The sequence below is a fragment of the Canis aureus genome, chromosome 7 (genome assembly GCF_053574225.1).
Source record: "Canis aureus isolate CA01 chromosome 7, VMU_Caureus_v.1.0, whole genome shotgun sequence".
Taxonomy (NCBI): domain Eukaryota; kingdom Metazoa; phylum Chordata; class Mammalia; order Carnivora; family Canidae; genus Canis; species Canis aureus.
The window spans coordinates 72,368,571-72,656,928 of NC_135617.1; the positions used below are offsets into that span (position 1 = coordinate 72,368,571).

The window sequence follows — 288,358 nt, forward strand, 5'->3', positions numbered from 1 at the left end:
GCACCCCCAAGCTGTGCAGGTCAGCACCCCCTGCCCCAGGAGCATCCAGGCCAGTGTGGACTGGGAGACTGTGGGAGTTACTGTGGGAGCTGACTCCAGGGCTGGAGAGCTGGCCGCGGCCAGTGTGGTTGTTCTTCCTGGTGTCACCCTGTGCCTGGGACGGAGCGGGGCCGCCAGGGGACAGAGGCCTCACAGGATAAACAGCTCCCACTGAGCTCAGCACCTGGCAGGAGGCGGGGGATCTTCCCCAGGTGCGGACACCTGAGAATCAGCACAGCAGGCCCCTCTCCCAGAAGACCAGCTGGAAGAACAGGGGAAGAGCAAGCTCTGGACAGAGCAGCACTGGAAAACTCCAGGGAAAGTTGAAGGATTTACAGTATATAGAACCAGAGGGTCCGCCCCCCTTTTCCCCCTTCTTCCAGTACAACTCACTTTTATATCACACTAAAAATTTCCAATATTTTTTCTCTTTTCCCACCTTAACTACAATATTTTACAACCTCTTCATTTTTAAGTTTTGTCCTTGGGGGAATTCCTGGGTGGCTCAGCGGTTTAGCGTCTGCCTTTGGCCCAGGGTGCGATCCTGGAGTCCCGGGATCAAGTCCCACGTCAGGCTCCCTGCATGGAGCCTGCTTCTCCCTCTGCCTGGGTCTCTGCCTCTCTCTCCCCCTATGTCTATCATGAATGAATAAATAAAATCTTAAAAAAAAAAAAAAGTTTTGTCCTTTTTGACTTTCATGTTTCTACAATTATATATCTTAGATATATTTTCCACTTCTAGATTTCCTTCAACATACTCAATTTGATTTTCGTAGATATACGAGATATATTTTTTTGTTTTGTGTTTTTTGTTTTCTCTGCCTCGTTTTGTTCTACAGTGGTAGAAGTTAATACCTTCTAAAACATGACCAGCATGCACCCAGAACCCAGTGGTATACCGTGCTGGTTCATGCTGTGAGATTATATTCTCTCTTCATTCCCATTCTGCCCCTTTTATCTTGTTTATGTTTTGGTGGTCAGTGTTGGGGCTCTCTACAAGTATTGCTGGGTTATATAAATGTGGGACTGAGCATCTTCTAATCTACAGAATTTAATACACTCAGAACCAAGAGGGTCCCTAGGATCCCTCAGGTAGACTACATTCTCACTCCACTATGACTTCATCACCACCACCATCCCCCAGACCCCCTTATCTTTTATTTTTACTCTTTTCTATTCTTTTCTTTTTTCTTCTTCTTTGTGGTTTTTGGCCTTTTATTTTTACTACTTTGTTTTAAAATTTGTTTTTCACTTTAGGGGTCCTTTTGTTTTATTTTGTTTTGATCTTCTTTTTCATTTTCTGCTCTCTGACCTCTTGGAATCATGTAGGGTATATTTTACTTAGGTCATGGTTGATGTGTTTGACTCAGCCCACTCATACAACCACTCTGCACTGGACAAAATGACTAGAAGGAAGAATTCACCACAAAAGAAAATAAAAAACAGCACTCTCTGCCACAGAGTTATAGGATTTGGATTACAATTTGATGTCAGAAAGCCAATTCAGAAGTACAATTATAAAGCTACTGGTGGCTCTGGAAAAAAAGCATAAAGGATTCTAGAGACTTCATTAGCGCATAATTGAGATCTAATCAGGCTGAAATTAAAAATACTTTAACTAAGATGCAATCCAAGCTGGATGCTCTAACTGCTAAGGTTAATGAGGTGGAAGAGACAGTGAGTGACATAGAAGATAAGTTGATGGAAAGGAAGGAAGCTAAGGAAAAAAGAAAACACAATTAAGAGCCCCTGAGGAAATGCTTAGGAAAATAAATGATAGCCTCAGAAGGAAGAATCTACATCTAATTGGGGTTCTAGAAGAGGCTGAAAGAGAGGACCACAAAGTATATATATATATATATATATATATTTTTTTTTTTTTTTTTTTTACAAAGTATATATAAACAAATCATAGCTGAGAAGTTCCCTAATCTGGGGAGGAAAACAGGCATTCAGATCCAGGAGATAGATAAGTCCCCTGCAAAATCAATAGAAAATGTTCAACACCTCGACATTTAATGGTGAAACTTGCAAGTTTCAAAGATAAAGAGAAAATCCTTAAAGCAATGAGAGACAAGATATTCTTTTTTTTTTTTTTTTTTTTTTTGAGACAAGATATTCTTAACTTATGTGGGGAGAAAGATTAACAGCAGACCTCTCCACAGAGACCTGGCAGGCCAAAAAGGACTGGCAGGATATATTCAGGGTCCTAAATGAGAAGAACATGCAGCCAAGAATCCTTTATCCAGCAAGGCTCTCATTCAGAATAGAAGGAGAGATAAAGAGCTTCCAAGATAGGCAGAAACTGAAAGAATATATGACCACCAAACCAGCTCTGCAAGAAATATTAAGGGGGACCATGTAAAAGAAAGAGGAAGCACAAAGAAATCCACAAAACAGGGACTGAATAGGTATTATGATGACACTAAATTCATATTTTTCAATAGTAACTCTGAACATGAATGGGCATAATGATCCCATCAAAAGATGCAGGGTTTCAGACGGGATAAAAAAAGCAAGACCCATCTATTTGCTGTCTACAAGAGACTCATTTTAGACCTAAGGACACCTCCAGCCTGAAAATGAAGGGGTGGAGGACCATTTACCATTCAAATGGTCCTCAAAAGAAAGCAGGGGTAGCAATCCTCATATCAGATAAAGTTTATCCCAAAAACTGTAGTAAGAGATGAAGAGGGACACTATATCATACTTAAAGGATCTATCCAAGAAGAGGACCTAACAATCATGAATATTTATGCCCCTAATGTGAGAGCTGCCAATTATATCAACTAACCAAAGTAAAGAGATACTTAGATAATAATACACTAATAGTAGGCGACTTCAACACGGCACTTACTGCAAATGACAGATAATAAACACAACATCAAAGAAACAAGGGCTTTAAATGATACACTGGACCAGATGGAATTCACAGATATATACAGAACTGTCCAACCAAATGCAACTAAATACACATTCTTCTCAAATGCACATGGAACTTTCACCAGAATAGACCACATACTGGTCACAAATCAGATTTCAACTGATACCAAAGGATTGGGATTGTCCTCTGCATATTTTAAGACCACAATGCTTTGAAACTGGAACTCAATCAGAAGAGGAAATATGGAAGGAACTCAAACATGTGGAGGTTAAAGAGCATCCTGCTAAAAGATGAATGGGTCAACCAGTAAATTAGAGAAGAATTAAAAACATTCATGGAAACTAATGAAAATGAAGATACAACCATTCAAAATCTTAGGGATGGAGCAAAAGTGGTCCTAAGAGGGAAATACATCGCAAGACAATCATCCCTCAAAAAATTGGTAAAAAAAAAAAAAAAAAAAATTGGTAAAAACTCAAATACACAAGCTAACCTCACACCTAAAGGAACTGGAGAAAGAACAGAGTAAAACCTACACCAAGCAGAAGGAGAGAGATAATAAAGATTCAAGAAGAATTCAATGAAATAGGGATGCCTGGGTGTCTCAGTGGTTTAGCACCTGCCTTTGGCCCAGGCTGTGATTCTGGAGTCCTGGGAATCGAGTCCCGTGTCAGGCTCCTTGTGTGGAGCCTGCTTCTCTCTGCCTATGTCTCTGCCTCTCTCTCTCTCTCTCTCTCTCCCTTTCTGTCTCTCATGAATAAATATAAAATCCTAAAAAAAAAAAAAAAAAAAAAAGAACTCCATGAAATAGAGACCAGAAGAACTGTAAAACAGTTCAACAAAACCAAGAGCTGGTTCTTTGAAAAAATTAATAAGATAGATAAACCATTAGCCAGCCTTATCAAAAGAGAGAAAAGACTCAAATTAATAAAATCATGAATGAAAAAGGAGAGATAATCACCAATACCAAGGAAATACAAATGATTTTAAAAACATATTATGAGCAGCTTTATGTCAATAAATTAGCAATCTAGAAGTGGATGCATTTCTGGAAACCACAAATTACCAAAACCGGAACAGGAAGAAATAGAAAATCTGAACAGGCCAATAACCAGGGAGGACATTGAAGCAGTCATTAAAAACCTCCCAAGACACAAGAGTCCAGGGCTAGATGGCTTCCCAAGGGAATTCTATCAAACATTTAACGAAGAAATAATACCTATTCTACTAAAGCTGTTCCAAAAGATAGAAAGGGATGGAATATATCCAAACTCATTTTATGGGACCAGCATCACCTTAATTCCAAAAACAAAGACCCCACCAAAAAGAATTATAGACCAATATCCCTGATGAACACAGATGCAAAAATTCTCAACAAGATACTAACCAATAGGATCCAACAGTACAGTGAGAAGATTCTTCACCATGACCAAGTGGGATTTATCCCAGGAATGCAAGGTTGGTTCAACACTCGTAAAACAAGCAGTGTGATAGATCACATCAACGAGATAAAAAACAAGAACCATATGATCCTCTCAATAGATGCAGAGAAAGCATTTGACAAAATACAGCATCCATTCCTGATCAACACTCTTCAGAGTGTAGGTATAGAAGGAACATTCCTCAGCATCCTAAAAGACATCTATGAGAACCCACAGCAAATATCATTCTCAATGGGAAAACACTGGGAGCCTTTCCCCTAAGATCAGGAACAAGACAGGGATGTCCACTCTCACCACTGCTATTCAACATAGTACTAGAAGTCCTAGCCTCAGCAACCAGGCAACAAAAAGAAATAAAAGGCATTCCAATTGGCAAAGAAGTCAAACTCTCCCTCTTTGCAGATGATACCGTACATAGATGTACCGTACATACATACCCAACAGCCTCCCCCCCAAGATTGCTAGAACTCATAACGCAATTCAACCATGTGGCAGGATACAAAATCAATGCCCAGAAATCAGTGGCATTTCTATACACTAACAATGAGACTGAAGAAAGAAATTAAGGAATCAATTCCATTTACAATTGCACCCAAAAGCATAAGATACCTAGGAATAAACCTAACCAAAGAGGTAAAGGATCTATACCCTAAAAATTGCAGAACACTTCTGAAAGAAACTGAGGAGAATACAAAGAGATGGAAAAATATTCCATGCTCATGGGTTGGAGGAATTAATGTGGAGAAATTGTCTATGTTACCCAGGGCAATGTACATGTTCAAGGCAATCCCTATCAAAATACTATGGGCTTTCTTCAGAGAGTTGGAACAAACAATCTTAAGATTTGTGTGGAATCAGAAGAGACCCTGAATAGCCAGGGGAATATTGAAAAAGCAAACCAGAGCCGGGGGCATCACAATGCCAGATTTCAGGTTGTACTACAAAGCTGTGATCATGAAGACAATGTGGTACTTGCACAAAGCAGACACATATATCAATGGAACAGAATAGAGAACCCAGAAAATCGGCCCTCAACTCTAGGGTCAACTAATATTTGACAAAGCAGGAAAGACTATCCATTGGAAAAAGGAAAGTCTCTTCAATAAGTGGTGCTGGGAAAATTGGACAGCCACGTGCAGAAGAATGAAACCTGACCATTCTCTTACACCATACACAAAGATAAACTCAAAATGGATGAAAGATCTAAATGTGAGGCAAGAATCCATCAAAATCCTAGAGGAGAACACACACAGGCAACACCCTTTTTGAACTTAGCGACAGCAACTTCTTGCAAGATACATCTATGAAGGCAAAGGAAACAAAAGCAAAAATGAATTATTGGGACTTCAAGATAAAAAGCTTCTGCACAGCAAAAGAAACAGTCAACAAAACTAAAAGACAACCTACAGAATGGGAGAAGATATTTGCAAATGACATGTCAGATAAAGGGCTAGTATCCAAGGTCCATAAAGAACTTATTAAACTCAACACTCAAGAAACAAGCAATCCAATCATGAAATGGGCAGAAGACATGAACTGGCATTTCACCAAAGAAGACCTACACAGGGCCAAGAAGCACATGAAAAAATGCTCCGCATCACTGGCCATCAGGGAAATACAAATCAAAATCACAGTGAGATACCACCTCACACCAGTGAGAATGGGGAAAATTAACAAGACATGAAAACACAAATGTTGGAGAGGATGTGGAGAAAGAGGAACCCTCTTACACTGTTGGTGGGAATGTGAACTGGTACAGCTGCTCTGGAAAACTGTGGAGATTCCTCAAAGAGTTAAAAATAGAGCTACCCTACGACCCAGCAATTGCACTGCTAGGGATTTACCCCAAAGATACAGATGCAGTGAAACACCGGGACACCTCACCTCGATGTTTATAGCAGCAATGTCCACAATAGCCAAAGTGTGGAAGGAGCCTCAGTGTCCATCGACAGATGAATGGATAAAGAAGATGTGGTCTATGTATACAATATTCCATTATTAGCAACGACTAATAACGAAGTTCCACATTAGCAACGACTGGAATATTACTCAGCCATTAGAAACAACAAATACCCACAATTTGCTTCAATGTGGATGGAACTGGAGGGTATTATGCTGAGTGAAGCAAGTCAATCGGAGAAGGACAATCATTATATGGTTTCACTCATATGGGGAATATAAAAATTAGTGAAAGGGAATAAAGGGAAAGGAGAGAAACTGAGTGAAAATATCAGGGTGACAGAACATGACAGACTCCTAACTCTGGAAATGAACAAGGGGCAATGGAAGGGGAGGTGGGCGAGGGATGGGGTGACAGGGTGACAGGCACTGAGGGGGGCACTGGACAGCTTGAGCACTGGGTGTTATACTATATTTTGGCAAATTGAACTTCAATAAAAAAATTAAATAACCTCTCACATAAGGAAGTTAGAACCTATCTCAACAGTAGCTGTGTAAGCACAATGGAAATGTGGTATATGAACTGTGAGAAACAAGCATCCATGAAAGCTGTCAGTACTCAGCTCCCAATTCATATATGTGTTAGAAACTATCTCAAAAAAAGGGTGGAGGGATCCCTGGGTGGCGCAGCGGTTTGGCGCCTGCCTTTGGCCCAGGGCGCGATCCTGGAGACCCTGGATCGAGTCCCACGTCGGGCTCCCGGTGCATGGAGCCTGCTTCTCCCTCTGCCTGTGTCTCTGCCTCTCTCTCTCTGTGACTATCATAAATAAATAAAAATTTAAAAAAAAAAAAAAAGGGTGGAGGCTCTACAGAAAAGGGTTGTCCTTCTCTCCATGGAAACAAGCATTCCTCTATGGCAGGTAACAGCTGGCCTCTGACATAAGGGAGTTAGAACCCCTATCAATAATAAATGTGGAGGCTCAATGGAAATGGAATATACTTAACTCTGAGACACAAGAGTTCCTTGAATGCATCTTTTTACAAGCCTGTCACTTAACTTATTTGTATCTATCTCAACAGTAGTTTTGGAAGGGTGATGAAAATCCACTGTATATATCTCCGAGAACGAAGCGTTCCTTGAATGCAATTTCAACTAGCCTCTCACATGTGGGAGTTTGTACGTACGTATCTTCTTACCTGGGGAGGTGCAGTGGAAAAACCATATAACCTTTGAAACACACATAAATATAGTTGATTCCCTTAATCTGCACCAGATACTCTGCAATGTGCTTACAGTACACCCCCCAAGTATATTCCCATGTGAGTTTTTTTTTAAATTTTTTAATTTTTAATTATTTTCCTTGGAGTTCAATTTGCCAACATATAGCATAACACCCAGTGCTCATCCCGCCAAGTGCCCCCATCAGTGCCCATCACCTATTCACCCCAACCCCCCGCCCACCTCCCCTTTCACCACCCCCTGTTCATTTCCCAGAGTTAGGTGTCTCTCATATTTTGTCCCCATGTGAGTTTTTATTTTTTATTTTTTATTTTTTTTTAAAGATTTTATTTATTTATTCATGATAGTCACAGAGAGAGAGAGAGAGAGAGAGAGAGAGGCAGAGACACAGGCAGAGAGAGAAGCGGGCTCCATGCAGGGAGCCTGATGTGGGATTCGATCCCGGGTCTCCAGGATCGCGCCCTGGGCCAAAGGCAGGCGCCAAACCGCTGCGCCACCCAGGGATCCCCCCATGTGAGTTTTTAAATACAAGTGTGGGTATGAGGTGACTAAGGATGGTGCAAGAAGAGGTTAACAGAGAACAATCAAATAATATTTACCATGGTGGTAGAAGCTACATATAAAGCTTGCCACTCTTTGAAGCCTTTTGAAATCAGGGATTTTAGGAGAGAACAAAGGAGGAGACAGGAAGGAAGAAAGGAAGAAGGGAATGGAAAAAAGGAAAGAGGAAAAATATCTTACACTTTATAAATATTAATTTGACCTTCAGGATGTACAAACATTATCTTATTTAAAATGTTACCAATGTTACAGCAAATGCATTGAGAATAGTGAGGCCATTTTGGAAGTGAAAAACCAATGCTCAGAATCGGGTTTAATGACATGTACACCTATCTCCAGACCCCACTTTGTTTTTAACTTAGTGTATGTGATGGGGGCGGGTGGGAAGAGACTTAGTGAAATTTCTGGTTATCTTTACAAAGTTATTAATTGAATAGCCAGTCTGTAGAATGACATTTAGAATTGTGAGCACTTTTTGGACTTTTAATTTGGAGCACTTTTTGGAGTGTGATGATTTTCTTCTGTTATGTAAAGTCAAAATTTTGTACTTTGGGCATTTCCTGGAGAAATCTGAAATGAGAACATGAATGTTTCCAGATAATTCTTCTCACTTCTGAAAATTTTGCTGATTTGGCCAGATAGTAGTTTCTATAAATAACTCTGTGGGATGGGTAAGTGGACAGTTAGGAGGAACCAGCCTGCTAGAATGACCTGTCATTCGTGACAACACGTAATTCCCTTATAGATTTAAACTAAGCAACCATGTTAGTGAACAACCTTTTCAAGGATATGCTGGATCATCAATGGAGTTTACTTAATTTATTTTGACAACTGTTTCTAATTACTTAATATAACACACTACATGGGTAAGAGAAGTGTGTAATAATTTAACATCTCATTGCTATTTCAGATCAAGCGAGAGGTATGTGCATGTATTTGCCAGGCACTTGTGGGTGTGTCTGCGTAAATGTGTGTGAGTCTTTGTGTGTTTGGAAGGTTCATTCAAAGAAACTTGGTATTTCAGCAGTAAAGAGAGATTAAATTCTATGTTGAATGTGAAAAGACTCTTTAATTAGTAAATACTGCCAATTTTCCGCTTTGAAAAATGATGATGATAGCTAAAATTCATTTAGGTTAAATTATATAATAAAGCTAACTTAAATGTAAATCCTTTTGTCACACATTCTGTTATATGTTAATAAATTTTAATAACAAACTTCGGAAGTCTATATACTATCTTTTGATTTCTAATTCTAAAGGAATATAGCCATTGGATTGTGTCATTATTTTATCTTCTTTCTGTGTGTTGTTGTTCTTTTACACCTCCAAAGGCACACATAATAAAAACTATAGAAAGCAGCAAGACTGAAATTTGCAGGTTTTGTGTTATGCCTATGATGGTCAGTGAACAAAAAACACTTATGAGTCAGGATATTTCTTAAGAAAACCAGATATACTATCAGGAGACAAAGGAAAAATAATTTTGTAATAGAGGACAATTATTTCTCATAGATTCTTGGAGTTTTAGGGAGGAAGAAAATGTAGAGATCTAGTGAGGAACAGAATGTGGTCAGCATTTGCTTTTCCTGTGTAAATGCTGCTGTCACTGTGTGAGGCTGGCAAGGCTGGCGGTGGTGTTGGTGCTTCACACAGAGCAGTCTTCTGACAAATTGCTTTTTAAAAATATCATAAAAAGCATGTAGCATAAAATATACCATCCTAACCATTTTTAAGTGTGCAGTAGCATTAAATACATGAGCTTTGTTGGGCAATAGATTTCTAGAATTTTCTCATCTTGTGAAACGAAAGCTCTATACCCCCAGAACACCAACCTCTCCTTTGCCCTTCCTGTCACTTTTTCTTTTTTCAGAGAATCTCATGTGCCCTTCAGTATGTGGAAAGGGACAAACAGTCTGCACTGATCAGAGGGAAGGTGGGTGGTATCCTGTGTACTGGACCTTCCTCTGGGGAGCTGCTCAGGCTGTGTCCTCTGTGAATTCTTAAACTTCTCAGAACCATGGTTTGATAGCACAGTAACAGATTCTGCTCTTCCCCCCATGAAGGGTTTAATTGTGCCTTCCCCTGTGCATATATTGAAGCTCTAATCCCAAGTTCTTCAAAGTGTGACTTATTCAGAGATAGGGTCTTCACAGAAATCATCAGGTTGACTTAAGGTCATTGCACTGGGCTCTAATCCAACACAACTGTTGTTCTCATAAAAAGGGGCAATTTGTGAAGATGAAGGCAGAGACTGGGGTGACATACTTGCAAGCCAGGGAACCCCAGAGGTAGCTGGTAAACCACCAGAAGCTAGGGGAGACCTAGAGCAGATTTGTCACAACTGTCAAAAGAACTAACCCTGCTGACACCTTTGGCTTGGACTTCTAGCCTCCAGATGAATCCATTTCTGTTGTGTAAGCCACCTGTTCGTTACTGTAGCCCTAATAAGCTAATGCCTTGAATTAGCTGTGGATTGTTAATGCTGCCCCATGTAGCTCTGCCAGACACAGAGTTCATGAATAGCTTGAGCAACTCAAAATCCGCCTGATGCAGGCAGGCCAGCTCTGAACACTCGGAGGGTGTCTTGCCAGAGCAGCCCAGAGAGTCCTTTGCTTTGCACAGGATGGAAGTTAAAGGCTCAAATGCAAACTGGCAGGAAGTGAGGGCAGAGTTTATGGAAGATATAGAGAGAACAGATACAGACAGAGCATCTGGGAGACTCAGAAACGAAAAGGAGAATGAGTTTTGTCTTTGTTGGCTGTCTGGAGTTGTTACTGAGGACAGTGGTCTGGTGGATGTGTCCTCTCTGGCATCCAGGAACTCATCAAAGATTACTGCTCAGGTGTCCTTCATAAGTCACGTCCTGGAGCCAAGGGTCTTGGCATCAAGATATTTGGAGTCAGTGGTCTTGGAAAATGTTCATGACTACTTCACCTTACTTACTTCATGACACTCCTTAGATGTCATCTAGTGTGATGGAAGACTCCAAAGAAATCATTAACTTCTTGACTTTTACAAGGTAGACATACATTAAGTCATTTGTAAGGTGGGGGTGCAGGTCCTACCAAGGATAGATACAGGAAAAGAAGGATGCAGTCCCTTTGGGTTCCCTGTCTTACTCAGAGATATGACAACTTTGAAATACAGTGCAATTAAATATTCTATTATAGAATGTCATTAGCTCAGTGAAAAACGTGTTTTCAAATTGTCCCTGAAGGGGAGCAGAATATTCCACCCCCAAATATGCCTCTTTGGCATAAGGATTATTTTGAGCTGGTTATTTTGAAGAAACAGACACAGGGAAGCTCTGGAAATGGAGTAGAAGTCACCCTTTTGTAAGGAACACTTACATTATAAAGGAAATTTCCATTTGCAAGGGTGTTTCCCTCTTTGTACCAGAAAAACCATGACTACATTTCTACAAATTCTCATCCAGGCAGAAGGCAAGAACTTAAATCAACAACCATACCCTGTTTACTGTGCTTTGCCCAATAACTTCCCATACACTAGACCCAGAAGCTTTCTGAATATTTATTTTTACATGTAATTGGTTTTTTATTTTTGTTTTTATTTACATTCTAGTTACTTAACATACAATGTAATGTTAGTTTCAGTTGTACAATAGAGTGATTCAGTGCTTCCATACAACACAGGGTGCTCATCACTGCCTAGACATCAAGACATTTTACCGTAAGTACATGAGTTGCATCTTTTAAAAATAAAAGCACTTTCCTGCATAGCTAAAATAACACTTCTTCACTTAAAAACATTGTTTTAAAATCTTGGTACTTAAATAAATAAATAAATAAATAAATAAATAAATAAATAAATAAAATCTTGGTACTCTCTAACAACTAGTCTACATTTTAATTTCCCTACATGTTCCCCAAATCATATATAACTCCGAAACAGGATCCAGTTTGAGACCACGTATTGCATCTGATTGCTAGTTCTTTAAATCTCTTAATCTGGCCAGTCATATATTTTTTTTTTTTGCCTCCATGTACTTTATTTTATTTTTATTTTTATTTTTTTAATATTTTTATTTATTTATGATAGTCAGAGAGAGAGAGAGAGAGAGAGAGAGAGAGCTGGCCAGTCATATTTTAATGGAATTGTCTTTGACAATTCCAATTCTTAAGACAATGGCTTACAGTGAAGAAAATACCTTGAATTCTGAATTATCTGATTGTTTCCTTGCTGTATCATTTCTTGTTTTCTATTAGTTGTATTTAAATATAAAGGCTCAGTTAGATTCAAACCTTTTTAGCAACAATACATCCTGGATGGTGTGTTTTGCTTTATATTTAATCTCATGAGGGGACTCATGACATCGGACTGTCCACCCATGGGATGCTGAGTAAGACCACTAGGCGTGGCAGCAACATCTTGATCCTTCCATGGCAACCAGAACTAATATCTATGTTATTTTTGTGACCCCATACAGGTGTCCAGTTCTCCACCAATCATTCTTCTAGTGGGGTCAACAAAAGTTCTTGAATCAGTGATTGGATTAAGTGTTGCAAAATGATGATTTCCTACTTTTATCATTTCCTATATATTCTGCTTGTCTTTCTCCTATAAATCTGTTTTTTATTACTGATGGGTGGGCGTGTTTCAGCCAAGAATTGAGAAGGACAGAGGGAAAATTATTTTTTCTCACCTGTAAGAGTTAGTTTAAAAACTGTCTCAAGTGGTAGTGGAAGATTTTTTTAAAGATTTTATTATTTATTTGACACAGAGAGAGCATAAGCAGGGTGAGCAGCAGGCAGATGGAGAGAGAGAAGCAGGCTTCCAGTTGAGCAGGGAGCCCAATGCCGGGCTTGATCCCAGGACCCTGGGATAATGACTAGAGCTGAAGGCAGATGCTTAATTGACTGAGTCACTCAGGGGCCCCTGAAGATTTTTTTTTTTTTTTTTACTTTTCTTTTTTTAGGATCAATATGGACTCATGAATTTTTATGTTATTTGGTGAATTTTAGTCAATTACAATCGGAGGAGGGGTGTTCAAATTATCACAAGTATGATTAGTGGAAGACACTTTAAGCTGGCTCCTGGGTCTTTTTTGACATGACTCTCTTAATCTGTGAGTTTTCTTGCTTGCTTTTGGGCACTAAATCTGTGTCCTTGGTGTGAGAGACCAAAATCACTGCTCTGTGAGGGCAAAAGCAGTAACATTACATTTTGGCTATTTCAGTAGAAAAAGTTGGAAAACATATACATACTTAAAATGTGAGTTCACACTGATATTTCCAATTCAATCTGAGCACTACAGCATTTTTACCTAATTTCTTCACCTCTTCTCCCTTATGTTTTATCCTAACAATATAAAGAAATTGCTTTTAAAAACAATACCAGTTTTACTACTAAAAGAAGTTTTAAAAAACTTAGTCTTTTTTTTCCCTTAGAATACATCCCAGTAAGAATGTATATAGTTTAGGTACATTGTTTTAAAGTTACTTAAAGTACGTCTTTGCTCTATGTGGAGTGACCCTAGTAATCTAATATACAACTAGTTCATTTGTTTTGTTTGGCTTTCCATTTCAGCCATTGAGATTGAAACGAAATGCGATTTTTAGTACGTAATGACTCAGAAATCAGATCCAGATGAGAAGTCCCAGTGCATGGAGCCTGCTTCTCCCTCTGCCTGTGCCTCTCTGCCTCTCTCTCTCTCTGTGACTATCATGAATAAATAAATAAAATCTTTAAAAAAAAAAAAAAAAAAAAAAGAAGTCTCTGTCTTGTTCCTCATTTCTCCCTACCCGAGGCGATCATTTTTTTTACAATAAATTTATTTTTTATTGGTGTTCAATTTACCAACATACAGAATAACACCCAGTGCTCATCCCGTCAAGTCCCCCCTCAGTGCCCATCACCCATTCACCCCCACCCCCCCACCCTCTTCCCCTTCCACCCCCCCCTAGTTCGTTTCCCAGAGTTAGGAGTCTTTATGTTCTGTCTCCCTTTCTGATATTTCCTACCCATTTCTTCTCCCTTCCCTTCTATTCCCTTTCACTATTATTTATATTCCCCAAATGAATGAGAACATATAATGTTTGTCCTTCTCTGATTGACTTACTTCACTCAGCATCATACCCTTCAGTTCCATCCAGTCGAAGCAAATGGTGGGTATTTGTTGTTTCTAATGGCTGAATAATATTCCATTGTATACATAAACCACATCTTCTCCGATTGACTTACTTCACTCAGCATAATACCCTCCAGTTCCGAGGTGATCATTTTTAATGGTTTCTTTATCATCCTCCCAATGTTGATTGTTGCAAGTGCATATTTTTTTTCTTATTGCACTTCTTTCCTGCACAAAGGGTTGCATATTATTTATTTTTCCCCCTTTTTTATTTTTTATTTTTCTCCCTTGCTTTTATACATAACTGTATCCTGGGGATCTCCCCACAGTGGTGTATTTCTACCTTTTTCTAGCTGCAAAGAGTATTGAGTCCCCTAATCCACGATCTTTTGAATAGTCTCATTGTATTTTAGTGAGTATGTAGCCTCATAAGGGTAGATAGAGCCAGAAAAATTGATTCACATGCCCCCATCCCCTTGCAAAATGGCATTTGCATATTTTCTGGGTACTAGTAATGAAGCTGAAGTGGCAGGGAGCACTTGGGAAGAAGATCTGCACAATATCCCTTTGGATGACGTTGGTGGCAGCAGGAGCATGAGACTTTTGAGTGTTTCCAAGATCAGTTTGTGGTGCAGAAGTGGCATGGGTGACTATGTTATTTGCAGATTTGATTAAGTCCACTTGGTGGCAACAGGGCAAACAGCAGCATCTGGTATTCTGTGGGCAGCAATCGCAGTGAGGATCCCTTTGTCAGGCCCCCTCTGCTGTGATGTTTGGAGACTTGTTCCCAGAGCCTTGAGTCAGTTTTTCCAGCCCATCCAACATTTCTCTGAGCTGCCTGGGATTCTTTAATAAATTCCTTTACTGCTTAATTGGCCAGAGTATGCTTTTTATGCTTACAGCTAGGAACTCTGACCTAAATACTCTTTATGAAAAAGTAGTGATTAAATATAAAGAGTGAGGAAAAAGAATGTACTATCTGTCCTTACTTCATCTGTAATAAATTATCTTGACCCACTCGCTCTCTCTCTCAGCCTGTCCTTGACATTTCTTTTATCCTCATTAGTTTGCTTAAAAAAAAAGAAGATGAAAAGAAAAAGCAACCAAATTTTGAATTCCACATTTTGTTTCTCCCTTGTGCACCAGGATGATAATTGGAGATATTAAATTGAAGTAGTCTTCAACCCAATGCCAGCATTTCCCAGTATCTATATAACTTCTTGCCTGTTCTGGCAGCAAAGACGGCTTTGGGTATGACTGCTCTCAAGACAGGAATGGTACAAAGAGTCATATTGTTGACTTTTGGGTTCCTCTCAATAAGGATGTGTTAAACTTAAGACATGATTTTCAATTCAATGTCAATTCAGATATTTGAGGGTACCCAGAAATTTGATTAGTTGCTTGTTAGAAGTCCCTAAATCTTCTCTTTGAAATCAAGAGCAAACTGGGAGAATTCACACACTAATGTTTATACTAGAAGAGAACATAGAAGATGTCATAAGCAGAGATGTGAGTTTTATCCCACTCTAAAGGAGATGTGGCTGAGGAGGCAGTGGACCTGGAGAAGCCTTAGGATGATACAGAAAGATGGATAAGCTTTGTGGAACTGGCTGCCCAAGAGCAGAGGCAGCCAACAAAAAAACTAAAGAATAATGAATATCAGTGGAAGTGACCACATGACAGACCCTTGCCTGCTCCTGATACCACGATCCTTGTCACATATCACCTAGCTTACTGCCCAGAATATGTGAGTTGGGCACTAATATTGTTCCTGTTGTTATCACCATTAATATGAATAGGAAGGAGTGCTCCTCGGTCACCACTGGAATCAAGCCCCTGACTGAAAAGAGGCACAGGTGGACTTCCAAGAGAAAATCAGTGCACAGTGGCTTCCAGGGCACACTTGGACTTCTGGGGAAGGTCAGAGTTAGGAAGGAAGTGGAAGGCTGGGAAGCCACCTCGCTGGTGCCTCTGATAGGCTCTGGAGTTGAAGGATCTACAGTCTAGCTGCATAGATTCAGGAAGAAGGAATAGGAAGGGGGTGGGTCCTATAAGGCCCATGGTGCAGAGAGAGGATATCACTGAATCCCCAGAGACAGATCTGGGGGATTAAAGCCTAATGTGACTGGGACAAGTCTGGTAACCAGGAACTTACTTTTCCCCTCTTTCTTTTGTGCTCTTTTGTAGCAGAGGTGATCTCAGATGCTCCTCATGATTCCTTACTTTATGCCTAACAAGGAGGGGATCCTCCTTGAGGCTGGGGCCCCTTCTAAGTGGCTCCATGAACCTCATTACCTTTGTTTTTCATCTCTGGGTTCCTGCCCACCAGGCCACTTTTTAGGGTTACTATACAAGCTCAAAAATAAAATTGTTTGGGAATGAACACTCTTTCCCCCTGCATAGATTGTAAGCTCCTTTGAGACAGGGAACACACCTTCTACAAGATGCCTTATATCATGAACTATGCAAACAGTGTAGTCAAATCTTAACTGATTGGCATCTTTTCCCTTCACTTTGATGGAAATGTTGACAGTCCTGTCCTCAGCGTCACTGAGGCCAATGCCAAACAGCACTAGATGTTCCTATTGTGTTTGTTTTTCTTTCCCAAGAGGACTACCTTGTCCTTCTTGGAGCAGTTCACCAACTGGCTTACCAAACTACAGCCTTGTCCAATAAAGTTGTCTGGCAAATGACACCATAGATACAGAAGCTAATAATCTTTAGGACAAACCAGGATTCCTGGCTTCACCTGCTGGCTTGAAGTATCTGGAGCCCCCATTCATGTTTTCTTAACTTTGTTCCACATTTACTTTTATTAACAACATTGTATTGATTAGCAAATTAATGAGGTTTAATAAGATACTATATGTAAATACTTAACCCAGCTTCGACACCAATGGAACTCTCCCAATGTGAGCTACTCTGGTTACCTATAATCTTCAGAGAAGTAATTTTATTCATCATTCTTTGACATAGCCATTTACCACACGATATGAGAAGGAATGTCTAAGTTGTTGAACTTTGCTTGATTTGATTTTTTTGTTTGTTTTGCTTGATATATTTTTAGTGTACTCCCCCTCTTATTTCCCTGGCATTTTCTATTTCTAAAATGGTCAGAAATATTAGCACAGTAAGAACTATATGAAAAGAAACTACATTCTCTGTGCCTTATTCATGGCCTTCATTACTCAGAAAGGACTGGCCTAATTTCCTATTTACACAGGGACATTTTGCACAGCCCACAGTCAGAGTGACTGTTAGCAGTCATGGCAGGTAGTACTCTATTCAGACAGATCTAGACAGACACTCTAAAACTTAATAAAAAGCTGAAACCCCTCCTGGGAAATTGATTTACAAGAAATTTACTGTCTGTTTGGGTATGCCTATTCTATGATGGCTCTCTAAAGACCCTGTGAAGGGATCCCTGGGTGGCGCAGCGGTTTGGCGCCTGCCTTTGGCCCAGGGCGTGATCCTGGAGACCCAGGATCGAATCCCACATCAGGCTCCCGGTGCATGGAGCCTGCTTCTCCCTCTGCCTGTGTCTCTGCCTCTCTCTCTCTCTGTGACTATCATAAATAAATAAAAATTAAAAAAAAAAATAAAGACCCTGTGAAGGGATTTAAGTCAGTAAAACATGTAGAGGACATTTCCCTGGATTGAACTTGCTTCTCCTTCCCCGAAAGAGCTAGCATGACCCTTTCCTACCAGGGAGCTCTAAATGATCACTGGTGAGGACAGTGTTAGCCTGGTCCAATGGTTCTCAAATATTCTTCTCTATCCAAGTCACCTGGGAAGTTGATAAAAGTCAGAATCCAGGATCTCTCTACTCCTACCCTCACCATTATGCACAGATTCTAACTCAGTAGGTCAGGGAAATGGTCCCCAAAAATAGCACACCAGGTGACTTGTTGGCAGACAGTGCATAGACCACAATCTGAGAAATGCGAGTAGAGGCCATTCACAGTCTTTTCATTCAATGAGTGTTTACTGAGTGTTCAGGATAAAACTGAGCCTCATGAACAAAAGCAAGGCATTCAGTATATGAGAAAGGGAATACAAAACACTGATGGAATAGAGAGTTTTCTTTTTTTTTTTTTTAATTTTTTATTGATTTATTTATGATAGGCACACAGTGAGAGAGAGAGAGGCAGAGACACAGGCAGAGGGAGAAGCAGGCTCCATGCACCGGGAGCCCAATGTGGGATTCGGTCCCGGGTCTCCAGGATCGCGCCCTGGGCCAAAGGCAGGCGCCAAACCGCTTCGCCACCCAGGGATCCCTGCTGCGCCACCCAGGGATCCCGAGAGTTTTCAAAGCATATTCACATCCATTGTTTCCTCTCCATGTCAACTATGTGTGGGGCAGTGATTGGTGTTTCCATTCCACACAAAAAATAATGGAAGCAATTTCCCCAAGTTTCTATGGCTGCTAGATGATGGGCATGGATAATATCCAGGACTTCTGACTATAGGGCCTGGAAGGAAGAAAACACTAATGATAAGTACACTAATCCCCTGAAAGACAAGGACATAAAGGTGTGTTTACACAAAGGTCCATTGCTATGTTTACCACAGGGAAAAATTGGAAATAATTTAAATGTTCATAAATAGGGATTGGTTAAAAAAACCCAAAATATTATGAATCCACACAATGGAATACTGTATGGATTGCATATATATGGAATATTCTGCAGTTTTTCAAAAGGAAAAGGCAAATCTTTATTAATGGAAATAATATTTGTGATGCATTGTGAAGTTTTAAAAGTAATCACAGAACTCTAAGTAGAGAATGGTTACTTTTATGGAAAAAATGTGCATGAATTTAAAATTCTTTGACGCCATTTCCTTTTACATATCTATACAGAGAGAGAGAGGGCACTGTCAGAGTGCAGATTAAGGTTACATTTTTTGGCACCTTGGTAATCAGGTGCCATTGGAACATCACTAGTCAATAGAGCCTTCACGGGACCCTTAATGGAACAGAGCGCACAAGAGATAATTTCTCTAAATTAAGTTGTAGGTGAATTTGAGATGTATTTGGCATAGAAAGAACTGCATGAGAGGTGGTGGCCTTTGGTTGGGGGCTCTTCTCAGAATCACAACTCTGTTCTTAACTATAATATTATTCCATTTCATCTGACATAACAGTGTAACATTAGTGTATGTACCCAAAAGAGTAATATAATGAAGGTACTAGTTTATAAGAGCCAAACATTATAAAAATAAACTTTAATATTAAAAAATTGTTATACACTTTGCAAAGGGAAATGTGTTTAGCAAGAAGAACTTCTCTTGGAGAAGGTGCATCTTTGAGTCTTGAAGGGCAAGAACAGGCTGGGAGAAAGAAAAAAAAACATATTTGAAAAATAGCCAAAAAATTTTTCCAATTCACAACTATGGAGTGCCATAAGATCATACTTTATTAATATTTCTTATATGCTTTTCCAGAATTGGGTAGTATGTATCATTATTATTACACTCTCATTCTGCTTAGGGCCAATCATGGTGTGCCTCCCTTGGGCAGGTCCTAGGGGGACAAAGATGACAAGGTCTCTGCCTTGGAGAGTCAACAGTCTTACCTTTTGTTTTTCAACCTGCAGTAAATTCTGTTCAAAGTAAAATAAGCATTGGTAGAACCAAAGATCGGCAAAAGGCTCTTAGGTCAAGAGGTTCATGTCCGTAGTGACTTATTTATTATTTTTAACAAGGTGAAATGCTTTTTATTCTTGTCAATACTGAAATGTATTTTTTTAAACAAAAGATTACTTAAAGAAAAACACAAAACTCTATTCATGGGCGCCTGAGCATCTGCCTTTGGTTCAGGTCGTGATCCTAGGATCCTGGGATCAAGTTCCATGTTGGGCTCCCAATGGGGAGCCTCTTTCTCTCTCTGCCTGTGTCTCTGCCTCTCTCTGCATCTCTAATGAATAAATAAATAAAATCTAAAAAAAACAAAAACAAAAACAAAAAACAAAACAAAAAAAACCCTCAAAACCCTCTATTCACGAGGACTAAGCCTAAAAGGAAATAACACTTAATTCTCATTGTGGTGGCTTGTAACATTTGTAGATCATGGATTCCCCATTCCTGCCCACAGAAGAATCTGATGAAGATAAGGATCTGCCCTTGGAATGCACATAACCCATATGCCCATGAAATACTGCAGATAGTTTCAGGAGCTCAAGAACAACCAAACTCATGCACAGGCACCAGGTAATCCACCCTGTTCTAGAAGTCTGTTCTAGATTTTCGAATGCAAATCTGACACTATTTATTCAGCAAAATATATATTTTTTAAAGATTTTATTATTTATTCATGAGAGACAGAGAGAGAGAGAGAGGCGGAGACACAGGTAGAGGGAGAAGCAGGTTCCATGCAGGGAGCCTGACATGGGACTGGATTCCAGGTCTCCCGGATCAGGCCCTGGACCCAAGGTGGTGCTAAACTGCTGAGCCAGCAGCAAATATTTTTAGAGCACCTATACTATGAAAAACCACTATGTTAGATGTAGGGTAGCAATCTAACAAGCTCTCCAGGTCATTCTGATGCATTCTGAAGTTTGATATACACCAGCCATAACCAAAATGTGCCATATGCAGGCCCTACCCCTGGAGGTTTTATTTGGTCTGGTATGGGGGGGCCACTCACTGGTGTTCTTAAAACATGTCCAGGAGAAAGGGGAACCCTCTTGCACTGTTGGTGGGAATGTGAACTGGTGCAGCCACTCTGGAAAACTGTGTGGAGGTTCCTCAAAGAGTTAAAAATAGATCTGCCCTGGACCCAGCAATTGCACTGCTGGGGATTTACCCCAAAGATACAGATGCAGTGAAATGCCAGGACACCTGCACCCCAATGTTTCTAGCAGCAATGTCCACAACAGCCAAACTGTGGAAGGAGCCTTGGTGTCCATCGAAAGATGAATGGATAAAGAAGCTGTGGTCTATGTATACAATGGAATATTCCTCAGCCATTAGAAACGACAAATACCCACCATTTGCTTCAACGTGGATGGAACTGGAGGGTATTATGCTGAGTGAAATAAGTCAATCAGAGAAGGAAAAACATTATATGGTCTCATTCATTTGGGGAATATAAAAATTGGTGAAATGGAATAAAGGGGAAAGGAGAAAAAATGAGTGGGAAATATCAGAGAGGGAGACAGAACATGAGAGACTCCTAACTCTGGGAAACGAACAAGGGGTGGTGGAAAGGGAGGTGGGCAGGGGGTTGGGGTGACTGGGTGATGGGCACCGAGGGGGGCACTTGATGGGATGAGCACTGGGTGTTATGCTATATGTTGGCAAATTGAACTCCAATAAAAAAATAAAAAATAAAAAATAAACATGTCCAAGAAACCTGCATATGCAAACATAATTAAGGTTTATTGGTTTAAACCCTGGAAATGTACTTTCTGGTTTCTGATAAACATCTGTATCCCTAAAAGGAAGAAAATCCATTGTCTACACTTGTGCATCTATGGCTCCCAGAATGCACTGTGACTGGGAGCTTTAAAGGACCAGGCAGTCCTGCTTCCATCACCAGGGCACTTTGGAGGCTATGTCCCAATGCTCTGCCTCCCCCCAACTATTCAAAAGCAGAAACTCCAAATCCTCCTTTCTAGTTAATTAATAAATATTAATTTTTCTTTTAGTTTTTTTTTAATGAAAAAAGAATAAAATCTCTGAATTGTTTGGATGAAACTAGAAGATAGGAAATCCATTTTGGAGGTGGAGGCTCTTAACTTCCAATTGCTGTCCCTAGCGACAAATAGATCAATCTTTGTTACTGATCAGCCTCTCTGCTAACACTTTCTGTTAAGATATCTATTTCACAATAAATGGAGAAATCTTTGCTTTGAAGAGATTGTAGGCTTTTGGTTCACAGGAGAAGCAATTTTTGCAAGTCACTGCCCTCTGGAATATCTGCATGGGGTCACAAAAGTCAGATAAAAGACACAGCCCTTCACACTAAATTTAATAAAAACTTAGTGATTTTTTAAATGAAATACATTTATTTAAAAAATAATAATAGTCATATTGAGCATTTAATATAGATAGACATTGTAATGGATATATTACATACATTACTTAATATATTCTTCACAAGAATCATTCAAAGTTATGGTCATCCCCATTTTGTACTTGTTCAAAGTCAAATACTCAGTATTCAGGCCCATACCTATCTGATTCCAGAATCTATGGACTTCTTACCACACTGCACAATCTTCTAACCTGTAATGATGCAGAGAGTGCTAACAGTCATATATTCCACAAACGACTCTGGTGGAAGACTCACAGGATGGAGCTCCAAGCTCCCCTTGCAATGGCACCTTTAAGTTGTTTGAGAAACTAGTTACACACTGCTAACCATCCCCCAACTCTAGCTGCTGAGAGAGCTGCCTCTGTTTTAAGCTGGGAAAACATTCTTATTTGATATTAGATTTATCTTGGCATTTAAAAAAAGATTTTATTTACTTATTCATGAGAGAGAGAGAGAGAGAGAGAGAGAGAGAGAGGCAGAGACACAGGCAGGGGGAGAGGCAGGCTCCATGCAGGGAGCTCGACATGGGACTTGATCCCAGGACTCTGGGATCATGCCCTGGGCCGAAGGTGGCGCTAAACCACTGAGCCACCTGGGCTGCCCTATCTTGGCATTTGTATGAGAGCCTGTAGAACGGATGGACTCACACATTCATCTGGACTGCACTGAAGTCACATAGAATAACATGCTACTCTAAGAATTATCTGCTTTCTTTGGTAAGTTGAAGAAAAGTTAACCATATTGTTTAAGCAACAATCTATCCATCTAGGGCCTGTTGAATGCAGTATGTCTTTATATTAATGAAGATAAACAGACATTTGCCCAATCGTCACTTGGCTCAGTTACATGATCCTGACATGACAATGACACATGGGAAGAATTTTAGGTGAGACAGAATTTTGGCACACACTTGCTAATTAACAACCCCATGATTCTTTTTTTTTTTAATATTTATTTATTTATGATAGTCACAGAGAGAGAAAGAGAGAGAGGCAGAGACACAGGCAGAGGGAGAAGCAGGCTCCATGCACTGGGAGCCCGACGTGGGATTCGATCCCGGGTCTCCAGGATCGCGCCCTGGGCCAAAGGCAGGCGCCAAACCCCTGCGCCACCCAGGGATCCCAACAACCCCATGATTCTTCCAAGTATTAGAAACCATAATGGCTTATTTGGTTTACAACAAAATAGTCATACTGTGTTCTTTAGGCAAAAGCAATAGATGCAAAGTCTTTCTTTTATAGAACTTCAGATCTATCCATCTATCCTCTTGGAAGCCAGAAGGGCCGCTTGTCAGGCCCCCAAAGAAAGACAGTAGAAGCCCTTTGGTGCCAACAAGTTAATTACTTGTTCAAGTTCACATGTGGTAGACACACAATTATATAGTTCTGTATTCTATCATAAGTCTATTTCATCCCCTAATGTTGCAAATTTGATTTATGAATAATTTTTAACCTTCAGCTTTATCATGTTGGATTACAGAGGTACATTCCACCAGAAGAAAAAATAGAAAATAATAAAATGATCATCTTAGGGAGAAGGGAGTTTTCAAGCAAAAATAATAAAAATAACTTTGGCTCACGTTACTTTTTTTCTCATCATGACCATGGCCTCTAAATACTCATACCTCATGCTGACCTGGAAATGCCAGTTGTTTAAGAAAGAGATGATGTGGGGATCCCTGGGTGGCGCAGCGGTTTGGCGCCTGCCTTTGGCCCAGGGCGCGATCCTGGAGACCTGGGATCAAATCCCACATCAGGCTCCTGGTGCATGGAGCCTGCTTCTCCCTCTGCTTATGTCTCTGCCTCTCTCTCTCTCTGTGACTATCATAAATAAATAAATAAAAATTAAAAAAAATTTAAAAAAAAAGAAAGAGATGATGTTGTGCTTGTTAGGAACATATTGCTTTCTTCAACCACAAATGAATGCTGATTTATTATATCAACATACATTTTCAGAAAATTAGAGTTGTTAATCCATAAAATACTTACTCAGTCAGGAACCAAAGTTCTTGATACAAGTAAAAAGAGAAATGCCCACATTTAGCAGTTATATCAAATACCACTATCATTCATTTATATATTGTTTATAGAAAATCAGATGTTGAAATAACTTAAATTCTCACAGTATTTTTAACAGTAGTGAAGAGTGATACAATCTAAATATTCATCATTCAAATTAATTGTGGTATTTGATAGATTTTTCTTGATAGAATATTGATATCTTTTTAGAAGTATTCTTTGAAGAATTTTTAATAATAAGGGAAATGTTCAGAAAATAATTCCAAGAGAAAAAAGTAAGGTATGAAATTGTTCCCAAAGAACAAAATTGTTCTTTGGTAATATAACAGAATATAAGTAGTATTTACATAAGAGGTAGGATTTTGGGTAATGTTAATTTTCTTCTTTATTTTTTCAGTATTATAGATATTTTGCAATGAACACATATCCATTTTTTAATAAGTAGAAATATTATTTTGGTCCATCACAGTAGGAAGAAAATTAAAATTCTGAAGAATCTCAGAAATCATCTGATGAATAACTAGGAGTTGACTTACTGAAATGATAAATATCCCCAGTTAGTCTCATTAAAAATATTCATGTTTAGATATAAAACTTTTATGAAACCACAAGTTTCTATACAACAGATCTAATGCCTTCCTTGGGAGTTTAGTCTTATGCTGGTTTGTAAATATCCACTGTTTTGATGCTAGAAAGAGTAGAGGTGCCTTGCACAGAGTGTTGTCCATAAGTTTGGACGAAAGGAGGAGTAGGAATGATTACTCAGGTTGTAATGAGTGAAGTGATCACCATTTTCCCACTCCCTTTTACCAATGCAATCTTGGATTCTCTTTTTTTAAAGATTTATTTATTTATTTGAGAGAGAGTAAATGCATGATCATGTGTGGGCACACTAGTGGCAGGGTGAGTGGAGGGTAGAGGAAGAGGGAGAAAGAAAGAATCCTCAAGCAGACTCTGCTGAGTGTGGAGCTGGGGCAATGACCCAGGGTCTTGACATCATGACCTGAGTTGAAATCGAGAGCTGGCTGCCTAACAGACTGGGCCACCCAGGGGCCCTGGATTCTTCTTTTTTTTTCATTAAGATTTTATTTATTTATTCATGAGAGATATAGAGAGGCAGAGGCACAGGCAGAGGGAGAAGCAGGCCCCCTGCAGGGACCCCAACATGGGACTAGATTCCAGGACCTCAGGATCATGACCTGAGTCAAAGGCAGACGCTCAACCACTGAGTCACCCAGGTGCTCCAACTGGATTCTTTTTTTTTTTTTTTAATCAGTCATCAAGTATGTTTGTAAGCATTTATTCTATAGATTTTTTAATTGTAGTTTTCTCTAAGTCTTCTTTAGAAGGATTAGCTTTTGTATGCTTATAACAGCAATAGGAATTCAACTAATACTAGAACTACATGTGTCTTAATGAGGGTGTGATTTCTTTTTGTCAATATGAAAGAAAGCATCAGATCTTGAATTTGCATACAATCGTCTTGGGTAGAAACTCCTCCCAGTTTCACAAACTCTCCTACGTGTTCACTTGTAATAGAATTTGGCAACCAAGTCCATGCACGTGGACATGACACAGTAAAGAGCACTCATAGTCCTCCTGCCAACTGCCTTGTTGGCATAAATTTTGTAATTCTGGAGGTACCATGCACAGAAGCTAGACCTCAGTGGGAGTGGAAAGCAATGGATTATTCCTAAATCTGAGAAAAGAGATTAAATTCACCCAATTGAGAAACTACTTATCAAACAAAAGTTGTATTATTATACTCTTGGCTCTCTGTGGCTATTCATAACTCTCACAAACAATTTAGGGTCTTTTTCTTTTTGTTTCAAAAGATACAATAGGGGATCCCTGGGTGGCGCAGCGGTTTGGCGCCTGCCTTTGGCCCAGGGCGCGATCCTGGAGACCTGGGATCGAATCCCACGTCAGGCTCCTGGTGCATGGAGCCTGCTTCTCCCTCTGCCTATGTCTCTGCCTCTCTCTCTCTCTCTCTGTGTGACTATCATAAATAAATAAAAATTAAAAAAAAAAAAAAAACACAAAAGATACAATAAATCAACCAATGGCATTTTAAGAAAAAAGTCTATCAAAACGTTTAACATTTAAAATATAATTGCTTTTGTGCGTGTGTGTGTGTGTGTGTGTGTGTGTTATTTTTTCATGCCTGAGACTATTAAGAATCTGAAGGTGCTTTTAGGCAACACATAAAATATAATAGTCAAAAATAAATTAAAAACCAGGACCAGATAAAATGAAAGTAAAGTGCAAACTTTACATAACATCCCCATGACTTTTGCAAATAGGTAATACTGTTCAACATAATTGGCTACAGGTAGGACACAAGTTTGGCTATGAGCTTCCTGGAAAACACAGCCTGAAAGAAAAGTCAGTTGCATAGTATTTATTTCCCCCATAATAGTTTCTCAGGCCAAGCAAAGACTTTATAGAACTCAGTTCTGAAAGAAATCATCCAGTGGACTGCACGTAAGGAACAGTTTGAGTACATGACGACCTCAGTAATATTCCTGTAGCAAATATAGATAGCAATTTCATAAGGCTGCTTATTGTTATGTCTTCCCCTCAAAGTCAATTTTGTGATAGTAAAAAGCAACTCAGGCAGACTAGTCTCCTGTGAATCAAAGTGGTGACCAAGGTTGTTAGTTTCAGAGATTTTAGTTCAAACTCTGAATAAAACTTGCATCAAAAAATCAGAATTAATGAATTACTTCACCTTAGATCCTTCTCTCTCAACAGGTACAGATATAAAGTTATGTTAATTGACAGAGTTTCCAGCCGAATACATTAAGATCAACCAAGTAGTTGGTGTTAATACTCTTTAATAAAATCAAGGGTTAAACCAATCTATCCTGATGAGCCATTCCACTACAACCCCAGGCCGCACATGTTACAATGTAGGGACTCCATTTGAACCAACTGGTTTAAAATACAGTATTTTAAGAGTGTCAACTTGTAACATCTGGCAATTGCATAAGGTAAATCTGTACCAAATGGGAGAAAATATTTCAAAATTATCTAGTGAGTGATAGCATTTGCTTTGACGTGAATGGGGTATTATGCTGAGTGAAATAAGTCAATCGGAGAAAGACAAACATTATATGGTCTCATTCATTTGGGGAATATAAAAAATAGTGAAAGGGAATAAAGGGGAAAGGAGAAAAAATGAGTGGGAAATATCAGAGAGGGAGATAGAACATAAGAGACTCCTAACTCTGGGAAATGAACTGGGGGTGGTGGAAGGGAGGTGGGCAGGGGGTGGGGGTGACTGGGTGACGGGCATTGAGGGGGGCACTTGACGGGATGAGCACTGGGTGTTATTCTGTATGTTGGTAAATTGAACACCAATAAAAAATAAATTTATAAAAAAAGAAATCTTTTATTAAATCACACAACAGATGGAGTACCATAAAAAAAAAAAAAGCATTTAAAGATGTTAACTAATCTCATTTATTGAGAACAAAAGTTGTAATTGGGAAGACATCAAAATTTCTCCTTATAAAAGCACAGGAGAAACTGAATCAATTCAATGATGACAACTGAAAAGTGCACAGAATTTGTTTTTGAAATTTTATAATTTCTCTTTGGAGTATCTTGACATGGGAGAAATATTTTGATACAGTTTCCATATTTACTTGGATATATGTATATTCTTATGATTTTGTAGAAAAATAAAAAAATTTGGCAGAAAATAAAAAAGATTATAAAAAAAAGCATTTGGATTAAAAATAAGTCTGCTTCAAGTTAGCTTCCACCAGTGACAGTAAGGCCTTGGATAAGTTAACCAGTATCTCTGAGTTTATTTCCATTTGGAAAAACAGGAATATATAAACAAAGATCAACGATCAAATGACATAACTAACTTGAAAAGGCACTGTATATTGTAAAACACCAAGGAGATATCTAAGATATTATTACATGTGTTAACGTTTTATTAAGGACCATTAGAACTTTGTTTGGACTAAATGTTCTGATTATAGCCCTAATAGTTTTCCCTTAAAATTCTTTACCTATTCAGTTTAACAAGTATTTATTTGACTACCTATCAAATGCTCTTGGTGGGACAAAATGAAAACATGGTCCCTTAATACACAGGGGGTTAGAATACAATCTCTAGAACATTGTGCTATTTAATGATGCACTAATGTCCCTGCCATGAACTCTGCTAGTTGAGATCTGTCAGAGCTGAGAGCATTCCGGGTTGCCCCAGGGAGCCTCTCAAAGCAAGATACCAGGGAGTGTTTCTCCTTCTCTTCTTTATCAAGCCCTTTGTGATCTTGTCATATAGTTCCCACTAATAAGTACTTAACAACTGATAAAATGTTTTTTTTTTAATTTATTTTTTTATTGGTGTTCAATTTACTAACATACAGAATAACACCCAGTGCCCGTCACCCATTCACTCCCACCCCCCGCCCTCCTCCCCTTCTACCACCCCTAGTACAACTGATAAAATGTTGAAAGAATTTTTAAAAATTGCCCCTGGGTTGAGAGCTGTATTCCAGTTTCTGTGTGAGATTAAATTTTATTGCCTGAGGCTCAGATCTTAAAAGATAATAAGGTTTAGTTCAGATGTTACATCTATTCAAGAATGATCTTTTCAAGTGTTTTCCAAAAGCAAACATGCACAGCATAGATCATTTTAGGACTCTCTTAGCTCCTTTGCTGTCCCCATTGGCCTCTACAATCCTTCTAATGCAAAGGGCACTTCAAACCAGTTATTTACAGTATAAATTGCTTAATGCTTATTTATGTGTTTCACAGTCATTCCTTAATTGTTAACATCAAATAAATTTAGTTCTAGTGTGTCATGGCCTTACTACAAAAATATGTTTTTACATTTTTCTTTCTGCAACCAGCTCTCACCTAAACAGCACTGAAGGAATAAACCACTAACTCACATAGGTGAAGACCAGATGATAATTATAATGAATGTTTATATGAAGTCCTTCACAACATTATGTCAAGCTATTGATTATTAAAAACAAAAAGTGATGTTCAGTAAGATGCTTTGAAAAATCCAACTAGTACAACTAAATAAATATATAGGTCATAAATCAGTGCATATAATAAATACATATGTAAAATATTTTATTTATGTCTCACTTGATATTTGTAATAATTTTCTGGGCTTATTTGTAGTTGAATAGAAGGTAGGAAAAAAGGAGCTGGCCAAACGTGTGAATACTGTAAATAACATGGTATTTATTAGAATATCTTAATCTAGTTAAGATAATTTAAGGCACAACACTCTAGTAGCATCATCTGATTGTATTCACTTGTGTTTAATGTATCAATTATGTAGGAATTATTTTTAAAAGTTCAACATTTTTTGCATGATTTCATAATTCACACATTTCACTCAGACTGCCCTTTCTCCACGTTAGTGTGGACTGGTGGGCTGTTACCGCATGTGGATTTTTCCATTTATATGGCAGTTGCTAGTCCTAAACCAAAGGGAGTCACTGGGCTTACATGGAAAGTGAAAACCTGCTAAATTCAGCTATTCACCTACAAGAGACATTTAGGTAAAGCTGGTCAGTGCACATTCTTTTCTTCCCCTTTCTCAAGTATATACTTATTTGTAAGAAAGTGAACACCAGTTAATGAATTTAACTTAGAGAAAAGTATTTTTAACTACTATAATGCAAAAACAAAGAAGTAAAGAAAAATATATACATTTGCAACACGATTGAGCAACAAAGGACCAATAGTCTTAATATATAAAAGGAACTTTTGAAAATCGTTGAGGAGAAAAAAAAGAAGGGGTGCCTGGGGGGCTCAGTCAGTTAAGCACTGACTCTTGATTTCAACTCAGGTCACAATCTCAGGGTCATGAGATCGAGCCCTGCATTTGGCTCCATGCTGGGCATGAAGCCTGCCTTAGATTCTCTCTGCCTTTCTCTTCCCCTTCCATTGTCCCCCACCCCCTATCTCCACTCACGTGCATGCATGCTCTCTCTCTCTCTGAAAAAAGAGAGAGAGAAAGGAAAAAGAAGAGATCAAAAGATGGACAAAGAACTTGATGAACTTAAAGAATAAATACATACAGCAAATGAACAAACTGTGGGTAATGAAAGCTAGATTTCTTGCTGTCAGAAAAGGGAGTTACAAATATGGAAAAATAGGTTAGAATGCTTGAAATCTATGGGATTGAATTGGAGCATCAGTACAATCCAGTATATGTCAATTGGTAAACACTTGTGATTTTTTACAGTATTTTCAGCTGGACAGATACAGGAATAGTGTGTGTGTGTGTGTGTGTGTGTGTGTGCGCAAGTATATACAGATACTTATTTCTTAGCTCAACGAGCTGAAAGAACACAGAGGAGCAATGATTTCTCAGTACCAATGGGTACTCCTAGCACACATCTTGGTTTTCATATGCCATTCTAAAATAAAAGGACCTGGGGCTCCTTGGATAAATGAGTAGCAGGATAATAGGAAAATACAAAATGAAGTACAAGATAAGCCTGGAATATCTTGTGGTGCCAGAAAGGAAATGCTCAATAAATGTGGGAGTCATGTAAACAAAGGTACAGAAGTCAACTTAAAATGTTGGCTAAATCTGGGGTAATCTGAGCAACAAAATAAATAATAACATCTTAGCTCAGGCAGGTATAACAAAATATCATAGTTTGAGTGGTTTAAACAATATAAATTTATTTCTCACATTCTGAAGTCCAAGGACAAGTAAGGTAGTTTTCATTCTGAGGTTTCTCTTGGCTTTTAGGTGGTTGCCATCTCACTGTGGAGTTACATGACCTCTTTGTGAATGTGTGGCGAGAGAGCAAGCTTTCTGATCTCTCTACTTATAAGGGAAATAATCCACTTATGAGGGCCCCATCCTCATGATCTCATCTAAACCTAGTTACTTCCCTTTTATTTTTTAAAAAAAAACCTTGTTACTTCCAAAGGCTTCTGCCTCCAAATACTATTATATTGGAGAAGAGAATGTCAAAATATGAATTTGGGGGGTACTGCAAACATTCAGCCCATAATCGATAATGGATTATAATCCGTAGAGTAAAATAAGAATCCACGAGTCCATGGTGATATATATAATTGAATAACTGAACAAGTGGGAGAGAAATAAAAGCTCTTCCTTAGAGTAGAATTCCAACTAATACATGTAACAAATATGGAAATAAACAATCACCATTTGGCATATCACAGTAATAATTGTTTTAGTCAAGAATCACCAATGGATACTAAACTTTAGTGGGTCAAAGTATGAGAAACAGGATAATTCCATAGTAGCAAAGTTTCATTCCATAAGATTCTTACTAATTACAAAGAGAAAAACAGCAACTTTGCTGTGGAGAGACCTGGCAGATTGCACTTTAACGACTTGGTTAAAGTCAACATCAGTAGTAACAGGACAAATTAACATCACATGTTTTCTACTATGATATATTGGGAAGTACACAATACTACTTTTGTGGTGTTCTTACAAAAATAGACAACTTGAATTTAATCAGAGGAAATCTCAGGCAAAGCTAAAATGAGAGACCCTAAAAGTATGAGGTTCATGAGAGACAAAAACTGAAGAACTTGGGGCAACTGGGTGGCTCAGCAGTTTAGCACCTGCCTTCAGCCCAGGGTATGATCCTGGAGTCCTGGGACGGAGTCCCACATCGGGCTCCCTGAGTGGAGCCTGCTTCTCCCTCTGCCTATGCCTCTGCCTCTCTCTCTCTAGGTGTCTCTCATGAATAAATAACTAAGATCTTAAAAAAAAAAATGACCTGAAGAACTATACCAAATTAAAGGAGATTAAAGACATATGACAAATTCATGCAATCTGTGATCCTAGATTCATCCAGAGTTAAGGGTAGTGTTTATATATTTTACTTGTGGGTCCCAAATAATAAAAAGCATAGAAGCAAGCAATGGTTTTTAGTAAATACTTACAGATTACCATGGAACCTAGATGACTAGAGTCCTCTGCCTTCCTCAGCTCCCCTCTCTCTGAGTAGAAATATGTGCTCTGAACCATCCATAGAGTGTAAGTGTGCATTTAAGACATGTCAGAGGAGATCTGACCTTCACCAGAGAATTTATAGTACATAGGCTTAAAAAAATTGAATAGTTGTCTTGAAACTGCCTAGACTCTGCTAAGTAAAAATGTGACATGATCTCAGGGGTGACTCTGACTCATTTGTTCTTGACTCTAGAGAGCCAGGCCTCCTTGCATGGGTCCTTAGTCCACATATTAGAATGTCTACTGTTCTGTGAAGGAAAGTATATGCAAAACAACCTCCAAAAGTTGAAGAAGCTGTAAGAATGAAGGAAAAGGCCCTTAAGTCCAGCTTGCCAGGAAATAGTTTACTAAAGGGACTTATGGACAGAAGCAGGTCATGGGTGGCTTCAAGATGAGTAGATTTCCATTACCCCAGCTCCTGTAAGATCTTTTTTCAGAGCTGGGAGACCACTGAGGAAATATTTGAGAATCATTGTCGTAACTCCAGATTAGATCAAAGAGCCTGTGCCCCAAAGGTGTTCTTAAGAGTAAACAAAAAGAAATAATGGAATGTGTTCAAGAAGATTTCAGGTCACAGAGTGGTCACCATTGCAGGTTTGTCCAAGATGGCATTAGTTTGTCATACCAGTCTGACTTCCTCGTCAAAGGTAATGAACTGAGCCTGACATCCACACATCTGTCCAGAGAGTGGATAACTTTTCTATTTCCCCTTTTGGAAAATGTCATTGGAAAGATCAAAAATCAAAATTCCCACTTTAATTTGCTTGAGGGCTCTCAAAAAACCACCTGTAGACTTTGTTTTCAAGAATAGTAGGTGAAGTTACTGAGATCATGCCTCTTGATGAAAACAATGAAAAATACTGGGCAAAGCTCACTTAGGAGCAGTGATGACCTAATATGACAGTAAAGAACTATGAGGCTAAAATTCAAAAGGAAAATGGAACCTCCAGGGAGTGAGCTAGAACAGAAGCTGCTTTTGTTCTGGGGCCTTTGACAATTCTGATAAATTTTAACTTTTGTTTTGACAGCCTTGTACAGTGAAGTAGACAGAAATCAAAGCTCAGGTCATATAAAAAGTTCAGAATTGAAGAGGAGAGCTAAAAACAAATAAATCTGTGACCTAAGAAGCTACATCTTTAGAGTAAGATGAACATAAGTTAACCAGCTTTCACAAAGTTTTGCATCCAAGTTTCAATTCACCTGGGTGGTACAGGGAACCTCAGGTTCTAAATTTGATTTATGTTGGTCCATGACTTGTTTTGCCATCACATACCTGGAAACTATGCCCAGAAACAATCTCTGGAGGAAGATACCTTCATTATACCCTTGCATTATTCCTTAAAATATTTTCATGAACAATGACCAGCATAGAAACAAAGATGATTTGGCAACAAAAAAAAGTCACCATAAGAAAGAAACAATAAGAACAAAGAAAAGTCCACAAAGATTTCAAATACTAAAATCACCAGATCCAGGCTACAATCTGACTATGTTAAGTATGCTTAAGGACATAAAAGAGGACTTGAAAATAAGTATAGAAAGAAAGAAATCATACTAAAAAGAAAGAAAGAGAAAAGAATAAAATAACTGAAAAAAAATTTTTAAAAAGGAATAAAATAATTGAAAATGAGAATTCATTGAACAGATTTAGCTGTGGAAAGAATTCTTGAACCAGGGAACAGCTTAGAAGATAGGTCCCAAAAGCAACACAAGAAGACAAAAAGAGCAAGAGATAAGAGAATAAATGGATTATAGGTATTAAGGAGGGCACTTGTGATGAGCACTGAGTGTTGTAAGGGATAAATCACTGAATTCTACTTATGAAACTACTATTACACTATATGTTAACTAAAATTCAAATAAAAACTTGAAATATTAAAAAATGAAAAAAAAAAAAGAGAGAACAAAGTTTAAAAGCCTAACATACTTTTGACTTTAATCTCAGAAGGAGAAAGATACATAAAAATCCACAGTTAGATACAGGACACTGAAATTACAGAAAGCCAAAGTCAAAGAGAAAAGAACCTTGAAAATGACTACATAAACCCACTTTCTTTTTTTTTAATTTTTTTTTAAATTTATTTATGATAGTCACAGAGAGAGAGAGAGAGAGGCAGAGACATAGGCAGAGGGAAAAGCAGGCTCCATGCACCGGGAGCCCGACGTGGGATTCGATCCCAGGTCTCCAGGATCGTGCCCTGGGCCAAAGGCATGCGCCAAACTGCTGCGCCACCCAGGGATCCCTAAACCCACTTTCCTCCAGAAATGCCTCAATGGATATTTACGTGAGTTAGTTCCCAGAGCTTCAACCCAGATATTTTATTAAACAAAACCCAGATAAAACAAGACAAAAAACCCTTGCCATCTCTTAAATTAGCACATTTTTGGTTTCCTTGAACAATAATAAGAAATTGCTATCCAGTGTCAATTAATATGCAAACATACTAAACTCTTCAGCAGAAAATAAAATTTTGCTTCTGATTTATGTTCAATTTCCAGAGAAGTTAGACTTTGAGGGTATTCATCATTTAAGAGAACAAATAAAAAGAAAGCAAATGCTAAAACATAACATAAAAACTTGAATTGACTCTCTGGATTTGGGTAGAGAACATGATGAATTTTTCTGGAGATTCTTTGTCAATTCTCTGAGACTGTGTTTCACCACTCATTGGATTTAGTGTCTGGAAGAAGCTGAAAATCCCTTTGATACTTTAAAAGCTATAGGGTGACTATCTCATTTACAAGAATGAATAAGTCTTAAGGTGAAGAGAGGTGGCACAGGAGGCAGGAATAGCATTAGAAGAATTTTAAAAATGTGGATTCTAATCTCAGTTTAGACTTAACTAGTTGTGTGGTTTGGACAAGCAACTCTATCTCAAGAGCCACAGTTATTTTATATGTCTGTCATTCTATGTTCTGAATTGTATTTCCCCAAAAGATACGTGAAAGTCTCAACCTCTAGTATCTCACAATGTGGCCCTATTTGGAATACTGTCATTGCAGTTGTAATTAGTGAAGATGATTACCCCATCCTGGAGTAGGAGGAGCCCTTAACCCAGTATGACCTGTGCTCTTATAAAAAGATAGGCATGTGAAAACACAGAGATGCAAGGAGAATGCCATGTCAAGATGGAGGATTAGTGTGATGCATCTACAAAACAAGGAATGGCAAAGATTGCTGGAACACCACCCGAAGCTAGGAAGAGGCAAAGAAGACCTCCCGTATAGGGAAGGAGTATGGTACTGCAACAGCCAGATTGCAGACTTCTAGCTTCCAGAATTGAGACAAGAGATTTCTGCCATCCTTTTTTTTTTTTTTATGATAGTCACGCAGAGAGAGAGAGAGAGAGAGAGAGAGAGAGAGAGAGAGGCAGAGACACAGGCAGAGGGAGAAGCAGGCTCCATGCACCGGGAGCCCGACGTGGGATTCGATCCCGGGTCTCCAGGATCACGCCCTGGGCCAAAGGCAGGCGCCAAACCGCTGCGCCACCCAGGGATCCCAATTTCTGTCATCTTAAGTCATCCAGTTTGTGGTATTTTATAGCCCTAAGAGACTAAGACGAGTGCACAATGTGCCAAATCTCATCCTAGTGGCTCTGGATCATAGTCAAATAAAATGTGGTCCCACCGTCAGGGAAATACCAGATATGATTTTTTAAAAGAGACAGAAAGAGGTTGTTTAAGAGTTTGTATTGTTAGGAAAAGGGCTTTAACAACACTATATACATAGTGTTGATAAATAAATAAATAAATAAATAAATAAATAAATAAATAAATAAATAAGTAAGTAAGTTGGCCTGGAAAAAGTAGAGCTTTGATGGGATGATATACATAAAAGGGCTTCTGTCTTCTTCCTTTAGAGGTCCTGAGATGACAACTTTGGAGACTGAAAAGATCGTTTGTGTTTATAGCAAGAAGGAAGCAGCGATCGCCAGAAGTCGGTCTGTTTTTCAAGAATTGTATCTGTCAGGCTCAGTTCATTACCTTTGACGAGGAAGTCAGACTGGTATGACAAAAGGTAGCAAAGTGTAGCAAGAATTTGTGGACACACTCGTAATCTTCCTTTTGGTGCCCTTATAGACAAGATGAAGTGGCTGAATGAGCTGAGTAAACAGCTGTACCTATGGATTGATGATTACTTAATGGAGCTATGTCAATCTGAGCTGAGTTTTCTAGTGGAGTGCCAAGGAGCTCTTACATAGGTGCTGTGCCATTCAACATTTTTATCAGTAGCCTGGAAAAGCCAAGCCTTACCAGTTTTGTCTTTGATGGGCCAGATTGATTCTAGATGCCTAGATGTATATATGCACTTGGTTGTAGATGGAACTACATACCAGGAGGGCAGAGGAAGGTCAGAAGACATTTTGAAGTGAGTGACCAGGTGGTAACCTGAAGGAGAATAGTAGTCATGTAACACAAAAAAGCCAAGTAAAGTATTTGGGATATTCAGGGTAACCAACAGAGGACCCAAGAAAGACATGACAGTCAAGAGATAGTATGTTTTACCTGGTTTGAAGCGTTGTGATCAATGGATCAAATAATAGGAAGGTAATCTCAGCTTGATATAAGAGGAACTTTCAGGATGTTAGAGTATAAAAAAAAGCTGACAATGAAATTTGAAAGAAAGCAAATCACTATGGATTAACCTATAAGTTTAGTAAAAATTCTGGCAGAATTCTTTTTTAGGACTCTAATAACTTAATCTAAATACATAGGGGAATAGAAGCCTATAAGTAGCTGAATCAGTTTTGAAAAAGAAGAACAAAAATGTTATTCTTGCCCCCAAAATGGTTAGATGTACCACATACCCATGATAACAAAACCGTGCAGACCTGGTACAGCCACAGGGAAATAAGCCAAAGGAATAGACAAAAGAACTTGGTGACAGATTCATGCTTTCAGGGGAACCTAGTACATGATGGAGATACAATTCAGTGGTGAACCAATGGACCGCACAGCAGAAACTGATGGACTTCATGGGGAAAAATATAGTTGGAGGACTTAAACAGCATAAATGGATGTAGAACTAGGTATGAAAGAAACTCTATAGCAAACAGAAAAAAATATAGAAATACATATTTTTGATATTGGAATAGGAAGGATTTACATGAAATTGCCAAAGACAAAGCATAAGGGGAAATATAGAATTCTCTATTTCAAAATGAAAGATTTTGAGTGATAACATATACAAATTTATCAGATTAAATACTGACAGGTTGGAAAGTTATTTGCAACATGAACACCCTAAGAGGTTAAAAATACCACAAGTAAATATCTATACAGACAAATTCACAAGTGAGAAAAAGGAAGGCTAGTTAGAAAATGGTCCTATGAAAATGGATCTGTGAGTCCTTGGTTTCCTCATTGACTCATTCAATGACTATGTACTGAGTGGGATCATGCACCAGCACTGTTCTCAGCCCTGGGGATAATATAGCAGACACAATTCCCTGCCCTTATGGCATTTAAGTACTCCATCATATTCTCTTCCATCAATAGGAAAAAGACATTAGTTTCTACTAAATGAATTTTCCTTTTTAAATGCCAGTCACTTGAAAGCTGGAGGAATTTTTCAGATGCCTTTCTTTAAAATCCATACTTTTGCATGACAATAAACAACTTCCAGGGACACCCAGTTTTAACAGGCACAGAGAGCTGACATTTCACCTGTGTTAAGGCTGTAGAGCCTATTGGTTAGGCGGATCCAGAAAGCCTAAGACTGAGTCATGGCTTTTCCTCTATAATCCGTGCATGGCATCTGGCAACTTCCCTGAGCTTCAGTTTCTTTACCAGTAAGATAGAACAAATGGGAAGACTTGCTGTACAATTGGTATAGGATTAAATGAGAACAACATCTGGCACATAAAAACTTAATGTTGGCTATTTTTATTGCTATATCTTGATTATATTATGATTCCAAGAATTGTTATCCCCCCACGCCCCCACACACCATATTTCAAAATTTGTATGGTGACATCTTTGGGTTATTAATCAGATACTGCATTATTTTTTTAAGTAATAAGGAGAAAAGGAAATCATATGCTTCCCTTGACACTGTACCATGGTGCTGCATGAGGCGTGTCTCATGGATTAACCATTAATCCTAGTGTGTGAAACCTGTACTCAGGGTTGCAGGGCTGGAAGGCATGCGAGCGACCAACTCTCTAGATCCAGCCCTGTTCCACACAGGAGGATTCAGAGGCCTAAAGGAGGTTAAGTGCCCTGCCCTGCATTTCCACAGCTAGAACCATGACACTACATATGTGGTTATGATTAATTGATTATGATTTGAAATGATTATCATGCTTAGGAAATCGAAGCTGTGGTTAGAAAAGATTCAAGTCATCCAGCTGACTGTAAAATGGGAGTGAACTGGTGTCATGAATAGTCTCATTTAATTAGAGACCTAGACTCAAAGGACTCATGGTTGTTTCTGGTATGAAGAACTTGTGAGACTTCCACTTGACTGTTCTTTGGTGCAGTGGGTGGAGCTAGCCTTCCTCATTAGAATAAGGTAAACAGATCCAACCCAGTTATAAATGGAAAAAATATGTGTCCTCAGTCACTGAGGGTTGTAGAGAGTGGTGCCTGGCTGGAGAACTCAGTGCAGTGGAGAGAAGGGAGCAGAGCATGAGTTCCACGGCAAAATCCATTGGGATCATCGGAGCGCCTTTCTCAAAGGGCCAGGTGAGTAAAAAGTGTGGCCTTGCATAATGAATTCATTACAAAGTTTCAGACTTTAGAATTAGTAAGCTGTTAATGTCTTTTTAGTTCAGTTCCCTGGTACGACGGGCCTGAAATATGGATTTTAAAGTCCTCTTAACCATTTTGCAACATTGGAGAACTGTGGTCACAAACTCAGTTATTCTTGGGACTCCTAATCTCAGCTGCAGCCAATTTTACTTGAATCTACTAAATTTTTCTTTGTATTGTTCAAGAGAATGTATTTTTATTTGAATGGAAATGGGCTATTTCTGTATTATAGCTTTGGGTTTTAGAGTGCCTGTGTAAAGGTGAGAGGATTCTATGAAAACACATTGGTCAGGTCATGTATTCATGCCTAGAAACATTTCATAGATTGGTAGCAATTTTCAGACTTCTTTTATTCTGCAAAACCTAAATGCGATTGCTTTATGTAACTTTGTGAATCATATTATTTGAGAGCTTTAATGATTCTATGAAAGTGTTAGTTCATAGGCTAGGTAGAACGCTTTGTGTATCTCTCTTTGAGGGAAGAAAAAAGAAAAAGGAAAGAAAAGAGAATCCAACTGGAGGTTGGCAACGATGAAAGGACTAATGCATTTATGAAATTCCCAGATAGCCAATACACGCCCAGCAACATTGCCCTTTGCAATGTCTTTTCTTCTGCCCAAACACACTCGTCCTGGCAAAGACGGTGTGATTATAGACCTCAGATGTCAGCGTGTGTCTGTGCTTAAAGCAGGGAAAATCAAGAACAAAAACACAAGCCACAAGACAAAGTGTGAGTTGGATCTCCTAGGGTTGGTATGGTGGTCGTTTCAAACAGGGCTTCATTTTCGACATTCTCTTTGCCCACCTGGGCCGCGTTTCTTTGATCTCATGCTTGGCACTCTGGCGTTTTATTGCAAAACAGATTGGGAGAGGTCGAGGGTAGAGACCCGAACTGCATCTGGACTGTCAGTAAACACTGCTGCACTTCCCCCGTCCTCCTTCAAAGTTCTCTCCCAGAACACGGGGACATTTTGCTGACATAGAAGTGTTTCTTCTAGCGCTCGCGTTAATCGCAAAACCTGCAATATACTCCCTTATTCTTGGGATGGGCTTTGATGAAGACAGAATTAAAATAACTGAACAAAAGGAAGAAAAGGCGGGAGGGAAAACAAAAAATTTGAGGGAGAGGAGGAGGAAGTGGACAGACAACAGCCTGAACATACTCTGGCCCTTGGATCTCAGCAGATTCAATGCTATGAGAATAATAGCCTTTTGAAGGGATAGTATTTTTGAAATACAGCCTGATGCATTTTCTTTTCTTAGTACTTTTTTTCTTTACTGCTACAGCTCTTCCCCTATTAAAATTTGGCCCCATGAGAATGAAGCTCATTGTCTCCTGATAGTAAGGACTCAGAGAGAGATGTTTCTACACCAAGTCATAGCATAGGAGGAAAATAGTGGCCAGCATATTAGCATCTCTCCTCACCGAAAGGCAATAGAAGTTTACAAATAGACAAAGGAGATTAAGGGTAGATGACTAGAAGGTTGAGTCTAAGAAGACTTCATCCCATCTCACTCCCTTGCAAGGCAGTGAGCAGTGGGGGAGAGTTGATGGCAAAAATGAGATAAGTATTATACTTAATATACTGTTCACTAAGGCTCAGAGACGTTTAGTAATTTGCTAAATTACTAGCCTTGACTGTGTGATTCCAGACAGGATCATATAATCCCAAAGACTATGTACCTGACTTGTGCCTGTGGATCCACAGCAGACTTGACACTTGTGACCAGTTAGGGCTTGGGGCCCAGCCTCAAAGTCAGTAGAGCTAAAGAGGTGATTCCCAAAGTGAGCAGATAAACCAAGAAATAAGAAGAAAGCAATCGTGAGAAGCAGTTAGAATCAAACAACTAAAAAAGAATCATGGAAAGTATCACTCTGGGAAATTTAACCATGGTGTTAGAGCAAATATAGTGTCAACTAAGAGGTTTCTGAGACTTGTTCTAAAGCTTGAAAGGAAAAGGGAATTGTCCAGGGAGTTTTCTCAAGGTGACAGTTTTTGAGCATCTACTAAGCACTACACCACATATCTCCCTAAGCTGAAAGAACACTGGGCTATAATCTAATAATGGAGGAAAGACCAAGCAAACAAACACAAAATGAAAGGCAAAATTTGAGCCAAGCAGCACTGGATTGAGGGTTTCTTTTCTTTTTTATTTAAAGATTTAATTTATTTATTCATGAAAGACATACATACACAGAGGCAGAGACATGGGCAGAGGGAGAAGCAGGCTCCATGCAGGGAGCCCGATGTGGGACTCGATCCTGGGACTCCAGGATTACACCCTGAGCCAAAGGCAGACACTCAACCACTGAACCACCCAGGGGTCCCTGGATTGAGGTTTAAAGAAGGGGCAATTATATCTGCTCAATGAAGGCGGTGTGTGGGGCGGTCATGCAAGAAGGGAACGAAGGAAGAGAGCAGAATGTGTCAGGCAGAGGGGTGGTGGGTGCTTGTTGCCAAGAATGGGAATTTGACATCCAGGATTGGACTGGCAGCCAGGGCAAGTCATCTGTAATTGGAATTAGGTAGAAATATTTGCTTCGTTTGGGGCCACAGCTCCAACCCTAGGGACAGACACATGTGTCTTTTGGTGCATCTTGTCGTTGGGTAATGCAAAATAACTTTCTGTGTGTACAAGCCTAGTTGGAAATTAGAATCAGAGAGGTACATAAAAGAACTGTTTCTTCAGATTTCTATTCTGCCAGGAAATTAGAGAGGATTTATTGCAAGGAAGAAGTGTGCTCACTTCTCTGACATAAAAACAGCAGGGGGAGAATTCTTGTTAGTTGTGCTTAAGCAGGTCAAAACCTGAAATACTGGGTTGATCTTGGATTCAGGTCCCAGGTGATGATGCATTTCTGTTGCCTGTTTCCTTCCTGGGAGCTTGCTAACTCAGCTAATTCACTGCTGTGAGGACCTGCACGTAGGGCTCTCTTATGCCAGGCTCTTTTTTTCTTAGGCTTTTATCCAAGTCATTCCAGGGTTAGCCAAGTTGCTCTACCACTCAATCTGTTTTCCTGAAAACCTGCTCATGTTGCAAGACTCAGCTGAAATGACATCTACTCCATGCAGCCTTGCTTGACACACTCTGTCCCCAGCAGAATCAGGAGCATCCTGTTTTTGTTACTATGATATCTTGTGTCTACACTGAAGCATATCTCCAAAGTACTGTAATTGGGGTTAAGTATACAAATTCCCTATTAGCTTATGAGTTCCTCAAAAACAGAAGCCCTCTCTTTTTAGTGACTGTATCTCTATCAGAGTGGTTTTGAACAAAATACATGTTCACCATGTTGACAGTGTGGTGTCTGTCATGGGAAGAGGAGATGCAGGTTCTGGAATCCAAAGAACCTGTTATGAACAAAGGCTCTTCCACTTGTTAGCTGTGTGTCTACAGGAAAATTATATAACCTTTCTGATTCTAGATCCTCATATTTGGCATAGGACTAACTCAATCTAACTCAATCTGCCTTTCTGGGATGCTTCAAGGAGATGGTATAAATTCCTGGCTCTGCCTCGGTGTCCATCGAAAGATGAATGGATAAAGAAGATGTGGTCTATGTATACAATGGAATATTACTCAGCCATTAGAAATGACAAATACCCACCATTTGCTTCAACGTGGATGGAACTGGAGGGTATTATGCTGAGTGAAATAAGTCAATCGGAGAAGGACAAACATTATAGGTCTCATTCATTTGGGGAATATAAATAATAGTGGAAGGGAATGGAAGGGAAGGGAGAAGAAATGGGTAGGAAATATCAGAAAGGGAGACAGAACATGAAGACTCTTAACTCTGGGAAACGAACTAGGGGTGGTGGAAGGGGAGGAGGGCGGGGGGGTGGGGGTGAATGGGTGATGGGCACTAAGGGGGGCACTTGACGGGATGAGCACTGGGTGTTATTCTGTATGTTGGCAAATTGAACACCAATAAAAAATAAATTTATTATTTAAAAAAATTCCTGGCTCTGTAGGAACTAAAAAAATGATAGTTACTATTCACTTGGTTAAAGAATGAAGAGATTTTCTATTGTGGACATCTGATCACGTCTGAATTATTTTATTTCTTTTAATCATTCAGCCACGAGGAGGGGTGGAAAAAGGCCCCACAGCACTGAGGAAGGCTGGCCTGCTGGAGAAACTTAAGGAACAAGGTAATTTTTCCATTGAAAGATGACCAGATGGGATGCCTGGGTGGCTCAGCAGTTGAGCCTCTGCATTTGGACACTGGGGCTGCCCAGTTTGGAAGTTTCTTAAATAAATATACATTTGCCTTTTGGCCCAGAAAATCTACTCCTAGGTATTTACCCGAGAAAAGTGAAAACATATCTATACAAAGACTTGTACTTGAATGCTTCTAGCAGCATTATTTATAATAACCAAAAGAAGGGAAACAACAACATACCTATCAGCTGGTGAAGGGATCCATGACAAGTGGTACGTCCAGACTATGGAACAGTAACCAACAGTAAAAAGGAATAGACCACTGACACAGGCAAAAACATGGATGAACCCCAAAGACAACATGCTAAGCGGAAGAGCCCAGACACAAAAGACTACCTACTGCATGATTGCTTTTACATGAAATTCTAGAAAAGACAGAAGCATAGCAGCAGAAAGCTCATCAGCAGTTGCCTTGGTGTGGGCGCAGGGAATGACCGCAAAGGGGCATTAGGGAATTTTGGGGGGGTAATGAAAGTGTTCTAATCTTGATTATGGTGGCAGTTACAAGACTGTAGATATTTCTAAAACTTACTGACCTGTACACTTAAAATGAATTTTAGTAAGTAAGAATTATGTCATGAAGCTGAAAAAAGGAGGGGGGATAGAGAACAGAAGGGTTGTAGAAATGGACTGGACTGTCTCTCAGTTAACAAGCAGATTGGTCAGATTTTATATCAGGTTAAATCACTTAAAGGTGTCCCTGAATCATGGATATGCACAAATATATAATAAATACAATATACAATGACTACTTAGTTCAGAGCACTCAACTGATCTCATGTCACAGTTTTACATGAAGTCTGTATCTTGAAGCCTCCTAATGCAAGGCCTTCTAGGAAGTCCACCCAGGTCCTTAGGAACTTCAAGTTACCTGTGATTTCTCCTTATTAAAAAGGTATAATAATTAAGCCTTTATTTCCTGAGCTCCCTGACGTGTGATGCTTGTTGCTAATCACACTCTTACTGAATTCTGACAATACTACCATGAGATAGGTGCAGTGCACAGTGGAGGGAGCTGAACTGCTTCAGCAGGTGGCAGATTGGATTGAAACCAAGAATTGTTAATTATAGTCAGAAAATTTAGAAAATACTGGTGTATTTTCTTCTTTAAAAAAATGATTTCTTTATTACAAATAGAAAAACTTGCTTACTGGAGAAGAGTAGAAAGCATATAAGCAGAGAGGGCCATATAGAGATAAAGACAGTGAGGCCACTCGTTAAGCCCAAACCAGAAGATTAGTGCTCTTAGGCTTTGGTGTCCAGCCTCACTGGATTGATTCCAGAAGTATTTACCATGAGCCCAATTTACAGCTGAGATGATGATGTCAGGCAAAAACAGACATGGTTTCTACGTTTGCAACTTTTACAGTCCTTCCAGGTATTTTCTTTGCTTCTACTTATAAAAGTACACTGTTTTGTGAATTTGGAATCTTCCTACATGGACTGTTTTGCAATCTTTGTGTAGTAACCTGAAACTTTTGGTCTTTTTTTTTTTTTTGGTCTTAATTATAGACTGTGATGTGAAAGATTATGGGGACGTGCCCTTTGTTGATGTCCCTAGTGATCCTCCCTTTCAAATTGTGAAGAATCCAAGGTCTGTGGGCAAGGCGAATGAGCAGCTGGCTGGTGTGGTGGCAGAAGTCAAGAAGAACGGAAGGACTAGCCTGGTGCTGGGTGGAGACCACAGGTCTTGTTTAATGATTCTCTCTGCGAAATCTGGCACAAATGGCATAACCAAAACCGTAAGAAGAGAGAAAATATGAATGGGAAAGCATTGATCAATACTCTGTACCTAATTTTCTGACTTTTTAAATTGTTTTGGTTATTACTTTCTTCTGGAAATAGAGACTTAGCTCTATTTGAAGTCTTGCACTATCTTTATTACAGCAGAAAATATACAACATGAGTGGATTTCAGTAAAATATTCAGTACAAATTCACATTCCTAAATAAATAAGCATGAGGAAGTTCATAGCCATCTTATTGCACTTGATTCCTGATAACAAGAATAACTCATTTAAGTCAACCTTTACAAGTATGTCTCCCGTTATAAAAGTAATAATTTCAAACTTCTGAAATGCACACACAAACACATAAATAAAATAGTAGTAATTGCAGTTTCCTAACCACCATTTCAAGTGAAATTGCAAATTTGGCATATTTCCTTCCTGCCGTACTGTTTTCCTTGTACCTGATTTTGTTTAACAATGGTGTTATCCTATGCTTTGTTCTTAATCTAAAGTATAAATTTCCCTGTTACTTCATGATATATACAATATATATATTTTTCATATGTATACATATATACAATATACAATTCCTGTTGTGTAATTTTTCATCAAGGTGTTAAATCACTATACATGTCCATATTGCTACATATTCAGGTAATTTTCAAATTTTCATGATTATAAATAATGTGGTAAAGACCAGTTTTGTGCATGAGCCTTTTTGATGTCTACTCTCAAGGTCCCTGAATACATTATCAGAAGTCTGATCAGATCAAAAAGTACAAGCATGACAATGGCTCTTGATGCAAGAGTCAATCACTTCAGCTCCCTGTTTGCCTCTAAAGCAGAACATTAGGAGGGCTTCTAGGGCAGCCCCGGTGGCACAGCGGTTTATCGCCGCCTGCAGCCCAGGGCGTGATCCTGGAGACCCTAGAGACCCTAGATCGAGTCCCATGTAGGGCTCCCTGCATGGAGCCTGCTTTTCCCTCTCCCTCTCTCTCTCTGGCTCTATGAATAAATAAATAAAATCTTAAAAAAAAAAAAAAAAAAGGAGGGCTTCTGTATGATGAAACTGCAGTTGAGAAACCGGGGCTCGGGATCCCTGGGTGGCGCAGCGGTTTGGCGCCTGCCTTTGGCCCAGGGCGCGATCCTGGAGACCCGATATCGAATCCCACATCGGGCTCCCGGTGCATGGAGCCTGCTTCTCCCTCTGCCTCTCTCTCTCTCTCTCTCTCTCTGTGTGACTATCATAAATAAATAAAGAAAAAAATATTAAAAAAAAAATCTAGAGAAACCGGGGCTCACTTTCTATTTTAAGTGGAAAAAAAATTTTTTTAATATTTTGTGATGTCGATGATCACTTCTTTTTTTTTTTAATTTTTATTTATTTATGATAGTCACAGAGAGAGAGAGAGAGAGAGGCAGAGACACAGGCAGAGGGAGAAGCAGGCTCCATGCACCGGGAGCCCGACGTGGGACTAGATCCCGGGTCTCCAGGATCGCGCCCTGGGCCAAAGGCAGGCGCTAAACCGCTGCGCCACCCAGGGATCCCTAAGTGGAAAAATCTTAAGTGGAAATTTTGAGTGGCAAATAGCCCCAAGACAAAAAATATGAAGGGAAAACAAATATCAAGCTGGATAATCAAGAACTAAACTTCAAGGCAGAGTGCCATCTCTTTGAGAATCTATAAGTTCCACAATTCTCTGAATGATATTTGATCATCTGCAGGTGGGAGAACATGGGCGCTGTATGACAAATCCTAATCTTTGAAATTTTGTGTAAAATACCACTTAGCTCTTCCATTCTGGAAAATTTTCTGGAGCTTGGAGTGTTTGAGCTGAATTTTGAAAGTTCTGGACCTGGCTAAGAGCAGGTCTTTATTTATTTATTTTTTAAAAGATTTATTTATTCATTCATGATAGACATAGAGAGAGAGAGAGAGAGGCAGAGACACAGGCAGAGGGAGAAGCAGGCTCCATGCTGGGAGCCCGACACGGGACTCGATCCTGGGACTCCAGGATCATGCCCTGGGCCAAAGGCAGGCGCCAAACCACGAGCCACCCAGGGATCCCCAAGAGAAGGTCTTTAAATGTATGCAGGTAGAAAGTTCAAGCAGAGCACCTGAGCGTTGAACAGCAAGTGAGCACCCAGGGTATGTTGGCTGAAGTGGATGCAGGGATTTCTGAGTGATGCTCCCTAATTGTAAAATAATTGGATTTTAAGAAAAATGAGCTCTGTGGTAACTCATTTGAGAGAATGAAGTATTTACCAAGAGAGATGAGAGTACAGAAAATGAGTCTGATTTAGTCTTGAGAATTAAATAGTGTCTCATGCTAAGGAATTTCTTGTGTGGCTACTGTGTTTATACAGATTTAATTTTTGGCTAAAACAATAATTTGCAATTTTATTAGAAGGCGGTTTCCCCCCTAAAATCACATTTAGTAAGGCCATTGATGCAAACTTAACTTATTAGTAATTAAGCATAAGCTGTGCTTTTCTACTGTTGTAATTGCTTAATTGGCATCTCCAATTAAAAACCTATCAGAAATATCAGCCATTTTGACTTAAAGGAAAACCAAGTGAGAGCACTGAGTTCATAATATGATGGATGTAATAATATTGCAAACCTGATGTTCACACAAACTTTTTTTCCTCTAAAGCATGGCTATTGGAAGCATCTCTGGCCATGCCAGGGTCCACCCAGATCTCTGTGTCATTTGGGTGGATGCTCACACTGATATCAACACTCCACTGACAACCACAAGTGGGAACTTGCACGGACAACCTGTGTCTTTCCTCCTGAAGGAACTAAAAGGAAAGGTAAAAGGCTGGTTGGTATTCTATTAGGAAAGAATCAGCTCTTTAGAAGAGGTTCAGGAGTTACAAGGGAAGAACCCTATGCCATCTTATTTTTGGTGTAATCTCAAACCATTTTCTCAGCAGCCAATAAGCTTAAGGGTTGGTGCATGAAGGTAGTGAGGCTCTGTGCCTCTACCTTACATGACAGTTTGCAAACTGACTTTACATCGATCTTTCCTTTTGATTCTTAAACTACACTTTTTAGTGTGTAGGGCAGAGAGTAATCCTTTATAAGCAAGTCAGTAGAGATTCAGAAGTTAACTTGCTCAAGATACATGTCAAGCACATAGCAAGGCAAGGGCCAGAACTGGTCTCCTATAACCTACCTCTTTCTGCTGCCTGCCACACAGGCTCTCATTCTTACCAATCGTCTCCTCCACATCATGGGATCTTTTTCAAAAATGGAGGGTTTTTTTTTAATTTTATTTTTTTTCAAAAATGGAGTTTTAAATGTGAATTACAGTGGTTTATTATTTAACATCTTTACTATGAGAAGTTTGTATCTACATAAGAGGAAGAACTCCTTGCTCCTTAGAAATTTTTCTAAAAGATGTGAGCTGACATTCCGGATTAAGATTTAACATTGTGGTTCATATTCATTGATATTCTGTAGCCTATCAATAAAACAATTTTTACTGATGTAGCTGTAGAATATGGGTCTTTACAATGATACTTGGGGATTCAAATCCCCTTGTTAAATGCTCAGAAGTAACTTTTTAAATTTATTTTATTTTATTTTTATTTATTTTTTAGTAACTTTTTTAAAAAAAGATTTTATTTACTTATTCATAGAGACACAGAGAGAGAGAGAGATAGAGAGGCAGAGACACAGAGGTAGAAGCAGGCTCCATGCAGGGAGCCCAATGTGGGACTTGATCCCAGGATTCCAGGATCATGCCCTGGGCTGAAGGCAGGCTCTAAACCACTGAGCCACCCAGGCATCCCTGAAGTAACACTTTCTGAACTGATGACCAAGTGATAGGTTTATAAAATTGCAGTGTAGTTAGCACATGGCAATAGCCACTCTTGGCTCTAGGACATTTGGAGAGCAACCAAAGGTCTACTTCAAAATTTCCCCTAGTCACTCTAAACCATCCTTGGGATTAAGTCCTTACTGAGAAGAGAAATAAAGAAGCTATGAAAAATTATAAAAGCACACTGAGTTCTTTATAGCAGAGTTTTGGAAAAGCAGGGCCCAGTGGAATGGGGGCACAGAGCAGGCAAATGCTGACAAATGATTCAGGTCGGGTCTGAGCCACAGGCTGAAGGTAGCCCTATACATGTCATCTATAGAGTACCACAAGCAGAGGTAGGCAGTGTCTTCTCAATTTTGTATCTTCTTTTAATGATTGCCTTGAAATTTATGTTCTAAATATAAGATATGTGCAACTTAACTTTAAATGTAAGATTTGCTCAAGAATCACATGTATTAACCAAATGGAAATACTGCAATTTTAGATACCCGATGTACCAGGATTCTCTTGGGTGACTCCTTGCCTATCTGCCAAAGATATTGTGTATATTGGCCTAAGAGATGTGGACCCTGGGGAACAGTAAGTTTATTCCTTGATGTGAATTATCTTCATTTTCTCTTTTGCATGCTAGGCATACTGGTCAAAGCTATGAGAAAAAAATGATTATAAGCACCAGGTATATATGTCAATATCTATATACCCATATAAATATTTATGTATATAAATCAGGTGATTTTTTACATTAATTGACCTGCTATTAAAAATACATTTATATATACATATAGTTCATAGAATTTAAATATTTTGTGAATCTTACCACAATGATCTTTTTTTAAAAGAATGGGAAAGGAAATGAGGGCATAGAGTTATACTCTTTATTAATTGTAGGATTATCTTACTATCTCCTCTTTCATAGCTACATTTTGAAAACTCTGGGTATTAAATATTTTTCAATGACTGAAGTGGATAAACTGGGAATTGGCAAGGTGATGGAAGAAGCACTCAGCTATCTACTAGGAAGGTATGATTCTTGTGTGGGTGTAATGTAAATATTATTAAAAGGATTTCCTACTGATGCTAATCAATGTAAATTATTAATAAAGCCCTCATGTAAAATATGGAACTTCACTGGATTGTTACTTTTTATAAAGCAAGGTAAGAACTATATTTATGTACTGTATATTAAACCACCAACTTATTTTTTTTTGAAGTTACTTAATTTTTATTTTGAATCCTGCTAACTGTAGTTCTTATGGTTTTGTTTCTTTTCAGTTATTTTTTTTTAATTTATTTTTTATTTTTCAATTTGCCAACATATAGAATAACACCCAGTGCTCATTCCATCAAGTGCCCCCCTCAGTGCCTGTCACTCAGTCACCCCCACCCCACCCCCACCTCCCCTTCCACCACCCCTAGTTCATTTCCCAGAGTTAGGAGTCTCTCATGTTCTGTCTCCCTTTCTGATATTTCCCACTCCTTTTTCCTCCTTTCCCCTTTATTCCCTTTCACTATTTTTTATATTCCCCAAATGAATGAGAGCATATAATGTTTGTCCTTCTCCGACTGACTTCTTTCACTCAGTGTAATACCCTCCAGTTCCATCCATGTCGAAGCAAATGGTGGGTATTTGTCGTTTCTAATGGCTGAGTAATATTCCATTTAAACCACAACTTTAAATGGAATTTCTTTCCTACCTCTTAAAAGAAAAAAAAGACCAATTCATCTGAGCTTTGATGTTGATGGATTGGACCCATCCTTCACACCAGCTACGGGCACACCAGTCACGGGAGGTCTGTCTTACAGAGAAGGTCTCTACATTACAGAAGAAATTTACAAAACAGGTAGGTGAAAATTGGGATGAATAGAGAAGCAAGTATATAAACATAGCCAGTATATAACTATACCTTCCCCCCCTCCCCCAATCTGAAAATCAAGTCCTCCTGGACACTTCCAGAATGCCGATCACATGAGGCAATCACCACCTATTTATACTCCTAGATAATATTTCAAGGCAGGGTACTGAATTAAACATGTCAATTGTCTAACAAATTACATTATTTTCAATTGTTGTTACAGGGCTACTCTCAGGATTAGATATAATGGAAGTGAACCCATCTCTGGGGAAGACACCAGAAGAAATAACTCGAACAGTGAACACAGCAGTAGCAATAACCCTGGCTTGCTTCGGAGTTGCTCGGGAGGGTAATCATAAGCCTATTGACTACCTTAACCCACCTAAGTAAATGTGGAAACATCTGTAAAAATCTCACAGCTAATGTCATAATTAGCTAATCTAATAATTTACTTAAGCTTACAGTTATCCTCCCAAAGATTTGGTCTTTCTGAAAAATGTTCTGCCTTGTAAAGTATTAGTATAATTAATATGAGCTACCAATTCCCTCTTGGTGTGAAATTCAAGACTTGGAAATCCTAACTTTTGTGTAATTAAAAAGACACATAGGGTGGGACTCTTGATATCAGGAGATAAAGATACCCCACCTGAAAAGAGACCATATTCCCAGGTTGTTCAAAAGATGTGATTTTTATAATAAACTCTTTATATTAAGGTTCTATTATGTCTGTATGTTTCTAAACACATAGATTTACTAAGGGTTTAAACAGCCACAGTGAAATCATCATCCCCCCAAAATTGTAGGACTGCTGAGATGAAACTCTGGCTCTGGTTTCTTCAATTGTAAAATGGGTAATGGTTAGGCCTCGTGAATCTCTAAGTTCATTAATGTTAAATGATCACATTTTGCTTTGTCTAAAACTCAGACATGATATTGATTTATATTTTAAGCAAGGCTGCTATTCTGGTAGCCTTTTTGGAGGTAGAAAAAGAAATCAAACTGCTGTTTCTAAGATTTTTTTTTTTCTTTTTTTCTTTTGTTTCTAAGATCTTCTAATTCAGATGGGAATTTCACATAGAATTATCTGTGGCTTCTAAACACTCCCCCCACCCTCAACTTCACCCACTGAAATTATAGTATGTCTCATTAGCTGAAATCCTCAAACAACCCAAACACTCATCTTGGCTCAGGCATATAGTGAGGGAAGTGGAATAAAATAAATAAGAGTAAACTACAATTGATCCTTGAACAAGGGTTTGAATTGCATGTGCCCACTTATAGAAATATATATATTTTTTGATACAGCACAGCAACATAAAATACATGTTCTCTTTCTTAGGATTTTCTTAGTAACATTTTTTCTCTAGCTTTACTGTAAGAATATAGTATATAATGCATATAACATATAAAATATGTGTTGAATGGCTGCTAATGTTATCAGTAAGGCTTTCAGTCATTAATAGGCCATCAGTAGTTAAGCTTTTGGGGAGTCAAAAGTTGTAAATTTCCTACCCTTGCATGGTTTAAGGGTCAGGTGTATAATCAAAACCAGGGAAGCGAAGTCTTCCCCTTCTCCTTCCTCAACTTCTATAGAACTTGAGTGGATCTGTAATGAAGTCCATCCCATGAAAGGATTTTTATTGCTGTAATAGCTATGTGTTAAAGAGCCTCTATCACCTGATTTTTCACATGCAACCTAGAATTTTAGACCTGTAGACACTACAGGCTCTGTAAGATAAGTATTTTACTGAATTACTTTTAGATAAGAGCAGTTGTGATGGATCTTAAAGTATAATGTTCAATACTGTAGGCACATAGGGTCATTTAAAAGATTAAAGCTTAATAAAATTCAGTTCTGCATTTCAAGTGCTCAGTAGGCACATGTAGCTTCTGACTCTGTATTGGACAGCACAGATTGAGAATATTTCTACCACTGTAGAAAGTCCTGTTGGACACAGCCACTCTAAAATTACTCTTAACTTTCAGAAAGAAAAACTTTTAGGATACAATGAATATATAGGCATTATTATTTTCCCCTCAGGTGCATTCTAAAACCAAATAAATCTATCTTCTTCTAATGCCTGATTAACAATTCTTTCAAAAGCCTATTTCAGGAAAATCACATCCCTGTATTTTTAGTTGGAGAGGAAAAAATGGAATTTTTAATAAATTAACTGGAATGTATTTGTCCTTAAGAAAGTGACACTGATTTTCACTTCCTTTATTGTGGGTATAATATCAGCGTCACAATTATTTCCATTCTACGATCTCAAGACATATTCTTCAAGACAGTGAGAACATACTGAAACTATGTTAAAAGCAATACTTGAATTCATTTCTAGCTTAAAATTTCTGGAGAATTTTAAGGATATTATTAACCTAGAAAAATTATTTATACAATTAAAGAAATTTTAAGCTGGACTTACATGGCAAATAAAGATTTAATGATTAGAAAAATATGAACCACAAGGAATATAAAGGTCTAAGAGGAATGTATTTGGAAATAAAGATCTGAAGTATGGTTTGTCAAACTTCTCTGATTCTTTAAAAAAAAAAAAAAAACCCAACAAAAAGCAGTAACTCTTAATTCCTAGGCCAATGTCAGTCACCAACTATAGTGCACAACCCATAGAAACAGCCCAGTTCTCTGTTGTAACCCAGTCAGCATACTGCCTGGAACACAGCAGACACTTGTTCAGACTGAATAAATAATCAAACCGTTTATTTATCCAACAGATTTTACTGATTATTTTTCAAGTCTTTTACAATCTTAATGCCATTCTCTCTCTGCCCAAATTAACAGTTTGTCTTTCAAAATCTGATAAACCCTAAAGAACCAAAAACTATGCTATATTTAAAAATACAAATACTTAAAAATTTTAAGATTTTTTATAAAAATTTAAAGAATCGCATCATAGGCCAGGTCAAAGTGTCAAACTTGGAAAGCAATTAATTTGTTTTAAATAACAGAGATTGGAGAATCACCATTTAAGCATGATTTTATTAAGTGTATGCATTTCTATGTTATTTATTTTTTAAAGATTTTATTTATTTATTTATTCATGAGAGACAGAAAGAGAGAGAGAGGCAGAGACACAGGCAGAGGGAGAAGCAGGCTCCACGCAGAGAGCTTGATGTGGGACTCGATCCTGGGACCCCACGGTCACACCCTGAACCAAAGGCAGATGCTCAACCACTGAGCCACCCAGGTGTCCCTCTATGTTATTTTCTTACATGGCTTCCAACTCATTTCATACAATAAGTTCAAGTCCACAGCAAAGGCAACTAACTTGCCAATCTACGTTGATAGAACCATTAACCCATTTATTTGGAAGCCTATGGTAAAAATTTTAAGCCATTTTTAAAAGAATATGCAACTGTGTTTGGTCCTGAGATGCAATGAAATCTAGAGGCCTTCACTTGACAAAAAAAAAATCTCTTATCCCAAACATACACCAAAAGAGACTTATGTATAAAATCATTTGAGAACTCTTTTCCAATATATTTGAACACTGAAGTCATTAACAATAAAAATTAAAAATAAAACCAGTGGCTAGAATAAGAAAGACTGGAAGTATCTAATGAAACTCATTTGACCACAGATACCCTCCGTATTACTAGGTAGCACTAACAGTTATAGATATGGCCAACATGTAGCTTACTTGATCTCTTAGAGACAAAAATATAGATAGAGAGGTGGGAGTCATAAAGTATCAGTAGATTCATCGTTTGAATCAAAATAAGACAATCTGAACATCACTGCTTCTACTACACCACTATGTAGCCTGATTATGTTCAGATTTAATAGATTAGAGTCCATTTTCAAAGACAAATGTATTTCCATTGTCAACACCGTACATGAGAGGACTTCACTGAGTTACTGGTAATGACACTGGCACCTGATTAGACTGAGGAGCTGGAGACCCACTATTTATGGCTTGTGGAGGCACTGCAGGTGGTTCCATCTTGCTAATGTGTGTGATGAATCGAAGACGAAGTTTTAAAGCTGGTTTTAAATTACAAATAATCTTCTCTACCTAAGAAATAAACACATTAAAAAGTATTTTAACCAGAGAATTTCAACCTCCCACCCTTAAAAAAGTGCTTTATACACATATGGAGGCAATAAACTAGGGAGTGGATGAGAAGTTTCTTTATGTGTTTTATGTTTTAACAAAAGCAAATAAAATCATTTCTCTCTTACATGAGGAAAAAAATTGTGTTCTCCCTCAAACACATTATGTATGTGCATATGAGTATGTACATATAGTCTATATATGTATCAACTTACAAAAACATACTCACTTACCTAGCCAGCCAGTCATCCCACTGTGAAAAGTTAATATAGCTTACACTAGAAATTAAAAAAAAATTTTTTTTAAATTTTATTTATGATAGTCATACAGAGAGAGAGAGAGAGGCAGAGACACAGGCAGAGGGAGAAGCAGGTTCCATGCACCAGGAGCCCGATGTGGGTGGGACTCGATCCTGAGTCTCCAGGATCGTGCCCTGGGCCAAAGGCAGGAGTCAAACCGCTGTGCCACCCAGGGATCCCCTACACTAGAAATTTTATGCATCCAACCAGCTCACCATCCTTTTCTTTTTCAAATATATATTTTTAAGATTTATCTATTTAGGGATGCCTGCATGGCTCAGCAATTGAGCATCTGCCTTTTGGCTCAGGTCGTGATCCTGAGATCTGAGGATCGAGTCCCACATCAGGCTCCCTGCATGGAGCCTGTTTCTCCCTCTGCCTATGTCTCTGCCTCTCTCTGCGTCTCTCATGAATAAATAAATAAATCTCTCTAAAAAAAATATATATATTTATTTATTTATTTACTTGTGAGAGAGAGCGAGCAAGTATAAGTGGGAGGGGCAGAGGGAGAGGAAGAATCTCAAGCAGACTCCGAGTTGAGCACGGAGCCTGACACAGGTCTCCATCTCATGACTGCAAGATCACAACCTAAGCTGAAACCAAGAGTCAGACACTTAACCAACTATACCACCCAGGCCCCCAGTTCACCACCCTTTTCAAATGCCATCATCACAGAAGCATGATTAAACTTTGAAGTTATATGAATAACTTATATCTGTAACATTTATCTATAAATTAATGTTTTGGTTTTGATTTATACTTGGAATTCAAACAAAATAATATTAGATCTACTTTTACTTAAAATATTTTAAAGAAATAAAAAACATCAAGCAGTTCCATGGTTTTCTTAGCTTTATTCAAATGTTCTTTGACCTTACCAGAAGAGATTGCCCAATAATTTTTCTTTTCTGTATTGGTTCCCACTCAACTGTGACAATCTTGCTGAGGCAATAAGGGAGTCAATATCCTCCCCACCCCATGTCCCTAGCTCCAAGTCAAGAATCCAGTAGACTAGGATTCATAGGTTTAAATATCAGTTTACCTTCCTTTCCTACCAGAGAAAAAATTAACGTTAAGCTATGGAGGGGAGGTCATTTCACCTACCTGACCTACCTCTTCCCTCTGAAAGAGCCAAGCTTCTGTTTCCTATAGATAGGAAACTCAGTTATGATTCAAGGACATCCTTTCCATTTTCAGATCACTTTACTAGGAACTGGCTCTTTACATGCTGAGCAGAATGTGCCTCCCTTTAACTTTACTGGAGTTTATACGCCTTTTGAAGTGACACAGAACAAATCTAATGCCTATTCTGAATGGCAACCTTCCAAATAATGAGAACACGAACAATTCCCTAGGACTTTGAAAATTCAATCTAAGTACCTCCAGTTCCTTCAAATACCCTTTATGAATTATTCCCTTGATCTTCCTGGCTTCAGTCTTCAAGTCATGCTGCAATCTGTCCAATGTCCTCATAGTGCATACCCTAGTCACTGTGGCGAAAAGTAGAATCTCCTTCACTCATTACACAGCACCTCTCTGGTCTTTAAAAAGTAGCCATTCTGTATTGTTTCTTCCTAATGAGAGTACTATTTATCAACTACCTAGGTCTTTTCCAGATGTCCTGTTGCAAATATCAAGGGGAAAAGTATGAGAAATTATAACATGTATTCACTATTACTGGAATTACATATGTAGAATAATGTGCTCATAGCCTTAAAAAGGTCTGATAATATTAACCTTTTCCCCTTAAAAGAAAAAACATAACAAAAATACTCAAACAAAAGTATATCAACATATGTTCAAGTTTTCTAAAGTAAACATCATTAAAAGATAAAGTTAACTTACTTGTTCTTTTACGCTGTCACCAGTAAACATATACTTCATATGATATAGGAAGTCACAGATGGGATCCATGTAATTTAAGTGGGTGCTACACTGGTCTACATTCAGTAACATGTCATAAAATGCCACGCCAATCTATTTAACAAATAATATAAAATTATTTAAGTGGGCAAAAATGGTTCAATAATTTAGAATGATGCAGCTGGACTCCATTATAAGACTAACACAGAAAGACAGCACATTTGTTGAAGAATTGTCACTGATCATACAAACCTCTATGTGCATGGGATATATGATATGGTCTGCATCTTTTTTAAGATTTATCTATTCCTTTGACAGAGAGTTATATGTGTGTGAGAGCGTGCACATGAATGGGGGGAAGGGCAGAGGGAAAGAATCTCAAGTAGACTCCCCAGTGAGCAGGGAGCCCAAAGTAAAGCTCAATCCCACCACCCTTAGATCATGACCTGAGCCGAAATCAAGAGTTGGATGCTTAACCGATTAAGCCATCCAGGTGCCCTGATATGGTCTTCATTTACAAAGGAATCAAAGTGCTACAAAATGCTCCTTACTAGGGCTTAAATGCAATTTCTCTTCATATTTCAGTAATGTTCCTTAAAATAAAGAGATAGATAATCTCCTTTCTAGAAACTATTTCTTAATGTCTGAGATAATTGCAGCCTCAGAGATACTTTAGGTTGTACCTCCTTAGTTCCATTTGGTGGCTCATACTTTAAGGTTCTACTTATCTCATTTTCTTTTCTCTATACTCTTGTTAGAGGTGACTGACTTCATCCATTCCCATGATTTTAATTAATTCCTCTGTCCTATAGTGCAGACTCTCAAATGTACTTCTCCATCCTTAACTTTCTGTTTAACTTTGAAAATGAGCATTTCCCCTGCATTTCTAATTCAATACATCCCACATCAAACTTGTTATAGGCATACTAAGTTATGGGTACACTAAATGCTCTAAAATTGTTCTTAGATCCTACTAAGCTAATTTCATTACTAATGGTTAGAATATATATTTTGGAAAACACTGGAAAAGAAACATTGATAGATTTTATCACAGGAAACTCATATTACAGTTTACCTCTATCATACACCGAGTTCTCTCTTGCTGAAATCTTTGTAAAAATGGTCCCACAAGATGGTACACATAAAGCAACTGGAATTCAGTCTTCACTACAGGAAGAAGGACTTCAGTGAGAAACCTAAAATTTGAAGATTAAAAATACAAATTTCTTGTGACTTCCAATCAGCTGAATTGTTTGAACTTGCTGATATGGCCTACCCACGTATTTGTATAATTTGTTACTTTTTGTAAAGTTTCTTTTTCTAAAATCTCATACTCTCATTGGCTATTATTCTTATTTGATTATCAAAATAAATTACTTCAGATTTAGGGGTCATTCTCAGCAGTAAAATTACTGAATGAATTACAGTATCCCCTACCTGAAAACTTGTGTTTTCCTGAAAACTTGTGTCAAGCCACTTTACTTTTACAAAAGACCTACATTATTAAAACAATAGCTTTGTGGTAAAAGCAAAAATTCTCTTTGGTTTTCTTTTGGTGAATTACAGGTATCCCCTACCTGCTTCCTGAAAACTTGTGTCAAGCCACTTTACTTTTACAAAAGACCTACATTATTAAAACAATAGCTTTTTGGTAAAAGCAAAAATTCTCTTTAGTTTTCTTTTGGGTAGCAAAAATAGGTACTAATGTAGGTTTTCTGTAAAAGTGTATTGGCGTAACATGAACTTTCAGAAAGGGGGACACACTTCACTCTATGTCATTTTGGCTTATGGAAGGTTTCTTAGGAATGCTCTACTTTTGAATAGCAGTAAAAAACTGTATTTGAAATAAAAAGAAAATAACCAATCTAATATAAATGCCATCCTCAAGAAATCTGAATCTAATTATACCAATTTTATAGTCAAGAAAAATAATCAGAAAATAGGCTAATATGAGTTATTCAGTTCAAAATGCAGCTTTTGGCCTCGGTGTCCATCGAAAGATGAATGGATAAAGACGATATGGTTTATGTATACAATGGAATATTACTCAGCCATTAGAAATGACAAATACCCACCATTTGCTTTGACGTGGGTGGAACTGGAGGGTATTATGCTGAGTGAAGTAAGTTAATTGGAGAAGGACAAACATTGTATGGTCTCATTCATTTGGGGAATATAAATAATAGTGAAAGGGAATAGAAGGGAAGGGAGAAGAAATGGGTAGGAAATATCAGAAAGGGAGACAGAACATGAAGACTCCTAACTCTGGGAAACGAACTAGGGGTGGTGGAAGGGGAGGAGGGTGGGGGGTGAGGGTGAATGGGTGATGGGCACTGAGGGGGGCACTTGACGGGATGAGCACTGGGTGTTATTCTGTATGTTGGCAAATTGAACACCAATAAAAATAAATTTGTTATTAAAAAAAAATGCAGCTTTTGGGATATATTCTGGAAAAAGCATGCACTTGACTAAACCTCTTGAAACTGTAATAGAAAATTAGATAGCAGATTATTTCTTGCACAAATTAATTTTTTCAAACAATTCTGAAATAAAGGAGCTTTTTCATTATCTAGAAACTCTAATTAAAACTCACTTTGCAAGTTAGTCTGTTGAATGAGACACACACCTCATGTGTAAATGAGATTAAAAAACACAAAATAAAAAAAGCAAAGTTTATTTAAGAAATCATAATACCTACTTGGGAATGAGAGAAAGTTGCCCAATGCTAGAATGGTGCCACACAGCATGTGCAAGAGCTAATGTATAGCTGCAGCTCATCTCGGAGTAGGACTGATGACAAGCAGTGAAATCAAAGAGGCGGAATGGATAGCCAACCCACTCTGACTCGGATGTCAAGCTGGGACTGCTGATAACACTCACAATTCGATCATGCAGGACAATCCAATATGGTTCCTTTAAAATCACAGGAAAGCCTCATGAAAAATTATCACTTATCCAGTATTCCACCCCATTTCCAATATCCACTCCAAAACCTAAAATAATGGCACTTTCTCATTCTTTAAAGTTTTTTTTTTTTTTTTTAAACTTATCTAGCTTGTGTTTTGTGTAATGGAGATTTTGAAGGCAAAAGTGTGTGGCTTCATAGTAAGTCAAATTAATCAGTAAGAACCTGGGGATAAGCGTCTGAGTTAGAAGGCTCTGTCCAGGGATGCCTGGGTGGCTCAGTGGTTGAGCGTTTGCCTTTGGCCCAGGGCCTGATCCTGGAGACCCAGGATCGAGTCCCACATCGGGCTCCCTGCATGGAGCCTGCTTCTCCCTCTTCCTGTGTCTCTGCCTCTCTATCTCTCATGAATAAATAAATAAAATCTTAAAAAAAAAAAAAAAAGGCTCTGTCCAGTTCATTTAGTATCTGATATTTACTACACAGTAAATTGCTCTTACCAATACCTGTTATATAGACAACACTAGTAACTATATATAACTCAGAAGTCAATATATATATTTATATATAAATATTAGGAGGTGTGCAAGGAAAAAAACGATTGATTCAGAGAGGTGAATAATCAAACACGTCTGGAGAACACAGGATTAGACAATGTTATTGACACTGAAAGATCCCACAACAGACAACTGTGTGTCACAGAAGGGAGACCTCACATGAGGGACAGTCAAGGAAAGGTTCACTGAAGAAGCAGGACCTAAGCTGGCAAAGAATGAAGAGGCTTTCGAGAAGCCACCGAAAGGAAGAGAGGTTCTATATAATGTCTCATGCTGCAACACATTAGAAGTACTTAAAAGATACCTTAACAAGTATTATTTGCACAAAGGCTCTAGATAGATTAACATGTTAAGTGGTCAAAAGTAGATGAGATTTTAACATTTTTTATAAAAGATTTTATTTATACATGATAGACAGGGAGAGAGAAAGAGAGAGAGAGAGAGGCAGAGACACAGGCAGAGGGAGAAGCAGGCTCCATGCAGGGAGCCTGACATGGGACTTGATCCTGGGACTGCAGGATCATGCCCTTGGCCAAAGGCAGGTGCTAAACCGCTGAGCCACCCAGGGATCCCCTAGATTAGATTTTAATGTAAAAGTAAGGCTGGATAGACAAAGTGGGACCAAAGGATGCAGGGACCCACAGCTCAGGCAGATTTTTAGATCTGAAGCAAAAGACAAAACAGTCACTGTAGGTTTCTGAAGCAATAAGAATACAGAAATTTTAAAAATATGAAACACTTCCTTAATTGTGTGATGTCCTTATGCAGGGCATCTTATTTTTTTTTTTTTTTAGGGCATCTTAAATGTATCTTATTCTTGTGGAGACAAAGAACAACTGCATTCCATTACTACGTACAAATCATAGATATTAACTCACTGGTAGTGCAGTGATGATCAGTCCAATTGCATTCATCCATGCTGTAATATTCTCTCTTGGTACTAATGGCTGACTATAAGTGAAGAGAAAATAATAAAAATGTGAAATTATAAAAATATGTTTGATAATGGATCTTATTTTGAGAACACATACAATTCAGGGTTAACAACTAACCTACTCCAATAAAAGTACAATGGATTTTTATTGAGGAAAAATTTAATATACCCAAAAGCTAAATAAGGCTTTTCTTAGTTGCTTCCTTTAACAATGGCTGCTGGGATGAAAGACAATTTCCACATATTTATACTTCTCCAATCATTATCCCCTACTTAATATTGATCTTCAAGAAAGGAATCTTCGAAGATTATCTTTTTTCTTTTTTAAAGATTTTATTTATTTATTCATGAGAGAGAGAGAGAGAGAGAGAGAGATGGGGGGGAGGGGGTGGAAGGGTGGCAGAGACACAGGCAGAGGGAGAAGCAGGCTCCATGCAGGGAGCCTGACGTGGGACTTGATCCCGGGTCTCCAGGATCACACCCTGGGCTGAAGGCTGAGCCACTGGGGCTGCCCAAGACTACCTTCAGTGAGATGTTAACATTATTCCTAACTTACATGTCAAACAGCTACTAAAGAGTAGAGGTGGGAACAAACCCAGGTTTTCTGACCCCGTCCAGGACTCACTCCATTACATCTATATTACAAAGACAAAATCTGGGAACACAAGACAGTTACCATCCCATGTGCATCAGCCTTGGGACAACAGGTTTGTTTAACACTTTCAAATAAAATACCATTCTCTTTACAAATAAACAATGACTCTTATTGCATGAAACAGGATACACACCTTTTCAGGACAACATTTAGAAGAGCGTTTCCAACATCTTCGCCTGAAACAGCCAAGGCCATGAGCTCCACACAGGTAACATGTAGTGCATGGGCAGCTGGGTTGGGAAACTCATTGAATCTCCAGTCACAGTTTGGGAATGGACCAGGAGATTTGCCAGCCATTGGTGCAGATGGTTAAAGCAATAACTGTTTATGTTGAGATGAATGGCTCGAATTTATAGTGCTTTACAGTTCTCAAAGTGTTTCACATGTAAGCATCTCATTTTATTATCAACTTATCTGATTGTGAGCCCCCAAGAAGTGAAGAACAGAAAGTAAGAGGCAAATGATACGAACCAAATACACATTAAGTTTGACATTAACTGAAATGTACTGAGAGCAACCATAGGATTAACCACAAAGTATAATGGTTACTCTTAAACAGATGTGCTTTTGAAACTGTGACATGATAGCTAGAGATGCAACCAGAGTATCCCCAGGCTTCCTCCATCTATTTCTTTTAATAGTTATATGACAGTTGGTAAGAACATTACTTTATAATGAGTAATTCTTTTACTTCAAGAAACAAATGCTTTTGTATAGGAAAATAACTTACACCCATTTATGTAAAACTGCTCTACTTATGGGATCCCTGGGTGGCGCAGCGGTTTGGCGCCTGCCTTTGGCCCAGGGCGCGATCCTGGAGACCCGGGATCGAATCCCACATCGGGCTCCCGGTGCATGGAGCCTGCTTCTCCCTCTGCCTATGTCTCTGCCTCTCTCTCTCTCTCTCTGTGACTATCATAAATAAATAAAAATTAAAAAAAAAAACAAAAAAAAAACAAAAAAAAACTGCTCTACTTAGTAAATAGTGGCACGGTGTACAGAGTAAGCATAATGTGCTAATAACTTAAAACATGAAATTAAAATAAAGAACTATAATACAAAAACAGCATCCTTTTCATTAAAATGAGAGGAAAAAATAAGTTTTACTATTACCTATTAATATTTTAAAAAAGCATTTAAAGATTTACTTAAAGCAACAAAATTCTATGTTCTCCTGTAGGAAACAGATGTATTTACTACAATACATAGTTCCTTTTTTTTAGGAACTGAATTTTTTTCTTTGAAATAAACTTCATAAGGTCTGTTTTTTAGATATAAAATTTAATGGAGTAAATGCCTATCTGGCAACTAATTTGATGCTGCTAATTTAAGATTTCAAAACCTTTAACAAAAGTAAAAATAAAAATGATCATGAAAAAGTTGAAGTTTTGGAATATATAAAAGTATTACCTTGAAAAGATAATGTGTTCTCACAAATTAATATACAGTTATTTCTGAGGAGTCTAAAAAAATCACAATGAAAAGGATATTATCTACTAGTCTGCCAATCAATCTGCAATAGTAGGAGTCATCTGGGACCCACGGATTTTCTTCTCGAGCATTCATGCCACACTTCAGATATGTGTCACTTAGACACCAGCCTTGTGGCCGATTATCCTTGAGTGAGCCAATGATGGCATGGACAAGCTTTCGCTTGAGATGTGGGCGGTCTCTCAGGTGCATTTCGTAATAGTGTAGAGTATTATACAAATAAGTCACAGGGCGATCTGAGGAGAAGAAAACAGATCATCATAATGTTTATCTGTTTACCCACAATGAAAAACTAGCCCTCTGCTTTCAAGATTTCAAGAAACTCATGAAACTTTCACATGCAGAGCTATTGCATATAATAAATATTTTTATTTTAGGACAAGGCAGGTGGCTTCTAATAATATATACATGGTAGGTAAAGGAATATTCACTACAGTGCTGTTTACACTAGCAAAAAGATTAGAAGAGCCTAAATGGTCAAAACATGGCATATGTGGCATGAATGAGTTTTTTATGTACTGATACAAAATAGTCAATCCTAACACATTATGAAGGCATTAAAAACAAGGTGCAAAACAAAACAAAACAAAACAAAAACAGGTGCAGAACAATGTATATATATATTCTATATTATTTGTGGGGGAAAAAAATAACCCCAGAATATCTTTGGAAAGTACACAGGAAACTGGTAACAGTGGTCTCCTACAGAGAAAGAAACTGGCCAGCTGAAGGTTAGGATGGGGTTAACTACTTTTCACTGCATACCCCTCTGTACCATGTGGATATGTTACCTAATTTAAAAAAATGTTTTTAAAGGAATGTTTGTTTGAACTTCATACCTATTCTGTAGTGCTAAAATTAAATTCAGATTTCTGGTTAGGAAGAAGGCATCTTAGATAAAGGACTGAGGAGAACTGCCCGCCCTGCCTGGAAAAAAACACTTTGTCCCCACAGTGGCTGCTCTAGGACTTTCACACTCCTATTGCTAACTCCACCATTCTCTGATCACCTGGTTTAAAACTTTAAAGTTGTCTTTGATTTTTTTTTTTCTGTATTCTCCTCACAAGCAGCAAATCATGTTCTGTTCCTTCCTCCTTGACTATTTGTCCCTTCTTTCTCATTTCCAATACTATCATAGTTGTCTAGGTACTAACCATATAACTGAAATTTTTGACTTAAGTCTTTGAAATGGCTTTCTCCTTCCAAAACGCTACCAATTACAACTACATTTATCTTTCTAAAATAATGCTTTCTATGCAATGACCTTACTCAATAGCTTCTTGATTACCTGCAGGTTATAAGATCAAAACTTCTCAGCCTGGCACTTACAGCGATCTACTGTCAGGTACAATGTTTAAATTCTCAATTTAGCCAATGAGGAGACTGTTTTCAGAATGCTGTGATTTTTCCAAAGGACTCCTGCCTAGGATGTTCTATTCTCCTTCCTACTTATATAAGCCACATATACCACAGATCGAATCCTATCATCCAGGAAGCCTGCCAAGACCTGTTAGTTCATAGTAACATCAGTCTGTTCTGAACTCATATCATACCCTTCTTCTCTACTCATTTGGCAATTAATCACACTGTAAAAGGGGGCATCTGTTGCACCTCACTTTTATTTCTGCTATTTAATACAATTGCCATGATCTACCTATTCATATTTTATGTCATTTGTTTTATATTTCATGGCATCATGACACAGCACTTATTCTCTCTTTTTTTTTTTTACATTTTTTTAATTATGAGAGAGAGAGACGAGGAGGGAGAAGCAGGCTCCATGCAGGGAGCCCAACATGGGACTTGATCCCGGGACTCCAGGATCGCGCCCGGGGCCAAAGGCAGGTGCTAAACCGCTGAGCCACTCAGGGATCCCCCACAGCACTTATTCTCAAAACACTTTTATTAAAAAACAATTAAAATTCTTAGAATCATGATTACCCATATGGTCATGCCCAAACTACTTCTGTTAATTGAACTATAAGATAGAATTAAAATTTGAAAAAGCTTACCATGAAATTTATATAAGCCACCAAGGTGATCTAGTAGAGTCTCCAGTGATTTGGAAACTGGAAGCAATTCTAAAAATCTGTGGATTACTATATCAAATACTGGGAGAAATCGAAGACACACATTTCCAAAATAGATGGGTAGATAGGGAGACTGGATCTGCACAGGAGGATCAACCTGCTCTGCCAGGCCCTCAAAATATAGTTTCTCAGGGTATTTCTGTGGAAGTAAGAAAACAGCAAATGTTCAGGATATCCTTTTTTGTTTTCTTAAAAAAAAAATTAACCTATTTAAATTTGTCATCTTTAAAAGAATATGAAACCATGTTTATTTTTTGCAATGCAATGAAATAAATCTAGAGTCTTTTACTTGACAAAAATCTCTATTATCCCAAAGATATATCAAGAAATTTATGTATAAAGGAATTTGTAATAACCCTTTCATTTAGTATGTAAGTACTCAATCTACTAAAACCATAGTCTCGATAAATTCCTAACAGTAGAGATACTCTAACAGAATCTTGAGAAAGTTTAGAGAGTTAATTTCCTTTTCTATAGAGAGAAAACAATAGAACCACACAGAGAAAACAGCCAAACCAATTAGCCAAATACCCAAGAAGAGCTTAAAAAAGATTCACTAAAGCACTGATTTGAATTAGTACCTTGTGATAATTCATATGCTTGGTGTGCCAGTCGTTCTGTAGCCAGTGCTCTGGAGAATTTTCCTTCACAAAGTCACTTACTCGATTTCTAAAATCATTTGGTTTGAGTAACAGCAACTGAATTATGAAATAACAAACCTGGGCTTCATTTCCTTCATGACTACGCATGGCCTTTGGAAAACAACAGAAAAATGATATTATAATGTTTGAACTGTGCAAAAGCATGGCTTTGCTACTAGACAGTCTATGTTTGAATACACTAATATCCCACTACTATTAGAATTTCATTATATGTCTAATTTACCCTTAACTGTTCAGAATTCCCCCAAACATATTTAACTTTCATTTTTAATTTTTTGACTTAAATTTATTTTTTATTGGTGTTCAATTTGCCAACATATAGAATAATACCCAGTGCTCATCCCGTCAAGTGTCCACCTCAGTGCCCGTCACCCAGTCACCCCCACCCCCCACCCACCTCCCCTTCCACCATCCCTAGTTCATTTCCCAGTTAGGAGTCTCTCATGTTGTCTCCCTTTCTGATATTTCCCACTCCTTTTTTCTCCTTTCCCCTTTATTCCCTTTCACTATTTTTTATATTCCCCAAATGAATGAGACCATATAATGTTTGTCCTTCTCTGATTGACTTATTTCACTCAGCATAATACCCTCCAGTTCCATCCACATCAAAGCAAATGGTGGGTATTTGTCGTTTCTAATGGCTGAGTAATATTCCATTGTCGTATTTAACTTTCTTGCCCATTTTTGGTTCTCATCATTCCTTCTGCCCAAAGTGTCCTTCTTATTTCTTTTGTTGAAATCTAATCCACTGTCAAAATCTCTCACCTAGATAGATGTGGTTTCTCATTGTTGCCTGGTGATATTTTCCTTATATCTCTATCTTACCTTTGTATTTTACCAATTTATAGACAGCTCATTTCTCCTACTATATCATAACCATATTTATATTTATATTCCATAGCTAAGAGATTAATGTTAACCAATTAAGCCACCCTAAATATCACCACTATAGTATTTTTTAAAAAGTAGCATTTTCCAGCCTGGCTCAGTGTCTTCTCTTAAAATTCTTCCTGAAATAGATATCAAGTCAAGAGGAAAAATCATTTGGGGAATATTGAGTGGCTATCAGAAATACTCAGTTCTGACTCTGACTGTCAAAGTATACAGAAATGATTATTAGCACTCTGCAAAGAAATAAAATGACTTTTTACCAGTTCCTGCCTCTAATGAGAGCCTTTGGGAATCAACTCAGGGCCTAATTGCTTGTACTTTTTACAGCATCACAAGGCCAGATAATGTCTGCCTTATTTACTTCTATATTTTCTGTGCATAGAACACAGCAGATATTTAATACACACTTGCTGAATGAGACAATGGGAAATCTCTAGTTCCTTAGGGAAGTGATAACAATGCTTGATTATAGTATAATTGCCTTAAATCCTTATAGATCATCAGCACAAGATCCATCAATCACACACCTTGATCTAAAAGAGAGTGAAGTAGCTTAGAAACTTGTTCTTATAAGCATATTCTTACCAAGCAGAGAATCAATCTGTCCAATGTAACAATGTTATACTTCCATACCATGTCATTAAGAATTTCAATGCATTTGTTGAGTTGCTGACCTCCAGCTGATGTAGAGAACTCATATACTAAGAAATCTGCAAATGTTCTCACATGGGCTACCAAGGCCCTGGCTCCAATTCTTTCTAATACTCTGGAAAGCAGAGAGTAAAAACCAAGTTATATTGCTATGTGGTATAACAGCTTGTTAAATAGAATGCAGATCTAGGTTTCTGGCTTACCTATAGCCAATCTGATTAATATGATCTGTTTCCAAGAGCATTTTCCAGAGAAGACAAAGGAAGAGCGGAGGAGAGCCTTGCATAGAGAAGTGGGTAATGATGTCATTTTCATTGGTCATTGACTTCCACTTCCTATATTCCTCCTCCACATTTTTTTTCAGATTAAAACGGCTTTCCTGAGGTACATTATTCTGCTTGAAGAATGCCTAAAAAGAAGATCAAAAGTTTACTTTTATACTAAAATGAAGAGCAATGGCCAGAGTCAAGAAATCAGTCCTGGACTTGATTCTGACACTAATAAACTCTATGTGACCTCAGGTAATTAAGTAATCAAGGTGTGAATTTTTTTTTTTTTTTTTCAAGGTGTGAATTTCTATAATGGGAAAATATACAGGCTTGACTAGATAATCTCTAAGATTCCTTTCTTAGATTTCCTAAATAGATATTCCAAGCAAGCCTGAATTCAAAGCTTCCTCAAACATCTGTTGATATTTCTGTTTGTCTTTGGGAAAAAGAAAAAAAAAAAAAAAGAAAGAAATTATGCGCCTTTTGGTTAAAGATTTTAGTATCTCTAAAAGGAAAATCCATTATACTAAACCAATGGGTCTCAGACCTCCTGTTTTGGAAGTTCAGCAGTCTGTATCTGATCAAGCCCTCTAGGTAATTCTACCAAGTTTGAGAGTTACTTGCCCTAGCCCTGTTGGAAGTTCTATAAAGCAGATATTCATTATGCTTAAACTTTTCTCTGAAAAGTAAAGGACAGCTTTGCGCAGTGGCAGTATTGCAGCCAATGAGGTCTATCCGAGGCACGATTATTGCTAATTGAAAAGTAGAGGACAGATGAGGTTTTCCTTTTTCCATAGTATAAAAGCCAAGTTTGTAGTTTTTCTCTCTGTATGATTAAAAAAAAAATTCAGTCAAGTGCAACAATGTGTATTCTATGAAGCTCTGTTAAGTTGTATCTCTCCCCATTTCAGTTCTAAAAAAGAGAAAGAATTTTTCAGGTAATGTGTTAATTCTCACAACATTCTAAAATTGTTAACTAATAACATGAAACCATAATTAAATTTTTAGGAACGTATCCAGGCCTAGAGTAAGTCAGGGAACAACTCAAGAGACTTTGGAATAGTACAGGTTTTTAAAAAAAGAAACAGAAGCTAATTTCCTTTGGATATCGCTAAAACCAGCTCTCTAGAATTAATGGGAAGAAATGAATTAATGGGAAATTAATGGGAAGAAATGAATTAATGGGAAAAAATGATTTCATATATACTAAATGGAAGAATGATTTTGTATATATTCAATATGTAATTCAAGACCAAATTACCTGTAGTGGGCCTGGAAAACAGCTAAGAGTGTGTGATGCCCAATTATGAGGAGTAAAACTCATGATGGTCTGAAGTATGTCTTTACACCAAGTTCCCTGAATTGAATCAGAGCCTGTAAAAAAATCTAAACATAAACAAACAGAGGTAATCCAGATATAAATGATCATACCCATAATTCATAAATGGTATCATAGAAAAAGTTATGTACACGCATTGAATTCCATGGCAATACACTCACTGCTTAACTAGTTATATTCAGTTTAGACCTAAATTTTCTTAGTTTATGAATGATTTGAATGATTACATTAGTAAACATGAACACAATTAGTGAAAAGAAGACATTTCAATCTATTTTTTTTTTTTAAGTAGGCTCCATGCTCAGCATGCCTCGGGCCTTGAACTCATGATCCTAAGATCAAGACCTGAGCTGAGATCAAGAGTTGGACATTTAACAGACTCTCAGGAGCCTCTGTAATCTTTTTTTTTTTTTTTTAAGGTTACAGAGCACCAATGATCTAATAGTGACATAGGCCCACCATGATCGCTCATGTAGTTCAGTCTGACAATGAGGTATCAACACTTGATTGAGCCAAGGAAACAGAATTGAGAAAATATATCTTTTCCAGTGGTTGAAATAGCTATAGACTATAACTCTCTAAATCAAGAAGGTTAATTTATTGGGACACCTGGGTTGCTCAGCGGTTGAGTGTCTGCCTTTGGCTTGGGTCGTGATCCCGGGGTCCTGGGATAGAGTCCTGCATCGGGTTCCCTGCAAAGGAGCCTGCTTCTCCCTCTGCTTGTGTCTGCTTCTCTTTGTGTCTCTCATGAATAAATAAATACATAAATAAATCTTAAAAAAAGGGTTAATTTATGTAAAATAAGAGTTTACACAGATGTATCTGAGGTTGCAAATTCAGTAACTATTTCTTTAAAACAGCAGTTCTCAAAGTGTGGTCTGTGGACTCTGTGGGTCCCCAATATCCTTCCAAGGATTTGATGAGGTCAAAACTATTAAAATAGTAATACTAAGATAGTACTAAACTTTTTACTGTGTTCATATGTGTACCAATGGGGCAAAGGTAATGGTAGGGAAAACTGCTAGCCCTCAGAACAAGTCAAACAGTGGCACCAGACTATACTAATAGCCACTGTAATCTTCACTATACTCTCACTAGGCAGCAGGGCGGGGTGGGAGGGGGCCCAGGTTGGGAGAAAATGCAGGTTTTACTCTAGAATATCCCTGAAGTAGTGAAAAGGACTGTATCTTAGCCCTTAAATACATCTAATTTTGTTGTGATAAAAATCGAAGTATGCAGTGTCCTAGCTACACACTGAAGTATGATGGGCATCTAAAGGAAAAGTACTTGTGCAATTGTCTGAATATCGAATTAAATTAGCTCTTTTTTTTTAAATGGAATTCCATTTTTACTTGAAAGAACATCTGGCAGAAAAACTACAGTTATTCAGACTTGGGCAATAAGCAGCATTTTCTTGAACAAAGGGAACCTATTACTTCAAGGAAAACAAATGACCACATCTTTTGCCAATGATAAAATTTGACTTTTCAAATGAAAAATCAAAGTTTTGGAAAACTTCTATCCACTACTATAAGCCTGATAGTAATCCAAAACTTAAAGATTTTCCTAATGAAATTTGCAGTGATATTAACAAATGTAATTTTATGATATTGCATAATGAAGTGTGCCAACACTTATGAGATCTACGTAACTCATTGAATCAATGTTTTCCAAAAACTAATTCATGAAGTTATAAAATATGCCTGGATAAAAAAAAATCCATTAGGTATGCAAAATAGACCAAAGGATTATAATGTAATAGAGTACAAAAAGTTTACTGAATAGAATTTTGGATCTACACTGCAACTAACATTTAAGAAACCATCACTTGTCCAATTTTGTGTGACATCAAAGAACATTGGCAATTATCTGAAAAGGCTATTAAGATACTCCTCCCCTTTCCAACCTCTTACCTGTGTGAGGATATATTTTTTTCAGTTCTAAAATAACATATTTCAATAGATGAAATGTAGAAGTAAATTAAATATGAGTATCCAGCAAAGCTTCCTTTACATTAGATATTAAAGAGAGATGCAAAAAATGTGAAACAATGGTGCCTTTTCTCACTAAAATTTTGTTTTGAAGAATATATAGCTTATTTTTCACAAAAAAAGCCATTATGCTAATATGTAACAAGTTTAATATTAAGTGAATCAAAAAATATTTAAAAAGCATCTAATAACTCAGTATATATTAACTAAATTGAATTCAAATAAAAAATTTTAAAAGCATCAATCTTGATAACTAATAAAGTAAATATTGATATAATCCATATAAATGGAAAATCTTTGGGAATTTCTTTTTTTATTTTTATGAGTATAAAGTGGTCCTGAGACCAAAAACCTCAAGAACTACTATTTAAAAATGATGTAAAAAAAAAAAAAAAATGATGTAAAAAAGCTGAAAACTGAAGCTCAACCTAGTTAAAGTGATAGTACACAGAAGAACCTATATTAATGGTTGAAATGGTGAAAGTCTTAACACAACTTTTTTTTTTTAAACAAATGAAATGGATCTTTTGAGTATATTATCCTCTTAATAATCAGTAGGGACATAGCATACTTTAATTCATCTGTTTTTGTTGTTGGTGGTTGCATGTTCACTGTACCTGTTACGTGAGTTGCTCTAGCTAAGGTCAGTATCAAGGCTCGGTTTAGCTCTTCAGATTCTGCAGACAGCACTGTTTTGGGATCACTCAGGAAGCGTGTGAACTGTGGCTGTACCTCTGAGCTCCCTAATGCTGTTATAAGCCTAAGTGCAGTGCTCTCAACACTGAAAGAAGAACAAAAAGAAATGTGAAAAAGTTGCATATAAAATTTCACAATTATAGAATTAAATCTAAATCTAGGTTAATTAAACTGGAAAAAAATATGCAAACTATGAATTCCTCTTCTTTGATTAAACACACACACACACACACACACACACACACACACACACTTCTCCTTTATTTGAGAATGAGCTTTGTTTAATATGTTTTAAAAACCTGAGTGCCAAATTTTATAACAAAACCGTCTGACAATATTTACACACTTGAAAAAGACAGCTTGTAGCTTATAGGACTAAACAATTTCACCTGGATATACAGCACTTCAAAAATTATATTTTTCAATCTGAAATATATTTTCACTTAGAGCAAAATTAAAGGAACATAATAATTTAATGGTAATCTGAAGTGTATTTATTTATTTATTTTTTTTTTTTTTAAGATTTTATTTATTTATTCATGAGAGGCAGAGAGAGATAGAGGCAGAGACACAGGTAGAGGGAGAAGCAGGCTCTACGCAGGGAGCCTGATGTGGGACTCGATCCCCGGTCCCCAGGATCAGGCCCCCGGCCAAAGGCAGGAGCTAAACCGCTGAGCCACCCAGGGATTCCCCCCTGAAGTGTATTTAAATCCAACATTCAAAAGGGCTAAATTAGAACATTTTGTCAAAGGCCTTGGAAATAATTATTCTCAGGCCAAAGATCACTAGGCAAGGACTAAACTACCTTAATAACTTTCTATTTATTTATTTTAAGATTTTATTTATTTGAGAAAGAGAGAGTGACAAAGAGTACGAGTAGGGGGGTGAAGAGAGGGAGAAGCAGACTCCCTACTGAGCAGGGAGCCCGTCTTGGGGGTCGATCAGAGGACACTGGGGTCATGACCTGAGCCGAAGGCAGATGCTTAACCAACTGAGCCACCCAGGCACCCCATTAACTTTCTATTTAAAGAGCTACCCTCAGGGCACCTGAGTGGCTCAGTTGGTAAGCATCTGCCTTCTGCTCAGGTCATGATCCCAGAGTCCCCAGATCAAGCCTCATGATGGGCTCCCTGCCCAGCAGAGAGTCTGCTTTTTCCTCTCCCTCTGCCACTCCCCACACTCATGCTCATGCTCTCTTGTTCCTTGCACTCTCTCACAAAGAAATAAATAACAGATCTTTAAAAAATTAAAAAATAGGGATCCCTGGGTGGCTCAGTGGTTTAGCGCCTGCCTTCGGCCCAGGGCGTGATCCTGGAGTCCCAGGATCGAGTCCCATATCGGGCTCCCTGCATGGAGCCTGCTTCTCCCTCTGTCTGTGTCTCTGCCTCTCTCTCTATGTCTCTCATGAATAAATAAATAAAATCTTAAAAAAAAAAATTAAAAAATAAAAAGCTGTCCTCTACTTCTTCTGTATTGGAAATAAAATACTCTAGAAGCAGGGGAAATTTATGACAAATGAATACAAATACTATAAAGGATTAAATTTCCCGTGTCCAACAAAGTTTCTAAGAAATCTAAAGGAAAGATCATCATCCAATAGCTCACCAGAGATGGAGCTGGTTCTGGTTTGTTTGTGCAACTGCGGCTAGAGTATGAAGATGGCTCAAGAGCTGCACTCTGTAATGAGGCTGGATGTGGTGCATCCGGTAGCTAAACATCTCAAGAAGTGTGTGTAAGATCCCCCAGGCATGGGACTTGAAAACAGTTGGCAAAAGTTGACCTTCAGGAACAAGACAATTTAAGGCACCAATTATAAAAGCTGTGAATTCAAAGACATTGAAGAAAAGTCACAGGCAATAAAATCTATGTAAGACTTGATCATGAACACATACACACACACGCGCGCACACACACACACACTTTCCAAAATTTTTCCATAATTCCTTCTTTAACGTTAAGGAAAAAAAAATCCATACCCTAATCAGAATATCAAGTTAATGGTTATAAACACCAGAAAGTCCTGTCTTACTGATAAATCCTTTGATGCCCAAAGACTCTATTTCCATATAGACCAATAAACGACTGTACGTTTCCACTAGGGCTGGAGCCAAGGCCACACTGGATTTTGCATGAGCAAGTTTTATCACTCTGGTAGCGATGCTATGGATAAGGCTGAGGAAAAACAAAGAAAATCCATATATATATATATTTTTTCCATATATATTTAAAAAATATTTATTTATTTATTCATGAAAGACACAGAGAGAGAGAGAGAGAGGCAGAGATAGAGGCAGAGGGACAAACAGGCTCCATGCAGGGAACCTGACGTGGGACTTGATCCCAGGTCTCCAGGATCACACCCTGGGCTGAAGGCTGTGCTAAGCCAGTGAGCCACCCTACCCGGGGTTGCCCAGAAAATCCATATTTTTGACATAGATATAGCAGTTACTTTACTTATATATAGGGAGCTTGGTATAAATCTAAACTTATATAAATGAAATGAATGAGCTCCATTTTAATCATTTAAGTTGTATAGGACACTTGGTAGTGATGCACTGTATAATCTGAGATTAATTCTGGTTTCCATGGTGCTTTCAATGTGCATCAGGATCCCTTGCTCATTGAAAAGCAAATTTGGGTATGACTCATAAGAACACACTGGAATTGAAAAAAAAAAAAAAAAAAAAAAGACTAAAACAAAAACCAAAAAAAAAACCCAAAATAATTTAAACAAAAAGAACATGTGTGAATGGTTTTAGTCTGTTTTTCTTTTTCAAATATGTAACTAAAACTATTTGAGAAATTAAATGACTTTTATTATAGAATTACTTAAAAGAGTGCTAGGATCTAAACATTGAGTCCTAACAGGGCTTTCCTCAACTCTGTCACACAAGCAGGCAAAGCACGCATATGATGCTATGATAATGTTTCCCACTAGAAAAAGAGCATGGCTCTTCTAGCACTGATGCCCCACAGATACATTCTTTTTTACCTAAACAGTGTCTGAAGTTTGAGCCAATACTTAAGAGCTAATGGACTAGATATAAAAATCTGGAATTCTAGCCCTTCTCAAAAAAAATTGAGAAGATATCTTCTAGATATACTAGTCTACAGTCTTACATTATAGAAATTAGCTAAAATGGCAGCACCATGAGGTAAGGCCTGCAATGCTTCAGTAAGCCTCAAGTCCTTCTACATATGCATACGTGCATGTGCATGAATATCTGGCTCTCTCACTCAGCAGCATGTGGCACTCACTCATATAGTCAGCTTGGCTCCTACGGGTACTTGAGGCTCTAGAATCACATCCAACAGAGCCATTTCTGTCTTTCAGAAGCCATAATGTCAATTCTAAAAGCATCCTATTAATAATCAATTCAGTACAGGCATTATAATTTTCATATTCCTGGACTCAGCTTTTCTACTTCCAGCAAATTATTTAATAGAAGTAGATTATGAGTAGGTGCAAAGACAGCCATAAAGGTAGTTTTCATAGCCATCATTAGAATACTAAGATACTGCAAATAATTCATGTCCAACAATGTGGAACTGGCTAACCAATCAAATATAGCCACACAAAAGACTTCTTTGTAGCAATTAAAATAGATGTTTTTAAAAAACTCTAGACCAAAAGAGGTGTTTGATAGATTATTATGGGGAAAAGTTGGTTACAAAAGACTATTGCAGTTAAGAATCCATTTTGTTAAGAGAAAAACCCAACCCATAAATACATATATTTATACACAGGAAAAAAGACTGAGAACATATACCAAAAAATTTTTATAATGCTTATTTTTCATTAAGAGATTATGGCAATACTTTCTTGAGGTTTGTGTATTCTAGAATTCTTATAATAAATAATATCATTTTTAAATAAAATAAACCTAATCATTAAAAAAATGTACCTGACCATAAAACATGCACATACATAATCATGAAATAATCCCTATACTATGCTGATATCAATTCCCCAACACAGGACCAAATAAGTAAAAAGAACATACCTCATTTTGGCATGAACTGTCAGTGAATCCAGCAGATTCATGGGTAAGGGAGTAATCGATGCTGAAGCCAAGCAGCTCGTTCCAGGAAGAGGTACTCTCATAATCCCATTTCCATAAATAGTTTCTACCAGAGCTCCCATGGGCAATGTAAAACATTCTGAATTTGTAGAGTATGCATTACACAGCAAGGCAATCTTATAATCATTCATTTGTAAACTTTTATTTCTGAGACTCTGCTGTAGGAACCTAAAATTTCAAGGACCATTAAACAGTAAAAAATGCAAATAATTCCCAGAAAGTTACCTCTGCATTTTTAAAAAAAGATTTATTTATTTATTTATGATAGAGAGAGAGAGAGAGAGAGAGAGAGAGGCAGAGACACAGGAGGAGGGAGAAGCAGGCTCCATGCAGGGAGCCCGACGTGGGACTCAATTCAATCCCAGGACTCCAGGATCGCGCCCTGGGCCAAAGGCAGGTAGGTGCCAAACTGCTGAGCCACCCAGGGATCCTTTAACTCTGCATTTTAAAAAAAATTTATTTTCATAAAATGATTTACTAATACTACCTTTATTCCTATGGGTATTACAGTTTCTGCCCAAAATGTAGAGTGGAAATATATAAAAGTTTGAGCAGCATTTTAAAAAGAACTTAAGTAATCACAAGATATCAATTAACGGATATTTGTTAAGTATTACTACATTATAGCACTAAGGTTCAGATAATGAAGAAATAACTCATGAATTCATGATCTAGATTTCTATTTATTATCTATCTGGTTAAGCACAACAAGGTGGCTTCATTAAAGACGTCACTGTGAAAGACGATTAAGGAATGCCTCCTAAAGGGAAAGTCAAATAAAATGTGAAGTCTGCCTACCCTATACTCTCCTATGAAGAGACTTGACAGTCGTAGTCAGAAGTTCTAGGTGGGAAGTTCTGGTGTTCTTAACACCTGTGACTATCTAAAGCCAAGTCCCATCTAATAAGGGCATCTTCTCTGAGTAATCACAGCTCTGGATATGATGTAAGGAGGCACACCAGCCAGATCAGCTCAAATAGTCTGGTGGCCCAGGGAGTGAAGACATATGTCAGATCATGCTCAGATCCTGAATACCTAAGAAATTTTGAAACATTTTCACATGCTTTTGGAAATTAAAAATTTTAATTAAGGGGCGCCTGGGTGGCTCAGTGTTTGAGCATCTGCCTTTGGTTCAGAGTGTGGTCCTGGCATCTGGGATCAAGTCCTGCATCTGGCTCCTTGCGGGGTGCCTCCTTCTCCTCCCTCTGCCTATGTCTCTGACTCTCTCTGTGTCTCTTATGAATAAATAAATAAAACCTTTAAAGAAAAAAAAAACTTTAAGGTAAAGCATGTAAAAGCAAAAATTAGACTCGGAAATTAAATATAAATATAAATATATATATATATTTTATATAAACACACATATAAACAGAATTAATTTTCTAGTTGTTTTCTGGATACAAGTATTGGTTAGTTTCTCTTGGTAGGCCGTTTGCACATTAAATATTCACCTTTATCCTTAGTGGGTGTGGGGAGATTTCCATACTTCATACAAATACTGACACTAACATTTGTCCACACCACACCACTTATTAATTAAAAAAATCAACTGTTAAGCTATGAATTACTTACTCATGGTGAAGCTTTAGGGAATGAGGTATTGGAATCTGTAGCTTGGAGTTGTCATTTTGGGCTTTTCTATTGAGATGAATCCAAATGCAAGTCATTGCAAAGGCATGAGTTGACTGGGGTTTGTTAATATCAGGAACTGGAATATACTGAAACATAACAATTTGCATATTATGAGAAAGAGAATTAACTAATTATATGTATTCTAATAAATATGTATTCTAATAATCCTTTGCTGATATACCTCTTTTTTTGATATACCTCTTTTTAAAAATACACTTTATTAATTTAGCATTGATTGTTCTTTGACTATTCAAGAATACAAATCAGAAGATCTAACAGCTATCAAATACTGAAATTATTACAAGATTGTTTTTACTTGTGCTCACTTTGGCAGCACATATACTAAATAAAATAAGATTGTTTTTACGTGCCAAGAAATTAACAGAAATTCACTCGTGCTTAGTTGGGTTTTTTCTACTGTCACAGGGCATTCAAAAACATTTAAAAATTTATATTATTATTTTTTTTAATTTATATTATTAAAAAAATAAGCACATTATGAAATCTTACTAAATGTCGATGAATATACTGAAAACTTAGAATTTCTGAAAGTCACATATATGCTTTTCAAGAACATATTACAATTCAGAATACATAATCTAAATAAGCACTAATAATATACATCATCACACTTACACATATATTGTATATTGATAGGAGAAATGACATGGATGTCTAGAACTTGCTTTAAAATTATCTAGTGTTAACAAAAAAGATGAGTGGAAAGATGAAGCAAGGATATTTCCTAAAACTATAATGAGATATCCCCTCATGCCTATCAGAATGGCTGAACTCAAGAAACACAAGAAATGAGTTTTGGTGAGGATGTGGAAAAAAAGGAACCCTCTTGCACTGTTGGTGGGGATGCTATCTGGTGCAGCCAGCCACTGTGGAAAACAGTATGGAAGTCCCTCAGAAAGTTAAAAATAGAACTACCCTACGATCCAGTAATCAATTGCAATACTGGGTAGTAAAATACAAAAACACAAATTCAAAGGGATACATGCATTCTTATGATCACTGCCACAGTGATTATCACTGTAGATAATCTACAATAACCAAATTATGGAAGCAGTCCAAGGGTCCATTGAGATATGAATGAAGAAGATATGATGTGTGTGTATATATACATAATGGAAAATTATTCAGTCATAAAGAAGAATGAAATCTTGCCATTTACAACAACATGGATGGAGCTAGAGATTATAATATTAAGTGAAATAAGTCAGAGAAAGACAAATACCATATGATTTCACTCCTTTGCAGAATCTGAGAAACAAAACAAGTGAGCAAAGAAAAAGAAAAAAAAAGAGAGAGAGAAACAAACCAAGAAACAGACTCTAGGGCAGCCTGGGTGGCTCAGTGGTTTAGCGCTGCCTTCAGCCCAGGGTCTGATCCTGGAGACCCAGGATTGAGTCCCATAGGCTCCGTGCGTGGAGCCTGCTTCTCCCTCTGCCTGTGTCTCTGCCTCTCTCTCTAGGTCTCTCACAAATAAATAAATAAAATCTTAAAAAAAAAAAAAAAAAGAAACAGACTTAAAACTATAGAGAACAAACTGACAGTTCCCAGAGTGGAGGTGGGTGGGAGGGATGGTTGAAATAGGTGAAGAGGATTAAAGAGTACACTTATGATGAGCACTGAGTAATGTATAGAACTGTCAAATCATCATATTGTATACCTGAAATTAACAGAAAACTAAAACAAAAAAGTCTTTCTTGGTGATGAGTACACAGGAGTTTATTTTTCTATGTACTCTACCTTTTTTGTGCATTTAAAAATTTCCATAATAAAATGTATTTTTAAAAATGGCAATCATTAATATGTATCACATTTTACTCAAATACTCATAATAAAATAGGGAGAACATACTCAATTGAAAAAAGATATTAACAGATACTAATGTTATTTGGTCACTAGATGATATGTATGGATTAAAAGAGCTTAATGCTTTTAAAAACTGTAAACCTAGTTAGAATACAGAGAAAGAGCTTGCTATACAAGATGTTTAACTTTTTTTTTAAGATTTATTTATTCATTTATGATAGACATAGAGAGAGGCAGAGACACAAGAGGAGGGAGAAGCAGGCTCCATGCTGGGAGCCCGACGCGGGACTCGATCCTGGGACTCCAGGATCGCGCCCTGGGCCAAAGGCAGGTGCTAAACCGCTGAGCCACCCAGGGATCCCAAGATGTTTAACTTTGATTTAAGATAAGCTTCAGAAACAATCCAGTTCAATTTCTTCACTTTACATATGAGTAAATAATGTCAAAAGGGACTGATGTCCATCCTGATTATGGTTAGTCACAGAATTGGGAAAGAACTCAAGTTTTCAACTACCAAATCTAGTGATCTTTTCACAAAATCACACTAAAATTCTTTAACATAAATTAGACATAATCCATCACATTATTAACTATTTTGTAAAACTTACTTCTTTTTCTGGGTATAGAAGGTCAAAGAGCTTCATGACAGGGAGAAAATCAGCTAGTGCATTTTTCTGAATACTTCCAGAAATGAATTGCAGGAGAACCCACATTAGATGATCTCTGCCTTTAATCAGTCCTCGCCCTGCTAACTGTAAAAGATGTTTAAATACATGTCTACACAGCTGGCTAAAGAAATGGATATAATAAAGTTTAAAGAAAAACAAACCAAAACCAAAACCAGAAAAAACCCTGTCCTCCAAAAGTTAGCATCTAACTTTGGCATTTACAAAATACTTAGTCTCAACTCAAGACATACCAAGCAAAGCCTTTTAAATTATTTTAATATTTTATATGTTTCCTTCTTGACCCCCAAAACAGGTATGAATATCAAAAGTTAAATGTTTTAGAACATAACTAAGTTGACCACATATACAAGAGAATCAAGTTTAATATTAGATAATGACTACAAATAACTCATCAAAACACAAAGAATACTTCATGATACCAAAAGGATTTTTAATTTAAAATCTTCAAGTTGTTATCAAAAAACACTTCTAATTTCCTGCAGACTGTAACAGAGATCAATGGTGGTGGAAGTGGCAATGGGGGGTAACTGGTGGTTAAAAGGATTTTAACAATATTTACAAAAAAGTTTCCCCAAAATAATCCATGCTGTAGAGATGTTACAGATATAACAACATTTATTTCCATTCAATGCATCTAAAATCTTATGATAAAACCAACTCTTCTACTTGTATTCCCTATTTTTTTTTTTTTTAATTTTATTTATTTATGATAGTCACAGAGAGAGAGAGAGAGGCAGAGACACAGGCAGAGGGAGAAGCAGGCTCCATGCACCGGGAGCCCGACGTGGGATTCGATCCCAGGTCTCCAGGATCAGGCCCTGGGCCAAAGGCAGGCGCCAAACTGCTGCGCCACCCAGGGATCCCGTATTCCCTATTTTGGACTCATTGTTCCACTTTTTCATTCACTGCCAAAATAGAAACCAGAGAGTGATTCTAGACTCCTGTTACTCCCTCTGTTACCTACCCATGGCCAAGTCATTTTCTCAGCACACCTGTCTTAGCACACCTGGTCTTAGGCTCCTCCTCTCTGTTGTCCTGGTTTGACCTGTCAGCATCTGCCACCCAGATCAGTGCAAAGGCTCCCTTACCAATTTTCATGCCTCTGATTTTGGCTCTCTCCATCTTTATGTCACCATCTTTCTACATGTAGCAATTAGCAGTAATTTTTCCCACTTCTATAACGATGAGGTCATTCCCTTCCTCATTTACCTCCCAAAGAGATCTAAATGCCTTAGAACAAACACTTGCCCATATAAAGTTTTCCATGTCTGGTCTTGCCTTCCTGCCTTCCTAATCTCACCAACACTTTTTGTTTATATTTTTCTTTCCAGTTCTCACACACATTTATCCTTTCCCAAATGATCACCTTATTGCTACAGAAACACTTTCCTATCTTTTCCTCTTGGCAAATTTCTACTTGTCCATCAAGTGCCTTCGAGATCTCTTTGATAAAGCCATTCCTGATGTTTTTATTTTTTATTTTTTTTTAATTTTATTATTTTTTTATTTTTTTTTATTTTTTATTTTTAAAATTTTTATTTATTTATGATAGTCACAGAGAGAGAAATAGAGAGAGGCAGAGACATAGGCAGAGGGAGAAGCAGGCTCCATGCACAGGGGGCCCGATGTGGGATTCGATCCCGGGTCTCCAGGATCGCGCCCTGGGCCAAAGGCAGGTGCCAAACCGCTGCGCCACCCAGGGATCCCAATTCCTGATGTTTTTAATAGGGACTATTCTCCTTCATTCCTATTGCAGGAAAACATGCTTCCATTATGTGAACTATTAAATTATAATCATATTGTTTATTCCTTTATCTTTCCACTAGTAAGGAGCTCCTTGAGGGTACCACAGTGCCTTTTCATTTTGTATCCGCCGGTTCCTTGCACTATGAATATATGGAATGAATGACTGAAACCAGTATCTACAGTGACAAGAAAGTGAAAAGTTTAGAAACCATAAAAGCACTGTGCAAAACAGAAATTGGGGCGCAGAACTTCTGCCATTGCCGAAATCACTAGGCAAAGTCCATGGTAGTCTAAAACATACTAATCAACAGGTGATGTGGCTCTCACAAAAGATTTAGCACTTACCTTCTGATGAAGAGAAAGGACCATATGTGGAAAACTTGCAAACTGGAAAAGCACAAAGAAAATGAGCTGACTCGAGAGGTGCTGCCACAGGAGTTGGCTTGTTCCCCCATCATCAAATTTCTCCTCAGTCTCGGACCGCTCCATGGCATAAACCACCAGATCCACCAACTGGTCCTCCAGCACAGGGCAGCGCTGCTTGTGCTGTAGGGCAGAGATTAGATACAGTATTCCAAAAGCCTCCCTGTTAGTTTCAGGAGTTACTGGTTAATGGGCATTAATTTTAACAAGAGGCTGAGAAGCATGGAATGAAGTTGAACTTAGAAAGTTAAGGTTAGGTTTAGTCTATTAAAGCTGCATCATGTTACACTATCATAGAGGATGAGTTCCAAAAAAAATTATTTTTCAGATCTCATAGAAAACAGACTTCTTACTAACTTCTGACTTTCACTATACATGTCATTGTTTCAACTTGACAAAGGGTATTTATTTGTACAGTAGAAAATTTTGTTACTTCTCTTTTGAAAAAAAAAGATAATTTAAGAAGCATAAGAAATGAGGATAGCACTATTAATTTTGCATTCTAACTCAAAATGTAAAAACCTTGAATTTTCAAGAGTCAAACATTGTGATGAGAGCAAATGAAGCAATGAGAATCTAAAGCAACCACCACAAGTTTATGCTAACTTTACATGCAGAGGTGTAACTGAATAACTGCCAGATTACTCAGTATCTATTTTTCAATGTGTAACATTGATCCTGATATGGAAAATTCAGGAAATGGAAACTTCCTCAAACAAAACAAAACAAAACAACCCTCAAAGTTAATCTCTGCTCCTCCTTCTTAGAAGACAAACATAATGCAGCTTTAATTTTAAATTAGACTGTTTTAAAATCTAAAACAAGAAAAATAATTGAATTTAAACACTAAAAATGAAAATGCAACTTCCCTTTCTAGAGGCAAAAAGATTTATGTTTTTAAAAGTGATTTAAAAAATATACTTTTACCAAAAGAAATATGTAAGCCATATTTTAAGCCATTTTCGTACTTCTTTTATAAAATATGTTATATGACTTAATAGCCAGGCAGTTGGAAGCCTTTCTAGTGAATACAATTACTAATACAGATGCCTTCCCACTAAACTTTAGACATAATTATTAGTCTTTTGCCATGAAAAAGGGATATGATTTCTTTAAATTTAGGGAAAAAATGCAAAATGGGGACAGATTTGGAAAAAACAAAACATAATGAACAGCATCCCCTCTTTTGCATGCTTTTTGCCAGCTCCAAACTTGTAAAGCTCCAATATAGCTGCACTTTCTTAAAGCATGCAAATAAAACAAACATTTATCCAAAACAGTAAGCATCAATGGTTGTTTCATAGTTTTTCCAAAAACACAATGCCATGATCACAGTTCAACCACATTACAGGTTTACAAATAGCAATATTAACACCACCAGTTGAGACTACAGTACTTTCCCTCCAAATGTAATTATCATTATGAAGCAGAGCAAAGTGCAACAGACAACACTACAAACTATTTCTTATATCAGCATGCAAAACTACTGTGTACAGGGCTTGAAATTCACTAGTTCTGCCAACCACCAACAACCTAAGAAATATGTCAGACAACACAAATTTAGAGTGAAATCATTCAAAGTATACAAGAGTCAGAAAAATTTGAAAAGAAGTAAAGCCAGGATTTCCAGTAGGAATTTTTCATTAGTGATGGGAATTTGCTTCTAGTTTGGAAACTAACCAATTTATCATCTATTCCTCCAACCATGATGGTCTTTCATTGGTCCACTTCAGGAAAAAAGAACAAACTAAATAAAATTGGTTTTTAGCACCTGAGTCATTTTGGAATATCCCTTTTTAGTATTAGCCATTTATTTTTAAAAACTGGATTTTTACCTACATATCTTTAACAGTGTTGTAATGGTCATACATTAATGATTTAAAGAGGAAAACCAAAAATGTTACAATTTTTGACAAAGTAAGAACAACTAGGAAATTTATAGTTAAAGCTGATGATCTTTCAATACACACCACAACTCAAATTACCTCTACATTTAGTGTTAAGAATGACATTAGTCTGGAATATCTATGGCATCCAGCGCCCTGGCAACTGAGCGTGGCTGAACATCCATCAGAATTAACTCTACGTTTCCCAGGTGTTTTGGTTAAAGCCAAGGATATTTCTCAAACCGAATTTTGGGATAGCTTAGTTCCTTTATTTATTTGCCAATTTCATTAATACCATAAAAACCCTCCACTGAAATATAAAATGATCTGTGTAAACTACTTAGAATAAGTTTAGCTTTAGCTTTCATTACTAAAATATAAGTACATTAAAACTAATACTCTCCACCTTGTAGACTATTTTACAAAGTGGAACAAACAAAAGCAGTTTAATGATCTGATAAAGATTAATTATCAATCACTAGGCTTTGGTAAGTTGGTAAGCCACTGGAGGCTTTATCTATGGCTATTCACAAAGTGCTTTTTGAAAGCTTTTGTAAATTTAAGTCAAGATATAGGCATATAAGTTGAATTAGCTAGTTTACATCATATCTATAGGCAGATTTAGTTAAAACCTGTTTAAATAAGAACCTAAGTTCTGTATTTTAACAATCAAATTTCTGCATAATAGTTCAAACTGCATTGGAAACATAGGGACAAGGTATTAATAGAAACACATTAACTTCTACTCATGCCCCTGATCCTTTCCCACCAGTATTTCAAATGACAAATGGTAATGCTTTTCAGTCTAAGAAACCATATCGTATATTAAATAGTCCCTGACACTTTTGATACAACAGTTCTGGTACTGTTTTTGTTGTAAAATTTTAACATATACTTAGATGGGCTTACATTAATTTCAAATCATTATTTCAGTGCTAGAAATCAATTTTAAAGCAATACCTATTCAGGACAAGTTGGGAAGAGAAATCCCTTTGTATTACATTTATCATATTCTTTGCTGATCAGAATTGAATCCTATGCCAGTTAATACCACTTTCAGTGGTGCCTTTCAAAGATAATTGAGTGATTAGTCAATACTTCACTATCTCAGGGTACCCAGAGTTCACACACTACCACATAGCAGCTTGAGGAGTGTATCTGGTTGTAATGTTCTTATTCAGCAGAAAGAACACAAAGTGGTGTAAACACACAAAATAGGATTCTTCCACCGTTGAACACTTCACCCTGCTGGTCACCGAGCTGGGCTATTATTTATGACTTTCTGAATGTGACCGACTTCAGGATAAAATATAGCCCAATTCCTACTGGAAAATGCAATATGGACAGCTCTTAAAAGGTTTCAAGCTTTAAGTAAATTATTGCTAGAGAAAGGACAAGAAAGTATAGTGCAGGATATAGTTCTGTAATGATAAAAGATGTGATAAGATAACTTGTTTATTTTTAATCATATGTTTATACTTTGTATTTTCATTTTCTACTCTACTTTCCAGGTGGTAAAAATAATATCAAGTCAGTTCAGCATATATCTTCCATCTACAAGTCCATTCACTACAGAGTTTTCTACCAAAACAATTACTGATGAATTGTGAACTTTTGACAATGTTTACACTGGGACCAATATTAATGTTCTGTCAGCATTTCCATTATAAACTTTATTTTTTATGGATTTATGTCTCAGTCATAAACTTTTTTTAGGTTGAAACTTGTTATTAAAATAATCAAATAAAAAAAAACTCTTCCATGAATTGTTTTGTCAATTTCTACTTTGAGAAGAGCTGCATCCCAAGAGCAAAAAGCTCATGATAACTAAGGCTATCTGGGGAAAGGTACTTGCAGCTCGAATGACCATGGGTACATTTATCCACCAAACTGTAAGAAAAACTGAGTCAAGTATGACTTAAAGTTCATTGCAAAAAGTAGTTTTAAGACAGCATGAAGCATTCTTTCAAAGTTGACTGAATACTTACCTCTAACTCAAGTGGAAGTTGATCAGAATTAATAACTTGGTATTTAAGATAGTAAATTGACGGGTTATATGAAGTAACTGTCAGATACTGTAGTGTGAAGCAGTTTCAGGTTCACATGTACATAGGCTTGTCCAAACAAGGAAAACTTGGTAAATTTTTCAGAAGAAAAAAACTTAAAATAATAAAAGAGATACTGCTACTAGGGTGAGGTTTGGCATGCAAAGTTTCAACACTGAGCAAGTTTTATGGCCAAGCTATATGTCCTTAAAAATAGGGCTTTATAAATGGAAGCACTGGCACAACCTTCACTATAGTATTGCAAACAGGAACGCTATTTTATATAACCTAGACAAGAATGTCTTTATAAAATAAAAAAAGCTGGTCTATTTTAATATGTTGGGCTCAAAAATTTTTAACAAAAATAACTGGAACCACTATTTTGCTTAAAATCTCAAAGGTGAAAAGTCCTGGAATAGACTTGGGACTGTATAAGAGTTTGGTTTATAAAGTTTGGCCACAGTGTTTTTCTCCCACCGCAGGTAAACTTCAACTGCGAGGAGCCCACTCTAGGAGGAGGACACTTCTGGCAAAGACTGACAAAGAAGGGTGTTTGTCGAGCAGGTGTGGGGTCACCTAAGAGTGTGACATTTCTTAGTCAATCCCCATGTTTCCAAAAAAAACCTTCCCTGCATAAAGTTTACCACTCCAACTCTTAAAATAACGTCTCTATTAAAGTGCTTTTTCCTCTTTTTGGTTTTGTTTTTAATTTTTGTTTTAAGGCAAAGCAACATAAGTAGTTTTTACAGATGTTATTTATTTATGTTTTAATCATCTGGAAAGATAAAGGCCACCACAAATCTTTCCATCTCTGAAAATTCCACAAGGCAAGCTTTAGCCCTAAAGTATTTAAAAAAAAAAAAAACAAAAACAAAAACAAAAAACAGTAAAATGGAGTGGGAAGGAAAAACAACACATCAAAAAGTGACAGGCATTATTGTGTGCCCGGTGTTGTCTCTTAGTTTAAAAAAAAAAGAAAAAGAAAAAGGCAAAAAGAAAAAAAAAGAATATATATATAAAAAAAAACCACCAAAAACCAAAACCAAAAACAATCCACCAAAAACAACTCTCATATCCCAAGAAGAAATTCATTTTAGTGGCCTTGGTCTCAGCATGGTCCTGCCAATTTCAAGCCCCGACCATACATGTATTCTCTAAATGGAATCAGTGGCTACAAAGCGGCCAGCGTATCGTTAGTCACAATACAACAGTAAGGTTGTGAACATACCTGAGCAATGTTCAAGGTCTAGAGCATTGGAGGATGGGCAGGACAAGACAGGACAGAACAAAAATAAAGGAAGAAAAAAAGAAAAGACAAAACAGTGACTATGAGGCCAGCCTCAAGGAACCCAGAGTCAGCACAAACCCTCCCACATGTTAAACCACCAGACACAAACATACACTGAAAAGGGGGAAAAAAATCAGCAGTCAGGCCACGCTGAAGATACCAAGGGTTATAAAAAGAGCCATCCAAACAAAAAAGTAAAAAAATTATGGTTAAGTCATGTGTAGGTTTCTCTGGCAAAAGGTATACTTGAAACTGGCCTTATAGAAAAAAAAGCAATGCAAAAATAAACCAACTTTTAAAATATCTCCTTTTTAATTTAAACATTTTTAAAGTAATATATAAATGATAGGAATAATACATTGTTTAATAAACCATATATTTAAAAAAAATCACCAAATAGTTCTTAACTGTTTTGCTCAGTTAGCTCTAGCAAAGAAAAGAGAAAAGAACAGTGCAGATTCTATGCAGAATTTACTTGGTTTCCAGCATAGTACAGTACCTGCTTATTTAAACCTAGCATATTGCAGACCATATCCCTGGAATAAGGCTGCTCCAATACATATCTCAACAAAGCAGTCTGGGGTTCAAACAGATCCTTTAAAGAAAATAAAAAAAATTATTGCTTCAAGATCAAAGTAAATGTTAATTCAAATAATTTGAAATTGGGATAAAAAAATCTGCTAAAGGCACTTGTTACCTTCACACAGTAGGCAGTATCTAGTGGAAAAAAATCATAGGATTTTAGTGCTTAGAGTTTGTCTGATCCCACCCCTCATTTGATAGGTGATATAACTGAGGTGAAGGGACTTGCCCAAGGTCATACAGAGGCTAAAATTTTGAAAGATTTCAGTTACAGTCAAAGGAGAGTCTTAAGCATCACTGTAAGGAAAGGATTTTCTGCCCAGATGTCTAATCAAAGAGGATGGAGGCAGTTTCCAATCATTTTCATACAAGTGTGAACACACACTACTTCCAAATTTGGAGAGGACAAATGACTTGGTAATACAGGGGTTAATAGTGTAGATCCTGGAATCAGATTGTCTGAGTTCAAATCGGTGATTGGTTACAATTCCTAAACATGGGGTCTTAGTCAAGTAACCAGCCCACTCTGGGTCTCAGTGTCATCATCTGTATAATGGGGATACTAAAAAAATAGTTGAGAATAAGAGTTATTGCAAAAAAGTTCTCAGAACACTCTTTGGCATATAGTAAGTATGTAATGAACTGATCTGTTCTCAATATTACTGTTACCGTGATAACTGTAAATTCCATTTAGTTTACCACTTTTTCACATTCCCAAGTTTTGCTGACAAGAGTCCAGGATTGTGACCCTAGTTTGACTATTTCCCTCTCCACACTTTTGGACTAGTCTTCTAATCACGCTGTAGATTATTTTTTACATGAAACATTTACATGAAAAATCTGTAGTCCTCCTCATACCCTGCTCTGTAACCATTTCAACTCCCAAGATAGTATAATGAATCTATCATATTTCATTCTAGCTTTTTATCTATATCTCACGCTTCATTTTACTGATACTTGTAGATTTTTTTCTTTAGAGAATATTCTACTCCACTTTTGTCCTCTCCAACCCATTAAAAAAAAAAATCTAACACAGGTAGGGGTAAAGGGGTGCTTGGCTGGGTCAGCTGGAAGAGCATGTGACTCTTGATCTTGGGGTCCCCAAGTTCAAGCCACATGGTGGCATAGATTACTTAAATAAATTTTTTAAAAACTAAAAACAAAAAAAAAAACAAAAAAAAAAACCCAAAAAATAAAAATAAAAAAAATCTAACAAAGGAGAGGCTCACTCTTCAAATTTTAAGAAAAGTACAAATTCATTTTTGGTCCTTACTTTGTAAAGGAGGAATAAAAGCAAGGATTCCATTATAAAGATTCAGCTTCCTTAGCCTAAGTGCTCTGTTGGGGGCCCACTGGAATATAAACACCCAATATTACAAACCACAAACCACTTGGATACTAGAATTACATGATAAACCATAAACTACTTTTCATTAGATATATACTTCAGTCTATGAAGAGATAATGTAGCATAATACATCATATAATGCAGGATGAAGAATATTAGGTGGACCAAAAGTTCCACTGTATTTATCAACATACCTTATCATATGGCAAAAGGCCTTTCAAAGGAAAACGAAGAGTTGCAGGGTCCAATTTCCATGAATTACAAATGGCTCCTGAGTTATTTACAACTGGCAGAAGGCTGCAGCGGCCTATGTATCACAAAAAATGTTTTAAAGTAAATGTGAACACAGAAATGCCTGGTCCCTCATTCACACTAAGAATATTTAATAAATATCTATGTTGAATCAGGAACTGATTTTAAAAAGGTTGTAATTAGGGACACCTGGGTGGCTCAGTGGTTACGCATCTGCCTTCAGAGCAGGGTGTGATCCCGGGTCTCACATAAGGCTTCCTGCTAAGAGCCTGCTTCTCCCTCTGCCTATGTCTGCCTCTCTCTCTCTCATGAATAAATAAATAAAATCTTAAAAAAAAAAAAAAAAAAAGATTGTCATTAGATAGAAATTTTGGGGATTCTCTTTGATTATTTTTAGTCCAGATGGCTGGAGACCAATTAACTGTACAGGCCTTCCAAACTAAAAAATGTTACATTTGTGCAAATATATAAAGATCAGCAAACTATAATCCATGGGCCAGATGCAGCTTGCCCTGTTTCTATAAAGTTTTATTGTAACACTGATGCTTTCCTACAACAGCAGAGTTGAGTAGCTGCAACAGACTTTATAGCTCATAAAGCTAAAATATTTACTTTATCATCATTTATAGAAAAAGTTTGCAGATCTCTAGCCTAGGGTCAACATGATTAACTTTATGCATGATGTTCCTAGAGGCCTTAGATGTAGCATATGACCATCAACTCACATATCCAACTGCCTAATGACTATTGTCACTTGGATGTCTCTCAGACACCTCAAGCTTAACGAATCTTTAATTGAATTCATCACTTCTCAAACCCTCACCACTTTCAGAATTTATGAAATGATATTAATATCCACTTAGTACAAAAGCTAGAAATCTGAGAATTATCTGTCTAGTGTCTGCTTGCTTTATTTTTGTATTTCCAATCTAGAATAGCACCCGATTCACAAGAAGTGCTCAAAATTTGGTGTCACTAGATAATATTCTATATACTCAGTGTTAGGCACTGCACAAATTGCCAAATCACACACTTGTTCTTAAAAGCAAATTCTAAGAATGTAACAAAACATGAAAATATGAAAAAATAAATGAAGTACAGAGCAAAAGTGTGAAGTGGAATGGGCTTAAAGAGCCTGATAGTCTTGTGTATCACAGACACAGAAGGATAGGTGGTTGAGACTTCTAGTTGTCTGAAGATTCCCTGGTGTTTTACTAGAAGTTCCCTACGGTCACCAGGAAACGTATCTTCTAGAACAATTCTATCTGGAGCTCAGACCAAGTCTAGGTAGTTGCTTTTCCCTCCCTACATTCAGCCAACAAAGTACCTAAAAACAAGTAAATGGCTATCATTAAGCTTTTACGTAATTCCCAAAATGACAAACCACCAAGACATATATAAGATACCATCTGCCAATTCTGTTGAAAAGTTCACTAAAAATCAGGTACTATTTAGTCCATTTTAAATTATAATCTTACCACAAATGGAGTTTATTCTTGCTGTGGGTCTGAAGGTATCCACAAAGTCTGATACCAGGTTTCCAAGTAACTAAAACAAAAACAAAAACAAAAACAAGAATAAAAAATAAAATCAAGATTGTTTTGAATATAACCATCATTTACGTAAAATGAGACAATATATAAAGATTTAATACAATACCTGACATAAAAATTACTCAAAAGTCAGTTCTCTTTTACTTCCTTTCAAACAATTACTTCCGAGTTCATCTGTCCCTGATTATTCCTAATTATACCATCATGTCTTTGGCTATTTCATGAAGCTGGTATATTTTAACAGATGATACAGAAACTAAGGTGCCTGGGTGGCTCAGTTGCTTAAGCGTCCAACTCTTGATTTTGGCTCTGGTCATGATCTCAGGGTTGTAAGATCAAGTCTTATGTCAGGCCCTGTGCTCAATGGAGAATCTGTGTGAGGTTCTCTCTCCCCAACTCCCTCTGGCCACCCACCCCCACCCTGGGCACATTCTGTCTTTCTCTCTAAAATAAAGAAATAAATCTTAAAAAAAAAAAGAAAAAGAAACTGTCTCAGTAGGATAGCAGAGAAATACATTATAATGATAAAAAATATATAGTTTATCTCAGGATAAGTACCCATTTTAAAAGTAAGCACACAAAAATGAGATTAATATAACTATTTTTTATTAAAATTTCTGTTAAAAAACTTGGAAAATACCAGATTTACCCAGTGTGGAAGTTTTCCCTCAGGATATAGTTTCCTGATCTCTGTAACTGCAAAGTAGGCTGGTAATAAACAAGCATTTCTTTCCAGGATATATGCTATAACCTAAGAAAAATAAAAGAACAATGTTATTCTTGGGATCCCTGGGTGGCGCAGTGGTTTAGCGCCTGCCTTTAGCCCAGGGCGTGATCCTGGAGACCCGGGATCGAATCCCACGTCAGGCTCCCGGTGCATGGAGCCTGCTTCTCCCTCTGCCTGTGTCTCTGCCTCTCTCTCTCTCTCTCTCTGTGACTATCATAAATAAATAAAAAATTAAAAAAAAAAAAAAAAAAAAGAACAATGTTATTCTTGATTAGTTCCACAGATAAGCCCTTTAAATGCAACAGTGGCAATAACAAAGATATTAAAAGATATTATTTCATGGACTCATTGGGTTTCATCTACAGCATAAAGGAATTTACTTACATGTAAAGAATCTCTAAAAAATGAAGACTAATGAAAAATGAAATGGATGTTGCTAAGTAACTGCTTTAAATATTGGTAGACTCTAATAGGAAAGCAATAGACCAAAGTAATAATTCTTGCAACATTAATTACAAAATACAAATATCTTTTAAATGGTCCATAGGCTAAAGTCTTATAACCGTTTAAAATACTGTAACGTCTATATTACTGTTTTCTTAATTAAAAGCCATGTCTTAATTAAACTTAAATTTTTCTTTTGAAATATAATAAAACAGCATCTTTAAAACTAGAAGTGATTTTTATAGAAGTATCCAAATGGAAGTCTATAACTACCATACATTTGAAAGGCATAGAACTACAGAAAACTACACTTTTTTCAGGTTATGACTAATGAATTACAGACATGTCTAAATTACCTCTCTTGCTGCTAGAAGTTGCTGTACAACAGCTGAGCTCACTGTATTGGGAATTGTCAAGATTTTCTCCAAAATCACTTTTAAGAGATCCCGAACACCCTGATAGAAGAAGAAACCCATAGGTTTAAAGCCAAGTAATGCCCCCTGTGCTAGTTAAAGCATTTAAAGATTTCAACATTATATACTCAGAAAAAAATGTTACCTTCAAGGTCACATTTTCAATTTTTCTGAATCAGAGCTAACACTTGAGTCCCTAACATTAGCCCAAAAGAAGAGTCATGTTCCAAAATAGAATTCTAAAGAATAAAAATTTGAATGAACAAAGAAAGTCCTTACGAATAAAAATTAATCTTTCTACACTGTGCTAAGCTTTCTGGACCCTACTGTTACCCTATTGTATTGTTATCCTATTGTAACAATAGAAATATTTGTAATTTCTTGTCCAAAAAGCATATAGAGAAGAAATTCCATTCAATATGCATTTACTGAGTATAAATTGTGTGACCAATCTTATAGAAAAGACAAAAACATACACATAAAAGGAATTAGAAACAATTCTAAAACACCCTACAAATAAAAAGGTAAAAACTGCATGTTAACCTTCTAAGGGAAATGAAGAGAGAGAGAGAGAAAAAAACTTCTTAGTTTTAGTTTTCTATTAAATCATGATTCAAATCAATAATTACCACTTAAGTCATTTTAGATTAGAGAAAATACAGACATAAAACACAGGGTTAGGTAATGATAATTCTTTCAAACAGAACAGTAACAAAAGTGGTTTGAATGAAGGAGAATGGTTGTGAAGCAAGGGAGATCTCGAGCTGTATAAAGATACACAGGGAGTATATGCTTTTATTTTTGGGTCAAGAGATAAGTGCTGAAGGATGTGTGTTCAAAGGTGGTCAAAGTGGAGGTGAAGCAGGACTTGCTCACTTATCAGTTGATGCCTACATCCCTTCATAGTTCCACACAGCCCTGCTCTGTGCTCTTTCATTTGAAAGGGGCTGCAACAATCATAAGATCTGTGGGCTGAAGGAGCCCAGAGTTTGCTTGGTGACTTCCCTATTCATCATATAGCCACATGCATTTTTAAGAATGTTGAGAGGAAAGCAGAGAAGCTGTAGGAAACATTGAGTAATTTTAAATCCCTTTAGGAAATACAACAAAATATTGATTTTGTAAATGCTTCTACTTCATTTCCCCTGTCAGATTTTAAGATATACACACTGAAAAATTATTCATGTCTGAAAGTGATTACTTTCTATAATTAGGAAAAAATACCTTGTAATCCACTCCCCCAATTATTTTCCGGACCAGCTTAAATGTTAGGGCCCAAAGTTGTGTTCTTTCCCATTCAAGTGTGTCAGAGTTTATCAGGCATTCACAAACCATTCTAGAAAATAAAAATACTCATTCCAGTTACAAGACAGAATTTTGCAAGTCTCTAATAGCCAGGGTCCATGTACTCTGGACATTACATTTGTCAGTGTTCTTCAGAAAGGTACATTACTATTCAAGAATACTCTTTACAAAATTACAAATATGTTACATTTTTTACTTGTGTGAAAGACAGAACACAAAATAGAACAAAATAATATGATATTATATTTTTACTAGAAAGAAATCCAACAAAAGCTATTGATTAAATGTTTACCATCTTCAGTTTGTGGTAGGTTGTATTTTTCCAAGATGGCTGCAATAAGATTTTCAATCCCACATGCTCTTCTGAAGGGGGACACTGATACTCCTCCCATGAACAGGTGGGAGAAGGGACTAGATTCTTTTCCCCTAAATGTGGGCAGGCCTAAGATTATGACAAAAAGGACATTTACAACCCCAAGGCAAGGTATTACAACTTCTGCCTAGTCTTCTTTTGAATGCTTGATCTTGGACACCATCATGCTGTGAGAAAGTCCAGGTCACATGGACAGGACCTACATAGATTCCACCAATAGCTCCAGCTAAGATCCTAGATGACAGCCAGGCATCAACTACCAGACATATGAATGGGGAAACCTTCGTGATAACTATAGCTATAGCCACCATCTAATTGCAATCACGAGACCCTGAGATAAAAGTGCCTACTGAGCTCAGTCCACCACCATAACCATGAGTGTTAATAAAATATTAAGTGATCCTAGCCCCTGGGCTGAAAGACAAAGTCTATCTGGGTTTGAGCCTTTAAGTATACAATTCTAAGAACACTACGTCCTAGAAACTAAAATCTGAGATTTTATGAAGGATTACTTATTGAGCCTAACTTTCTTCTTCATTCCTTCATGTTTTTATAAGAATCTTGGCCAATTTCCAAACATTAAAAAATCTTGAGATTCTTTGGATTGCTCATATCCACCATTAAACATACCTGGGTGGAAGGAGACCAGTCTCTACTGCCATTGCTAAACAGTCATAGAGAAAAGAAATTCTTTTAGGACTATGCTGGCCATGAATAAATTTAACAATCCACTGGATGCACTGTTCATGAGATTCCTGGAAAATTAGAAAATGATTGCATTTTAGGTCCAAAGTGATATTTTATAACTGACAGATAACTAATACTATACCTGAGAGTATATCAAAACTATGAATGAAATACTCCATTATAAACATTCATGATGAAAACAATTTAAAAAAATGGAAAAATTCAGATTTAGTATTTCAGTTATATTAAGCTTAAAATAATAAAATTCTATCAATTCCCATCATTTTTATTACATGAGACCTCCAAAAGGAGGAAGATTTTATTAATGTACACATAGTCAATAGAAAACTCTAAAAAGGACTGTGTATGGCATTGTAAGAAGTGCCCTAAATGGCAGATTCAAACATTCCTGTCACTGGGGGAAAAATCCATTGTGAGTTAGTACATCAGCCTCACGAGAACTGTGTGACTCTAATCCTCAGCTGCCCAATTGTGAATCCAATGACATATTAAATTTCTAGACTTGTATAACTTTAAATCTGATATCAAAATATAGTACCCATATCAATTTGTCTTCTAGGATTCCCTCAAGAGGAACCTACATGTCCTCTTCTCTGCACTACCACTGTGCCTCATACACACTTCTATTGGAATGTATAATGCCGATTTAGAAAGATCTATTTTTTTTCTGGCTCCTCTATTAGAATACAAATTTCTGAAAAACAAGGGTCATCCTTAATTCATAAATTGTTTAACGAATTATTAAAATATGCTGAAAGCATGTTCAACACCAAAGAAGTACAAAACAAACCATAATGAGATAGAATTTCTCATTTTAGATCAGCAAACATCAAAAAAATTTATTAACAACCTACTGTGAGGCCCTAGGGAACAGATACTTTTACACATTCCTAGAGGAGTACAAATTGGTATAACTCTTATGGAAAGCTATCAGGAAATTTCTATAAAAATTTTAAGTAGACATACCCTCTAACCCAGCAATACTACTTCCAGGAATTTATTCAGTGTCCTGTGCACAATATTGTCCATTGTAGTATTGTTTAAAGTGGAGTAGTTAAGAAGTAACCTAAATAACCTAAACTGGAGTAGTTAAGAAAAACCAGGGGACTGGTTAAAGGAAGGTGCAATCATATAATAGATTATGTTGCTGTAAAAAAGAAAGGCAGAAATAACGTTCAATGGATTGACGTGGAATTATTTTCAGATTTTAATAGTAAGAGGAAAAGGGCTAATGAACAGTGAACACATTATGTGAATGTTCTATAAAAGTTGATCCTATATGTGTAAAATACCTCCAGAAGGCAACAAACTGAGAATACCAGCTACTGATACGAAAAAGAGCAGGTGTAAGCTAAGAGAGATGGAAGGCAGACTATTCATTGGGTCCCCTTTTTGGTACTTTTTGCATTTGGAGCCATATGAATAGATTACCTATTCGAAGACAATTAAAACAAGATTTAAGGGACGCCTGGGTGGCTCAGTGGTGGAGCATGTGCCTTTGGCTCAGGGCGTGATCCCGGAGTTCTGGGATGTAGTTCTCCAACGGGCTCCCTGCACGGAGCCTGCTTCTCCCTCTGCCTGTGTCTCTGCCTCCCTCTCTCTCTCTGCGTCTCTCATGAATAAATAAACAAAATCTTATATAAAAAAAACAAAACCCACAAGATTTATGCCTATGTAACCCCATGTTTGGGAAGTAAGTCTTACCACCAGTGGTCAAATATAAACAGTTCTCATTTTCCTACCAATAATGCAGCATCAGAAGATAATACATTCCTGGAACACCAGCTCTTTAAGGATCACACATTTTGTCTTTTTCATGGATACATTTTCTGGTGACTGTTCTTTGTTACTAAGTTCTACTGCTCCTTTCCTCATTTTTCTTAGAAGATCTGTGTATCTTTATTATAGTATCCTTATTGTGGCATCTTTGTTATCTTTACTATGGTATCTTTATTTATTTATTTTTTAAAGATTTTATTTATTTATTCATGAGAAACACACGGGCGGGGGGGGGGGGGGCGGGGGCAGAGACACAGGCAAAGGGAGAAGCAGGCTCCACTCCGGGAGCCGGATGTGGAACTTGATCCTGGGTCTCCAGGATCACGCCCTGGGCGGAAGGCAGATGCTAAGCCACTGAGCCACCCAGGGATCCCCTTACTATGGTATCTTTAATCATAGCATCTCTGTATCAATGTTTTGCTAGTTCCTTCTGTTGAATAAATGAATGAAATTTGTATCTTTTACAATTGCTACCAGAGCTGTTTCCACATGTACCAAATAAATCAGAGTAGGATGAAGTGTTTTATATAATCTAACATGGGGGAGATTTTTATAGGTGTCTCACAATGTGCCATCATCAGTTTGATTTCTTAATACTGGTTCTCCACTGGAAGAATACAAAATGAAACAAATGGAAACCAGAATACACATATAACAAATGATGACACTAATGTCTCCCTTTCCAAAAGAACCTTAGCAGCAACATCAAAGTAGTGTAAAAAAGGAGGCATCAAAAATCATGACCTGGATGTAGTAAAAAAATGCAGTGCTCACCTGAGAAAGACCACCCCAAAACTGTCTGAAGGCTCCCAGACAGCTAATTAGTTTTGTCTTTTCATCTTCAGGGGTGTCCATGAACATTCTAAAAAGCAAAAATCACAGATTTGCTACTAGTTCTTGAGGGGGAATTAATTCAACATAACCAGAATCTTACAGATCTCGCGTGCCTCCAAGGCAAACCTGAGTCACATCTTCCAAAGACACTCAAGTAAAAACACAAAAATCTGCCATGCATATATGTATACACTCACCCAGGAAAAGCCTCTTCTATAATTTCCGTTTTCTGTAAAAAAAGAAAAATAAGCGGTGTAAAAAAGTAAAAAAAATAAAAATAAAAAAAGGGGGGGACGCCCCTAAGACGACATTACAGTGTAACACAGGACAAGTCACCTTGACCCGCCACACGCACAAAATACCCCCGCCCCCCCCGGCCGGGCCCGTCACAAAGGGTGCTGGGGATTTCAGTGCAGACTGAATCTGACAGCATGCTGGGACGCGCTAGACCCCTGCAGACGTACGAGAGGCCACAACAGGAGAGGTGGGGGGCGCTGGCCGGGGCGGCTGCTGGGTGCCCCTCCCTCCCCCAGACGCCGCCCCGGCGCCCGGCGGCTCCACTCACCACCACATCCTCAAAAATGCTCTGCAGTTGCGTCTCCATCTGCACCATCGCCCCGGCTCGTCCTGGACGCTGGGCGCGCGGCCCGGTGAGGCCCAAGCTCCGGGAATTGACCGGCCGAGGGGCGGAAGCCCGCAAGAAACTTCAGCTGGCGGGGTAAGCTTTCTTTTCTCTGAAGCGCTCGGCCGAGTGGACCCCCGTCCCCGTCCAGCAAACCGCGGCGCTTGCACGGAAGCTGGGAAGCGTCGGGTGCGTGTGGATTAGCAACCCTGCGGAAACCAGGCCCCCAGCTAGTTGGTTCCGCCGGGGGAGAAGGGCGGCCAGCCGAGCCAGACGAGACTGCCACCAAGTGGAGCCTTGACCCCAAGTCACTCTGAGGCGTCGTCGGCTGCAGGCCGCCACCTCCCGGCTGGAACGGGAGTTCCTTCCTGCTCCAGGCTGATGCTTCTGCCTACTGGCAAGGAAAGAAGCTTGAAGCCCGGGGAATGGCAGCCAGGGAGAAGGGCTCCACCTGCAACCTAGGTCAACCTGTTGTCTGTGAGAGCTGCTGATCTTCTGGAGCCAAGAGTCGAAACCACACTTTTCTTGACGACAGGGACCGTGTCTTCTCAAGTAGGGTAACCCCAGTGCCTTGCACAGTGCCTGACACATAGCAAGCTTTTAACATAAAGGTCGGGGGGTAAAAAAAAATGAATGCATTATTACTGAATTTTAATTAGAATAATAAAATAATTATGTCTGCCGTTTTAGTTATAATCATCTAAAATAATATTTATCAATTTCTGAATACCTAGAGCTTCTTTGGTGAGGGTAGAAGTGGAGAAACCTTGGTAGATAGGAAGGCTGATCCATCTGCAGTGTCAGAGCCGTGGCTAAGTGCGCTGTGGGGTGTGCCCCTCCACCGCTGTGTTCTTCCAAGCACTAGTTTGACTCTTTCCTGGATGCCTGCCCTCCTCGCTCAAGCTGATGTAGGGTCTCTTCTTTATCCTCATGTAACACCTTTGTGCATAAGTAGTACAGTACTTCATTTATGAAATATTTGTTCACTCTTTGCTCAGCACTAGCCACAATATTAGGTATACTTAATGAACCATATTGCAGGAATCAATTTTGTAGGATGTCCAAGCTAGAAGGATGACAGGGCCAGAATTATTAAAATCTAAGCAGCGTAACAATCTATTATTCTTTTTTGTATGCTAAACATATTATCTTATTTTGGACTATCTTTAGTCAGGTAGACTTGTAAGAGTTTTCAGTTGGCAGATTTCCATGCTTCCACTCTGTTTCCTCTCTCTCTCTCTCTCTCTATATATATATATATATATATAGACTCAATATGATTTACATAGCAATTATCCCCAGATTACTCTATAGATTAAATTTAATCCCAATAAAAATTCCAGCATTTTTTGGTCAAATAGACAAGCTGATTCTAAAATTTATATGGAGCACTTGATGGGATGAGCACTGGGTGTTATTCTGTATGTTGGCAAATTGAACACCAATAAAAAGTAAATGTATTATTAAAAATACATAAATAAAATTTATATGGAAATACAAAGGATTTAGAATAGCCAAAATAAGCTTGAAAAAAAATTGGAGAACTTAAGCTATTCTACTTTGAGACTTGCTAATAAGCTACAGCAATTGAAACAATATGATATTATCATAACAATTGGAACTCTCACACATTTGTAGTATTGGAGTATAAAAATGGTAAACACGGGGAGGCCTGGGTGGCTCAGCGGTTGAGCATCTGCTTTCTGCCCCGGGCATGATCCTGGGAGTCCCACATCAAGCTCCCTGTATGGAGTCTGCTTCTCTCTCTGCTTATGTCTCTTCCTCTTTCTCTGTGTCTCTCATGAATAAATAAATTTTTAAAAATTATAAAAAAGAAAAGGTAAACACCAGTTTGGGGAACTCCTTGACATTTTTTAATAAAGTTAAACATATACTTACCATATAACCCCAGAATTCTGCTCCTAGGCATTTACCCAGCAGAGACGGTAACATATATCTGGAGAAAGACCTGTTCATGACTATTCATAGCAACCTTACTTACATTACTCAAAAACTGAGAATAATCTAAATGTCCACCAACAGGTGAATTGATAAACAATCTCTAGTATACTCATAAAATAGAATGATACACATGGATAGATCTCAAAATATAAAGTTGCGTGAAAGAAGCTAGATGCAAAAGAGTACATACTGTGTGATTCCAATTATATAAACCTCAAGAACATGCAAATAAATAGGTGGTTACATAAAACAGTGTTTGCCTCGACTGCAAAGGAACACCAGGAATTTCCCGTATGAAGAAAATACTTCTTATCTTGACTGAAGTGGTAGTTAAACCAGTGTAAATATTTGCCAATATTCATGGATCTGTACACATAAACTTTAGGTATTTCATTGTTTATATATTATTTGCCAATTGAATAAATGAACATTGGGGGAAAACACATTTAAATTGTATTTGGTTATGAAAAAGATCTAATTCTTTCCTGACCATTCTACCTTTTGAACTGTACAAGTCCTGGCAGATATTAAGATTTGCTAGCATTTGGGCAGCCCTGGTGGCTCAGTGGTTTAGCGCCGCCTTCAGCCCAGGGTGTGAACCTGGAGACCTGGGATTGAGTCCCACGTCGGGCTCCCTGTGTGGAGCCTGCTCCTCCCTCTGCCTGTGTCTGTGCCTCTCTCTCTCTGTGTGTCTCTCATGAATAAATAAGATCTTAAAAAATATATGCTTCTAAATCCTTACCTTGAAATTTCTATAATATGGAATATAATTGCCACAGCAGAACGTGTCAAACCACTGAATATTCACTAGAAGGAAGAAAAAAAAAGTATAAGGAAAGGACTGGTTGGAGATATCCTTGAATGTGTAATGTATCAACTATTTTAGCTTTCCTTAAAAATGACCAAGCCTTCAGCAGGAAGAATAATTACCTGGTACAGATCAAAGCAGACTGAGCAAAAGGGCAAACACAAAACTGTACCCAAGGGAAGTGTGCTAATGGTCAAACCAATGCAACTGAATTGGTTGGTTCTAGGTGGAGGCTTGGTGCTGGGAACAGGAACTAAATCAGAAGCTCAGGAAATAAGTAAAGGCAGAAATGCAAGCAGAGATGATTAATAAGACTGGAACACCCAGGATGGATGTCTCTGTGAAAAAGGCTGGTACATTCAGATCACTGTTAGCACTGGACTCAAGACAAATAGTTGGATCAGCCTGGAAAGTGAGGCCAGCGTAGACACTCTGAAAGCCTGGGTGAGTAGTCTGAGTCAGAAGCTAATCGTATGATTGCTTTGGGTTTGTAAATAATGGACTGAGCGATAAGAAAGACAAAAAATAAAATAAAATACAACAAAATAAAGTAAAATATAAAAACAGCACATGGCATAGAATGAATACTAGGCTAGATTTAAGGGTCCAGGGAATATACCTACATCCGTAAAGAATAGGATATAGCAAAAAAAAAAAAAAAAAAAAAAAAAAAAAAAGGAAGCTGGAAACCCTAGATTTTGAAGGTGGAGATGAAGCAGTTTAGGGCTATTGGGGAAAGGGAGGAGAGAAGAGGCATATCCCATCAACATGGTATCTTTTGTATCTTCATGTTTTCTATTCCAAATTCTAATATAATGTCATAAGTGAATGAATGATGAATGAAAGAATATTGAGTTTGTAAAGGAAGGTGTGGAGAGTAAGCTGGGTTTTAGGTTCCAAGCATATAAGTTATTTCATGGACTCATCAGTGAAATGAAAATCCCACTGGCTACCACCATAAGAATCCCATTGGTGAGGGAACCAGGATTCAATGGTTTTTTTTTTCTTTTAAGTAGGCTCTATGCCCAGCATGTAGCCCAACTTGGAGCTTTAACTACAACCCCAAGATCAAGACCTGAACTGAGATTAAGAGTCAGATGCTTAACTGACTGAGCTACCCAGGAACCCCATAGAAAACTAATCTAAATGCCTAAGCATCAATATTGGCTACCTAAGAGAGATGGGAGAGATAGATTATTTATTATAAAGTAACACTTTTGAAAAAAAGTAGAGTGGAGATATTCTCTTCACTTTTGATGCTGAAGAATTCAACATGTGTGTTCCATAAATAATTCAACATTATTAGGTCCCAGACCTAACTTGTCATCTTTCTAGAAAACTAGACTCTTCTCCTGGTGCCCCCTCTCTCTGCTAAAGACACCTCCCTGCTCCTAGTCATCTGAGTTTAGAATCAGTCTTTCAAGCCCAGAGGTACATGCTGTCATGTTTCTCCAGGTGAGCACTTACCTGTTTCCACTGGCTTCATTTAGCTTGTCACCTCTCTCTAGGACTGCAATAGCTGCACCTACGTGGTCCACTCTATTCTTGAGAGCCAGGTAAATATTCTAAAAGTGCATCTTCTATCATGTTACTCTCTGACTTTAGATCCTTCTTTGGCTTTTCCTTTCCTACAGACTTACATTTAAATTTCTTCAATCCAAGCTACTTCATTTCTTTTTTTCTTTCTTTCTTTGGAAAGAATGGCTTTTTAACTCCAAATTTATTATTTTAAAAATCTTACAACATAGATTTCACAGCCCAAAGAAGATATATGATTTTTATAATTTATTCTGCCTTGTAAAAACCTCATTTTTTGGATTTCATTTGTATAGAGGTATTTTGATTCATATAGTACTTTAACTCATACCAATAGTTTCTTTCTGTAGTCCAGAATTTAAAACTTTGGGGATGCCTGGTTGATTCAGGCAGTTATGCATCTGCCTTCTGCTCAAGTCATGATCCTGGGGTCCTGGGATTAAGCCCTGCATCAGGCTCCCAGCTCACTGGGGAGTCTGCTTCTCCCTTTCCTTCTGCCTCTCCTCCTTGCTCTTGCTCTCTCTCTCTCAAATAAATAAATAAAAACTTAAAAAAAGAATGTTAAATGTTAATTTTCATGGTATACGCTGTGAAACCAATTGATAATACTATTAATATAATTCTTTTTGTTACTATTTTTCAAAGCACTGTATGTAAATATTTCAAAGAGTTCTCTAAAGCTTATATTGAAAAAATAAATGTTCAACCAAACTCCTCCCCACCTTCAACTCTTTTCCCAGAAGCTAGCCATGTTCAATTCTTTTTCTAAATAACATGATTTATTCTATTATTTTTTGCTATTTCTGTTTAAATATTACATTTCAACTTCTTACTTTGAAAGAGTATGTAGTGTTCCCTGATATGCCTCACATTTCCTCCTTCTCCAACCTACTCATGTAGTTTTTTGTTAAGTAAATAATTACAGACCATTCATTCCAATCTGACTCTGTAGCTATTACATATAATTTAGCAACACAGTGCATTGTAATTACATTCCCTTTTCTTTCTTTCTCTTTCTTTCTTTCTTTCTTTCTTTCTTTCTTTCTTTCTTTCTTTCTTTATTATGAGAGAGAGAGAGAGAGAGAGAGAGGCAGAGACCTAGGCAGAGGGAGAAGCAGGCTCCATGCACCGGGAGCCCGACGCGGGACTCGATCCCGGGTCTCCAGGATCGCGCCCTGGGCCAAAGGCAGGCGCTAAACCGCTGCGCCACCCAGGGATCCCACATTCCCTTTTCTATACCACATTTTGTTTTGTTTTGAGAGTTAATAATTGTCTTGTGTTTTTCTTTGCTTAGTTTTGGATGTGCCTATCACTAATTCATCCAGAAACCTCTGTCTGAGATGTAAATCTCTCAGGAACCAGACACATAAAGTATTTACCAATTTATCTTCCTCTTGGGCACATCCAGTCCTGGAGATTCTTTTTTGCCCTCTCAGACCTCACTACTATGTACTCAGCTTCACGCCTTTCTCCTCCTAAATTTATTACCTTGTTTGCAGAATGGAGAAAGAATACAACCTCCATTAGCTTTCTCAAAAGAGTATTTATTTTCCCTGAACTATTTTGAAAAATTTAAAACCTAGAGAAAAATCGCAAAAAGTTTACAATCAACATACATATTTCAAACATTTTACCACATTTACTATTCCTTTTTCTCTTCCTCTCTGGCTCTCTTTTCTCTATCTCCCAATCTAATTATATCTTTGTGAACTATTTGAGAATTATTTACAAACATCATAACTTCACTCTGAAATATTTCACCGTGTGCCTTCTGAAAGTCAATGCACTAAGGACCTGACTTTCCTAACCACCATATACTTATCACACTCAGGAAATTAAACATCAATATACTACTGTTGGGACCCCTGGGTGGGTTAGTGGTTGAGCATCTGCCTTTGGCTGAGGGTGTGATCCTGGAGTTCCTGGATGGAGTCCCACATCAGGCTCCTTGCATGGAGCTTGCTTCTCCTTCTGCCTCTCTCTCTGTGTCTCTCATGAATAAATAAATAAAATCTTAAAAAAATATATACTACTGTTATCTAGAATACATATACTGACATTTCCTCAATTGTCTCAGTAGTGTCCTTCAATTATCATTTTTTTCTTCCATTTTTACTCCATTTTATTTATCCAGGATCCAGAGATCTTGTATTGCATTTAGTTGTAAGGTTTCTCCTTTCAGATTACAGTTCTGTAGTCCTTCCTGTCCCCACTTCATAAAATTGACATTTTTAAAGATTCCACATAAGCTGTTTTACAGAATGTCCCTCAATTTGGATTGTGTTCATTAGTGGCAGCCTTTGAAAGTTGGAAGAAATTAGAGATAGATTAGGGATTAGCAATACTATATGCCATATTGGTCCTGTTACATCCTTTATTTTTTTATTTTATTTTTTTTTCTGTTACATCCTTTAAAGTGTTGTTTTTTAGAAGGTGTAGCTCTGATGTAAGCTTTAGAGAAAACATACGTAAATACCCATATACACGTACATACACATATTCACAAAATCAAGTTTGTGTAATTTTTTTTTAAGTTTGTGTAATTTCAAGTGGCTCACAGAACTTCCCTTGAAGCCTATACATGCAAGTACATGAAACTGTGGCAAAGATTGTGCTCTAAACATAATCGGCATGGGTGATGGGACTTATGATCCCGCTACTTAGCCATAGTGCTTGAGTTACATTTTAAGTTACATAATGTGTATTAGAAATGTTACCTATTTTTTATTTTTGAAAAGATTTTATTTATTTATTCATGAGAGACACAGAGAGAGGAAGAGGCAGAGACACAGGCAGAGGGAGAAGCAAGCTCCATGCAGGGAGCTCGATGTGGGACTTGATCCCCAGACCCCAAGATCACGCCCTGAGCTGAAGGCAGATGCGCAACTGCTGAGCCACCCAGGCGTCCCAGAAATGCTAACTCTTACCTTATGGAATTGTTTCCCTAAAATTCATATGGTGAAGTCCTACTACTGCAGAACACGACTGTCTTTAAAAAGTCTTTAAATAGAGTCATATTGAGAGAATATGAGGTCATTAGAGTAGGCCTTAATCAATATGGCTACTATCCTTATAAGAAGAGAGTATTGGAATGCAGACAGAGCCACCAGACAGGTGCACGCACAGAGAGCCAACCATGTGAAGTTACAGGGAGAAGGCGCCAATCTGCAAGCTTAAAGAGAGGCTGTAGGAGCAGCCAACCCTGCATCACCTTGATTTTGGACTTCCAGTTTCCATTATTATGAAAACAATAAATTTCTGTTGCTAAGCCACCCAGTCTAGGGTATCTTTCATGGCAGCCCTAACAAACTAATGTTTGTACCTTTCTGAATTCTCTTAGGAAAGTTTAATTATTTCAACCTCTATTCCCCTGGTATTTCATAATATCTGGCCTTTGTGATAGATACTGGACCAAATGGCAAACCAAAACTGACCTTCTTCCTATACATGGTAGAAGCTGGACATGCCAGAGAGATTCTGAAGTTTTGGGAAATAATCCAGGTCCTGCCTGGCTTCAAGGAAGTAGAATGAAACCACAGCCTATACTTTCATTGACCTTGGAGAGCCTTGGAGAACTCAGGTAGCATGATAACACTCTGGCTTTAGGATATCTTTTCTGGAGAGGTCTCTAGAATTTCTGTCCTAAATGAGGTCCACTGGAGAACATTGAAAACAAGAAGAGCCTACTAAAGCTTAGAAAAGTTTTGACAGTAAAATTATTTCTGAGTTTTGAAATGAATAAGAAAGAGTTTTAAAATTCTAACATTACTAGGGCATATTTCTTCACTTGAGGCAAAGCAAGAGGAACAGTGCTCCAGGACCCAAAGACAACCTTAGAAATGGTGGTTGTTCAGTAGAAAACAACTGCAATGCTATAGGAGGCATCAGATCAGGTTTCTGACTTCTGAATCATAAGAGGTAGTAATTGGTGGTTCAAGTGACCAGCTGTTGCAAGTCTCTCTGGTCAAGTACATTAGTGGCAGCCTTTGAAAGTTGGAAGAAATTGGAGATAGATTGGGGGTTAGCAATACTACAAAGGGCCATTAGTAAATATTTTAAGCTTTGTGGGCCAAGAAGCAAAACTAAACATATTATATAGTTATGTGTATAAAATCAGAGCTGTGTATGTATTTATATAATACATTATATATTAAAGATTGCTTTTCCCTTTAGCAAGGCATTAACATTCCTTCCTTGTTAGCAAGACATTAACATTAGAACAACTGGAAGCTTCCTGAGGTAGTCACACACATCCCACCCTGGGTGGGGTTGTTTGTGGGATATCAGCTGTGCTTTGTCCTCAGCTAGCCCAGCTCCCTCATCAATTATAGAGTACCTTTTTTTTTTTTTTTTTTTTTTTTGGTAATACAGGTTTACTGATAAGTATGGAACTCCTTCCCCCCCACCCCACCCCCAGGGTTGGAAGAAAATTTTTGTTTAACTGAGGTTCAAAATGACAGTTCTCTACCTCCAAGTTGATTATAAATGTTCAGCTATATTGATTAGCAATGAGATTCTATTTTCCATCTTGGAAAATGTCTTTTCTCACACAAAGGTACTATAAAATACTGATATCAATCTACAGGCACTGATTCTACTTTATTATTGTGATTGTCTGAATGTCTAGTAACCCAGTCACTTGACTTTATTTCAGTTTCCAGAACTATAACACATGCTGAGCTTTTGCCTTGACCCTCATGTAAAACGTTGCCTCTCAGTCCTGGTTCAGCATTGCTAACACCAATCTCACCGGGACTGCTAGTCCCAGAATCAGCTCCAATATTGGATCTTTATTTACCAAGGACTAACATCTGCCTTACCTGTACTAACTGCTTATCAGGGTAGTTTTCTCTTTGCTAGGCATGCTTGTCAATCTCTTTGTATGTTTTTCTGCCTTTTCCTTATGACAGACCCTCCTTGATGTTGGCCACCTGTCCCTTGTTATGTCATGTTATTTGAGATCTTTCAACTTTGACAGACTCCTTCCTGCTGCTTGGCCTGAGCCTAGTATTTGCCTTATCTCCACCACTTCTCTCAGTGTATCTAGTTTCTTTGGACCTTCCCAGTCTGGCTTGTCTAAGTACTGCTCAAGCTCTAGTGCTGGAACCAGAAAGGGCAGGTTTATGTGACTTAAGAAAAATTGATTTTGGCAGGCCATGGGACTTTCCCAAGACAGCGGCAAGTAGGTTTTCTGTGATTTTTAGAAAAGTTCTCAGAGTTCTGTATGATGACCTTGTCGAGTGTGAGAAATATTTATGATTGGTGGGAGATGAAATGCTAGCTGCCTATCGGAGCACAAATGTTCTAGGCCATTAAGCATTACAATATGCAGAGTGAAGCTTTCAGAACCCAGAAGGTGCAGACTGTTCTAAAGTTTGAAGGGGAAAAGAATAGCAGTGCTTCCAAAGTTCAAGTAACTTAAAGAGCACAGAATCCAGTCAAGCTAACTAGACGGTCTATTCCAAAGTCTAAGTTGTATGGAGGGTGTGGATTTGGCCAGTGTCCAATGCCCAGGTGAACTGTTGGGAATAAGTTTCTAAGACTTGACACACTCAAAAGAGGTTGGAGTTTAGAGCTCATTTAGGAGAATTGCTATAGTGGAAAATATGACTAGACACTGGACTGTGCTAACATCTTTACCATACGTGCCATGTGTATGCCCCAGGTAGATTTCCCGAGGTTTACTCACCTCAGGACTTGAGGGACTAAGATATTTTTCCATTAATTTGGTAATTTAGAGATAATTTGAGGTCACCTTAAAAGTGAATAATTTGATGTCGAGTCAATTAACTTGCAAATGAAAGAGACAAGATTTTATCAGAGGCCTCTTGACTTTCTTATCTAGTGCTTTTGTGTTCTCAGGGTTGAAAGAGGGAGAAGGATGAGGGAGGAAGAAGAGGAAGGATGTTCTGACAGTGGGGGGAGGTAAGGAATTACATAATAAAAATATGGAGCCAGAGTCAGTGGTATTCTGGTGAACAAAGCTGATATAGAATCAAGTGGCGCCATGGAGAGTACCAGGAAAGAGCATCTGAATGCAACTGGGGTATTAATACCAGGTTAGCATCCTGGAGTCAAGGTATACAAATTATTATAGCAGACAGAGGGGTGCCTAGGTGGCTTAGTCGGTTAAGCATCTGCCTTTGGTTCAGGTCATGCTCTCAGGGTCCTGGGATAGAGCCTGCCCAGTGGGGAGTCTGCTTCTCCCTCACCCTTTATTCCTCCCTCCCATCCCACTCCACCCCACTCCCACTTATGCATGCACTCATGCCCTATTGCTCCCTATATATCAAATAAATATAATCTTTAAAAAAAATTGAGAAGGCAGAAACCAAGATAACAGATTCTGGAGTTCCAAATGAGAGGTTAAAATAGGGCAAAGTCTTAAGAAGAAAGAAAAATATGAGAAGATGCTCAAAATATGTATCAGAGCAAAGTCTTTTAGAGGGAGGGAGGGAGAGAGAGAAAGGAATTAACTCATTTGATTGTGGGGACTGGCAAGTCTGAAATCCATAGGGCAGAGCAAGCTGACAGGTTGGAAACCTGGGCTAATGGTGTAGTCTTGCAGGAAAATTTCTTGTTCTTTTAGCCTTAAACTGATTGAATGAAACCCACCAACATTATTGAGGGTAATTTCCTTTATTTAAAAGTCAAATGATTGTAGATGTTACCACATTTACAAAATAGCATTGTGGCAACACCCTAGATTAGATTTTGATTAAATAACTAGATACTATAGTTTAGCAAATCAACACAAAACTACCATCACTGACTGGAAGATAAAAGTAGGAGAACTGTTCATGAAAGTCAAGGCAGATTAGATAGATTGTCATAAATGCAAATAGAAAAGTTGAAGCTAGATGTCAGATGACTAGATAAAAGCCATGATTCCTAGGAATCTAATTTTGATGCCAACTGTGATGTAGACTTGATTTTTTTTTCTTACTTTCTGTTTGTCACAACAGCAATGATAACAGTACTCCCTGAAGTGGGAATCTCAAGACCAGGTGGAATCTCACTTCTGAGATAGCAGTAATCAAGGTGACCTTGGGCAGACAGTCAAGCTCTAGAGATCCTCTAGTCTTATCTGTAAAATAGGCAGTTTAAGCAAATCCAGAGAATGTTTGCAGAAAAAGAATTCAAAAGTGCATGCACTGCTCAAAGCAAAGTGTTTACACTGATGTTGGCTGCATATAAAATGGCTAGGAGGGATAATTTACCCCAAAATCCAGTAGATTCTAATTCAATTGATGTGGAACCTGGGCCTCAGAATTTCAAAAATTAAAATTAAAAGACTATTCTGGTTGTTTCTAATTTTATCTAGTGCAGAGAACTGTTTGCCAAAGTTATTCAAATATGTTTTTATTCACTTCTGATTTTTAAAGACCTGGTATTGGGGATCCCTGGGTGGCTCAGTGGTTTAGTGCCTGCCTTCAGCCCAGGGCATGATCCTGGAGACCTGGGATTGAGTCCCACATCAGGCTCCCTGCATGGAGCCTGCTTCTCCCTCTGTCTGTGTCTCTGCCTCTCTCTCTGTGTCTGTCTCTTATGAAAAAAAAAAAAAATCTAAAAAATAAAAAATAAAAAAATAAAGACCTGTTATCCACCGTGGTCCATAGAAAGAAGTCTTCAGAGCTTGGTTTAGGTTATCCTTATGGCATCTTCTTCTAAAACTAATTCCTTCTATTCTAGCAATGCATACAGATGCTTCCACTGGGTAGGCCTGAAGGTGAAGTTGGAGGTATACTAGAATGAGAAGAATAGCACAAATCCTTAAAAGGAAACAAGGCTCTTCTTCTTCTTCTTCTTTTGGATTAGAGAATAAATTTATTTCTCACAGTTTGGAAGGCTGGGAAGTCCAAGATCAGTTGCCAGCATGATCAGGTGTTGGTAAGAGCCCTCTTCCTGGTTTTCAGATGACCATCTTTTTGCTTTCCTCACATGGTGCAAAGAGAGAGGTCTCTGGTCTCTTTCTTTTTTTATAAGTGTAAGAGGCCCATTATGGAGGCTCTATCCTCATGACCTCATCTGAACCTAATTACCTCCAAATATCATAATGGAGATTATAGATTCCACATATGAATTTGGAGGAGACACAAACATTCATAGCATTCTGCCCTTCTTTAAAAATTCAGCATGGCTCTTATTCTGAAGAGCTTTCCTTAAGGGAGTGGGCTCTAATAATACAATCAGGGATTTAGCCATGACTTTCAGAAATAATCTTCACGTTTATAAGTCATTGCATATTAGGATAGATTTCCTATTTTTTTCACCGCTTTTAGCGTTGTAATAGTTTAGGTTAGTGTTTTCCAAAGAATATACTGCAACCTACAGGATTTTTATAATCTTTATGTCAGAAAAGGGTTCTCAAGTTTTTATTGACCAAGGAAGTTATCTTAGGACTAATGTTTGATGGAATTACACTTTGAGAATTACTCCCTTGGAGTCATTTATACTGGAAGAGTTTATGCCCACCATTTACTATAACTCTCTTTGGCTACATTTGCTATTAATTGAGCTTCTTTCGTCATAACCTGTACTCCCTTTTCTTAGGGAGAGGTGTGTATTAGGATGCTCTGGTCTATATAAATAAGGAAAGAGTAAGTTTATTTGGTTAGGGAAATTGCCTTGAATTTGGGGGAATTAGAAGACTCAGATTTCAGTTCCACTTCTGGCATCTGGAACATACATGACTTGGAACAAGAAAGTCATAGATCTTAATTTGAATAATCAGACCTTTACTCAACTACAAAATAGGAATAAAATGTTTGTAAGGGATATTGTTAACTTTGACATGAGATAAAACATATGAAAACATACCAAACTTTTAACCTCTGTGAAATAAAAGATATAATTATTATATAATTAAATACTTTATATAAATTCAACAGAGTTTGGGGATTCCTATATGGTTAAAGCACATTTTTAATATGTTGGTTTTCAGCTGTGCTATGAAGTTTATACAAATGAGAAGCTCCCTGGAATTTCTGTAACAAGGCCTTTTGTTCCAGATTATTTTTGAAGAAAACAAATGGTCAGATTGTATTAAAACTTGATTATAGTCTTATGATCTCTTTTTATGTATATATTGATCAGTATTTAATATTTGTCTACAGTGTCCTGGAAAAGGACTTTTATCTCTTTTTTAAAGATTTTTATTTATTCATGAGAGACACACACACACACAGGGAGAGAGTAGTGAGAGAGAGGCAGAGACACAGGCAGAGGGAGAAGCAGGGTCCACGCAGGGAGCCCGATGTGGGACTCAATCCCAGGACTCCAGGATCACACCCTGAGTCAAAGACACACACCCAACTGCTGAGCCACCCAGGTGTCCAATGAACTTTTATCTCTTGACACTGTTGTTATTACAACTTTCTTCCTCTCCTTTCATTGTCCAATCACTGAAGAGGTATAATCTCTCCAAATTTTTGAAAGTTAGTCACAGCCGTGTAACTCATTCAGTTCTTCTTTGCTGGACTAGAAAAAGGAAGGAGTTCTACTGTCTTCTAGTAAAACGGGTTTATACAATAATGGAGTCTATGCTGGTTTTACCAATGGAAGAAACTGTTAAGAGGAACACTGCTACAAAATACAAAATAATCTGTATTGTAAGTACAGTTTTTCATTTTAATCTTTGTAGCTTTATGACAAATGTTAAATGTATGACTCCCATTTCTATTTGTGTTGCTATTTAAGTGTAAAGTTTTAAGTGCATGTATTCAGTTTTATCCCCTCTGACAACCCTGATGCCAAATTAATATTTTAATCATGTTTTGCCTAAAAAAATGTGAGTAACAAACTAATATTTGATCAATCTAAAAAGTTGGGATCTGTGGTAAAACACTTTATAGCATTGACTTTAGCATGATTATAATCACCCCCTTCCAAGACACCATTTTACTGCATGAATATTTTTAAGACCAGAGAGTGAGAAATTAAAATCACTGTATCTTATATTCTTATGTTGGACTATAGCTTTTATCTTAGATTACTTCATTTCTTTTTATTTTATTTTATTTTATTTTATTTTATTTTATTTTATTTTATTTTATTTTAGATTACTTCACTTCTAAAGATGGTTTCACCATTCAACCACTCCATTTTCCTGCTTGTTTTTACTGTCCTGAATCATCTTGAAAGTCAGTCCTTCTCTACTGTCCTGCTGCATCTATAACAGTAATACTATTGTATATTATTATTATTATTATTATTTTCTCTTGAATTCTCTCCCCTTGCTTCCATTATGGTATTGGCATCCTAATTTTTATAACTTCTGTTTATCTGCATTCTTGGCTGATTTATCTTTTCATTGCACATTGCACATGGTGTTTCAACTGAACCCTGTCTAAAGATCATTTCTTTAGGCAATCTCATGTTTTTATGATCTTAAAAGTCACATTGTCAACCAAGAATTTCAAGTAAGCCAGTAGGTCTGACTTCATGGTGAGTTTCTGCCACACAATTGTTTTTTTTTAAGATTGTATTTATTCATGAGACGTGCTTGCTTGGGCAGCACATATATTCATGAGAGACGCAGAGAGAGAGAGGCAGAGACATAGGCAGAGGGAGAAGCTGACTCCCAGGACCCCAGGATCACGTCTGAGCCAATTACAGTCAGTCACTGAGCCACCTAGGTGCTCCCTCTGCCACACAATTTCATTTTTTTAAATTTATTTTTTATTGGTGTTCAATTTACTAACATACAGAATAACCCCCAGTGCCCGTCACCCATTCACTCCCACCCCCCGCCCTCCTCCCCTTCTACCACCCCTAGTTCGTTTCCCAGAGTTAGCAGTCTTTACGTTCTGTCTCCCTTTCTGATATTTCCCACACATTTCTTCTCCCTTCCCTTATATTCCCTTTCACTATTTTTTATATTCCCCAAATGAATGAGAACATATAATGTTTGTCCTTCTCCGACTGACTTACTTCACTCAGCATAATACCCTCCAGTTCCATCCACGTTGAAGCAAATGGTGGGTATTTGTCATTTCTAATAGCTGAGTAATATTCCATTGTATACATAAACCACATCATCTTTACCCATTCATCTTTCGTTGGACACCGAGGCTCCTTCCACAGTTTGGCTATCATAGCCATTGCTGCTAGAAACATCGGGGTGCAGGTGTCCCGGCGTTTCATTGCATTTGTATCTTTGGGGTAAATCCCCAACAGTGCAATTGCTGGGTTGTAGGGCAGGTATATTTTTAACTCTTTGAGGAACCTCCACACAGTCTTCCAGAGTGGCTGCACCAGTTCACATTCCCACCAACAGTGTATGAGGGTTCCCTTTTCTCCGCATCCTCTCCAACATTTGTTGTTTCCTGCCTTGTTAATTTTCCCCATTCTCACTGGTGTGAGGTGGTATCTCATTGTGGTTTTGATTTGTATTTCCCTGATGGCAAGTGATGCAGAGCATTTTCTCATATGCATGTTGGCCATGTCTATGTCTTCCTCTGTGAGACTTCCGTTCATGTCTTTCGCCCATTTCATGATTGGATTGTCTGTTTCTTTGGTGTTGAGTTGAATAAGTCCTTTATAGATCTTGGAAACTAGCCCTTTATCTGATACGTCATTTGCAAATATCTTCTCCCATTATGTAGGTTGTATTTTACTTTTGTTGACTGTATCCTTTGCTGTGCAAAAGCTTCTTATCTTGATGAAGTCCCAATAGTTCATTTTTGCTTTTGTTTCTTTTGCCTTCGTGGATGTATCTTGCAAGAAGTTACTGTGGCCGAGTTCAAAAAGGGTGTTGCCTGTGTTCTTCTCCAGGATTTTGATGGAATCTTGTCTCACATTTAGATCTTTCATCCATTTTGAGTTTATCTTTGTGTATGGTGAAAGAGACTGGTCTAGTTTCATTCTTCTGCATGTGGATGTCCAATTTTCCCAGCACCATTTATTGAAGAGACTGTCTTTCTTCCAATGGATAGTCTTTCCTCCTTTATCGAATATTGTTGCCCATAAAGTTCAGGGTCCACTTCTGGATTCTCTATTCTGTTCCATTGATCTATGTGTCTGTTTTTGTGCCAGTACCACACTGTCTTGATGACCACAGCTTTGTAGTACAACCTGAAATCTGGCATTGTGATGCCCCCAGATATGGTTTTCTTTTTTAAAATTCCCCTGGCTATTTGGGGTCTTTTCTGATTCCACACAAATCTTAAAATAATTTATTCTAACTCTCTGAAGAAAGTCCATGATATTTTGATAGGGATTGCATTAAACGTGTATATTGCCCTGGGTAACATTGACATTTTCACAATATTAATTCTGCCGATCCATGAGCATGGAATATTTTTCCATCTCTTTGTGTCTTCCTCAATTTCTTTCAGAAGTGTTCTATAGTTTTGAGGGTATAGATCCTTTACATCTTTGGTTAGGTCTATTCCTAGGTATCTTATGCTTTTGGGTGCAATTGTAAATGGGATTGACTCCTTAATTTCTCTTTCTTCAGTCTCATTGTTAGTGTATAGAAATGCCACTGACTTCTGGGCATTGATTTTGTATCCTGCCACGCTACCGAATTGCTGTATGAGTTCTAGCAATCTTGGGGTGGAGGCTTTTGGGTTTTCTATGTAGAGTATCATGTCATCGGCGAAGAGGGAGAGTTTGACTTCTTCTTTGCCAATTTGAATGCATTTAATGTCTTTTTGTTGCCTGATTGCTGAGGCTAGGACTTCTAGTACTATGTTGAATAGCAGCGGTGAGAGTGGACATCCCTGTCTTGTTCCTGATCTTAGGGGAAAGGCTCCCAGTGCTTCCCCATTGAGAATGATATTTGCTGTGCCACACAATTTCAAATGCCTTCTTACTGGCTCCTCATCGAGTATCTCAAGGCAAAACCAATTATGTAATTTCTCATACCTATCCTGCCGTAATTTTCTCCCAAATTCCCTACTTTAGTTAAAGTCACCATCATTTTGTCACTCAAGCATTATTTCTAGAAGTAAATGAAATAATGTAAGCATTGAGCCCAGGAACTAGGGCAAAGTAAATTGTCATGATATTCTATTCATTAAATATCCTTCTGGGAACTTTGGAGTGCTCTTTTAACTTCTATGCTATTTATTATATTTATCCCATCTTATGAATTCAAGACATTATAACTCCTTGAAAGCAAAATTTTGTACAACATTTATTTTTCTTCCTGTATCCTTCTAATGGTTTCTGGTATGTATAAGAGAAGCTGAGGGCAGTCCGGGTGGCTCAGCGGTTTAGCGCGGACTTCAGCCCAGGATCAAGTCCCGCAGGCTCCCAGCAGGGAGAGAGAGAGAGAGAGAGAGAGAGAGAGGGACGCAGAGACACAGGCAGAGGGAGAAGCAGGCTCTATGCAGGGAGCCCGACATGGGTCTCCAGGATCATGCCCTGGGCCAAAGGCAGCGCTAAACCACTGAGCCACCCGGGCTGCCCTTAACAAAAGTTTCATTTAAAAAACTTTAAATGTATCTGCTGTGTCTTTAGCACTCTTCATTCACCCATCTAAAGCCAAATATTGGATTTTCAGAGGTTTTTGGAGTTGAGTCCTCCCCTCTCCACTTTTTAAGATACATATGCACCTCAATATCAAGAAGCTGATTCAGAATTACAGATTTAGAGGAAATGATTATGTGAGATTAAAAATGAACCTTCTCGAGGAACTTACAGAATAATGCAGGGATCAAGCCAAAAATATATGGAACAAGTAGAGTCATGAAGAAACAGACACTGAGATTTAACAGGAGAATGTCCTAGAATATCCTGATCACACCTAGATGCTGTTTATTTTCCTAACAAATTTGAATGGCAAAAGGACCAAAGATAAAAATGTAAAATCAAAAATATCAATTTGTAAATCTATGATGCATGAGGTTTGTTGCAGTATTATTCCCCAGTGTTTCACTGCTTTGTATTCCTAGTCTCGGTCTCCTGTGGCTTTTTTTTTTTTTTTTTTTTTTTTTTTTAGCAAGCATTTCTATTTATTTCAGAGTATAATGTATGCTTCAGAACCATGGAGGATACTAAATTTATAACTATTTAATATCCATAGGGTATTTTATTGTTGTAAAGATGGGTTCTAAAAACCATAAAACTGAATAGATTAGTAATACAACACACATCAAAATTAGATTTAAAAAGGAGGTTGTGGCTCTCAGTAGCTCTGTCCTGGTGTTAAAGATGTCATACTTACTTAGAATACCACCAAGTACTTTAATATTTATAAATGCAGGTGTTATCTCTGATTCTAGCAAAAAAAAAACCACTGAAATTTTATTCTTTATATCACAGACATGCTTTAACCATATCACTTTGGCACGTGGTTATTGCTATTTTTCCTACTGTAGCAAATCCTAGTTCTCCCAAGACCTTTCCTCTGACTATTCTGGAAATAAAATAAATTTATCATATATTTCAAATCTTCAAATTAGAATGTTATTCTTATAAATGTATTTCCCAGGTTGGTATATTCACATACATCCTTCATCCTTTCTGATTTTAGGCTATGCAAAAGACATGCCCTGAGAGCTGTATTAATGTATTAAAGCAAAAAGACAATCCATCTTATTATTAAGAGAAACTGTGATCCTTCCATGTAGTATCTGATAGAGAAAACACTGATTTTGATACATTATCTTATTTTATTCAAATACCAGTCTGATCACATATAAGTGTCCAAGAACACTCAAATTATAAGCCACATAGAAAGAGATGTTAAAGATTGGTCTTCAAACATTATAGCCAATGATGCCATGCTTGCCTATGATCTCGCCGACATAAAACCACATCCACACGTCGGTGGCCACCAAACCATTCAGGAGAGCTTCCTTAACTGTGAGCTGTTTGAAGCTACCAATTTGAGCACTCTTGACTATTTTTTTCAAGCTCTGAATAGCTGTAGGGATCTCAGCAGGGGTTGGAGGAACCAGCTCAACCCTGGCATAGTGCCAAAATGTGGCCAATCGAGGCTTCGAGTAAGTCACAGCAGCGTTCAGCAGAGCCGGAGCCTTCTCGGCGAGGTTACGGACGAACTGGGCCATGGCTCCAAGAGGGACGTCCTGTCGCCCCGCACGGCCGCTGAATCCTCCTGTGGCTTTTGAGCATCATAACGAGGGACTAAGTGCTAGTAATGCTGCTTAATAACTGTTTACATTCACTTTTCCCTCTCCATTCTCTCCACTGAATGCATGCCTGTTGGAAAATCACTCAAACGTGGGCTAACTTTCAGACTTCATTAAAGAATTATTATACTATTCTAATGTATTTGCCCAATTGTTGAATCCACTTCTATAGTAAAAGTTATAGGTTTATTTTCCAGTTGATTTTCAGAATGAAAACAAACGCAATCAATGCTTATGTAGATCTTTATTATCTAAGCAGATTTTGATGCTTTTTTATGAAAGAGATTTTTTTAAAAGCAAAGGTTATAAGTGTTGTAAAATACATTTTTAAGGATTTGTGTGTCGTTGCATTCATATTTTATGGTTATACATTATTCAAGCTCTATCATCCTGCATACTTACATTGGACTCACTGGGTAGGGAAAAAGTGGGAAGAATTCTCTTTAAGTATATTTTAGTTTGGGACACCTGGGTGGCTGAGCTCAGGTCGTGATCCTGGAGATCCGGGATCGAATCCCACATTGGGCTCCCTGCAGGCAGCCTGCTTCTCCCTCTGCCTGGGTCTCTGCCTCTCTCTCTCTCTCTTTCTCTCTCTCTCTCTGTGTCTCTCATGAATAAATAAATAAAGTCTTTAAAAATTTATATCTTAGTTTAATTCCAGACATCGCATAAAGTCCACTATACTGTAGAGCCTTGTCAGCAGTAGTGATAATGAATGACACACACAATCTTTGGTCACAGAGCTTCCACGTCATTTGTCTGAGCTGTAGATCAAAGTGGATCATTTGCCAGTGAATTATTTGGACACTATATTTTTACATGTGCTAAGCATTTTCATTTCCATCCATAAGACAGAGCTAGGAGGGAGGGGGAACCTCTGTTCCCTAAGAGTGAAGTAGTTAAAGATATCATAGTTCAGGAATGCTTTTAGGTAAATGATCTTGAAACAAGTATCTAGTTAAGAATGGGAAATGGACAAAGGTAAATGACTCCCATGGTTTCACTCATACTTTAAATAAATTTGGGGTTAAGCTAACCAGGACCCATGAATTTGAATTTGAAGATCTATAATAAATATTACTTTAAAATTCTTCCCAAAGCTTTATTATTTTCAGGCATTTTTTTAAAAAAGTACATTTCTCTTTCAGGCATTTTTTTTGAAAAGTACATTTCTCTATCATTGTTGGATCTGGTGTTATGCATAATTAGCAAGCTGTGTGCCTTTAATTTTCAGTGAGAGGGAGGTAGGGAGGGATCTTTGTTCCTTTTTATGTTTTAAGAAAATTGTAAAGGTCACTTCTCCTTTTTTTTGTACTAGGTTCTTCTTGCTTTGTTGGTGATTGTGTCACTTGGATTGGGCCTGGGGCTTGGACTCAGGAGACAAGAAGAGCAAGGTATATCCCTTAGTGTTTTCTCAACACAGTTTCTTATTTCTCCTTTCTTCTTACCTTTACCCCTTGAAACTTGTCTCTCCTCCTGAACCCCCTGTCTCCTGCATGGAGCGCTCTCCTCCTAGGCTTCTTGTCCTACCACACCACACTAATTAGGAGCCCATGTGTGTGGTAAGCATTATCCAGACATTTTGGACTTTAGTCTTTTGCCCTCACCCCCTGTTCCTTTGAGATTCATATCGTTCCTGTTTGTTCCCTGTATTTGTCCTTACCTTTGTAGAGGACTTTGATAACTGGATCAAAGGCTTCTTCTGTCTTGGCACCTACTCTACTCATTCCTTTCTGCTGATAAACTTGGTGAACTTGGTCTTGAAAGTCTTGGTTGCTTACATCCCAGGACCTCCTGTGATGATGTTAGTACTGCTCCTTCCCTGAAATTTCACTATTTCTTGGCCAGGCAGTGCTCCATTCTTGAAGTGTAGTGCAGAGTAAATACTTGATGTTGATTTATTTTTCCTCATAAGAAGCGAAAAGAAATGGGAGATTGATTTTTATCAGAATATCAAACCCCCAAACTGCCATATCCATTCAGTATGTACAGTCAACAACCATTTACATGTGACTATATGAAAAGCATTTTCTATATCTTGTGATTCATTGTTTTGGTACTTTTACAAAGGGGAAGTATGAAGTCGAATGTTAGATAATTTATTCGCCTTTTTAATCTGGCTGGTGAATTTCTGATTTGACTCTCTTGGGGAAGGTCTTGTTGCTTCTTTGTTAGGTGGACTCTTGGTGAGATTAACAGACAAATTTACAGTTATGCTTTCCCTTAAGGATTAACAAACCCCGGGGCAGTCTGGGTGGCTCAGCGGTTTAGCACCGCCTTCAGCCCAGGGCGTGATCCTGGAGACCCTGGGATCAAGTCCTACCTCAGGTTCCCTGCAGGGAACCTGCTTCTCCCTATGCCTGTGCCTCTGCCTCTCTCTGTGTCTCTCATGAATAAATAAATAAAATCTTTTAAAAAAGGAATTAACAAACACCTAATTAACACCTAAGTGGCTGAGCGGTTGAGGGTCTGCCTCCAGCTCAGGGTGTGATCCCAGGGTCCGGGATTGAGTCCCGTATCGGGCTCCCTGTATGGAACCTGCTTCTCCTTCTGCCTGTGTCTCTGCCTCTCTCTCTGTGTGTCTCTCATAAATGAATAAAGTCTTTAAAAAAAGAATTAACAAACTTTCAGTACATCCATTGTAACATGGAAACTGGAAAGGTGGACTTTACTTGGAAAATTACTGTCTTTTTTGGGGTCACTTGGCTGTTGTGTTTCTGAACTACTGTACCAGTCCTAGATCTAACAAATGTAGGTGGGCCACTTTGGTTATTTTATCCTGGTGTTAGTATGCACAGGTGTGCCTCACTTCTTGGTTCTTTTTTTTTTTAAGATTTTATTTAATCGAGAGAGAGGGAGAGAGAGAGAGAGAGAGAGAGAGAAGCAGAGACACAGGCAGAGGGAGAAGCAGGCTCCATGCAGGGAGCCTGTTGCGGGACTCAATCCCAGTTCTCCAGGATCACGCCCTGGGCTGAAGGTGGCGCTAAACCGCTGAGCCACCTGGGCTGCCCTTCTTGGTTCTTTTATGGCCAATTCACATAAATTAATTGCAAGAGACATACACTAATCTTTGAACACAATCTCCAATTATTTTGGCTCTTTCCTTTCCTTACATTAGTACACCTACTGGCTCATTTCCCAGTGTCATTGTTCCTTTTTCTTGTCCTTTCTTTTTTTTTTTTTTTTATAAGTATTTTTGTTTTTTTTTAAAATTTTTATTTATCTATGATAGTCACAGAGAGAGAAAGAGAGAGAAGCAGAGACATAGGCAGAGGGAGAAGCAGGCTCCATGCACTGGGAGCCCGATGTGGGATTCGATCCCGGGTCTCCAGGATCACACCCTGGGCCAAAGGCAGGCGCCAAACCGCTGCACCACCCAGGGATCCCTTTCTTGTCCTTTCATCTCAGTCTATAAGTCCTTGTGTGACATCACCCCCTCCACCTCCCATCCTGGGCTTTGGTACTTTACTCCAGCTCCTCCTTTGCCAGAGTTGTTAAAATGTTCATCCCCTCATTCTTCCACAATTGATTCCTAATCCCTAACCCTGGGCCATTTTTACCATTTTCCACTCCAATTAGCCCACTTTTCATAGGCAAAGTACTGTTTTTTTCTAGTGTGAGTTCTTAAAACAGCTTTTTCTGGTTTGAGTTTGTATGTGTTCTTATAAATTTGTCCCTTAATGTGCGTGTTGTTTTTACTCATTCTTCAACAATTTGGCACTAACTATATGCTATGTACTATTCTAATTGCTGGGAATATAGTGGTGAAGAAAATAGACTCATCCTTCAGAGAATTTACAGTCTAGCATGGAAGACAGACAATAAAAATAGAAATAAACCAAATATATATAATATGATCAGGAAAATGCTAAGGGATAAGTAAAACTGAAAAGGAGATTATAAGATATACAGTGGGATGGGGGATGTATGTGAAATAATCGTTGTAAAGGGCTAAAAGTGAGGGAGAAATAGGGATATTTGGGGGAAGAACATTCCAGGAAAGAGAAAGCAAGTGCAAAGGCCTAAGGCAGGAGCTTGCCTGGCAAGTTCATTTAAAGAATAACGAGGTTGGTGAACTAGAAGAGAAGAGGGAGGGAAGTCATAAAATGAGTCAACCAAAAGACCTAAAAGAAGCCAAGTCAATCAGGTTGTTCAGTCAAATCTGGCTGTAGGCTTTCATTCTGAGAGTGATGGGAAGTGATTGGAGGTTTTGAGTAGAGAAATGACACACCCTGGTTTGCTTTTCAACGCACTCATTCAGACTGTTGTGTTATGAATAAATGGCAGGGTGCAATGAGATGCAGAGACACCAATTAGGAAATTATTACAATAATCCACACAAGCTCTATGTCTTGAATTAGGGTGGTAACATTGTCGCTGATGAAAAGTATTTGGATCCTGGTTATCTTTTGATGTGGTATATAGATTTTACTGACAGTGGATATGGAGAAAGAGAGAAGTCAAGAATGACTTCAAAATCTTTGGTATGAACATCTGAAATACAGAATTTCTGCAAGTGAGATGGGGAACACTAGAAGAAGCTGGTTTGGGGAGAAGGATCAGAAGCTCATTTCGGACATGTTAAATTTGAAATGTCTATGAAATGCCCAACTGGAAAAGCCAGAAGATAGCTGATTATATGAGGCTGGCTTTCCAAGGGAAGTACAAATAGACATGCAATATGGTGGTTATCAGTATCATACATACGTGGATTTACAGCAATGTGACTGGAACACACTAGCCTTAAAAAATTGGTATGATGAGGAGGGGGAAGAACCATGGATGAAGTCTAGGAAGAATTGGTCAGGGATGTGGGAGGAAAGCCAGGTGGTTGTTGTCCTGCCCGGAAGCCAGGTGCAGAAAATGTTTCAAAGTAGGAGAGCGGACATACAAATATAAAAGCCATTTGTGGGATCCCTGGGTGGTGCAGTGGTTTAGCGCCTGCCTTTGGCCCAGGGCGTGATCCTGGAGACCCGGGATCGAATCCCATGTCGGGCTCCCGGTGCATGGAGCCTGCTTCTCCCTCTGCCTATGTCTCTGCCTCTCTCTCTCTGTGACTATCATAAAAAAATAAAAGCCATCTGAATAAATGGTATATAAACTTTTTTTGGTTACTTTTTAACCAAATGTTTCTTAAGATCCATATAAATTGTTACACGTACATCTATTCTTATGCATCTATCTACTTACTACTTAGCATGTATCGCAATATGCTATCTGACCTGTGCCCTCCCTCAGTGCTGGATACTCAGGTTGACTTTTGTTCCTTTACACTACATAAATCCTGCAGGTTCCCTTATGGACCTAGGGGAGATTGCTTCATCATCAACCCAGGAATAGAATTCCTGGGTCTTAGGGTCTGTATTTTAGCTTGGGTGAGTAACCCCAGATTGATTTCTAGAATAGCTGCCACAGCCTGCTCTGTCTTTACCATGCATCCCCAGCAACCCTTGGCATTATCTGGCTCTCTCATTTTTGGCACTGTAAATGTAGGCATAGAGTGATATCTTTTATATTTAACTGTTGATTCTCTGCCCTGCTGCTCCAAATTGTGTTGGTTACTCTCTCTCAATTTGTTTGACATATGGTTGGTGTTCCCCTAGACCATTGAATTGGAACTCATATTTATTTGATCTCTTTGTTTTACTTTTTCATTTTCTAAAAAACATACTTTAGTAGCTTCTTAAAATAGGACACATACAAGCTATAACTTGAGTTCTCATCTTTGTCTTAAGAACCTAACACTTGATAATTTGGCTAGATACTGAATTCCAAGATGAACGTAATTTTCCTCTAGAAATATGAAACATTGCTTTCTTATCTTCTAGCTTTCAGTGTTGCGTTTAAGAAACTTGATACCATTCTGACTTGTGATGTTTTATAGATTGCTCATGATCTTTCTCTGGGAACTTTCTTTTTTTTTAAGATTTTATTTATTTGTTCATGAAAGACACAGAGAGGCAGAGACACAGGCAGAGGGAGAAGCAGGCTCCATGCAGGGAGCCCGATGTGGGACTCGATCCCGGAACTCTGGGATCAGGCCCCAAGCCAAAGCCAGATGCCTAACTGCTGAGCCACTCAGGCGGCCCTACTATCTTCCTTTTTTTTTTTTTGCACTTCGAAGCAAGCTTTAAAAAACCAGACTGTTGACATTTTATGAACTTAATGGCAAAAAGTGCATGCACTAAAAATAATTTACATTCTCTGATTATATATGTCAGATCCTTAAATATATATATATTTAATAATAAATTTATTTTTTATTGGTGTTCAATTTGCCAACATACAGAATAACACCCAGTGCTCATCCTGTCAAGTGCCCCCCCTCAGTGCCTGTCACCCATTCACCCCCACCCCCCGCCCTCCTCCCCTTCCATCACCCCTAGTTCGTTACCCAGAGTTAGGAGTCTTTATGTTCTGTCTCCCTTTCTGATATTTCCTACCCATTTCTTCTCCCTTCCCTTATATTCCCTTTCACTATTTTTTATATTCCCCAAATGAATGAGAACATATAATGTTTGTCCTTCTCGGATTGACTTATTTCACTCAGCATAATACCCTCCAGTTCCATCCACGTCGAAGCAAATGGTGGGTATTTGTCATTTCTAATGACTAATATTCCATTGTATACATAGACCACATCTTCTTTATCCATTCATCTTTTGATGGACACCGAGGCTCCTTCCACAGTTTGGCTATTGTGGACATTGCTGCTATAAACATCAGGGTGCAGGTGTCCCGGCGTTTCACTGCATCTGAAAATTTGGGGTAAATCCCCAACAGTGCAATTGCTGGGTCTTAGGGCAGGTCTATTTTTAACTCTTTGAGGAACCTCCACACAGTTTTCCAGAGTGGCTGCACCAGTTCACATTCCCACCAACAGTGTAAGAGTCTTCCCTTTTCTCCGCATCCTTTCCAACATTTGTTGTTTCCTGCCTTGTTAATTTTCCCCATTCTCACTGGTGTGAGGTGGTATCTCATCGTGGTTTTGATTTGTATTTCCCTGATGGCAAGTGATGCAGAGCATTTTCATGTGCATGTTGGCCATGTCTATGTCTTCCTCTGTGAGATTTCTGTTCATGTCTTTTGCCCATTTCATGATTGGATTGTTTGTTTCTTTGGTGTTGAGTTGAATAAGTCCTTTATAGATCTTGGAAACTAGCCCTTTCTCTGATACGTCATTTGCAAATATCTTCTCCCATTCTGTAGGTTGTCTTTTAGTTTTGTTGACTGTATCCTTTGCTGTGCAAAAGCTTCTTATCTTGATGAAGTCCCAATAGTTCATTTTTGCTTTTGTTTCTTTTGCCTTCGTGGATGTATCTTGCAAGAAGTTACTATGGCCGAGTTCAAAAAGGGTGTTGCCTGTGTTCTCTAGGATTTTGATGGAATCTTGTCTCACATTTAGATCTTTCATCCATTTTGAGTTTATCTTTGTGTATGGTGAAAGAGAGGGGTCTAGTTTCATTCTTCTGCATGTGGATGTCCAATTTTCCCAGCACCATTTATTGAAGAGACTGTCTTTCTTCCAATGGAGAGTCTTTCCTCCTTTATCGAATATTAGTTGACCATAAAGTTGAGGGTCCACTTCTGGGTTCTCTATTCTGTTCCATTGATCTATTGTGTCTGTTTTTGTGCCAGTACCACACTGTCTTAATGACCAAGTTTTGTAGTACAACCTGAAATCTGGCATTGTGATGCCCCCAGATATGGTTTTCTTTTTTAAAATTCCCCTGGCTATTCGGGGTCTTTTCTGATTCCACACAAATCTTAAAATAATTTGTTCTAACTCTCTGAAGAAAGTCCATGGTATTTTGATAGGGATTGCATTAAACGTGTAAATTGCCCTGGGTAATATTGACATTTTCACAATATTAATTCTGCCATTCCATGAGCATGGAATATTTTTCCATCTCTTTGTGTCTTCCTCAATTTCTTTCAGAAGTGTTCTATAGGTTTTACGGTATAGATCCTTTACATCTTTGGTTAGGTTTATTCCTAGGTATCTTATGCTTTTGGTTGCAATTGTAAATGGGATTGACTCCTTAATTTCTCTTTCTTCGTCTCATTGTTAGCGTATAGAAATGCCATTGATTTCTGGGCATTGATTTTGTATCCTGCCACGCTGCCAAATTGCTCTATGAGTTCTAGCAATCTTGGGGTGGAGGCTTTTGGGTTTTCTAGCCCCCCCCCCCGAGCTGTTCCCGCCCCGCAGCCCCCTCCGCGGAGCCGCCCCCGAGCCCCCCGAGCTGCTCCGGGTCCCGCGTGCGCGCTGCAGCCCTTAGGGAGCTCGGCGCACTCTCTGGGGCACAGGTGCCTGTTAGTGTCCCCGGGAGCCCGAGGGCATCCCCGCCCTCCTGGGTCCTGCTCCACCTCCCTGGAGCCCCTTTCCCCTGGGAAGGTCGGTGCAGCTCCTGCTCCTCCGGGACGGGGCTCTCCTGTCCTGGGGACACTCGCCCCGGCCTCAGCCCGGCTCCTCGCGGGGCCCCTCCCCCTTGGAGGCCTTTTGTTTCTTTATTTCTTTTTCCCCGTCTTCCTACCTTGATACAAGCGCGAACTCTTCTCACTGTAGCGTTCCAGCTGGTCTCTCTTTAAATCTCAGGCCGAATTCGTAGATTTTCAGGATGATTTGAAGGTGATCTAGGTAATTTGGTGGGGAGGGGTGACTTGGGGGACCCTACTCTTCCGCCATCGTGCCCCTCCCCCCATCTTTTTAAAGGTCAACTCTGTAGTATCCTTAATTATGTCTGCAATGTCTCTTTGCCATGTAAAACAGTATAGCATATTCAGTTTCGGAGATTAGGGTGTAAAACTTCTCTAAAACCATTTCAAACTATTTGATACATGCATCGTCCTTTCTGAAGATCACAGTATTAGCTATGTGTGTGTGTATATAACTCTTCTGTTCCTTGCATTGTTTCCTTTTCAATCAAGTCTTCTTTCTTTCTTTTTTTTTCTTATTTGTTTTGGTCTTTGTTTTTTTGTTGGATATTATCTTGCTGCCCTCAAATGTCTGGTAACTATCTGTTTACGTTCATGAGTACAGCTTGTTCATCTTTTCTCAACATAGCCATCCTGTATGTTTTCCTCTGTGATAAAAGCTACTTTTCCTAAATTCCTCCAGATATGAGCCTTCTACCTGGAATGGGAGGTGGGGTATATTGTTGCTGTTCTATCTCCAGACTTTAAATCCATTTCACTTTATTTAGCTTCTGCCTGTCCCTCTGATCTTCCCTTAATGGTGCCTGGTGTTTTTGCGTCTGGGACCTCTCTGGAGTCCTGGGGAAAAATCACTTATTACTTACCACTTCACACTGATATACAGCACAATTCAAAAGTATCTATTTGTCTGACCTGGTCTGTGCTAGGTACCTCTTCTGTATGCTTCTACCATCTAGTTCCGAGATATCAGAGAACTTCTTTTATTTTTTTTTAAGACTTATTTACTTATTTTATTTATTTATTTTTTATTTTAAAGATTTTATTTATTTATTTATGAGAGAAAGAGAGCGAGGCAGAGACACAGGCAGAGGGAGAAGCAGGCTCCATGCAGGGAGCCTGACATGGGACTCGATCCCAGAACCCCAGGATCATGCCCTGGGCTGAAGGTGGCACTAAACCGCTGAGCCACCCTTGGTGCCCCTTCTTATTTTAGAAAGAGAGAGTGAGCGTGGGAAGGAAGGGCAAAGAGAGAGGGAGAGAATCTCAAGCAGACTCCCTGTTGAGTGTGGAGCCTGACGCCAGGCTCCATTAAATGACCCTGAGATCATGACCTGATCTGTAATCAAGAGTAAAATGGTCAACTGACTGGGGTACCCGGATGTCCCTCATATAACTTCTAAGCACTGGTTTCCTTATTTCCTCCACTCCTGCAGGCAGTTGCAGGAAGAAATGCTTTGATTCTTCATTCAGAGGATTGGAGAACTGCCGGTGTGATATGGAATGCAAGCAGAGAGGCGACTGCTGTTGGGATTTTGAAGACACTTGTGTGGAATCCAGTATGGGTTCTGAGGATAAGTTCATTATAGCTTGTGGTTGTGCTGACATTAACACATGTCCAAATGCTTACCATACACCTCATGTATTGCTTTGCTAGGGCTGCCAGGACATAAAAAGTGAGGGGCTTATGTAACAGAAATCCATGTTCTCGGTTCTAGAGGCGAGAAATCCAAGATGCAAGTTTAATCAGGGCTAATTCTTTCTAAGGGTTGTGAGGGAAATCCCTTCTTTGCCCTTCTCCTAGCTTCTTGTGGGTTACAAGTCGTTGTAAATGGTTGGCTTTTGGCAGCATAACCCCAGATTCTGCTTTTGTCTTCACAGAGAGTTTTCTTATGTCATCACAATCTTTCCTGTGTGTCTGGGGGTTCATGTCCAAATTTCCCCTTTTAATAAGAATATCAGTTACACTGGATAGGGACCACTCTAATGCTATTGGATACTTAACAATAAGTTAAATGCTGGGAACTGAATTGTGTGATTTTACAGCTCGAATATGGACATGCAATAGATTTCGTTGTGGGGAGACCAGACTAGAGTCCAGCCTCTGCTCTTGTTCGGATGATTGTCTGCAGAGGAAAGACTGCTGTACTGACTACAAGAGTGTCTGCCAAGGTAAGCAGAGGAAGTTGACCCATTTACCTCTGTGTGTTCAGTGACCCCTTAGCTGGCATAAATTAAAACAAATGAGAGTTTCTTGACCTACTCTGTCAGAATAGGTCTTCTTCTGTGTAGAAGAAATGGCAATGTGTTTACTATGGGAAGAAATGTAGCTCATGCACCATACAGAGAGGGAACTAATAGCATAGATACTATGAAAAGAAGAGAAAGATTAAAGTTCCATATTGGTTGTTGAGGCATTCTCCAGACCAATGACTATGCTAGAAATATCTGTGGTTTGAGACACTGGATGGCAGATCCTAAAGTTAAAATATGACTAAAGTGATTATCCGGTCCTTCTATCAGTCCGTTAAACCAAAGTTACCGTTGAAATGACTGGTGTCCTGAGTGTTTAAATTACTGATAAGGACCTTCAGAGAGTTAATGCGGAACCAAGATTAGGATGTGGTTATTCAACTCCTGGTTCCAACTCTGAGTTACTGTAGATTTTTTTTTTAGAAAGTGCCATCCTCTGAACATCTAATGAAATTTATGAAAAATGCGTATAAACACAAAGCAACACAATTGCTTCAAGCTATCAACCCCCTTTTCATAATGCCATATCCAGGAAAGGTTTACTAATTTAAAATTTTAATGATTCTAGACAAAAAAAAAGATTAAGTTGAACTTGATTTTTTTAATAGTAGGAAAATGTTATGGTCGAAACATTAACTATAAACTCTTTGTAGAAAATAGATTTCACACCAATGGATGAATCCATTTTTATTACAAAATATAATTGAAAATCAACTAAAAAGAGCTATCAAAAAGGAAAAATAAAAGCCTGAAATGGTAACTTATTTTTCAAATAATTATTGTTGGACATTTAATATTTCATCATTAAAAATTCTGCTACCTTTAGGAAGGCAAGCATAATTTCTTGTAAGTTCACTGACCACACTGCCTCTGATCATTCTATTTTCCTATCTTCTACCTCAAAGTTATAACTCTCAATTTTCTATATCAAGACTGATCCTTATAAGGCTCATATGGTAAATTTTCCCACTGAATCCATTGCACATTGCTGGAATTTAATAGAAACAACAGGAATTGTTAAAGCAGTTTTGACACTTACCACCACCACTTACTGGGTACTTTGATGGAATTAATTTTACCATTTCAGTTTATTTTTCAAAATAAATGCAAATGTTTTCTCTAATGATTTAACACTTTGTTTAAAGATGTTACATGATTTTTTGCCAAAATTAAAACTTCAGATAGTAGCTTGAAGGTATGTGAATAATTTTTTTAAAGCTTTTATTTATTTATTCATGAGAGAGACACACACACACACACACAGAGGCAGAGACACAGGCAGAGGGAGAAGCAGGGCCCATGCAGGGAGCCTGATGTGGGACTCAATCCGGGGTCTCCAGGATCACACCCTGGGCCAAAGGCAGGCGCTAAACCACTGAACCACCCAGGGATTCCCAACATTTGAATACTTTTTGTACAAGAAACCAGATAGTCACTTTTACATTTTAAAAATTTAACATACATAAAGGAGAGAATTGTATGATGATTTCCCTATATGTCCAGCACCTATCTTCAACAATTATCAACGCCTGGCCAGTCTAGATTATTCAACTCCTGGTTCCAACTCTCCTCTTGGCAAAATATAATTTTCAAAAACACAAAAATATGACTCTCATATAAAAGTAACATGAACATATGAAAGAGTAATTAGGTCATTCCTGAGATAACCACCTGGAATGTCCAGCAGACTCAAAGAGAGTGAAAGAGACTATGTATACAACTGAAAGAATGTTGGAATGAATCATAAATATTGTAAGTACTGGTGGAACAGAAAGGATTTGCATTTCTATGTGACAATTTCTTTGCTGTTAGACAAGAATCAGTGATGTTGCTATTACTTTTCTACCAATTAACTGCTACTGTTACTATGTTATAAAATGAACAGTAAGGAATAAGCTAGATAAAGGTATATACTCCCAGGTAATTACATAATCCATATGTGGGCTGGGAATGAATATACTGCTCTTAATATGTTCTGGAAGAATTTAATCATTGGAAAAATATGAACAAAGTAGTTTGGAAAGATCATGTTCATTGAACATATTTCTTTTCTGTGGTGCAATTGTCTAAGGATTATAATCTTGTTTTTCAGGAGAAACACCATGGGTGAAAGAAGAGTGTGGCACAGCCCAGCAGTCTGAGTGTCCAGAAGGGTGAGAAAACAGGGAGTTTTAATCCTCCATTAACAAATAGCTGAGAAGCAGGGTGGAATTCTCTCCACTTTATATATATATATATTTTTTTTCTTACTTTCATTTTTTTATTGGAGTTCAATTTGCCAACATAAAGCATAACACCCAGTGCTCATCCCACCAAGTGCCCCCTTCAGTGCCTGTCACCCAGTCACCCCCAACCCCCGCCCACCTCCCTTTCCACTACCCCTTGTTTACTTCCCAGAATTAGGAGTCTCTCATGTTCTGTCTCCCTATCTGATATTTCCCACTCATTTTTCCTCCTTTCACCTTTATTCCCTTTCACTATTTTTTATATTCCCCTAATGAATGAGACCATATAATGTTTGTCTTTCTCTGATTGACTTATTTCACTCAGCATAATACCCTCCAGCTCCATCCACGTCGAAACAAATGGTGGGTATTTGTCATTTCTAATGGCTGAGTAATATTCCATTGTATACATAAACCACATTTTCTTTATCCATTCATCTTTTCATGGACATTCACCTTTTGATGCACATCTTTTGATGTGGTTTCCAGGATTGTTTTCTTGCTGTACTTTCTAAGCATTTTCTGATTTAGGGAATTGTAACTAGTAGAGGAGTGTATCTTTATTGTTTTGACAATCAAAATAACAGACTAATATTTTGTTTTCCATTTTCAGATTTGAACTGCCACCAGTTATTTTGTTCTCCATGGATGGATTTAGAGCTGAATATTTGCAGACATGGGATGCCCTCATACCTAATATTAATAAACTGAGTAAGTCTTCCACAACCACAGGCACACAAAGATTAAGGACACCTATTTAGCCAATCCGTAGATGGGTATCTTTCTTCCTGACCTTCCATATTAGTAGTTTGCCCTCTCCCAGGTCCTCCAAAAATCCTGAGGATTTTACCAATTGTGATACCTATTTCCATACTTTTTTGGTAGCAGGGTTCATATTTTTGATTGTTTATTGTGATTTGTTTTGTATTTAAATATTATTTCCATCCTGTGGAAATCTGCTCACATACACTGTCTTGAAAGTGGTGTTTGTCAGACTTGAATTCTGGGTTGTAGCAAAAAGAATGTACCAGCAAGGACAGGATTCCTGAAGGAGACTGAGTGGCAAAACAGACTGCAAAAAGTCCATCTGGTATCTATGTCTGGTTTTGCAATTAAACTGCATGGAACCTGTCTCCACTGCTTATTAGCTGGAGACCTTGGGCAAGCCGACCTCACCTACTGTTGCCCATTTTTTTCAGTTGTAAAATAGTCCCTTCCTATCTGATAGGAATATTATGAGAACATAAATGTAATACACACTGAATGATTTTAAGCTATTATTATAATTATTGATTTTATTATCATGTTTATCAGGATGTTACACTTCTATTTAGGACACTTGGCCTTCATACACTTTTATAAAGTTATTTTAAAAAGCAATTAAATACCTAAGGACGTAGAGCCAAGATGTATCAGAGCATAGTTAGAACCAGAGGGTTGGGGATCCCTGGGTGGCGCAGCGGTTTGGCGCCTGCCTTTGGCCCAGGGCGCGATCCTGGGGACCCGGGATCGAATCCCACGTCGGGCTCCCGGTGCATGGAGCCTGTTTCTCCCCCTGCCTGTGTCTCTGCCTTTCTCTCTCTCTGTGTGTGACTATCATAAATAAATAAAAATTAAAAAAAAATGAATCCTGAGAGGTAGAAATCAATTAAAAAAAAAAAAAAAAAAAGAACCAGAGGATTGGCTCCAGGGTCTATATTCTTTACTGCCCTACAATGCTTTCTTTTTTCCCCTTCTGCCTGGCCCTCTTAACTTCTCAGATTTGATTACGGTTTTACTGGTGTGCTTTTTATTTTTTTTCTAAATTGCTAAAAAAATACCTGTTTGAGCCTAAGTAACTCATTTCCCTTGTCTGGGTCTTAATTTCCTCATTTGTAAAATGAGAGGATTAGCTCTAATGATTTCTACTGTTTATTCCAGCTCTAAAATCCAATGACTATAGAAAGATGGACTGTGTCCCCCTCTAACACAAGGTGCCATTTATACTGTATTTTATTAATGTGTGTCCAGTGATATCTCCTTTTTCTCTCACTCTCTGTGGCAGATCCTTTGCAAAAACAGTGAGAGTTTGGGGTTCTGACAGAATTGATTCCAAATTCAGGACATGTCATTGAAGCACTGAGTTACTTTGGCCAATTTCTATTTCCTTATCTGCATTTTCTTTGGTAATCTGGGTATCAAGTTCTGTATCTGAAAGGGAATTTAGCTAGCCAGGCTGAACTGAACCCCACTTGAAGTGGAATTATTTGATTTGCTCATCCCACCCAGAGTTGGAAATGACACCAGCGAAATATTGGGACATTGAGAGTTTTCCCTTTCTAAGGTTTAATGTGTATTTTTAAAGTTACACAGACAATACTTTGATCCTTTATTTTATTTTTTTTAAGATTTATTTATTTATTCGGGGGGGGGGGGCAGACACACAGACAGAGGGAAAAACAGGCTCCATGCAGGAAGCCTGACATGGGACTTGATCCCGGGTCTCCAGGATCATGCCCTAGGCTGCAGGCGGCACTAAACTGCTGCACCACTGGGGCTGCCCTACTTTGATCCTTTAATGTGTAGACATCACTAATTATGTCTACAAAGCAAAATGGGCTGTTTGTTTTCAGGAGGTCTGATTAAGAGTAGATGTGACAAGACTTAGGATTAGGACCTCCTGGGAAGAGTAGGCTTGAGGTGAGGTATGTGACCACAGGCATTACTTACTTTAGGGAAGACTAGAGCCCCCTGTTCCTTTATCCCATCAAGCTACCTTGGTTGGGTAACTTATAGTGGTCACAGAAACTGAGAATGAACTAATACCGCAGTACTATGAGTCATATCTCTGATGGTTAAAAGGACTCAGACTCAACTCAACCTAAAAACTGAGCAAGTTAGGTTTTTGTCTTATCTGAGTGTGGGTGGAAGCAGAAAAAAAGGGCTCAGGCCCAAGAACAGGAATCTGTCAGGTAAGAAAGAAGTGATTTGGCTTGAACGACAAGTCATGTTACCTGGAAAGTTGGGTGGGAAACTGAGGGTAAAGTAAGACTAGTAGTAACAGGTATATCTGGCCGGCAACATTTGCAGACTTTTAAAGATTAGACTTAGCAAGGTTTGCATTAATGAACAATAGAACTCTTAGATTCTCCACAGTGGATGCCATTTGCTGTCTGCCTCCTCCTTCTTCTTAATTTTATTGTGGTAAAAACACTTTACATGAAACATAAACACTTAATAGACTTTTAAGTATATAATGCAATATCATTATCTCCAGGCCCAATACTGGACAGCAGGTCTCTAGAATTTATTCATTTCATGTAAATTAAATTTTATACCCATGGATGAGCAGATCTCCACTATATTCTCCCTACAGAACCTCGCAACCACCATTGTATTCTTTGCTCTGATCAGTTTGAATCTCTTAGATGTCTCATATAAGTGTAATTGTGGGGATCCCTGGGTGGCGCAGCGGTTTGGCGCCTGCCTTTGGCCCAGGGCACAATCCTGGAGACCCCGGGATCGAATCCCACGTCGGGCTCCCGGTACATGGAGCCTGCTTCTCCCTCTGCTTGTGTCTCTGCCTCTCTCTCTCTCTCTCTCTCTGTGACTATCATAAATAAATAAAAAAAAATAAAAAAAATAAGTGAAATTGTGTAGTATTTGTCTTTCTGTGACAGGATTATTTTATTTAATATCCTCAAGGTTCATCCATATGGTTGCATTTTGTAGGAGTTCCTTCTTTTAAAAGAATTATTTTTTTTAACAAGTATATATATATATATTTTATTGGAGTTCAATTTGCCAACATATAGTATAACACCCAGGACTCATCCCGTCAAGTGCCTCCTTCAGTGCCCGTCACCCAGTCACCCCATCCCCCTTTCCACTACACCTTGTTCGGTTCCCAGAGTTAGGAGTCTTTCATGTATTGTCACCCTTTCTGATTTTTCCCACTTATTTTCTCTCCTTTACCCTATAATCCCTTTCACTATTTTTTATATTACCCAAATGAAGGAGATCATATAATGTTTGTCCTCCTCCTACTGACTTACTTGACTCAGCATAATACCCTCCAGTTCCATCCACGTTGAAACAAATGGTGGGTATTTTTTGTTTCTAATGGCTGAGTAATATTCCACTGCATACATAAACCACATATTCTTTATCCATTCATCTTATTTTTTTTATTTAAATTTATTTTTTATTGGTGTTCAATTTGACAACATATAGAATAACAACCAGTGCTCAGCCTGTCAAGTGCCCACCTCAGTGCCCATCACCCAGTCACCCCCACCCTCCGCCTACCTCCCCTTCCACCCCCCCTAGTTCATTTCCCAGAGTTAGGAGTCTTTATGTTCTGTCTCCCTTTCTGATATTTCCTACCCATTTCTTCTCCCTTCCCTTCTATATTTTTGTCCCATTCTGTAGGCTGCCTTTTCATTTTTTTATAATAAATTTATTTTTTATTGGTGTTCAATTTGCAAACATACAGAATAACACCCAGTGCTCATCCCACCAAGTGCCCCCCTCAGTGCCTGTCACCCATTCACCCCCACTCCCCGCCCTCCTCCCTTTCTACCACCCCTTGTTCGTTTCCCAGAAAAAGGTGTCTCTCATGTTCTGTCTCCTTCTCTGATATTTCCCACTCATATTTTTCTCCTTTCCCCTTTATTCCCTTTCACTATTTTTTATATTCCCCAAATGAATGAGAGCACATAATGTTTGTCCTTCTCTGACTGACTTATTTCACTCAGCATAATACCCTCCAGTTCCATCCACGCTGAAGCAAATGGTGGGTATTTGTCATTTCTAATGGCTGAGTAATATTCCATTGTATACATATACCAAATCTTCTTTATCCATTCGTCTATCAATGGACACCGAGGCTCCTGCCACTGTTTGGCTATTGTGGACATTGCTGCTAGAAACATCAGGGTGCAGGTGTCCTGGCATTTCACTGCATCTGTATCTTTGGGGTAAATCCCCAGCAGTTCAATTGCAGGTCTTTTTGGAACTCTTTGAGGAACCTCCACACAGTTTTCCAAAGTGGCTTCACCAGTTCACATTCCCACCAACACTGCAAGAGGGTTCCCCTTTCTCCACATCCTCTCCAACAATTGTGGTTTCCTGCCTTGTTAATTTTCCCCATTCTCACACGTGTGAGGTGGTATCACATTGTGATTTTGATTTGTATTTCCCTCATGGCCAGGGATGTGGAGCATATTCTCATGTGCTTGTTGGTCATGTGTATGTCTTCTTCTGTGAGATTTCTGTTCATGTCTTTTGCCAATTTCATGATTGGATTGTTTGTTTCTTTGCTGTTGAATTTAATAAGTTCTTTATAGATCTTGGAAACTAGCCCTTTATCTGATAAATCATTTCAAATATCTTCTCCAATTTTGTAGGTTTTCTTAGTTTTGTTGACTCTTTCATTGGCTGTGCAAAAGCTTCTGATCTTGATGAAGTCCCAACAATTTATTTTTACTTTTGTTTCTCTTGCCTTCATGGATGTATCTTGCTAGAAGTTATTGTGGTCAAGTTCAAAAAGGGTGTTGCCTGTGTTCTATAGGATTTTGATGGAATCTTGTCTCACATTTAGATCTTTCATCCATTTTGAGTTTATCTTTGTGTATGGTGTAAGAGAATGGTCTAGTTTCATTCTTCTGCATGTGGATTCCAAATTTCCTAGCACCATTTATTGAAGAGACTGTCTTTTTTCCAGGGGATAGTCTTTCCTCATTTGTCAAACATTAGTTGACCATAGAGTTGAGGACAACTTCTGGATTCTCTATTCTGTTCCATTGATCTATGTGTCTGTTTTTGTGCCAGTACCACACTGTCTTGATGACCACAGCTTTGTAGAGCAACCTAAAATCTGGCATTGTGATGCCCCCAGATATGGTTTTCTTTTTTAAAATTCCCCTGGCTATTCGGGTCTTTTCTGACTCCACACAAATCTTAAAATAATTTGTTCTAACTCTCTGAAGAAAGTCCATGGTATTTTGATAGGGATTGCATTAAACATGTAAATTGCCCTGGGTAACATTGACATTTTCACAATATTAATTCTGCCGATCCATGAGCATGGAATATTTTTCCATCTCTTTATGTCTTCCTCAATTTCTTTCAGAAGTGTTCTATAGTTTTGAGGGTATAGATCCTTTACCTCTTTGGTTAGGTTTATTCCTAGGTATCTTATGATTTTGGGTGCAATTATAAATGGGACTGACTCCTTGATTTCTCTTTCTTCAGCCTCATTGTTAGTGTATAGAAATACCACTGATTTCTGGGCATTGATTTTGTATCCTGCCACGCTGCCAAATTGCTGTATGAGTTCTAGCAATCTTGAGGTGGAGGCTTTTGGGTTTTCTATGTAGAGAATCATGTCATCGGTGAAGAGGGAGGGAGAGTTTGACTTCTTCTTTGCCAATTTGTTTTTTTTAAATTTTTAAAAAATTTTTATTTATTTATGGTAGTCAGAGAGAGAGAGAGAGAGAGAGAGGCAGAGACATAGGCAGAGGGAGAAGCAGGCTCCATGCACTGGGAGCCCGACGTGGGATTCGATCCCGGGTCTCCAAGGTCGCACCCTGGGCCAAAGGCAGGCGCTAAACCACTGCGCCACCCAGGGATCCCTTCTTTGCCAATTTGAATGCTTTTAATGTCTTTTTGTTGTCTGATTGCTGAGGCTAGGACTTCCAGTAGTATGTTGAATTGCAGTGGTGAGAGTGGACATCCCTGTCTTGTTCCTGATCTTAGGGGAAAGGCTCCCAGTGCTTCCCCATTGAGAATGATATTTGCTGTGGGCTTTTCGTAGATGGCTTTTAAGATGTTGAGGAATGTTCCCTCTATCCCTACACTCTGAAGAGTTTTGATCAGGAATGGATGCTGTATTTTGTCAAATGTTTTCTCTGCATCTATTGAGAGGATCATATGGGTCTTGTTTTTCTCTTGCTGATATGATCAATCACATGGGTTGTTTTATGAGCATTGAACCAGCCTTGCATCGCGGGGATAAATCCTACTTGGTCATGGTAAATAATCTTCTTAATGTATTGTTGTATCCTATTGGCTAGTATCTTGTTGAGAATTTTTGCATCCATGTTCATCAGGGATATTGGTCTATAATTCTCCTTTCTGGTGGGGTCTTGGTCTGGTTTTGCAATTAAGGTGATGCTGGCCTCATAGAATGAGTTTGGAAGTATTCCATCTCTTACTATCTTTCCGAACAGCTTTAGTAGAATAGGTATGGTTTCTTCTTTAAACGTTTGATAGAATTCCCCAGGAAAGCCATCTGGCCCTGGAGTTTTGTGTCTTGGGAGGTTTTTGATGGCTGCTTCAATTTCCTCCCTGGTTATTGGCCTGTTCAGGTTTCCTATTTCTTCCAGTTCCAGTTTTGGTGTTTGTGGCTTTCCAGGAATGCGTCCATTTCTTCTAGATTGCCTAATTTATTGGCGTATAGCTGCTCATAATGTTTTTAAAATCGTTTGTATTTCCTTGGTGTTGGTAGTGATCTCTTCTTTCTCATTCATGATTTTATTAATTTGAGTCTTTTCTCTTCTTTTTAATAAGGCTGGCTAATGGTTTATCTATCTTATTAATTCTTTCAAAGAACCAATTCCTGGTTTTGTTGATCTGTTCTACAGTTCTTCTGGTCTCTATTTCATTGAGTTCTGTTCGAATCTTTATTAACTCTCCTCTTCTACTGGGTGTAGGATCTATTTGCTGTCTTTTTCTCCAGCTCCTTTAGGTACACGATTAGCTTTTGTATTTGAGTTCTTTCCAGTTTTTGGATGGATGCTGTATTGTGATGTATTTCCCCCTCAGGACTGCTTTTGCTGTATCCCAAAGATTTTGAACAGTTGTATCTTCATTCTCATTAGTTTCCATGAATATTTTTAATTCTTCTCTAATTTCCTGGTTGACCCTTTCATCTTTTAGCAGGATGGTCCTTAACCTTCACGTGTTTGAAATCCTTCCAAACTTCTTCTTGTGATTTGGTTTTAATTTCAAAGCATTATGGTCTGAAAACCTGCAGGGGACGATCCCAGTGTTTCGGTATTGGTTAAGACCTGATTTATTACCCAGTATGTGGTCTATTTTGGAGAAAGTTCGATGTGCACTTGAGAAGAAAGTGTATTCAGTTGCGTTTGGATGTAAAGTTCTGTAAATATCTGTGAAATCTATCTGGTCCAATGTATCTTTTAAAGCTCTTGTCTTTTGAGATGTTGTGCTTAGAAGATCTGTCAGTTGTAGAAAGTGCCATGTTCAAGTCTCCAAGTATAAGTGTATTATCATCTAAGTATGTCTTAACTTTGGTCATTAATTGATTGATATACTTGGCAGCTCCCTCAATCGGAGCATAAATATTCATGATTGTTAGGTCCTCTTGTTGGATAGATCCTTTAAGTATGATATCATGTCCCTCTTCATCTCTTACTACAGTCTTTGGGATAAACTTTATCTGATATGAGATGGCTACCCCTGCTTTCTTTTGAGGAACATTTGAATGGTAAATGGTTCTCCAACCTTTTATTTTCAGGCTGTTGGTGTCCTTAGGTCTAAAATGAGTCTCTTTTAGACAGTAAATAGATGGGCTTGTTTTTTTATCCAGTCTGAAACCCTGGGCCTTTTGATGGGATCATTAAACCCATTCACATTCAGAGTTACTATTGAAAGATATGAATTTAGTGCCATCCTGATACCTCTTCAGTCCCTGTTTTTGTGGATTACTGCCTTGGACTTGCTCTTTCTTTTACAGAGTCCCCTTTAATATTTCTTGCAGAGCTGGTTTGGTGGTCATATATTCTATCAGTTTCTGCCAATCTTGGAAGCTCTTTATCTCTCCTTGTTTTCTGAAGGAGACCCTTGCTGGGTAAAGTATTCTTGGCTGCATGTTCTTCTCATTTAGGACCCTGAATATATCCTGCCAGCCCTTTCTGGCCTGCCAGGTCTCTGTGGAGAGGTCTGCTGTTAATAGAATACTTCTCCCCATAAGGGTTAGGGATCTCTTGTCTCTTGCTGCTTTAAGGATCTTCTCTTTATCTTTGGAATTTGCAAGTTTCACTATTAAATGTTGGGGGGTGAACTTTTTTTTTATTTTCGGGGGGGATCTTTCTATCTCCTGGATCTGAATGCCTGTTTCCCTTCCCAAGTTAGGGAAGTTCTCAGCTGTCATTTGTTCAAATACAGTTCCTGGTCCTCTGTCCCTTTCGGGTCCCTCAGGAACCCCAATTAAAGTAGATTTTTCTTTCTGAGGCTGTCATTTATTTCCCTTAACTTATCCTCATGATCTTTTAATTGTTTTTCTCCTTTTTCATCAGTTTCCTTCCTTGCCATCCACTTGTCTTCTATGGTGCTCACTCGTTCTTTTACCTCGTTAACCCTCTCCCTTAGGACCTCCAGTTTGGATTGCATCTCATTTATTTGATTTTTAATTTCTGCCTGATTAGATCTAAATTATGCAGTCATAAAGTCTTTGAATCCTTTATGCTTTTTTCTAGAGCCACCAGTAGCTTTATAATTTTTGCTTCTGAATTGTCTTTCTGACATTGAATTGTAATCCAAATTCTGTAACTCTGTGGGATCGAGTACTGTTTCTGATTCTTTCTTTTGTGGTTTTTCCTTCTAGTCATTTTGCTCAGTGCAGAGTGGCCAAAAACAAGTTGTACTGGAAAAAGGCGAAAAAGAGAAAAAAAACAAAAAAGAAACAAAAGAAAAGAAACCAAGCTGACTTTATATTTCTGTTTATTTTTTGTTTTTTCCCGTTACTTAAATTCTTTCATTGTATAAGTAAAGTTTGTCTCACTTTGTTTTCTTATCATATGACTTCTTAATAATAATAAATGTAACTTTCTCTGATTAAGGATGAGATATATTTATTGGTAGTATTGACTAAAAAAATAAAAAGTTATGTTAATTTTTAATTATACTTAGGAATATAAGTACCAGACAGGCTTCACACTTAGGTTTGTCAGTACCACATGAGAATATTGCCACAGATGGAAACTTTACTGAATATACTAAGTAGTAAACTTAGCTCATTTTGTAAATGTTAATACGTGAGATGGGCTTATGCTCTCATTCAAGTCAAATTCCTTTTCAGTTACCTAGATGGTTGTGTTGACTTTTTTTCTTTTGGATACTATCATATGAGAACTCTTAGCTGGGATTCAAATGTGATATAGAACTTCTCATCACCATAATGACCAGACCTGGGTCAGAAAGAGAGGAGCAGCAAAAACAAAGGTGGTGGTAGTCTATAATTTAGGGTATGCTTAGCTTAAAGGTCAGCAAGCTGTGGCCCAGGGACAAAATGTGGCCTACTTTGTGTATGAGTGGCCTACTAAATCTAAGAATTGTTTACATTCTTAAATGGTTGGGGAAAAAAAGAAGAGAATATTTTGTGATGTACAAATTATGTGAAATTGAAATTTCAACATCAATAAATAAAACTTTTATTGGAGGACAGCCATTCTCATTTGTACACATAGTGTCTATGGATGCTTTGGGACCTCAATAGATGATAGATGAGTCGAGCTGTTATAACAGAGACCATTTGGATTTACAAAGCCTAACATATTTGTTACCTGGCCTTTACAGAAAAATTTAGACCCTTGATTTGGCTCACTTCTCTACTCAAAACTGACATACTTTCAGATGGAGGAATTGTGGGCATCAGAATTTCAACCTCTTTCCATCCTTATTCCACTCTTTAGTTAGTATTTAATTTCTCTGGAAAATTTTTAGGTTTAAGTTTTTATTTATAAAGAAAACTTATGGAAAAACAATCAACATAATTTCTCACTGTGCTTTGTTGCAGAAACATGTGGAATTCATTCAAAATACATGAGAGCTGTCTATCCAACGAAAACCTTCCCAAATCATTATACTATTGTCACGGTAAGTGCTTGGCCCAGTAGCAAGACTGACAGGCCATCGACAGGCAACTGCCTGTGACAGACATGCTGAGGCAGGAAGTGGCTGAACCCCATGCCACACATTTTAGCACATGTGGTGACAGTTCATGGCTTAATTCAGGGTAAGAAGTAGCATGTCATTGCAAGGACAATCTAGTGCTCTGAGGTGTTAAGTATGAATGAATGTCCCAGCAGCAGGCTAATTCACATGTGTGACAGGCCAGCAGAGCTTCTTGTATGTGAGAAATACCATTCTTTGATGTTTTGATTTGCTTCCGCTTATCTGGAGGTCTGTTGGGAATGGCCCGTTATGTGTGAGGACAACCACTTTGATATAGGAAATTTCTTTTTTTCCTAATCTTTTCATTGTATTTAACTTGACAAGGCCCTCTGATTCATAAATCAATTCATGCTGGCTATATCTCTTTTAGATAAAACAAATGAAGGAAGTGAATTCTCATGTATAATAAGACATAAGTGATCAAAATAAACTGAAAGGAAAAGAAAATTATTTAACACTTATTTATTTATTTATTTAATTTATGATAGTCACACACACACACACACACACACACACACACACACACACAGAGAAGCAGAGACACAGGCAGAGGGAGAAACGGGCTCCATGCACCGGAAGCCTAACGTGGGACTCGATCCCGGGTCTCCAGGATCGCGCCCTGGGCCAAAGACAGGCGCCAAACTGCTGCGCCATCCAGGGATCCCCACTTATGGATTTAGAACACATCTTAGGGAGTCCTTTATCTCAGCCTCTATTGCCAAAGGATATTGTGTCTTTACCGCACTGCATTTATTCTTTCATTACTATGGAACAGTAACTATAACTTACTGAAACTTTAACTCTTAAGTAATAGTACGTAATGTATGTACGTATGCTTGTATGTGTATGTATATATTTATGTATACATAAATTTTATACATGAATATATGTATATATATACATGCAGATATATGTGTATGTGTGTGTGTGTGTGTATATATATATATATACATGCAGATTTCCCTAAATATTCAGGTTGTGCTGCTCATGTATTTCCAACAGGTCTACCAAGGTGACACTCTGCCTTTCATGTTGTAGCTTTCTTACAGTAAAAAAATGATGTCTTCACAGTGTATTGCATATTTGGTGTCATATTTTTAACATTTGTGCTTTTTTATGATTTTTAAATTGCTGTTTAAAATAACCCTCAAGTGTAGCACCAAAATGCTCTCTAGTGTTCCTAAAAACAAGATAGCTGTGATGTGCCTCATGGAGAAGACATGTGTGTGTTAGATAAGTTTCATTCAGGCATGAGTTAAATGATTTGCATGATTTGCATGATTGAGCAAATCAACAATATATGTTAAATACAGTATATGTAAACAGAAGCAGACAAAAACAAGATTATATATTGATCAGCAGACAGAAGTGTTGTGACTAGAGGCTTGTAGGAACCTATTCCTGTATTTTCCTTAGGAGTAGTGGTCAGTATTCACTAATTCAGTATTTGCATCAACTTTATAGAACATAATTATCACAGATATAAGGGAAATGTAAATGAACACTGCAATGAGATCATTGCCTTACACCTGCCAGAATAGCTAATATCAAAAAGAAAAGAAATAACAAGCATCAGCAAGGGTATAGAGAAAAAGAAGCCTTCATGTGCTATTGGTAGGAATGTAGATTGGTGCAATCACTGTGGGAAATATGGACAGTTAAAAATAGAAATATCATATGATCAAGAAAGAAAGAAAGAAAACTAAAGCACAAAATTGAAAAGACACAAACACCCCTATGTTTATTGCAGTATTATCTAGAACAGGCAAGTTATAGAAGCAACCTAAGTGTCCATTGATAGATAAATGTATAAAGAAGATGTGGTATATATGGAATATTTCATTTTTTAAATTTAAATTCAATTAATTAACATATATACTATTATTAATTTCAGAGGTAGAGTTCAATGATTCATCAGTTGTATGTAATGCCCAGTGCTCATTGTATCAAGTGCCCTCCTTAATGACCATCCCCCAGTTACCCCATCCCCCGACCCTCCTCCCCTCCAGCAACCCTCAGTTTGTTTTCTATAATTGTCTCCCTCTGATTTCATATTTTATTTTTTCCTCCCTTCCTCTATGTTCCTCTGTTTTGTTTCTTAAATTCCACATTGGAGTAAAATCATGATAATTGTCTTTCTCTGACTGACTTATTTTGCATAACATAATACTCTCTAGTTCCATCCAGGTTGTTGCAAATGCCATAATTTCTTTCTCTTTTTTTTTGATGGCTGAGTGATATTCCATTGTATGTGGTATATATATGGAATATTACTCGTCTATAAAAAAGAATGATATCTTGCCACTTCAGACAACATGGGTGGACCCAGAAGGTATTAGGCTAAGTGAAATAAGTCAGACAGAGAAACACAAATACCCTATGATTTCATTTATATGTGGAATCTAAAAAACAAAACAAATGAACAGGCTAACAATCAAAAGCCAAAATAACAAACAAAATCATAAATACAGAGAACAAACTGGTGGTTGCCAGAGGAGAAGTACTTGTGAGGATGAACAAAATAAGTTAGGGGGTTAGGATATACAAACTTCAAGGAAGTCTGGGTGGCTCAGCCATTTGAGTGTCTGCCTTTGGCTCCGGGCGTGATCCCGGAGTTCTGGGATTGAGTCCCCTATCCGGCTCTCTGCATGGAGCCTGCTTATCCCTCTGCCTGTGTCTCTGCCTCTGTGTGTGTGTGTGTCTTTCATGAAGAAATAAATAAAATATTTTTAAAAAGAGAAACACAAACTTCCAGTTATAAATAAATAAGCATCAGGGATGAAGAGCACAGCATAAGTCAACAGTAATATCATGAGGTTGTATGGTGACGGTAACTGCACTTACCGTGGCGAACATAGTGTAATGTATAGAGTTGTCAAATCGCTGTGTTGTACACCTGAAACTACTATAATATTGTATGTCAAATATCCTTCAATAAAAAAGAATTGACTATATATGTGTTTGTACATAAATATACATACCCTATATATATAATACACATATATAACATGTATATATAAACAAAGAGTTATACATAAGTGCTATTAATTTGCTGTATCTATGAATATGTGTTCCTAGTCATATATATAGTTCTGGAGTAATGACTCTAAAATATTTACAAATGCATGGGACATCATGGGCATGCATTCAATGAAATGTATAGAATAAATATATGTGATCAGATTAAAGGAATGATTAGATTGATTGATGGGTGGAGGGACGATTGTTAGAGATGAGGCAGGTTCCCTTCTAAAATGGTGGTAACACACTTTAACCCCTTTACCTACGACATTTCATGCTTAAAGGCTTTAAAGTAGCACATTTCTTGCTATTTATGCCAATATAACCAGTGGCTGATCATTATTATAATATAGGAAACTTTAATAGTAATTAATCACATAAGAGTGATATTAACATCATCAGCACAAGCCATATGCCTAATGTCATTCATTTGCTGCTCTAGACTATGGTGGAGCCAGAATACCTACGCATTTATAAATCTATACTTATACCTACGCCTATGTATATACATATACACATATATGCATTTGGTATTTGGGTTCAAACTCAGGGCTTTTATTTTGAAAGGTATATGACATCTTTCCAAGATAGGAATTATAGATCTTATACTATTTCAATTTAAATGTTTTATTGAGGGGCACCTGAGTGGCTCAGTGGTTGAGCGTCTGCCTTTGGCTCAGGTCATGATCTGGGGTCCTGGGAACTCGTCCAACATCAACCTCCTTGCATGGAACCTGCTTCTCCCTCTGCCCGAGTCTCTGCCTCTCTCTGTGTCTCTCATGAATAAATAAACAAAATCTTTAGAAAAAGTTTTATTGATATTATTTTATTCTAAATCTTTTTTGAAATTATCGTTTTTAGGGATTATATCCAGAATCCCATGGCATCATTGACAATAATATGTATGATGTAAACCTCAACTTGAATTTTTCACTTTCATCAAAGGAGAAAAATAATCCAGCCTGGTGGAAAGGGCAACCAGTATGTAGCATTCTACATGTGACCCCAAAATAATCTCCATTTTTCAGCGTGATAGTGGATTATTCTCTATTTTTACATTATCTTTCTAATTTCCAGGGGTGGAGGGTGGTGGGAAGGTGTTTCACCACTTATAATTTAAGTCTTCTAAATATTTATGATTGCTTTACCTAACTTGGCCTTCTGTTGATACTTGGATGTAGTATTCTAAGCATATCAATGTAAAAACTTCTCAGAAAGATGTTCTGTTTTTCCCCCCTCACTCTGTTTTATAATTCTTTAAAAGGGAAAGAGGAACTATACAATTTTACTATTTTGAAAAAAAAAAGATCTTTTTTACTACTTTACTGTGTTTTTTATTTTTAAATTAGATCCGGGTAATTAAAATTTTCAACTATTAATATTGTTTAGTTTCTTAAAAATGGCACTATTTCTACCAGTTCTACACAGACTGATGATTCTCTTGACATCCACTTATCTTAAATTTTCTCTTATAGATCTGGCTGACAGCAATGTATCAAGGTTTAAAAGCTGGTAGTTTCTTTTGGCCTGGATCAGACGTGGCCATCAACGGATCCTTTCCTTCCAAATATATCCATTACAACAGGTAGTGAAGCACTTGCAGATATGACCCTATCTAGGCAGGCATGGTTAGGATGTTTTGGGTCTTAATCTTGGAGTAATTCTATTTTTCCAGTTATTTGGGTCAAAAATCTTGAAGTCCTCATGATTCCTCTTTCTTACAACCCTAATCTGGTCTGTCAGTAAATGCTTTTGGCTCTAATTCAAAATATATGCAGTCTGAGAACTTTTTGTTATTTCTGTCGTTATTGCTGTGGTTGGAGATACAATCATCTTTTGTCTATATTACTGCACTTCCCTCTTTACACGTGTCCCTGTTTCTATTCTTGTCTTTTATCTATTAATCCACCAATTAGAATGGTAATTTAAAAAAACAAGTCCAAGTTATGATACTCCTTTGCACCAAAAACTTTCATAGCTCCCTGTTCCACTCACAGTTGAAGCCTGCAGAGCCCTATTGGTATTGGTGACCCTAATCACCCCACTGTGTCTCAGACCCCCTCTTGCATTACTCCACCATGCTCTGATCCCCTGGGTGGGCTGCAACACACCTGGCTTGCTCTGTTTAGGGCCGTTGTGCAGGCTGTTTCCTCTCCCTGAGATAACTCACTCCATGTACCTGCACAGCCCACTCCCTCACTCCCTTCAGGCTGTTGCTCAAAACTTACTTTCCCAATGTTGTCTTAGCCTGATCAAACTAAGATTTCAAATTGCAAACCATCCCCACCCTAATCTTACTGTGCCCTAGTCTTCCTTTTCTCCATAGCATTTGTCACCTTGTGATACACTATGTAATTTATCAGATCTCTTATTTGTTTGTTTATATAATTTATCAGATCTCTTGTTTGTTTGTCTTCACTGGAATATCATCTCTAGAAAGGAATGCATCTTTGGTTTGCTCAATGTTAAATTTTGTTTAAAATGAACTCAGCGTGTGGCAATAGATGCTCGATATGACATAAATGTATAAATGAATGAAATAAATAAACCGAATGAATGGATAATAATTAATGGTCTTTTATTTCAGTTCAGGGAACGATTGAAGGAGGGAAGGATAAGAAGGAAAGAAAACAATATACCTTTACTTTGTATTGAGACAAATGTATCTCTATATAAGTATTGAAAACAGGAGTCCCTCTGAGTAATATTGAATCCCCTCCAGTATTCTGATCACATATCAATGTGAGATTTTTATCTAAAAGTACCAACATCTCTTCCAGAGTGGGAATATAATAGAATTACTTTTGATTGGATTAATTTTTGAAAAATTATTTTTCCTCTTTTCAGGAGTATCCCATATGAAGAAAGGATCTCTACACTGTTAAAATGGCTGGACCTGCCCAAAGCTGAAAGGTATTATCTAGTATCAGAAAAGTGCTGGTACACTGGGGTATTCGTGGGTATAAAATGAAATTATTTCTTTGCTTGAGATGACCATTGCAGAAAGAAACTAGGCTTTTTTTTTTCTTTTGTGATTTTCAAGAATGATTGGCTCTTGAGAAGGTGATGGGCAGTATGGGGCAATAGAGATAGAGACAGTGCCACAGAGTAGAGGCAAGTATCACAGAACCAGATATAGACTGGAGGCAGAATGGAGAGCGGATTGGAAGCCAGAGGTGCTAGAGCAAGGCCCTGCCAGAGCCTCCCTGCCTGGAGTCAGAGCATCCTGAAAGAGCAACCAGTCAACAGAAACCAGACATTTAAAGAAAGAAGTAGAACAGCAGAACAGTGAGCTGAAAGGCAGAGACTGGGAAATAGAAAGGACTGGGCATACCAAGAGGACTTAGCTGCAAGAGCCAGGCAGATTTTCTAAAATGAGTCAGACCAAGTTCACACCCAGGAAGGTCTTATTTCCTGTTAGGAGAACCTCTGGACTTAGGGCCAAGTAGAATCCCGGGGCTCCAATAAAGAGAAGGAGGCAGGAGAAAAAGAAGGAAACTGTCACCACATTCCAAACCTATACATTTCCCAGATCCAACCTGCAGGCTTATTCCAAATGGATCATGTCTTTCTCTGTTTCCATTTTACCTGTAGACCTGATTTTTATACCATCTATGTGGAAGAGCCTGATTCTGCGGGACATGAAAGTGGGCCAGTCAGTGCCACAGTAAGTTTGTTTGAACAAATGTGAAGTCATCTAGCCTTAACCCGTAAAATAAAATATTATTTAATTCCCACTGAATAAAATGTACTTGATATAAACATGAAGACATTAAAATCATGAACAGTCTAAATGAATATCTACCTTATTAAACCACAAAACAGTAAAAGTCTAAAAGAGATACCTGTTTTATTAACTACATCTTGATTCATTTGCTCAACATTTGCTGAATACTTGGGTGCAACACTATTATACAGTGGAAACATCAAGGCTAGATCCTGCCAGCCAGTTCAGCATGCCAATGTAGCTTATCCCAAGCTAAGTCACCTGCAGGTCTGTTGTGGACTCTCCAGCTGTCGTTTATGCACTGTGTTTTATTCATAAGATCCTTTTCCTTGGACTTCATACGCTAGTTCCTAAGAGTTCTTCCTCTCTTCCTGGGCCTTCAATATAATGGAAGTAGACCCCTAAATATTACCTTTGTCAGTCTCTAAACCATTATATTACATTTTTAATATGGAAATATAAGCCTTAAATATTACTTAAAAAAATCGTCGGTGTTCTGAAGTCCACTGAAGCTTATATTGTCCTGGAGGTCATGAAAAGCTATGAAGGCCTCCATGAGTATGGCATTTTCCTGCCTCGTGGAAACTTATTTATTCTGGCACCCTGACTTTGCAGTTTATCAGAAGTGCCCTTCTTATTTTTTTCCCATTAAGCCAAAAAATTCATTATACAAGGCCTGCTCCCTACCGCTTTTAACCCTTTCATCCTTCACATTCCAATACCGCTCTGGTCTAGATCCCAGAGTTTAACACTTAATCAGGCTATTTCAAGGGTGAGTGGCATAATAACTATCTGCCATAAATTAACTTCTTTTCTATTTTAATTTTTTTGAGAGAGAGACAGACAGAAGGAGGGAGAGAGAGAATCTCAAGCAGACACTCCCCCTGCTGAGTGGGGAGCCTGACATGGGGCTCAATCTCATGATCCTGAGATCATGACCTGAGCCAAAATCAAAAGCTGGATGCTCAATCAACTGAGTCACCCAGACACCCTTCTATTTTAATTGTTATCCATACTCGATATGATTAATTGTTGGAGAGGGAACACTATAATCTGCATTTACCCAACTCCTACTGCTGACTTTATATTAGACACTATATCTTTTTCTTCTATTCAGTGCTCTAGTTTGGACCCCTAATAAATTTTAAGTATAGTTTGTAAGGTGCCACAATAGAAAAAATCAGGGTGCCCCGAGAGGTGATTAAGGAGGTTCTAATCTAGTCTGTGGCAGAGTGGGGACTGGGGGTGGTTAGAAAGTTCTCTGAATAACAAAAAGGAAGGAAGTTCACAAATGATCTGGTGAGGAAGGAGCTCAGTGAGGTAGAGGAATGAACAAATGGATAGGCAAATGAACAAATGGATAGGCCAATGGACTGATGGTTAGATCAATGGACTGCATAATAATGGTAAGAATAATAATAACAGTTAATCCTTCTTGTGTGCTCCTCTGTGCCAGGTATTGCTGGAATTGCTGTGTGGGGATAATCTCCCACCCACATCTGGAGCACTGTGGCCCAGAGACAGGGGCTAAGAGGAAGCCTAGAGGAGGAGACAGGCACCAAATTATGCAAGTCCTTGTTGGCCATGTAATGAGTAATGGAAGCACTGAGGCATTTTAATCGGGGAAGTGACATGATCAGACATGCCTGTATTTAAGGATCCATTTAACTGTATGAGAGGAATGGGTTAGAGGAAATGGGGGAAGGTGAGATGAGTTTGCTTTTGCAACATTCCCAAAAAGAGATCATTGTGTCTTGGACTAGGGTAGTGGCAACTACCATGGAAGGAAGGAGATGCATTTGAGATTCGTTTGGGAGATATAGTTGGTAGGGCTTGGTAGAAGTTGGGTGATAAAGTGGGGGATCAAGGACAATTGTCTGGTTTCTATCGTGAGCTGTTGCAGCAGTTTCCATTTACATCAGTGAGGTGACAGAAATTTTGGAGAGAAAGAGCATGTTGTGGATAAGGTGCTTGTAATATTCAAATGAAGATGCCCAGAAGGCAATTGAACGTGGATTTATAGCTCAGAGGAGATGAAGATTGGGCAGCATGGCAGCATGTACATGGTGCATGGAAATGAAGATGTCCTAGGGAGAGAGGAAAGAAAGAAGATAGAAAGATTAAGACCACACCATATTTAAAACTTCAGAAGAGGCAAAATGCATGGAGAAACTAGAAGCCTGTTATTGTTTTTAACCACATACTTTAATTCAGAGTTAATATGACATAATTTGAAAGCAAAAAGGTTATTTTAGTTTGTTTGCTGACTCATGCTGTTGAAAGCTTAGTAACCTCGATTTTTAGCTCCTGCTCTGCTATCTCTTTAAGGTCTACTTTGAACAGTTTCTGGTGCGCCTAACCTTGTGGTAGGCATTCTTAAGGGTGAAGAATGAGGCTGTTACCCAGAAACCGTGTTGAAGGGGCAAATAAATGAAATCTGAATTAATGTATTATGAGTTTTTATTTTAAGAAACCTTAATAATGTGATAGCTTAAACAGTGTTTAAATGGGAAGCTGATTGTGGCCTGGTATAGGTGGGGAAGGCTTTAAGAAAATAGGGAAGGTGGTTGGAGAGATATTTAAAGTCTGGTGAAACCAGCAATTTCTTGATACCAAATTTGTTCCAATGATTTTCTAGTATTGAAGTTGAATTAGTCACAGAGTGTCCTGACTGGTCCTGAGTAACTTTAGCTATTGGTCTAACTTGAATAAAATTCAGCTGTTAATTCATTTTTGAAAAACAAATGACTACATCTTAGAATGAAAAGTTGAAAAGAAAAATTCAAGTTGGAAAAGAAAATTGAAATTAAGTACAGATTAATTTAAATTGTTGATGATGCTCATGTACATGATGGAGTGACTCTAGAGCACTGAGGGCTTCCACTTTTGGGGAAGCATGTGGAGGTTCAATACATGGGAAGAGTGTGGTACCCATTGAAAAGCCATGTTTTTTTTTTTTTATTGGTGTTCAATTTACCAACATACAGAATAACCCCCAGTGCCCGTCACCCAATCACTCCCACCCCCCGCCCTCCTCCCCTTCTACCTCCCCTAGTTTGTTTCCCAGAGTTAGCAGTCTCCCTTTCTGATATTTCCCACACATTTCTTCTCCCTTCCCTTATATTGCCTTTCACTATTATTTATATTCCCCACATGAATGAGAACATATAATGTTTGTTCTTCTCCGACCGACTTACTTCACTCAGCATAATACCCTCCAGTTCCATCCAATTTGAAGCAAATGGTGGGTATTTGTCATTTCTAATAGCTGAGTAGCATTCCATTGTATACATAAACCACATCTTCTTTATCTACTCATCTTTCGTTGGACACCGAGGCTCCTTCCACAGTTTGGCTATTGTGGCCATTGCTGCTATAAACATCGGGGTGCAGGTGTCCCGGCGTTTCATTGCATCTGTATCTTTGGGGTAAATCCCCAACAGTGCAATTGCTGGGTCGTAGGGCAGGTCTATTTTTAACTCTTTGCGGAACCTCCACACAGTTTTCCAGAGTGGCTGCACCAATTCACATTCCCACCAACAGTGTAAGAGGGTTCCCTTTTCTTCGCATCCTCTCCAACATTTGTTGTTTCCTGCCTTGTTAATTTTCCCCATTCTCACTGGGGTGAGGTGGTATCTCATTGTAGTTTTGATTTGTATTTCCCTGATGGCAAGTGATGTAGAGCATTTTCTCATGTGCATGTTGGCCATGTCTATGTCTTCCTCTGTGAGATTTCTGTTCATGTCTTTTGCCCATTTCATGATTGGATTGTTTGTTTCTTTGGTGTTGAGTTTAATAAGTTCTTTATAGATCTTGGAAACTAGCCCTTTATCTGATACGTCATTTGCAAATATCTTCTCCCATTCTGTAGGTTGTCTTTTAGTTTTGTTGACTGTTTCTTTTGCTGTGCAGAAGCTTTTTATCTTGATTAAGTCCAATAATTCACTTTTGCTTTTGTTTCCCTTGCCTTCATACATGTATCTTGCAAGAAGTTGCTGTGGCCAAGTTCAAAAAGGGTGTTGCAGTTGGGGGAGGAGGGCGGGGGGTGGGAGTGAATGGGTGACGGGCACTGGGTGTTATTCTGTATGTTAGTAAATTGAACACCAATAAAAAAAAAAGAAAATGTACTAAAGTTAGATTATGGGGATAGTTGCACACCTCATTTAAATATAGTAAAAACATAAAAAAAAAGGGTGTTGCCTGTGTTCTCTTCTAGGGTTTTGATGGAATATTGTCTCACATTTAGATCTTTCATCCATTTTGAGTTTATCTTTGTGTCTGGTTAAAGAGAGTGGTCTAGTTTCATTCCTCTGCATGTGGATGTCCAATTTTCCCAGGACTATCTATTGAAGAGACTGTCTTTCTTCCAGTGGATAGTCTTTCCTCCTTTATCGAATATTAGTTGACCATAAAGTTGAGGGTCCACTTCTGGGTTCTCTATTCTGTTCCATTGATCTATGTGTCTGTTTTTGTGCCAGGACCACACTGTCTTGATGACCACAGCTTTGTAGTACAACCTGAAATCTGGCATTGTGATGCCCCCAGATATGGTTTTCTTTTCTAAAATTCCCCTGGCTATTTGGGTCTTTTCTGATTCCACACAAATCTTAAAATAATTTGTTCTAACTCTCTGAAGAAAGTCCATGGTATTTTGATAGGGATTGCATTAAACGTGTAAATTACTCTGGGTAACATTGACATTTTCACAATATTAATTCTGCCAATCCATGAGCATGGAATATTTTTCCATCTCTTTGTGTCTTCCTCAATTTCTTTCAGAAGTGTTCTATAGTTTTGAGGGTATAGATCCTTTACCTCTTTGGTTAGGTTTATTCCTAGGTATCTTATGCTTTTGGGTGCAATTGTAAATGGGATTGACTCCTCAATTTCTCTTTCTTCAGTCTCATTGGTAGTGTATAGAAATGTCACTGACTTCTGGGCATTGATTTTGTATCCTGAGACACTGCCAAATTGCTGTATGAGTTCTAGCAATCTTGGGGTGGAGACTTTTGGGTTTTCTATGTAGAGTATCATGTCATCGGCGAAGAGGGAGAGTTTGACTTCTTTGCCAATTTGAATGCCTTTAATGTCTTTTTGTTGTCTGATTGCTGAGGCTAGGACTTCCAGTACTATGTTGAATAGCAGTGGTGAGAGTGGACATCCCTGTCTTGTTCCTGATCTTAGGGGAAAGTCTCCCAGTGCTTCCCCATTGAGAATGATATTTGCTGTGGGCTTTTCATAGGCGGCTTTTAAGATGTTGAGGAATGTTCCTTCTATCCCTACACTCTGAATAGTTTTGATCAGGAATGGATGCTGTATTTTGTCAAATGCTTTCTCTGCATCTATTGAGAGGATCACACGGTTCTTGGTTTTTCTCTTGCTGATATGATAAATCACATTGATTGTTTTACGAGTTTGAACCAGCCTTGTGTCCCGGGAATAAATCCTACTTGGTGAATAATTTTCTTAATGTACTACTCGATCCTATTGGCTAGTATCTTGTTGAGAATTTTTGCATCCATGTTCATCAGTGATATTGGTCTATAATTCTCCTTTTTGGTGGGGTCTTGGTCTGGTTTTGCAATTATGGCGATGCTGGCCTCATAGAATGAGTTTGGAAGTATTCCATCTCTTACTATCTTTCCGAACAGCTTTAGTAGAATAGGTATGGTTTCTTCTTTAAACATTTGATAGAATTCCCCAGGAAAGCCATCTGGCCCTGGACTTTTGTGTCTTGGGAGGTTTTTGATGGCTGCTTCAATTTCCTCCCTGGTTATTGGCCTGTTCAGGTTTCCTATTTCTTCCAGTTCCAGTTTTGGTGTTTGTGGCTTTCCAGGAATGCGTCCATTTCTTCTAGATTGCCTAATTTATTGGCGTATAGCTGCTCATAATATGTTTTTAAAATCGTTTGTATTTCCTTGGTGTTGGTAGTGATCTCTCCTTTTTCATTCATGATTGTATTAATTTGAGTCTTCTTTCTCTTCTGGCTGGCTAATGATTTATCTACAGAGATAACCACTGTTAATAGTACCTTGATATATTTCCTTTTCGTTTTCTGCGCATGTGTGTTTACTGAGAAACGCTAAGTATATTTGAAAATGAGGGCACCACCTGGTGGCTGAGTTGATTAAGTATCTGCCTTTGGCTCAGTTCATGATCCCTGGGTCTTGGGATCGAGCCCTGCACCCGGCTTCCTACTCAGCGAGAAGTCTGCTTATCCCCCTCACTCTCCCTTTGTGTTCTCTCTCTCTCTCTTAAATGAATAAATAAATAAAATCTTGGAAAAAATGCAACCAGGACAAGATAGGTATGGGTACATACATGGGTTGGTTTTAATCTTTTATGTTTGACATTGTATTGTGAGCAGTCCCCCATGCCATGGTTCTTTAAAATACTTTTAAAAATGTTCACTACAGTAGGTAAGTATATTGATGTTTACTTGTATTGAAATTATTAATTCATGAATAGCCTTAGGTATAAATCTCCATTTGTACTATAAATGTTTGTGAGGACAAATTCTCAGAAGTTAGCTGTTAGGTCATAGGGTATGCCCCTTTTAAATTCCTGGTTAGGCATTGTCATGTGGTCTGTAACCATGCAGACTCTATAGAAGTGCCTGTGAATACCCCTGCCTAACACTGGACATTACCATGAAAGCCTTTGCAGCTGAATAACATTGTTGAGGTTGAATGTTTTTTTCAGATATTTATTGGCCAGTAGTTTGTCCTCCTTTGAAAATATGGTTTAAGTTTTTGGTAAATGTGGTAGCACAGATGCTGGGCTCTGATGTCCTACTTCAAATTCCAGAAATTTTAGAGAAGGAAATGTATTTGTTTTTGCCTTCCTTAGTGATTTCAGTAATTAAAATTTAAATCATGAAAACAGTCTTAACTCCATTGTTTTTCTCCCTTAGGTAATTCAAGCCTTACAGTTGGTAGATAAAGCTTTTGGAATGTTGATGGAAGGCCTCAAACAGCGGAACTTACACAACTGTGTCAATATAATCCTTTTGGCTGACCATGGTATACTTTTCTTCTTAAACATATTTTATCATTGATTATATCTTATCACTTCAAGGGGTGTGCAAAAAGAGTGATATTTTTAAAGTCTGTACTTCAGACCTTTCAGAAGACTTAGAATAAGCAAAGAGCAAGGTTTGTTGGTAGGCTGTGATGAATAGAGTACTAAAACAATTTATTCTACATTCATTCTGCATATCCATCTCTATTCTTATTTTTCAGTAAAAAGGATATTAATAGTACTTAACAGGGATATGATGGGGTTGTTGTTCAATCAATATTTTTTGAGTGCCTATGCAATGTCAAGTACTTTACTAGATATGGTGTGTTTGGAGGTACATGAAGCATAAATGGGCTCTTCCAGATGGGGTGGAAGGTTAGTCAAGCTAAGCTCCAAAGGCTATGAAGGAACCAGGCATGGACAAGAGGAGGAAAAGAACTATGTCTGCAGAACTTTTGTTTGTATTTTAGGACATCAAGAAAACGAGAAACAGAGTAATTTACTTAAAATATTTCTAAAATGTCTTCTTAACATGTCCTATTATTTTAAAATTAAAATATCAGAAAGGAAGACAGAACATAAAGACTCCTAACTCTAGGAAATGAACTAGGAGTGGTGGAAGGGGAGGAGGGCGGGGGATGGGTGTGAATGGGTGACTGGCACTGAGGGGGCACTTGACGGGATGAGCACTGGGTGTTATTCTGTATGTTGGCAAATTGAACACCAATAAAAAATAAATTTATTATTAAAATTTTCTAAAAAATTTGTTTATTAGAGACAGAGAGAGAGAGAGAGAGGCAGAGACACAGGCAGAGGGAGAAGCAGGCTTCATGCAGGGAGCCTGATGTGGGACTCAATCCCAGGTCTCCAGGATCACGCCCTGGGCTAAAGGCGGCACTAAACCACTGAGCCACCTGAGCTGCCCAAAGAGAACCATTTTAACGTCTACTTTGTTTAAAAGAAATTATAAAACATAAAATGTATGAATGAATATGAATAAATATGAAAATAAAAATTTAAGTGTAGTCTGAAGAATCTTTAGATAGTAAAGGTTTAGCTACAAAATCTTTTTTAAAGCACATGCTGCTTATATAAATTTAAATAATATACTTAAGATATAATTAGCTTTCTATAGGGGATTTTCTTCTTTGAAATTAGTTGATTTATGTTGAACAAATAATCTGTTTATAATTCTTATTTATTCTTCTCATATAAATGTGACCCCTCTCAACCACTGCCAGGATTTTCAAGGTCTGCCATTTAGAGTGAAATAGGATAAATTGTACAGGTGCCCAGTGAACCTTGGTTTGAGATTTGTACATTAAAATATCTCTGATTTGACATGACCCAAGACAACTGATTGTTATCATCTATATACATATTCAATGGATTATTATTATTATTTGAGGCATCTGGGTGGTTTCTGCCTTTATTTATTTATTTTAAATAATAAGTTTTTAATTTTTATTTTTTATAATAAATTTATTTTTTATTGATGTTCAATTTGCCAACATACAGAATAACACCCAGTGCTCATTCCGTCAAGTGCCCCCCTGAGTACCTACCACCCAGTCACCCCACCCCCTGCCCTCCTCCCCTTCCACCACCCCTAGTTCATTTCCCCAGAGTTAGGAGTCTCTCATGTTCTGTCTCCCTTTCTGATATTTCCTACCCATTTCTTCTTCCTTCCCCTCTATTCCCTTTCACTATTATTTATATTCCCCAAATGAATGAGACCATATAATGTTTGTCCGTCTCCGATTGACTTATTTCACTCAGCATAATACCCTCCAGTTCCATCCACGTCGAAGCAAATGGCGGGTATTTGTCATTTCTAATGGTTAAGTAATATTCCATTGTATACACAAACCACATCTTCTTTATCTGATGGATTATTTTTTTTAAATTCAGGAATGGATCAGACTTACTGTGACAAGAGGGAATATATGACTGATTATTTTCCTCGAATAAACTTCTACATGTATGAAGGGCCTGCCCCTCGTATCAGGGCTCGTAATATACCTCATGACTTTTATAGTTGTAAGTATGAAGACATCTGTCTGAAAAAAAAAAAGGTAAAATCAAAAGTGAATTACCCTGCTTCCAGATTCTGTAGGATGTAGGGATTGCCAGTCCCCTCTTCTGACTTTTTGGGAGAACTACACAGAAGCAAATGAGAAATCCCCTTCCTAGTTTAAATATAGTTAGTCTGTAAAGTCTATGGTAACATTGAATATTGTTAGCTTAAAATCTATTCTAGGCAATCACATTAATATTGAAAAATTATTAATTAATAAATACAATGCTAATATTAATAAACTATTAACATACTCAGTTGGTAAATTACTTAATAATTTAGGTTAAAATATATTCTGCTTATATCCATATCATTAGATATATAACAATACATAATGAAATATATTCTACTTACATTAATAAATCCTAGTTATATTAAAACATCAATTAATTGAATTAAAATGTTAATATTAGTAAAATTCGATATATTCTATTGATTGTTAGGTTAGAATGTATTCTACTTATAGGTTAAAATATATTCTTAAATTCTAAAATAATTCTTCGCTTAAAATTTCCTATTTAATCTTACCAGATTATCATCATTAATAAATTTTTATGTCAAATTCAACCTGAGTTGTTCACAATTTCAATGTGATTTATTATTATTTTCCTTTTGAAACAGTTAATTCTGAAGAAATTGTTAGGAACCTCAGTGTAAGTATACAGTCTCCTAATACATATATGTAAGTTAATATAATGTCCTTAAAATCTGGGATGAAATAAATTTATATTCTGTAATTCTGAGCCCAAGCCACTTGTAAATTATTTTTGCAGCCCTCTGTTGACATTACATAGGTGCGTATTAGTTGCTTTTGTCTTAGGTGTTTCCATTTGCAGTTGCCACCTGCAGAAGATTAGTTTGTGGGGGACAATGGCACTGGCTCTGGTTTTCAGAGTGGGCTGAAGTCCCATGCAAAAGGGCCATGCCAAGGAGCTTCAGGCAGCATCACCTGTTACATGTTTTGCATGACTTAATATCATGCAAGAAAACGTGAATCATGAACTCACAGATCTTTTCTTACAGGTCGGAAAAATCATCTCTTCACCCTCTAAGTATAATTGCAGCTGCTTTTGATTGGTTCCTATGCTCCAGGTTGTGAGTAAAGGAGCAGAGCAAATTTCATATAAGTAGCTGAAAGATATCTGGGTGTTTCAAAGTGGAGTTCACTACTCCTAGAGAAACTGGATATGTTCTTATGTGTAGTTTTAATAATTCTGTATTTAAGGTATATTCACAAGTACATTACCTATTATATGGAATTCATGAGTTTATCATTGCTTAAGATGGGGGCTGTTTATGTATAGGTGGCATGCAATATAGTAAAAAAAATGTTATGATAAAATGTGAATGATCGAAGGTGAGAAAACACAGGGTAAGGAATGTTACTGTAACCTGGGATAGACCAGCAATTCTTTAGAGTCTTAATCATTCCTTTTTTTTCTCTCTTAAACCTTCTGATATTATGATCTTGAGTACTCATGATAGGCAATCTCACCCCCTGCTGGTGAAGGGTGTATAGGCAATGTGTTCATGCTAACTGGATGGGTGCTTCAGAATTTTCAACGTGTGGATTCTCTAAAACCACAAGTTTTTGTTCTTTTTCCCCATCACCTCATGAGCCATAGAGCTGAAGCCTCGTTGGTGAGGAAGGGCAAATCTCCAACAATTCCGGTGGTGGAGGGGATTGGATACCACAGGCTTTGGAAATCTATTATGGTAGTCCACTATTCCCAGGAAATATTTCATGTGGTGTACAGTATCAACCAGTAATGCTGTTCCATGGGCTTGTATTGAGCTTATATTGGACAAACATAACCAAACACGAACAGGTGACTCATTCTGGCTATATGTCAGACAACAGCATCTGTGTTCTTCAATAAAATGACCCCAAATTTTCCCAGCTTTAGGGTCCTCAGCCTCAATCCTCAAATGCAGAGTATAACCCCATACTTCTACAGAAGTTGGCAGTAGTTTCCTCTGGATTTACTCTGGCTACACACCGACTAGGAAAGTGTGACTATCACGTGACCTCTGGTCCTCAAGGACACATTCTGCTCCCTTGTATCTTTGAGGAGGCCACATATCCAATAGCTGCTGTCATGTTTTTGTCTGGATATTGCAAAAATATTGGCTTCTGAAGGAAATCATAATGAATTAAAAAGAAAAAGGGGAAGACTGGTAAAGATACCAAAATAGGCAAGAAGAAACCTGGCCAACATATCTGTGCAAGAAATAATTTCTCTTCCTCTTCATATTCTATAACTATCCTTGCTCTATTGTCCATACATCCTTTTACATTTTTTGTTCAATTTCATTGTGCCTTTTTTTCTTATACAAATTGAGCACAAAATAGTAGTGACAGCCTTAACATAGGAGATTATTGAGACTTAAAATAAGAATGAGGAAGTAGGAAAAAATTTAATTTTCCCAGATTCTTCTTTGTATTTTTTTCTTAGAAAGGTCATAAGGGAGAAAAAGTCCCTTTGTACCTCTAGTTCTCATTTCCTCACTTTCTTTTTAGATGACCGTGAGTTGCATTTTGACACAGTTTAAAGTTATGTCATCAAGTTACCACAGTAATTATTAAAGAAATAACATGTCACTCCAGTTTGTAAGAGATCCATGATTTTTTCACAAATAAGGAGCCTGTAGTAGGTCTCAAGAACTTTTGACTTGATTTGACAATTAAGCATATGTAGGTTATTTCTTTTTTTTTAAACATTTTATTTATGTATTCATAGAGACAGAAAGAGAGATGCAGAGACACAGGCAGAGGGAGAAGCAGGCTCCATGCAGGGAGCCTGATGTGGGACTCCATCCCGGGTCTCCGGGATCACACCCTGGACTGACAGTGGCGCCAAACCCACTGAGCCACCAGGGCTTCCCTTTGTAGGTTATTTCAAGGGTAAATTGAATCCATGGTAAAAGGATTTTGGTGCAATTAAACTGATTTAAAAAGTTTTTGCTGGTATTTACTAATGTGTTAATATACTTTTCATACATAATTTAAATTCAAGATTTGTAATTGCCACTCAAAATCTAGACATATCTACTGTCTGTCAAAAGAGGAGGGGGGTTTATGGTGGTTTAAGATATGTACACAGGAATAAAAATTTAGAATGTCAAACACCAAATCATAATTTAAATCATATTTTTAATTGCAATTTAAATATTGTTGCAACAATAAAAACAACATAACTGGGGAATTTGACCACATTGATGCTAAGTTTAATATCCTTATTTTATTAGCCAGGCTTAAACCCTCTTACTTTTAAAAAGTGCTTAGTTGTCTTAGAAGATGAAATTGTTGAATTAGCTTGCATATTTTACAACATACACGGAGAAAGAATTTACTTATTTTTAGTGCCGGAAACCTGACCAGCATTTCAAACCCTATCTGACTCCCGATTTGCCAAAACGACTACACTTTGCCAAAAATGTCAGAATTGATAAAGCTCATCTTTTGGTGGATCGGCAGTGGCTGGCTGTGAGGTTTGTGCCTATATTTACTTGTCTCCTAATACTTTTAACAACCGTCTTTCATTATAAATTACCTTAATTTTACCCTGCTATTATGATCCTGTAATTTTTCCTGATCCTGTAATTTTTCCTAATACTAATAATTCCTTGACTTTTTATATACTACCTAGCACTTCTGTGTTTGAAACCCCTGTTACTAGGGGGCCAATCTTAGCTTCCTAATCCTAACAATATAGAGGAGCGGGAGGAAGAAGCTTGATACTGTTTATAGACCATTCCAGAAACTGTCATAACCAGCCCATTGCTAACCCCTATGGGGTCTTTTTCCAGTAGTAGACAGGATGTAAAGACGATATCAGTTGTCTTCCAGGTTGGTAGTAAGTAATTGATTAGATGGCTCTTTGAGATCTTTGTCCTTTTTGTGGTTTTTATGAAAGAGCACCTTTATGGCTCTAGGGACAAGCTAACCAATTAGGTATTAACATTTCTTTCTTTTTGTCTAGTTATAATTCATGTTGATTGTTGACATTTGCAAATGATAATTGTGTGTAGAGAAAATAAAAACCATTCTGAATTGGTTCATTCCAAAATAACCAATTAATTCACTGGTTTCACAAAATCATAGCGGTGTTATGGTATATGCTGGGCTTTGTTCTAGGCATTTGGGATACAGGCAGGGTTCTTGCCAAATGAAGAAGACTGAAGATAAACCAGCAAACAAATACATATACACTTTCTGGAAGTTTAACTAATGTTTCCTATTTTTATATTTCATTCCAGTGGGTATTTTTTTCCTTGTACATAAGTGGCTTTAAATGGAATCAAGATTCTAACTGTTTTTTGGCCTTGCTTGTATGCTATGTAATGCCGGAAGATACAGGGGAAAATAGGAATACAGAGTCTGAAAGATATTTTTCACAAAGAGGAGGCAAAAAAACAAAAAACAAAAAACAAACGAGGTAGTTGGGCTCTAATATAAGTGCTTGCCGGATGAGGAACTGGGATTTTGGTAGAGCCTGTTGTATGAGACAACCCAGAAACCCAAGCAGTACCCGGCTGACCCAGAGAGTGTGCACGTTGACCCCTGGCCTCTAGATGGCTCTGGCCTCTCTTCTTGGGATTGGAGTTTCATAACCATTCTCTGGAAGGTCAGTAGCTTTCGGTGTGACTCAACGTAGCATTCTCTAGAAGAATTAAAAAGACTAAGCTTGACTAATATTAAGTATATAAGGTTTTTACTAATCTAGGTGCATCATATATGAACAAATGATATGTCCAAATGTCGGTGAATTTCCCAAATATTTACTGTTGAGGGTATGAGATTGAAGAAGTTAGGAGGCCACTAGTGCAAAATGAGGAAGTGCGCATCCATCTTACGACATGGCTTATGGGTTATAGAAGGAGAATCCAGCCGCCACAATACATCTGGGTATTTATTATACATTAATTAATATCTAGGCTCAAATTATGAGCCTTGTATGTTCTATAGCTAGCGGTGAGATGTAAAAAGAACAGCAGGCTGAGAGTTCAAGACCCACCCAACTTAGGGGGAACTGAAACAAATTCATGTCTCAGGGCTTCATTTTCATCATATGTAATACAAAATGAGCTTCGTTTTATTACTCCCTTGATATTAAAGTAAACTGATTTACATCAAGGGAAATGTTGACTACAGCTCTAACCAGAGCAATCAAGGCGTCTCACTGATTAAGTCCTGGGTTCACTCGACTCTTATAACACATGAGCGTCAGGCTACCTAGTTTCTACATTAAAGTATGCTGTCTTTAGTTAGTTAAAATGTCCGATATTTGATAACTAGATTACATTTCCTTTTTCAGAATTATAGAAAATTCCATCATTTAGTGTAATCTATCACCACCATTATCATCCTTATTTTGCTTAAAATGTTTAGATTTTGCTAATGTGCGGAAACTCAATTATTTGAACAACAGCTGAAAAATTGTTAAAGTGCCCCCTTAAAGAACATGAATAATAACTTTATTTTATGATCGGAACATTACAAATACTCCCCAGGCACTTTTCTAAGAAATGGGGATAGGCACAGTCCCCACCCTAATGATCTTTGTGCAGGCAGGGAGGAAGACAACAATTATAACCAGGTGTAACAAATGCTGAGCTAGGATCAAGTACAAGGTACAAGAAAACAAAAAGAGCGATGACACAGCCCAGGTATGGACGTCAAAGAAGGTCAGATGAGACTTCCTGGTAGGTGTGGTTCCCGCTCTGGACTTTGAAGAGTCAGGATGGGTTAGGCTAAGTACTGTCACATACAGCAGGTCTGTCCCAAGCATTGTGCAGTCTGTGCATTGTCCAGAGGCACTCAGCCAAGAAGATGTGAGGCAGTGGACGCATAACCCTTGCTCAGGTCACTGAGCTCTGACTGGAGGCTCTGTCTGCAGTAGGAAACGGACCACTTTTCTTTGCTGGAAGACATCCATCTGCTGACCAAGCCTTGAGCACTGTCAGGCTGTGTCATCTCAGAAGTGCTTCTGTCTTGAAATAGACAGATGTCCCAGAGCACTGGGGCATCTTTTTTAAAGTCAGCAGCTGCCCTGGGACAAGGAAGTATAGAAATAGATTTGCAGGCAGAAGGAAAGTTTCCGGTGGTGAAGGAAGCTGCTCTCCTCTTGAAGGATCCTACTGTCATGTCTACATAGTGTGATTTTGATTGTAAAGAAAATTCACATTGGTGGATACAATGTGGCTGGAGGTGAATATGTGGATGTATGGATTTGCATTTCAGAGAGTTCACAACGTTCAATAATAGTAGGTGGGTATGATCTATGAAGGCAAGGGAAATAAAAGCAAAACCGAACTATTGGGAATTAAGATAAGAAGCTTCTGCACAGCAAAAGAAACACTCAACAAAACTAAATACAACCTACAGAATGGGAGAGGATATTTGCAAATGACGTATCAGATAAAAGGCTAGTATCCAAGATCTATAAAGAACTTATTAAACTCAACAGTAAAGAAATAAACAATCCAATCATGAAATGGGCAAAAGACATGAACAGCAATTTCACCAAAGAAGACATACGCATGGCCAACAAGCACATGAGAAAATGCTAAGCATCACTTGCCATCAGGGAAATACAAATCAAAACCAAAATGAGATACCACCTCACACCAGTGAGAATGGGGATAATTAACAAGGCAGGAAACAACAAATGTTGGAATTATTGGAATTAACTAAGGTAATGAACTGGCACCTTTGAGTAACTGAATTTAAAACCCTTAAATAGGAGTCCTTAAATAGGACTCCTCTTGCTTTCCCCATTCTAGCTAGTCCTTAGCCTTTCCTTTCTTCCCTCTGTTGGGTAGCATTGAGTGTAGCCTGCTCAGTGTTGTGATTTATTTTTCATTTTGTGATTTATTTTTCATTTTGTGATTTATTTTTATTTAAGCTGAGTGAGAGTCAGTTATGAATGTTTTGAAAGTTGATTTTTTTTAAGACACTAAAGTCCTGCCTACAGTGTGAAAACAAGAAAAACGTGTGTGCATATGTGTGTATTTGCCTGAGGAGTGGGAGGTGGGTAGTGGGAAAGTAAATGAGACAAATCTCTTAAGGCCAACTGTTGGGCAGGGGACTCTTTTTCCGTTAGAGACTTAATTTGTTTTTTTTTTATAAGTTATAAATTTACTTTTTATTGGTGTTTAATTTGCCAACATGCAGAATAACACCCAGTGCTCATCCCGTCAAGTGCCCCCCTCAGTGCTCATCACCCATTCACCTCCACCCCCCGCCCTCCTCCCCTTCCACCACCCCTAGTTCGTTTCCCAGAGTTAGGAGTTTTCATGTTCTGTAGAGACTTAATTTGAACCAGTATGACGGTTTTACTTTAAAAAAACAAATCTAGGTTTATTGATATTTTGTTTCGTTTGTTTTCATGTATAAAAACCAACTATGTACAAAATTGCTAATATTGCGCAATTACAATGCTAAAATAAGAGGAGATAGGCAAAAGACTCATTACATATTGAAAAGTCATTCAAGTAATACAGCAACCCCAAAATTAAAAATAAACTGAATTTATGAGAATGTACTAGCCTTTTCTTACCAAGTGTTATAGTTAACTTTCTATCTTCTTTATATTTTATGCTATTTTCCTAGATATGTCTTGTGTAAAATAGGAACCAATATTTTTTTCCCAGTTTCAAAGACTTGTTTCTAAAGTACTGAAATGCTTAAAGTAGTATATTAGTTAAACTATTCTTAATCACACGGATATTAACTAATATCCAAAAAGATACAGGTAAGCTTGAAGACAATTATTTTAACATTTTTAATTAATTTTTAATTGATGTATAGCTGACATATATTATATTCAAATTCTTTTTTTTTAAAATACGTGCTTCTGTTATTGTGCTATTAATGTCTAAGTCAAGGGCTTTTAAATTATATTTATAGAATCTATATTCTCCTTCCTTCTCTCCTACCATTCTGTTTGTTCCTCTAGTTATTAATTTGAATTGAAAAATAATTTATGCCGTTGACAGAAAAAAATACTTCTACAAAAGAGAAGCTACATGAAAATCTATTAAAGCTCAGTATACTGTAAGATCTCATATCGATGTACTGATTGCAATGTAATATTATTTCTTTAAAGGAGTAAAGCATATTCATTCTGTGGAGGAGGCAATCATGGTTATAACAATGAATTTAAGAGCATGAAGGTAACCTACTGCTTTATTATTTTTTTAACAAATATTTATTGAGCACCTGCTTTTTTTTTTTTGAAGATTTTATTTATTCATTCATGAGAGACACAGAAAGAGAGGCAGAGACATAGGCAGAAGGAGGAGGAATCTCCCTGCAAGGAGCCTGATGAGGGACTCAATCCCGGGACTCTAGGATCACACCCCGAGCCAAAGGCAGGCTCAACTGCTGAGCTACCCAGGCTTCCAGAGCGCACCTACTTTGTGATAGGCAATCTTTAGGACTCTTGTATACAGCACTGAATGAAACAGATAAGGATCTCTGCTCTCATGAAGCTTTCATTCTATCAGAGGAATATAGACAATTGGCATAATTAGGAAATACATTATTTGGTATGTAAGGAGATAAGTGCTATGGGAAATAAAAGTAAAGCATAGTAGGTAGAAACTGGGTGTGTTTCAGGGTACCAGAGGGGTAGTATGCGGTTTTACATAAGGTGGAGAAGATAAGATTCATTGAGAGGATGTTTGAACAGAGACTCAAAGACGGTGAAAAAAAATCGACCTTTCAAATATTCAGGGGACAAGTGTCCCGGGCTGAGGAAAGAGCCAGTGCAAAGGCCCAAGGGGGCAAACCTGCCTGATAACGCTGGGGATGAGAGAGCCTTCATAGACTATGACTGGCTGATGCAACAGGAAGGACCAAGGGTTCAAGTGGGTATCTTAAGTTCAAAATATGTATTAGACATGCAAGTAGAGATGTTATATAGACACCTAAAGAGAATCCATCTACACAGAGATTAAAACTTGGGTTTTAGGAATGTAAATTATTTAAAAGATATGCAACTAGATAAGACCCTCAGAAACTGAGTGTAAGTAGAAAGGAAGACCAAGTACTGAGTTCTAAGCAATTCTACTTGAAGAGGTTGAAAGAAAGAGAATCACTGGCAAATACACCTCTAAGTATGGTCAGTAAGGAAGGAAGAAAACCAGGAGCATAGTATGTCATAGAAGCCCAGGGAAGAGACTATTTGGAAGAGTCCATGAGTAAAGTGTAGCTGATATTCCCCCATAGGTAAAGCTTTATGATTTTTGCAGCCTGGTTGTCTTATCTATTTCCATTAATACACACACACCTCTTCCCAAATAGAGAAAATGTGTGGGGCTCTTTTTGAATATAGTGCATTTCAACATTGTCATGCTGAGCTATATATCCTTGTAAAAATTTGGAAAGTCTCTGGAGACAGAGTGCTTCTCTATTATATAGAGTATTATTTGATAATTAAGCTAATCACTATCAGGAAAACTTATGCCTTAGGTTTTTGCTAGAAAAATTATATAGCCGTGTTACTGCAAAATAATTTGGAAAATAAATATATATGGCCATGTTACTGCAAAATAATTATTTATGTTTGACACTTTTCTTCTTGTTCTTTACAACCTGGAAGTATTAAATGTGTTATGAATAATATAATTAAGTTAAACATGAGTTAATTCAATGTAAATAAAAATATTTAGGTTTCTTCACCCTAAAAGTAAAGGGGAGATATATTTGAGAAATCAGTGGGTTAATATAAGTTGTGAGAAAACTTAGTGTTTAGAAACATCAACAGTTTTTGGCCATGTGTTAACATATTTGAACAATGATATGAAATGACTATGAAAAGGGCATCTGATGTTATATGATGAATTTATAATTTATACTGTCTAGATATAGAAGAACTATGCTTACATTGGTTGTCTACCGTTGTTTGTTTCTCCTCATCTGTAGACATAAGAGGTGCTGTGGAAGCAGGTACATTTAGAGAAAGTAAACACAACACAGATGATATTTGATTGTACTGTTGAGATCCCAATCATAGGTGCAAATGATATAAAAATCACTTTCAAATCTGAAAAGAAATCTTTACAATAGCCTCAGACATAACTGGAGAGCTATGACAGAAGGAAAATTGTGTCTCTTCCAACATCTGTTTTTGAGTTGAGATGGTATCTAATAACAGTAGGACTTTTACCACCTAGGCTATCTTCTTGGCACATGGATCCAGTTTTAAAGAGAAAGCTGAAATTGAACCATTCGAAAATATTGAAGTCTATAACCTTATATGTGGTGAGTACATCTATATAAATTTAACATCAAAATGTGGCTATGGAAAAAAATGTGGCTATGGTTTTAGTAATATGTATTTTGAAATTGGTAGTAAACTGAATCCCCGAGGTGGATGCTCTGTACTAAGAAAGTAGAAAAGATGGGAATGAGTCCTCATTCAGAATGTAAGAGTGAATTCTTTGTTTCCTGATAATGATAAACATTAGATGTCAGGAGACCAGCTTTCCCATCAGTTACTTAGTATTTGAAAATTTCATAAAACTTAGACAAATAAAATTACATTTCTAATTTTTCAAAGCAGGATAAAAAACAACCCTATAAGCTCAAGTCTTTTTATCTATCTATCTATCTATTTATTTTGTAATTACAGAGAAAAAGCTTCTGGCATAAAAGGATGATAGAAAGTCCTATTATGGGCAGATGCTTGGGATTATGCCCAGTGTTTTTTTTTAAAAAAAAAAAAAAAACAAAACCACCTTAAAGAATTAGAGTCCTCAGGGATCTCCTCTACCTTTCCGCCTACATGCTTACTTCAGACCATTGTAGTAATAAATCATTATCTAGGCAAGGCAAATGGATAAGTTGCAATTACGCCTTGCACTTTAGGAGTTCTGACATAAATACACTCATAGTTGTCATTGCTAATCTTGCCAAAGGCCTGTGGTGATTGAATATGGCTTAGAAACCAAAAAGCATCCATTTGAAAACAATGTGTTGTTTCAACTTAGACTCTTGGTTACCAAGCTGAGTTTGTGGTCAGGGATGCTGGCCCTTTATGGGGAGGCTTAGAAGGAACTAGATGGGATTTCAGTTCTAAGTGAGATCTATTTGGTGGTATTCAGCAGGAGCCACTTAAAGAACTGTGTTTGTAAACTATTTATATATTGTGTTGTTGTAGAAAAACACAGAAAAAGCTATCTAAATATTACACAAAATTTACGAGTTTAATATTTTAAAGATATTTGTCCTTAGAGAAGTTTCATATAACCAAGTGAATATATCACAACTAAGATTGTAAATTATTTAAGTTCTTCAAAATTGTTTTTGATAAAAGTATAGCTTTGTATGCTAGAGAACCGGGATATGCTTAAGGAACAAAGTGATCATTTAAGCGATGATACTTTTCTCTGGAGGAGCAGAAATAGTTCCTGGAAATGCCTGTAGCTTCTATAACAAATGCTGGCACTCTCTAGAAAGAGGGGGTGATAGAAATCCTGTTGGAGAGGGCAGTGGCGCCTGGGTGGCAGTTAAGAGTTTGACTCTTGGTTTCAGCTCAGGTCATGGTCTTGGGGTAGTGGGATTGAACCCCACATCAGGCTCTGCTCAGTGGGGAGTCTGCTTGGGGATTTTCTCTCTCTCCCTCTCCTTCTGCCCCATCCCCAGGCCACCCCTCTCTAAAAAAAAAAAAAAAACCACTCCCCCCAAAACCACCAAAAAACAAAACCAGGGGGGAAGAGTCACTAACTTGAATGGCAGATATAGTACAAGACCATGTTACAGGAGAATTTATTAAAGGCAGTTTTGTTTTCTTCCATCTTCTATATAAATGCTGTTGCCTTTTAATTTAAAACTACTTTGAACTTATTTTAAAAACAGATCTTCTACACATTCAACCAGCACCAAACAATGGCACCCACGGTAGTTTAAACCATCTTCTGAAGGTACCTTTTTATGAGCCATCCCATGCAGAGGAAGTGTCAAAGTTTTCTGTTTGTGGCTTTACTGTTCCGTTGCCCACAGATGCTCTAGATTGTTCATGCTCTGAGCTACAAAATGTAAGTAATAACTTAACATATCCATAAGAATGTAAAGGGGCAAGTAAATCTATAACCGGGCTTAAAACCAGGGTAGCTGACCACCAGGTTTGTGTTCTAGCTTAGGTATTTACTAAGTAAATGTATGTGGTTTTTCCAAAACTTGTCTGGAAATGAGAGATGCATTGTAAGATTGAGTGTGTGAATATGCTTTGTAAACTGGAAAGCACTATCTGGAAATTATTAGTTACCTTGTGAGCTAAGTGTCAAGCCTTCAAAACAGTAGAATCTTGGAGCTCTCTCGGATTTCTTTTGTTTTTTCTCTGACAAACACTTTTATTATTATTACTTTTTAATTATTTTTTTATTGGAGTTCAGTTTACCAACATATAGCGTAACACCCAGTGCTCATCCCACCAACTGCCCCCTCAGTGCCCGTCACCCAGTCTCTTGGATTTCTTTCATCAACATAAACCTCTTTCAGCTGCAAGACCTCATACAGGTCTTTTTAGTGGTTCAGGCACGTGGCTGAGTTCAGGGGCTTGACTTCAGATCCCAAGAGACTCAGTAAGGTGATATTCCAGTGGTAGGAGCCCTCACCCCCACCCCCCAAAGACAAGGAGTCAGAACAGAAGCTCCAAATTTAAGGACCAACCCTACCCATGAGAACTGCAACACAAGGATGTGGGCTGGGATTTCGGAATGGTTTGGAGCCCAGTTATCAAGAGTCCATCAAGTTAAAACCAATGTCAAGGTGCATTTGATGCCAAATTTAAAATGTTGTGGAATTCAATAAGTATCTGCTGTCTCAGGTAAGAATTATTCCTTGTAGCCAGGGGTCAGCAAAGACTTGATTTTTCTCTAATCCTCATGGTAACATTACAACACATAGATCAATAAGTATTTATAAATAAATGCTGACCAAGAGTCTTGAATGGACAAAAGTCCAGTCAAGATTTCCAATAAAAATCAAAACCACAGCCAAGATCAGGGTAGGGGTGTGGATTCCTTATCTATAGCTTACCTCGATGAAACTGCCATTGAAAATAATCATCTTATCATAATAAAACATTACAATGTGGATGTTTTTAATCTCTGTTTTAGGAACAAAGAAGGGTCAGAGAGGCTAGGTAAACTGCCCAAAGTCACAGAAATTTGGTCTACCTGACTACAAATGTCCAAATTGTTCTCTGTAAAGAATGCCCTTTGCTGTTCAAAATGTGGTCACAGGATCAGCATCTGCTTCACTTGCAAGCTGATCAGAGGTCCAGAATCTCAGGGCCCACTGGGCTCAGGTTTAGTAATTGAAATCTGCATTTTAATAAGAGCCTCAGTGAGTTGTACTCATACTAGCTTGAGAGCCCAGGGATGTTGTCCTGCCAATTTAGTAGTTGATTCTAGCTGTGGTCAAAATGCTTTGCCCCATTATCTTGTATCTTTGCAGACTCCCACACAAAGCATCCCAAGCAGTAGTAGTATGTCTGTATTTCTGAGCGTGGCAGAATGGGAATTTAAACTCAAGTTAGGGGGATCTCTGGGTGGCTCAGTGGTTTAGCACCTGCCTTTGGCTCAGGGCGCAATCCTGGAGTTCCGGGATCGAGTCCTGCGTCGGGCTCCTGGTATGGAGCCTGCTTCTCCCTCGTCCTGTCTGCCTCTCTCTCTCTCTCTCTCTCTCTCTCTCTGTCTACCATAAATAAATAAATCTTTTTTTAATTTTTACTTATTTATGATAGTCAGAGAGAGAGAGAGAGAGAGGCAGAGACACAGGCAGAGGGAGAAGCAGGCTCCATGCACCGGGAGCCCGACGTGGGATTCGATCCCGGGTCTTCAGGATCGCGCCCTGGGCCAAAGGCAGGCGCCAAACCGCTGCGCCACCCAGGGATCCCTAAATAAATAAATCTTAAAAAAATAAACTCAAGTTAGTTTGGTTTCTTTGTTGGGTAGTACATTTGGGTGTGACTGCAGAAATAATCCTGATGGCCTTTTACACGTGTTATCACTTTGACTTACTTTCTCTTTCCCACGTTGTTTTTGCAGAATATTTCTCTAGAACACGTGAATCAAATGCTAAATCTCCCTCAAGACCAAAGTAAGTCAATAGAAAATATGTTAAGCCTTTAGTGTGTAGGCCTAACAAAACACAATATTGTCTTTTGGGGATTCTTTATAATAAGCTCCCAGAGGCTTTTGAACATAAAGATTGTATTGCTGATATACAGCAAGAAAAAACCTCCACAAAACCGTATCTAATAACAACAATTGTAAGCCTGGGGCACTTGCAGTGGTTCCAGGAAATTTCCTTCAAATGGTTTTGGCTGTTCTTTTTGTTACATGTGAATGGCCCAAACTGCCTACCCCTGCAGCTTCTTGGCTGTGTGACTGGGCCAAATCACTTAACCTTTCTGTGCCTCAGTCTCCTTATCTATAATCATGGTACCCACCTCATGTCATTGTAAAGACTGAAAGAGTTAATCCATGGAAAGAATCTAGAACAGTGCCTGGCCCATAACAACATTCTTATTACCTATAATCTTTTAAATGTTCTTGTGTTAAACTCACTAGGCCTGTTGCATCATTTATAAAATGGGAGTACCTTCTTTATAGAGCTTTTGTGAAAATTAAATGAGTTAATATAGGTGTGTACTTGGTGCCTGGCACACAAGAGTTCAGTAAATATCTTTGTTTATAATCTTTTTATAGTCTGTAGGCATGACATGAATACCTTGTAGGTTTTTAAACCATCAATAACTGATGGATTTTTAAAATATAATAACAGGCATATAAAAATAATCATATTAGGACATACTTTTCTTTATAAAATGGCAATATCAAAAAAAAATAAAATGGCAATATCTTTCCTATGATAATTATTAAGGTGGATCATCTTTGTTACAAAGTATGTCCTTTGGTTTTGAGGTTTCATCTCTTCAAATATGTCCTGTGAGCGGTTAGCTGCTTGGCCAAATTACTTTTCTAAGCCCTAGTTTTGTAATATACAGAATGGAACAGTAACACTTAGCCTCAGAGTTGTAAGGATTAAGAAGTTAAGTATGGGGGATCCCTGGGTGGCGCAGCGGTTTGGCGCCTGCCTTTGGCCCAGGGCGCGATCCTGGAGACCTGGGATCGAATCCCACGTCGGGCTCCCGGTGCATGGAGCCTGCTTCTCCCTCTGCCTGTGTCTCTGCCTCTCTCTCTCTCTCTCTCTCTCTGTGACTATCATAAATAAATAAAAATTAAAAAAAAAAGAAGTTAAGTATGTAAAATATTTATCAGAGAAACTGGTGCATTATAAACCATCAGAGAATAATGACGCTTTTATGCATGGAAGCATTTGCTAATTTTACAAGCATTTTTATTTTATGTTATTTTTACTCTAGTAACAGCAACAGAGAAACTAAATTTACCATTTGGGAGGCCCAGGGTTATGCAGAAGAACAAGGAACACTGTCTTCTATATCACAGGGAATATGTCAGTGGATTTGGAAAAGCTATCAAGATGCCCTTGTGGAGCTCATATACAGTACCCAAACCAGTAAGTACCTGTGTCCCTTGATCCATGAAGACTGGAAAAAAAATCTGTGGTTCCCTAATATTCTAAGAACTGAAGTTTGATTTTTTCAGTAGAGATCCCAAAGGGAGTTCACAGTGTCCCAGTTATTTCTCAAAAGAATTTGTGGGTGCTATGTGGGTGCAAAAGGGGAACACGTGTTCTGCCCGGAGAAATTAAAAGATGTGTATGGGCCAATTGTAAGGCAATTAGAAAAGAAGCTTTTGAAGAGTGGCATCAGAAAACAGAGGCACACTATCTGTTTTGTATATCCTAAGTACACAGTGGGTGCACCTAAAAGGTGATGCCGAGTAGATTATAAAGGGCTTTACATTTACTTGGTTGTTTACTGCATACTTTACTCTCTGCTGTGTATTATGGTAGGCACAAAGAACATAATGTGAATAAGCAGTAATCCTTCCCTTTAGAATCTACTGCTCCAATAGGTCAGGCTAGACTTACATGTATAGATGTGCTATATCATAAATCTCTTGAGGCTGAGGTTGAGAATGCAATTATTGATATTCTCTTCTTTTTTCACTGTCTAGCAATCTCTCTTTCAATAAGTGACCCAGGGACATTTGGCTACCAAAAGGAAGAAAATGTCAGATCTCTGGCTCACACCATATACAAAATTAAATTGCTGGTGGATTTATAGACCTAAATTTGAAGAGCAAATCCATATTTTCCTTTGAGTGTATCTTTATGACCTTGGGATAGAGATGATTTCCTTAGGACCCAACAACAACAAATACAGAGGGAATTGGTTAATTTGGCCATATTAATGTTAATGTGTGACAAAAAGAAAGTTATGGATGAGACAATATATTTGTGTTGTATGTGAGAAACAAGAGGTGAATATCCAGAATGGTAATTAAGATCCAGAATAGCTAATAAATTTCCAATAAACGAGAAAACTACAAATGTCTTAGTTAATAAATAGGCAATGAGTATGAGCCAAGCAATTGAACCTCATTAGCAACCAGGGAAATGTAAAGGAAAGCAAAAATTAAAGTCTGCCAAAAATCAGTCAAAACACCCCTTCAGGGCAGGGATGGTTCTGTTTGATGTATCCTCACACAATACAGCTGCCCAGTAAATGTTTCCTGAATGAATGTGTTGGCTACATTAATCCAGCCATTATTTTTAAGGACTGAAGGACAAAGCAGTACTTTCAACTAGAAGGGTAAATAAATAATCAAGAAGCTGTTTTTGTAAAGAAAACTGTGATATCTTAGGTCCAAGACTGATGACAAACCTCAACCTATTACTATTCTTGCTTAGGGGAGAGATACTTTTTTTTTTATGGCAAGAAAGTGATTGGTTGTATCTGATTTATTTACTCTTCTTGTATTTTATTTACTCTTCTTGTTCTAATTCAAGATTTCTGGAGAAAAAGAAGCATATTTTCCCTATTAATTGAAGATTGAAGCTTTGTGTGTTCTGAACACCAACTCTGTTGCTGAAAATGGTTTAATTGTGGTCAGTAGTAGGAGAGCACTGATGTTTCCCAATATTTTTACCAACAGTTACCTGAGCTCATGTGTATGGTTAATGGCAATGTCACTTTCCTATCATGCAAAAAGTTCAGTTTGTGATTTTCTTCAACATACTGTGGAACAACAATGTGAAGTTATTGATTCCTTAAAATAATTTGTTTTTGTTTTTGAGAAGGGCAGTATGATTCAAGGCCAATCAGATGATTTAGTTCTCTATTTGGAAAGTCCATGTATCAGGGATTGTGTGGAGTTAAGGGGAATGTTTGTATTTTTCATACTTTCCCCTGCTGTCTTCCATTCCTGAATTTATATGAGCTAAAGCAGAAACCAGAGGCAGGGAGATTTTAAGGGTACTCAGACCAAGGATTTAGTAAAATTCTTTTTTGTTATTGTCTTAAAACTTGCTTCTTTGTTACCAAAAGTTCCTGTCATTTAACTGATCCCACAGAACATACACAAGTATGTGTATTTCTCCCTCCATGTGACAGGATAGAATTCTAGCAATTTTCTGCTTTCTAATTCAAAAATCACTGTGTCAGTATATTGTGGTTCAAGAAAAATATGTACAAGGATGTTCTGAGATTCACATAAAAGTGTTTTAAATCAAGAAAACCCAAAAGACTTCACCCCAAGATTGATAGAGCTCATACAGCAATTTAACAGTGTGTCAGGATACAAAATCAATGCCCAGAAGTCAGTGTCATTTCTATACACTAACAATGAGACAAAGAAAGAGAAATTAAGGAGTCAATCCCATTTACAATTGCACCCAAAAGCATAAGATACCTAGGAATCAACCTAACCAAAGAGGTAAAGGATCTATACCCTAAAAACTACAGAACACTTCTGAAAGAAACGGAGGAAGACACAAGGAGACGGAAAAATATTCCATGCTCATGGATTGGCAGAATTAATATTGTGAAAATGTCAATGTTACCCAGGGCAATTTACACGTTTAATGCAATCCCTATCAAAATACCATGGACTTTCTTCAGAGAGTTAGAATAAATTATTTTAAGATTTGTGTGGAATCAGAAAAGACCCCGAATAGCCAGGGGAATTTAAAAAAAGAAAACCACACCTGGGGGCATCACAATGCCAGATTTCATGTTGTACTACAAAGCTGTGGTCATCAAGACAGTGTGATACTGGCACAAAAACAGACACATAGATCAGTGGAACAGAATAGAGAACCCAGAAGTGGACCCTCAACTTTATGGTCAACTAATATTCGATAAAGGAGAAGAACACAGGCAACACCCTTTTTGAACTCGGCCACAGTAACTTCTTGCAAGATACATCCACGAAGGCAAAAGAAACAAAAGCAAAAATGAACTATTGGGACTTCATCAAGATAAGAAGCTTTTGCACAGCAAAGGATACAGTCAACAAAAGTAAAATACAACCTACAGAATGGGAGAAGATATTTGCAAATGACGTATCAGATAAAGGGCTAGTTTCCAAGATCTATAAAGGACTTATTCAACTCAACACCAAAGAAACAAACAATCAAATCATGAAATGGGCAAAAGACATGAAGAGAAATCTCACAGAGGAAGACATAGACATGGCCAACACTCACATGAGAAAATGCTCTGCATCACTGGCCATCATATGGGGATGGGGTTGACTGGGTGATGGGCACTGAGGTGGGCACTTGACAGGATGAGCACTGGCTGTTATTTTGAATGTTGACAAATTGAACACCAATAAAAAATAAATTGATTAAAAATATAAAAAATGTTTTAAATCAGCCCTGTGTTTGAAAAGTCAGAGTTTAAATAAGCAATTTTTGGAGCATGGGCCCAGTTGGCTTATGCCTTGAAGTTTTATGGAGCTGTTGTTTTTCTATGGTTTTGATGGTTTTTCTAATTTTTGTTAATGTTATCTCAGAAGAGTTCTGGAGAAGTAGCTGTGATTTGAAATCATGGTCCTGCTACAATAACTTCAAAACTATTAGGGTTGAGTAGATTGTATATAGGTTTTGCTTCTGGGGCCACACAGTAGGATTATGTGAACTGCTTTTTCAGTTGCTGGGTGAAAATTTAGCGCAATAAATTTGATTATGTTACTATTACCTTATAAATTTGATGTAAATCAAAGAACGTTTTCTGAGAGGAAAATCTAGCACTCTTGAAAAATGTTTCCATTTCTCTCGATATATATGTGTATATATGTACCATATCATTGAATTTTTATTTATTTTTTAAGATTTTATTTATTTATTCATGATAGTCACACACACACACACACACAGAGAGAGAGAGAGAGAGAGAGAGAGAGGGCAGAGACACAGGCAGAGGGAGAAGCAGGCTCCGTGCACCGGGAGCCGACGTGGGATTCGATCCCGGGTCTCCAAGATCACGCCCTGGGCCAAAGGCAGGCGCCAAACTGCTGCGCCACCCAGGGATCCCTCATTGAATTTTTAATAGCCTTCTCTTGTTTCCAAAGCTTGTTAGCACTAATATAAATTATGACCCAATCATGTCTTATGATTCTTCAAAAAACTAGGAACATTATTCATATCACACTTTTTTGAACTATAAAAATTCCCTGTAGGAAAAAACTGTGACTAGAAGAAGAATTTTATTTATTTCATTATATATATATATATTTTTTTTTAAATTTTTATTTATTTATGATAGTCACACAGAGAGAGAGAGAGAGAGAGAGAGAGAGAGAGAGAGGCAGAAACACAGGCAGAGGGAGAAGCAGGCTCCATGCACTGGGAGCCCGACGTGGGATTCGATCCCGGGTCTCCAGGATCGTGCCCTGGGCCAAAGGCAGGCGCCAAACCGCTGCGCCACCCAGGGATCCCTATATATATATTTTTTTTATTGAGGTTTTTTTGCCATCATATTGTATAACACCAAGTACTCATCCTGTCAAGTGCCCCCGTCAGTGCCCGTCACCCAGTCACTCCAACCCCCGCCCAATTTCCTTTTCACCACCCCTTGTTCGTTTCCCAGAGTTAGGTGTCTCTCATGTTTTGTCTCCCTCTCTGATATTTCTCACTCATTTTCTCTCCTTTCCACTTTATTCTTTTTCACTATTTTTTATATTCCCCAAATGAATGAAATCATAATGTTTGTCTTTCTCCAACTGACTGACTTCACTCAGCATAATACCCTCCAGTTCCATCCATGTCGAAGCACATGGTGGGTATTCGTCGTTTCTAATGGCTGAGTAATATTCCATTATATACAAAATCCACATCTTCTTTATCCAATCATCTTTTGATGGACACCAAGGCTTCTTCCACAGTTTGGCTATTGTGAACATTGCTGCTATAAACATGTAAGTGTCTGGCGTTTCAATGCATCTGTATCTTTGGGGTAAATCCCCTGCAGTGCAATTGCTGGGTTGTAGGGTAAGCTGTATGATTAACTCTTTGAGGAACCTCCCCCACGGTTTTCCAGAGTGGCTGTACCAGTTCACATTCCCACCAACAGTGCAAGAGGGTTCCCCTTTCTCCACATCCTCTCCAACATTTGTGTTTTCCTGTCTAGGATTTTGATGGATTCTTGTCTCGTATTTAGATCTTTCATCCATTTTGAGTGTATCTTTGTGTCTGCTGTAAGATAATGGTCTAGTTTCATTCTTCTGCACGTGTTTGTCCAATTTCCCCAGCACCATTTACTGAAGAGAATGTCCTTTTTCTGTGGATCGTCTTTCCTGCTTTGTCAAATATTAGTTTACCATACAATTGAGGGCCCATTTCTGGATTCTCTATTATGTTACATTGATCTATGTGTCTGTCTTTGTGCCAGTCCCACACTGTCTTGATGATCACAGCTTTGTAGTACAGCTTGAGATCCAGCATTGTGATGCCCCCAGGCACGGTTTTCTTTTTCAATATTCCCCTGGCAATTCGGAGTCTTTTCTGATTCCACACTGATTGTTTGTTCCAACTGTGTGTAGAAAGCCCATGGTATTAGGACAGGGATTGCATTGAACGTGTACATTGCCCTGGGTAGCATAGACAAGTTCACCATATTAATTCTTTTAATCCATGAGCATGGAATATTTTTCCATCTCTTTGTGTCTTCCTCAATTTCTTTCAGAAGTATTCTGTAGTTTTTAGTGTATAGATCCTTTACCTCCTTGGTTAGGTTTATTCCTAGGTATCTTAAGCTTTTGGGTGCAATTGTAAATGGGATTGACTCCTTAATTTCTCTTTCTTCCATCTCATTGTTAGTATATCGAAATGCCACTGATTTTTGGGCATTGATTGTGTATCTTGCCAGATGGCTGAATTGCTGTATGAGTTCTAGCAATCTTGGGGTGGAGTTTTTTGGGTTTTCTATGTACAGTATCAGGTCATCTGCGAAGAGGGAGAGTTTGACAATTGGAATGTCTCTTATTTCTTTTTGTTGTCTGATTGCTGAGGCTAGCACCTCTAGTACTATGTTAACTAGCAGTGGTGAGAGTGGACATCCTTGTCTTGTTCCTGATCTTAGGGGAAGGGCTCCCAGTGTTTACCCATTGAGAATGATATTTGCTGCAGGCTTTTAAGATGTTGCAGAATGTTCCCTTTATCCCTACAATTTGAAGCATTTTGATCAGGAATGTATGCTGTATTTTGTCAAATGCTTTTTCTGCATCTTTTGAGAGGGTCCTGTGGTTTTTGTTTTTTCTCTTGTTGATGTGATATATTAGATTGATTGTTTTACGAGTGTTGAACCAACTTTGCATCCCAGAGATAAATCCCACATGGTCATGGTGAAGAATCTTCTTTTTTTCCTTCTTTTTTTTCTTCTTTTTTTTTATTATTATAAATATAGTTTTTATTGGTGTTCAATTTGCCAACATGTAGAGTAACACCCAGTGCTCATCCCGTCAAGTGTGCACCTCAGTGCCTGTCAACCAGTCACCCCCACCCCGCCCACCTCCTCTTCCACTACCCCTAGTTCATTTCCCAGAGTTAGGAGTCTTTCATGTTCTGTCTCCCTTTCTTTTTTCTTTAATAAATTTTTTATTGGTGTTCAATTTACCAACATATAGAATAACACCCAGTGCTCATCCCGTCAAGTGTCCCCCTCAGTGCCCGTCACCCTCTTACCCCCACCCCCCACCCTCCTCCCCTTCCACCACCCCTAGTTCGTTTCCCAGAGTTAGCAGTCTTTATGTTCTGTCTCCCTTTCTGATATTTCCCATATTTCTTCTCCCTTCCCTTCTATTCCCTTTCACTATTATTTATATTCCCCAAATGAATGAGAACATACACTGTTTGTCCTTCTCTGATTGACTTACTTCACTCAGCATAATACCCTCCAGTTCCATCCACGTTGAAGCAAATGGTGGGTATTTGTCGTTTCTAATGGCTGAGGAATATTCCATTGTATACATTCTGTCTCCCTTTCTGATATTTCCCACTTATTTTTTCCTCCTTTCCCCTTTATTCCCTTTCACTATTTTTTTTAATTTTTTTTATTTATTTATGATAGTCACACAGGAGAGAGAGAGAGGCAGAGACATAGGCAGAGGGAGAAGCGGGCTCCATGCACCGGGAGGCCGATGTGGGATTCGATCCCGGGTCTCCAGGATCGCGCCCTGGGCCAAAGGCAGGCACCAAACCGCTGCGCCACCCAGGGATCCCCCTTTCACTATTTTTTTATATTCCCCAAATGAATGAGACCATAAAATGTTTGTCCTTCTCTGATTGACTTATTTCACTCAGCATAATACCCTCCAGTTCTATCCACAATATGTGAAGTTTTAGAGTAAAAGGATAAAGACCTGTGGTAGGAAACATCAACTCACAATATTCTTTTTGTCTCTGGGGCTCACAATTGATACTGTTGGTTCTTCTATTTTATGACATCTTCACAAGCCCCTTTGTCATTCAGAACTGTTTACCGTGATATGTTTTTGAAACAATATAAACAAATGTTTTTAGCTTTCCAGTGTCTGCAACTAGGAGAGTGAAATAAATGGTGGGAGCTAATCCATGCCTCTAATACAAATATCATCATATTTCTTGGTTTATTTTTGGGTTTGGTGGGTTCTATCACTCAGGAACTTCCTGAGAAAGGAAGAAGGAAAGGTATATTTTTGAAACTTTATGCATCTTAAATATTCTTGTTCTATCTGTATAGTTATTGGATGGTTTAGCTTTAGAATTTTAGAGATAATTTTTCTTCAAGTTACTAGGACATAACATTTCCTGCACTGACTGTCTAATATTTTTATATGTTCCCTAATTTTTTCGATCTTTTGTCTTTAATTTTACTTTTGAAAGATATTTGCAACTTCATCTTACAAATATTACTGATTATTTTATTTCTGTTGCCATATTTTCTTTTAAATCCAAAGAGCTGGGATCCCTGGGTGGCGCAGCAGTTTAGCGCCTGCCTTTGGCCTAGGGCGCGATCCTGGAGACCCGGGATCGAATCCCACGTCGGGCTCCCGGTGCATGGAGCCTGCTTCTCCCTCTGCCTGTGTCTCTGCCTCTCTCTCTCTCTCTGACTGCCATAAATAAATAAAAATTAAAAAAAAAATAAATCCAAAGAGCTGTTTCTGCTTTTCTATAGCTTTCTCTTCTTTCTATATTGATGGCCTTTTATACTCTCTATACTCTCTTCTCACCAAGGAGCAAGTTTTCTCTTCTTTCTGCGTTGTCTGCTTTTTATCTTGGTTCTTCCTCAACCCTGACAAAATGTTTGGTAATCCTTGGTTATAATTTTATATGTTAAGGGAGAGATGCTAAGCTTCATGGCTGAGGCTGGGCTAGTGATAGACTGATAGGTTGTTCAGGATAAGAACCAGCCATTTTTTGGGAAAAATTCCAATTATAAGCATCTAGTTTTCCTTTTAGGCTGGTTTGTTTCCCAAAGGAAAGATACTTAAAAAAATAAATTTATTTTTTATTGGTGTTCAATTTGTCAACATACAGAATAATACCCAGTGCTCATCCCGTCAAGTGCCCACCTCAGTGCCTGCCACCCAGTCACCCCCACCCCCCACCCACCTTCCCTTCCACACCCCTAGTTCGTTTCCCAGAGTTAGGAGTCTTTCATGTAGAAAAGACACTTTTAATCTGACCCAGCATATAGAATCAGGCAGCATTCCTGTGAGCAATGAGAATGGGAGGAGTCTTACCGTCCAGTATATACATTTGTATTTAATCCCATTGCTTTCAATATGGTGCACCTGCTCTCTGGCCTGTCTTGTGTCCATAGACTGAACATTTCTCTGGTTCAAATTCTCCAGGGAGTAAATTTTCTATCTTCAATCTGGTCTCTTCTTTCTGGCCCTATGTACATTGCTTGTCTTTAGGAAACTCCCAAGTATTTGGTAGTAGGAATCCACTCTGTTGTGCCTTCCCCAGTCATGGTTTTTTGTTGTCAGTATTTAGTGGCCTACTAAGTCATGTTACAATAGTGAACAAATATGTTGATCTGATTTCCAGCTTTTGAAAATTTCTTATTATCCATTATGTGTTTCCATCATTAACATTCTTTTAGTGGGATTTTGGAAGGGAGCAGAGATAAATGTGTTCAATCAAGTTGAAGAATCTACTCAACTTCAATATGGTGTTTTTTTTCCGACTGGGGTGTTGTAATTTGTTAGGGAGTACATTCTCTGGCTGGCTTTCCACAGACTTCCCTCATCCTCATCTCCTACCTATTCTATACCTCATCATGGTACTCTCCTGCTTATGGATATAGTGCAGTGTTTTTTGCCTTTTTCTTTGTGAATTCATCTTTTACATTTTATGTTTCTCCAGCTTTATTTGATATAATAGGCATAAAAATGGTATAGACTTAAAATATACCATGTGATGATTTCATACGTGAATATATTATCAAATGATTATACGTTTAGACAGCAGGTAATTTTTGCTTTTACTACAATGCAGTAAATAGGGGAAGGATATCCTAATTTAATTAAACCTTTTTTTTTTCTTGTTAAGAAATATATACATTATGGGGAGTATTGGGCATATGAATCAATTAAAATTAAATGGAAAAATTACATGAATAGCAAAATGTTTATTTACGATTATATGCTAATTGAAATATGATTTAAAACTATAGTGCCTTAAACATTTGGGTTAGGCAGCCTATTTATAGGATGTCTGCTAATGGATTAATTATTGTTTTAGTGTTTAAATGGAGTCACAAAAAAATAAATGGAGTTACAAGGAAAATTGCAAAAAATAATATTCCTATATTACATAATGACATAGCTACAATTTAAGTCCCCAAATAAGTAAGTTCAGAAAACTGTGGCTTCTTTTTTTTTTTTTTTTTTTTTAATTTTTTTTAATTTTATTTATGATAGTCACAGAGAGAGAGAGAGAGAGAGGCAGAGACACAGGCAGAGGGAGAAGCAGGCTCCATGCACCGGGAGCCTGACGTGGGATTCGATCCCGGGTCTCCAGGATCGCGCCCTGGGCCAAAGGCAGGCGCCAAACCGCTGCGCCACCCAGGGATCCCAAAACTGTGGCTTCTTTGAATTATATGTTCTCAGATTCCCCAACAGTTTGTATGTGTATTTTATTTTTTAATTTTTTAATATATATTTTTAAAGATTTTATTTACTCATTCATGAGAGACACAGAGAGAGGCAGAGACACAGGCAGAGGGAGAAGTAGGCTCCCTGCAGGAGCCCAATGTGGGACTTGATCCCAGTTCCTGGGATCATATCCTGAGTCGAAGGCAGATGCTCAAACCACCCAGGCATCCCTCGTATGTGTATTTTTAAAAGGAATTATTTTCATTTTACTTTCAATATTTACTTGTAAGTACACCATATGTCATTACCACCTAAAAATTAGATCCTGAAAAGAATTTTTGTTTTTTAGCAGGAGCTCTCATTATTCATTTGCTCTTAATTTAGGATTTTATTCTGCAAATATTCCTTTCCAGGATGTTTTTGATTTGCCCTCCCACTGTCCCTAACCAGAAGGGAACCACAGAAGAAAACATTGAAGACACTTCATTTCCATTGCTTGCGTAGACCTGATTCAGTAAGAAAAAAGGATAGGAAAAGGTTAAATGAAAAACATTCTAGGGAAGTTACAAACCATATAAGGTGTAGGTTTGCCACAACTGTGGGCATAACTTTTTTTTTTCTTTTTCTCTTTTTCAACAGGGAGACACATCGCCTCTTCCTCCCACTGTCCCAGACTGTCTGCGGGCTGATGTCAGAGTTGCTCCTTCTGAAAGCCAAAAGTGTTCCTTTTATTTAGCAGACCAGAATATCACCCATGGCTTCCTCTATCCTCCCGGTTAGTATGACTGTTTTTTAGGGCAGCACTTTAGAAAGCCCTCATCAGCTGGATGTGGGCGTGTGCCTTAAACATATTCTCCCCCCACCAAAACTACCTGCTTGGGGAAAACTAGCTGCCCAGGTGGCTTCCAGTGGTTGTAGGGTGACCTATAGCCAAGCAACAGCTATAAGAAAGACTAATAAATTTTGCAGTGGGAACCACACATCAGCTCTAATCTGGCTGAGACGTTCAGAGAATTTGGCAGGTTTAGGTTTAATTTTAAAACTGAATGAAGATTCTTTGGAAAGGGACACAAGGCATCTAAAAAAAACCATTTTTTTCTGTCTGCTACCCAAGGTAAAGTCTGCATGGAGCATGCAGCTGTGCCTGTAGCAAGAAATCAGGCTGGAATTTGGGCCTGTGACACATGGAGCATGCATATGTCCATCAATTTCATACCGTAGATTAAGCAGCTGAATGAACTTCACATTTATTTATTATTTTTAGAAAACATCTCTCTTGGGAACATGCAAAAGCCAGTGTCATTTTTTCTGAACTCAAATCTCTTCCTTATTCAGCAGGAAATGCCATTTTTATTAACTCACTCAATGAGATTTTAAGCAATTTCAGCTTCTGGGAATGGATTTACTCCTGATATTTGGCTTTATTTTTCTGGAAGCCATGACCTAAGAGGTCAATTTAGAGATTTTTAACTTAGGGATTTTTAGAGTGGGGGGAAAAAAAGCTTGGTGAAAGTAAGTAGTATATCAATTTAAATACCTAACACAGACTTACGATAAATAAACTGATATATCTTATTAAAACACCTACAGATGGGACACCTGGGTGGCTCAGTAGTTGAGTGTCTACTTCGGCTCAGGGCATGATCCCAGGATCCTGGATAAATCCAATCAATCCAAGATAAATCTCATCTTGAGACCCATAACTCTGTGTAAAGACCCAATTTTCCTATGTATCACATTCACGGGTACAGGGGATTAGGACTTGGATATATCTTTCTGAAGGTCACCATTCAACCTATAGGTATCAAATGTATGAAACTGCTGGCCTTATTTATAACCTTTACTGGAGAGTACTTAGTATTCCTATATTTCAACTGCTAATAAATTTTCATTGGTATGTAATAGTATTTTGCTAATTACGTATTTTGTTATATTTTCTCTTCTAGCTAGAGTTAATCAAATCCATTTGTTTTACAGCAAACAACAGGACTTCTGATAGTCAATATGATGCTTTAATCACAAGTAATTTGGTCCCTATGTATAAAGCATTTAAAAGTAAGTACACATTTAGATTATTAATTTAAAAACATCTAAATGGCTTTATGAGCTTATAAACTAAACACATCTTTTTGATGTTGTTTGCAATCTGTCCCTGATATTGAGTCATTTGTTCTAATGCTTTAATATAGAAATAGGAAGGATCTCTGAAATAGTTTTCTTTCTTTCAACTTACTTCAATTTTGGATGCCTTGTGACTAGAACTTCAATGATTTGTTTTTAATCTAATTTAGCTGTAAATGGCTAGTCACAAAACAAAATTTTACTGACACTTACCATAAGTATGTGAAATGTGTTTGTCCCTAGAATCGTAATTAATAAAGTAGTGTGTATATTCTGACCACTATTTAATATCACTGTCCCCAAAGCACCTCAGCACTAGGAAACATATTTTACTTGGGATAACTGGGTAGCTCAGTGGATGAGCGTCTGCCTTCGGTTCAGGGTGTGATCCCAGGGTCCTGGGATTGAGTCTTGCATCAGGCTCCTGCTTCTTCCTCTCTCTATGTCTCTGCCTCTCTCTCTCTCCTGAATAAATAAATAATCTTTTTAAAAGGAAATATTTTACTTAATTTCAAGACTGCAACTACATCAGCAACAGGAAGTGTCATCAATGTGACTATTTTTTTAAGATTTTGTTTATTTACTTATTAGAGAGAGAGAGAAAAAATACAAGGAGTGGAGGGGCTGAGGGAGGAGCAGATTCCTTGCTGAGCAGGGAGCCCAAAGCAGGGCTTGATCCCAGGACCCTGAGATCATGACCTGAGCTGAAGGCAGACACACAACCAACTGAGCCACCCAGGCACCCCCATCAAGGTGACTATTATTTTTGTTACATGGACTGTTTTGCAGAATTACCTAATCACCACTGACAATTATTAAAATACAATTTGATGCTATTTAAATGTACCTACCTATTATAGAAAATATTTCCATGTTCAACAAAGGTAGATATTTTTGAGGACCATTTGAATGGTAAATGGTTCTCCAACCTTTTATTTTCAGGCTGTAGGTGTCCTTGTGTCTAAAATGAGTCTCTTGGAGACAGCAAATAGATGGGTCCTGCTTTTTTATCCAGTCTGACACCCTGCGCCTTTTGATGGGGTCATTAAGCTCGTTCACGTTCAGAGTTACTATTGAAAGATATGAGTTCAAAAAAAAAAAAAAAAAAAAAGAAAAGAAAGATATGAGTTCAGTGTCATCCTGATATCTATTCAGTCCTTGTTTTTGTGGATTGTTCCACTGAACTTCTTCTTAAAGGGGAATTTTAAGAGTCCCCCTTAAAATTTCTTGCAGAGCCGGTTTGGAGGTCACATATTCTTTCAGTTGCTGCCTGTCTTGGAAGCTCTTTATCTCTCCTTCCATTTTGAATGAGAGCCTTGCTGGATAAAGTATTCTTGGTTGCATGTTCTTCTCATTTAGGACCCTGAATATGTCCTGCCAGCCTTTTCTGGCCTGCCAGGTCTCTGTGGAGAGGTCTGCTGTTACCCTAATATTCCTGCCCATAAAGGTCAGGGATTTCTTGTCTCTTGCTGCTTTAAGGATCTTCTCTTTATTTTGGAATTTGCAAGCTTAACTATTAGATGTCGAGGTGTTGAACGGTTTTTATTGATTTTAGGGGGAGATCTCTCTATTTCCTGGATCTGAAAAGGTAGATATTTTTAACGTCTTATTCTATTATTTTTAGAAATGTGGGATTACTTCCACAGTTTTCTTCTTGTAAAACTCTCCATGGAAAGAAATGGAGTAAATGTGGTTAGTGGACCAGTATTTGATTATAATTATGATGGTCATTTTGATGCTCCAAATGAAATCACAGGGTAAGTAATTTGCAAACAAATGAATTTTTTGATTTAGCAATAGGGTATTATGAGGGGAAACCTCAGTATTCTAAATAAAAGCTTAGTCTTCTAAATATTACACAATATATTTACATAGGGATGTTATTATTGACTATCTTCAACTGGTCTATAAATATTGCAAAATATTTATATGGCAAATATCTAGACTAATGTGCAAAGAAAAAATTAGCAAAATTTTTATTTAGGAAATTTCTAAATAAATGGGCACAGGGAAAATGTGATTTTGTAAAGGTTAAAGAGATAAGAAAGACTCACTGTACTATCAATAAATATAGAGCCAGTACATAAATTAATTAAAAAAAACAATTAGTGATGATTCATAATATTGTCCATAGTGGATAATAAACTATCTCCCAGGAGAGGGTAGAGGTTTCCCCTAGAAAATCAGTTGTGTTAACTTGTATGTCTTTGTACCAAACCTGGTCATAATACATTGCTAAGAATTACCTTTGAATGCAGCACACAGGAATAGAGAGGTTTAGAAGTTTTATCCATTATTTCTTTTATTATCAAAGTATATGAAGGACCAAACTAAAGAATTATGCTGTCTGAGCCTAGATTGTGTAATGCAATGGTTTCTACCTATACCTTTTTTTTTAAAAAATGATTTTTATTTACTCATAAGAGACAAGAGAGAGGCTGAGATATAGGCAGAGGGAGAAGCAGGCTCCCTGGGGGGAGCCTGATGTGGGACTCGATCCCAGGACCCTGGGATCATGCCCTGAGCCAAGGCCAGATACCCAACCACAGAGCCACCCAGGTGTTCCTCTACCTATAGCTTTTGATAGAGGAACATTTATGACAACTCAGTGTATGGCCTTTATCTATTTCATTTGTCTTGTTCTTGTTTTAGTGCTTATTAATCCTTCATTTCACCATTTAATAATTCTAGCAAACACTTTGATAGCACTTTACTACATAAGTATCTTTTTAAACACATACATGTCATTTAGTCCACAAAACATTCCTATGTTAGATTCTGTTAGCCTCCCTATTTAGAGATGGAGAAACTGAGATATAGAGAGGTTAAGTATCTTATTTATGTTCCACAGCTAATAAGTGGGAAAGCCAGAATACAAACCTTCTGAGTTCATGTAGAAATCCTAAAATCACTATAATATCACTACTTATAGCAGTCATATTTCTTTTCTTTTTTGTAAGATTTATTTATTCATTATTCATGAATAAATTCATTCATTTATTTATTCATTCATTGATAAATAATCAATTTATTCATAAATCATTCATGATTTATTATTCATTATGATAGACATAGAGAGAGAAAGGCAGAGACACAGGAGGAGGGAGAAGTAGGCTCCGTGCAGGGAGCCCGACATGGGACTCAATCCCGGGACTCCAGGATCGCGCCCTGGGCCAAAGGCAGTGGCTAAACCACTGAGCCACCCAGGGATCCCCAGCAGTCATATTTCTTTTAGTGGCTCGTAATTGGCACTTAAAACTTTTAAAAGCACTTTCATGTTCATTATCTAAAACTAAAGGACTGTCATATCGGTTGTATGATCTATCCCCATGTCTGCACTGTGAAGTTGGTAGTACAGGATCACCTCCATGTTAAACTTGAGGAAAATTACAAAGTCTTAGAATGTGAGAGGATTAGCACTAGCCCAAACATCTTGCAGAAGTGCTACAGTTGGAATTTGTGCTTCTTTGTTTCCAGTCCTTGCTCTACTGTAAAATGTCACTATGTCACTATAGAGTCAACAAAACTAGGAAACACAGGAGGCGTAATATCATGGTCTGCTTTCCTTAATATTCTCATATTTTACCATAATATTATAATGACCAAGTTTGAACTTCTATAAAGTTCTGTTCTGGCTTATGGAAGTCTAAAGTCATGTGATAAGATTTTGTACTTTCTATTTCATTTACTTTCTTAACTATATTTTTACTATAGCATTTCTTTAAAAATGTGTGACAACATTTATTAGTTTTAGAAGCAAAAGTATAATAACATGAGATCTTTTCCATTGTGTTTTTAGATACCTAACGAACACTAGTGTTCCCATCCCAACGCACTACTTTGTGATGCTGACGAGTTGCAAAAACCGGAGCCACACCCCTAATGCCTGCCCTGGGTGGTTGGATGTCCTACCTTTTATTATCCCTCACCGACCTACCAATGTTGAGAGCTGTCCGGTGAGTCTGCTCCTGGAGAGTCCTCAGGAACTGAGAAAATGATTAGTCTCAGCTCCTCCAAGTTTTCATCAAAGTGGCTTTGACTGCAACATATTTTTTAGTTGTTTTGTGGGTAGAGTTGTACTAAAGATTAAGAGAGGCAGAGACACAGGCAGAGGCAGAAGCAGGCTCCACACTGGGAGCCCGATGTGGGTGGGACTTGATCCCAGGTCTCCAGGATCAGGCCCTGGGCTGAAGGTGGCACTAATCCGCTGAGCCACCCAGGCTGCCCAAATTACCTCATTCTTAAACTTTTCCTTAGACTATTACTATCTTTATGTAATTGATGTCAATTTAAATATGTATATCCCTACATGAACAAGTGTTTATATATGCATATCTTATGTATTAAATTTATATATACTTTATTCATATTCATAAGGGAAGGGGTGATATTGTATTAATATTTTTATTCTTAATACAGAAAATTGAGAGTTCTGTGCCAAAGTTGGCACTCAAAGTTTACTGAATGAATATGTAAATACAAAAACTCCATCAACTTGGAACATGAGGTCTGAGATTAATTATGGACAATGAGTAACACTTTTTAAAAACATCATGTGTTAGTCTACTTCAGTATCTTTATGGATTAAGGAAAATGGTATGTAAATAGTTACTTAAACTTGCATATATTTGAGTTACTTAAACTTGCACATATTTGATTGAGTCCCATGTCAGGCTCCCTGCATAAAGCCTGCTTCTCCCTCTGCCTGTGTCTTGGAAACTAGCCCTTTATCTGATACGTCATTTGCAAATATCTTCTCCCATTCTGTAGGTTGTCTTTTAGTTTTGTTGACTGTATCCTTTGCTGTGCAAAAGCTTCTTATCTTGATGAAGTCCCAATAGTTCATTTTTGCTTTTGTTTCTTTTGCCTTCGTGGATGTATCTTGCAAGAAGTTACTGTGGCCGAGTTCAAAAAGGGTGTTGCCTGTGTTCTCCTCTAGGATTTTGATGGAATCTTGTCTCACATTTAGATCTTTCATCCATTTTGAGTTTATCTTTGTGTATGGTGTAAGAGAGTGGTCTAGTTTCATTCTTCTGCATGTGGATGTCCAATTTTCCCAGCACCATTTATTGAAGAGATTGTCTTTCTTCCAATGGATAGTCTTTCCTTCCTCCGTTATCGAATATTAGTTGACCATAAAGTTGAGGGTCCACTTCTGGGCTCTCTATTCTGTTCCATTGATCTATGTGTCTGTTTTGTGCCAGTCTTAAATAGCTTCATTGTCTCTTGTCCTCCTTCTATTCACCTCTGTGCACCAGTACTGACTACTTTAAATTTTAGGTTTTCCTTGTGACATCCTTTCTCATCCAAAAACTTTATCTACTCTAAATAAAAAACAAAACCAAGCAAACAAGAACATCTAGGCCTGTACTTTAGGCTCTTCACAATTTACCTTTTGTTGACCTTACAAACCCAAGCTCTGGGCCCACTGAAGTCCTTAAAATGACTTGTTTCATCTTGAATTTTCCTACTTCAGCATTATTGCTCCTGCTTCTTTTTCTTAGAATGCCCTTCTTTTCCATCTGCTTAAAATTCTACCTTCACTATAGAAGGTAAAATACAAGATAGAAGGCTTTAAGGTAAAATACAAATGATTTGAGGCCTCTGACATCCAAAGAAAGTAAAGATCTCAATTAATAGGTATCATCTTCGTTGAAGAAGACATCAACACTAATGAGTTGGACATTATTTAAGATATTGAGGATTTTGCAGTATAGTAATAAGAATATAACATTTATAAGGATTATGGTGAGTGCGAAGCAAACTTAAATGAAACTATGATTATAAGTGATTATGAATAGGATGTGGCAGGATGAGAAAGGGTTAAAAGTAACTGAAAATTTAGGCATGACTGACTAGGAAATGTATGAGACAATCAGTTGTCATGTGAAGAATGAATTTGCTCTTGGCGGTCTTCAATTTGTGAAACTACTTGAACACCTGGGAGGATACATGAGAAACAGTGTAGAATAGATACTAAATGCATAGATTTTTGAGTTGGACATCCTGTGCTCAGTTATTGAGATTGCCTCTTTGGGTAAATAACTGAATGTCAATCTCCTCAAGTATATACAAAAATTCACCTTCCCTCATAAAATTACTGTGAGCATTAGTATTTCATATAAAATCCTAAGACTTCTCAATAAATAGTAAGCAAATTGTGGCCATTTTAAAGAAATCACATCTTATGTTAGAGTTACACGTTCTACAGTCAACATAGAGTGAGACTGTATACAAGCAAAATCCTCTATAATCAAATCACCCAATAGTACAGTCAGTTGTAGAAATGTTAGATTAGTTATTCTACCTCACACTTGGTCTAGGGAACTAATTCATATAGCTTTATTTATTTTCTTCCTCCCATTCTTTCCATATTTTCTGTGCTTCTTTTCCTTTTCTTTTACCCCCTTCAACTTTGTATTGTTAAATTCCTGTCAGATAAGAGAATTGTCAGGAGTCCAACTGACAATCATTATTGCAGCTTGTTCAGAAGATAATGGAAGATACAGGTATGGAACTTGGGAGAGATATCAGAACTGTAGAGACAGATTTGATATTAAGTTATGAGAATGATATAAGGCTGCCAAAGGGAAGAAAGTGGAAAGAAGAGATCCAAAAATTGAATTGAGGGAAATGTATATACTTCCAGGATGGAAAATACTATTATCAGTTGAGGAAGCAGAAGGTGTCCTGAACAAGTAAGCAGTTAGAAAAAAGAAGAAATTTTATTTTATTTTATTTTTTTTTTACATATTTTTTTTATTGGTGTTCAATTTACTAACATACAGAATAACACCCAGTGCCCGTCACCCATTCACTCCCACCCCCCGCCCTCCTCCCCTTCTACTACCCCTAGTTCGTTTCCCAGAGTTAGCAGTCTTTACGTTCTGTCTCCCTTTCTGATATTTCCCACACATTTCTTCTCCCTTCCCTTATTTTCCTTTCACTATTATTTATATTCCCCAAATGAATGAGAACATATAATGTTTGTCCTTCTCCGACTGACTTACTTCACTCAGCATAATACCCTCCAGTTCCATCCACGTTGAAGCAAATGGTGGGTATTTGTCATTTCTAATAGCTGAGTAATATTCCATTGTATACATAAACCACATCATCTTTATCCATTCATCTTTCGTTGGACACCGAGGCTCCTTCCACAGTTTGGCTATCGTGGCCATTGCTGCTAGAAACATCGGGGTGCAGGTGTCCCGGCGTTTCATTGCATTTGTATCTTTGGGGTAAATCCCCAACAGTGCAATTGCTGGCTCGTAGGGCAGGTCTATTTTTAACTGTTTGAGGAACCTCCACACAGTTTTCCAGAGTGGCTGCACCAGTTCACAGTCCCACCAACAGTGTAAGAGGGTTCCCTTTTCTCCGCATCCTCTCCAACATTTGTTGTTTCCTGCCTTGTTAATTTTCCCCATTCTCACTGGTGTGAGGTGGTATCTCATTGTAGTTTTCATTTGTATTTCCCTGATGGCAAGTGATGCAGAGCATTTTCTCATATGCATGTTGGAAAAAAGAAGAAATTTTAGAAGCTTGGGATCAACTAAGTAGAAGGTCTTAAAAAAATCCACTCAGGTTATCCTTGCCAAAGCAATTTCATTAGTGTGGTAGCAGCAATAACCAGACTGTATGTGGTTAAGGGGAGAAAACAAGGAAGTAGTTAGGGTAGAAAAATACTGAAACTGATAATGCCTCAAACATGTAACAGTGAGTTGTTTTAGGGGTATATAATACTTGCAACACATACACAGTTAAGTCTTTTTCTTTTTTTTTTTTTTTAATATTTTATTTATTTATTTATGACAGACACAGAGAGAGAGAGCCAGAGACCTAGGCAGAAGGAGGAGGCGGCTCCATGCAGGGAGCCCAGTGTGGGACTCAATCCCGGGACTCCAGGATCTCCCTGAGCCGAAGGCAGACGCTCAACCACTGAGCCACCCAGGCATCCCCACAGTTAACTCTTGAACAATATGGGGGCTAGGGGTACTGACCCCCCCACAGTTGAAAATCCATGCATAACTTTTAACTTCCTCAAAATCTACCTACTAATAGCCTACTATTGACTGGAAGCCTTACAATACCATAACAGCTGATAACCACATATTTTCTATGTCTCATATATTGTATTCTTAAAATAAAGTAAGCTACAGAAAAGAAAATATTATTAAGAAAATCATAAGGAGGAGTACCTGGGTGGCTCAGTCAGTCAAACATCTGCCTTCAAAAAAAAAAAAAAAAAAAAAAAAAAAACATCTGCCTTCAGCTCAGGTCATGATCTCAGAGTCCTGGGATCCCACCCCGTATCAGGTTCCCTACTTAGCAGGGAATCTGCTTCTCCCTCTTCCTTTGTCTGCTGTTCCTCCTGCTTGTGAAGGAGGAAGAAAAAGGAAGGAAGGAAGGAAGGAAGGAAGGAAGGAAGGAAGGAAGGAAGGAAGGAAGGAAGGAAGGAAGGAAGGAAGGAAGGAAGGAAGGAAATCATAAGCAGAAGACCATTGTAGTTCTGCACTGTATTTATTGAAATAAATCTGCATGTATGTGGATCCCCACAGCTCAAGCTTGTGTTGTTCAAGGATCAATTGTATTTAAATACAGCCCATAAAAACTGTATGTATGCAAGGCTGCTCTCCTGTTGGGATGCACGAGTATAGTAAGAGTTGACTCTTGCTGGCGTCTGTTCAGGTTGGTGGTACAGGTGGACTAGCTGATATTAAAGGACTTGAGTACCACCCCCCTGCCTAGATATAATTTTGTGTTGTGCTTTAGGTATATTGAATCGCAATTTTAAAAGAGGGTAGACCGAGTCAGATGTTGAGTAAATATTTAGTTGGCTAAATACCAAATAAGCCATGAGAGAACAGAGCAATATAAATCAAGTGGGAGAGAACTTTACAAAAAACATGATAAAAATATTAAATGCAGCTGAAATGGGATATAGTAAAAGCAGGAGAAAAGAATTAATTTGATTCCCATTGGAAATATGAGCTCAAATTAGTACACAGCATATCTGTTTTACAAAATTAACACACATCGTGAATCCCACACAGAAGTGCTTGAGAGGTTATACACAAGCAGTACTTTCCTCTTAAACTTCCTCTAGGTCAAATAATAGCTGCCTTTTTAAAGCCTGCATATGTAAAAAATAACTACGCTGAAGTCACATGACAGTCATAAAACACTCATCTAATTAAACAAATTTTAGATTTTCTTACTTTAAAAGAATCTAAATGAAAATAAACAATACCATGTGAATATCAGAAAATTACTATATAAAGAATAAGAAAATATGTAGAAATCCATGGCTTTAAATGACCAACTTAACTTTTATGTAGTAAAAAGCCTATTAAAAGTCAGGTGGCCAAGAAATGCCTGAAAAGATACTCTGCTATTATGATACTTGGGGTAATAAAATCAAACAGAGATGGGACAGTATTTCGCATCATAATATGGCAAGGATGTGGGTAAACAGGTATTATCCTCCACTGTCAAGGCAAGTGTAAATTGATATGAACGCCTTGAGGAATGGAGAGTTTAAATTTGGTAAAATTAAAATTGCATGTACTCGATGATCTAGCAAGTCCATTTATAGATCTTAGGAACTCATATTCTTTTTTTAAAATTTTTTTATTGGAGTTCAATTTGCCAACATATAGCATAACACCCAGTGCTCATCCTGCCAAGTGCCCCCCTCAGTGCCCATTACCCAGTCACCCCAACCCCCCACCCACCTCCCCTTCCACTACTCCTTGTTCATTTCTCAGAGTTAGGTGTCTCTCATGTTTTGTCACCCTCACTGATTTTTCACTCATAGAAACTCATATTCTTGAATATAGGAGACATGTGCCAAGTTATTCATCACCATTTAATTTGTAATGCCAAAAATACTATCACTACGGCAATGAAAAAAAAACACTATCATAAGCCACAGCTAATAACAAATGATTTAACTAGCTCTAGATATATCACTATGGATAGATTGCAAACATAATACTGACCAAGAAAGTAATTATACACTATCACTTATAATCACATAACCTTGAAAACTCTGAAGTCAATACTATGTAGTATATATTGATGTGCAGTAAAAGAAAACAGGCTGAATTCACATGGACTCGTGATAATGATTAGTGCTGAATTGGGGATTTAACTTCATCTATAAGATCTTATTTCTTTTCTACCTGAAGTATATATTAAAATAGATGAATTTTATGACTTTGTGGTGGTCTGTATTTGCTACAGTATACTTTTGCTTTCCTTTTATTTTAGTAAACCACAAAATTAAGCTATATCAAGTTAAGATTTAAGGCAATAAAAATCCCAGGCAAACTCTGGAAAACTGTGGAAGTTCCTCAAGAGTTAAAAATATATCTGCCCTATGACCCAGCAATTGCACTGCTGGGGATTTACCCCAAAGATACAGATGCAGTGAAACGCTGGGACACCTGCACCCCGATGTTTATAGCAGCAATGTCCACAATAGCCAAAGTGTGGAAGGCGCCTCGGTGTCCATCGAAAGATGAATGGATAAAGCAGAGGTGGTTTATGTATACAATGGAATATTCCTCAGCCATTAGAAACGACAAATACCCACCATTTGCTTTGATGTGGATGGAACTAGAGGGTATTATGCTGAGTGAAATAAATCAATTGGGGAAGGACAAACATTATGTGCTCTCATTCATTTGGGGAATATAAAAAAATAGTGAAAGGGAATAAAGGGGAAAGGAGAAAAAATAAGTGGGAAATATCAGAAAGGGAGACGGAACGTGAAAGACTCCTAACTCTGGGAAACGAACTAGGGGTGCAAGGGGAGGTGGGTGGGGGGTGGGGGTGACTGGGTGATGGGCACTGAGGTGGGCACTTGACAGGATGAGCACTGGGTGTTATTTTATATGTTGGCAAATTGAACACCAATAAAAAATAATTTAAAAAAACTCCCAGGCAAAAGGAAACTTTCTAAATGATAAAAAGATTTTTCTGTGAATGAAAAATAATGCCCCATGAAAAACAGTCTTTTGTTTCTCTTTTATAGGAAGGTAAACCAGAAGCCGTTTGGATTGAAGAAAGATGGCAAGCCCATGTTGCTCGGGTCCGTGATGTGGAACTTCTTACTGGGCTGGACTTTTACCAGGAAAAAGCACAGCCTGTCTCTGAAATTTTGCAACTAAAGACATATTTACCCACATTTGAAACTATAATTTAACCTAATATATAAATGAATTCTGGGAGAATATAAATGATTCTTTCCTGTTAAATAATCACAAAATAAAACTTTCTATTTTTCCTTAACTCCTTAAAAAGCCATGTGGTGTGATTTCATTCCTTTTCACTTTTTCATCTATGCAAATGTGAACTTTATTTTGAAGTCATTTTTTTTTGTTTTGCAGAGATTGTGCTGTGTTATACCTACCTTATTAGATTTCTTTTTTTTTTACTTATTTTTTTATTGGTGTTCAATTTACTAACATACAGAATAACACCCAGTGCCCGTCACCCATTCACTCCCACCCCCCGCCCTCCTCCCCTTCTACCACCCCTAGTTCGTTTCCCAGAGTTAGCAGTCTTTACGTTCTGTCTCCCTTTCTGATATTTCCCACACATTTCTTCTCCCTTCCCTTATTTTCCTTTCACTATTATTTATATTCCCCAAATGAATGAGAACATATAATGTTTGTCCTTCTCCGACTGACTTACTTCACTCAGCATAATACCCTCCAGTTCCATCCACGTTGAAGCAAATGGTGGGTATTTGTCATTTCTAATAGCTGAGTAATATTCCATTGTATACATAAACCACATCATCTTTATCCATTCATCTTTCGTTGGACACCGAGGCTCCTTCCACAGTTTGGCTATCGTGGCCATTGCTGCTAGAAACATCGGGGTGCAGGTGTCCCGGCGTTTCATTGCATTTGTATCTTTGGGGTAAATCCCCAACAGTGCAATTGCTGGCTCGTAGGGCAGGTCTATTTTTAACTGTTTGAGGAACCTCCACACAGTTTTCCAGAGTGGCTGCACCAGTTCACATTCCCACCAACAGTGTATGAGGGTTCCCTTTTCTCCACATCCTCTCCAACATTTGTTGTTTCCTGCCTTGTTAATTTTCCCCATTCTCACTGGTGTGAGGTGGTATCTCATTGTAGTTTTGATTTGTATTTCCCTGATGGCAAGTGATGCAGAGCATTTTCTCATATGCATGTTGGCCATGTCTATGTCTTCCTCTGTGAGATTTCTGTTCATGTCTTTTGCCCATTTCATGATTGGATTGTTTGTTTCTTTGGTGTTGAGTTTAATAAGTTCTTTATAGATCTTGGAAACTAGCCCTTTATCTGATATGTCATTTGCAAATATCTTCTCCCATTCTGTAGGTTGTCTTTTAGTTTTGTTGACTGTATCCTTTGCTGTGCAAAAGCTTCTTATCTTGATGAAGTCCCAATAGTTCATTTTTGCTTTTGTTTCTTTTGCCTTCGTGGATGTATCTTGCAAGAAGTTACTATGGCCGAGTTCAAAAAGGGTGTTGCCTGTGTTCTTCTCTAGGATTTTGATGGAATCTTGTCTCACATTTAGATCTTTCATCCATTTTGAGTTTATCTTTGTGTATGGTGAAAGAGAGTGGTCTAGTTTCATTCTTCTGCATGTGGATGTCCAATTTTCCCAGCACCATTTATTGAAGAGGCTGTCTTTCTTCCAATGGATAGTCTTTCCTCCTTTATCGAATATTAGTTGCCCATAAAGTTCAGGGTCCACTTCTGGATTCTCTATTCTGTTCCACTGATCTATGTGTCTGTTTTTGTGCCAGTACCACACTGTCTTGATGACCACAGCTTTGTAGTACAACCTGAAATCTGGCATTGTGATGCCCCCAGATATGGTTTTCTTTTTTAAAATTCCCCTGGTTATTTGGGTCTTTTCTGATTCCACACAAATCTTAAAATAATTTGTTCTAACTCTCTGAAGAAAGTCCATGGTATTTTGATAGGGATTGCATTAAACGTGTATATTGCCCTGGGTAACATTGACATTTTCACAATATTAATTCTGCCAATCCATGAGCATGGAATATTTTTCCATCTCTTTGTGTCTTCCTCAATTTCTTTCAGAAGTGTTCTATAGTTTTGAGGGTATAGATCCTTTACATCTTTGGTGAGGTTTATTCCTAAGTATCTTATGCTTTTGGGTGCAATTGTAATGGGATTGACTCCTTAATTTCTCTTTCTTCAGTCTCATTGTTAGTGTATAGAAATGCCACTGACTTCTGGGCATTGATTTTGTATCCTGCCACGCTACCGAATTGCTGTATGAGTTCTAGCAATCTTGGGGTGGAGACTTTTGGGTTTTCTATGTAGAGTATCATGTCATCGGTGAAGAGGGACAGTTTGACTTCTTCTTTGCCAATTTGAATGCCTTTAATGTCTTTTTGTTGTCTGATTGCTGAGGCTAGGACTTCCAGTACTATGTTGAACAGCAGTGGTGAGAGTGGACATCCCTGTCTTGTTCCTGATCTTAGGGGAAAGGCTCCTAGTGCTTCCCCATTGAGAATGATATTTGCTGTGGGCTTTTCATAGATGGCTTTTAAGATGTTGAGGAATGTTCCTTCTATCCCTACACTCTGAAGAGTTTTGATCAGGAATGGATGCTGTATTTTGTCAAATGCTTTCTCTGCATCCAATGAGAGGATCATATGGTTCTTGGTTTTCTCTTGCTGATATGATGAATCACATTGATTGTTTTACGGGTCTTGAACCAGCCTTGTGTCCCAGGGATAAATCCTACTTGGTCATGGTGAATAATTTTCTTAATGTACTGTTGGATCCTATTGGCCAGTATCTTGTTGAGAATTTTTGCATCCATGTTCATCAGGGATATTGGTCTGTAATTCTCCTTTTTGGCGGGGTCTTTGTCTGGCTTTGGAATTAAGGTGATGCTGGCTTCATAGAACGAATTTGGAAGTACTCCATCTCTTTCTATCTTTCCAAACAGCTTTAGGAGAATAGGTATGGTTTCTTCTTTAAACGTTTGATAAAATTCCCCTGGGAAGCCATCTGGCCCTGGACTCTTGTGTCTTGGGAGGTTTTTGATGACTGCTTCAATTTCCTCCCTGGTTATTGGCCTGTTCAGGTTTTCTATTTCTTCCTGTTCCAGTTTTGGTAGTTTGTGGCTTTCCAGGAATGCGTCCATTTCTTCTAGATTGCCTAATTTATTGGCGTATAGCTGTTCATAATATGTTTTTAAAATTGTTTGTATTTCCTTGGTGTTGGTAGTGATCTCTCCTTTCTCATTCATGATTTTATTAATTTGAGTCTTCTCTCTCTTCTTTTTAATAAGGCTGGCTAATGGTTTATCTATCTTATTAATTGTTTCAAAGAACCAACTCCTGGTTCTGTTGATCTGTTCCACAGTTCTTCTGGTCTCGATTTCGTTGAGTTCTGCTCGAATCTTTATTAACTCCCTTCTTCTCTTGGGTGTAGGATCTATTTGCTGTTTTTTCTCTAGCTCCTTTATGTGTAAGGTTAGCTTTTGTATTTGAGTTCTTTCCAGTTTTTGAATGGATGCTTGTATTGCGATGTATTTCCCCCTTAGGACTGCTTTTGCTGCATCCCAAAGATTTTGAACAGTTGTATCTTCATTCTCATTAGTTTCCATGAATCTTTTTAATTCTTCCTTAATTTCCTGGTTGACCCTTTTATCTTTTAGCAGGATGGTCCTTAACCTCCACGTGTTTGAGGTCCTTCCAAACTTCTTGTTGTGATTTAGTTCTAATTTCAAGGCATTATGGTCCGAGAATATGCAGGGGACAATCCCAATCTTTTGGTATCGGTTCAGACCCGATTTGTGACCCAATATGTGGTCTATTCTGGAGAAAGTTCCATGTGCGCTTGAGAAGAATGTGTATTCAGTTGAGTTTGGATGTAAAGTTCTGTAGATATCTGTGAAATCCATCTGGTCCAGTGTATCATTTAAAGCTCTCGTTTCTTTGGAGATGTTTTGCTTAGAAGACCTATCGAGTATAGAAAGAGCTAGATTGAAGTCACCAAGTATAAGTGTATTATTATCTAAGTATTTCTTCACTTTGGTTAATAATTGATTTATATATTTGGCAGCTCCCACATTCGGAGCATATATATTGAGGATTGTTAAGTCCTCTTGTTGAATAGATCCTTTAAGTATGATATAGTGTCCCTCTTCATCTCTCACTACAGTCTTTGGGGTAAATTTTAGTTTATCTGATATAAGGATGGCTACCCCTGCTTTCTTTTGAGGACCATTCGAATGGTAAATGGTTCTCCAACCTTTTATTTTCAGGCTGTAGGTGTCCTTCTGTCTAAAATGAGTCTCTTGTAGACAGCAAATAGATGGGTCCTGCTTTTTTATCCAGTCTGAAACCCTGCGCCTTTTGATGGGGTCATTAAGCCCGTTTACATTCAGAGTTACTATTGAGAGATATGAGTTTAGTGTCATCATGATATCTATTCAGTCTTTGTTTTTGTGCATTGTTCCACTGAACTTCTTCTTAAAGGGGAATTTTAAGAGTCCCCCTTAAAATTTCTTGCAGAGCTGGTTTGGAGGTCACATATTCTTTTAGTTGCTGCCTGTCTTGGAAGCTCTTTATCTCTCCTTCCATTTTGAATGAGAGCCTTGCTGGATAAAGTATTCTTGGTTGCATGTTCTTCTCATTTAGGACCCTGAATATATCCTGCCAGCCCTTTCTGGCCTGCCAGGTCTCTGTGGAGAGGTCTGCTGTTACCCTAATACTCCTCCCCATAAAAGTCAGGGATTTCTTGTCTCTTGCTGCTTTAAGGATCTTCTCCTTATCTTTGGAATTTGCAAGCTTCACAATTAAATGTCGAGGTGTTGAACGGTTTTTATTGATTTTAGGGGGGATCTCTCTATTTCCTGGATCTGAATGCCTGTTTCCCTTCCCAGATTAGGAAAGTTTTCAGCTAGAATTTGTTCAAATACATATTCTGGCCCTCTGGCCCTTTCGGCGCCCTCGGGAACCCCAATTAAACGTAGGTTTTTCTTCCTCAGGCTGTCGTTTATTTCCCTTAATCTATCTTCATGGTCTTTTAATTGTTTGTCTCTTTTTTCCTCAGTTTCCCTCTTTGCTATCAACTTGTCTTTATGTCACTCACTCGTTCTTCCACCTCGTTAACCCTTGTCGTTAGGACTTCTAGTTTGGATTGCATCTCATTCAATTGATTTTTAATTTCTGCCTGATTAGCTCTAAATTCTGCAGTCATGAAGTCTCTTGAGTCCTTTATGCTTTTTTTCTAGAGCCACCAGTAGCTGTATAATAGTGCTTCTGAATTGGCTTTCTGACATTGAATTGTAATCCAGATTTTGTAACTCTGTGGGAGAGAGGACTGTTTCTGATTCTTTCTTTTGAGGTGAGGTTTTCCTTCTAGTCATTTTGCTCAGTGCAGAGTGGCCAAAAGCAAGTTGTATTGGGAAAAAGAGAAAAAGAGAGGAGAGAAAGAAGGAAAGAAAAGAGAAAGAGAAAAAAAGGGAAGAAAAAGAAAAAAAAAACGAAAAAAAAAAGAAGAAAAAGAGAAAGAAAAAGAAAGGAGAAAAAAAGGGGGTGGGGGAAGGAAACAAATCAAAAAGCAAAACAAAACAAAACAAAACAAAACAAACAAAACAAAACAAAAAGAAAAAAAAAGAACCACCGGGGAGTATCTTCTGATTCTGTGTACTTTAAGTCCCTTGGCTTCTCCTGGAGGTTGTCCGTCTAGCTGGTGTTCTGGGGGAGGGGCCTGTTGTGCTGATTTTCAGGTGTTAGCAGTTGGGGGAGCTGCTGTGCCCCTGCCTGGTGCAGGGCTCAGTGTGGGGTGTTTACCCCGTGAGGCCCCAGGAGGAACAACCCCAGTGGCGGGGCAGCTCTGGAAACCTGGATTCAGCTCCGGCAGGAACTCCGTCTGCAGGGCCTGGAGGCTCCGGGGCGGGGCCGCTGATCTGCTCAGCTGGGGCAGGAGCGTCCTTGCTGTCCTGGGCCCTCCCGGCCTCTGCCTGTCCCGGGGGAGGCCGGATCCTGGGCTGTGTCCCGGCGCCCTGTGCTCCCGGGGCCTGCGCTGGTGGATTCGCGCTCCCGCCCCGCAGCCCCCTCCGCGGAGCTGCCGCCCGAGCCCCTCCGAGCTGCTCCGGTCCCGCAGCCCCCTCCGCGGAGCCGCCCCCGAGCCCCCCGAGCTGCTCCGGGTCCCGCCGCCCGCGCTGCAGCCCTTAGGGAGCTCGGCGCACTCTCCCGGGGCGCAGGTGCTGTTAGTGTCCCCGGGAGCCCGAGGGCATCCCCGCCCTCCTGGGTCCTGCTCCAACCCCCTGCGAGCCCCTTTCCGCCCCGGAAGGTCGGTGCAGCTCCTGCTCCTCCGGGACGGGGCTCTCCTGTCCTGGGGACACTCGCCCCGGCCTCAGCCCGGCTCCTCGCGGGGCCCTCCCCCTTGGAGGCCTTTGTTCCTTTATTTCTTTTTCCCCGTCTTCCTACCTTGATAGAAGCGCGAACTCTTCTCACTGTAGCATTCCAGCTGGTCTCTCTTTAAATCTCAGGCCGAATTCGTAGATTTTCAGGATAATTTGAAGGTTTTCTAGGTAGTTTGGTGGAGACAGGTGATTTGGGGACCCTACTCTTCCGCCATCTTGCTCCTCCCTCTCCCTTATTAGATTTCTTATCTCATTTATAATCTTTGGCTATATTTCTCTGTCCAGCATGATCTAAACAGAAGGGAGAGCAAGAGAAGTGTCACTTTGGTGAAGGTTGTATAAGATGTTAGATTTGATGATTAGACAATATTTATTAAAAGAAACACATTACCTCATTCAATAATTTTACTTGTAAAAACTGTCAACAGATCTTTTACAGTAGGAAAGACCAGAAAACAACCTCAAAGACTGGTTGAACAAATTATGGAATTTGTTTAAACAATGGAATGGAATAATGCTATTCCAATACTATGAAGAAAGAAGTAGACCTCTATATTGAATGTATGTCTACTGTTAAAAGAACTAGGTAAAATAGCATGCTGTCATGTCTTGGGGGTCAGCTCTTTTTCTTTAAGGGAGCATCTGGGTGGCTTAGTCAGTTAAGCATCCGACTTTGGCTCAGGTCATGATCTCAGGGTCCTAGGATGGAGAACTGTGTCCAGGTTCCCCATTCAGTGGGGTGTCTGCCGCTCCCTCTCCATTGCTTCCCCTCCTTCATGATCTCTCTTTCTCTCATAAATGAACAAAATAAAAAAAGGGGTGGCAGATGATAAAATGTCTTAGGCCATACAGTCCCCTACAGTCAACTCTGCCATTAAATCAAGGAAGAAGTCATAGATAAAAGAAGTTGGAGTGGCTGGGTTTAAATAAAACTTTATTTACAAAAAAGAAGCAGAGGGCTAGATTTGGTTCCAATAAACTTTATTTAAAGAAATAAGCAAACAAACCACAGATGGGCTATCATTCGTCAATCCCTGATTTTATAATAAAGCTGGGTAGGGGAGAGGTAGGAATTAATGGTAATAAAAAAGAGAGGGAGATAAATTTTTTATTTTGTGACCTTTTGGTATTATCTAAAACTTTTAAAAATGACTCTGTTTATCTTTAATTTTTCAAAACGTATTAATCAAGGAGATCCGATACTTTTTGAGAGGAAATACCATTGATCAGATTTTTGGATTGCTAGACTAGTAATCCAGATGATTGTCATCCAGGGGACAGAGGCTTTGGTTAGTTTAAGTGCCACTCACTTTTTGTTTTGTTTTTAACATTTTTTTCCACTTATAGGATTTAGTTTAAAAAATTGTGCAGTGAAAACTGTAAGACACAAATTAAACTATTTATAATTACCTGGAACATTAAATCAGAAACATTAAAACCCTGAATATACATAGAATTCCTCCAGTTCATGTTCCTCTGCCTCATCACCGCCAGGAAATTAAATAAGATCACCTGAATTTAGACTGCACCGTGAGGAGACGAATGCAGCAGGATGGTTGCAATCCTGAACTGAATTTAACTCTGAATGTCCTTATTGTTTCTGAATTTCTCTGAAAGTGACTGGATCATTTTCTATCATTAGATCAAATGAGTACTCAACACAAATACAAATTTCAGTCAGAAAAACTGAAGGTTTTTGCATAGAGATTTGTGATATTATATCTTTTTTTTAATTTTATTTATGATAGTCACACAGAGAGAGAGAGGCAGAGACGCACACAGGCAGAGGGAGAAGCAGGCTCCATGCACCGGGGGTCCGACGTGGGATTCGATCCCGGGTCTCCAGGATCACGCCCCGGGCCAAAGGCAGGCGCTAAACCGCTGCGCCACCCAGGGATCCCTGATATTATACCTTTTGAATAACCATTATCCTATTAAAAAGAAGTGCGTATGTGTGAAATCATTTTGAAGGAAGGATATCAATTATTTGACAGATCATGGAATCACAGGGGCTTTGAAATTGCTACTTTACAACTTTATGTAGTCAAGTTTTTACAATGAGCTTGTTTTATTTTTTTAAAAATCTGAAAATGTAGACAATAAAGCTAGTTGCATTTGGAAAACATTTTTAGAATTTCCAAGATACAGAAAGTTTACAAGATTGTTATAAAGAACTCTTGTATAACCTTCACCCAGCTTTACCAATTGTTAATATCCTCACTATATATATATGCATATATACATATACTATACTATACTATACATATAGTCTCCCCCCCCCCAAAGTTTATGAGAGTACATGCTAGTTATCACACTTATTTATCCCTAAAACTTCAATTTGTATTTCCTAAGATCAAGCTGTAGTTGGGAGGTTTAATGTTTGTAGAATGACATTATTTAATTTATAGGTCTAATCCAAATTTTCTTGTATTTTCAGTAATGTCCTTTATATTATTTTCTGGGATCCAAAACAGAATTGTTCAATGCTTTGTTTTCTTTCCACTTTGGTCTATTCTAACGTAAAATCAGGCTTTACCAAATAATGTTGACAATTTTGATGAGTCTAGGTCATTTATTTTGTAGGCTGTCCCTCAAATTGGGTTTTCTGACATTGCCTCACAATTGGATCAATGTTTTGCATCTTTGGCAGGAACACTACATCAGTGATGGTGTGTTCCCAACGCTTTGTATCAAGAAGTACAAGATGTTCAATTATGCCAGTTACTGATGCCAAATTTGATCAGTTGGTTAAGTTGGTGTTCACCTGGCTTCCCTTCTGTGAAGATAGTATTTTCCCCTCTATAATTTATAAGTTATTTGTTGGGGATACCTGAGACCCTATAAACTTCCTGGTTCATTAAATCACCCACTGTCTTTAATAATTATTTAATACTTAATAATTCTTTCTGATTAATTTTTTGCTATGATAGTTGCAAAAGGGTTCTTAAACTGCCACTACTCCTTCTACATTTATTAGCATTCTACTGTAAGGAAAAGTGTTCCTTTCTTATGTGTTCATTTGGCCATTATTTGTTTATTTGTACAGACTCCTAGATTCTTTTTATTCCCATGAAGTAAAATACACTATAATCATTACTTTTTGTTTTTTTAAAGATTTATTTATTTATTCATGAGAGACACAGAGAGAGAAAGTCAGAGACCTAGGCAGAGGGAGAAGCAGGCTCCTCACAGGGAGCGCGATGTAGGACTCAATCCCAGGACTCCAGAATCATGCCCTGAACTGAAGGCAGATGCTCAACTTAACAGTTGGATATGCACCTGTGCTGGATTGTCACACAGCTCACATTGCTTGCAGGTTTGCTGAGCTGAAAGAAGATAGATCGTCGTTCTGGAAAGAAGCTGGAAGATGGTCCCAAGTTCTTGAAATCTGGGGATGCTGCCATTGTTGATATGGTTCCTGGCAAACCTATGTGTGTTGAGAGCTTCTCTGACTATCCTCCTCTGGGTCGTTTTGCTGTTCGTGACATGAGACAGACGGTTGCTGTGGGTGTCATCAAAGCAGTGGACAAGAAGGCAGCTGGAGCTGGCAAAGTCACCAAGTCTGCCCAGAAAGCTCAGAAGGCTAAATGAATATTATCCCCAATACCTGCCACCCCAGTATTTTCTTCTTTTTTTTTTTAAGATTTATTTATTCAGAGAGAGCGAGAGAGAGGCAGAGACACAGGCAGAGGGAGAATCAGGCTCCATGCAGGAAGCCTGATGTGGGACTCAATCCCGGGACTCCAGGATCACACCCCGGGCTTCAGGAGGCACTAAACCGCTGCGCCACCGCCACCGGGGCTGCCCTGCCACCCCAGTCTTAATCAGTGGTGGAAGAATGGTCTCAGAACTGTTTGTGTCAATTGGCCATTTAAGTTTAATAGTAAAAGACTGGTTAATGATAACAATGCATCGTAAAACCTTCAGAAGGAAAGGAGAATGTTTTGTGAACCTTTTTTTTTGTGTGTGTGCGTGTGTGGCAGTTTTAAGTTATTAGTTTTTAAAATCAGTACTTTTTAATGGAAACAACTTGACCAAAAATCTGTCACAGAATTTTGAGACCCATTATAACAAAAGTTTAATGAGAAAAAAATGCCACCCAGGCATCCCTAATTGTTACTTATTTTAGTACTCAAATTGCCCCAGATTTGGCCTGTGGGAGCTCCATTAAGGGAACTCTTGTGTTCTTTGACATATCTTCATCATTTTTCGAGCACCTCCTTATTTTTTGATACAAAAAAGGTATAGGCTCCTCTTATACTTCCCTGTGCTAACTCTGGAGTCAGCCATTTCTCCAAGGAGCTCTGATTCCATTTAGTGAGTGCTGGTGCCCTAATTACTTCTGGAGTATCACTGCATCTATACCCCTTTGTCAACAAAAGTGCAATCTATATCTACATATTTTTGTCTAGGATATCTCTATTTGTATCTCTACTCATATTTATAACTACATGTACAAAAAAAGTGAGTCCATTGTCTGGATATACTCATCTATTCGTTCATTCACCTATTGAAAGATACCTTGGTTGCTTCTAAGCTTGGGCAATTATGAATAAAGCTGCTATAAACATTCATATATAGGTTTTTGTGTGGGCATGAATTTTAAGTTCCTTTGGGTAAATACCAAAAAGCACAATTATTGGATCATATGGTAAGAGCATATTGAGTTCTTTAAGATCTTATTTTTTTACTGGAGAGAGAGAGAGCATAAAGGGAGGGAGCAGAGTGAGAGGGAGAAGCAGACTCCCCACTGAATGGGGAGCCTACCTGGAAGCTCAATCCCAGGACCCTGAGATCATGACCTGAGCCAAAGGCAAATGCTTAACCAACTGAGCCACCCAGGTGCCCCTGTTTAGTTTTGTAAGAAACTGCCAAACCGTCTTCCAAAGTGGTTCTACTATTTTGCATTCCTATGACAAAACAACAACAACAACAACAACAACAACAACAACAAAAACCCAAAAAACAAAGTTCCTGTCATTCCACATCCTTGCTAGCTTTTGATGTTGTTAGCGTTCTGGCTGGATTTTGGCCATTCCAATAGGTGTGTAGTGGTATATCGTTGCTTTAATTTGCATTTCTCTGATTATATATGATGTGGAGAACCTTCATATGCTTATTTGCTATAGTCTTTGGTGAGGCGTCTGTTAAGGTCTTAAATCTATTTTTAAATAAGATTTTTTTTTTAAAAAATTTATTTTCTCCTAGTCTGTGGCTTGTTTTCTAATTCTTTTGATATTGTCTTTTGCAGAGCAAAATTTTTTAATTTTACTGAAGTCTAGCTATTATTTTTTTTGTGGATTGGGACTTTCGTACTGTATCTAAAAAGTCATCACCAAATTCAATACCGTCTAGATTTTCTCCTATGTTATCTTTTAAAAGTATTATAGTTTTTCATTTTACATTTAGGTATATGATCCATTTTGAGTTAATTTTTTATAAAGCGTGTAAGGTCTGTATCTAGATTCATTTTTCTGCATGTGAGTGTCCACTTGTTCCAGGACTGTTAAAGTGGAAAAAAACTATCTTTGTTCCATTGTATTGCCTTTGCTCCTTTGTCAAAGATCAGTTGACTATATATCTGTGAGTTTATTTCTGGGCTCTCTATTATGTTCCATTAATCTATTTGTGTGTTCTTGCAGCAGTACCACTCTTTTTATTACCCCAGCTTTCTAATAAATCTTGAAGTTGGGTAGCAACAATCCTCCAACTCTGTTCTTTTCTTTCAGTATCATATTGGCTGTTCTGGATCTTCTGCCTCTCTATAAACTTAGAATGAGTTTGTTAATATCCATAAAAGATTTGCTGGGATTTTGACTGAGATTGCTTTGAATCTATAGATCAAGACTAACACTCTAACAATATTGAAACCTCTTCATGAACATGGAGTATCTCTCCATTTATTTAGTTCTTTGTTTTGTTCACCACTTTAGTTTTCCTCATTTAGATCTTGTAAATATTTTGTTAGATTTATATTTAAGTATGTCATTTTGGGGGTTGCTAATGTAAGTGATACAAATCCCACTTATTCATTGCAGGCATAAAGAAAAGTGATTGACTTTTGAAAATTAATATCGTATCTTGCAACTTTACTAAAATCACTTATTAGTTCCAAGCATTGACTGAACATCAGACACTTGAAGTGTTTTCTTTTTTCTTTTTTAAAGATTTTATTTATTCATTCATGAGAGACACAGAGAGAAAGAGAGAGAGAGAGAGAGGCAGAGGGAGAAGCAGGCTCCATGCAGGGAGCCCCACGTAGGACTCGATCCGGATTCCAGGACCAAGCCCTGGGCTGAAGGCAGGCGCTAAACCACTGAGCCACCCAGGGATCCCCTTGAAGTGTTTTCTTTCAAGGGAATCCTTCCTCAGTTGGCTAAACTATGTGCATTATGGGTATTTTCTCCACTCTGAGGGCATCTGAGCAGAAGGCTGCTCAGCAGGAGAGAGGTCACAGGTGAAGACCTCATGTTGGTTTTTCAAGGGCACGTATTGCAGGGCACCTGGCTGTGGTTCGGTCAGAGGAGCCTGTGCCTCCTCACAGGATTGGCGTGTGTCCCGAGTGCCAGAACTGCGTCAGATGGGTGTACACATGACCTCAACAAGCTAGAAGATTCAGAGACCAGCGGCGGCGCTCCGCTATCGCCTCCTCTGGGTTCCCCGGGACTGATTCCCAGGAGTGGGATTGCTGGGTCCTTTTGTAAGAGTGTGTGTCCCTCGCAAAGGCATTGCCCCTCTCCAGGACCTTCCTGGAGATGGCGGCTTTCAGCCGGTGGGGCAGCACCCCGAAGGGAGCGAGCAAGGCCACGAAGGAGGTCCAAACCAAAGACACCGGAAAGGATGGCGTCTCTGGGGCACCACCTTGACCTCCCCCCATCAGCGCCTGGGGCCCGACCCAGAGGACGACCTTGACGTCAGACCGATGAACAAGGAAAAGGGATGGACGAGTTTGTCCCCAACAAACTTCATGTGGCACAGCCCTCCTGAGCAAACGAAGGCCCTAGGAGTGGCAAACCCTACATGCTTGTCTATTGGATTGAACGAGGAGGAGAGATTGGAAGAGGAACTCAACTATGTGGGGAGGCTAAAAGAACATAAGGATTTTCTTTTTTCTTTTCTTTTTTTTCTTTTCTTTTCTTTTTTAATAACAAGAACTGTCTGTCCAGAATTCTCATGCTCATACTCAACGTCCTGTCCTTGAAGACAAGAATGTCATTCATCCCCTCCTGGCACCTCCTCCAAGACACCTTCCAGGGGCATGGGAGGGGGTGTGCTTCTCGGGATGAAAGGGAGGGGAGTCAGCACACCCTCCTTCCACCTGTTGGGGGTGGGGGTTGCATGGGTTTCTTTTCTGTTGCCGCTACTTCTTAAAAGTGTCTATAGTTTGAGACACCGGGGTGGCTCAGTGCTTTAGTGCCTGCCTTCAGCCCACGGTGTGATCCCGGGGTCCTGGGATCGAGTCCCACATCAAGTTCCCTGCATGGAATCTGCTTCTCCCTCTGTCTGTGTCTGTGTCTGTGTCTCTGTCTCTTTCTCTGTGTGTGTCTCCCATGAATAAATAAACAAAATCTTTGATAAATAAATAAATATATAAATAAATAAGTCCATATTCCAAAAATGTATTTCAGATTCCTTTATATCCAAGTCTTATCTCAGATTTGACTTTTGGCAGGAGGAGGGCGGGCGCGCACATTTTCTTCTGCCACCGTGGAGAAGCGTAAGATGGGTGCAGACCTGTGCATATTCTTTTCTGTCTGGGGGGTGAGCAGAGGATTCAAATTCAGCTCTTGCAGGATGGGATCTAATTTCTCTGTGAACAATTGGGCAAAATAACAGGCGAACAGAGAGAGAGTGTAGGTGAGAAGAACATGGACAAGATCGGCTATAAATGCTGGAGTTTCCAGAGCAATGATTTCAGCAAAGGAATGTGAATGTCAAAGATTTCTGGGGACCATGTTTATGGGCACCTTGGTGTGTAGGTCACTTTAGCATATTGTCTCCAGCTCCCGTGAGCAGTGTGGTCATGCAATTATCATATGGGCCCAATGGGGGATGGAACTGTGCCAGAGAAAGGGAGACAGCATCAAGTCATTGAGCCTAAGGCATGTTTAAGACAATGACTCTCTACAGTAGATTGAGGCAGAAGGAGGCCAGCTGGATTTCTGTTTTGTTTGTTGCATATCTGTGGCAATGGGTGGGTGTGGGTGGCTGTTGTTTTCTGGATGAGGTGAAAGAACTCTTCCAGTGAAAGTATTTGAACAAGGGGTCTGGTGGGATGGGAGGGTATGGGTCAGTCCATTCACCAAGAAAACAGGAAAATCAGGTTTTTTAAGAACTAAGCAATGGGAGGAGTTTAGCTTTGCTCATTGCAAAAGCTATGCAATACTTGCAATGCACTATGCAATGCAATGCACTTGCAATACAAGTGGCAAAAGCAGAAACAACAGAACATTCCCTGAATGAATTGAGCCAAAGTGAGCATGCTCCACCACCCTCAGCGGGTGCATACATATTAACACATGTGCGCATGCACACACACATCCAGTCTTCCATTCCCAAATCCACTGGAGGACTCAGGGTTGGGGGGTACGGTTGAGGGTGGCTGGCAGCTGAAGGGAGGTTCAGGATGATCCATTCCAATGGGCCTCATTCAGTCATTTCATTTAAATGCACAAGGCTGTCTGTTATAGTCACAGCCTGGGACTTCTCTCCATTGAATGGCTTTCTTCAACTCCCCCAACCCTCAGGCAGCAGCTTCCAAACTGTGTGTGTGTGGGGGGCGGGGAACCAGGGAAAGGGAAGGAGAAAGAGGATGTCTGAAGAACTCCCCTTGTCTGGGTGCCAAATCCTGGTTTCGTAACCCAGGAAACCACGATAAACCCTTTGGGAATCTATCCTCGATGTAGAGGATGACATCTCACTCTAATGCCTTCCAGGAGTGGGGATGCATCTGGGAGGGCATGAAGGGCATGGCATGGTGTGGCCTGCTCAGTCTTAGGGGGACTTAAACACATGACAGTGGTGCCTTAGGGTTCAGAGGTCAAACACAGGCATGGAGGGGTAAAGGCGAAAGACTAAGGGAAGCCTGGCTATGGACAGTTCTGACTCATCCACCTTGGGTAGAGGGCCCAGCAAGCACACTCTTTCCTCTAAAACAATACCAATAGTTTCCTGGTTCTACATTGAATTGTCTTCCCTCTCGCACCCATTTCCCAAGAAAATCCTCAGTCTCATTCGACATAGTCACTGGCTGTTTCACAAGCCACCTTCTGTCTACTAAAAGGAGGAAGGATGATGGACAAACATGAACCAGCCCGAGAGATGTCACCTCCGCATGGAGGGGTGGGGAGGGTGGGCCTCACTGGACAAATGGTGACTCTGAAGCCATGATCTCAGGGTTCTTGAAAAAATGAAATGGCAGGAGCACTTGGGCAGCTCAGTCTGAAGAGCACTGAACTCTGAATCTCAGGCAGGGTCGTGAGTTCGAGCCCTCCATTGGGTCTAGAGATAATGAAAAATGAATGAACGAACTTTTAAAAAATTAAGTATGTATGGGGCGCCTGGGTGGCTCAGGACTTGAGCGTCTACCTTTAGCTTGGGGAGTCATCCCAGGGTCTTGTGGAGGTCGAGAAAATTAGGGCCATTCAAGTTTAACATTGGCACAAGTACAGCCATTGTAGCTTCGGCAGCCATCTCAGGCCACTGTGACCAGGCCACTGTGACCAGGTACTGAACTTTACCTTACCTCTGCTACAGGCAAAATCACAAAGCACACCCTTATCAGAATAAGGAAGCAAGAGCTTGTGAGACCTCTTTACTGGAGATTCTCACACCACCACCCTTACTGAAAAACCCCACCTTACCCCTAAGCCAGCCCATAAAAACCCAGCTGGAAGCCACCTCAGGGTCCAAGTCCCTGATCCACTGTGTCAGGTATACTTGGACCCAAGCTCGATCTTGTTAATAAACCCTCATGTACTTGCATTGGTGTTGGCTCTGTGGAGGCCGAGAAAATTAAGGCCATTCCACCTTAAGTTCAGCGTTAGCACAAGTATAGCCATTTCAGGCCCCTGTGAATAAGAGCTGAACTTTACCTTACTTCAGTTACAGGAAAAAACACCTTAACAACCCAGAAAGCCCCATATTAGAATGAGAACAGTTCAACACCAGTGGCAGAAAGTCCCATATCAGAATGAGAACAGACCTCAATGTCCTTGAAAGCCCCATATCAGAATATAAACAGAACTTGAGAAATTCCTCCCCCCCTTCCAGAGATCCCCTAGACCAGCCCCTAAAACTAAGCTGGAACCCACCTCTGCGTCCAAGTCCCTGCTCCGCTGTGTCGGGTATACTTGGACCCAAGCTTGAGCTTGTAAATAAATCCTCATGTACTTGCATTGGTGTCGGCTCCTTGGTGGTTTCTCAAATTCGCAATCTTGGGCACAACAGTTATGAGGTCCTGCATTGGGTTCCTTGCGGAAAGCCTGCTTTTCCCTCTGCCTGTGTCTCTGCCTCTCTCTCTTTCTGTGTATCTCTCATGAGGAAAATAAAATTTTTAAAAAATTTAAATTTAAATTTAAAAAATGGAATGGAAAGATAACGTGGCGAGGAAGGTGTGAACGTATCTAATACTGCTGAACTCTAGGCTTAGAAATGGCTAAAATGCTCCATTGTAGGTGATGTCTATTTTTAACCACATTTTAAAAACAAAACAAGACCCCCTGTCCTTGGCTCAGAATTAGGGAGTTCCTGGGTCATGTTGGAGGGGGTCCTGTTGTCCACAGTGTGGAAAACCAGGGTTCAGCAATCTGGAATATTTTCTTCCTCTCTAGGTAGACAGACGTGGCTGACATCAACCCTATAAAAGCAAGGCAAGAAGGAAGAACTTCAGCCTTTGAAAGCACCTTTTAGGGGCACCTGGGAGGCTTGGTCCCCTTAAGCATCTGACTCTTGGTTTCATCCGCCAGGAGGTGGCACTCTGGACTCACCTGGTCAGGCTGTGGGGAACTCTGGAAGGAAGGTATCAGGCCTAATTTCCAAGGGGCTTGATTGGCTCCAGAAAGTCGATCTGAGTTTCTCCAAGTTGTCTCATCCTATCTGAGTCTATGCTGTTGTGCCCAAGATTGTGAATCCGAGAAACCACCAAGGAGCCGACACGGATGCAAACACACGAGGGTTTATTTACAAGCTTGAGCTTGGGTCCAAGTATACCCGACACAGCGGAGCAGGGACTTGGACCCCGAGGTGGGTTTTAGCTTAGTTTTAAGGGCTGGTCTAGGGGACCTCCAGAAGGGGTGGAGGAATTTCTCAAGTTCTGTTTACATTCTGATATGGGGCTTTCAAGGGCATTGAGCTCTGTTCTCATTCTAATATGGGGTTTCCTTCCCCTGGCTTGGGCTCTGTTCTTATTCTAATAGGGGCTTTCTAGGACGTTAAGCTGTAAGCTGTTTTTTTTTTTTTAATAATAAGTTTATTTTTTATTGGTGTTCAATTTGCCAACATACAGAATAACACCCAGTGCTCATCCCGTCAAGTGCCCCCCTCAGTGCTCATCACCCATTCACCCCCACCCCCCGCCGTCCTCCCCTTCCACCACGCCTAGTTCGTTTCCCAGAGTTAGCAGTCTTTTTTTTTTTCAGAGTTAGCAGTCTTTACGTTCTGTCTCCCTTTCTGATATTTCCTACCCATTTCTTCTCCCTTCCCCTCTATTCCCTTTCACTATTATTTATATTCCCCAAATGAATGAGAACATATAATGTTCGTCCTTCTCCGATTGACTTGTTTCACTCAGCATAATACCCTCCAGTTCCATCCACATGGAAGCAAATGGTGGGTATTTGTCGTTTCTAATGGCTGAGGAATATTCCATTGTATACATAAACCACATCTTTATCCATTCATCTTTCGATTGACACCGAGGTTCCTTCCACAGTTTGGCTATTGTGGACATTGCTGCTAGAAACATCGGGGTGCAGGTGTCCCAGCGTTTCACTGCATCTGTGTCTTTGGGGTAAATCCCCAACAGTGCAATTGCTGGGTCGTAGGGCAGGTCTATTTTTAACTCTTTGCGGAACCTCCACACAGTTTTCCAGAGTGGCTGCACCAGTTCACATTCCCACCAACAGTGTAAGAGGGTTCCCTTTTCTCTGTAAGCTGTTTTCTTCCTGTAACTAAAGTAAGGTAAAGTTCAGCTCTTATTCACAGGGGCCTGGGATGGCTGTACTTGTGCTAACACTAAACTTGAAGTGGAATGGCCTTGATTTTTCTTGGCCTCCACATTTCCCCCTCTCAGAGGAACCTAAGGAAGGACCCAATCATGGGTCTAGGCTGGTCTCAGAGTGAGCCAGTGGGAATGATTAAATCATGATTCAAACCAACCTTGTTGCTGTTCTTGCTCCTGTTTACATTTAGCCAAACCTTTTCTGACTTTTGCCATAGATTCCCGGACTATTCCTGAGTGGTCAGTAAAGAAGCAACACTCCTCATTTTGGGGCAACACATACCCCCCCACCCCTTGTTTGCAAAAGCCTCTCTACAGTTAAGATGCTTCCATCTTTTTAACCCTTAAAAGACTTTAAAAGCAAGGCTGAATTGGGTGCACATTTTAAAATGGCTAACAGGGAAGCAACATTAGTGGGGTAAGTGAGAACAGCACAGTCTAACTTTAGGGGATTGTCCTTGTCCGGTTGGCTTTTTCATTCTGGAACAAAGTCCTTGAGAACAGTGTGCAGATCAGCTGGCCAGATGGATCAGCCAGATGTGGCCACCAGATCAGGCCAGATGTGGGTGTAGTGGACCCAGGGAGTAATCCTGTCGACCTTGAGAGCAGTGGGAGTGGTCAGGATCACGATGTAGGGTCCCTTTCAGCGAGGTTGAAGTGTCTGGTGTCGGTATCTCTGCACGTACACCCGGTCACCCAGCTGGTATCAATGGGGGTCCGGGGGTGGCCCAGTCTGGTAGAGAGCCCTCAGCTTAGGCCACACCTGCTTATGAGTTTGTTGTGACATTTGGAGGAAGAAAAGAAGTTGGTGATCATCAAACTCAGCAAGCACCTCAGGTTTTAAATTGGGGATAATATGTGGAGGAAAACCATACATGATCTCGTAGAGAGTCAGTCCCATCTTATATGGGGAGTTCCTCACCCTATAAAGGGTGAAGGGGAGAAGAGTCACCCAGTCCCCGCCAGTCTCCAGGGCTAATTTAGTTAAGGTCTCCTTTAATGTTCTGTTCATCCTCTCTACCTGTCCTGAGCTCTGGGGCCTATATGCACAATGTAATTTCCAATCTGCCCCAAGTACTAGTGCCACTCCCTGTGTTACCTTAGAGAGGAATCCTGGGCCGTTGTCTGATCCAATTTTAACAGGAAAACCATACCTCAGTAAGATGTCTTCAGCAGTTTCTTGGTCACGGTCTGTGCTGTTTCATGTTTGGTGAGAAATGCCTCTGTCCATCATGAAAAAGTATCTACAAACACTAGTAAATACCTGTATCCGTATTTTCCAGGTCTTACCTCAGTGAAGTCCACTTCCCAGTAGGCTCCTGGGCAGTCCCCTCTGAGCCGGGTTCCCGGGTTAGATCCATGGGCGGTGGCATTAGTTAACTGGCATGCATGGCAGCTCGCCACAATCTGCTGGATCTTTGCTCAAGAGTCTTTAATAGTGATCTTTGCGTGTCGTATGAGGTCTTCCATCTTCCTTGCTCCCATATGAGTACTCCGATGCACTCTGGACAGGACTCGCCGTCCTAGTTCCTTTGGCAGGATGATGCTGGAGTCTGCGGCCCTCCACCAACCACGCAAGCACTGGGTCTTAGGCAAGCGTTTGATCCGGTGTAAGTCAGCATCAGTGTAGTTGGGGGTGTCCGGCAGGGTCAGTGCTCCCCGGATTGGGTCTCCGTTTCCATGGTTACGGCTGCCCTCACGTATCTGATTCCTTCTTGGATGAAACTGCTGCTGTCCATGTACCAGGTGGCATCCGCGTTCAGCAGTGGCTGGTCCTGGAGATCAGCTCTGATTCCATGCACCTGTGCCAAAATTTCTTGACAGTCATGCAGAGGAGGGTCCCAGTCTGGGTTAGGGAGATGAGGGGCATGGGGTATTGGCGGACCCTGACAGGGTCTGCCCCCGGCTTTAGTTCTATGTATATGGCTGGTCAGTGCCAGGCCAGCCCAATTCCCCCAGTTTCTGCCCACGCTTGGGGAAATTCCTGCAGCCAATGGTCAATGTCAGTCATTGGGGCTGAGGGCATTTGGTGGAGACAATATTTGTCTTCTAAACTCAGGACAAGCACCTGAATTGGGTGCTCCTCCTTGCTTAGGATTTTTGCCTCTTCGGGGTGGAAGCAAATTTGTGCCCCCATCTTGGTAGCAAATCCCGACCTAACAACAGGTAGGGACACTCAGGGATGACCATGAAGGAGTGGGATACCCGGCCCATGCCGAGATCCACAGTTCTTCGGGTAGTCCATGAGTACTGTTTGGTGCCCGTGGCCCCTTGCACCCATGAAGTGTTGTTTGCCAATTTTCCTTGGGGTTGTAATAAAACCGAATGTTGTGCCCCAGTGTCCACTAGGAATTTGACAGGTTGCCCCTCCACTCTAAGAGTTACCCTGGGCTCAGGGAGGGGTGCCGAACCCCAATTCCCCTAATCGTCTGGGTCCTCCATTTCCAGGATCTTGGCAGGGGCCTTAGATCTTTTGTTAGGGCAGTTTTTCACCCAGTGGCCCTCTTCTTTGCAATAAGCACATTGGTTTTTGTTCAGCTTAGGGCGCTCCCGATGGGGACCAGGGCCATCCTCTTTACCTATCCCGGAAGCCAGCTTCTTGAGGTGCTTCCATCTTTCCTGTGGGTCGTCCATGGTTGTGGCCAGCAGGATCTTGGCCAGGTTTCGGGTCTGCAGGTCACTTAGTTGGTTTGTTGTTCTTCCAGACTTTCTCTATTATTATATATTCCTTCTGCTACTATTACTAAGTCCTGCAAGCTCTTATCTCTCAGTGTCTCTACTCTTTGCAATTTCTTTTTAATGTCTGGAGCAGCCTGGTTAACAAAAGCCATGATAATTGCGGCCTTTATTTCTGGGGCTTCTGGGTTCATAGGGGTGTGCTGCCTAAAAGCCTCTATGACTCTCTCTAAGAAGTCTCCTGGACTCTCATCCTTACCCTGTCTCACATCATATACCTTGGTCAGATTGGTAGGCTTGCACGTGGCAGCCTGGAGACCTAACCTTAGAGTCTGGCGGTGGACCAGGAGTCTCTCCTTACCTTCAGCCGAGTTGTGCACTTTGGGGGGTAAAAAGGGTTTTAGCCAAGGAAGGGAGTTCTCGGTCATGTCCTGCCAGGCCAGGATGTAGGGCACCTGGTCAGGGTGGCCATCCAGTTTGTCCCTGAAGATCACGGCCTTAACCTGTAAGATAATAGGTAGGTGGAAAGTTCCTTCTCGGGGCCATCCCACATCAAAGGTTGGCCATTCTGATATGCAATAAATTTGAAATCTCCCTCTCCTTATGTAAACAGTTATGACAGTTAACAAAGACACAGTAACACAAATGCACAAACAGTTAACAAGGACATTGTAACACAGACAAATGTTTCCGTGTGGCTGCAGAGACAAAACAAAGTAATCCGAAGGGCTGGCAGCCGGCCCTCCTTACAGATGAGGACCCCGTCCTCCTTACAGATGAGGACCTCTGTCCTCCTTACAGATGAGGACCCTGTCCTCCAAGCAGGGGCAAGGAAGTCTCCTCAAGATCCCCAGTCGAGGGCCCACCAGCGTGTCTGTCTAAGCCAATGTCGACCCAATACAGATTGGAATTCCTACAGGTAAAAGTACAGTTTAGAGCTCTCAGAGAATATGTACGCAAAAGGTAGAAAAAGTTGAGCGCACTCACCACACGTGAAACCCTCTGGATGGGGTCCTGGGGTTTCTCGGATCCTGGACGAGCTCCCAAATGTTGTGCTCAAGATTGCGAATCTGAGAAACCACCAAGGAGCCAACACTGATGCAAACACACGAAGGTTTATTTACAAGCTCGAGCTTGGGTCCAAGTATACCTGACACAGCAGAGCAGGGACTTGGACCCCGAGGTGGGTTTCAGCTTAGTTTTAAGGGCTGGTCTAGGGGACCTCCAGAAGGGGTGGAGGAATTTCTAAAGTTCTGTTTACATTCTGATATGGGGCTTTCTTTTTTTTTTTTTAAAGATTTTATTTATTTATTCATAGAGACACAGAGAGAGGCAGAGACACAGGCAGAGGAGAAGCAGGCATCATACAGAGAGCCTGATGTGGAACCCGATCCAGGGTCTCCAGGATCACGCCCCGGGCTGCAGGTGGCGCTAAACCGCTGCGCCACCAGGGCTGTCCTGATATGGGGCTTTCAAGCGCATTGAGCTCTGTTCTTATTCTTTTTTAAAAAATAAATTTATTTTTTATTGGTGTTCAATATGTCAACATACAGAATAACACCCAGTGCTCATCCCGTCAAGTGCTCACCTCAGTACTCACCACCCAGTCACCTCCACCTCCTGCCCACCTCCCCTTCCACCACCCCTAGTTCATTTCCCAGAGTTAGGAGTCTTTCATGTTCTGTCTCCCTTTCTGATATTTCCCACTTATATTTTCTCCTTTCCCCTTTATTCCCTTTCACTATTTTTTATATTCCCCAAATGAATGAGACCATATAATGTTTGTCCTTCTCCGATTGACTTATTTCACTCAGCATAGTACCCTCCAGTTCCATCCACTCGAAGCAAATGGTGGGTATTTGTCATTTCTAATGGCTGAGTAATATTCCATTGTATATATAAACCACATCTTCTTTATCCATTCCATCTTGCTCTTATTCTAATAGTGGCTTCCTGCCCTTGGCTTGGGCTCTGTTCTTATTCTAATAGGGGCTTTCTAGGACGTTAAGCTGTAAGCTGTTTTCTTCCTGTAACTGAAGTAATGAAAAGTTCAGCTCTTATTCACAGGGGCTTGGGATGGCTGTACTTGTGCTAACGCTAAACTTGAGGTGGGATGGCCTTGATTTTTCTCTGCCTCCACATATGCATGTGTCTTTAGGATGGGATTTCAGGGGCATATGGCCTGCTCAGTCAGTGGAGAGCATGACTCTTGACCTTAAGGTTGTGAGTTTGACCCCTACATTGGATGTAGAGATTACATTGAAAAATGAAATGGCTGGAGGTGGAGGGGCGGTGGCTAGGGAGGCAGGAAAGAAGAAAAAAAAAGAGGTGCTATTCTGTTCAAGGCCTTGATAATACAACCAATTCTTCCAATGGTGTCTGATTACAATGAGAACAGATTCCCACTGAACTTCTGCAGATGATTTACAATTGCCATAAATGAAAGATTACTCACTGACAGTTTCTGAAATCTAGAGGGTCACAGGTAGGGAGAAAAGATTAATATTTTAATTTGTTTACAATTGTAAATATCGGTTTGTAAACCTGGGTGGCTGAGCGGTTTGGCGCCTGCCTTCAGCTTGGTGTATGATCCTGGAGACTCACTATTGAGTCCCACCTGGGGCTCCCTGCATGGAGTCTGCTTGTCTCTCTGCCTGTGTCTCTGCCTCTCTCTGCACCTCTCATGAATAAATAAATAAAATCTTAAAAAAAATAAAAAAAAACATGTTTATAAAATTTCTGTAAGTTATACATATCTCTAGAGACAAAATTTCCTTCAATATGGAAGAGCAAACATGAAGGGAGCAACAAGATTTTGAACAAGAGTTGTTACAAACGGTCATTATTCTCCTTCACTCACTCAGGTCCATGTTGTTCCTTAATGTTCTGTTTAAGTGCAGCATTTTTATTAGTTCTGGCAATTCATACTGTAGTTTCATGATCTCAGGATGACCAGAAACCAGTATTTTTCAAAATTCCTCTTCGTGAATCTTCTGGAAGCTAGACCATATTTTTGCAAGAGCATCAGAACAACACCAGTAAATGATAGGGCGGTCAACAATGGATGTGGTTCAAGACCAAATGAGAGTTCATTAGAATGCAGTGGAGAAGAAAATTTGATTACGTTTTGTAACACACAGCATTTTAGCAATTTGAATGTTGAGTGATGGCACTGTACCAGGGCATGTTGCAACTTTAGGAATTTCATTTTGTATTTGGAACACCGACAGCATTCATGCACCCAATATAATAATCTAAGAGGGCTAATTGTTATTTGACAATGGTTCTCATGTGACTTCACATAGCAGGTAAACTACATATATATAGAGTCAAGAGACTAAATGGGTTTGACTCTCTGGGAATCTGTTGAAAATCAATGACATAATGACCAAAAAGCTAATAGGCAGCAAACCAGCCAGCCAGCCAAACCAACCAACTAACCAACCAACCAACATCTCAGAAGGTTTCAAGGCATGTGGCTACAAGGGATCCCAGGTCATTACAAAACTGAAAACGTCATTATCTGCTTCGCTAAGGTGTCCCTAGGAGATTCTACAGGATGTTACAGTTGTCACCAAAACGTAGCTCCTTGAATATTGAGAAGTTTTCACTGTCTTCCATAGGTAAAGATTGGATAAAAACAAATATAAATACAATGGAATATTACATGGAACATTCCTCAGCCGTTAGAAACGACAAATACCCACCATTTGCTTTGACGTGGATGGAACTGGAGGGTATTATGCTGAGTGAAATAAGTCAATCGGAGAAGGACAAACATTATATAGTCTCATTCATTTGGGGAATATAAAAAATAGTGAAAGGGAATAAAGGGGAAAGGAGAAAAAATGAGTGGGAAATATCAGAGAGGGAGACAGAACATGAGAAACTCCTAACTCTGGGAAACGAACTAGGGGTGGTGGAAAGGGAGGTGGGCGGGTGGTGGGGGTGACTGGGTGATGGGCACTGAGGTGCGCTCTTGACAGGATGAGCACTGGGTGTTATTCTGTATGTTGGCAAATTGAACACCAATAAAAAACAAATTTATATAAAAAAATAAAATCCTATAGACAATGGAAAAAAATATAAAAACCTTGCTGTTCTGGGTAGGGGAAGAAAAAAAATTGTCTTTTTTTCTCTGTTCACAATCTCTTATCAATCTCTCTCAGGATGCCAGGTAGTATTGCCGGCACTCTCCACTCCTCTCACGGGACACTGGGTGGTGTTGGCCACACTGTCCCCTCCTCTCTGGGGAACCTGGCCAGTGTTGGTCCTGCTATCCTCTCTTCTCTTGGGACACTGGGTGGGTCAGTAGTGCTGTCCCCTCCTCTAAGGGACCACAGGCAGTGTCAGCCGCGCTGTTCCCTCCTCTCTGGGGGCACCGGGTGGTGTTGGCCACTCTCCTCTCCTCTCTGGGGACACCAGGCAGTGTTGCCAGTGCTGTCCCCTCCTCTCCCGGGACACTGGGGTGTGTTGGCTGTGACGACCCTCATCTCCAGGTATCCCCAGTGGGGTCCACTGTGATATGTCCCCTCCTCTCCGAGGACCACATGCGGGGTCGTCCATGACATCCCTTCCCTTCCCGGGTCCCTGGTATGGGTTGGACGTGATGTCTCATCCCTTCCTGGGACCCTGGTCGGGGTAGTCCCTTTCCATGTAACCTCCTCACCTAGAGCAGAGATAGCTTCTAATTCCCATAGCAGAGAGGCTAGTTGAAAGCTTAGTTCAAGGCATACCTAATTCTGACAGTTGAGCATAGGGTCTGTCCTCACGGCTCCACACTGCCTGTGAACTTGGCTTCTAACTCCCTTAGGTTAGATGCCTGATGGAAGTTGTGTGAGACGCAAGTGGCAGGCTGCAGACCAGGAAGGGTTGTGTCCCAAGTTCAATACAGCACTTTCCATGGAATCTCTTCACGTAGACTGGAGTTAGATTCTAATTCTTATAGGAGACAGGCTAGTTGAAAGCTGGCTTTTGGCATACTGATTGCTCTAAGTTGAGTACAGGGCCTGTCACTAGTGGCTACACACTGCCTGTGGACTTAGCTTCTAAATCCCTTATATTAGATGCTTGTCAGAAGCTGTGTGAGAGGTAAATGGGAACCCGCAGGTCCAGAAAACTTGTGTTTCCGTGTTCAATACAGCAATTTCCCCTGAACCACCTCACCCAGAGTGGAGCTAGCTTCTAATTCCCATAGGAGAAAGTCTAGTTGAAAGCTATGCTCAAGGAACACTTATTTCAGAGAGTTGAACGCAGGGCCTGTCCCTTGTGGCTCCAAACTGCTGTGGACTCAGCTTCTAACTCCCTTATATTAGATGCCTGACAATAGTTGTGTGAGAGGCAAGTGACAAGCTGCAGACCAGGAAGGTTTGTGACTCCAAGTTCAATACAGTGCTTTCCATGGTCCATCCTCGCATAGAGTGGAGCTAGCTTCTAAGTTTTTGGAGAGAGGCTAGTTGAAAGCTGGTTTCAAGACATATTTTTGAGAGTGAGCAACTTGCCTGTCCCTTGACACTCCACACTGCTGGTGGACTTAGCTTCTAAAACACTTATTTTATTTTTATTTATTTATTATTTATTTATTTGTTTGTTTAAATTTTTATTTTTTATAAATTTATTTTTTATTGGTGTTCAATTTGCCAACATAGAGAATAACACCTAGTGCTCATCCCGTCAAGAGCCCTCCTCAGTGCCCATCACTCAGTCACCCCCACCACCCGCCCACCTCCCCTTCCACCACCCCTAGTTCGTTTCCCAGAGTTAGGAGTTTCTCATGTTCTTTCTCCCTCTCTGATATTTCCCACTCATTTTTTCTCTTTTCCCCTTTATTCCCTTTCACTATTTTTTATATTCCTCAAATGAATGAGACCATATAATGTTTGTCCTTCTCTGATTGACTTATTTCACTCAGCATAATACCCTTCAGTTCCATCCACATCGAAGCAAATGGTGGGTATTTGTCGTTTCTAATGGCTGAATAATATTCCATTGTATACATATACCACATCTTCTTTATCCATTCATCTTTCGATAGACACCGAGGCTCCTTCCACAGTTTGGCTACTGTGGACATTGCTGCTATAAATATTGGGGTGCAGGTGTCCCGACGTTTCATTGCATCTGTATCTTTGCGGTAAATCCCCAGCAGTGCAATTGCTGAGTTGTAGGGCAGATCTTTTTTTTTTTTTTTAAGGGTTGGCAAAGTCAGAACTTTATTCTTTGGGAAGTTTTAAACCACTTAAATTTGACTAATTTTCTTAATTAAAAAATCAAAAAACAATGATTTTATATGGAAATTTTGCTTGCTCTATTGGACCCAAATACTAAAGCTTCAAACAAAATAAGTACTGATAAGGTGCTCTGTCACTAACATGAATATCCTGTCAGGGTGCCCTTCTCATTCCTCAGCTTCTGTGTTCTCCTGACTTCTTGTACACTGGTCCACAGAAGCTGCCACCAGGAGGCCACGTCTCACTGCAGAGCACAGGGGCAGAGCCAAGGTTTGGGATCAGAGTCCACCACTCCTCTCTGGGTGCTGACTGTTCCTACCCCTTCCTGAACCTGTGTCCACCCCTCAGTGAAGAAGAAGTCACCATGTTGAAGAGCTGTAGTGAGGACCAATGAGAAACTGCATACATGTCCTAGTCTAATGCCAAGCATAGAACAGGTACTAGGCAAATGATGATTATTTTTGCTACTGTCCACTTGAGCTTGGATATTAATGTATTTATTTGCTATTGAGCACTGGGCATGCTTTTCTCCGTTCACACAGTTTGCTAGGTATTTCTCATGCTTGGTCATGGTACGGATAAAGGCACACTGGAGGGTAGCTATCCCCCCCTAAAAGAACAAGCACACTGGGTGAGTGATTAGATAATATGAATTATATGAGAATAAACACCCACTGAATAAGCAAGAGTGATACAAACTGAACACATTAAATGGAAAGTAAGAAGTGATGATTTTTTGGGGGGGCCAAAACATAGCTGTTCTGTACATGCCACATGTTCCATGTGGAAGTATGCTTGACAGATTCTTTTAACATATGTTCCTTTAACTAAAGAGAAATACATGGAAATTATGGAACAGGACAAGAACCAGAAGAAGTAGAACATTTAAACGACAAGCTAACAGATTGGGAAATACGACCATGAAAATCATTTGAAAAAAATTGGATTTATGCCATGTATAATATTGATAAAAAGTTTTAAACAACAATGCTATTAATCACTGAAACCCATATGTGCATCTAGTCTAAGTCAGGTACTAATAGTTAGCCTGGCGCATGGTCCACAGAGATGAATCTGGCATAATCTGCATCTGCATCAAAACAGCAAAGATCTTCATACGGCTGAGAGGGAAAACACATAAACCAAAACACGCAAACTCAGATGCCGTAGGTAACAAAGTGGGTGAAGTATTTCAGGTTTATAAAATAAACATATAAAATATTGTTACATTCATAAAAAGATGATCTCCTCCCATATCCTTGATATACGCAGTCTTTTCTTTCTTTCTTTTTTAAATAATACATTTATTTTTTATTGGTGTTCAATTTGCCAACATACAGAATAACACCCAGTGCTCATCCCGTCAAGTGCCCACCTCAGTGCCCGCCACCCAGTCATCCCCACCCCCACCCTCCTCCCCTTCCACCATCCCTAGTTTGTTTCCCAGAGTTAGGAGTCTCTCATGTTCTGTCTCCCTTTCTGATATTTCCCACTCATTTTTTCTCCTTTCACCTTTATTCCCTTTCACTATTTTTTATATTCCCCAAATGAATGAGACCATATAATCTTTGTCCTTCTCCGGTTAACTTATTTCACTCAGCATCATACCCTCCAGTTCCATCCACATCGAAGCAAATGGTGGGTATTTGTCGTTTTTAATGGCTGAGTAATATTCCATTGTATACATAAACCACATCTTCTTTATCCATTCATCTTTCAATGGACACCGAAGTTCCTTCCACAGTTTGGCTATTGTGGACATTGCTGCTAGAAACATCGGGGTGCAGGTGTCCCAGCATTTCATTGCATCTGTATCTTTGGGGTAAATCCCCAACAGTGCAATTGCTGGGTCGTAGGGCAGGTCTATTTTTTACTTTTTGAGGAACCTCCACACAGTTTTCCAGAGTGGCTGCACCATTTCATGTTCCCACCAACAGTACAAGAGAGTTCCTTTTTCTCCGCATCCTCTCCAACATTTGTGGTTTCCTGCCTTGTTAATTGTCCTCATTCTCACTAGTGTGAGGTGGTATCTCATTGTGGTTTTGATTTGTATTTCCCTGATGGCAAGTGATGCAGAGCATTTTCTCATGTGCATGTTGGCCATGTCTATGTCTTCCTCTGTGAGATTTCTCTTCATGTCTTTTGCCCATTTCATGATTGGATTGTTTGTTTCTTTGGTGTTGAGTTGAATAAGTCCTTTATAGATCTTGGAAACTAGCCCTTTATCTGATACGTCATTTGCAAATATCTTCTCCCATTCTGTAGGTTGTCTTTTAGTTTTGTTGACTGTATCCTTTGCTGTGCAAAAGCTTCTTATCTTGATGAAGTCCCAATAGTTCATTTTTGCTTTTGTTTCTTTTGCCTTCGTGGATGTATCTTGCAAGAAGTTACTGTGGCCGAGTTCAAAAAGGGTGTTGCCTGTGTTCTCCTCTAGGATTTTGATGGAATCTTGTCTCACATTTAGATCTTTCATCCATTTTGAGTTTATCTTTGTGTATGGTGTAAGAGAGTGGTCTAGTTTCATTCTTCTGCATGTGGATGTCCAATTTTCCCAGCACCATTTATTGAAGAGGTTTTCTTTCTTCCAGTGGATAGTATTTCCTCCTTTATCAAATATTAGTTGACCATAAAGTTGAGGGTCCCCTTCTGGATTCTCTATTCTGTTCCATTGATCTATGTGTCTGTTTTTGTGCCAGGACCACACTGTCTTGATGACCACAGCTTTGTAGTACAACCTGAAATCTGGCATTGTGATGCCCCCAGGTGTGGTTTTCTTTTTTTAAATTCCCCTGGTTATTCGGGGTCTTTTCTGATTCCACACAAATCTTAAAATAATTTGTTGTAACTCTCTGAAGAAAGTCCATGGTATTTTGATAATGATTGCATTAAACGTGTAAATTGCCCTGGGTAACATTGATTTTCTCTCTTCTTTTTAATAAGGCTGGGTAATGGTTTACCCATCTTATTAATTCTTTCAAAGAACCAACTACTGGTTTTGTTAATCTGTTTCAAATTCTTCTGAACTCTATTTCATTGAGTTCTGCTCGAGTCTCTATTAACTCTCTTATTCTGCTGGGTGTAGGATCTATTTGCTGTTTTTTCTCTAGCTCTTTTTGGTGCAAGGTTGGCTTTTGTATTTGAGTTCTTTCCAGTTTTTGAATGGATGCTTGTATTGCAATGTATTTCCCCCTCAGGACTGCTTTTACTGTATCCCAAAGATTTTGAATGGTTGTATCTTCATTCTCATTAGTTTCCATGAATCTTTTTAATTCTTCCATAATTTCCTGGTTGACCCTTTCATCTTTTAGGAGGATGGTCCTTAACTTCCATGTGTTTGAAACCCTTCCAAACTCTTTCTTGTGATTTAGTTCTAGTTTCAAAGCATTATGGTCTGACAATATGTAGGGGACAATCCCAATCTTTTGGTGTCCGTGAAGACCTGATTTGTGACCCAGAACGTGGTCTATTTTGGATAAAGTTCCATGTGCACTTGAGAAGAATGTGTATTCAGTTGAGTTTGGATGTAAAGTTCCGTAAATACCTGTGAAATCCATCTGGTACAGTGTATCATTTAAAGCTCTTGTTTCTTCAGAGATGTTGTGCTTAGAAAACCTGTTGATTGTAGAATGCGCTGCATTTAAGTCACCAAGTATAAGTGTATTATGTCTTAACTTTGGTTATTAATTGATTGATATGATTGATATACTTGGCAGCTCCCACATTCGGGGCATAAATATTGATGATTGTTAGGTCCCTTGTTGGATAGATCCTTTAAGTATGATATAGTGTCCCTCTTCATCTCTCACTACCATCTTCAGGATAAGCTTTAGTTTATCTGATATCAGGATGGTTACCCCTGCTTTCTTCTGAGGACCAGTTGAATGGTACATGGTTTTCCAACCTTTTATTTTTAGGCTGTAGGTGTCCTTATGTCTAAAATGAGTCTCTTGTAGACAGTAAATAGATGGATCTTGCTTTTTTATCTAGTCTGAAACCCTGCACTTTTTGATGAGGTCATTAAGCCCATTCACGTTCAGAGTTACTATTGAAAGATATGAGTTTAGTGTCATCATGATATCTATTCAGTCCTTGTTTTTGCAGATTGTTTCCTTGGACTTCCTTTATTACAGAATCCCCCTTAGTATTTCTTGCAGTGCTGGCTTCGTGGTCACATAGTCTTTCAGTTTCTGCCTATCTTAGAAGCTCTTTATCTCTCCTTCTATTCTGAATGAGAGCCTTGTTGGATAGAGTATTCTTGGCTGCATGTTCTTCTCATTTAGGACCCTGAATATATCCTGCCAGCCCTTTCTGGCCTGCCAGGTCTCTGTGGAGAGGTCTGCTGTTAATCTAATATTTCTCCCCATAAAATATAGAGATTTCTTGTCTCTTGCTGCCTTAAGGATCTTCTCTTTATTTTTGGAATTTGCAAGTTTCACTATTAAGTGTCAAGGTGTTGAGCGGTTTTTATTGATTTTAGGGGGGGGGTGTCTCTCTATTTCCTGAATCTGAATGCCTGTTTCCCTTCCCAGATTAGGGAAGTTTTCAGCTATGATTTGTTCAAATACATATTCTGGACCTCTGTCCCTTTAGGCACCCTCGGGAACCCCAATTAAACATAGATTTTTCCTTCTGAGGCTGTCATTTATTTCCCTTAATTTATCCTCATGATCTTTTAATTGTTTTTCTCTTTTTTCCTCAGTTTCCCTCTTTGCCATCAACTTGTCTTCTAGGTCACTCACTTGTTCTTCTACCTCATTAACCCTCATCGTTAGGACCTCTAGTTTGGATTGCATCTCATTTAATTGATTTTTAATTTCTGCTTGATTAGCTCTAAATTCTGCAGTCATGAAGTCTGTTGAGTCCTTTATGCTTTTTTTCTAGAGCTTTATAATAGTGCTTCTGAATTGGCTTTCTGACATTGAATTGTAATCTAAATTTTGTATCTCTGTGGGAGAGAAGACTGTTTCTGATTTCTTTCTTTTGAGGTGAGGTTTTTCTTCTTGTCATTTTGCTCAGTGCGGAGTGGCCAAAAAGTAGTTGTACTGGGAAAAAGAGAAAAAGAGAGAACAGAAAATAGATAAGACAAAAAAAAATAAGTAGGAAAAAAAAGGAGGAAAGAAAAAAAGGGGGGCAAGCAAACAGAAAACAAAAAACAAGGGGGTGTATCATCTGATTCTATATACTGTAAATCCCTTGTCTTCCCCTGGAACTCTCCAGTGTTGCTTGGTTAATAACTTGCTTTTCCCCTCTCCTTCTAGCTGGTTTTCTGGGGGAGGGGCCTGCTGTGCTGATTCTTGGGTGTGAGCATCGGGGGGAGCTTCTTAGCACCCTTGCCTGGTGCCCGGCTCAGTGGGAGTTGTTTATCCCGTTTATCCTGTGAGGCCACTGTGAGGCTCAATGGGAGTTGTTTATCCTGTGAGGTCCCAGGAGGAACAACAACAGTGGCGGCCAGCTCTCCTGCTCTGGAGTCAGCTCCTGCAATAACTACTGCAGCTCCCAGTCTGCAGGGGCCTGAATGCTCTGGGGGCAGGGCTGCAGATCTGCCCAGCTTGCCGCTGCCCAGCGTCAGGAGCGTCCTTGCTGTCCTTTGCCCTCCCGTCCTCTGCCTGTCCCAGGAGGAGCGCCAAATCCTGCGCTGTGTCCCCCAGCGCCCTGGGCTCCGGGACCTTCACTGCTGGAATCCCACTCTCCGGGCTGTTAGCTCTCTCCGGGCAGAGTTGCCTCTGTGCTGCTCCCGAGCTCAGCCGGGCTCGCACTGCAGCCCTTTAGGGAGCTGGGCCTTGGGTTGTGGTGTGCTCTCTCCTGGGGCCAGGTCCTCTGTTTATGCCCCTGGGAACCTGAGGGCATCCCCGCCCCTCCTGGGTTCCTGCCCCAACTCCCTGGGAGCGCCTTTCCATCCGGGACGTTTTGTGAAGCTCCTGCTTCTCCGGGACGGGGCTTTCCTGTCCTGGGGGCACTTGCCACCCGGCCTTATCCCTGCTCCTCATGGGGGCCCTTCCCCCTTGGATGCTTTTTCTTTCTTTCTTTTTTTTCTGTCTTCCTACTTTGATAGAAGCGTGAACTCTTCTCACTGTAGCATTCTAGCTGTTCTCTCTTTAAATATCAGGCCAAATTCTCAGGTTTTCAGGATGATTTGAAAGTTTTCTAGGTAATTTGGTGGGTACAGGTAACTTGGGGACCCTTCTCTTCAGCCATCTTGCCCCCTCCCCCCATTCATCTTTTAGTAGGATGCTCTTTTACCTCCACATGTCTGCGTTACTTCCATATTTTTTCTTGTCATTGAGTTCTAGTTTCAAAGTGCTGTGGTCTGAAAATGTGCAGGGGACAATCCCAATCTTTTGGTATCAGTTGAGACCTGATTTGTGACCCAGTATGTGGTCTATTCTGGAGAATGTTCCATGTACACTTGAGTAGAATGTGTATTTAGTTGCATTTGGATGGAGAGTTCTATATGTATTAGTGAAATCCATGTGGTTCTGTGTATCATTCAAAGCCATTGTTTCTTTGGTGACATTGTGCTTAGAATATGTGTCATTTGCAGAAAGTCTCGTGTTGAAGTCTCCTACTATTAGTGTATTATTATCTAAATATATATATATTTTTGGTTATTAATTGTTTGATATTCTTGGCAGCTCCCAAATTCAGGGCATAAACATTCATGATTGTTAGGGTGGTGACAGGGAGACCTTGGTGGTGAAGAAGTTGTAGTGGAGGGAGAATATAATCTACCTGAGGGTTTCCAGAATGTGACCCTCTTGTTTCTGAGTATATTAAGTCTATGTGTTAGAAGATGCTCAGTCCCCAGTTTATAGAAGCCAGAAATACTTGTAAAGAACCACAAGATTGACCACCAAAACATAAATGAGATAAAAGCGGGGGACAGAATGGGAATGAGGAATCTCACAGAATTGAACATAGTATACCACTTGTTTCTGGATGCATACTGCTCATGTTTTGGAAGGTATTAACTTCTGCCATTGTAGAACAAAATAAGACAGAGGAAACAAAAAACACAAAACAAAAAAACATATCTTGTATATCTCCCAAAATTAAGTTGAGTATTTTGAAAGGAATCTAGAAGTGGAAAATATATATAGGACCTGTATTTGTATAAATATCAAAGCCAAAAAGGAAGAGACTGAAAAATGAAGAGGTGGTAAAATGTTGTACTTAAGGTTGAAAAAGAGAAAAAATTGAAAACTTACAGTCTGTTATAAAAAGGAGTTGTACTGGAAAAAAAATAGGAGGGGTATCCTCTGGTTCTATATACTGCAAATTTCTTGAATTTCCCTGGAACTTTCCAGTGCTGCTTGGTCCAGAACTTAATCTTCCCCTGTTCTTCCAGCTGGTCTTCTGGTGGAGGGTTTGCTTTGCTGATTCTCTGGCATGTTTAGCTGAGGGAGATGCCCTGCCCCCTGCGGGGTGCTGAGCTCAGTGGGAGCTGTTTCCCTGTGAGGCCTCTGTCCCCTGGTGGCCCCGCCTCTCCCAGGCACAGGGTGACACAAAGAGGAAAACAATACTAGTGGCGGCCAGCTCTCCAGCTCTAGAGTCAGCTCCCGCAGTAACTATTGCATTCTCTCAGTCCACACTGACCTGGATGCTCCCGGGGCTGAGGCTCCCAAAAGCAGCAGGGCATAGACCCCTCCTTCTGGATCCCCTGTTTGACCGACTGGCTTCTCCCCGAGGCCCTACCGGCAGCGCCCTCCAGCCCTTTACTGAGATTGGCTCACAGTGTGTGGTGTGGTTTCCCCGGGGTGCACCTCCTCAATTAGTGACTCCAGGAACCTGGAGGCTCCATTGCCCCTCCTGTGATTCTGCTGGATTTCTGCTAAGTGACTTTCTGTCCAGGAAGAATCCAATGTGGATTTTTGAAAGTACCCACTTCTCCAGGGCTGGGTTTTCCTGTCCTGGGGGCTATCTCTACATACTTTAGTCTGGCTCCTTGAAGTGCTCCTCCCCCAGTAGATTCTTTTCTTTTTAAATTTTTTTCTGCCTTCCTACCTTGTTAGATGCGAAACCCCTTCTTTATGTAGCGTTCCAGCTGTTCTCTCTTTAAATCTCAGGTTGAATCTGAAGGTTTTCAGGGTGTTTTGAAAGTTATCTAGGTATGTTGGGGGGACCAGGTGAGTTGAGGACCCTACTCCACCGTCATCTTTCTGGCAGCCAGGCATCTCTCATTGATTTTTCAAGCATATCCTATAATGATGTAATCAGAGGTTCATTAATAGCTACAAGGTAGCTTTCCAGAATATATTTAATTTGTATAATTGAAACTTTGTACCCTATTACGAAAATTTCCCCATTTTGTCCCTCCTTCCAACCCCTATTCTACTCTCAGCTTCTATGTCTTTGACAATTTTGCTCCACATATAATTGACCTTATGCATTATTTGTATTCCTATGCCTGGCTTATTTCTATTAACCTTATGGTTCCCAGGGCCATCTGTGTTGTTACAAATATTGAGATTTCCTTCCTTTTAAGGAGGGTAATATCCCATGATATGGATAGACACCATTTTCTTTATCCATTTGCTCATCTGTGGACAAGAATTTGTTTCTGTATTTTTGGCTTCTGGGAATAGTGCTGCAGAACATGTGCTGACATTTCTCTGAAGGTCAGATTTCAAATCTTTGAGCCCTATTTGCCAAAATCAAGTTATATGGATTACATGGTAGTTCTATTTCAAATTTTTTGAGGGACTTTCATATTGTTTGTCATAGTGACTTGCATCAGTTGACATTCTCTGTTTTATATTTTATGTAGCAACTCCAGGTCCTTTATAAATCCACTCTGACTCAATTGGCTCTACTAGCTAAATGCTGAAGAATGGAATCAAAACTTTCAAGTCTGATAATGGTATCACTCATTTTCCTATGGAATTTGGACAGCAAGATGTCAACAGCTCTTTCAATGGCAATGCATTTCCCAGGGTCAACCATCAAAGTCCTTGGGAGAAAGAGGTTTATGAAATAAGTGGATCTCTCTGAATGTAAAAGTGGGTCAGATAAGTTCATGCTTGGGGAAAAAATAAATATCCAGCAACAGAATCAATCGAAAGTACCATGGAAATTCTATCCTTCAGTTTATTTAAGAATAAATATTGTATTTGCACTTGGGTGACTCAGTTAAATGTCCAACTCTTGATTTTGATTCAGTTCATGTTCTCAGGGTCATGAGATGTAACCTTGGGTTTGGCTCTGTACTGGTTATCTAACCTGTTAAGATTCTCTCCCCCTTTCCCTCTGCCCTGCCCATGCTCACACACTCTCTTTATCTCTCTTAAAAGAAAAAGCATCATTACTCTAGACTGCATATTCTTTATCCATGTGCTCATCAATGGATATGAATTTGTTTGTGTTTCGTGGCAGTTTTGAATTGTGCTTTAGAACATAAATATCTCTCTCAAGTCCAGGTGTGAGGACTTTGGGATGTATTTCCCAAAATTGGGATTGCTGGATCAATGGTAGTGCTTTTTCCAGTCTTTTGAGGATTCCCTATTGTTTTTCATACTAAAGTCAGCAGTTACATTGTTGGGTAGTTTATTAAAAAAATTTTTTATATCATAATTCTATTCTATTTTATTTTATTGTATATTTTTTTAATTGGAGTTCTGTTGGGTAGTTTAAATGTGTGTCAGTGGTCCGTGTGAGGCAGCTGGCAGTGTGAATGCTGGGGAAAGCTGACCACAGTTGGGGTCCCATTGCCATTCCAGAGCTTGATTTGGGGGCAACTGCTTTGTGTTTTGAGTCAGTGATTGAAACCAAGTGGTCGATGGCTGGGTTAGGATGTGAACTTTTCTCTTGGCTCAGGCAATCCTTCATGTTATGAAATGTCTTGCACAGGGAACTTAGGGCAGGAGGATTTGAGAAAGAGAATGAGAGAGCCCCAGGTTCAGGGGTGCAGAACATGATCTCCAGAACCCTAGGCATGTCTCAGGTATAGAGGGACCTCTCTCCACAGGGAACCAACTCCAGTCCTGTCCTAGACCTTCCAACCTCATTGTATTGTAACTCTTGGCAAGTCATCAAAACCGTGCTTTCAACTCTCAAAGACGCTGTTGTTCTGTCTTTCTGTATTGTCTCACCTAAAGAAAGGTATGTCCCCACACAGTGTCTGCTACCCATTTTCTTGTTTTTCTTTGAAAGTAAGTGCATTTGATATCATCTAACATCTTCCTGATTTTCAAGCATATAATACAGTGTTGTTTATTGTAGGAACTTGGTTGCAGATAAAATTCCAGAACACATTGAATTTGTATCATTGAAGCTTTGTACCATACCTGCAACATTTCCCCCTTTGTCCCTCCTTCTAGCTGCTATTCTATTCTCTGATGCTGTGTGTTGACTATTCTAGGTTCCACATATACGTGCCATCATGCAGTATTTGTGTTACACTGCCTGGCTTATTTCTCTTAACATAATGGCCTCTAGGGCCACCCATGTCATCACAATTGTTGAGATTTCCTTCCTCTTAACGTGGGATAATATTTCATTGTAGAGATACACTAATTTTTTATCCTTTTGTTCATCAATGAACATGAAGTCGTTTCTTTGTTCCTGGGTGTTCTGAATGGTGCTGCAGAACATGCACAGATATCTCTGTGAAATTCAGATTTCAACACTTTGCGAACTATTTGCCAAAACTCATATTGCTAGATTATTCAACAGATCTTTTTAAATATTGGGGGTGGGGGGTGGGGAACAACTCCTTGTTTTTCATTGTGACTTTTTCAGTTTATAGTTTATATTGACTACTTTAAGAATATGACAACTCCAAGGCCTTTCTACAGATCACTATGACTCAGGTGGCTCTGGAAAGCAAATTACCAGTAATGGGATCATATTTTGAACTCTGATATTTTGGAAGATGTCAAGAAGGTAGGAACATTTAGCTGGGCTTTACAACAAGCTCTATGAGTGAAGGGAATCTATCAGTGGAATTGATGAGCACATCAGTTCTATTTTACATTGATTATTTCATGCTTAAAGTTACCATTGTCCTTTTTAAAGTTCTTATTTATTTGAGAGAGAGAGAGAGAGAGAGAGAGAGAGATGGAGAGACAGAAAGAGAGAGCATATGCAAAGGGAGGGCAGAGGGAAAGGGAGAAGGACAACCCCACTGAGCAGGATGCCCAAGGAGGAGATGGATCACAGGACTTGGGACCTTGGCCTGAACTGAAGGTTTTTCCTCATTAACCAATGAGGATGGCCTAGCAGTATCTCCCTTTATGCTTATTACCCTGTCATTACCATCCAGTCTTCCCCTGTATTGATATAAACACTGATCTCACTAATACCTGAGCACCACATCCAATGCACTGATAGTTATCCTGTGTCCTCCTAGATGTTGCCAAGGCTGTGGTGCCAGATTTTGTCAACCAAAACTCAGTGAATGACTCTTCACCCACTTCTATGGTAAGCCTGCCCCATTTTGCCTGAATTAGAAATGCTGCTCTATTGGTTTTTCTCTTTTTGAAGTGAATATATATAAGATAAGGAACAGTGTATTTTTTTTGGTGTAAGGACAATTTTGGTGGGGTTTTGGAAGGGGAGGATGTTAACTGTGTGGTAGGGGACATTTACTCAGAAGCACTTTCTCAGCCTTGAATTCTCAATTTGGAATTGCTGCTTCAGGCAACTTGAGAGAAAAGCCTATACTTTTTCCATGGGTGCAATCTGTGCTTCATTTGCAGGCCTTTGACATTACTATTGTTGCTCATTTGGTGTTCAATACTCACCAGCAGAATGAATGACAAAGTACACACATGAACTGACCCCCATCTTATCTTCTTTTGTGTAACTGCAGGTCATCTCATAAACTGGTATGTATTCTGGAATCAGTCTCTTGCTGGGAAAAAATCTAAATAGTAAGGCAGATGGGGCTACCTTGCTGCACTTAGTCTGGACATATACCAAGATTTCATATTTCTGAAGCTTCAGAGTGTGTGAGATAAGCAGCTTTTCTAGGTGAGAAAATAGGTCCATGTTTCTACACTCCTTGGAAGCCAATGTATTCTCTGTGCGTGGAGTGGGTATGAGTGCAACAGGCTTGGTGGAGGTGACTTGTTAACTCTACGCAGTGTGTGAGAGTGTGAGTGTGTGTGTGTGAGAGAGAGACAGAGGAGATTGAAACAGAGAAAATAAAGACAAATAGAGACACAGAGAAATACAGAGAAATGGAGAAGGAGAGAGAAAGTGGGAGGTAGATTCTCCAGCAGATATGTCCCACTGACACCACACGATGGACTCAGTCAATATTCTTGAAAAAACAAAAAACAAAACAAAACCCTCATTACACAGCACATTTTAGAGTCCTAAGTTCATGGGTGGCCCAACAATGCAGATCAGCCCATGCTTCATAACCACATGCCTCTGTATTCTCTAGCCTTCCATTTATAATGAGCAACAGTCCCAAAGTTAATCTCTAATTTTCTTCAAGACTTAATTTATGTATTTGAGAGAAAGAGAGCAGATTAGGGTGAAAGGTGCAGAAGGAGAGAGAAAAACACAGCATTTGCTGAGCAGGAAGCCCCACACTAGGCTTTGTTTCAGGTCCCAGAGAGCTGACCTGCACTGAAGGCAGACTCAAATGAGCAACTCAGGCACCCCTACTTCAGTTATTCTTGAGTGGCATTAAATGTACTGACGGGTACTCTGTGTTCTTCTAGATTCACTCTATGATCCTTTGGTCATTACACTCTCCCAGATGATCAGAATGGAAGTGATCATTAATGTTGTCAAGATGCGCTTGAGTATCTTGGACCGAGGAATGAATGTCAAAGATACTTGGTTGCTTTCTTGGTTGCTTTCCACACAAATTCCAATGAAAATCAGACAGTGTCCAATTGAGATGAAAAACATAATCTTCCTGCTGGGAAGAGTGCTGAGTGGTTGCCTCTTGCCAAGCATTACCTTATTTGAGAGGATGTTTAGTGTTGGCGATACCAAAGCTGGAAATAAACAGCGTGATGGGGTAGTTTCCCTCAGCAAGAGTTTCTCCTTATTGGTTCAGGTTTGTTGTAGTCACCATCCTGAATGAGCTGAAGAGACACATCCTTCAGGAAAAGCAACTTCCTTCAGACATCCTGTCATTTATTTGGGCACCAACATCTCAAACCTGATGTTCCATCTAGCTTCCTTAAGTGATAGCTTTAAAATAAGTGCAGACAGACAGTGTAACAGAGAGATGAGCCTTATGGTGTCCTCTCTCCTGTACCTGCAGGTGGCTTCAGGAACTTGTGAAAGTGGTACGTATTCTGGAAGAAGTCTCTTCCTGTCTTTAGTCAGGAGCAACAATCTGATTCTAGGTTCTCAATGGAATGAGGATCACAAGTGTGAGAAAAACAAAAACAAAAACAAAAAAAAGAGTGGGAAAAATCACAGAGGGTGACAAAATATGAAATACTCCTTCCCTGGGAAATGAAAAGGGGGTAGTGGAATGGGAGTTGGGCGGGAGGATGGGGTGACTGGGTGGTAGGCACTGAGGGGGGCACTTGATGGGATGATTACTGGGTGTTATACTATATGTTGGCAAATCAAACTCTAATAAAAAATATATATACAAAAAAGAAACACCAGATAACCTGTCTTCCAGGTGAAGACCCATGGTTATGTTTTTACAAGCAAATATATAGCATTCAGGTAAAGAGTTAGTGTCCATGGAGATAGGGGGAAGTGGAGGGACATGGACTCCAGTGCTCAGTGAGCTCAGCAAAGAGATAGATGCTTATTCCAGAGTCAATGTGCTCTTTGCAGCTCCCTTTTATGGCCCGCAGGACATCCGTTTGAGGGTTTCCCTGAAATGGTCTTAGATTCATAAGGTCCAAACTCTATCTCCTCATACTCAAGGTGACAGGATCAGTGACTCCTAGTGGTCACTGCAAAGTCATAGACAAAACCTTCCTCATTTCTTGTCCCCACAGTATTCAACCCTGAGCAGCCCCAGTTCTAAAACCCTGGGCTGGGATCCAGTTCCAGGTTGGAAAGGTCCCTGTTCAGTTTGTCTGGGGTGTGTAGCCCCACACTAAACTAGGTACCTACCCAGGCTCTAGCGTCCATCGAGAAGGAAAGACTGTGGTCAATATCTTGTTGAAAGGCTCTAACTCCAAGAGCCCAGGGAAGGTGTGAGGAGCAGAGAAAGAGCAGGTGTTGACAGGTGTTCCCAAAGTGGCCTCAGCTGGAGTAGCAGGAACACGGGGCCCCACTCTCTAATCACCTCACCCTCATGCTTGTGTCTCTAAAGATTGGGTGGTGGAGAATATTAGGGATGGAATTACTGAAGATGAAGAATCCACAGGTAGGAAACTACAATGAGTCGGGAATCAACTGGAGAGGGTCCCTGGAAGCAGTGGATTATACCAGCTAGTTTGAAGACTGAGAGTGGCAGGATGAAATAAAAGGCGAAGTATAGGAATGTGATTGTCTTTTTGTTTTATTTATATTATTTGTTTTTTTACTTATTCATTTATTTGAGAGAGAGAGAGAGAGAAAGAGAGAGAGAGAGAGGAGAACGGGAAGGGCAGAGGGAGAGGGATATTCAGACCCTGCACTGAACAGGGAGCCTGACACAGGCCTACTCCTGGGATCTTGGGATAATGATCCAAGCTGCAGTCAGACACTTAACCTACTGAGCCAGGAAGGTGCTCTTCTTTGGTCTATTCTATCATAAATAGTAGGGTTATTTGGATAAAATAGTAAGAAGCATTCTGACCTGGGATTGGGTTATGCAATTGGTCATATTCTCCTTTTATTTTTATTCAATTATCATTGCTGAAGTCCAGTTCCTGCTCCCTTTGTCACTGGAAAGCATCAAAGGCCTTGTTTATGTTTGGATATAATCTCCTGGGAATAGAGCAGGAGAGGTTTTGGTTTGGGTTACTGCCTTTGGTCTTGGATGAAGCCAATCTCTTGAGATACAGCTCTGCCATGCACATCTGAACTTGCACAGACTCCTTCTGTTGTCTCCAGGTGCTCGTGCAGCTGGGGATCTACTCCCTCTGCACACATATGTGACACAGTAGCAGTGCTGGGCTACCCTCGGTTCTGTCCACAGGTGGAAGAGCACTCTAGGGATGGGCATCACAGAAATGGCCCTCTCAGAACCTGCTCCTGGGTCCAGCAGATGTGAGGTGGGAGGGATGGCCGGGAGCACAGTTCCCTCCTCCCATCCTTTCACAATCCTCAGTCCTGGGACAAGAATAAAATCTGTCCTTGCCTCCATATGAGACAGGCTTGAGTGCAGTGACTGAAGACCTTCACTAGGTGCAGGGAATCTAGAGGAATGTTTGAGAGCAGCTGGGCTGGTAGCACACACTTGGGTTCAAGGTCCTGCAGAGCTAGTCTCCTTGTCTGACCAGGCCTAGGACACAGTTTCTAGGCAGGGCAACCAGCATTTCTACTCCTGTCCAATCTCACTGCTGGGCCTGCTCACCACACAGTGCTGGGCCTGCTCCCCAGACCAGAGTCTTAGCCCAGCCTAGGACTTTCCCTCATGCCTGCCTGGAGCCCATGTCCCAGCCCTTCTAGGGATCAGGGCAAATGCTGGCTTGAGCTCGTATTGATGAGGCCTCACCTGCTGTAGAAAACCCATCATCCCAGTTTTAGCTTAAAGGAAGTTGGGCAAGATTCTTTACCTCTATCATTACGTTCATCTCCACTATGGGCTACGATATGCATGGGCTGTTCTAAAGATTCAGTGTGTCCCAGATATAGAAGTCTCTCATGCTTTGTCTAACTCTCTAATTTTTCCCACTCAATTCCACTCCTTTCCCTCATAATCATCTAAACCTGAACCCTCTCCTCTACATGAAAAAAAATGTCTGTTTCGCCTATGTCTGCTTCTCACGATCTTAATTCTTGTTCCCACCACTTCACCAATGATGATTTGGGACTTCAAGGTCATTTCTGGATCACTGGAAATGAACAAATTCATTCCCTAGAGAAATCTCTTAGAAAAGAAGGAAGATGAATGGGGAGCACCGTCTGTTGATACACTGAGGCCTCCCAAAGAATTTGGCATCAAAAGTATCATTAACAAATTTTTTGGCCAAAGCTAAAGAACAATTCGACAGTGCTAGGCAAGAATAAACTAGACCCACCTGTTTAGTAAATGCTCCCTCTCCCTTTTTCCAGCTGTGTGTCTGTCTGCAATTCTCCTCTTTTGTCCTGGTGTCTCTACCTCCTGCACCTCCTTTCCACTCCTTCCCTTCTCCAGATGCCTCATTTTTCCCCTGACAATTCACCTGAAGCACCAAAGTGCCACTTGCCTGTAAAAATCGACCCCTCCCATAGCCAGTTGTGCAGGCAAGAGTATACAGTTGAAACCTTGAATCTGAGCTTAATGAAGAGATGCACTTAAACTTTTTCCAAACCCAAAGAAAGCCAAGACATATTCTTATGCTATTTAAAATTCTTTTAGGTGCACATATGACCCAGTGTTAACTGACCAATGTCAGCTTATACACACACATGGTTTGGACACTCAGATGATCCATTTTGAATGGCAAAGCTGATTGGATTGATCTGGAAAGACGCCTACAAGATCCCTTTTTCTACAGTAAATGAATGGTCAAAGACTTATACAGAGGACAGGGGAGTTGGCCAGACACTTGATTTTGATTTAGGTCATGATCTCAGGCTCCTGAGTTCAAGCCCCTCCTCAGGCTCCATGCTGAGCAAGGATCCTGCTTAAGTTTATCTTCTTCCTCATCTACATCTTCCCCCCACCCCCATCCACACTTACACTCTTTCCTTCTCTCAAGAATGAAATAAAAATAATGGAGCTTTCAGGCCATCCAAAGGAACTCAGTGAATGGTATGTGTATTCATCAAAGTGAAAGAAGTGAGTCTGAAAAATCAATATGGTTTATGATCCCAAATATATGACATTTTCAAAAAAAGAAAGATGTAGAATGTGAAATGGATCCATGTATTTGCTTCCAATCTTCACAAAAAGTAATATAGAATTCAAAAGAAATTACAATTTTGCTAGACCACAGTTCATTATTTAAGATATAACCTATTTAAAAAGGGGAAAATATTTTCATCCATCCATTAGAAAAGGAAAAACTTTCAGAAACCTGTGAGTTCCCTTGGTGCAAGTTTCCCTTGGAGAAACAGACACTAGCAAGAATGGCTAACCAGTCCATTCCCTTCATTACATAGTGGTTCTTCCATTGTAAATTAGGATCTGGAAGATCCACATCCAGGATCTAGGAATATCAGCACCCAGACTACATGCAGCAATGGTAACTTCTTAAAGAAATCTTAGGCTATTACCCAAGTTTTTCACCACCAAGTTAAGGCAAATGTTCCTTAAATTTTCCTAGCAATCTTTTTCCTATTCTTCAATAGGAAATGTTTCTGAAGGAAGAGAAAAATGAAAAAATGCCCGAACACATCACTGAAAGGGAACTTATCAGGCCTATGTAAAAAGAGCAATGAAACTCTAGGAGGTTGAAAATTTCACTAACTTTAAACATACTCAGAATTGGAAAAAATATGAAGGCTACTCAAACAGGCACCTCAGACATCTTCTGGAATCAGTCAGTCATTGGAAAAGGGCATTGACCCAAGACTTTCAGAACAGGCAAATATGATAGATAGTGGGCAGCTTCCACCCAAGATAATGGGTCAATATTCTCATCTAATTCATTTTCCATTTTCTATTAGCTCAGTTAAAATAATTCTTCTCACTTTTCACAGACCCCTTGTGGCCCTTCACCCAGAATGATCCCTTTTACCCTTTTCTTCTTCTTATACTTGTTATACTAATTATAATCATTGTTAGGTTGGGACATAGCAAAAAAAAAAAAAAAGGCCATCACTCTCTTTCTGACTACTGGATATGCCATCCATTAACGAAGCTCATGGTAAATCCCTCTGGGAAATGTAGATTTCATCCAAAGAAATAAATCACCAAGGCTGGAATTTCCAACTTATATGTGAGTTCCACTTAAGATCACTTTTGTTTGTTTAGGCACATTACTTGGAGGAATTACTATTTATGCCAAAGATTAGAAAACTGTTCCCATGGGTGGAAATTGCACAAATCAGAAAGCCATAAATACAGCTACCTCTAATTTTGGCAAATGTTAATGATAATACAATGTATGTCCTAGATGGAATACGGATCAATCAAATCCTATTGGTATGAATGGTGTTAGACTGGCACATTACCCTAGATTTCTTGGTGCCTGGATGTGGAGTATCTGTGGCATCGTTAACAACTTTTGTGCTGGGCCAATAAAGTCATGTGGGCAGAACAAGCTGTGAGGTGCCTTAAGGAAGAATCTGTCTGGCTTTCAGGTTGTTTCTCATGGTTCCAGGATTTGTTCTCTTGGTCTGGCTTGGGCAAATGGGGTTCTTGGTTTTGAGGCACTTTTTATGGACTCTTAACGTGTTCCTTGTTTGTTTGCTTGCTTTCATAGTGGTCATAGTCCTGGCTGATTGCATTCTATCTGAAGCCTTAATGGCTTCTATAGAGATGAACTTGCATGACACAAATAGACAAGAAGATCTTCCAATTCAGTTGAATATGAAGATGATTAGACCATATGAGGCAGCACAGCTGGGATCTCTGTTTTCTCTTTTTTTTTATTTTTATTTATTTATGATAGGCACACAGTGAGAGAGAGAGAGAGAGAGAGACAGAGAGAGGCAGAGACACAGGCAGAGGGAGAAGCAGGCTCCATGCACCGGGAGCCCGACGTGGGACTCGATCCCAGGTCTCCAGGATCGCGCCCTGGGCCAAAGGCAGGCGCCAAACCGCTGCGCCACCCAGGGATCCATCTGTTTTCTCTGAGTGGATCTACCTCTCCCAAGTAAGACAAGGATAAAAATGGAGGACTGCAAATGGAAGACACAAATGGGCCTTGGCATGATCATAGATAAACTTGGGCTCTGGCATGAAGGCATCAGCAACCCGCCAATGAAACCAACCAATTATCTAGGTTTTCCTACTTACAGGAAGCCATAACAGTATCTTGGGCAAGCAGCCCAGGGAGCTAACCAATAACCCTTGTCATAATTGATCCCAAAAGGTCAAGACATAGTTTGTTCCTGAGCCAGTAGGAATTACTATTTATGCCATTTTTTCCCTTGGCAACAAACCACCAGCAGATAAAAGAGCCCAAACCATGACATGCAATACCTTACCAAAAGGGTGGAAAGAATTTTTACACTGGGGAGCTGAGAGGTGACACCTTCTTCCCATGACACAGGGCAAGGAGTCTGAGAAGATGAGGCAGCAAGAAGACAGAAGAGATGGAATTGGAGAGCATGATGGAAGAAGAGGAAAGTGAGAGTGAGAGACAGAGTGTAAGAAGTTCAATTACCATTTTTGCTATTTAGGTTCCTAGTGTGGATGAGAGAGAGAGGCAATCTGGTCAGTCCCATATTTTCCAGACAGTGTATGTAGAACAGAATATTTGCCAGAGATGGTTGACATATGGTGCCAACAGTAAGAAAAAAGGTAAAAAATGAGCACTCAGCATATACCATGCTCTGTTCCCAAATTAGCTACTTAAGTCCCCACAGGATGTTGGACATGTTGTGACTGGAACTCCATTCCCAAAACTCAGATTCCAGAGACTTGACCACCACGCTGACTCACTGTCCAAGGAAATTGCATTTATTAGTCTCCTAGTATGTATGAGAAAATCCATTATATGGACAGCTTCTCATGGGTCCTCACCACTGGCAAACTAGCATACAACCAACATGGCCCCATCGTCTAATAGAGCATGGCACACAGTAAGATCACATTTGGTGTGGGCTGAATAAATGCATCTGCATGTACCCTTGGTTGTTATACTGCTTTCATTCCAAACTCTTCAGATTTCTTCTAGGTTGTCTTTGCTCCACTCTGTTTTTTCTGCTCCTTCTCTTGAATAGTATACTAGGGGACTTCTTTACACCAGAAAAGAAGCGAAGAATGAGACATTCCAGAGCCAAAAAGGGAAGGAAAGCCCTCCAGTGGAGAGAGCTCGGCAGAGTCTGACTTTGGAGGACTGGCCACCTGTGTGTGTGTGTGGGGTGGGGGGTACTCAGGCCCTTCGGACTCCCAACTCTGCTCCCTTAACACCACTCCTGACTGATCGGTGACATTCAGTGGTCCAAACACAGGTCAGGAGTCAGGATGACACCAGCAGATTAGGTGAATCCTGCAGGGTCACATATATTATAGAAACTGGAGGAGGAGGGGCAAGATGGCGGAAGAGTAGGGTATCCAAATCACCTGTCTCCACCAAATTACCTAGAAAACCTTCAAATTATCCTGAAAATCTATGAATTCGGCCTGAGAATTAAAGAGAGAACACCTGGAATGCTTCAGTGAGAAGAGTTCGCGCTTCTATCAAGGTAGGAAGACGGGGAAAAAAAGAAATAAAGAAACAAAAGGCCTCCAAGGGGGAGGGGCCCCACGAGGAGCCGGGCTAAGGCCGGGGCGAGTGTCCCCAGGACAGGAGAGCCCCGTCCCGGAGACGCAGGAGCTACACCAACCTTCCCGGGCGGAAAGGGGCCCGCAGGGAGTTGGAGCAGGACCCAGGGGGGCGGGGATGCCCTCAGGCTCCCTGGGATGTAACAGAGCAACTGCGCACCCAGGAGAGTGCGCCGAGCTCCCTAAGGGCTGCAGCGCGCACGGCAGGACCCGGAGCAGCTTGGAGGGGCTCAGGGGTGGCTCCGCGGAGGGGGCTGCGGGGCGGGAGCAGCTCGGGGGGGCTCGGGGGCGGCTCCGCGGAGGGGGCTGCGGGCGGGAGCAGCTCGGGGGGCTCGGGGCGGCTCCGCGGAGGGGGCTGCGGGGCGGGAGCGTGAATCCAACAGCTCAGGTTCCAGAGCACAGGGCGCCGGGACACAGCCCAGGATCCGGCCTCCCCCCGGGACAGGCAGAGGCCGGGAGGGCCCAGGACAGCAAGGATGCTCCTGCCCCGAGCTGAGCAGATCAGCGGCCCGCCCGGAGCCTCCAGGCCCTGCAGACGGAGAGCTCCGGAGTTACTGCGGGGGCTGAATCCAGGTTTCCAGAGCTGGCCCCGCCACTGGGGTTGTTCCTCCTGGGGCCTCATGGGGTGAACAACCCCCACTGAGCCCTGCACCAGGCAGGGGTCAGAGCAGCTCCCCCAAGTGCTAACACCTGAAAATCAGCACAACAGGCCCCTCCCCCAGAAGATCAGCTAGACGGACAAGTTCCAGGGGAAGCCAAGGGACTTAAAGTGCACAGAATCAGAAGATACTCCCCCATGGTTCTTTTCTTTTCTTTTTTTGTTGTTGTTTTGTTTTGTTTTCCTTTTTTATTTGTTTCCTACCCCACCCCTTTTTTTCCTTTCTTTTTCTTTCTCTTTTTCTCCTTTTTTTCTTTTTTTTCTCTTTCTCTTTTCTTTCCTTCTTTCTCTCTTCTCTTTTTCTCCTTTTCCCAATACAACTTGCTTTTGGCCACTCTGCACTGAGCAAAATGACTAGAAGGAAAACCTCACCTCAACAGAAAGAATCAGAAACAGTCCTATCTCCCACAGAGTTACAAAATCTGGATTACAATTCAATGTCAGAAAGCCAATTCAGAAGCACTATTATACAGCTACTGGTGGCTCTAGAAAAAAAGCATAAAGGACTCAAGAGACTTCATGACTGCAGAATTTAGAGCTAATCAAGCAGAAATTAAAAATCAATTGAATGAGATGCAATCCAAACTAGAAGTCCTAACGACAAGGGCTAATGAGGTGGAAGAACAAGTGAGTGACATAGAAGACAAGTTGATAGCAAAGAGGGAAACTGAGGAAAAATAGACAAACAATTAAAAGACCATGAAGATAGATTAAGGGAAATAAACGACAGCCTGAAGAAGAAAAACCTACGTTTAATTGGTGTTCCCGAGGGCACCGAAAGGGACAGAGGTCCAGAATATGTATTTGAACAAATCATAGCTGAAAACTTTACTAATCTGGGAAGGGAAACAGGCATTCAGATCCAGGAAATAGAGAGATCTCCCCCTAAAATCAATAAAAACCGTTCAACACCTCGACATTTAATAGTGAAGCTTGCAAATTCCAAAGATAAAGAGAAGATCCTTAAAGCAGCAAGAGACAAGAAATCCCTGACTTTTATGGGGAGGAGTATTAGGGTAACAGCAGACCTCTCCACAGAGACCTGGCAGGCCAGAAAGGGCTGGCAGGATATATTCAGGGTCCTAAATGAGAAGAACATGCAACCAAGAATACTTTATCCAGCAAGGCTCTCATTCAAAATGGAAGGAGAGATAAAGAGCTTCCAAGACAGGCAGCAACTGAAAGAGTATGTGACCTCCAAACCAGCTCTGCAAGAAATTTTAAGGGGGACTCTTAAAATTCCCCTTTAAGAAGAAGTTCAGTGGAACAATCCACAAAAACAAGGACTGAATAGATATCAGGATGACACTAAACTCATATCTCTCAATAGTAACTCTGAACGTGAACGAACTTAATGACCCCATCAAAAGGCGCAGGGTGTCAGACTGGATAAAAAAGCAGGACCCATCTATTTGCTGTCTCCAAGAGACTCATTTTAGACACAAGGACACCTACAGCCTGAAAATAAAAGGTTGGAGAACCATTTACCATTCAAATGGTCCTCAAAAGAAAGCAGGGGTAGCCATCCTTATATCAGATAAACTAAAATTTACCCCGAAGACTGTAGTGAGAGATGAAGAGGGACACTATATCATACTTAAAGGATCTATCCAACAAGAGGACTTAACAATCCTCAATATATATGCCCCGAATGTGGGAGCTGCCAAATATATAAATCAATTATTAACCAAAGTGAAGAAATACTTAGATAATAATACACTTATACTTGGTGACTTCAATCTAGCTCTTTCTATACTTGATAGGTCTTCTAAGCACAGCATCTCCAAAGAAACAAGAGCTTTAAATGATACACTGGACCAGATGGATTTCACAGATATCTACAGAACTTTACATCCAAACTCAACTGAATACACATTCTTTTCAAGTGCACATGGAACTTTCTCCAGAATAGACCATATACTGGGTCACAAATCAGGTCTGAACCGATACCAAAAGATTTGGATCGTCCCCTGCATATTCTCAGACCATAATGCCTTGAAATTAGAACTAAATCACAACAAGAAGTTTGGAAGGACCTTAAACATGTGGAGGTTAAGGACCATCCTGCTAAAAGATGAAAGGGTCAACCAAGAAATTAAGGAAGAATTAAAAAGATTCATGGAAACGAATGAGAATGAAGATACAACCGTCCAAAATCTTTGGGATGCAGCAAAAGCAGTCCTAAGGGGGAAATACATTGCAATACAAGCATCCATTCAAAAACTGGAAAGAACTCAAATACAAAAGCTAACCTTACACATAAAGGAGCTAGAGAAAAAACAGCAGATAGATCCTACACCCAGGAGAAGACGAGAGTTAATAAAGATTCGAGCAGAACTCAACGAAATCGAGACCAGAAGAACTGTGGAACAGATCAACAAAACCAGGAGTTGGTTCTTTGAAAGAATTAATAAGATAGATAAACCATTAGCCAGCCTTATTAAAAAGAAGAGAGAGAAGACTCAAATTAATAAAATCATGAATGAGAAAGGAGAGATCACTGCCAACACCAAGGAAATACAAACGATTTTAAAAACATATTATGAACAGCTATACGCCAATAAATTAGGCAATCTAGAAGAAATGGACGCATTCCTGGAAAGCCACAAACTACCAAAACTGGAACAGGAAGAAATAGAAAACCTGAACAGGCCAATAACCAGGGAGGAAATTGAAGCAGTCATCAAAAACCTCCCAAGACACAAGAGTCCAGGGCCAGATGGCTTCCCAGGGGAATTCTATGAAACGTCTAAAGAGGAAATCATACCTATTCTCCTAAAGCTGTTTGGAAAGATAGAAAGAGATGGAGTACTTCCAAATTCGTTCTATGAAGCCAGCATCACCTTAATTCCAAAACCAGACAAAGACCCCACCAAAAGGAGAATTATAGACCAATATCCCTGATGAACATGTATGCAAAAATTCTCAACAAGATACTGGCCAATAGGATCCAAGAGTACATTAAGAAAATTATTCACCATGACCAAGTAGGATTTATCCCCGGGACACAAGGCTGGTTCAACACCCGTAAAACAATCAATGTGATTCATCATATCAGCAAGAGAAAAATCAAGAACCAGAACCATATGATCCTCTCATTGGATGCAGAGAAAGCATTTGACAAAATACAGCATCCATTCCTGATCAAAACTCTTCAGAGTATAGGGATAGAGGGAACATTCCTCAACATCTTAAAAGCCATCTACGAAAAGCCCACAGCAAATATCATTCTCACTGGGGAAGCACTGGGACCCTTTCCCCTAAGATCAGGAACAAGACAGGGATATCCACTCTCACCACTGCTATTCAACATAGTACTGGAAGTCCTAGCCTCAGCAATCAGACAACAAAAAGACATTAAAGGCATTCAAATTGGCAAAGAAGTCAAACTCTCCCTCTTCGCTGATGAAATGATACTCTACATAGAAAACCCAAAAGTCTCCACCCCAAGATTGCTAGAACTCATACAGCAATTCGGTAGCGTGGCAGGATACAAAATCAATGCCCAGAAATCAGTGGCATTTCTATACACTAACAATGAGACTGAAGAAAGAGAAATTATGGAGTCAATCCCATTTACAATTGCAACCAAAAGCATAAGATACCTAGGAATAAACCTAACCAAAGATGTAAAGGATCTATACCCTCAAAACTATAGAACACTTCTGAAAGAAATTGAGGAAGACACAAAGAGATGGAAAAATATTCCATGCTCATGGATTGGCAGAATTAATATTGTGAAAATGTCAATGTTACCCAGGGCAATATACACGTTTAATGCAATCCCTATCAAAATACCATGGACTTTCTTCAGAGAGTTAGAACAAATTATTTTAAGATTTCTGTGGAATCAGAAAAGACCCCGAATAGCCAGAGGAATTTTAAAAAAGAAAACCATATCTGGGGGCATCACAATGCCAGATTTCAGGTTGTACTACAAAGCTGTGGTCATCAAGACAGTGTGGTACTGGCACAAAAACAGACACATAGATCAATGGAACAGAATAGAGAACCCAGAAGTGGACCCTCAACTTTATGGGCAACTAATATTCGATAAAGGAGGAAAGACTCTCCATTGGAAGAAAGACAGCCTCTTCAATAAATGGTGCTGGGAAAATTGGACATCCACATGCAGAAGAATGAAACTAGACCACTCTCTTTCACCATACACAAAGATAAACTCAAAATGGATGAAAGATCTAAATGTGAGACAAGATTCCATCAAAATCCTAGAGAAGAACACAGGCAACACCCTTTTTGAACTCGGCCACAGTAACTTCTTGCAAGATACATCCACGAAGGCAAAAGAAACAAAAGCAAAAATGAACTATTGGGACTTCATCAAGATAAGAAGCTTTTGCACAGCAAAGGATACAGTCAACAAAACTAAAAGACAACCTACAGAATGGGAGAAGATATTTGCAAATGACGTATCAGATAAAGGGCTAGTTTCCAAGATCTATAAAGGACTTATTCAACTCAACACCAAAGAAACAAACAATCCAATCATGAAATGGGCAAAAGACATGAACGGAAGTCTCACAGAGGAAACATAGACATGGCCAACATGCATATGAGAAAATGCTCTGCATCACTTGCCATCAGGGAAATACAAATCAAAACCACAATGAGATACCACCTCACACCAGTGAGAATGGGGAAAATTAACAAGGCAGGAAACAACAAATGTTTGAGAGGATGCGGAGAAAAGGGAACCCTCTTACACTGTTGGTGGGAATGTGAACTGGTGCAGCCACTCTGGAAAACTGTGTGGAGGTTCCTCAAAGAGTCAAAAATAGACCTGCCCTACGACCCAGCAATTGCACTGTTGGGGATTTACCCCAAAGATACAGATGCAATGAAACGCCGGGACACCTGCACCCCGATGTTATAGCAGCAATGGCCACAGTAGCCGAACTGTGGAAGGAGCCTCGGTGTCCATGGAATATGAGTGGATAAAGAAGATGTGGTTTATGTATACAATGGAATATTACTCAGCTATTAGAATTGACAAATACCCACCATTTGCTTCAACGTGGATGGAACTGGAGGGTATTATGCTGAGTGAAGTAAGTAAGTCAGTCGGAGAAGGACAAACATTATATGTTCTCATTCATTTGGGGAATATAAATAATAGTGAAAGGGAATAGAAGGGAAGGGAGAAGAAATGTGTATGAAATATCAGAAAGGGAGACAGAATGTAAAGACTCCTAACTCTGGGAAACGAACTAGGAGTGGTAGAAGGGGAGGAGGGCGGGTGGTGGGAGTGAATAGGTGATGGGCACTAGGGGTTATTCTGTATGTTGGTAAATGGAACACCAATAAAAAAAATAAATTAAAAAAAGACAAAAAAAAAAAAAAAGAAACTGGAGATGCAAGCGGGCAAAGCGTCAGTTTGGGACCATGTTCTCCAGAATGATAATCATCCATGAGAGGCACAGAGAGAGAGAGAGAAAGAGAGAGAGAGAGAGAGAGAGAGAGAGAGATAGAGAGAGAAGCAGAGATACAGGCAGATGGAGAAGCATGCTCCATGCAAGAAGCCCAATGTGGAACTTAATCACTGTTTCTGGGATCACGCCCTGAGATGAAGAAAGACACAACTGCTGAGCCACTCAGGCATCCCCAGAATGATAATCATCCAAATGTAGGACAGGGTAGAGGCACAGAGGGAACTTATTGTTAAGCAAGAAATAGAAGAAAGAATTGCTAGCAGCCAGGTGTAAGTGTCATGCATATGGCTGGGGCCTGTGTCCTAATCCTCAGGATTTGTAAGACAGGCTTCTGTGTGCATTGGGGCAGTGACAGACAGAATGGCCTTGGGAAAGAGAGAATGGAGTCAGGTGACGAGAGAACTTGGGTCACTGTTCCTGGGATTGTGTCCCTGAACCTGGAATACCACTATGTCCTCAGTACTGCATTCCTCCAGGGACCAGGGTCTGTTCTCCTGGGAAAGGGAGGAGAGGATCCATATCTCGGGATCATTTTCTCTCTCAGATTTCATAACTGAGTCCAGAGAGCAGATCCTGAGACATCCTGTCCATCCAAGAAGCAGTCACTCTCCCCATGACATCATGTTGGGCATATTTACTGCCTCCTTATTCAACCCCCCTCCATGAACACATTCCTGTCATCTGCTTCCTGCCCATTTCTTTTTCTGAGTTGGTCTACACCTTTGCGTTTCTCTCCAATATCAGAAAAGTAGAGAGGGGTTGTCATGGTTATGTTGACACACTCCCTTACCAAACAATTGATTAATGAATGAACCTTACCAAATCCAGGGGCACCGTCATGGTTTGCAAGACTCCTTGGAGAAGTAAAACAACTCTGCACAACCTGTCACCAGCCTGTGCCTTCCCTGACCTCAGAATCTTGGGAGACAAGGAGCTACACCCAGCCCTTTCTATCCCATGGCACCTCTGGCCACATAGAAAGTGAATATTAGAAGTAATCTATCTTGTTCAAAGCCCCCCAGTCTATAGGTGAAGTGAGGGAAATGAACAGCCTTTTCTCCTATCCCTGGGAGGGCTACCAGCCTTTCACCCCAGGATTGGAAGGATTGGAGAGACCATTTGCAGGCTGGAGGGATGGTCCCAGGGTAGGACAATGACCCTGATGTTGGGAACAGACCTGTCACTCAGTAGCTAGGCTAGCAGAATCACATGGGAGCAGAGAACCTGGCCCTTCAGCCCAGAGTCTCAGTCCTCAATGTGGTCGATCCTAGGAAACCAGCTCTGTGGGAACATGAGAGGGAGTGTCTGTGGCTACATAAGTAGGGTCACACAGGCCTCTAGAATTCCCAACACAGGAAGGATCTCGAGAGGCTATACTCAGATCTGTCTAGAAAGCAAGATGTAAAGCTACTGCATACTTAACAGGTTACAGTATAGTGCAAATGTAACTCTTCTATACACTGTAAACAAACTAGAAATTCATTTGACCCACTTTATTGGGACATTTGGTTTATTATGTTAGTCTCAACAGAACCTACTCTTTCTCAGACATTTTCCTGTATCATTGTACAGACCACCATGACTGGCCTTGAGTGAGGATGCTGTTCTCTTGAACTTAAAACATTGGAATTGGTCACCCTCTATCCTCATATGGCCTGCTTGCTCTCTTTGGCATCCTTTGCCAAAGCCCTCTGCCACAGCCCCCTGTGTCTTTTTCCTCTTAAAGTTCAGCCCATGGCTCTGAACACCTTGGTCTCCCATGTAATCCACGGGGCAGCTGTCTCTGGATCCCTAGAATTCTCTCTCATGGTATCACTCATTTTAACAATCACATGAAGCCTAGGTCCCCTGAAAGCACCACTGGGAAACTAGGATGTAGAGATTAAGGATGTCTTGTGACAAGAAGTATGATTCTGAGGAAAATAATTGCTGTTTTCAATGAAGCAGCCCATCTCTTTCTCCATGGAAATATCAACATCAGTAGTGCAATCCAGTTCAATTTCAAGAGTATGTGTTTCATACAGGAGTCATATTGCAAAAGGATACTCAAATAATAAATCACAATTACTTGATATTATTATTAATCATCCTTTTTAATGTTTTGCAGTGCTTTATTTTTTTAAATTGAAATATTCTTTATATAGTCTGTATGCTTATTTGCATATCAGTTCACATTTCTTAAAGTCTATGTCATTTTTTATATTTTTTATAAATTTATTTTTCATTGGTGTTCAATTTGCCAACACACAGAATAACACCCAGCGCTCATCCTGTCAAGTGCCCACCTCAGTGCCCATCACCCAGTCACCCTCACCCCCCACCCGCCTCCCCTTCCCTACCAGCACTAGTTTGTTTCCCAGAGTTAGGAGTCTTCCATGTTCTCTCTCCCTTTCTGATATTTCCCACCCACATTTTCTCCTTTCCCTTTATTCCCTTTCACTATTTTTTATATTCCCCAAATGAATGAGACCATATAATGTTTGTCCTTCTCTGATTGACTTACTTCACTCAGCATAATATCCTTAACAAATACCATGAATTGTTTCCTTGTAATGGTCTCCAGGATAAACCAAGAATCTGATTCATTCCCTAGATCTTCCAGGAATGTGAACAGCTATCCTGTTATCACGTACTGAGTTTCTCTGGGCCTTGCAACATACTGCCTTCCATCTGCACTCCTAGGTGGGAACCCAACTGCCTACCCTGACTCTCAGACCATGGACAAGACCTTGTGCTTCTCTTCATTTGGCAGAATGTTTCTTTTCCAATCACCCAGAAACCATGACTGACTTGGTGTGATGGCAGGCCAACTTCCACAAGGGAAGCCATTTCTGACTTTTGGCAGCTTTTTCTGAAGCAGAATATTAGACCGTAGTGGGTGAAATGTGGACAGAAATTACACCAAGTCCGTCCTGATAGCCTTCCTCCTCTTTGGAGCCCTCCAGAGCTGGGCATGGTATGTAGCTGCATGGGGCCTGCACTTGCCACAGCCCTCTGGCTAAGAGAGAGGATTCATTCTCAGGTTTGGGAACAGGAGGAGGGTCAGGAGGGAAGTATCAGTGGGGAAATATCACTTTTATCCTGAAGGAACTGATGAAGCAAGGATTCTGGGATCAGTGAGTCTCCAGTGTGCAGAGTCTCACATGTGGAGGAATAGGAACAAGGCTTAAAAGTATTACTGATACCAAACATAATGTAGAGTTTTAGAGTCTCCCCTGCAGAAAGTAGAAATGTGGACAAGGTGCATTGGATTTTGGTTAAATGGTCGCGTCCCAGAGACTGACTCCCCATCTGCTAGTCAAGTGCCTTTTCATGATTCACCACCATTCGCAAGCCTGCTTTTCTCATAAGTCCAATAAAAACAGCCCGTGTCTTTATTGTGATGTAATCAACCATACAGCCCCAGGGGGACCATAAAGGCCGATTCAGTCTTGAGTTTTATGATCCCATGAAGTGCTTATTGACACAGTAGAAACATGGGTATGTGATAAATGGAATCCTCACTTGAGATGGAATTGGTGAGCCAGAAGAGGAAGCTCTCCTTGCACTCTTTTGCAGACCCAGGAGGAAAAGAAATAGGTCTAGCAGCATGAAGAAAAAAATGTCTTCTTATCATAACAACAGAGCTATGGGACACTGTCATGACTAGGCAACAAAAAGCAAATATACTTGAAGCACCCAGGTCACTCTAGTGGGGTTTTATTCCCAAGAGCCTGCCTACCCCATGCACCCACCTCATAAGGGGGGGAGATCCTCTTCTCTTTTCTCCCTGCTTGCCCATAGCTTCCCTGTTATTTTTGTAAATAATAAATTTATTTTTATTGGTATTCAATTTGCCAACATACAGAATAACACCCAGTGCTCATCCCATCAAGTGCCCACCTCAGTGCCTGCCACCCAGTCACCCCCACTCCCCGCCCTCCTCCCCTTCCACCACCCCTAGTTCGTTTCCCCGAGTTAGGAGTCTTCCATGGTCTGTCTCCCTTTCTGATATTTCCCATTTATTTTTCCTCCTTTCCCCTTTATTCCCTTTCACTATTATTTATTTTTTAGGGTTAATTATTTATTTATTCATGAGAGATACACAGAGAGAGATAGAGGCAGAGACACAGGCAGAGGGAGAAGTAATCTCTATGTAGGGAGCCCGATGCGGGACTCAATCCCGGGACTCCAGGATCACGCCCTGGGCTGAAGGCGGGAGCTAAACCACTGAGCCACCCAGGGATGCCCAGCTTCCCTGTTCTTAAGTATGCAATCCCTTGGTAATGATTATTGCTAGTAGCTAAAAGGAACTGGAAACAGAACGCTGGGTCGGATCTCAAGGTCAGACAAAGCTCAGACTTCTCTCATTCTCAAAGCTTCCCTTCAAGGTAATAATACACTTGGACAACATAGAGCACCTCTGAGACCTCTGGGCTGCTAAAGGCATTCCAGTTTGGGGGGATGATCAAACCAAGAAATTACTGAGAGGAGGAGGTAGAGTGTGATGAAGATGTATCATTTGAAGCATGGGCATCTTCAGCTCCCTGACAACATTTATTAAAATGGGATGTGAGAGTGATTCATTTGGGGGCTGTCCTCAGTTTTGAATGCAAGAGTGGAAGGGAATGTTTGCATCCATACATTACCTACACCTCACTATGGAAAAATCATAGGTGGCTGTACAAGATCCGTATATACTGCAGGTTACTCCTAAGGAAACTAGGCAGCCTGGGGACTGAACAAAAGGCACTGTTGGTTTTGAGTATTCTGAGGAGTTGGGGGCTGATCTCAGGGCACCACAGTGGACAGAAGAGGGCTATCCACCCTTCCCTCCGGGACAGGTGGACTCTGGAATGGCTCGAGGCAGCAAAAACTCTCATGCTGCTAGGCACCCTTCAGTTTGAAAAATAGTGCCCCAAGGTGGCCTCCAGAAGGTCTAAGCCAGTGTACACTTGGAGCCTACAGTTCAGGACATACGGAGAGCTCCTGGCTTGGGGGTTTGAAATGTGGTCACCGCCAATTTTTTCTTCTCTCCTTTCACCTGGGAGAAGCAAAGCCTTGAGGGAACGAAGGCATCACAGGACACACAGCTCTATGTGAAACCTGCCACCTGGCAAGAGACAGGGCATCTCCCCCCAGGCACAGACACATGAGAGTCACTGCAGCAGGACCTTCCCCCAGATAGACAGCTGGGATAACAGGGGAACAGAAAGTTTACCGACCAGCACTAGAAAACAATAGCGCTGAGGCAAAATAGTAGAGAGAGCTTAAATATTTTCCTTATGATTCAATTACCTGTCATATTAAAACTTCCCAATATTATTTCTCATTTCCTGCCTTACCTACAACATAATAACAACTCTTTGTTTTAAGATTTTTCCTTTTTGACTAATATTCGACAAAGCAGGAAAGACTATCCACTGGAAAAAAGACTTTCATATTTCTACATTTACCTGTCTTAGAAATATTCTTCATTTTCAGATTCCTTTCAATGTACCTAATGGAATTTCATAGATATATGAGTTATGGGTTTGGGTGGGTTTTCTTGTTTCATTTCATAGTTGTGGAAGTTAGCTCCTTCTAACATACTGACCAAAATACACTCAGAGCCATGTGGAGCCCTGTGGTTGCTATTCTGCGATATTATATTCTCTCTCCCTTTCCATTTTACCCCTCTTATATCTTGGTTCTGCCTTTGTGGTTGCTGTTGTGTCTCTATACATGTTTTGCTGGATTCTTTAATTTTGGATTTAGCACCTCCTGAAATAAAGGCCCAAATACACTCAACAGAAGAGATCAACCTCTGGGTCCACTCTGTGAGACTATATTTTCTCCCACGAACCCTGTCCTCCCCACCCTTTCTTTTTTGTTTTATACTATTTTTTTAATAAATTTATTTTTTATTGGTGTTCAATTTGCCAACATATAGAATAACACCCAGTGTTCATCCCGTTAAGTGCCCATCTCAGTGCTTGTCACACAGTCACCCGCACCCCCCTCCCAACTCCCCTTCCACCCCCCTAGTTCATTTCCCAGAGGTAGGAGTCTCTCATGTTCTGTCTCCCCCTCTGACAATTACCACTCACTTTTTCTCCCTTCCCCTTTATTCCCTATCACTATTATTTATATTCCCCAAATGAATTAGAACATATAATGTTTGTCCTTCTCCAATTGATTCATTTCACTCAGCATAATACCCTCCAGTTCGATCCATGTCGAAGCAAATGGTGGGTATACTATTTTTTAAATTTGTTTTTCCCTTTGTGTTCTTTATTTTTTTATTTTATTTTTAATTATAAATTTATTTTTTATTGGTGTTCAATTTGCCAACAACAGAAAAACACCCAGTGCTCATCCCGTCAAGTGCCCCCATTATTGCCCATAAACCTATCACCCCACCCCCGCCCTCCTCCCATTCCACCACCCCTAGTTCGTTTCCCAGAGTTAGCAGTTACCTGTCTTTCTCTTCTGAAGCATCTGAGTCAGGGAATTGGTTTTTCTCAGGGCAGGGTGAAAAAACCTTACACTATCAGGATTTCTCTGATCCCAAGAAAAATGCTTAGCGTTTTTTTTGTTGGTTTCTTTTTTCTCGTGTTGCTTGGCTGTTTCTCTTGTCACATTGCCCTACTTCCTTTGGGAATTAGTTTTGGAAAGAAATCACTCACATAATGAAAATGATCTAGAAACTCAGGTTAACAAAATTTTCTAGCCAGTGTGGATATATGTGATTCACAGTTGCTTGAAGCCGACAGAAGTTTGTTTGCATAAATTAATAACAACTTTTAATAAACGGACTTTACTGTTCACTGCTAAAAACATTCCTGTCAGAGGGGCAAGATGGCTGAAGAGTAGGGTCCCCAAGTCACCTGTCCCCACCAAATTACCTAGCTAACTTTCTTTTTTTTTTTTTCCTAGCTAACTTTCAAATCATCCTGAAAACCTATGAATTCGGCCTGAGATTTAAAGAGAGAACAGCTAGAGTTTGCATTTCTATCAAGGCGGCTCCCACCTGGGCCTCACTTGGACCTGGTGACTGTGGTTCCCACCTGGGCCTCAGCCAGACCTGGTGACTCTAGTCCCCAACTGGGCCTCACCTGGGCCTAGTGACTCTGGTCCCCATATGGGCCTCATGTGGACCTGGCGACTGTAGTCCCCACCTTGGCTTCACCTGGACCTGGTGACTGTGGGCTCCACCTTGACCTCACCTGGACCTGGTGACTCTGGTCCCCACCTGGGCCTCACGTGGACATGGTCACTGTGGACTTCATCTGGACCTGGTGACTGTGGTCCCTACCTGGGCCTCACCGTACCTGGTGACTGGGCTCCTCAGCTACCAATGACTAGGATCCAGGATGGACCCTTAGTTGCTACTGATACCGGGACCATCCCCAGGGTCTCACTTGTTCCTGGTGGCTATGGTCCTTGTCTTGGCTGACCTGGCTCATCCTTGGCTCTGATCCTCTCCTGGGCCTCCCCTGCTCTTGCAGGTATGGTCCCCACTCTTGTGGGTGTGTAATGTCTATGGTCCCTTCTGGGCCTCACCTGATGGTACTGGGCCACGATATTGGTCCTTTGCAAGGCCAGCAGGGTCTCCGAGTCCTCCTGCATGGTGCATGCAATCCAAACACATCCAAGAATGACGGCGCATGAGAACCTTCCAAGGACACATGCGTCAGGGAGCTCCCCAAGGGCAGGTCCCCCGCCGTCTGACCAGAGCTGGAGACAACCCCATAGCCCTGAGTTGCACAGGCTGGGCTGGAACATCACACATGGGCCCTCACTGCCTGTCTGTCGCTCACCCACCTACAGTCCACCTTCCCAGCCACTGTCCCAGGACACGCTGTCATGTTGGGATCACAGAGCGCTCCCACCCTGTTATCAGGAGCACACCAGCGGGGGACCCAGGAGGCTCCAGGGAACTGCTGATCTGATGCTCAGGGTGATGTCTCCCAGCCTGGGGGAGATCAAAGGTTTCTCTTAGATTCCACAAGCACAACGACCAAGGGGAGAAAGCAACGGACTGGACTTCATCAAAATTAAAACCTGATGCCAGCAAGAGTGCGACCAAACTCCCCACCCTGAGGGCAACGATGCGTGAATAGCCTGAGGGGGGTCTGGGGGGAGCACGAGGGACTCCGCATTCCAGTGCGTGAAGAGCAAGCCTGCTCACCGGCCAGGGGGACCCAGCAGACCCTGACCATCCTTCTCTGCCCACAGGGTGGGGCGGGGGGTGTCATCCCTGTCGGGATCCATGCGTCTAGAATGGGCTAGAAAGGTCATGTATTGGGACTCCCTGCACAGCACAGGGCTTACAGGGGAGCGGGGTCCTGGGGGAGCTGCCGAGCTCCAACTGCAGCCTCCTTCCCTGGACAGGGCCTTAGGGGGCCGCCCTCACCCTGTGGGGCTGTGGAAGGGCTGCAGGAAATGCTCACGGTCATCGCATTGGGGTCGGGGTGTTTTGGATCCCAGCCCGGGAGGCCAGCGCCCCCACCCGGACCCACAGGCCCCAGAGTGGCCTGTGGGGAGCAGGCATCAGCAGCCACTCACCTGTGACCTGTCGCTGTGTGAGCGCCCCCTCTTTATGCACCAGGGTACTGGGGAGAGTGGGAGAGTTGGGGAACTGGGGAGAGTGGGAGTTCTGGGGTACTGGGGAGAGTGGGAGAGTTGGGGGACTGAGGAGAGTGGGAGTACTGAGCTACTGGGGAGAGCAGGAGAGTCGGGTCGCTGTGAGCCAGATCCGGAGCACGAGTGCTTCCGAAGGTCTGCGGATGCACAGTGAGCGCCAGGCAGCAGTAGAACCCAGGGGTGGCACAGTTCCGCCCACAGTGGGGTCCCGCATCATGACTGTGGGCAGGCGGGGTCCAATCAGCACTTAGCCCTTCACCCTGAAGGCTGAGGGTCCCAGGGGAGGGTCCTGTCCCCACGCCAGGTGGGAAGGGAATGCAGGCACCCTCCCACATCCTCAGTTCCCATGCTCGGGCCCTGCAGGCCTTCCCCCCTTCTAGGCAGACTGGGGGTCACAGACGTCCCCTCGACCCCCAGAGTTCACAGCATGGGGTTGCACTTAAGATCATTTGAGGGGCTCCTGGGTGGTTCAGTCGGTTCCACGTCGACTCTTTAGTTAGGTTCAGGTCAGGATCTCGAGGTTGTGGCGAGGAGCCTCACGTGGGGCTTGGACTCCGGTGGGTGAGGAGTCCGCTCCAGGTTCCCCCTCTCCCTCGCCCCTCCCCACTGCACCCTCTCTCAAGTAAATCTTCTAAAAATTAACACGAAGACATGTGAGCATCTTTATCCCCTCTGCAGAGGTGCCTTCGTGTGTGTAATGACCGTGTAAATGCCTTTCACAGACCCACCGGGAGTCCTACCAGAAACCCCATTTCCTTGATATTTATTGAAGTACAGTCGACACACAATGTGACAGTAGTTTCAGGGCTACAACTAGTGACTTGACAATTCTGTGCCTTACTCAGCTCCCCCCACGAGAAGTGGCATCACTCTCTGTCCCCGTACAAAGTTGTCACAACAGTACTGATTCTATTCCCTAGGCTGTACTTTCTACATTTCTGTGACTTATTTATTTGAGAACCAGACGCTTATAGCTGTTACTATTGTTCATCTATGTTGCCCATGTCCTACCCACGGCCCCTCTGTCCATCAGTCAGCAGGATCCATCACATTAACCAGAGAAAGGACATGGGGCAGCCTGGGTGGTTCAGCAGGTTAGCGCCTGCCTTCAGCCCAGGGCATGATCCTGGAGTCCTGGGATCGAGTCCCACGTCGGGTTCCCTACATGGAACCGCCTTCTCCCTCTGCCTGTGTCTCTGCCTCTCTCTCTCTCTCTCTCTGCCTCTCTCTCTCTGTCTCTCAAGGATATGTAAATAAAATCTTTTTAAAAAAGAAAAACAAGAGAAAGGACAAAAAGCATATGATCCTCTCAAGAGTTGCAGAAAAAGCATTTGACAAAATACAACATCAAAAGCATAGTGGGTTTTGACGAAATGTCTATCAACAGAATAAAGGGTGCTAGGAAGGCCTGCAGCTGATGTCATCCTCAAGGGTGAAAACCTGAAATCATCTCCCCTGAGCAGGAACAAGCCAAGGAGGTCCCCTCTCAGCACTGGAAGTCCTAATGTAGTCAACAGACAGGAAACAGCAAAGGTTCCACACCTGGAAGGGGGACATCACACTGTCCCTATTTGCTGAAGACGCAGTACTAGAAACAGGAAACCCGAGAGCCTCCACCAAAACCTGTTAGAACTAAGGAGTGAGTTCAGTAAAGTCACGGGACACAAACTGACCCTACAGAGCAGAGTAGCCTTGCTGTGTCCCGACAATGAGCACTCAGGAAGGAAATGAAGGACGTGACTCCCTTCTCAGGAGCATCACAGAGAATAAATAATGAGACTGAACCAAAGGAGCACAAGACTTGTGCACTGAGCCATACCAGGCTCTGGGAGGCCGTCCAGGGCTTGTGGGGTGGGAGCCTCATCTTGTGAAAATGTCCGCAGTTCCTGAAGCCACCCTCAGTTTCAATGTCATTCCTATCAAAATCATGGTGGCAGATCTTAGAAATAGGAAAAAAAAACCCATAACATCCATCGGCCCCCACAAATGACCCTTGACAGCAAATCAGTATTGGAGAAGCAGGACAGAGCGGGACGCAGCACTTTCCTATTTCAAATGATGTCACAGAGACACAGGATAAAGCAGCGTGGTTCTCGGGCCCCCAGCTGGCTCCGTCAGTTAAGCATCCGACTCCTGACCTCACCTCCGGTCCTGATCTCGGGGTCCTGAGTTCTAGCCCTGGGCTGGGCCATGGACGAGGCGTGGCGCCTACTTAAACAAACCAGACCCACGGGGGGGTGGTCCCGGCATAAGCCGAAGGAGAAGAACAGAGAGTCCAGAAGCAAACGTTCTCTGATACAACTGATTTTTTTAACTTAATTTAATTTAAACCCAATTAATTAACTATAATGTATTATACTTTCAGAGGAAGAATTCAGGGATTCACCTGTTGGAGATAACAGCAGTGCTCGTGACATCACGTGCCCTCCTTCATGCTGGTCCCCTGTTATCCCCTCCCCCCCTCCCCTCCAGCGACCCTCAGTTTGTTTCCTATGATTAAGAGTCTGTATTTCCTGCATCTGTTTTCACCTTATTTGTTTTTCCTTCCCTTCACAGATGTTCATCTGCTTTGCTTCTTTAATTCCACCTATGAATGACACCACACGGTCATTCTCTTTCCCGACTGACTTATTTCACTTAACACGATCCCTCTAGTTCTATCCACGTCATTGCAAATGGCAAGATTTCCTTCTCTTTGATAGCTGAGTACCATTCCTCTCTCTATGACCATCATCTATCTCCCATCCTCTTTATCCATCATCTGCCCGAGGGCACCGAGGCTCCTCCCACAGTGTGGCTACTGTGGACCCGGCTGCTGTGGACATTGGGGTGCAGGTGTCCTGAGTCTCACTGCATCTGTATCTTCGGAGTGAGCTCCAGGCCGTGCACCTGCTGGTCGCAGGGCGGCTCTATTTGTAACTTCCTGAGGAGCCTCCACACTGTTTCCAGGGCGGCTGCACCAGCCCGCGGTACCGCCCACAGTGGAAGAGGGTTGAGTGAGTTTTGGAGGACGTGGTAAAAGTCTGGTCCACATTTCATTTAGCGTCCTGTGGGCTCCAATTCATTGTCTTTAAGTATTTCTGGGGAAGCCGGGTGTTGGGCTCCATTTCAGTGAGACGTTTCCGAAGCTCACAGGCCTTAGCTGGAGCTTGGAAGGAGGCAGATGCAGCCCTGCGTGGGCACGCCGCCTCCTGCACTGCCTCCTGCAGCGCCTGAGTGTCCCGCAGGGGGCACCCGAGCCCAGGCCCCGCCCAGGGGGTGCGCATGCGCAGTAGGCCTCGTCTGCCGGCGCTAACAGGAGCCCGCCTGTGCTGGGAAGGTCTGAGGAGGATGTGGGGAGGCGTCCATGCTGATGAGCCGCAGCCTCCTCAGGACCCGCGGGGAGTCTTCAGGGGGACATTGGGCCGCATTCACGCTGACAGGAGCCCCGGTCTTCTCAGGACCCGTGGTGAGGCTTCAGGAAGATGTGGGCCCACATCCTAGCTGACAGGAGCCCCTGGGCCGCCTCAGGACCTGCGGGGAGGCTTCAGGAAGATGTGGCGTCACGTCCACTCTGGCAGGAGCTCCCGGGCCCCTCAGGACATAAGTTGAGGCTTCTGGAAGCTGGGGGCCGCATCCACGGTGACAGGAGCCCTGGCCTCCTCAGAACCCGCTGTGACGCTTCGGGAGGACGTGGGGCCACGTCCACACAACAGGACGCTGACCTCCTCAGGACCCCCGGTGTAGACTTTGGGTAATATGGGGATGCGCCCATGCGGACAGAAGACCCCAGCCTTGTCTGGGCCCGTGGTGAGGCCTAAGAAAGATGTGGGTGCCGCATCCACACTGACAGGAGTCTCCGGCCTCCTCAGGACCCACTCTGAAGGTTTGAGATTTGGGGCCACGTCCATGCTGACAGGAGCCCCCAGCCTCCTCAGGTCTTATGGTGAGGCTTGAGGTAAATGTGGGGTCACGTCAACACTGACAGGACCCCCGTCCTCCTCAGGACCTGCACTTTGGCTTCGGGACATATGGGGCTGCGTCTATGCTGACAGGAGCCCATAGCCTCCTCAGGACCCGCGGTGAGTTTTTGGGGGGACGTGGGGCCATGTCCAGGCTGACAGGAGCCCGCGGCCTCCTGAGGACCTGCTGTGAGGCTTCCAGAGGATGTGAGGCATAGTCCACAGTGACAGGAGACCCAGCGTCCTCAGGACCCGCTGACTATGACTCAGGAACACGTGGGGCCACGTCCGCACTCACAGGAGCCCGGCTTCCTCAGGACCCCCTGGAGGACTCTGGAGGCGCCATTGGGGGCCACGTCCACATCAGAAGGGACTACTCAGAACCACAGGGTAAGTGAATGGGTAGAATGAATGGTAGGGTCAGGGGAGGGGAGGCAGTTGGTGGTTAGGGTTAAGTGAGATGTTAGGGGTTAGTGATTATGCTTATGGTTACGGATTAGAGGTTAAGGTGAGGGATAAGGGTAAGGGTCAGTGGTTAGGAGTTAGGATGGGGGTTAGGGATTAGGGAAAGGGGTTAGGGTTAGGGTTAGGCACAGAATTTAGAGTTAGGGTAGGGTTTAGGCTTTAGGGATTAGGGCAGGAGGTTAGGAGTTGGGGTTAGGGTTATGGTTAGAGTTAGGGTTGGGATTAGGTTTGCAGTTAGGGTTAGGGGTTAGCGTGTGAGTTAGGGTTAGGGGTTAGGGTTAGGGGTTAGGGTTAAAGTTAGGGTTAGGGTGAAGGTTAGGGTTAGGATAGGGGTTAGGGTTAGGGGTAGTGTTTGGTTAGGGGTTATGGTTAGGGTCAGGTCAGGGTCAGGGTCAGGGTCAGGGTACAGTTTTGGAAAAGGGTAAGAGATAGGGTTAGGGAGTGGGTTAGGGGTTAGTTTTAGGGTATGGGTTCGGGTACAGTTTGGGGTATGAGATAGGATTAGTATTAGAGGGTTAAGGTTAGGGTACAGGTTAAGGTAAGGAATAGGATTTGAGTACATTAAGTTAAGGTTAGGGTTAGAGGTTAGGGTTAGGGTTAGATTTAAGGTAGGGGTCAGGGTTAAGGGTTTAGAATAGGTTTAGGAGTTAGGGTGAGGGTTGGCAGGAAGGTTCAGTGAATGTGTTTCGGTCTTGGGGTTTGTGTTTGGTTTTCGATTAGTGATAGGTCTTGTTTAAGGGTTAGGTTAACCTTAGGCTTAAGTGTAGGGTTAGGGTTATGTCTGTGTATGGTTAGAGTTTGGGTATTGGCATGTGCCTGCACTGGGACTCTAGTATCTTCAGCAGTTTAGTTTTATGCACTCTATTTAGGTTTTGTGTTCAAAGATAGCCTGACTCCACCAAGTCAGTGACCTCCCCAGAGAATCAAAATCCAGGCTTCTGCTGGGGTCAGAATAGACATGGCAGGCTTCTCTTGAGCTGAGCTAAGGAGGGGATTTGTGGCTCTAAATACTCTTTATTTGGATTTTCAGTTGCCTTTCTGATTTTATCTCTTGTGCGCACATGTTTCATCAATACTACCAATTATTATTTTAAAGTTTTACTTGAATTCCTGTTTGTAAACACAGTATGATATAGTTTCATTACCACATAGTGATTCAACCCTTGGATACAACGCCTGGTACTGGTCACAGGTGTCCTCCACTATCCACATCCCCTGATTCCCCATCCCCCCCACCTTCCTTTGGTATTTATTAGTTTATTCTCTGTGGTTAAGAGTGTGTTTCTTGGTTTGCTTCTCTCATCCCCCCCTCCGCCCCTTTGCCAGTTTGTTTGGTTTCTTAAAATTCCCATGTGAATGCAATTGTATGGTATTTGGTATCTGTCTTTCTCTGACTGACTGAGTTCATTTAGCGTAAGTCCCTTCCACTTCTCCCACGTCATTGTAAATGGCTTCATTTCATCCCTTCTGATGACTGAGTGATGTTGCAGTGTGTATATTTACCACATCGTCTCTGCCCATTCATCTGTCAATGGACATCTGGGCTGTATCCACAGTTTGGCTGTTGTTGATAACGCTGCTACAAACACTTGGCTGCGTGTCCCTCTTCGAATCTACTAAACTACTTTTGTATCCTCGGGGTAAATACCTAGCTGTGCAATTTTGGAATCGTAGGGTAGCTCTACTTTTAACTTCTTGAGGACCCTCCACACTGTTTTCCACAGTGGCTGCACCTGTTCACATGCCCACCAGGAGTGTAAGGGGCTCCCCCTTCTCCATAGCCTCACCAACACCTGTTGTTTCTTGTGTTGTTAATTTTAGCCATTCTGACGGCTGTCAGGTGACATCTCATTGTGGTTTTGGTTTGTATTTCCCTGATGATGGGTGACGCTGAGGGTCTTTCTGTGTGTCTGGTGGCCATCTGGATGTCTTGTCAGAGACAAAGTCCATTCATGTCTTCTGACCATCTGCAGTTGGATAATTTGTGTTTAGGATGCTGAGATTTATATTTGCTTTATGTATTTTGGATACTCTTTATTGGATGTGTTGTTTACAAATATCTCCTCTCATTTTGTATGTTGCCTTTGAGCTTTGGTTGTTTCCTTCACTTTGAGGAAGCTTTTCAATTTGATGAAGTCCCAATAGTATTTTTGCTTTTGTTTCCCTTGCCTCAGAGGCATATCTAGAAAGAAGATCCAATGGAAAATGTCAAAGACGGTGCTGCCTATCTTTTCTTCTTTTTATGGTTTCAGGTCTCACATTTAGGTCTTCCATCCATTTTGAATTTATTTTTTATATATATGGAATAAGAGAGTGGTCCAGTTTCATTCTTCTGCATGTGGCTGCCTGGTTTTCCCAACACCATTTGTTCTTATCCTGGGGTCAGGGTTAGGGTTTGTTGAAGAGACTGCTTTGTGCCATTGGATATTCTTTCCTGCCTTGTTGTCAATTAATGGATCATAGAGTTACAGGTTTGTATCTTGTTTCGGCTTTCCATTCTGTTCTATTGATCTAAGCGTATCCTGTTGGGAGATTCTTGATTCCTGATTCAATTTCTTTGCTGGTTATCTGTCTGTTCAAGTTTCTTATTTCTTCATTTTTCATTTTTGCTATGTTATATATTTCTGGGAATTGATCTATGTCTTCCAGGTTCTAGGTTGCTGGTATATAATTTTTCATAATGTTCTCTTATAAACGTTTGTATTTCTCTAGTGTTGGTTGTTATTTCTCTTTTCTCATTTGTGATTTTATTTGGGTCCTTTCTCATCTTTTTATCTTTCTTCTTTTTTAAAGATTTTATTAATGTATTCATGAGAGACACAGAGAGGCAGAGGTATAGGCAGAAGGAAAATGAGGCTCCTTGCGGGGAGCCTGATGTGGGACTTGATCCCCTAGGACCCCAGGATCATGACCTGAGCCAAAGCAGATGCTCAACCACTGAGGCACCCAGGTGCCTTGCTGATTCAATTCCTTTGCTAGTTATGGGTCTGTTCACATTTTCTATTTCTTCCCATTTCAGTTTTGCTCGTTTGCACATTTCTAGGGATTTGTCCATTTCTTCCAGGTCTCCCAGTTTGTTAGCGTATAATCTTTCATAGTATTCCCTTATCATTGTCTCATTTTTCTGGTGTTGATTGTGATCTCTCTTCTCTCATTTGTGATTTTATTTATTTAGGTCTTTTCTCTTTTCTCGTTGATAAGGCTGGCTAGGGATTGATCCATTTTATTAATTATTTTGAAGAACCAGCTCTTAGTTTCGTTATTTCATTCTACTGTTTTGTTGTTTCTGTATTGTTTATTTCTGCTCTCATCTTTACTTTCCCTTCTTCTGTAGGCTTTAGGCTTTGTTTGCTATTCCTTTTCCAGCTCCTTTAGGTGTAGGGTTAGGTTGTGTATTGGAGACTTCTTGTTTCTTGAGGTAGGCCTGTATTGCTATGTGCTTCCCTCTTAGGACTGCCTTTGCTACATCCCAGAGGTTTGGGGAAACATGTTTTCATTTTCATTTGTTTTAAATTTCCTCTTTAATTTCCTGGTTGCTCCATTCATTCTCTAGTAGGATGTTCATAATCTCCACGTATTTTTGGTCTGCCCAAATTTTTTCTGTCGACTTCGAGTTTCATAGTGTCGTGGTCCAAAAATGTACAGGGTGTGATATCAACCTTCTTGTACCTGTTGTACCTGTTGGCTGATTTGTGGCCCATGATATGATCTGTTCTGGAGAATGTCCCAGGTACACTTGAAAGGAATGTGTATTCTGCTTTAGGATGAAATGTTCAGACTATATCTGTTGAGTCCCTGTTGTCCAGTGTGTCAAGGCTATTGTTGCCCTGTTGATTTTCTGCATAGACGATCGGTCCATTGCCATAAGTGGGTGTTAAAATCCCCTATCATTGTATTATTATCAGTGAGTTCCTGTACATTTGTTGTTAATTGGTTTCTATATTTAGGTCCTCCCATGTTGGCACCATAAATATTTAGTTGTTTGATCTTGACAGAGAGTCTTTTTAATTATGAAATAATGCCCTTCTTCATCTCTTCTTACAGTATTTGTTCTTTCTTTTTTGAAATTTAAATATTTTATTTATTTATTCATGAGAGATACACAGAGAAGCAGAGGCAGAAACATAGGCAGAGGGAGAGGCAGGCTCCCCAAAGGGAGGCCGATGTGAGACTCGATCCTGGGATCCCAGGATCACACCCTGAGCCAAAGGCAGATGCTCAACCACTGAGCTACCAGGTGTCCCCCAGGGTTTGGTTTCAAATCTAGTTTGTCTGATATAAGTATGGGTCCTCCAGCTTTCTTTTGATGTCCATTAGCATGATAGATGATTTTCCATCCCCTGACTTTCTATCTGCTGGTGTCTATAGGTCTAAGGTGAGCATCTTGTAGGCAGCATACAGATGGATCTTGCTTTTTTAATAACGATTTTATTTATGAGAGAGAGAGAGAGAGAGAGAGAGAGAGAGGCAGAAAATTATGCAGAGAGAGAAGCAGGCTCCCCACCAGGAGCCCAATATGGGACTCGATCCCAGACTCCAGGATCACACCCTGAGTCAAAGGCAGAGGCTCAACTCCTGAGCCACCCAGGCATCCTGGATCATGTTTTTTTTTTTTGATTTTTTAAATTTATTTATGATAGTCACAGAGAGAGAGGCAGAGACACAGGCAGAGGGAGAAGCAGGCTCCATGCACCGGGAGCCCAATGTGGGATTCAATCCCGGGTCTCCAGGATCACGCCCTGGGCCAAAGGCAGGCGCCAAACTGCTGCGCCACCCAGGGATCCCTGGATCATGTTTTTTAAGCCACTCTGATACCCTATATCTTTTGATTGGAGCATTTAGTCTATCAGCATTTAGAGTGATTATTGAAAGATATGAACTAAGTGCCTTTGTGTTACCTGTAGAGTTGGTGTTTTTGGTGACATTCTCTGGTCCTTTTTAGTCTTTGTTGCTTTTGGTCTCTTTTTTTCCCCCACTAGAAGGGTCCCCCTTAAAATTCCTTACTGGACTGGTTTAGTGGTCATGAACTCCTTTATATTTTGCCTGTCTGGGAAACTCTTTATCTCTCCTTCTATCCTGAATGACACCCTTGCTGAAGAAAGAATTCATACAAATTGGACTCCAATAAAAAGAAATTTAAAAACCTAAAATAAGTTTTTGCTATTATGATTGAGGAAAATGGCATTTAGGAGGAAAACCAGAAGCTGAAAGAGAGGAGGACAAATTTCACCATTCGTAGCCTTCACAGGGACCTGGTGTCCTTTCCTAGGAGGGCCCCCCCCCTCCGGAGGATGCTTCCTGCCTCTCTGCGCTCCTTGTTGGAACTCAGCAGGCACATCTCCATGCCTCCAGCACCTCTGCAGTCGTGGTTTATAGCGTCTTCCATGTATCCTATTGGGGACCACAGCATTGTGTATGTAACCATCCGGCTGCTGTTTGACAACATTGGGGGGATTCCGACTTTTGTTGGTTTTGGGGTGTTTGTGTGTCCGGGTGTGGCCCACCGGCCTACCCCTGCTCTCCCCAACCTGGGGTGTCCCGGGATCCTCAGGACTGTGATAGGTCAGCGACCTGGATCTGTGGGGCACGCTCAGGGCCCAGGAGGCCACATCCAGCTGTGAGAGGGCTCGCTCAGCCCGGGGCCAGAATCCAGGCCTGGCCAGGGCCATGGGGGCCTGGATCCCATTAGTCTTTGTGTTGGGCCTGGGGGGGGGTCTCAAATCACCCCAGCCACCACAGAGCCCAGGGCCAGGCCAGCCCAGGTCCCTCTGGGTTAGGGGCTGGTGTCCTGTGCAGGGTGTGCCGCCCTCCAGGAGGGACAGTGGGAAGAGGCAGGGCACAGTGCATCCTCTGCTCCACCCACCTGCACCCACACTGTCGGGGGCTCCCTGCCTTCCCTCCTCCCTGCCACCCCTGGGTACTCTATGGGACACCCGTGCTTCTGATGGGAGCAGGGTATCCAGAGAACCCCAGGGAGGCTGAGCATGTCCTACAGGGGGCAGCTGCACCGGGTCCTTGCTGGGGGCTGATGGTGTGGGGGCGGATGGTGTGGGGGCAGGGGTATGATGCTGGTGGAGTGTGGGGGATGGTGTAGGGAGGATGGTGTTGGGGTATAGTGTGGGTGGGGATTGTGTGGGGCTGTGTGGGTGTGAGGGGGATGGTGTAGGGGGGATGCCATGGGGGATGATGATGTAGGGGAATGGTGTGGTGGGGAATGAGGGGGATGGCGTGGGGGGCCTGCGGACACAGGGCATCCCCTTTCTCTAAGATGCCCACAGAGACTTCTACAGATAAAGGTGACCCCAGTCTGGGGTTTGCTGTGACACCTGCCCCTGGGGCCCCGTGTGGTCAGTGCAGGGCCCTGGCTGGACCGGGGGCATTATCTGGGGGTCATCATACTATGTATGTTTACCAATTGCAAATTGTCTCAAATTAAATGCATAGAATTTAGAAATATATAAAGCACCGAGGGTGGGTGTCACCCTGACCTGTCTGACCCTCATCAGAGTGATGTGTGTCCTGCTCTAGCCACGGCCATGCCGCCTGGCCCCCAGGTCCCCTTACTGCCCCCACCCCAGCCCCCTGCTTCTCGGGGCCGTCCCTCATCCCTTTGGGGTTCAGCTCACATGGCAACCCCTGGAGGACCCATCCTAGTGGCCTCCTCATCACTAAGACCCCGGGGGTGGGGGCACGGGGGTCATCCCCAGCACCCTACCATATAGCGGTGTGTTGTTGGCTGCTGTTGCTTCCTCCAGCTTCAGAAGGAAGCTGTGTTCCCTACCCAGAAGCCCCCGGGCCTCCCCCGGGACCCAATCCCCCCTGGCCCCTCAGCCTCACCTGACCCCGTAGCAGTCCCGAAACATGATGTGGCTGCCGAACATCCTGTTGACATCCAGGTCTATCTGCGTGATGTCCCTGGAGGAGACCAGGGCCGCCTCCTTCATATTCTGCGGGAAAACCTGGGAGGAGGAGCCGGCGTCAGGGACACAGACCCCGACCTGTCACCAGCTGCCGTCCTGGGCAGGGAGCCCTAAGGCCACCATGGGAGTGTGTCCTGCCGAAACCTCCTTCCTTCCCCTGGGAGGCCAGGGATGGCGGGAGTGCCCACCGTGCCCGTGGGACCTGTGTGAGGGCCTGTGCCCAGCTGTTGTGGGCGGGGAGGTGACTGAGGGTCATCCTGGGGGGGAGGGGACAGGGGGTCAGCCCAGGTGGGAGGGGGACATGGGGGTGTTGTGCCCAAGATTGCGAATCCGAGAAACCACTAAGGAGCCGAGACCGATGCAAACACACAAGGGTTGATTTACAAACTCGAGCTTGGGTCCAAGTACACCCGACACAGCGGAGTGGGGACTTGGACCCCGAGGTGGGTTTTAGCTTAGTTTTAAGGCCTGGTCTCGGGGACCTTCAGAAGGGCTGGAGCAATTCCTCAAGTTCTGTTTACATTTTGATATGGGGCCTTCAAGGGCATTGAGCTCTGTTCTCATTCTAACAGGGGCTTCCTGCCCTTGGCCTGGGCTCAGTTTTTATTCTATTGTGGGGCTTTCTAGGACATTAAGTTGTAAACTTTTGTTTTTTTTTTCTGTAACTGAAGTAATGTAAATTTCAGCTCTTCTTCACAGGGGCCTGGGATGGCTGGACGTGTGCTAACACTGAACTTAAAGTAGAATGGCCTTAATTTTCTCGGCCTCCACACGTCTCGTCCCATCCTATCTAGCTCCTTCTCCCTTCCCCGGAGCTCCTAAGAGAGCAATTGGAACTGACCTCAGTGTGCCAGCGTGTGTTGGGGACAGGCCCAGGGATTTGGGATCAGGAAGACCTGGAGTGCAGGCATCCCAGCTGTGCAGCAGGATTCAATGATGCAGACTCTTATTCCCTAAGGCTATCTTCACAACTGACTTTGTACATAGAAAAGCTCTCCTTTGTCTTTAAAAGATGAAGAGTGAGTCAAAGGGGTTTTTCTCTGCCCATCTGATTGCTCAGATTCCAATCTGAGACATATTTCCAGTTAATAAGGATAATTTACTATCCGTAGTACTATGGTTAAAATATTCTGACACAAGTAATTCAGAGGGATGAGGGTTTCTCATCTCTTTCTTCACAGCTCAGTCACTCATCAGGAAATGCATCTGTATGGATTTGGAAATAATTGAGAGACATGATTACCAATGGTCCTGTTATTATGTGAAGGATTCTTCCCTGAGATTCTTCCACTGTTTCAACTGACACTGACACACTGTGAACTCTTTGGAAGACAAACGTCAAGGAAATAAATGTTATGCATTGGTAATTTTAAATGCACTTGCAATATAGTGTCTATTATAATAGAAGTATTTTTATCTGATTTTTGCTCTTTATTTTCCTTTCCTGCTTTTCAGGTTGAGGGGGCATTATAAGTGTTCATAAGTGTTTTTCTTTCCTTCTGATATAAAATTCTTACTTTGTTCCCATCGAAGGAACTCTTTAAGAATAAGGCAAAAGTTAATTAAACTATTCTTAAAATGTCTTCACACTTGGAGCCTGATTCATTTAAGTCAATTTTCAAAATAAATCTTATTGATTAGAAAAAAAAAAGATTTATAGGGAAATTGAGAAAATAGTACAGAGAATTCTCATGCACTTGCATGCAATTTCTCCAATTATTGATATCTTATATTAGTACGGTACAAATATTAGCTAATGAATCAATATTAAAATAGTCACATTAACCAAAGACCATACTTTATTCAGATTTCCTTAGTTTTTACTAAGTTACCATCCCTCATATCACATTCCATTTGTCCTCATGTTTTCTTAGGCTCCTCTGGATTGTGACAGTCTTTCATCCTTTCCTTGTTGTTGTTGAACTGGAACACTTTGAGAAGTAGAGTATTTTGTAAAATTTCCCTCAGTTGGGACATGTCTGTTGTTTATCTCATGATTGAACTGTTTTTGTGGATTATATACAGAGATATACTGCCATTTTTATTATATCATTTAAAGAATAGATACTATCAGCATGAATTATCAGTCTTGGTATGGCACTGATCATATTGCTGAGGTAGTGTATGTCAGCTTTCTCTATAGTAAAGTGATTCTTTATTATTATTTCGATTCGATTTCTTTTCTATTAGAATCAATTTGATTCGATTCAATTATTTTCTCTTCTATTCGAATCAATTCGATTCGATTTGATTCTTTTCTATCCGATTCGATTTGATTAGATTCAACTCTATTCTATTCATCTCTTTTCTTTTCTATTCTATTCTATTCGATTCTTCTCTTTTCGATTCAATTCTTTTCTATTCGATTCGATGGATTCGATTCTTTTCTATTCGATTCGATTTATTTCTATTCTATTCTATTCTATTCTTTTCTATTCTATTCTATTCTTTTCGATTCGATTCAATTCGAGTCTTTTCTATTTTATTCTATTCGATTCGATTCGATTTGATTTGATTCGATTCGAATCTTTTCTATTCTATTCGAGTTGTTTCGATTTGATTCGATTATTTTCCAATCGATTCGATTCTTTTCTATTCGATTCGATTCGATTCGATTTGAACTTTTTCTATTCTATTTCATTCGATTCGATTCTTTTCTATTCAATTCGATTCTATGTGATTCTTTTCTATTCAATTTGATTTGATATGATTTGATTCGATTCTTTTCTATTCGATTCAATTCGATTCTTTTCTATTCAATTTGATTTGATTCGACACTTTTCCATTCAATTTGATTTGTTTTGATTCTTTTCTATTCTATTTGATTCGATTTGTTTCTTTTCTATTCTATTCTATTCAATTTGATTCTTTTCCATTCGATTTGAATCAATTCTTTTCTATTTGATTTGGCTTGATTAGATTTGATTCATTTCGATTCTTTTCTATTTGATTCAATTCTTTTCTATTCTATTCTTTTCTATTCTATTGTATTTGATTCGATTCAATTCGACACAAATCTATTCTATTCTATTCGATTCTTTTCTTCAAATCGATTCTATCGATTCTTTTCTAATCAATCGATTCGATTCGATTCTTTTCTATTCGATTCAATTCGATTCTTTTCTATTCGATTCGATTCTTTTCTGTTCTATTTGATTCCTTTCGATTCGATTCGATTCTTCTCTATTCTATTTTATTCAATTCGATTCGATTCTTTTCTATTTGATTTGATTCGATTTGATTCAATTCGATTTGATTCGATTCTTTTCTATTCGATTCGATTCTTTTTGTTTCAATTCTTTTCTATTCTATTCTATTCTTTTCTATTCGTTTCGATTCGATTCAATTCTTTTCTCTTCAATTCTTTTCTATTCGATTCGATTCGAGTCGATTTGATTCGATTCAATTCGATTTGATTCTTTTCTATTCTATTCGATTCGATTCCTTTCTATTTTATGCTTTTCTATTCGATTCGATTCGATTCTTTTCTAATTTATTGTATTGTATTCGATTCAATTTGATTTGATTCGATTAGATTCTTTTCTATTCTATTCCATTCGTTTCGATTCGGTTCGATTCTTGTCTGTTCTTTCGATTCCATTTGATTTTTTTCTATTCTATTCAATTCGATTTGATTCTTTTCCATTCGATTCAATTCGGTTTGATTCAATTCTTTTCTATTGGATTCGATTCGATTCTTTTCCATTCCAATCTATTCTATTCTATTCTAGTAGATTCGATTCTTTTCTATTCTGTTCGTTTCTTTTGATTCTTTTCTATTCTATTCTATTCTATTCTATTCTTTTTGATTCGAATCTTTTCTATTCTATTCTATCGATTTGATTCAATTCTTTTCTATTCTATTCGATCGATTCTTTTCTATTCAATTCGATTCAATTATTTTCTATTTTATTCTATTTGATTCTTTTCTATTTGATTCGATTCGATTTGATTCTATTCTTTTCTATTCACTGCGATTCGATTCTTTTCGATTCGTTTCTATTCGATTCTTTTCGTTTCTATTCTATTCTATTCTTTTCTATTCATTTCGATTCGATTTGATTCAATTATTTTTCTTCAATTCTGTTCGATTCGATTCGATTCTCTTCCTTCAATTCGATTCGATCCATTCTTTCTATTCGATTCTACTCGATTCTATTGTATTCTTTTCTATTCTATTCGATTTGATTCGATTTTTTATTCTATTCCACTCTATTCTATTCAATTCTATTCGATTCGATTCGATTTTTTCTTTTTAATTCTATCTATTCTATTCGATTTGATTTGATTCGATTCGATTCTTTTTATTCTATGAGGCATTTCGATTCGATTCAATTATTTTCCATTCGATTTGATTGATTGGAGTCAATTTGATTCTTTTCTATTCGATTCGATTCATTTTGATTCTATTCTATTCGATTCTTTTCTATTCGATTCGATTCGATTCTTTTCTCATCAATTCGATTCGATTCAATTCTTTTCCATTCTATTCTATTCTATTCTTTTCTCTTCTATATGATTCGATTCGATTCTTTTCTATTCTATTCTATTCTTTTTCTCTTCGATTCGGTTCGGTTCAATTCGATTCGGTTCGATTCGATTCGATTTGATTCGATTCAATTTGATTCGATTCGATTCGATTTTTTTCTATTCTATACGATTTGATTCGATTCCATTCGATTCTTTTCTATTCAATTTGATTCTTTTCTATTCAATTCGATTCGATTTAATTCAATTCTTTTCTATTGTATTCTATTCGATTCGATACTATTTGATTATTTTGTATTCTATTCATTCGATTAGATTAGATTCTTTTCTATTCCATTCGATTCGACTCAATTTTTTCTATTCTATTCTATTCTATTCTATTCTATTCTATTCTATTCTATTCTATTCTATTCTATTTGATTCGATCCGATTCTTTTCTATTCGATTCGATCTTTTGTTTTCTATTCTATTCGATTCTTTTATATTCTATTCGATTCGCGTCTATTCTTTTCCATTCGATTCGATTAAATTGTTTCGATTCTTTTCTTTTTTTCTTTTATTTCGATTCTTTTCTATTTGATTCGATTTGATTTGATTTGATTCTTTTCTATTCAATTCGATTCAATTCAATTCAATTCTTATCTATTCTATTCTATTTGATTCTATTTGATTCGATTCTTTTCTAATCGATTCGATTCGATTCTTTTCTTTTCGATTTTATTAGATTATTTTCGATTCAATTCAATTCGATTCGATTCTTTTCTATTTTATTCTATTGTATTCGATTCGATTTGATTCGATTCGATTCTTTTCTATTCTATTCGTTTCAATTCAATTCTTTTCTATTCTATTCTATTCGATTTGATTCTTTTCTATTCTATTCGATTCGTTTCGATTCTTTTCTATTCCATTCGATTCGATTCGATTCTTTTATATTCTATTCGTTTCGATTCACTTCTATTCTATTCTCTTCTTTTGTCTTCTATTCTATTCAATTCGATTCTTTTCTATTCTATTCAATTCTATTCTATTCTTTTCTATTCTATTCTATTCGATTCAATTCTTTTCTATTCGATTCAATTCCATTCTTTTCTATATTATTCTATTCTATTCTATTCGTTTTGATTTGATTGATTCGATTCTTTTATTCTATTTGAGTCGTTTCGATTCTATTCTATTATGTTCCATTTGATTTGATTTGATTCGATTTTTTTCTATTCTATTCTATTCGTTTCTTATGTATTCGATTCGATTTGGTTCGATTCGATCTTTTTATTCGATTTGATTTGATCCGACCTTTTTCTATTCTATTCTATTCGATTCTTTTCTATTCTATTTGATATGATTTTTTGAATTTGATTCGATTTGATTGGATTCTATTCTATCTTTTCTATTCGATTCAATTTGGTTCGATTCATTTCTATTCGTTTTGATTCGATTCTTTTCTATTCGATGTGAGTCATTTCAATTCGATTCGATTATTTTCCATTCGATTCGATTCAATTTGATTTTTTTCTATTCTATTCGATTCGATTCTTGTGTATTTGATTTGATTCGGTTTGATTCGATCTTTCTATTTGATTTGATTCGATCAGACCTTTTTCTATTCTATTCTATTCAATTCGATTCGATTCTTTTCTATTCTATTCGATTCTATTTGATATGATTTTTTGAATTAGATTAGATTCGATTGGATTCTTTTCTATTCTATTCTATTCTATTCTATTCATTTCTCTTCTATGCGATTCAGTTCGTTTCGATTCATTTCTATTCGTTTTGTTCGATTCTTTTCTATTCAATTCGATTCAGTTCGATTCGATTCAATGCTTTTCTATTCGATTCGATTTGATACGATTCGATTCTTTTCTATTTGATTCGTTTCAGTTTGATTCGATTATTTTCTATTCGATTTGATTCGATTCTGTTCTATTCGATTTGATTCGATTGTTTTCTATTCTATTCGATTCGATTCTTTTCTATTTTATTCTATTGTATTCGATTCGATCTGATTTGATTCGATTCTTTCCTATTTGATTCGTTTCAATTCAATTCAATTCTTTTCTGTTCAATTCGATTCAACTCGAATCTTTTCTATTCTATTCAATTCGATTTGATTCTTTTCTATTCGATTCGAGTCGGTTCGATCCAATGCTTTTGTATTGGATTCGATTCTTTTCTATTTCATTTTATTCAATTCTATTCTATTTTATTCGAGTCGATTCGATTCGATTCTTTTTTATTCTCTTCGTTTCGATTCAATTCTTTTCTTTTCTATTCAAATAGATTCTTTTCTATTCGATTCTATTCAATTTGATTCGATTTGATGCTTTTATATTCTATTCATTTTGATTCTATTCGATTCCATTCCATTCGATTCTCTTCTATTTGATTCAATTTAATTTTATATTCGATTCGATTTGATTCGATTCTTTTCTATTCTATTCTATTTTTTTCTATTCAATTCTATTTGATTTGATTCGCTTCGGTTTTCTATTCTATTTGATTCGATTCTTTTCCATTCGTTTCAAATCGATTCTTTTCTATTTGATTTGATTTGATTTAATTTGATTCGATTTGATTCTTTTCTATTATGTTTGATTCTTTTCTGTTCGATTCAATTTGATTCAATTCAATTCTTTTCTATTCTATTTTTTGTATTCTATTCTGTTCAGTTTGAATATTCTTTTCTATTCGATTCGATCGATTCTTTTCTATTCAATCGATTCGATTTGATTCTTTTCTATTCAATTCGATCTGATTCAATTCTTTTCTGTTCTATTCTATTCGATTTGATTCTTTTATATTTGCTTCGCTTCGCTTCTTTTCTATTCTATTCTATTTTATTCAATTCGATTCGATTCTTTTCTATTTGATTCGGTTCTTTTCTATTCTATTCGATTTGATTCTTTTATATTCGCTTCACTTAGATTGTTTTCTATTCTATTTTATTTGATTCGATTATTTTCTATTTGATTTGATTTGATTCGATCTTTTCGATTCGATTCAATTCTTTTCTATTTCATTCATTCGATTCGATTCTTTTATATTCTATTCATTTCGATTCAATTTGATTCTATTCTCTTATATTCTTTTCTATTCTATTAGATTCGATTCGATTCTTTTCTATTCGATTCGATTCCATTCTTTTCTATATTATTCTATTCTCTTCTATTCGTTTTGATTTGATTCGATTCTTTTCTATTTGAGTCGTTTCGATTCGCTTCGATTATTTTCCATTTGATTCGATTTTTTTCTATTCTATTCGATTTGATTCTTATGTATTGGATTCGATTCGGTTCGATTCGATCTTTTCTATTTGATTTGATTCGATCCGACCTTATTCTATTCTATTCTGTTCTATTCTATTCTATTCGATTCTTTTCTATTCTATTCGATTTTATTCGATACGATTTTTTCAATTTGATTCAATTCGATTGGATTCTATTCTATTCTATTGTATTCGATTCAATTCGATTTCATTTGATTCTTTTCTATTCTATTCTTTTCTATTCGATTCGATTCAGTTTGATTCGATTCAATGCTTTTCTATTCGATTCAATTTGATACGATTCGATTCTTTTCTATTTGATTCATTTCAGTTCGATTCGGTTCGATTGTTTTCTATTCGATTTGATTCGATTCTTTTCTATTCGATTCTTTTCTATTCTATTCGATTCAATTCAATTCTATTCTATTAGAATTGATTCTATTCTATTTTTTTCTATTCTATTTGATTCGATTCGATTCAATTCTTTTCGATTCGATTCTATTTGATTCGATTCTATTTGGGTCTTTTCTATTCTATTCGATTCTTTTCTATTCCATTCGATTCAACTCGATTTTTTCTATTCTATTCAATTCGATTTGATTTGATTAGATTCTTTTCTATTCATTTCGATTCGATTTGATTCTTTTCTATTCGATTCGATTCGATGTTATTCTTTTCTATTCAATTCGATTGAATTCGATTAGATTCTTTTCTATTCGATTCGATTCGATCTTTTCTCTTCTATTCGATTCGATTCTTTTCTATTCTATTTGATTCGCATCTCTTCTTTTCCATTTGATGCGATTCGTTTCGATTCTTTTCTATTTGATTCGATTTAATTTGATTCGATTCAATTCTTTTCTATTTGATTTAATTCGATTCTTTTCTATTCAATTCGATTCAATTCAGTTCTTTTCTATTCTATTTTATTCGATTCGATTTGATTCGATTCTTTTCTAATCGTTTGTTTTGGTTCTTTTCTATTGGGTTGATTCCATTCGATTCTTTTCAATTCGTTTTGATTCGATTCCTTTCTATTTTTTTCTATTGTATTCGATTCGTTTTGATTCGATTCGATTCTTTTCTATTGTATTCAATTCGTTTCAATTCGATTCGATTCGATTCTTTTCGATTCGATTTGATTCTTTTCTATTCTATTTGATTCGATTTGATTCTTTTTTATTTGATTCGATTCAATTCTTTTCTGTTCTATTCGATTTGATTCTTTTCTATTCTATTTTATTCGATTCGATTCGATTCTTTTCTATTAGATTCGATTCGATTCTTTTCTTTTCCATTCGATTCGATTCAAATCTTTTATATTCTATTCGTTTCTATTCAATTCGATTCTCTTCTATTTCTTTTCTATTCTATTCGATTACATTTGATTCGATTCGATTCTTTCCTAGTCTATTCTATTCTATGCGATTCAATTCTATTCTATTCTATTCTTTTCTATATTATTCTATTCTATTCGTTTTGATTTGATTCGATTCTTTTCTATTATATTCGAGTCATTTTGATTCGCTTCGATTATTTTCCATTCAATTCGATTCGATTCGATTTTTTCCTATTCTATTCTATTCTATTCTATTCTTATGTATTGGATTCGATTCGTTTCGATTCTATTTTTTTATTCGATGTGATTCGATCCGAGCTTTTTCTATTCTATTCTATTCTATTCAATTCGGTTCTTTTCTATTCTATTCGATTCTATTTGATACGATTTTTTCAATTCAATTCGATTCGATTGGAATCTATTCTTTTCAATTTGATTCGATTCGATTCTTTTCGATTCGACTCGAATCGATTCTTTTAGATTCAATTTGATTCGATTCTTTCCGTTTCGGTTCGATTCTTTTCCATTCAATTCTTTTCGATTCGATTCGATTCTTTTCGATTCAGTCCAATTCAATTCGATTCGATTATTTTCGTTACAATTCAATTTGTCTCGGTTCGATTCTTTTCGATTCGATTTTTTTCGATTCAATTCGATTCGTTTTGATTCGATTCGATTCGATTCTTTTAGATTCGATCTTTTGATTCGATTCTATTCGAATCGATTCGATTTGATTCTTTTCGATTCCATTCGATTCGAATCAATTCTTTTCGATTTGATTTGATTCTTTTCAATTCGATTCGATTCTTGTCGTTTCGATTCGATTATTTTCGATTCAATTCTTTTTGATCTGATTCTTTTCGATTTGATTCGATTCGATTCGAATTTTTTTTATTCAATACTTTTCGATTCGATTCGATTCTTTTCGTTGCCAATCGGTTCTATTTGATTCTTTTCGATTCGATTCGATGCGAGTCTATCAATGCAATTCAATTAGATTCGATTCTTTTCGTTTTGAATTGATTCTTTTTGATTTGATTTGATTCGATTCTTTTTGATTCGATTCGATACTGTTCGACTCGATGCTTTTCGATTCAATTCAATTCGAATCGATTAGATTCTTTTCGATTCAATTCTTTTCGATTCGATTCGATTTGATTCTTTTTGATTTGTTTCGATTCGATTCTTTTCCATTCGACTCGATTAGTTTTGGTTCGATTCGTTTTGATTCTTTTCGATTCAATTCAATTCAATTCAATTCTTTTCGATTTGTTTTTGATTCAATTTGATTCTTTTCGATTCGATTTGATTCGAATCTTTTCAATTCGGTTCGATACGATTCTTTTCAATTTGATTCGATTCTTTTCTATTCTATTCTATTCGATTCGATTCGATTCTTTTCTAATCGATTCGTTTCGATTCTTTTCTATTCGATTCGATTCCATTTGATTCTTTTCAATTTGTTTCGATTTGATTACTTTCTATTTTATTCTATTGTATTCGATTTGATTTGATTCATTCGATTTGATTCTTTTCTATTCTATTTGATTCATTTCGATTCGATTCGAATCGATTCTTTTCGATTCGATGCGATTCGATTTGATTCTTTTGTATCCTATGCAATTAGATTTGACTCGAATCGAATCGAATCAAAAAGAATCCAATCGTATTGAATTGAAAATACTAATCGTATCAAATCAAATCGAAAAGAATCGAATCCAAAAATGGAATAAAATCGAATCTAATCGAAAACAATGGAATCGAATCGAATCGAAAAGAATCGAATTGAATCAAATTGAATAAAAAAGAATCGAATCGAATTGAATCGAAAAGAATCAAATCAAATTGAAAAGAATCGTATTGAAATGAATTGTAAAGATTCGAATAGAATCAAATCGAAAAGAATCGAATTGAATCAAATTTAATCGAAAAGAATCAAATCGAAAAGAATTGAATCGAATTGAATTGAATCGAAAACAATCGAATTGAATCGAATCGAAAAGAATCTAATCGAATCAAATCAGATCAAAAAGAATCGAATCAAAAAGAATCGAATCGAATGAAAAGAATCGAATCGAATCGAAAAGAATTGAATCGAATCAAATAAAAAAATCGAATTGAATCGAAAAGAATCGAATCGAATCAATGAAAAAATTGATTCGTATCAAATCAAAAGAATCGAATCGAATCAAATCAAATTGAAAAGATTCAAATCAAATCAAAAAGTATCGAATCAAAAAAATTGAATCAAAGCAAATCGAATCGAAAAGAACCGAATCGAATAAAATCGAAAAGATCGAAAAGAAACGAATAGAATCAAAACGAATCGAATCAAAACTAATCGAGTCGAATTGAAAAGAATCGAATCGAATCGAATAGAAAAGAATCTAATCGAATCCAAAAGAATCAAATCAAATAGAATCGAATAGAAAAGATTCAAATAGAATCGAAAAGAAACGAATCGAAAAGAATCAAATCGAAACAAGAAGAATCGAATCGAGTCTAAATGAAAAGAATCGAATCGAATTGAAAAGAATCGAATCGAATAGAATCCAAAAGAATCTAATCGAATCGATTTGAAAAGAATCAAATCAAAAGATCGAATCGAAAAGAATGAATCGAAACGAATCGAAAAGATTCTAATCAAAGCAAAAGAAAAGAATCGAATCGAATAGAATCGAACCGAAACGAATCGAATTGAAATGAAAAGAATCGAATCGAATTGAATCAAAAAGAATCGAATCGAATCGAATCGAAAAGAATCGAACCTAAATGAAAAGAACCGAATTGAAATGAATCGAAAAGATTCGAATCGAATCGAATCGAAAACAATCGAATCGTATCGAATCAAATCTAAAAGAATCAAATCGTATCGTATCGAATCGAAAAGAATCGAATCCAAAAAATCGAATCGAATCGAAAAGAAGAATCGAATTGAATTGAAAAGAATCGTATCAAATCAAATTGAAAAAAATCGAATCGAATAGAAAAGAATTGAATTGAACCGAATTGAATAGAAAAGAATCTAATCGAATCGAATAAAAAATAATCGAATTGAAAAGAATCGAATCGTATTGAATTGAATCTAAAAGAATGCAAAAGAATTGAATTGAAAAGAATCGAAAAGAATCCAATCGAATCGAATTGATAAAAAAGAATCGAATCGAATCGAATAGAATAAAAAAATCGATTTGAATCAAATCAAAAGAATCGAATTGAATCCAAAAGAATCGAATCGAATGGAAACGAATTGAACAGAATAGAAAAGAATCGAATCAAATCGAAAAGAATTGAATCGAAAAGAATGAATCGAAAAGAATCGAATCAAATAGAATAGAATCTAATTGAATCAAAAAGAATTGAATCGAATTGAATCGAAAAAATCCAAAAGAATGTAATCGAATTGAATCAAAATGAATCGAATTGCATCAAATCAAATCAAAAAGAATCGAATCAAATAAAAAAATCAAATAATATCAAATAGAATCGAAAAAAGTCAAATCGAAATGAATAAAAAAGAATCGATACGAATCAGTCGAATCGAATAGAAAAGTATCAAATTGAATACAATCGAATCGAAAAGAATCGAATTGAAAAGAATCGAATCAAATAGAATTTAATTGAATCAAATTGAATTGAATAGAAAAGAATCTAATCAAATCGAATAGAATCAAATCGAAATGAATCAAATCGCATCGAATCAAATAAAAAAGAATCCAATCAAATTGAAAAAATCAAATGGAATCGAATAGAATCAAAAAAATCAAATCGAATCGAATGAAAAAGAATCGATACGAATCGGTCGAATCGAATCGAAAACTATCGAATCGAATTCAATCGAAACGAATCGAATTGAATAGAATCGAAAAGAATCTAATCGAATTGAATCCAAAAGAATCGAATTGAATGAAATAGATTAGAAAAGAATCGAATTGCATCCAAAAGAATCGATTCGAATTGATTCGAATCAAAAAGAATCGAATTGAATTGAAAAGAATCTAATCGATTTGAATTGAAACGAATCGAAAAGAATCGAGTCGAACAGTGTTGAATCGAATCGAAAAGAATCGAATCGAATCAAATTGAAAAGAATCGAATCAAAAAAAAAGAATTGAATCGAAAAGAATCGATTCAAAATGAAAAGAATCGAATCTAATTGAATCCCATTGATAGACTCACATCGAATCGAATAGAAAAGAATAAAATAGAATCGAATCGCAACGAAAAGAATCGAATCGAAAAGAATGGAATCGAATCGAAAAGAATCGAATCAAAAAGAATCAAATCGAAACAAGAATCGAATCAAATCGATTTGAAAAGAATCGAATCGAATCGAAAAGAATCTAATCGAATCGAATGGAATCAAAAAGAATCGAATCGAATCGATTCGAATAGAATCGAATCAAAAGATCGAATCTAAAAGAATCGAATTGAATCGAAAAGAATCGAACCGAGACCAATCGAATTGTAATGAAAATAATCGAATCGAATTGAATTGGATTGAATCGAAAAGAATCAAAACGAATCGAATCGAAAATAATCGAATGGAAAAGAATTGAACCGAAATGGAAAGAATCGTATCGAAAAGAATCTAATCGAGTCGAATGAAAAAGAATCGAATCGAATCGAATTGAAAAGAATCAAATTGAATCGAAAAGAATCGAATTGAATTGAAATGAAAAGATTCTTATCGAATCAAATTGAAAAGAATCGAAGAGAGTCGAATCAAAAATATTTGAATCGAATTGAATTGAATCGAAAAGAATCGAATTGAATCAAATCGAATCAAAAAGAATCTAATCGAATCGCATCAGATAAAAAAGAATCGAATAAAAAAGAATCAAATCGAAACGAAAAGAATCGAATCGAATTGATAGAAAAGAATCAAATCGAATCGAATAAAAAAATCGAACAGAATTGAAAAGAATCGAATCGAATTGAAAAGAATCAATACAAATTTTATCGAATTGAATCGAATAGAAAAGAATCGATTCGAATCGAAACGAAGAGAATCGAATCGAATCTAATCCAAAAGAATCGAGTCGAATGGAATCGAAACGAGAAGAATCGAATCAAATCGAAAAGAATCAAATAGAATCGAAAGCAATTGAATCAAAAAGAATCGAATCGAAATGAAAAGAATTGAATCGAATCGAATAAAAAAAAATCGAATAAAAAACCGGATAGAATCGAATTGAATCGACAGAATCGAATCGAATAGAATCGAATCTAATAGAATCAAAAAGAGTCGAATGGAATTGAATTGAATCGAAAAGAATTGAAAAGAATCAAATCGAATCGAATCAAATAAAGAAGATTCGAATCAAGAAGAATCGAATCAAAACGAGAAGAATCAAATGGAAAAGTATCAAATCAAATCGAAAAAATCAAATAAAATCGAATAGAATTGAAAAGAAACGAATTGAATCGAATCAAAAAGAATCGATACAAATCGATCAATTCGAATCGAAAAGTATCAAATTGAATTCAATCGAATCGAAAAGAGTCGAATTGAATCGAATCGAAAAGAATCGAATTGAATCCAAAAGAATCGAATTGAATGAAATAGATTAGAAAAGAATCGAATTGAATCAAAAAGAATTGAATAGAATTGAATTGAATCGAAAAGAATCTAATCGATTCAAATCGAATTGAATCGAAAAGAATCAAGTCGAACAGTATCGAATTGAATCGAAAAGAATCGAATCGAATCAAATCGAAAAGAATTGAATAGAATTGAATCGCAATGAAAAGAATCGAATCGAAAAGAATAGAATCCAAATGAAAACAATCGAATTGAATCAAATGAAAAAAATCGAATCGAAAAAATCGAATCGAATCGAATCGAATCGAAAAGAATTGAATCAAATCAAATAGAAAAGAATCGAAAAGAATCAAATCGAATTGAATTGAATCGAAAAGAATAGAGAAGAATCGAATTGAATCGAATCAAATCGAAATAAATCGAATCAAATCGAATCAAATCAAAAAGAATCGAATCGAAAAGAATCAAATTGAAAGAAAAAGAATCAAATAGAATCGAATCGAAAAGAATCGAACCAAATCGAAAAGAAACGAATCAAATAGAACCGAAAAGAATCGAATCGAATAGAACCGAAAAGAATCGAATAGAAAAAAATCGAATCGAATCGGATCGAAAAGTATCAAATCAAAAAAATTCTAATCGAAACAAATTGAATCGAATTGAAAAGAATCGAATAGAATTGAATCTAAAAGAATCAAATCGAAAAGATCGAATCAAAACAAATAGAATCAAAACGAATCGAATAAAAACTAATCGAATCAAAAAGAATCAAATCGAAATGAACGGAATCGAAAAGAATCGAATCGAATCGATTCGAAAAGAATCGAATCAAAAGATCGAATCTACAAGAATCGAATCAAAATGAAAAGAATCGAATCGAATCAAAAAGAATCTAATCTAATCGAATAGAATAGAATCGAATCGAATAAAAAAATCGAATCGAAAAGAATCAAACCAAGACGAATCATATTGTAATGAAAAGAATTGAATCGAATCGAATTTAATCGAAAAGAATCGAATTGAAAAGAATTGAATTGAAAAGAATCGAATCGAATCGAAAAGAATCAAATCGATTAGAATTGAAAGGAATTGAAAAGAATCTAAAAAAATCGAATTTTATCCAAAAGAATTGAATCGAATTGATTTGAATAGAAAAGAAGCGAATCGAACAGTATCGAATTGAATCCAAATGAATCGAATCAAATCGAAAAGTATCGAATCGAAATGAAAACAATCGAATCGTATCGAATCAAATCAAAAAGAATCAAATCAAATTGAATCGAATCGAATCGATTCTAATCGAATGAAAAGAATCGAATTGATTTGAATCGAATTAAATCGAAAAGAATCAAACTGAACAGTATTGAAACAAATCGAAAAGAATCGAAACGAATCAAATCAAAAAGAATCGAATTGAAACGAATCGAATCGAATCGAAAAGAATCAAATTGAAAGAATCGAATTGAATCGAAAAGAATTGAATCAAATCGAATCGAAAAGAATCGAATTGAATCGCATCAAATCGAGAAGAATCAAATCGAAATGAAAATATTTAAATCGTATCGAATAGAATCGAAAAGAATCAAAACGAATCGAATTGAATCGAAAAGAATCAAATTGAAAAGTATCAAATAAAAAAATCGACCGAATCAAATTGAATCGAAAAGAATCGAATCGAATCAAATTGAAAAGAATCAAATAGAAAAGAATCAAATCCAAACAAAAAGAATCAAACTGAATCGAAAAGAATCGAATCAAATCAAAAAGGTTCGAATCGAATTGAATCCAAAAGAATCGAATCGATTCGAATCAAATCGAAAAGAATCAAATCGAATAGATTCGAAAATAATGGAATCGAGTCGAATCGAAAAGAATCGAATCCATTCGAATCGAAAAGAATCATATTTAATCGAAAAGAATCGAATCGTATTGAATAGAATAAAAAAGAATCGAATAGAATCGAATATTCGAATTGATTCAAATCAAATCAAAAAGATTCAAATCGAATCAAATGAATCGAACCAAAAAATCGAATCAAATCGAATCGAATCTAAAAGAATCAAATCAAGAATCGTATCGAAACAAAAAGAATCGAATTGAAGGAATCGAAAAGAATCGAATCGAAAGGAATAGAATCGAGTCGAAAAGAATCGAATCGAAAAGAATAGACTTGAAAAGAATCGAATCGAATCGAATAAAAGAAATAGAATCTAAAATCGAATAGATCGAATCGAATTGAAAAGAATCATATCTAATCGAATCGAATCGAATTCAAGAATTGAATCAAATCGAATCAAAGAACCGAATCGAATCAATCGAAAAGAATCGAATCGAATTGAATCGAAAATATTCAAATCGAATTGAATTGAATCGAGAAGAATCGAGAAGAATCGAATTGAATCGAACTGAATAAAAATAAATTGAATTGAATCGAATCAAATAAAAAAGAATCGAATCGAAAAGAATCGAAACAAAAGAATTGAATCGATCAAATCGAAAAGAATTGAATCGAATCAAAAAGAATCGAATCAAACAGAACCGAAAAGATCCGAATTGAATAGAATCGAAAAGAATCGTATCGATTTGAATCGAAAATAAAACGATTCCAATCGAATTGAATTGAAAACATCGAATCGAACAGTATCGAATCGAATTGAAAAGAATTGAATCAAAATTGAAAAGAATCATAACGAAAAGAATCGAATTGAATCGAGTCGAAATGAAAATCGCATCGAATCTAAAAGAATCAAATAGAATCGAATCACATCGAAAAGAATCGAATCGAATCGAATTGAAATGTATGGAATCAAAAAAATTCGAATAGAAACAAAATGAATCGAATCGAAAAGAATTGAATCGAATAAAAAAATCGAATAAAAAACCGGATAGAATCGAATCGAATCGACAGAATCGAATTGAATAGAATCGAAAAGAATCGAATCGAATTGAATCCCAAAGAATCGAAAAGAATCTAATCGAATCGAATCTAAATGAATCGAATCGCATCGAATCAAATCAAAAAGAATCGAATCAAATCGAAAAAATAAAATAGAATAGAAAAGAATCGAATCGAATTGGATTGAATCGAAAAAAATCGAATCGAATCGAAAATAATCGAATGGAAAAGAATCGACCCGAAACGGAAAGAATCAAATCGAATTGAATCAAAAAGAATCGAATTGAGTCGAATCGAAAAGAATCGAATCGAATTGAAAAGAATCGAATCGAATCGAATCCAAAAGAATCCAATCGTATTGAATCGAATCGAAAAAATCTAATCGTATCAAATCAAATCGAAAGGAATCGAATCCAAAAATCGAATAGAATCAAATCGAATCGAAAATAATCAAATCGAATCGAATTGAAAATCGTATTGAATAGAATCGAAAAGAATCGAATCGA

The 288,358-nt window shown here is 39.1% G+C and overlaps 3 protein-coding genes, 1 non-coding gene and 1 pseudogene across 29 annotated transcripts; 3 read left to right on the top strand and 2 right to left on the bottom strand.

The window, feature by feature from the left end:
- The first annotated feature begins 38,347 nt into the window (after window positions 1-38,347).
- On the top strand, window positions 38,348-51,315 carry ARG1 (arginase 1). The gene is made up of 8 exons (XM_077904879.1): window positions 38,348-38,892; window positions 43,043-43,115; window positions 44,698-44,872; window positions 47,572-47,731; window positions 49,229-49,323; window positions 49,661-49,765; window positions 50,449-50,585; window positions 50,821-51,315. Exons 1-8 carry the CDS (start codon window positions 38,836-38,838, stop codon window positions 50,985-50,987), a joined length of 969 nt encoding a protein of 322 aa, XP_077761005.1. The 5' UTR covers window positions 38,348-38,835; the 3' UTR covers window positions 50,988-51,315.
- Window positions 51,316-53,302: 1,987 nt separating this feature from the next.
- On the bottom strand, window positions 53,303-98,719 carry MED23 (mediator complex subunit 23). Of its 12 annotated transcripts, XM_077904851.1 has the most exons (32): window positions 98,462-98,719; window positions 98,094-98,125; window positions 97,837-97,924; window positions 95,206-95,330; window positions 94,122-94,233; window positions 92,841-92,939; window positions 91,963-92,064; window positions 91,239-91,308; window positions 89,703-89,815; window positions 88,078-88,173; window positions 87,519-87,536; window positions 82,282-82,482; window positions 80,110-80,253; window positions 77,618-77,763; window positions 75,968-76,213; window positions 73,993-74,135; window positions 73,569-73,782; window positions 71,885-72,048; window positions 69,886-70,020; window positions 69,199-69,323; window positions 67,872-68,077; window positions 67,603-67,783; window positions 66,046-66,216; window positions 65,387-65,603; window positions 63,374-63,610; window positions 62,017-62,182; window positions 61,173-61,245; window positions 59,534-59,748; window positions 57,911-58,031; window positions 56,818-56,949; window positions 54,907-54,951; window positions 54,417-54,634 (listed from the first exon to the last, which is right to left on the bottom strand). In XM_077904851.1, the coding sequence occupies exons 1-31, from the start codon at window positions 98,507-98,509 to the stop codon at window positions 54,937-54,939; spliced, it is 4,155 nt and encodes a 1,384-aa protein (XP_077760977.1). In that variant the 5' UTR covers window positions 98,510-98,719; the 3' UTR covers window positions 54,417-54,634; window positions 54,907-54,936. The 12 variants fall into 12 exon arrangements, with proteins under 12 accessions (XP_077760969.1, XP_077760971.1, XP_077760972.1 ...); XM_077904843.1 differs by lacking the exon at window positions 54,907-54,951 and having other exon boundaries at window positions 53,303-54,634; window positions 98,462-98,718; XM_077904845.1 differs by lacking the exon at window positions 54,907-54,951 and having other exon boundaries at window positions 53,303-54,634; window positions 73,569-73,743; window positions 98,462-98,717.
- LOC144317946 (U4 spliceosomal RNA) lies at window positions 68,633-68,779 on the top strand. Its single transcript, XR_013383821.1, has one exon. It is a non-coding gene; the product is annotated as a U4 spliceosomal RNA (small nuclear RNA).
- On the top strand, window positions 98,304-196,589 carry ENPP3 (ectonucleotide pyrophosphatase/phosphodiesterase 3). Of its 15 annotated transcripts, none has more exons than XM_077904856.1 (26): window positions 98,304-98,614; window positions 112,309-112,435; window positions 119,244-119,319; window positions 127,798-127,920; window positions 128,408-128,533; window positions 130,707-130,767; window positions 131,453-131,550; window positions 141,641-141,720; window positions 145,681-145,800; window positions 146,295-146,404; window positions 147,667-147,732; window positions 148,414-148,486; window positions 155,460-155,568; window positions 157,478-157,640; window positions 158,263-158,296; window positions 161,008-161,135; window positions 165,755-165,821; window positions 167,826-167,913; window positions 169,510-169,688; window positions 171,705-171,756; window positions 173,045-173,199; window positions 183,813-183,948; window positions 185,151-185,228; window positions 186,919-187,051; window positions 189,094-189,250; window positions 196,333-196,589. In XM_077904856.1, the coding sequence occupies exons 1-26, from the start codon at window positions 98,328-98,330 to the stop codon at window positions 196,501-196,503; spliced, it is 2,997 nt and encodes a 998-aa protein (XP_077760982.1). In that variant the 5' UTR covers window positions 98,304-98,327; the 3' UTR covers window positions 196,504-196,589. The 15 variants fall into 15 exon arrangements, with proteins under 15 accessions (XP_077760982.1, XP_077760983.1, XP_077760985.1 ...); XM_077904857.1 differs by having other exon boundaries at window positions 157,478-157,606; window positions 158,265-158,296; XM_077904864.1 differs by having other exon boundaries at window positions 98,483-99,070.
- On the bottom strand, window positions 117,137-117,882 carry LOC144316916 (ATP synthase F(0) complex subunit g, mitochondrial pseudogene; annotated as a pseudogene).
- Window positions 196,590-288,358: the final 91,769 nt, after the last annotated feature.

Coding starts and splice junctions, on each gene's coding strand:
- MED23 (XM_077904843.1), bottom strand. CDS start 98,509: ATGGTGCAGATGGAGACGCAACTGCAGAGCATTTTTGAGGATGTGGTG. Junction 70,021..71,884: donor TAGAGCAACTCACGTAACAG/GTACAGTGAACA, acceptor TTTATTCATGAG/AGACACAAAGAGAAGCAGAC. Junction 58,032..59,533: donor CAACTTTCTCTCATTCCCAA/GTAGGTATTATG, acceptor TTCAAATTTTAG/GTTTCTCACTGAAGTCCTTC.
- ARG1 (XM_077904879.1), top strand. CDS start 38,836: ATGAGTTCCACGGCAAAATCCATTGGGATCATCGGAGCGCCTTTCTCA. Junction 43,116..44,697: donor GGAGAAACTTAAGGAACAAG/GTAATTTTTCCA, acceptor TCTTAATTATAG/ACTGTGATGTGAAAGATTAT. Junction 47,732..49,228: donor TGAAGGAACTAAAAGGAAAG/GTAAAAGGCTGG, acceptor CTGCAATTTTAG/ATACCCGATGTACCAGGATT.
- ENPP3 (XM_077904856.1), top strand. CDS start 98,328: ATGCTGGGACGCGCTAGACCCCTGCAGACGTACGAGAGGCCACAACAG. Junction 119,320..127,797: donor CAGGAGACAAGAAGAGCAAG/GTATATCCCTTA, acceptor CCACTCCTGCAG/GCAGTTGCAGGAAGAAATGC. Junction 141,721..145,680: donor ATCATTATACTATTGTCACG/GTAAGTGCTTGG, acceptor TATCGTTTTTAG/GGATTATATCCAGAATCCCA.